The following is a 254,663-nucleotide window of genomic DNA, read 5'->3' as shown; positions in this document are numbered from 1 at the left end:
GAAAACACCCCTTTCTTATAAGAATTCAAGGATGTTGTTCCAGAAGAATTACCTGGCTTACCCCCTAAAAGGAAGTTTGACTTTTCTATCGAAGTACTACCAGGAGCCGAACCAGTATCAAGGGCACCTTACCGAATGAACACAACTAAATTACAAGAGCTCAAAATGCAATTAGAGGAACTCTTAGCTAAGGGATTAATAAGGCCAAGTGTATCACCATGGGGAGCGCCAGTCTTATTTGTTAAGAAGAAGGATGGAACCTTAAGACTATGCATCGACTATAGGATATTGAACAAGCTCACAATAAAGAAAAGGTATCCCTTACCTCACATAGAGGATCTTTTTGACCAAATGAAAGGAGCAACAATTTTCTCAAAGATAGACCTCTGATCAGGGTACCATCAACTCAGAATTAAGGAGGACATTCCGAAGACAGCTTTCAGGAGTAGATATGGGCATTATGAGTTCACAATAGTTCCTTTTGGTGTAACCAACGCCCCAGCTGCATTTATGAACCTAATGAATAGTGTACTCCATGACTACTTGGATAAATTTGTTTTGGTATTTCTGGATGACATATTGATTTACTCTAGGAATGAGGAGGAACATTTAGTACACCTACAAATTGTTTTGCAAAGGTTGAGAGAACATAAGTTATATGGGAAATTATCAAAATGTGCCTTCTTCAAGGAAAAGATTCACTACCTTGGGCATATAATATCAAAGGAAGGAATAGCAGTTGATCCAGATAAGATAAAGGCAATAGTAGAATGGTCGATCCCTAAAAACATTTCAGAGGTAAGAAGCTTTATGGGGCTAGCAAGTTACTATAGGAGGTTTGTGGAAGGATTCTCTAAGGTAGCGAACCCCATCACCTCATTGCAAAGGAAGGGTAAAAGGTTTGTGTGGACAGAACAAAGTGATAAGGCATTCCAAATCTTGAAGGGAAAACTAACTTCAACACCCATTCTAAAAGTACCAGATCCGAATGAACACTTCACAGTCGTAATTGATGCTTCTATTGAAGGTTTAGGAGGAGTACTTGTCCAAGATGAAGGGGTAGTAGCTTAAGAATCTAGAAAGCTAAAGACTCATGAAGTCAATTATGCACCCCATGACTTAGAGTTAGCAGCGATTGTGCATGCCCTACAGAAATGGAGACACTTCTTACTAGGGAAGCCCTTTGAGTTGAAGTCAGATAACCAAGGACTAAAGTACATCTTTACCCAACCCCACTTAAATGCTAGACAAAGAAGGTAGTTAGAGTTTCTAAGTGAAAATGATTTTGAAATTGAATATATTAAGGGGAAGGAAAATAGGGTGGCAGATGCTTTGAGTAGGAGGAGACACTTGATGACTATAGCAACATTCAAAACTTCTTTCAAAAAGCAAGTAATGGATGAGCAGAGTCACAACCCATGGTATGAGCAAGTCAAATTGACATTAGAACACGATCCAACCGATCCTAAGATTGAAGGGTATACATTAGACAAAGATGAGTTGCCCAGATACAATAATAGAATCTATATTCCTAATTCAGGAGACTTAAGGGAAGTAGTCTTGTTGAAGGCTCACAATGCCCCTTATTCAGGGCACCCAGGAGTTAACAAACTTTATGCAGACCTAAAGAAGTTATACTTTTGGCAAGGGATTAAGAATGACATAGTCAAATATGTGGATAAATGTTTGGAGTGTCAAAGAGTAAAGGCAGAACATAGACATCCAACTGGATTGTTACAGTTGCATGATGTACCTCAACACAAGTGGCAAGTTATTAGTATGGATTTTGTGCAAGGGTTGCCCATGTCACCTTTTAGGCATGATACAATAATGGTGGTAATTGACAAACTCACTAAGGTGACACACTTTATACCAGGGAATCTGACGGATGATGCACCTACCTTGGCTAGGCACTTTGTTAAGGAAATATTTAGGTTACATGGAATGCCAGAGAAAATCATATCAGATAGAGATGCTAGATGCAATTCAAGGTTTTGGACAATTCTTCAAGCAGCTCTGGGAACTCAACAAAATTTTAGCACTGCATACCATTCTGAAACTGACGGTCAGATAGAAAGGACAAATTAGATTATGGAAGACCTACTTTGCATGTATTGCATGGACCAACAGAAGAAATGGGAAGAGTACCTACCTCTGGTAGAATTTGCTTACAATAATACATACCAAACATCTTTGGGAATGACACCTTTCGAAGCATTGTATGGTAGACCATGTCGAACACCTTTGAGTTGGGATAGTCTTGAAGATAGAGTAATTATTGGACCAGATATGTTGAAGGAGATGGAAAGAAAAACTAAGGAAATTAGACAGAGATTGAAGGAAGCCTTAGATAGGCAGAAAAGTTATGCCGACAAGAACAGGACACCAAGGGAGTTTGAGGTGGGAGAGAAAGTCTTCCTAAGGGTTAGGCCAGACAAGAGTTCCATAAGGTTTGGGAAAAAGACTAATCTTGCACCTAGTTATGTTGGACCCTTTGAAATATTGGGAAGGATTAATCCAGTTGCATACTGGTTGGCCTTACCTCCCTAGTTGAGCCGAATCCATGATGTCTTCCATGTATTTCTTCTTAAAAAGTATGTACCTGATGAGAAACACATTTTGCATTGGGATGCTTTACAGGTCCAGGAAATGGGAGGAATAATGATAGAGCCATTCAAAATCTTGGAGAGGCGCCAGTGCTAATTGTGCAACAGAGAGGTTGATCAATGCAAAGTACAATGGAACCAGTATGATGAGAAGAATGCCACGTGAGAAGATACTAGAGAGATGCAACATTTGTTTCCTTTTTTGTTTTAATCATGAACTATAGACTCTTTTGGATGCATTCAATAAGTGCATCGGGACGATGCACAAATTAAGGGGGGGAGGATGTCACAACCCTCCTCTATCACTTTTTGATTTAAATACAATTCTATTATATTTTTGGTTAAGCTATTTAAATGATTGAATAAATGTTATTAAAAAAAAAAAATGAATACACACACACACACACACACACACACACACACTTGGAGAATATAATTCAAAAAACATTATTTTTATTTATTTATTTTTCACTCCCAATTATGACACATGTTGTAGGAAGAATAAGAAGCTTCTAGATGAATCTCCACTACCTTGCATGTAACTCCCCCCACTAAGTTTTCAATCAATTTGCATGAGTCCAATATTGGAAAAGAATCTCTTTTTTTAATTAAATTCTCTAGATAGTGGAATTGAGGGATTTTTCTTATAAAATTATATGCAAATTTCAAAGAAGGGAGTTGATTATGTTTGAAGGAAATTTCCCAAGTTTTTCTTTGGTAGTCTCATTTTAGTTGCAGGATTTTTAAGTTGTTGTTTGAGGATCTCTCTCAAGTTGCAAGGAAGGATCAAAGGATAGCTAGAGGATTCAACATCAAGCTTCAGTAAACCAGGTTCTCTCCTTTTGTCGTATGAGGAATTTGTATTTATCAAAAAAATATATATAGTTTCTAGATTCTTTAGTTGAATATAATTTTATGAGAGAAATCATTTTTTTTGCTAGATAGGAAAAAAAATCTATTTTGTTTTCTTTAAAGAAATGCAGTGATATAATTTTTTCTCTTTTTAAATACAAATGCAGACTTTTGTTTTTCTGTTTTCTCTTGAAAACTAGAGATGATATTGAATATATATAAAAAAAAAATTCTCTCTCTCTGTGAATGAATAAATAAATCTCTTCTTCTTATTTAGGAATAAAATGCAGCTCTATTATTTATTTTATTTAGGAAATATGCGTATAATCTTGCTTTTTGTTTTTCCAAAGATTGTAAATCTGTGCAAAAAAAATAAATCATATTTCCTTTATTTTTAAATCTATTTTTCTGATATTAAAACTCTTCCCTGTGTGATTTGAATCTTAATCTTTATTTCTTCCCTCTAATTTATTTCTATGGTTCTTCGAATGGAAATATGAATCTCATTCTTTAGATAAATCTCTTTGTGATTATCAGTTAAATAAATCTCCCTATGAATATTAGTTGAATACAATCTTCCTATGAATATTGGAAAAAAAAAAAATCTTCCTGTGAATATTGGAAAAAAAAAAAATCTTCCTGTGAATACTGGAAAAAAAACAATCTTCCTGTGAATACTGAAAATAAACAATCTTCTTGTGAATACTGGAAACAAACTATCTCCCTGTGAATACTGGAAATATTAACCTCCAGTTTACTGTAAAATCAATCTAAAACAATTGTTTGATTTTCTATTTTATTCATGTTCTTATTTTCATAAATAAATACTCTTTTTGTTTACATATATATATCATTACATAATTAGAAATGTAAACTATATATATATATATTTCAAATGATAAAATGTATTAAATGTTGCAAAGGGATTATATTTTAGCAAGATATTCTCGAAAATTATTTTGGGTATCGGGTGGCGTGCGGGGTAGTGGCGGCGGTTATTGTAACTGTTGGGGGAAGTGGTACCCTCCACTTCCCCTGCGGTCACTGTCACAGCAGTGGCCGCAGGGTAGTGGAGGGGACCACGAGGTCCCCTCACCACTGCGGGCCTGCTTCCGCATACCTGTAGTGGTGATGGGACCCGTGGGTCCCACTCCCACGTACTCCCCTTTCTTTATTTTTTTCAAAAAAATATACCACTATATATTCAGCCATTGTTATACCTTTTTTTGTTTAATAAAAAGATTTTAGGTAATTTTCGAAAAGTATTTATTTTTAGATTTTTTTCAATTGTAAATTAAATTGTATAATTGCCCTTAGGAAAATTTATAATAATAATTAAATTCCCTTTTGCAATTTTCAAATTTGTAAATTAAAATTGTATTAAATTTTATAATTGGAAAACTACTTAAAATTCGTTGGGTTACTTAGTTGGTATTTGGACTCATTGAAAACAATTATTGCACATTATCATGATTTGAATCTAATGTCTAAATTAATCGCTATTTTTGGAACATATGACCATAGGAATCATGCATTGCTTAATCATGCACGCAAGTTACACTATTCTTATATCATGCAAATTACTTATACCTTAGTTATATTTATTGACGTTTTCATCTCCATGCAAGTTACATGTGTAATTATTAATATGCAAGTTTCATAATGTTCATTGTTACGCAAGCTATATTTCAAGTTGTGAATAATAAATAATTTAGTTATGGTTTTTATTCTATGTGAGTCATCAAGTAGTTATTTCAATTTATTAAATTATACACGTTCAATTAGTAATTGTTTTCAAGTATGATGTTTTCATAACTCTTAGGTAGAAACCTAAATAAAGGAAGATGGAAACCCAAACCTAGTAGCGTTCGGTATATACAGTGCCTCTGGGTCACGTTTACGGGTAATGCCATCGTGTTGAACTACTGCACTTAACGCCTAATAAAGCTACATCAACAACGTCTGTGGCATCGTCCCTATAAATCGTCGGGGAGTAATAAGGGACACTTGGAAGTTAAAATCCAAGGGGCGGGTAATCCCCCTTGGATCGATAATTTAATAAGATAACTCTAAAACGATCTTTCATCCGTTGAGCTAAACTATAGTAAACCCCATTGGGATGATGAGTGAAATGCTTTTATGGAACTGATTTAACCTCGAAGAATTGTTGTCGATTGACAATTGGTCAAGGGTGACGCTTATGATAAGAATTAGGATCTAGTTGTTTTAGGCCACAAGCAATAGGCCATCTTGAGCCTTTGCTTAAGCGCTACCACCGTGGGTAGCAACCGCAGAGAAACTATCTGGGACATTGACCCTAGAAAGGGTTGCGTACCCACTAATCAGTTTACATCAAACCATAGAGTAGAAAATAGAACTACATACTTTACGCCTTGATCCCGTGTCGAAACGGGTGTGCAGGTAGTCTTGGGACATAGTTGTCCCTAGTACTCAGGCGTTCGTGGGTGGGGTCTAGGCTTGGTATGGAAGGATTGAATAGAATCCTAATTTGAAAGATAATTAAAATGGAAAAAGTAATTCAATGCATACTTGGAAGGAATCTCGTATGGATTCGCTTGACTTCCCAAGACTTTAAGTCAAATTCCGAGGCAGAATTCAAGCTTGTATTATGTTATTTAATTACTCCTAAGGACGACGACCTCGGTGCACTTTTGTTAGAAGAGTGTAGTACTTAGTGAGTAGCTCAGGACCCGAATGGTCCCGATGAGTCTAAGTCTTTGGCCAAAGCACCTCCTATCCCGATTGGATAGATGCCTACCACGTATGGGTAGATGCCTATCCCATATTGGATAGATGAAATCTTATGTCCCGTATGGACAAATGCCTAACCCGTATGGTTAGATGCTCATCCCGGGTGGATGAATGCCTAATCCAAATGGATGGATGCCCAGAGTATGCAATTGAATCAAACACAATGATTAAATTAAAGACACACAAAAAAAAGAATGGTCAACTTTGTTGAGTTAATTAAGGTGGGTTATTACATTGTCCATTGATAAAAGCCATTACCCACATACAACTACGTGATAGATCCTCACTTATATCAATAAAACATTTATGTATCCACAAAGAAAAACCAATTACAACCCGCATTTATGGATCCTCACTTTTAGCAATGGTTTTTTAGGAAGTGTTAAGATAAGTAACAGGTCACCATTCAATATAGTGTCCTCATTTTTCTTAGGTCTTTATTATTATTAGGACCTAATGAGTCATTATTCAAAGCCTCCCGAGTATAAAAGGTAAAAATCCTTCTTAATATGTGGCTACATTATTTGATAAAACTCAATTGAGAGCCCATCAAAACTAGGACTTCATTAGGTACCATTAAAAACACGTGTTCAAGGTTTTCAATAGATAGACCATAGTCTAAAAATGGCCATAGTCAGTATCCACCTTCTGAGGAATGTGATCTTTAATAATAACTTCCAAGATTTTTTACATATCTTGACAATGTTGTTCCTCTCTAAAAGGCTTCTCATTAAAATGTAGAAACAAAGATTTTTATCGCTTTTGAGTTTAGATGAACAAGACCAAAATCATCTTGAAATATTCAAATATAGTCTTTTTTATGTTTATAATTTATGAAGTCAAAGTACTTGGAACCTCTATTACTCTCTTTAATCTAATATAGCTTGGCCATTTATCCAATTTCATTACTCAACTTAACATGATTGGGTCAGCTACAATCATTAGGATGTTCCACCACATTAAATAATCGCCCATGATCCAATCAACAAAGAAAGCTCTTTGACCATCTAATCCCACAACTCATGTCTCTCTTTTGCATTATTGATAGCATAAACAAAACGAAAATCCCATAGGTTGTCCATTGATAAATTATAGAGCCCACATACAACTATGTGATGGATCCTCACTTTCATCAATGACAAAATTATATATCCATTAAGCAAAACTAATAGCAACCCCTATTTATGGATCCTCATTTTTAGAAATGATTTCATAGGAAGGGTTAAGATAAGTAACGGGTCACCATTTAGAGATAGTGTCCTCATTTTCTCCTTTTGGAAGAAGCTTGATTTGGCGTTTATTAATATTAGGTCCTAATGGGCCATGATCCAAAGCATAAGAAGTAAAAATCCTCTTTAATGTCACCACATGATAAGTCTCAACCAAGAGCCCATCAAGGCTAGGACTTTTATTAGGTGCCATTGAAAACACATGCTCAAGGTCTTCAATAGAAAGATCATACTCTAAAAACTAGCTATACTCAACATCCACCTTCTTAGGAATGTGATTTTCAATAATATCTTCCAATATTTCTTTTGTATCTTGTCAATGTAATTCCTCTCTAAAAAAGCTTCTCATAAAAATGTAGAAACAAATATTCTCTCTTCTGAGATTATATGAACAAGACCAAAATCATCTTAAATTGCTCCAATATAGTCTTTTTTATGTTTATAATTTATGAAATTGAAGTATTTGGAAACTTCGTCACCCAATTTAATCCAATGTAGCTTGGTCATTTTCAAAGTTCCATCACTCTACTCAAAATGAATGGGCTAATTACGATCATTAGAATGTTCTGCCATATTAAAATCGTTGCTTATGATCCACTCAACACTAGGAAGCTCTTTGGCCACCATCCAATCCCATAACTCATATCTCTCTTTTGCATTATTGTGAACATAAATAGAACAAAACCCCAATAGGTCATCCATTGATAAATGTCAGGGTGAACATACAACTATGTGATCGGTCCTCACTTTTATCAATAACAAATTTATGTATCCACTAAGCAACACCAAAAACAACCCTCATTTATGGAAACTCACTTTTAGCAATGATTTATAGTCAATGTTAACATAAAAAGTAGGCCACCATCCAAAGATAGTGTCCTCATTTTATCCTTTTGCAAGAAACTCGATTTGTGCTTTACTAAAATTAGGCCCTAACAAGCCATGATCCAAAGCCTCCCAAGTATTAAGCGTAAATACCCCCCTTAATATGTGGTCGCATTGTTTAATAAAATTGAATTGAGAGCCCATCAATACTAGGACTTTTATTAGGTGCCATTAAAAACACATGTTCAAGGTCTTCAATAGAATGATCACAATGTAAAAACTAGCTATACTCAATACCCACCTTCTTAGGAATGTGATCTTTAATACTATCTTTCAATATTTCTTGCATATCTGGCCAATATGATTCCTTTCTGAATAGCTTCTCATTAAAATGTAGAAACAAAGATTTTTATCTCTTTAGAGTGTATATGAACAAGATCAAAATCACCTTGAATTGCCGCACTATAGTCTTTTTTATGTTTATACTTTATGAAATTGAAGTACTTGGAACCTCAATTACCCTCTATAATCCAATGTAACTTGGCCATTTATCAAAGATCATTATGAATCCTAAGGAGTGGGAGGAAAGAACTTGCCTTTTCTGCAATGCACTTTATCTTTGAGAGTGTTGCATACGAAGATATCCGTACACAATAAGTTGAGTGGTCTAAATGAGCTATACTTCATAAAACTGTGGGCTTCTTGATCAATATCCACAACAAAAAAGCTGATAATGAAAAGAACCTAAAAATTGTCACCAATGCTACTCTTGGTCCCATAGACTGATCGTCTCCTGGACGTCATTAAAACTTATTCATTCATTCATTTCATGACTACCTCTCTTTAAACCATATTCACAATGAGGGGGAGATATCCTCCCTTGGATTCCATGAAAGAATTTTGCAATTCATGATTAAGAGTCAAGAAGGATTTCTCCTTGTGGTAGAACATCAAAGCGGTTAGCAAGAGAGATTATTATCAGAAGGGCTTTTCTCTTTCAGGGAAGATGGGGGAGATCTTGATCTTTGTTCCAATATAGGGGGACGGAAGGTGAGGGTGACAAAGAACTGTAATCAAAGCATAATTCAATATAGTATTATCAGAAGGACTTAGCTCTTTTGGGGAAGATGGGGGAGATCTTGATCTTTGTTCCAATATCGGGGGGCAGAGGGTGAGGGTGACAAAAAACTGTAATCAAAGCATAATTCAATATAGTGTACCCAGTTCAAATGAAAGAGAAGTACTCACAAATAAGCCTTGCAACTATACCAAGCACAATACAATGTATTTAAGACGACAAAATGGTCAAGAGTTTCATAACTCATACCCTCTACTCTTTTCGCAAACACCATTAGTAGTAGGGAATGCAATCCTCATCTACAAATTGTAGGTCTCGCCCCTCTTTTGCCTGCAACCAAACCAACAAAATGCATCACACTTACGCACAAGTCATGCTCCATTTGACCCACAAAAGCCCCCCTAAAAAGCTCCATTCATGGCCTCCAACGAAAGTGCACAATTCTCAACACTTCATTTTCATCACACACATTTTCTTCATATCATTACAGCATGGCTTTTCGCCTTCAAAATACAACAGCGACTCCTAAAATGGTGTTCACTTGCTTCTCACCGTCCAGGAAATTACTTAGACCAGCAGTTTTAGCCAAGACATGGATGATTTTCATCCCCATACCATTCCTTTTATGATTCTGCTTTATCAAATCATTTTAGTTCTCTTTATCACTCCCATGTGTGTTCTGAATTCGTGTTCTCTATAAAGCTCAAATTTCTAAACGTGTAGGTTACAACTTCATTCTACAGAGCTCGAAGCACATGTACACCACCGGCCCATATGATTAGCAAGAGATTTTAGCCACTCTAGGCAATTCTATACGAATGTTTTCCTTTAATAAAATCTTTCTGATATCTCTTAACTATGAGATAGTGATATACATGGAGCTTAGACTTTTCATTATATAAGAATCCTTAATAATAGAAATTTAGAAATTAATTATTTGGGTAGCAGTTTTATAATATGGAGTTTGTATTAGTATAGTAAATCAGGGGATAATAATTCCATGCTAATGCATAATGGACATTATATGATAAAGATGTTTTTTCTTAGGGTGGTTTGGCTAAAACTGGCAGTTTAAACATTAAGACTATAATACCATGCAAGAACGTGTCAATTACAATCTCACACTAGCACCGAGTAATGGCATTAGCAAACACAATCAATATTAAACTCTCAGTTGGCATTCAAACACTCCCCAAGCAACTGTAGAATCTGCATCATCTTGCACCTTGCCATCAGCAAATTCAACTTGTTTACTTCAAAACTGTGATCAAGTCCTACCAACAAGAAGTTAAAACCGGGTGCCTTCTGGTGAAGTGACATATTAAGAGAACTTATCACAGCATTGCAATACATCATCAAGAAGATTCGATGTTCAAACAACTATTAATGCAAGTAACAGTAACAAATAATAAATAAATGGTGTTTTCATAACTTGAAATGATTAGTAAAATATGTTCATCAACAGCTCAAGCCTGGTTGGTGCTTAACTATATAGTCAATGCACCCAAGTACCTTTTAAATTGCCTACAACTGATCAAATTAATTTTATGTACAGAAAACAACTATTGCAATTTACGGCAATAATGGTGCCTACTCGGCATATTGATAACCATCCAAACACCACTGCTTAAAAATGATTTTAGACATTTGAAACATAATACTTAAATTTTAATTTTTGGTTTCCCCTGGAATCTTAATGATGTTTAAACAGATCTTTTATTTTTGGTCACATTAACATTTTTTGAGATAATAATACATGTTTGATGACTTCAAAACTTGATGTTTAAGGCTGTAAGTTTTTCTTCAAGGCCAGAAAACAAGCAAACCAAAAGTTGGTATCTTAAAGTCTGTGGGTCACCTCCTGTAAAATAAGTAGCAGTAATTGTATCTTTCGGTGGGACTGCATTCCATCTCATGATGTCCATCCTGACATACTACAACCTTATAACGGAATGTGACAATGAAACAAGAATGACAAATGTGCCATAAAAGGAAATACAGAATTCAAGCTCATTAGTTAGATGCGTGAACTGACAAATTAAAGTAGACTAGTAAAGCTAATCTGATTAAAAATATTGATGAGTCCTTTGACATTACTTAAAAAACCAAAACCAAATAATGTCGATGTTAACATGTTGCTCCAAATCAGGTAGCCGTTTGGATACTTATCAGTTCCCCATTGAGTTGAAAGAAATTTCTGTTACATGCACTTATTTTACATAGATGTCATTGCTTAAATACGCATGAATAATTATTTACCCAGTGTAATGGTAAGGATTATTTAATCTTACCACATATAATGAATGAAGTAAGCCTATACAAACACCTGCAAATTTCCTGATTTTATTAATTTATTGACTCTGGTATAAATTACAAGCCAGACTGCCTCTGAAGCGGTTTTAATGCAGAGATAATCCATGAGCACTACTATGAATTGGATCTCTGAGAACTGAGCAAGGGGTTATTGTGTGAGGCAGCTAGACTTGCAAAATCAGCATGACTGTCTGGAGCAGCTTGCTGTTGACCATCATTCTGAAGATAGTCAGTGGACTCATTTTGCAATGTGTGTCTCATTTGGTTATTTTGTGAGACATTTGATCTCACTCTAGACCTGGCTCGCCATATCCAGAATTCTATAATTAAAGAGTTTGTACCCATTGCAACTCCAAATCCAGCAAATGATGCAAGAATAATTGCAAGAACAGCATTTATCTGAATCTGCAAATACAAGAAATAAACAAATACATAAGCACATATAAAATGCAACAAGAACAGTTTGTTAACGTTTTTATTTATTTCAAATTTCCATGCATTATAAGAAAACAATCACTGAAAATTGATATTATATACATCTATCTGCTTACCACTGAATAAAAGATATGAGAAAACAAGATGACAAATGCAAACTGAAATGAAGCATAAGCCCAGATAAAATCTTTGTTCACTGCACGCATCCACAACACACAATGTGAAATGCTTGACAAAACGTTTAAATGTGAATCTGCAAGACTAGCCTTCCAAATAGGTTCCACAAATCAGACAATTTTACCATCTATAAGATAAAGAGTAACTTTGTTACATAACATTAGATTAATGCATTTATACTGTTGGAAAACAAATTCATCAGTTTCCTATGTTGCTTCCTGATATTAAAAAAAATTCAAGATAATAGTTGGTTGTATACCCAAAAATGAGGCTGTTAATGCTGCCAGTAAACCCAATATACATGCAAAAGGTAATGCAATCGCTAAAGCACCAGCCTTCAAGTCATTTACCTGCCCTCAAGTTGTCCCACAATAGTGCAAAACATATACTTTAAAATCATAAGCAGAAAGAAAAAGAAAAACCATTTTTGCACAAATAATATAAGAACCATGTAATTTCTCTTACAAGAAGCTGTTCAAGAAAACAGAAATATGCAAGCGTGCTGATCATTGCAAGGATTGGTATATCCTGCCAGAACCTGAAGAAAAATATTGGCGGGAAAAAATGTTAGAAAAGTTCTGCCTGGTTGACATTATTATCAATTTATCATTATTTAATATTTTACAAAGAAACCAACAACTAATGTAAGAAACAACCTTTGCATTTAATCGAAGTCGATAAGAGTCCAGTATCAACTTTCATTCTTTGAAGTCTAAATATTACACTGGACTGATTCTTAATGGCAAATCCACATGTAACCACAACTGAAACTAGAGTATTATAATAATTCCTAGAATTCTCAAATTGCTCAGCATATGAGAAACAGGCAGAAAAAAATTGGACAGAAATGATGGAACATATACTCACACAAAAGGCACAAGAATTAAATATGGAGAAAGTCTTGTAGCATAAAAAACTCCATTGAGGAAAATCTACAACTACCGATTTTATTTTCTCTGGAAGACATTATGACAAAGTTAGAGATACATGTTCACTTTGGAACAGTCACATGTGATTCCCTCAATTTAAGAAATTGCTAGAATGGTCTCACTTGTCCCTCACTGAACACCCCAAATTCCACTGTCTTCCTGTAGGACACAATTCTTCTACTGTGAGGGAAGGGCGGGGGGAGGGGGGGCATGAATTAGTAGAAGATCTAAATTTCTAGACCTTAATCAATTAAAATAACTTTGATAAATTGATAAGCATTAAAACAGAATTGATAAGAGAGCAATCACACATAGAAACCTCAACACAAGAAGTACGTGGAAAACCCAGAATGGGTGAAAAATGCTGCTAGAATCTACTGTCCTAGTCCAGCCTCATGAAGAAATAATGTGTAGAAAGTTTTAAGGGCACCAACCCTAAGGAATTACCAAATTCCTTGCTTGAGAGCACCAACTCTGACAAAAGCACCAACTTCTCAATCTGAGCACCAACTCAGCATCCTAGAGGCACCAATCATAAGGATGTTACAGATTTTCTTTCTCAGACTGCCACTGACTTACATTTGTTTCAATTCAGAAGTATTACACTCATAATATCTGAATTTTAACCTTAATACTTCTGCAAGCAGACTTTACAATATAAACATAATCATCTCCCACTATTCTTTTCAGACACACTTATACAATCTCAACAAAATATTCTATAACATATCACTGCTTTCATATATCTCAGTCTTCACATCATCAATCTTACTCAACTCTCTTAGACTTCTCTTATTTGCAGAGATATTCTACTGCATAATGAAATCTCTCAAAACATTTAACTCTAACTGTGATATCATTCTACTGTTCAACACTCCAACATTCTCCTTATAAACAATCTCACTCTCACACCTTTCATTGGGCCTTCAATCTTTTTAAATAGACACCTCTATAGGGTGATCGGTTGGAAAGAAGTTTAAAGCACTGATAACTGCTTAACACAGTTATAACCAAATCCACTTAACATACAGGTATAATTGCCATATCAAAATTCAAGAGATATAAATTGATTTCTAATTACTAATGACAGTATGTACAGGTGGCAACTATCAATTGTAAACGAATCAACAAAGACTTAAACTGATCTAATGAAAGATCCGATATATACAGATCAGTCTGGACGTAACACTTGATCATAAAAATTATACCAACACCATGATGAACCCACAGACAGCTGCAACATAACTCTGATCAAAGATAATGCAGAATCAAATACATTTGCAGGATAAAGTCTTTGATTTTTCATACAGTGAATGTTGTCTTTAGAAACGGTACTCTGCCCAACATACTCCATTACCACCATTCCATTGTTATTACCATCTCAGTTATACCTGATATCCTACATCCAGATCGTTCCATCTTCTGTATCTGATAAGTACAAGCTGTGCATAAACAACAGACATCTCCGTTTCCATGTTTGATAGAACAATTCATCAATACAGAAGAAAACAAGATGGTCATTCTATTTAGTCACTGTGTGTGATCGATTCATTTCACAGAATGAATAAGGATATATCAATCAAATATAACATTAATATTTTGCTGTCTGAAGATTCATGTAATCTACTGATAAGACTCACGTGAAGTAAATTAAAGGTTGTGTCAATGTCAACCCAACATATCTTCTGCATTATGATGTGTTTGGTCTGCAACTCAACATCAACCCAATCTGCATTTTAAGTGTTTGTTTCTGCAACTCAACATCAATGAATCTGTTTTGTAATGTTTGTTTGATTTTGACAGCAATGACAGATTTTCTAACATTTTCCACGCCACCATCTCTCGCACCTATCCAAATGGCCCTGATGGCTGGATTTTATATTTATTTTTATTTTAGCATAGAGGACCAACCATTTTCTCAATTAGAGAAATTTCTAGCCTTCCAAAGTTACAATATCGTCATGTCTTCTTACACCAAAAACCAGTTGTAATGTGGGAGTGAGACATCCACGGTGAAATCTCACAAATCAGTCTGAAGGTCACACAATTGAAATGGCGCTGATTGGCTTCAACATTTTGATCATATAACCAGTCAAAACAGCCACCATTGGCTTTATGCTGATGGAAACCAAAAGGCAGCTATAACATCAACTTCAAGGTCTAGGTAAAAATGAACTGATTTCTTTCAAGATCTTAATTTGAAACACTGATATCAAACAAATTGTGGCTATGACATTAATTTCAAGGTTCAGCAGAAATGATCCAATTGCCTCCAACCTTTGTCAAAACAAATAACAACTACAACATCGGCTTCAAATGTTAGTTAAACTTGTCTTCGGACATGTACTGCCGTGGTTAAAACACTTCGTTGGTGAAGCCGCCACCATGGTTCAAATCCCTGCTGGGCCTTTGTGCTCGCAAGGCCTTGCGCCTTCGCTGGGTCGTGCTCGCGGATTTGAACAAGTGAAGTGTGGGGATGAGGTCCCCCGTTTGTGGCCTCACTGGTTCATAGCTCCAGGTCAAAAGCGTTTACCCCTTAAAAAAAAAAAAATGTTAGTTAAACTTAAAGTTGATCGAATCAAATTGATGGTTGACCTTGGTCAAATCTTAATAGTAGCTGTTATGTTTATTATTTCTATTTCTACCACTTGTTCTACCCATTCCATTTTGTTATCAGTCGTGTCCACTCCCACCATTTCTCAGTCTAGTTGACTCCTAGAATTCCTGTCAGGCTTGTCCACACCCACAAAGTCTATCAGGTCATATACTCTGGTGAATTTTTTGGTTTCCTTTTTTTTTCCAGCCAAATAATTTCTATCATCGCTCTATATCTGTTTCTTATCATTAACAGATTAGTATCAAACCTCTCCAATGTGGAGGATTTTGATCCCCCAAAACTTATTTTGTAAACAAATGAGAATATTTTACTTACTATAATAAAAATCATCTGGCATCTCCCAATAGTCGCCCCTTGAAGCAGATGTGCAATTACTGCTGCTCACTTCACTGTGTTCTTCATACTTTCTTTCACAATATTTCTTATTCAGAATCAGGGACCAAGTCTTCTACCTAAAACAAAATCTGCTCAATTCTGTCCTCATCCAATGGTTTCAAACCTTAATTTTACTCACTGGGTACTTTTGGGACTCATGAATCCACACATTGGTGGCACATCCACCTCGTCCAGATTGAGTAGAGCCCATTTACAAGGTTTTTTGTTATCTCAAAACACACCTAGAGCACAGCTTTTGCTTCAAGGTACGGTGTGGACCATGGAGATCCACGAGGAAGCATATAAGTCTTGTGCTAATTTCTAATCTACAACAATCTTACTTTCAATGTGGTAAAGAGCACATAATGAGAGTATTGGCCACAAAATTGGCAGTTGCAAGCAAAAAGTAAAAGTTGCCCTCTCCACAACTTAAGTGGGCGGTTGCTTTAGAATGTTGTTATAGATGCAAAATCAATTTTGGAAGAAAAAAGTTTGGATGCGCCATACTTTCAGATGGGTAGACAAATGCAAGGAACTACACCCTTATCAAACTTTTCGCAGCTTTAAATGGTGAGATAGTGTTTTTGAAGTCCACAAATACCTCTATAAAGTAAAGGTGTGGAAAATCTGAATCTAATGTTGGAAGAAATTGTGTTAGTGGAGGACATTAAAAATGTGGTGCAATTTGTAACCAATATTGCAGCAACAAATGTGGCAGTAGTGAAAGTACTTCAAGAGAGGCATCCACCACTTTTTTTGACCCATTGTGTTGCTCATTACATTGACTTACTTTTGGAGGACAAACAAAAAATTATTGAATGAGATTAGTTGTGGAAGAAGTCAAGAACATAAAATATGTTAATAATCACCCTTGGGTTCTCAACTTGACAAAAGATCACACCAAGGGGAAAAAGTTTGTCCAAACAAGTGTGACAAGGTTTGTAATTAAATTTCTCACATTGTTAAGTATTTGTATTTGTATTTGAAACAATTATGGAATTTTTAAAGAGAACTACAAAGATCATCAAGGTCACTTCAAATATTTCAAATTAAATTCTCTAATTTCAATCTTCTAAAGTAATTATTAATTGTACATTTAATTTATTTGTAGGTGTCAAAGCCTTTGGTGAAAATCTTATTATTGGTGGCTGGGGAGGAAAACCTGATGAGATAGGGCCAAGGATGCCATCCAAGACTACTATAGAAGAGATGATGAAAATTTGATCCCATTTGGAAAATCACTTATCAGTGTTGAAACAATCAACTTCACCAACCCGTCCATAGAACAAAGTACTACCTCAACCCCAAGTTTTTTTCTCAAATAGCTTCACAAATATTAAAGTGTATATTATGGAATGCCTTTGAACGTGTATAAAGAGGATGGAACTTGAGGTTAAAGTAAGGAGCCTAATTGTTCAAGAGTTTCAAAATTACAAGCAAGCTAGGGGAGTCTATTTTCTTCACCATTAGCTATCCAAGGGAAATCCAGCCAAACACTAGGTAAAACCAGATACTAGAGACTTTACTTGTATCTTACAATTATTGCTTAGTTTCTATGTTTTAAATATCTTATTTGTAGATTCTTGGAGGGAAGATTCGGGTGGAAATTCCCCAAAACTTCAAAAGCCAACCCCTTGTATTTTGACTCAACTTTTTAGCACTCATAGAAGTGAATGCAGCTGGAATTTGTTTGAGGCTATTCACACAAAGAGACAATATATGTTTTCTCATCAACACCTCAATTACAAAGTATTTGTGCAATACAACCTTTACCTTTACACAAGAAAGGTGGACACAACTACTAAGGAGTCTATAGACTTGAATGAAATTGATCCATACAAAGACAAGTTTGTGCAAGATGAGAATCACCCCTATGTTAATAGAAAACATGATTATAGATTTTGAGAGGTGAGCTATGGAGAGTGTAGCTACAATAGAAGTAGGAGACATTGGATTCAATGATATTGTTACAAATAATGTTGAGTATAATGAAGGACTTGCTTATTAGAATATTTAATTATATTTTAGTCACCTATATTTAGTTCCTTGTTTAATGGTCATTTAGCTTTCTAGTTAATTAGCTTTTAAGCTTTATTTAGCATTTAGCTTTTTCTTTTTGGCTAATTAGCTTTTAGCTCTTTAATCTTTTACTTTAACGTTATGTTCTAATTATAGAACATCGTCTTGTAACCTCTATATATACATGTGTATATCGTTCAATGTAATCATCCGATTATTGAATCATTCATTTAATTTATTTTTCATGGTATCAGAGCGGGTCGATGGGATTCTTTAAAGTTTGGCGAATTTTTTAATAAAAATTCATGGCCTTCTTTCTGGAATATTTTCCAGATTTTTTTTATTGTTTTTTTATACAAAAACGATTTTGCTTTTTTGAAGGTTTTTTGTGGGTTTCGATGGTTTCTAGTTTGTGGGCAAATTTCTTTGTGCTGGGCAGCAGTTCATGTTTTTTTTAGGGTTCTGGAGATTTTCGGGCCTGCAACCTGGAGTATTTTTTGCAGATTGAAAATTTTCCTAGGGTTTTTGCACTTTTCGACTAGGGTTTTAACCCTTCAGTTCAAGTTGAAATTTTATTCTGGTTACAGATTCTTGGTGGGTTTTTCGAGACCTCAACTGGGTCATCGTCAAATTTTTTTGGTTGCATCGTTTTGTGCCTCAATTTGTGAGTTGTTAGATCTGCATTCTGATTTCAGATTCTTGGTGGGTTTTTTGAGAGCTTTTCTAGGTTGATCTCATATTTTTCTGGGTGCCTTATTTTCTGTGCCTCAAATTTTGTGCCAACGAATTTGCCTTGGAATTTAAAAACAGTCAGCGATTTCTACTAATTTTGTGGACGTCGGGAATTTTGGTGTCTTTTGGGCACCGTTAATGTTGTACATCCGACCTAGGGTTTCTGCCCCTATTTTTTTTGTGTTTTTTTTGGAAAAAATTCGTCAATATTTTTCTTTTTTTTTAACAGAAAAATCAGAGGTATTTTTTTGTTTTCTGCAAATTATTATTTTTTTCTAATTAATTTTCAGGAAAAATTTCAGGTTTTAAGTTTGCAAAAAATTTTAATTAGTGGGTTTCTTCAAAACCTCGAAATTCATGCCTTAGAATTCGTGCCAGAATTCTCCTCCAGGGTTTCAGATGTTTTGTGCAGCTGCTTCTATTCTGATTTTTTAATCAGATTCTTCTGTCTCCTGCTTTCACTAGGTTGATCTCGTTCAACCTCTAGTTTTGTGATGGCATCTTTGACCAACATCATGTTGGAACACAGTCAAAAGTTCAACAGTTGTCACAGCACTTGGAAACAGTGCATGTTCATGATATCTGAATATCGTTACCTTTATCAGATTGATTTAGGCCAAACCTCATCTTACAGGTCCCAGGGTTTTCACGATTTTTTCCTCAAAAATTGTTCGCAGGGTTTATAATTTTCCCTTAAAAATTATCTCATCTGTAATCTGCGATATTTGCATAAGATTTTAATTATCTATGCTTTATCGTTTTTCTCCACAAAAACGATAATTTGTGACTCTTTGGATCCAGTTTGGTGCGCGTGGCATCTGGAATCCAAACATAAGCTGTAGAGCCAAAAACTTTCAAATGACTGATTTTGGGCTTCCTGCCAGACCAAGCTTCCTCTGGAGTCATCTTCTTAACGACCTTTGTGGGAGCCAGGTTCAGAAGGTAGACTGCAGTGAAGACCGCTTCCACCCAAAAGTGTTTTGGAACATTTCTATGCTCCAACATAGACCGAGCCATCTCAGTGACTGTACGGTTCCTGCGCTCAACAACACCATTCTGCTGTGGGGTGTAAGGTGTGGTAAGTTGATGCTTAATGCCATGTGATGCACAAAAGTTGGTGAACTCTGTAGAACAAAATTCCCCTCCATTGTCGGACCGAAGAGTGACTATCTGACAACTAGACTCTTTTTCCACTAAGGCCTTAAACGTTTGAAACATGGTGAACACCTCTGATTTCTGCTTAAGAAAATAAACCCACATACGTCTGCTGAAATCATCAACAAATAATAGAAAATACTTGCATCCAGTGACTGATGGAATGTTCATGGACCACAGATGTCTCCATGAATGAGTTGCAAGACCTTGGATGCTCTCCAAGCGTCTCCATCTGAAAACGGAGTCCTATGCTGCTTTCCAGCTTGACACGCTCCGCAAACTCCATGATTCTGAGTTTGAATCTCAGGTAATCCTACGACTAGATCCTCTCGAACCAACTGAGAGAGATAGTGCACATTGAGATGCCCATATCGCTGATGCCAAAGAGTGCTGATGGAAGTACTCCTAGCTGCCATGGCGAGCTCCTGAGAATCAGGAGAATCAACAAGTCTATAAAGACCATGATCCTCAATACCAACTGCAACTGTAGTGCGAGTCTCCCTGTCAACAATGCTGCACTTGTGCAACCCAAAGACGACATCCAGCTGTGGTGAATGCTACATAATCTAACTGACTGACAGTAGATTGAGCTTCATACCAGGTACAAAGTATACATTGAGGAATATTAAATCCCTCCCACCAGATGAAATTTGAACGTTGCCCTTGCTGACAACAGTATACTCTTCGCCTCCACCAAAGATCACTGAATCAGTGAAAGGCATGTACTCTGTAAACCAATCCCGACGATGTGTGAAATGTCGAGAGGTGGTATTTGATGAAGAAAGAGGGCCTTTTCAACCTTCCTCTCCTGATTTGAGCACTGAGGATCACCCTCCAAAGGCTGTAAGTATGGGTATTCGTCTTCCCTTATCTCCACCTGATGGGAGGGATTTAGTTGACTCTGAAGTTGTGGGGTCTCCCAGGCATGACATTGCATCCCCTGACTTTCCTCGGGATCTTCTCTATCCACATCCAGAGGAGCTTGCTCCAGATATTCCAAGCACTCTTCATCCTGCAACAGATGTTGGTACTTCTACTCTCCGGCCTAAGTGGTGGGCCAAGACCATTGGTGATCTTCATGATGATGAGCTCATTGAGGGTAGATCAGTTAGAGGTAAGAGCAAGCAACACACAGTTAATTTTGCTCTTATGGCCAACATTCACAGTATTTATGAGCCTCAAACATATACAGAGGCTAAATGACTTGTTCTTAATTTAGAACGCCGTCCTTGTAATCTCTTTATATACGCTTGTATATTGTTGAATAGATTATCCGATTATTGAATCATTCATTCAATTTATTTTTCATGGTATCAGAGCGGGTCAATGGGATTCTTTAAAGTTTGGCGAATTTTTTAATAAAAATTCATGCCCTTTTTTTTGGAATATTTTCCAGATTTTTTTAATAAAAAAAACGATTTTGCTTTTTAGAGCGCTTTTTGAGGGTTTCTAGTTTGTGGGCGAATTTATGTCTTGGGCAGCAGTTCATGTTTTTTTTAGAGTTTTGGAGATTTTCGGGCCTACAACCTAGAGTTTTTTTTTGCAGATTGAAAATTTTCCTAGGGTTTTTGCAATTTTCGACTAGGGTTTTGACCCTTCAGTTCAAGTCAAAATTTTATTTTTCTTGCAGATTCTTGGTGGGTTTTTTGAGACCTCAACTAGATCGTTGTTATATTTTTCTGGGTGCATCGTTTTCCATGCCTCGATTTTTGAGCTATCAGATCTGCATTTTGTTTTTAGATTCTTGGTGGGTTTTCCGAGATCTTTTTTGGGTGCCTCGTTTTCTGCACCTCGAATTTTGTGCCAGCAAATTTGCCTTGGAATTTAAAAACATTTCACAATTTCTACTATCTCTGTGGACGTTGGGATTTTTGTTGTTTTGTTTTGGGCACCATTTATGCTGTTTTAAGTGTGCAGAAAATTTTAATTTTTGGGTTTCTTCCAAACCGTGAAATTCACGCCTTGGAATTCGTGCCAGAATTCTCCAGGGTTTCAGATTTTTTGTGCTGTTGCTTCTATTCTGATTTTTGAATCAGATTGACCTCGTTCAACTTCCATTTTTGTGATGGTATCTTTGACCAACATCATGTTGGAACACAGACATAAGTTCAAAACATACCACAACACCTGGAAACAGTGCATGTTCACGATATCTGAATATCGTTGCCTTGATCAGATTGATTTAGGCCAGACCTCGTCCTACAGGTCTTAGGGTTTTCACATTTTTTTTCCTCAAAATTTATGATCACAGATGCAAAGAACACTTTGCTGCAACAGAGACCCTCCCAGGATCTGTAGAATGTAAATGACCAAGAGTACCAAAAGCCATCCAAGCAAATGTAGCCCTCACATGCGAATTAGAGATCTAGCACACGTGAATTACTGAAGCCTAAAACCATGATTTTGAGGAAAAAATCAGCAAACCCTTTTGCAGAAGAGTACCAACTCCAAAAACAAACTGCAAGATACCACGGTTGCAGATGTTCGCCCTGGCAGGTGTGACCCAAACTGACTGCAACAAAGCACGATTTTTGAGGAGAAAAATCGATCAAAACCAGAGAACTTCCAGAATCACAAACCCCACGCGAACTTCGTGTATTACAAATGATTTTTGAGGAAAAAATGTAAAAACCATCAAACAATTTTTGAAGAAAAAATTGTGAAAACCTAGAAATCTGAGGTTACAAAACATTGTTTTTGTGGAAAAAACGGTAAAACCTAGATAACCAAAATCTTACGCAAACATCACGGATTACAGATGAGATAATTTTTAAGGGAAAATTATAAACCCTACGAACAATTTTTGAGGAAAAAATTGTGAAAACCCTCCCACGATTTTTTGTGGAAAAAATCAGAAAACCGACAGACAATTTCAAGAAAGAATCGTGAAAACCCTGGGACCTATAAGACGAGGTCTGGCCTGAATCAATCTGATAAAGGTAACCATATTCAGATATCGTGAACATGCACTGTTTCCAAGTGTTGTGGCAGTTGTTGAAATTTTGACTGTGTTCCAACATAATGTTGGTCAAAGATGCCATCACGAAAATGGAAGTTGAACGAGGTCAACCTACTGAAAGCATGAGACAAAAGAATCTGATTAAAAAATCAGAATAGAAGCAGCTGCACAAAAAATCTGAAACCTTTGGAGGAGAATTCTGGCACGAATTCCAAGGTGCAAATTCTGGAAAACCCAGAAAACTAATGCTCTGAAAACCTAGAACAGTTCGTAGGAAAAACTCTGATTTTCCAATAAAAATCTGCAAAAGCCCTTTTGTCTTTGAAAATTCAGAAAAGATTATTGGCAGAAAAAAAAACATACCTCTGATTTTTTTTTTTTTAAAATAGAAAAAAAAAACAAAACAGACGTCCACAGAATTAGCAGAAATCACGGACTGTTTTTTAAATTCCAAGGCAAATTCGCTGGCACAAAATTCAAGGCACGAAAAATGAGGCACCTAGAAAAATATGAGACCAGCCCAAAAAAGCTCTCAAAAAACCCACCAAGAATCTGAAAACAGAATGGAAATCTAAAAGCTCAAAAATTGAGGCATGGAAAACGATGCACCCAGACAAATCTGACGACGACCCAGTTGAGGTCTCGAATAACCCATCAAGGATCTGCAACCAAAATAAAATTCGACTTGAACTGAAGGGTCAAAACCCTAGTCGAAAATTGCAGAAACCCTAGGAAAATTTTCAATCTGCAAAAAAAAAAAGTCCAAGTAGCAGGCCCAAAAATTTCCAGAACCCTACAAAAAACATGAACTGCTGCCCAACACAAAGAAATTTGCCACAAAAAAGAAACCCTCAAAAAGCCTTCAAGAAAACAAAATCGTTTTTTATAAAAAAAACAGTAAAAAAATCTGGAAAATATTCCAGAAAGGCGGCCATGAATTTTTATTAAAAAATTCGCCAAACTTTAAAGGATGTTGTCAGAAGTTCAACAACTGCAACTACAACACCTGGAAACAACATATGCTTACCATCTTTGAGTATCATTGCCTTGATTAGCTTGTTTTGGGCAAGGAATCTCATTCTACAACAACAGGTGATGATCAAGACAAATATGATGTGAAGAATCGAGAGGCTGTCATGCTTATCAAACTCTCCGTCACAGATGATCAACTCCCACAGGTGCCTTCAGGTAAAACAACAAAAGAGATCTAGGATTTTTTGAAGGATCTTCATGAAACGTTCGACAAGAGCCGAGCTTTCTTTCTGAAGAATATGTTGTTTTCTATCATGATGGATGAGAAGTCATCTATCCAGGCACATCTTACGAAGATCAAGGATATCCGTGATCAGTTAGAAGCTATAGGCCGAACCATGGTGGAAGAGGATATGGTAGCGATCACGCTAAAAAGCCTTCCCAGATCCTACGAGCATTTCATTGATATGCTCAATATCTCCTCTACTAGTGTTGATTTGAAGTTTCCTGATCTTTGCAACAAGTTGCTACAACATGATCGATGGAAGCAGCAGTTTGGAAGCAGCGCTAGTTCATCCACTGAATAGGCTTTCACAGCCTCAGCTTCGCATAAGTACAAGGGTAAAGCTCCGTCCTTCCAGTAGAAAGGACAACGTTAAGGTCAACCTTAGCAGTCTTCCAAAAAGAAGAGCTTACAATGTTCCTACTGTCATATATATGGCCATTTGGTGAAAGATTGTCGGAAATTGATAGCATCCCAGCAATCCAAACAGGGAGGGTCCACGCAGAAAGCCAATTCTGCCACGCATCCTAATCAGAAGGAATCTGCCTTCTATGCGTTCATGGCCCAAACCTCCTCTGATGATGTTCAATCATCAGCCTGGTACATTGACTCTAGAGCCTCTCGACATTTCACACATCGTTGGGATTGGTTTACAGAGTACATGCCTTTCACTGATTCAGTGATCTTTGGTGGAGGCGAAGAGTATACTGTTGTCGGCAAGGGCAACGTTCAGATTTCATTTGGTGGGAGGGATTTAATATTCCTCAATGTATAGTTTGTACCTGGTATGAAGCTCAATCTACTGTTAGTCAGTCAAATTATGTAGCATTCACCACAGCTGGATGTCGTCTTCGGGTTGCACATGTGTAGCATTGTTGACAGGGAGACTCGCACTACAGTTGCAGTTGGTATTGAGGATCATGGTCTTTATAGACTTGTTGATTCTACAGGTTCTCAGGAGCTCGCCATGGCAGCTAGGAGTACTTCCATCAGCACTCTTTGGCATCAGCAATATGGGCATCTCAATGTCCACTATCTCTCTCAGTTGGTTCAAGAGGATCTAGTCGTAGGATTACCTGAGATTCAAACTCAGAATCATGGAGTTTGCAGAGCATGTCAAGCTGGAAAGCAGCATAGGACTCCGTTTTCAAATGGAGATGCTTGGAGAGCATCCAAGGTCTTGCGACTCGTTCAAGCAGACATCTGTGGTCCCATGAACATTCCATCAGTCACTGGATGTAGGTATTTTGTATTATTTGTTGATGATTTCAGCAAATGCATGTGGGTTTATTTTCTTAAGCAGAAATCAGAGGTGTTCACCATGTTTCAAACATTTAAGGCCTTAGTGGAAAAAGAGTCTAGCTGTCAGATAGTCACTCTTCGGTCCGACAATGGAGGGGAATTTTGTTCTACAGAGTTCACCAACTTTTGTGCATCACATGGCATTAAGCATCAGCTTACCACACCTTACACCCCACAACAGAATGGTGTTGTTGAGCACAGGAACCGTACAGTCACTGAGATGGCTCGGTCTATGTTGGAGCATAGAAATGTTCCAAAACACTTTTGGGCGGAAGCCGTCTTCACTGCAGTCTACCTTCTAAACCAGTCTCCCACAAAGGACATTAAGAAGATGACTCCAGAGGAAGCTTGGTCTGGCAGGAAGCCCAAAATCAGTCATTTGAAAGTTTTTGGCTCTACAGCTTATGTTTGGATTCCAGATGCTACACGCACCAAACTGGATCCAAAGAGTCAGAAATTGATGTTCATCAGCTACAGTGACAACCACAAGGCATATCGGCTGGTTGATATAGACACTAATCACCTCATATTCAGTCAAGATGTAGTATTTGATGAAGAAAGAGGGCCTTTTTCAGCCTTCCTCTCCTGATTTGAGCACTGAGGATCACCCTCCAAAGGCTATAAGTATGGGTGTTCGTCTTCCCTTAGCTCCACCTAATGGGAGGGATTTAGTTGACTCTGAAGTTGTGGGGTCTCCCAGGCATGACATTGCACCCCTTGACTTTCCTCGGGATCTTCTCGATCCACATCCAGAGGAGCTTGCTCCAGATATTCCAGGCACTCTTCATCCTGCAGCAGATGTTGGTACTTCTACTCTCCGGCCTAAGTGGTGGGCCAAGACCATTGGTGATCTTCATGAAGATGAGCTCATTGAGGGTAGATCAATTAGAGGTAAGAGCAAGCAACACACAGTTAATTTTGCTCTTATGGCCAACATTCACAGTATTTATGAGCCTCAAACATATGCAGAGGCTAAAGGTGTCCCTGAATGGGAAAAGACTATGGCAGCGGAGCAACATAGTCTTCTGAAAAACAACACTTGGGCATTGTCCGATCTTCCTCCAAGAAAGAAGCCCATTGGCTGCAAATGGGTGTTTAAAGTCAAGTATAAAGCTGGTGGGAGCCTTGATAAGTACAAGGCTCGATTGGTGGCAAAAGGGTTTTCACAGAAGGAGGGCATCGACTATGAGGAGACATTTGTTCCCACAGCCAAGATGAGTACCATTAGGCTTGTCCTTGCTCTCTCAGCTCAATTTGGATGGAAAGTCCATCAAATGGACGTCAAGAGTGCCTTTCTCAATAGTGATTTGCAGGAAGAAGTCTACATGACGCAGCCTCCAGGTTTCAAGGTTGCCGGTAAGGAACACCAAGTATGTAGACTAGTCAAAGCACTCTATGGCCTCAAACAAGCTCCTTGTGCATGGTACATCAAAATTGATAAGTACTTGATTGATCAAGGCTTTCAGAGGAGTCCTTCAGATCCCAATTTGTATGTCAAACATACTAGTGATGATATTCTATTTCTAGTAGTCTATGTTGATGATCTCATAATTACTGGCAATGCAGCACATCTGATCATGCAGGTCAAACATAATTTGTGTCAGCATTTTGATATGACAGATTTGGGACTTCTCCATTATTGTCTTGGTGTAGAAGTTTGGTAGACTGATAGCCAAATATTCATTTCTCAATCAAAGTATGCCAAGAGCCTACTAGATAAGTTTCGAATGCAAGATTGTAAACTTGCATCTACACCTATGGAGATAGGGCTCAAATTATCAGCCAAATCAGATTCACCTGTAGTGGATGAGTCTTCATTCAGGCAACTAGTGGGCAGCCTCATCTATCTCACCGCCACTAGACCTGACATCAGTTATGCTGTGAGCTATATTTCTCGCTTCATGTCAGCCCCAAAAGTTGAACATTGGGTTGCAGCGAAGCGTGTGCTTAGATATGTGAAGGGCAATCCTGATTTTGGCATTTTGTACAATAGAAGCAAAGATCCTAGGCTGGTTGGTTTTACAGACTCAGATTGGGCAGGTTGTGTTGATGACAGAAAGTCAACTTCTGGGTATGTTTTCAGCTTCGGTACAGGTGCAGTCACATGGACTAGCAAGAAGCAAGAAGCAACAAGCAATAGCTCTTTCCACGACCGAAGCAGAGTATCGGGGAACTATTAAGGCAGCATGTGAGGCAATTTGGCTACGTAGGATGCTTACAGACATGCAAATGTCTCAACCAGGACCTACTCCCTTGTTTTGTGATAATCAAGGGGTTCTAAAATTAGCCAAAAATCCAGTCTTCCATAAGTGGATAAAGCATGTGGAGCTTCATTGTCATTTCATCCGCTAGCATGTTGAAGATGGATTAGTGATACTGCAATACATTCCTACAGAAGATCAGACTACAAATATCCTCACCAAGTCCTTGAGCCCAGCAAAGTTTCTCAAATTTAGAGGGCAGCTTGGTGTGATAGATAGCATGACCTTTAAGGGAGGGTATTAGAATATTTAATTATATTTTAGTCACCTATATTTAGTTCCTTGTTTAATGGTCATTTACCTTTTTAGTTAATTATCTTTTAAGCTTTATTTAGCATTTAGCTTTTTCTTTTTATTTAATTAGCTTTTAAGCTTAATTTAGCTTTTAGCTCTTTAATCTTTTACTTTAAAGTTATGTTCTAATTATAGAGCATCGTCTTGTAACCTCTATATATATGTGTGTATATCGTTCAATGTAATCATCCGATTATTGAATCATTCATTCAATTTATTTTTCTTTGCTCCCATCTAGTTCTAGTGTAGAGCCGTGACCTTCTAGTACAAAAGTGGAGCTACAACTAACTATAGCGAGTAGGCCCTCACCCTACTTTTTCACTAGAATGAGGAAAAAGAGATTGTAAATTGTTGAAACTTGCATGAATATGCAATTTATAATCATGGCTTTCAATAACAACCATAAGTTCATATTTCAATAACAATTGTCATGAGTTCACAACTTCATATACATATCATATTTATCAGTTGGCCATTGTATTCGCACAATGATGTGATATTGTACTCTTTTTGTATTCAAACTATGTTACGCTTCTAGTATAGATCTTGGTTCGAGTTTGTGGATCTAACAAAAAAAACTTAGGTTGGGTTTTGTTGGTGCCCAAATCTAACCCCAAGAATATGCCAAGTTCTATAATCAGGTTCAATAATGGATCTGGCCAACGAACAAGAATTGACTAAGAGGGTTAATATCTTCTACACTTTAGGCTCTATAGGACCTTGGTGAGTGTACCACAAACATCATCATCAACCACTTCTTCAATTTTATGCAATGATGACCAAACAGATTAAATCCTCACACAACTTTAGAGATTTATTATATTTAACTTTCTAAATAAATATCCCTCTATATATTCTATTATACACAGGAATGAGGTGTAAAATAGAAAACTAAATTGAAACTAAAACCCTACAATAAAATTGAAATTGGTATATGAAGTTTTATGAATTTGTACTGGGAACAAAATTGATCGGTGCCTTCTCCACAGGGCAATAGAGTCAAACTTGTGATTGATATGTATCTCCTCTACTGGTTATATTTCTAATTATTTTGGCACTTCAATGATTATGTTTTGCATAAACATGCAACCAGCTCAACTACCTAGTTCTTCTTTTTAATCCAATATGAGTCTTTCAGGTTGCTGTGATCTGTTTAAATAAATTTAATTCCTACTTGAAGAAATCAATTAAATAAATCACAAGGAAGGTGCACCTCCAAGTTGTTCATGGACTAGGCTGGGCGATAATTTGATATGCACAAGGACTAGGTCCCTTGGCAGGGTTTGGATGTACGTAGGGACTAGTGGAAGGCGGGTTTTGAAGGGTGAAAGGACAAGATCAAGGCATGATTCCTAGGGTTGTAAGGACTTATGTGAAGCACATTTTAGGCCTTGTTAGGGACAAAGATTGACCTAGGTGGGTTTCCATGTGGTGTAAGGACAAATCCAAAGCGCAAATGAGATGAGGAGGGGGACAAATCCTAGGTGGGTTTGAGGAGGGGGCCAAAGAAAGGCAATGATCTCATGTGTGAAGGGACTAAATCCTTAAGCGCACCTACAAGATACACAAGGATAAATCAATGAAAATCAAGGGTGCCAATACATGGTAATCTTGGATACATGGGCGCTAAAACATGTGTCTCTTGGATTTGTCAACGCTAGAATTTGGCAATGTTGGATTCATGAGCGCTAAATGAGGAGTTCTAAGGATACTTGAGCCCAAAAACCAACATGTCAAGGAATTCCCAAATTGAAAATCACTAGGATGAGTGCTAGAAGTGCTAGGACTGTTGAAATAGTAGCTAGCTCGGATACCTATCTATTGTATTTTAATGTTGTCAATGACAATTAAAATCCACATGTATTATCTATTATGTAAATCGAATTTTGGGCTGGACCCAATCATGTAGCGTGGAGAAAATTAATTGTAACTTGTAACGTGATGACACTAAATTGTTGCCTTAGGCTGGACCCAAACATATGGAATGTGTAGGCAATAAAAGGAACTTAAGGCTGGATAAATGGAACTTAGGGCTGGGCCTAAACTCATGTAACGTGGTGACAATAAATGGAACTTAGGTCTGGGCCTAAACTCATGTACCGTGGTGACAATAAATGGAAATAAATAAATTATCTAATGCAAGCCAACTTGAGGGTTGATGCCAAAGATGGGATATAAATCTAACAAGCAAATGAAGTCATAACATAATACATTCATCTCATGCAAAAGATTATCTGCTCTTCAAGCAACAATCTCTCCTTCACTCATGCGAAATTATACAAGCCTATTGTGCGAACTCATCAAGGCTGATTGTGTGTGGTGAAGTTGTCAAAGATCCTCATGTGAATACATCTGCTGCTGATCCTCCTTGCTATTTGCTGTTGATAAGGGCTGCATTCAAGTGGTCAAAGATCCTCATGTGAACTTGATAAGGACTCCTACTGTGCACATCTGATCTTAGACATCTGCTGCTGATCCTCCTTGCTATTCGTTGTTGATAAGGGCTGCAGTCTTCATTGATATATTGAACAGCAATTTGAGATAAGTGTATAGCCTTGTAATTGTCTACATTTGAGATAATCCATGTTGTATTTTGAGGCTGGGTTTTTCACCTCCAAGAGGGAGGTTTTTCCAGGGTATTTGCGTCTTTTGTCTTGTGTTTTATTACTGTTACCATTCATTCACAGTCTGATTATAATCTAATTGCTTAAATTAACATCTGATTGCCTAAAATTAACATGGTATCAGAGCTTTAGGTTCATTCTAAGTAATCAAATTATTAGTTGTCCTTCACTTTCAGTTTGTTGTTAGTTTTGCAAGATGGTTACAGGTCTGAAAGTAGAGGACAGACTTGAAGGTGCCCTAAATTTTACATCATGGAAGGTCCGTTATAGTTCGTGAAAGATAAGGATCTGACTGAGCCTTCGGATCTGGATGAGCTAAAGCAATTCAAGAAGTCTACCGTGAATTAGAAAGTTCAACAACAATGTCTACTTGACAAATTGAAGGCATTGATGGGACGATAGCAAGAATAAGATTTCAGGTGCTCTCATTCCTCTATTCTCAATTGTAAGGTCCACCTAGTTGGAGATTTGCATCTGATTACCTTATTGTTATTAGTGTCTTATCTAGTGCACAAGGTTCTCTTGCTTGTTAACTACTTCATCTGAGGGTGCTTTCATTTTGCCTAACTTTCTTCCTAAGGTTTGGAACAATCACCCTAGTTCGAGCCTTGTTCTTGTATTAAGAATTTGTTCTAATCCAGTTTGAATTATTGAAGTTAGTTATGCCCTACTCTCTATTTTAAGTATGTTTATCTCTCAACCTATTTGATGTGGTTTGGTATGAATATGTAATGATCCGAATTGATGCATTGATCTAAATACATCTTTGGCACTTAAGACTTCAACATGTGTATTCAGATATAAATCTAGGAGTATTATGATGGATACAACAACAAGCACAAATAGGAAGATGAATAAATTTATAGGAGATTCAGAATCATGGAACCTTAGTCATTGGTGTGATAGACATCCTACTTAGTATCTATGCCCAATGTTGACCTTACTATCTTCATATTATGATCTGATCCTCTATGATACTTGTTGCATAGTTCTGATGCACTGTATTCTATCTAAGTCTTGAAATGCTCAATAGTCTTGCTGCTCTGGAATTATATACTCTTATGATGTGTCTCTTGATTTGCATCAAATCTCTTAACATCGTATGGACTGCATTTTCTGTTCTGTTTTATGTTTGGATAAGGTTGTCATGTAGGGCTGTGACTGTGTAACACTTGGTTCTCTTCAGCTCTTCATAATAGCCTCTCAAGTTCTTTGTTATGCTGTTATTATAACCTTGCTCTGCTCCTCTTGTGTAGAGGATTTCCTTTAGCTCTAATGCATTTTTTGTCATGGCTTTCATCATCCTCACATAATATTCATTGTGACATTATCTCTTCAATTTAAGCATACTGCCTATTACATTCTTTGAAGTAAGTATTCTCTTGATGATGAAACCTAAGATGAATGAGGTATCTAACTTATTGAAGTTAGCTTTCGATCATACGCTTGTGCTCAACTATAATGTGTATCTTTTTGAGTGGTTGATACTCATATCTGACTTTACGCATTGGCTGGAAAAACAATTTGGGTTATATACCTTGCTTATGGATTTTGTAAAATGTTTTCTGAAGTCATACACTTGCCTTAGTTTTCTGATATGGAAAACAATTTTAGAATGTTGTGTAGCTTTACACTATGGTTGAAGTTGATCATAGACTAGCAATATCCTTTTGAGCAATCTTGACATATGTTGTCAATAGCGGAAGTCTAGATAAGTTACTTTACATTCATTCTATTGGGATATTTAATCATGTTAATGCTTCTCTTCAAGAGTTTCTTGAATTACTATGCCTTCAAGCTTAAGAGGGAGTTTGGTTTCTTCACCTGAAGGTATGCCTTGATCATAATGATTGTGCTATGGGTCCATTTCGTAGAAGTTAAGTAAGGAAAAGATTGACATCTCTCATCTTTGATTTATGTCTGCCTTCCTTGATTGATTCTTATATTATGCAATATTCATGAGACTTGATTACCACAATTTTATATTAAGAATCAAGAGGGAGTTCCATATGGAAGTTTTTTTTTTTTTTTTTTTAAAATATGAAGCTAGATGTGTAGCTCATAGTTAGAAGGAAACTTTTTCTCTTGCTGCTAGATATACTAATGTTAGAACCTCTATAGCTAATGCTGCAGGCTGGAAGTTAGATATAAAGACTGTTTTCTTAATGTTGTCTATATTGAATAACTAGAAGGTTATGAGAATCAAGATAGAGAATCTCATGTGTGCAGATTAAAGAAAAGCTCTTTACAGCCTCAAGCAAACTTCTTGAGCTTGGTATGAGAATATTGTCAAGTATTTGATTAGTTTAGGATCTTGCAAGAATGATGTTGATTCTAATCTTCACTTTAAAAGTATTCAATAGTGAACTACTAATTCTGTTTCTTATATATATGTGAATGATTTATTTCTAACTGTTGGAGATAGTCTCATAATTAGATGTAAGAAAGAATTAGCCACTGAATTTGGAATGAAGGATCTAAGCCTAATGCATTACTGTCTAGGACTAGAAGTATGGCAAAGATCTTATCCGTGTAGACACCTAAAAATGTCTCATTGATCATGTACTGATTATTCCTCTAATTGATTAAATAATTCTTCAATTATTTAATTAAGTAAAGTAATTTTATTCTTCTAATTTCATATTTCCTCATCATCTTACTAATTATTCTATTTCCTATTCTATCATCATTTAATCATTTAACTATTTTCTAATGTCAATTAGATATTTATTATTTAATTAATTCTGATTAATTCTCTAATTTAAATAAACTTTATTATTTAAATAAATTAATTCTATTTTCAATTTCTATCTCTAATCATCTAATCATTCAACCCTTTTCTAAATATCAATTAAATATTTATTATTTAATTCATTGTGATTTAATCCTTTAATTTAAAGGATCTTTATTATTTAATTAAATTCCATTTCTAAAATAATTAAATAGTTTCTTTAAATTATTTAATTAACTAATTAATTCTTCTAATTCCATTTCCAAATCCCCAAATTCTAATTTCATTTAATTTTAAATTCTTCTAATTTCTTCTAAATTCAAATACATGTGCATGATTTTAAAAATCAAATTGAAAATCAAAGTCAAGTTCTAAATATATTCAAATATTAAATTGAATTTAAAATAAATTCAATTATTTGAATAAATCTCATGTAAAGATTAAATTGAAAATCTAAGTCAAAGTGCATGCACATGCTAAATTAATTAATTCAATCAATTAATTAATTAAATCATTTATCTCTCCAATCTCTATTTCCATCTTCTAGTTAGCTTTGTCATCTTAATTTCCTCCAATCATTCTTTTTCTTCCTTCAGTTTGTTTTTTCTCAATCAGTTGACTCAATTAATTTATTCAATCTATTCTGTTCCACCTCCAAATCAGCAGTTCAACTATCAATTTTCATGTGAGCTCACTTGAGTTCCACCTCTTGATCAATTTGTTCTACCTTTCAATCAATTTTCTCCAATAAACTATAAATTGGGCATTCAATCTCCATTTTCAACAATCACGAACTTTGAATCTTTGTGTCACTTGCAGGTTGCCAGCGCAATATCTAAGAGCCACCATACCACAAAGAGGAGAAGAACAATGGAAGCCATGATGCACAATAGGGAGTTTTATATTGTTTAATTTCGTTCTGTTTTGCATCTATTTCATTGGTTTTGTGTTCGAATTGCTTAGATAGTTAAGGGATTCATGATTTTCCTCATTTCCTATTTAGCAATGATGAATTTGAGCATAGCACATTTTGGTGAACCTGACGTGAAAAACAACTAATTAACTTTCTCTATTTTCTATGTTACTTTTGCAAATTGTACGGATGTTTTCTTTTTTTGCAGGTTTTGCTCGGATTTCAAAGCAGATCTCTTTGTCACGCATTCACAGTTTCATCATTATGCAATTGAACAGACAGGGTTACGCATTCGTGCGGAACCCATCACGCAAACACCCTTATAGGATTACGCAATCGCCTACACAGAATCACGCAATCGCCTTGAATATTTTTGTTCTCTGATCTATGTAATTCTACATGAAATTGGGTAAATCTGGAAACAAATTATTTTTATTGCATGTTTTTGTTATGACAGTTTATGGCACGTAAGGTACAATTCAAAATTTCAGGTGGCAGGAGGACAAAGGAGCAAAGAAGACAAGCCAGACGCCATCAACAAATTTTCAAAGCGGAAAAGAAGATACAAGATCTGGAAGACCAACCAGCCATCGACAGATACAATAGCTTAGTTCTCTCATATCGGGTGAAATATGATTTGGTTAACATTGAATGGATGATGAGAGACCTTGCTAGAGCCTCACAATCTGTTTTGCAGGTTTCTGATCAAAATTAGCTTCAATTTTTTATTTTTTGAGTTGTTTGCCCGTGGATCACGCAATCGCCTTGTTAGCATCACGCAATCGATCTGTTAGAATCATGCATTCGTCCTGTCAGGATCACGCAGTCGCTTTGACAGAATCATGCAATCGCTTATGCAGGGTCACGCAATCGTGCAGGTATCATAACGCATTCATTTTTGTTATATTTAAGTTCTCTATTTTCTGTTGGTTTTATCTGGTTACTAATCATCTCTTTGCAGCCTGTGGCGAATTTACAGAGGAGATCGGATTAGCATTAGATCATAAACATTCATGCTCTCCCAATTCATTTTTTGGGCTTAAAATTAACAATGGTTAAAATTGACATGCATGTATAACACTTCAGTTTGGGCTTAAAATTAACAATGGTTAAAATTGACATGCATGTATAACACTTTAGTTTGGGCTTAAAATTAACAATGGTTAAAACTGACATGCATGCCTTCACATTTCGGTTTGGTGTTTAAAATTGACATGCACATGCATATTAAATGTAATGTCCCCATTTTGCGAGCATCAGAGTTTGTAAGAATTAGCCTATCATTTGACCCTCGTAGGCTAACAATTATTGATAGAGGGCCTCGTGTGGCAGTTACTTGGTGATTAGAGACATTACTCCTCAGCTGGATTCAGGTTTTGGCCTTTGCACAGGTTTTTTGACTTAGATTGGCACACTTACTATTTATAGTAAGTTACTATTTTGGGAGAGTCAGGGTTCCTATTAATAGAAAGACACCTGAGCAGAGCTTATTGGCAGTGTCGACCTTGATTGGGCCTTTGCAGCTATTTCTAGACTCAGTTCCACATACTTACTATTTATAGTAAGTCACTATTCAGGGTTTCTATTTTTAGACAGGCATTCAATCACATGGAGAACAGGGAGAGTCGACTCCTGGCTCAAACGGCTTAGCAATCAGACAAGTACATCAAGAGATATTAAAGTTTAAGTGACTTAAGTGATTTATTTAATATTTTAATATTATTATAAAGTTCTAAAGTAACTTTATAATAATAAAGTCACTTTAATATAATAAAGTGCGTTAAGTGAATAATTTAATGTGGGAATAAATCTTTTATCCCACATTGGCCAGGAAGGTGTTTGAGCTCTTTTAAGGAAAGAATAAAAGGAAAGGCAAGAGTTCATTCTCGGTATCCAGTTGATGAATAGTATTTTGATTGATTTTTATTGTGGGGCCTAGGGCTTTCGCAATTTTCTTCTTTGATCATAGGAAACGAAAACTTCCTATTGATAGCAATTTTGAAGGTGTGAAATAACACCTGAATTATTGCAGTTGTGGGAAAGAATACTTCAGTTCATTCATTTGTGCAAATTGGTGAAGTTTTCTACAAGGGTTTGAAGTTTATTGTTGGAGAACATTTAAAGTTGGTTGTGAATCATCCTTCTTTGGCACATGGAGTTATATCATTCTTGTTGGGAGAGATTATCAACAAATTATTCAAGGTTTTAAGAGCAGATTGCAAGTTTGTTCTTGCTGCTACAGTGCGCATGAACAGTGCACGTGAACAGTGCGCATGAACAGTGCACGTGAATAGTGCGCGTGAACAATGCGCATGAACAGTGCGCGTGAACAGTGTCATGCTACAGTATTTGTGCTTGATTCCGATTGCAACTTTCATCTCCATCATCGAGCATCACTATTATCAAGTTCCTCTTGCAACTATTAGTAGCTAGTATTGAAATCTTAGGCATATAATTTTGCTGTTGTAAGTGATAACTTAGAATCAGTTTTGGCATTGCTGTAGTCTTTTTGTAAGCCAATTAGTCTTGGCAAATCCATAGCAGCATTGTACTTAGGAACGAATTCAATAAAGAAGATATATGTTGCATACCATTTGTTTGACGAAATGTCCTTTTAATAGCATATATGATCAGCATAATAGTTGCATGCCAGTTGTTTGTCGAAATGTCAGTTGGCTGTAGGTATGCAATCCATATCTAATTTTCATGTAAATGCATTGAAAATACCAAAAAGAACTGCACTCGCATACTAGTTCATTGTAAGAGGTATTGTCAACATCATTGGTGAACTTCCTAAATTTCTTGGCAACTTTCAAAGTGTATCAAACAATCCGAAATACAAAAATCAGAATAGAGAAAGACAACATACAAAGTGTTTGACAATATTCCTTGAGCCAAAATCAGTCAGTTTGGGCAAGGGATAATACATTAAACACCTCAATTTGGGCTTTAAAATGAACGTGAATTAGGTTGCACATAGATTAAATCACATTTGATTTTCTTAAAGGAAGAAACTTTTATCGTGTTTGGGGTGGACCTACTGTTGCATTAACTACCTTTCCACCCACCTTCGGGGTCTTGGGAGAAAGGGAGAAGGTGACAACAACGCCCAATTTTATTTTATTTCAAGTAGTGAGGGGTATCTTTGACTGGGGATTTCATCACCCCACAGAGGTACTCAAATTGGGATGCGTTGGGGATATCATTTCTCCCAGCGTACTCTCGAGCGGGTTTTTCGAGCCGCTATATAAACATACTGGTCAGGCGGCTAGAGTGTTGAGTGAATTCGATGTGTGTGGGGGCCTGCCTTGCACCGATAAGCTCAACTAAAGTCTTAAGTGGCTTGCTCTGAGAATCCATCGTTGGATCGGGATCCCTTGAAATTTTACAATAAGAACCAACTTAGTAGCTCAAAATCCTACATTCAGTGATTCCGAGAGTGCAGATCGTACCCCATAGATACCCCTCATGTACCTTGCATTATGAGACAGAAATCCCTCGGTGATAAGATCTTCGGATCTTCGGGGTAAGAGAGACTGGCATGCCCGAGAAGTGTGTGCCGTGGAGTGGAGCTAGTGCTGCCAAAATCTCTATTTGTCTGTCTTGTTTCGGTATTTTGCTGCGAGGGCCTCATTGAATGGTGTCCACTTTCCAGCCTAAGATTGTCTTCTATGTCTTTTTATGTATCGTTGTATCAAACCAGTATTGAGTTAGTTATTTGGGCTATTTCAGGCCCTATCCTGCGTATCTCTAAATTCTCTGAGATTGTTTGAAAACCAGTTCAGTCAACTATATCTACCTCCAAACAATTGTTCTTAGACTTGGAAAACCATAAAACTTGTCCTACACAGAATTACTGAAAACAAAGTCCGTTTTTACGTTAGACAGTCCTGCAAGCTCAAAAAATTTACATACTTGTGACCATAGGTAGTCCTTATCATCATCCTCATATATGTCCTTATAATTTGCATAGTCCTCATTTACGTCCTTATTATCATCCTTAGAAGTTGCATAATCTCTATCTACGTCCTCATTATCATCCTCATATACGTCCTTGTCTAGACTTCATATAAATCTGTCTTAGTTCATCATCAGTTGCATAATCATCCTAGAAAGTCATACCCCAAATGTCCAAAACACAATCAGAGGATTGATCAAACTCAACCTCAACCCAAACAAGTTGGTCAATTTCAATCAAACATTGTCACATTGACAGAAATGGAGAAAACATCTTACATGTTTTCATCCTAGGTCTAAACCAATCAAGAAAACATCATGGATTGGCACTATACATTTTGTAGAGGTGGAAGATTCATCCCTTCCATTCCTATTCCATCGCCATCCATAGAAACCTTAGCTCAACAGATCAAGACTTTGCAACAACAGGTGATAGACATGACTAGTCCTAACAACCATAGGGGTTGGTTAGAAAACATGATGAGAGAAGTGATAACCACGAGGAAAATCAGTATCAGGCCAACCTTCTTCTGGTGAGACCATTCAAACATGCCAACCTTCATTCTTCAACAAAATCGTTCCTACCTCAGTTCAACCAACATTAGAGTCATGTAAACCTTCTTTTTCTTTCAACCCACAATATCAATCATACCAATCAAACCAACTCAACATTCAAAGTACCTCTTTCAACCAAAATCAAACCCCATTCAACCAAAGTCCAAATAAAAATTCACACCAACCCAACATTCAAATCCCTTTCAACCAAAATCAAACCCCATTCAACCAAAGTGCAAATCAAAATTCACACCAAACCAATATTCAAACCCCATTCAACCAAAGTCCAAATCAAAATTCACACCAACCCAACATTCAAACCTCATTCAACCAAAATCAAACCTCTTTCACCCAAAATCATACTCCTTTCAACCAAAATCAAATCCCTTTCAACCAAACCCCAAATCAACCATATCTATCTGCCATTTCATCATCCCCTAAAGTCACACAAGACCAATCCATGCCATCTCTATCCAATAACACAACCTCCCAAGGGCTATCCATCGTACAAATCCAATCTAATTCAAGTCATGATTCAGAGGATCTCATTCAGAATCCTTCTTCATCGGGCCAAAATGTTGAAACATTCCAACAATCTCCCATGCATTTCCAAACTCCTTCCCCGTGTCAAGAGGATGATCCAAAATCAGAAAAAATGAGTTCTAAAACAAATAAAGATCAAGAACAACCACTTCCATCCTACCCAATTTTTTATCAAGATCCCACTGACCAAGAAGCTTATGATGATCCCCTCGCTCTTTTCTATTCCATTCATAATGATACCCTTCCATCTCAAGAACAAAGTGTCCTTTCAAGTCCCATCCAACATCCACCTCCTAAGCAAGATCAGGACATCCCTTTCATCGTTTCTAATAATCCCTTTCCAAGACAAGATCAAAGCATACCTTTACCTTCATGTCCTAAACAAGATCCCATTATTTCTCCAAATCCTGATCAAGATCCATCCATCCCTTCATCTCCATGTCATAATCCTCCATGTTCCTCACAAGATTCCCTCTCAAATAAACTTGCCATTTCTCCTTATGATCCCAATCCCTCTACACAAGTTGTTCATGAACCCCTTATCAATGAAATCACCAATCCAGATCATACTACACAAAGCAACTTGTCAACAATTGTATGTGTGCCATCATCAAATGCTAATGCACTGACAAAAACAAGCATAACACCAACTAATGAGATCAACACCAGGTTGACTTCATCATCCTCTTCAAGTGCATCAATAGAAACAAGCATAACACCCGCTCATGTCACAACTTCAAAACTAGAATCTATTTGCCTCACATGCCCACACTTGAAAGACTGGAGGCAAGAGAATCTACCACAGTTGGATTGCTTTAAAAATGATAAGGCTATAGCTGAATTCATGGGTTCCAGAGATGGATTTCCCTTTGATGATCCACAAAATTCAAAAACTAAGGAAATCAACATTGGAGATGCTAAACGTGTACACTTAGCTGAGTCCTTATATCCTATTGGAAAAGACATCTTTATCCGACTCTTCAAACAAAGACCAATCAACTACCTACACAAAACTTCTTGACCCTATGAACAACATGCACCTTAAACGATATTACATCTAAGGGCTGGGTTAGTTTAGGTTTTTACTTTCCACATTGCATCTCATTTTATTCGAACCACTGCATCGAATATAGTTTCTTTTTCAAATACATCGCTTTCGCAAAGTTTCTGCATTTGCATGTAAAAAACATCAATAAAACAAGGTAACTGCCTAATGTGGTCATCTGTTTGCATTTAAGAGAAGCAAGGGTCATCTCCTTTCTTAGATATTCGGACATGAAGTCTTTGAGGTCCTAAGGTCATTCATTTTCAACATTACCCTGTGACGACACTTTACTCATGGTTGAGTAGTGATTTCACTATTTGAGACTTGTTAACCCAAAATCTATCAATTGCTATATATCAAACATATTAAGAAAATCACTAATTCATTCTAGACACCTAGGTGATCATATAACTATTGAGAAATCTAAAATTCTACTTCAGCGCCGCTGTAATTGTCACACCCAAGTAGGTTTCATTACTTACAAAGTCAAGGCAAGAAAATAAAAATAAAAAGAGTTATGCCAAATATTCATCTCAAGGCAAAAGAGCCATGATATATAATTGAAATATCACGCCTGCAAGGAGGACAAAAAACTTGACTATGGGAACATGCAAGTAACTCCATCAGGGCTATGAACGCCTGCTGGCAATGGAGCAATATTTGAGAAATTACAGTCTATAACCTCGTTGGAGCTCTAAAAGCTTACTGGCAGCGAGCCTTTATTCGGGATGCTTTTGAAGTTAGGATAATCCATGTAGCTAGGCATATAGGATGCTAAGGATCTTTAATGAACGCAAGAGTAGGAATTCACTCATTTGCACACACATGGGCAAAAGAAGATCAAGTTTCAAAAACCAATGGGGAAGTTTTCCGCATCTCGATTTGTAAATCCTAGTCACTAAGTGTATTAATTTGGATGTTCCAAGGGACCTTAAGGATCGATTGATCGCTTATCTACTAAATGTTTTGTACCTCCAATTCAATTGGTGTATCACAAAATGTTAAACAAACACAGTCATCCTTGATCGAATAGGAAATGCATCTTCATCATACATATTGCATTAACATAGGTCATGTCAAAAATTCATTGTCTCCACAGGCATTCTGCAGATCATCATGTCATATAGGTTTGCACACTGGGGGCATAACTGAAAAAATCCAAACAAAATCATATAAAGTCCTGAAAAAATCCTAAAAATCATATAAAGTCTTGAAAAAATCCTAAAAATCCTAAAAAGTCCTGAAAAAATATCAAAAACATTGGGAAAACACAAAATATTAAAAGTCATAAAATGTCTTGAAAAAACCCTTAAAAATCGAAAAATCAAAAACTAAAAAATCAAAGCAAAGAAACCATAGACCATCCATCATATCAAATCAACAACAAAAAAACTCTCAAAGTCTACAATCAAACTGATCACGTGTCTTGTTAATCAATTTATCGATCAAACTCTATTAAACATCAACATGTCTTATACAGGGAAGGGTACACTCGAAACCAAACAGATCGGTCTTACACGGGGTATTCACTCTCTCAAACCAGACATTCCTATCAATAATCACACAAATCAAAACAACGACATAGATCAGTATGACTGTTGGATTTTGTCCAAGTTAGTCTCATCTTAATCAATTAATGGCAGGTCATGCTTCAAAAATATCAAAAACATTCGGAAAAAGTTCTAAAAAAATCCAAAACATTCATATAAAATCCTTCAAAAAATAAAAAACATCTGCAAAATGTCCTGAAAAAAATCAATCAAAAACATTCAAATATCGATCCACATAATCCAAAAACATCGAAAAAGCTCTTGAAAAAGAACTAAACAATCGAAAATCAATCAATCAAAAAACTTACAATAAAATGTCTCGCAAAAAACAAACACTCTAGCAAATATCCAGCAAACGCTTCGCACGAAGTTAACAAAGATAACGACTATCTAGTCAAACATCTGCAATCAACTAATCAACTGTCTTATCAATCGTATCATATCCCTAGCAAATATCCAACAAACGCTTCGCACGAAGTTAACAAAGATAATGACTATCCAATCAAACATCTGCAATCAACTGATCAATTGTCTTATCAATCGTATCATATCCCTATCAAGTGATCATTATCTTGTCTTAACAGAAGAGGATACACTCGAAATCAGGCAGGTCAGTCTTAAACGGGTTCCGCAACTTTTTGAGATCAGACATTATCAACCATCACATCAAACAACTAAGAACGAAGGCACAAGGTCAGTATAGCAGTTGAATTTTGTCCGGGTGAGTCTTTATCTTTTATCATTTGGCGATAGATCATGTTCCTATGTTACTCAAGGATGTCCACAAGTGACTAGAGGAGCCATGATGGGCATTATCTTTTTCTTTGTTTGATGTTTGTGGTATGAACCGATGAAGTTCTAGGGAAATTGCTCTAGTGGGTGTCTGTGATAGGAGCATTCGGCTATTGAATGCCATACATACCTCGACCCCTAGTGTGTGTCCTATAATGGAGGGGTTCATTCCTTGTCTGCTACGTGTTTGTTTCTTCAATGAGATATCTTTACATCTTGGTTCCTTATACCTTGATGTGCTAAGCTTCATTGTTCAATAATAAGGCTCAGTGATGAATATATATTGCGTAATAAAATAAATGACATCGGTTCGTGAATCAATCATTCTCATTTGTTTATTGCTAGTTTGCTGATTTTTTCTCATCATCTCTTTCTAAATCATTTTCTATCATCTAACATTATTCTATTTCATTTTAAGGTTCATTCTCTCATATTCTATCTCAATATCATCTTCACATCACCTATCTCTACCTCTAATCAACTAACTATTCTTCTATCTCACATTCTTCTTTTTTCGAGAGATCATTCATGTCTTGAATGCACAAACAATCTCTCGAGGGGGCATTACACCCTAAGCACCATTGGGGCATACTAGGGCAGAATTTTTCGTTTTCTTCGAAACAACGTCGTTCTGACTTTGTCTCGAAGAGGGGCAAATGTAGATACCTAAAAATGTCTCATTGATCATGTACTAATTATTCCTCTAATTGATTAAATAATTCTTCAATTATTTAATTAAGTAAAGTAATTTTATTCTTCTAATTTCATATTTCCTCACCATCTTACTAATTATTCTATTTCCTATTCTATCATCATTTAATAATTTAACTATTTTCTAATGTTAATTAAATAATTATTATTTAATTAATTCTGATTAATTCCCTAATTTAAATAATCTTTATAATTTAAATTAATTAACTCTATTTTCAATTTATATCTCTAATCATCTAATCATTCAACCCTTTTCTAAATATTAATTAAATATTTGTTATTTAATTCATTGTGATTTAATCCTTTAATTTAAATAATCTTTATTATTTAATTAAATTCCATTTCTAAAATTATTAAATAGTTTCTTTAAATTATTTAATTAACTAATTAATTCTTCTAATTCCATTTCCAAATCCCCAAATTCTAATTTAATTTAATTTCAAATTCTTCTAATTTCTTCTAAATTCAAATATATGTGCATGATTTTAAAAATCAAATTGAAAATCAAAGTCAAGTTCTAAATATATTCAAATACTAAGTTGAATTTAAAATAAATTCAATTATTTGAATAAATCTCATGCAAAGATTAAATTGAAAATCTAAGTCAAAGTGCAAGCACATGCTGAATTAATTAATTCAATCAATTAATTAATCAAATCATTTATCTCTCCAATCTCTATTTCCATCTTCTAGTTAGCTTTGTAATCTTCTTAATTTCCTCCAATCATTCTTTTTCTTCCTTCAGTTAGCTTTTTCTCAATCAGTTGACTCAATTAATTAATCAAATCATTTATCTCTCCAATCTCTATTTCCATCTTCTAGTTAGCTTTGTAATCTTCTTAATTTCCTCCAATCATTCTTTTTCTTCCTTCAGTTAGCTTTTTCTCAATCAGTTGACTCAATTAATTTATTCAATATATTCTGTTCCACCTCCAAATCAGCAGTTCAACTATCAATTTTCATGTGAGCTCACCTGAGTTCCACCTCTTAATCAATATGTTCTACCTTTCAATCAATCCTCTCCAATAATCTATAAATTGAGCATTCAATCTCCATTTTCAACAATCACGAACTTTGAATCTTTGTGTCACTTGCAGGTTGCCAGCGCAATATCTGAAGGCCACCATACCACAAAGAGGAGAAGAACAATGGAAGCCATGATGCACAATAGGGAGTTTTATATTGTTTAATTTCATTCTGTTTTGCATCTATTTCATTGGTTTTGTGTTCGAATTGCTTAGATAGTTAAGGTATTCATGATTTTCCTCATTTCCTATTTAACAATGATGAATTTGAGCATAGCACAATCTGTAGTCAAGAAAATATGTCATTTGGATTGTAAATCTATATCTACTCCTATGATAACTAACTTAAAGAAGTTGAGTATTTTTGCAGCTAATTTTGATTTTGCAGATCCTTCAGAGTACAGGGAGTTGATTGGATCCTAGATGTATCTAGTTAGCACTAAACCAGATATTTGCTATGCAATAATTGCACTTAGCCAAATTCATGAACCAGCCAAAGCATGTTCACTTGGTGGCAGCCAAGCACATCCTGAGATACTTGCGTGGAACAGTTGGCTATGGGCTGAAGTATCCAATCAACACAGTGATCAATTTGGAAGGCTACTCTGATTCTGATTGGGCTGGAAGTGTTATTGACAGGAAAAGCACTTCAGGAATTTGTTTCAGCTTGGGTTCCGCTATGATCTCTTGGGCCAGTAGGAAACAATCCTCAATTGCATTGAGTACTACAGAAGTTGAATACATTGCTTCAAGAGTGGCAACTAGAGAAGCGGTTTGGCTTCGCAAACTTCTTGCTGGGTTGTTTGGACAACCTTGGGAATCCACTGTTATTTATTGTGATAATCGAAGTTGTATTAAAATGTCTAATAATCTCGTGTTTCATGACAGGTCAAAGCACGTGGAAACTCATTATCACAAAGAGGTGCCATCCAGCTGAAGTATATCAGCACTGTTGAACAAATTTCAGATGTTCTCACCAAGCCTCTAGCTCGAGTGAAGTTTGAGTACTTCAGAGAGAAGCTTGGAATCATGGAAAACACAACATTGATTGAGAGGGAGTCTCAATCTTAGTGATGCAATTTAGACTACATCTTCCACCCTCTGCGGGCAATGCAAGGTGACATTGTATCCTTCTCTGGGAGAAGGCTGAGGTGTAAGACCTCTTCCACCCTCTGTGGGCAATGCAAGATGGATCCATCCTCTGCAAGCAATGCAAGATGGATCCATCCTCTGCAAGCAATGCAAGATGGATCCATCCTCTGCAGGCAATGCAAGATGGACATCATGAAATGAGTTCATGATATTTATGTGTTTTATTGCAGGTATACTCTATGAAGCTTATACATTCATTCTTGCGGGCAATGCAAGATGAAAGTCATGAATGGATCATGACAAGTGGCAGATATCCTCCCTAGCTAAGAGGGAGTGTTAAAATAGTAGCTAGCTCGGATACCTATCTATTGTATTTTAATGTTGTCAATGACAATTAAAATACACATGTATTATCTATTATGTAAATCGAATTTTGGGCTGGACCCAATCATGTAGCGTGGAGAAAATTAATTGTAACTTGTAACGTGATGACACTAAATTGTTGCCTTGGGCTGGACCCAAACATATGTAACGTGTAGGCAATAAATGGAACTTAGGGCTGGGCCTAAACTCATATAACGTGGTGACAATAAATGGAAATAAATAAATTATCTAATGCAAGCCGACTTGAGGGTTGATGCCAAAGATGGGATATAAATCTAACAAGCAAATGAAGTCATAAAATAATACATTCATCTCATGCAAAAGGTTATCTGCTCTTCAAGCAGCGATCTCTCCTTCACTCATGCAAAATTATACAAGCCTATTGTGCGAACTCATCAAGGTTGATTGTGTGTGGCGAAGTTGTCAAAGATCCTCATGTGAATACATCTGCTGCTGATCCTCCTTGCTATTTGCTGTTGATAAGGGCTGCATTCAGGTGGTCAAAGATCCTCATGTGAACTTGATAAGGACTCCTACTGTGCACATTTGATCTTAGACATTTGCTGCTGATCCTCCTTGCTATTCGCTGTTGATAAGGGCTGCAGTCTTCAATGATATATTGAACAGCAATCTGAGATAAGTGTATAGCCTTGTAATTGTCTACATTTGAGATAATCCATGTTGTATTTTGAGGCTGGGTTTTTCACCTCCAAGAGGGAGGTTTTCCCAGGGTATTTGTGTCTTTTGTCTTGTGTTTTATTACTGTTACTATTCATTCACAGTCTGATTATAATCTAATTGCTTAAATTAACATCTGATTGCCTAAAATTAACAAGGACAAGGACAAAACGTTTGGTGAAGAATTCCCAAGTGATACTTGTGGATTTTACTGAGAAAAAACAATTTTCATTTTGTAAATCCACAATTTAACTTTTGAATCTTGTTTTTGAATTGCATTCCTCACAAAGAATTTCATTTGAAGCACATTTTTGTACAAAGAATTTTACAAAATTTTCTCACTTTCCTTCCTGTCAAGGTCGGAAAATCTGACCTTGAATAGGAATTTTCCTTATCAAGACATCAAATCGTCAAATATTTCATCGTTCTTCCTCAACACCTAGCAATCTCGAATCGACTCGACAACTTTGCAACATTTTTTACATTTTGACAACTATGCAACATTGACAACTTTTGACAATTTTACACTTTCCACGATCTTGCCCCTAAAACTCATTCTTGACACTCCACCATAGGTTCCGAACATGAAACATGACTCCCTGACTTGATTGCACACTAAGGACAAGACATTGCACCCTTTAATATTTCACGGATGGATCAACACACATTTCCCAAACTGACAAGACATACCCCTTCTCACAAGCAGAAGGTAAAAACTGCTGCCAAGCTAAAACAAAACACACACCTAAGCTAACAAGCAAAAAGTGGGAGTGATGTGTGAAAACGTCACAACAGGTAGGAAGTTCAATTTAGGATAATTTAGGAATCTGTTCAGGCTCTTTAAAAAGATGGTTCTCGCAGAGTGGAGATAAATTTTACTTACCTCCATCCCTGACCTGTGTTCATACATATACATACAGGAATTGCATTTTTTTCTCATGATATAATATAACATATTTTAGCTTCACAAAAAAATTAAATATCCCTATAAATCAAGAACAGAAACATGGAAAGCAACTCTAAAGGTAAAGCAAAAAAACATGAATAGCTGAACAATGGTTAAATTCTACAAGGAATGGGTAACTAGATGAATTATCTTTCTTTGTCTGGTCAAGAAGCTGCATGGATTAAGCATGAATACTAGTTAGGAAAAAAAGAGACTAACTGAATCAGATTGGTAAATTTAAATTTTAAAAAGGGGGCAATGAACTACATATAAATCTCAGTTTAGAAAGTAATTTGGAATGAGTTGAAAAAATTCTTGGCATCCCAAATGTGTAGGAAAATAAGAAGACATTTTAATTAGGCCTAGATGATATTCAGTTTTAATACTCTCGCTGAAAGGTAGGCAAATAGTCCTGCAGAGATCTTAATTAAACTAGGTTAAAACACAATCGAACAATAGACATCACCTGATTACAAAAGCACATAAACCATGCTCAATTGAAGTAAGAAATAATATGGTTCACTGATTATATCGCTTAAAAGTTCATAGCAGATAAAAATGAACTAGAGTAAATGATATGTGTTCCTTCCAATGTAACCCAGAAATTAGCAGAGAGGTATAATGTTGATGTAAAACACAAAGATCATAGTAAGGTCACCCACTACTCTGAGAAAGTGGCCCAAAAATAATAATAGGATGCTAGAAGGCTGTTCTTTGTGTGTGAGAATGCACCATGATGTTTGGAAAAGCAGAAGAATCAAATTCACTTGTTGAGAGGAAGCACCTAAGGAAAAGGAAATGATACAAGATGCAGGAATAGTTGTCAATTTGTACTGTATAGAGATATACTGCAAAGAGTACATATCAACAGGACTTTGGAAAGCTGATGATTGATTTCCAATTTGACCTTTCTAATTTTCCACTCTACAAAATCTGTCAATAACCAGATTTTCCTCAATTATTTAAATGAAACATTTTCTTACCAGCTCAAAACATCTATAAAGATTAAATTGAAAGATCTAAAATGTATAGATGACATTTCATGTGTATTAAACATACATTAACTTTCATTTAAAATAATGAAGATGAATAATAAGATTTTGCATTTCTGTCACTATTTTAGAATTCTGGAACTGCCATTGTAGCAAAATAGGAATGAACAAAAAGGATTTGATAGAAAATACTGAAAGCACCTGTATTGTTGCACCTGTTGGTTTTGAAACCTTCTTGCTGGCTGTCTAATGTCATTTTCAACACTTTGTGTTCTCAACATCAATGTCACGGGTAGGTTTTGAACTTCTTGCCTGCAGACATCACATATTTTGTTTCCCTTTATGGTAAACCATTTCACCGCACACTCTTCATGTGCAAGTGCAAGCTCACCTTTGCAACTGCATTCCATTTTAAGAGTCTGTCCTCCTTCACATAGTTCAACCATACAAATCCTGCAAACTGCTTCTTCTTCAGGAATTTCTTGCGTGTCATCCTCAATCCCTGTATGCTATATATAATATCAGAACTTTTCAACCAGGCATGCTGATAAACAATTCAACATTGCCCAAAACTACTCACATTTTTAAAGTGATCTGGCATATTCAGTAAACCTGTAGTATATGATTCATTTAATAAAGAGAAAGACAATTAAATACAAGAAGTTACCGGAATCTACAGCTGAGATTTCCCTTGGTGTGGCAACACCTCCAGCCTCAATGACTCGAGGTGTAATTGGTTTGACAAGTATGACACCACCTGCAGAATCTGTTCTCCTCAAGCTCTTCTTTTTATTATTTGAGGGTGCTGACAGTGAGCGAGAAAAGTTTCCTCCAGCAGCATGTACCTATGAGCAAATCAATATGATCAAAAATTGAAATAATGGTTTGAAAAAATGGAACTGTCATAAAGGGAGGAAAAAACCTAACATTTTGCTTTTTTTTGATGTTGGAATACAGTAGAAAAAAAATACAGCATTTTGCAGTAACATTTTCTCGGGTCCAGTTAATTTATTCAAAGCCCAGGATAATACTTTACCAGGCAAAATGCAATCCACATAATCAAGATCCTAACCATAGAAACGAGACTCGGACTCGGCGCGGACTCGGCAAGGCTGACCTGACTTGGGACTCAGCAAAAACTCAGCAGAACTCGGCAAAAAAACCAATTTCTAGTGATTTTTGCCTAAAGCGAGTCCTGGAGAGTCACGAGTCCCTGAGACTCAGCTTGGGTCTCACTAGGACTCGACGAGTCCTGGCGAGTCCTGGAACTCTGATCCTAACAAAGGCCTCAAAATCTATAACAATTTTGTATAAAATGGAGTAGGGAATCTGAAACTATTATAAAATTTTGAATCATAATTAGTTATTGGTACAAAGAAGCTAGTGTATATTGGCATAAAATTATATATACCCCAATAATTTGCAGATCTTAAATACAGATGTTTGAATCAAAATCAAAATTGAACAAGCACACTATTTGTATACTTAAAGTGTTTGTTGATTTCATCATCAAATTTGAACATTGAATCTCAATTTTTGTTTTATTTTATTTCCATTTCAAGAAATCATGAAAATCTTTGCAGGTTTTGTTTTGGGCTACAGTTTGAGTTTTTAACCACATATTTTGCAAATTTGTATTAAGCTTTGATGAAAGCATAACCAATTTGATTTTTAATAATTAAAAAAGTCAACAGAAATGCAAAATAAGATCAAGAAATTAGTTTAAAATCTAATCCAAGCTTCAAGAAAGAAGTTGTTTTGACTTTAATGAGCACTTAGAGAAAATCTATTTGACCCAAATTTGACATCTTAAACTTAGTTTGTGTTAGAGCAGTGTAAAGTGTGAAAAACGAACCGCTACGAAGGGTAATCAAACCCCTCGAGGATCCAATTCTCAACTCTCGACTAAAAACAAACCCTCAAGTAACGACGACCTCTCAGCTTGTTCATTTTTCAAAGAGAATGAGTGCATAATCAGCTGTACTAATTAACTAAACTGTTTAGACCTTAGAAGACAAGTAAAGGTCACAAAGACCTTCCAAGCAGCTCCATGAGCAATCTGTCTAGGATGAACACATGGGTCTTGAACGTTAGTGTGGCACACAAGCGTCTTGTATGGACAATATACAAACGGTACCACAGAAAGGTACATTACAAACCATATCCTGTTCTAAGAACTAAATGCTATGAAAATACAAAATGCAGGAAATAACAAACAAAACTAAGTGATAAAATGACAACCAGGAAGCAAAGGAATATCATCAAGAAACCACAAATGAAGCTCCAACAAAGGTGATGATCTTCTCCACTGGAACCTGCACGCATTAGACTGAGACAAAATATTGGGGCAGCTGTGTTAAGAGGTTTGCCTCAGTTGAAACCCTGATTTGGTGTTGCTAACTCCACGGGCAGCCTTTAGACAAGATTGTAGATAAATAGACACTAGTAAAATATGAACAATATATTGATCAACAAGACAATAGATCAAATATAAAACCCAAAGAGTATCCCTCCTTCAAAACCAGAAGCAATGAAGCTTGCTGGAATGAACAACAACAACCTTCCAGATAGCAGAGCTTCGCTTGATGTCTCAACAATGGCGGAGAGCAAGGTGGTGAAATGAAAATATACAACAATGGAGCACTGTTATGCTCTGAAAAATGTTTAAGAAGTTCAGAGATTGTGTTTAGAAAGCCACAACAGATCAAGAGAGAGGAAAATGAGCGTAAAAGGCAAGTTATATGAACATGAAGTCGTCCCAACATCAGTGCGACTGCAGAAAGGCGTTACACTGCCAAAATCAGCAAGTGTAACGTCTCAACAGCGAACTCAGTCACTGATATTCAAGGGATGCTAGCATGATGCATGTTGTGCTTCACACAGCACTCCCCATCCTTGATAGGGACCCCCCCTTTTTTTGCACTTTGTCCACTCCATGAGATAGAGGCCCAGGATTAAAATAGCGTTTGCATTCGCCGACCAAAATCCCGATTCTGCAAACACCTTCTAAAAACCAAAATAAACCCTAAGCATGTTGTGATAACCTTTCTTTATTGCCAGGCATCGATAATATTTTGTTCTCCCCAACTTTTAAATCGTCGGCAAAATCTCGAATAAAGAGTTGAGGCAAAAAAAATCGCACGGTTCTTCTAAAAGAGAGTTTCACAGTGCAAAGAGGGGGACATTAGAAACAGAGGTCGCACATTTTCGTTAAAAGGCCCGAAATCACTTGTTAGAAAGGGCAAACAAGAAACTCGGCTTTTTCTCTAGTTTTGCAAGCCATTCAAAAGAGACACAGGGCCGAGGCATACGAAGTCACCAAGCTAAAACTCTGCAAGTGCCTTCAAATCGCAGAAAGGAATCCCGAAATTTGTTTCGATCCCTCCCATCACATTTGTCAATTCCCTATCTAAGTTGAAAATACACGACAAAGTAAAGCTCGGGCATTGAAATAAAAATGAAAGACGTTTTCATCTTTCCCCTCTCAACGCCGAATTCAGCCCCCAATTTCGCCAATAGAAGTCTAAATAAAAATGAATAAAGTTCGGACTCTATTTAAAGAAGTCAATTCGCCTTAGTATAGCCAAAATTTCCCAAATGACATGAGAATCATAACAAATAGAAGCACAAACGCTCGACGATTTTATATGTTTTGTGAGAAATAAAAAAGTTTAAAAAAAACCGGACAATTCATCTAAAATTCCCCGAGTTTCCCATGAGCAAAGGGAGGCATTTAAGTTAAAATTGCTCAAAAATATTAAATAGCCCAAATTCCGAATTTGCAAAGGAAACATTTAAATTAAAAGTTCACATTTTTAATTAAAATACCGAGTTTGGTTAAGTCGCACTTTTTCCTTAGGAAACCCAAATTCACTTAACCAAGGGAGGCGAAAACAAAAATTCGACACTTTTATTAATTTTGCAATCACAATTCCTCCTTAAAAGGCCGAGTTTTCTTCAACAAGGGGGCATTCAAAAGTTGCTAAGTATCTTTCGACACTTATTTAATTTTTCTAAGTGATTAATTCAGGTTGAAATCGATTGTTTGCAGATCGACGTCGTGGTGACCTGAAGCGTAAATTGAAGATAGGATCGCGATCGACATTGGGAAGTGAAGATGCGAAGCACAACATCAAAACGACAATCCTAGATCATTGCCAATGAAGAGCACACTGCAGAGCTAAAAGCAAATGCTAAAGATACTCGCCACCACTTGATAGCAAGTTGAAATCCACCCCCAAGACTGAAGATTTGTGATTACACTTAGAATGCTACAAATATATGCACACTCAGAAACCACTCAAATTACACAGCTGGAATTGATTCCAAAAAATCAATTCGTGAAACTAAATTGTTTTAATGTAAACTACTTGTGGGCCCCCTATTAATGCAAAATAAAACAAGGGTACACAGGTCAGTTACTCCTCAGCTACTTGATTGACCAAATTGATGTCAAATAGTGGTCAGTAGTTGAGGAGGTGGTTGGGAGGACAACTGAAAGTTAATGGGCATGGGTTAAAGCTGCCAAGTTTCTAGAAGGCAGATCATAGCCTTTGGATGAAGTCAATCCTAGCCTTTCATTCAAATTGTGAAATCTATAAAATCTAGAGGCCCGTCTCTTGTAAAGGGTTAGAAAGTTAGATTTTAGTAGTTAGAGTCTATTAGATTTTAGGAGCTGGAAATTAGATAAATTTTAGCAATTAGCAGATTATGAGTAGAATAGGACTGCTGGAAGAAATTGTTGTAATGGCAATTGAAATCTATACATGAACAATGAAACATGGTGTTTATTATTTTGTTTTTCTCCTATTCGCATGGTTTCCCTTCAGTTGGTTAGTTAGACTTCAATGATTTTGATGGTGAAATGTGGGGGGTATTTGATGTATTTCAGGTTCATACCATTGGGGACCTACTAATTGTAGGTCACCGTACATGGTTAGTCTGAACCCAAAACTGTGCCTACTTCAACTATGAGTATTTCTCTCAGGCTGCACCAGAATTGGGTGCCTGGAGGAATCTCCATAGTCTGAAAATCCTTTTATCCTTTGGAGCTTGCACCATTCTTGTCGAGTTGTGAGGGTGTCTCTGGCGAAACAAGAATTGGTTATAAAAATCCATCTACCTGTTGCATTAACTGTTATCATCGTCGTCCTTAAGTCTCCTAAACCCTTCTCTTTTGCTTTTATTTTCCTACTCCAAGAATCGCAGCATCATTGGATACAAACCAACTTGTTGTAAACGTAAGCCCCTTGTGTTACCAGCAAAACACATCAAACCGTTGAGCTATCCCGCAGTCAAGACCTGACATTTGTAACCTTGAGGTTGTCCCCTTTGATCATCTAAAACAGCATTGGGGATTTCCTTATGCAAGAGAGGATAGGATACTTAGCATTCCATTCTACGTTGACCGAAGAGAGTTGGAAATACGACTTTAGCCACATCAACAAAATTGGTGCTAGGAGAGCCCCTATTAGGACCTTGCAGCCAGTTGAGTCTATTAAGACCTTTTAATGTTATATTTGGGATATGCTAGATCTTTGTTAAACCAGAAAATACCAAATAATCAGAAAATCTGAAAATACCTATGTTACCCCGAGTTTTTCGAGCAGGGGACGGTAGGACGCGTTTTCAGGACAGCAAATTTTTTTTCCAAATTTGGGGACGGCGGGGGACGGCAAAGGGGACGGTTATATAAAATATATGGAAAAATTAAAATATATAGGAAAATTCTAAATGTTCATATGAAAACATGTATAAAGCATGCATATATACATTATATTCATATGAAAACATGGATATAGCATGTGTATGATACTATGAAAACATTTTAGAATGTAAATTATGAACATACAACATTGTCAATACTCGATATGCAATTATGCATTCATAATTCAGAATTTGAATTCATTCACATTGTCAATATGCATATCATAATAGATATTAAAGAAATAACATACAAAATGTCAAAATGCCCAAAGGCTACACTGCTGCCATATAGTTTCATTGTCAATTACGATATGAAAATCAAAATAGTACTAATGAATTAATATTTTATTATTTTGATTTCCTATTTATAATTTATTATTTATTAATTTTAATTTTTCAATGTTTACCAATTAATTTTACAATTTAATATTTTCTATTTATAATGTGAATTAATTTTAAACGTTTGATATGAATTAAATTTTAATAATTTAAAATTTAATTAATGTTGCCTTTTAATTTTTTTAATACCAATTTGAATTAATAGGGGCCCATATTAGAAAATTTAAAAAAAAATTGAAAATACGACATTTTTATTTTTTTAATATTTTTAATAGTCTTAGATGTGGGGGACGTCTCGCCATCCCCGGGACAGATTGGAGACATCCCAGCCATCCCCGAGACGTACGGACGTCCCCCCCAGCTAGGGCAAACGTCCCCCCGTTTCGGGGACGTCCCCTCTAAATTCTTGGCAATTTGGGGACGGGGGAAACGTCCCCTGCAGTCCCCAAGTCCCTGAAACGTCCCCGGGACTGGGACAGGGGTTTTTCAGGCCGGGGACGTGTCCCCGGGTTACATAGAAAATACCAAAAAAATTCTGAGTCAAGATGTGGGAACAGCGGCTTCCTAGAGATAGTTCCCAAGCCAATGTTCCCCAACTTCAGCAAAGACTGGGTGTGTAGTTGTATCCCAAGCAACTATTTGAGTTTGCATCTGCTAGTCACTACAGAATCCACAACACAACAGAGCACGAAGAGTTAAACTGCTTGACATTTCTGTCAAGGGTCAAGCTAGCATTGCAGGGACAAATATTGTTATGGGATATCGCCAAACCAGAGGAGTTTATACAGCCGGATATCCCCAGTCCTCCATCAAGCATCGATGATTTCACTCGATTCAACAATCTGATTGAGAAACAATTTGGTCTCAATGAAGAATTATTCTTAGAGAGCGTGCGCTCGCCTTGGTGGTGCAGAATTCATCGCGCCCCTCATTCAGAATTCACCTGCACATTGTGTAAGGAGGCAGTCAATCAAGTCAGAGACCAGTATCGACTGTCAAAATTGTCGGAGGAGTGCATCACAAGCAAAGTGTGAAGTGCATACCTTGTTGCTAATGAATACAGAAGAATGTGAAATCACTGCAGCCCCACACTTTCTGAGGATGAAAAGATGGAGTTGCCAACTGCTAACCAAGATGAACCTGCCAATCAAACTATGGCAGCAAATGATTTTGTTGTCCTTGTGCCTGAGGAAGACAGAGTTGAAGGGGATGATCAAGTGCACCTCAAAGAGCAGCTAGATGTTGAAGAACAACTTGAGGAAGCTCCACTAATGGAAGATGCATTCCAAGGGCCAGTTGAAGATGTTTTTGAGGACCAAGCCATCAAAGAGTCCTTGCTATTTAAGGACATGTTGACAGAGACGCACAAGACTGCAAGGTTCATGCAACCTGAAGGTGCATTGGTGGAGAAAGCTCCCCACTTTCCTGAGTTCGAATTTAGGACTGATTTTCAGCCTATGCAACCTGTTGAATTCAATGCTGATTTGCACACTCCAAACGCAAGCGGAATGTTGCGCCACCAGTTGCGACTTCCTAAGGCTGCAGATGATCTTTCCACGCACGACTTAGAAACTCGCCAAGTTGTTTCTTTCCATCCTGTTGTTAACTCTAAGTATTTTCAGTTCGATTTTGAACGTTTTGGGAAAACATGTAAATGGATTACCATGGACCTAATGAACTTCCCCAATTATTAATACTGCCTGATGTCCTGGTTAGACCTAAGAGTGGCCAACTGAAATTTTTCTTTTTAGAATACAAAGACAAGTCAGCCAAACTTAGGACTATCCCCGTTGCCTTGTTATTGCTGCACGCATTAGGAAATCATCCCGGGTCAGGGACGCATGCATATAGTCCGCATTTTGTATAGTCGATCTCTCCTTGTACATAGTTTAGGTTTTTATTTTCTGTTTTTAGAATAATTTGTTTTTTGTTCTTGCTTAGATTTCCTATTTTTTGCTTTAGTTTAGTTTGCTTTGTTTTCCGTAGTGTAGGTTAGCCTTCGGAAGGGGTTGTCTCCCTGTCGTTTTTGTAGGGCTATGTATGTTTTGCCCAGCTTTGGCGTATGAAGTTAGGATTTCCCGACTCATTTCTTGGATGTCAACTTTGACAGAGCACCTAATTGACGGCTAACCCTGTAGTCAACTCATTTGGTTAAAGACTTAGTCATTTTAAAAATTTAGTTGCTTACTGGTCTTGTTGCCAACATCGCGATTCTCGCACATTTAACGCTTAAATATTTGCTTAACTCTGTTGTTTTGTCAAAGGGAAGTCATTGCAAGTGAGAAATCTGAAGCTCTGCTTCAACGACCACTGTAACGCTCAATCCCATGTAGGCTTCATTGCTTACCAACCAAAGTGAAAGTGAAAAGAGAAAAAGAGAAAAATCAAAAGAAAAGAAATTTCAAAAGCAAAAGAAATATCAAAAATGCTTGGTTTTTGGAGTGCAGACACCTCTACCGGTATTCAAAAAGAAAATTTATTGGAAATAGAGCAATCTTTGTGAGCTTACAAGCGATAACCTTGCCAGGGCTATAGACGCTCGCTGGCAGCGAGGCAATATCCAGGTTGCTTATGAAGATAGAGTCACCCTACGTAACTTGCCATGATTGAACAATGATGTTTCAACTTTCTTTGAGCTAGAATGAACATCACTGCACGCACTTGATTTCCAATATCGGTGACTTGATTTAGTTTGCGACCTCATTTCTTCCTTGAATCTGTCTTTTGTCATTTGGGTTGGTTTGTGAGGTATAGGCCAAAGATTTTGGGTTCGATCTGGATAGTCATCCTTGAAATGTTAAGGAACATTTCTCAGCCGAGTCGCCATTTGTTGTGCTTTGCACAGCACTCCCCATCCTTGATGGGGACCCACCCTTTTTTTGCCCTTTGTCCGCTCCATAAGATAGAGGCCCAAGATTGAAATCGCATCTACATTCGCCGAACAAAATCCCGACTCTACAAACACCACCTAAAAGTCGAAATAAACCCTAAGCATGGCGTGATAACCTTTCTTTATTGCCAGGCATCGATAATATTTTGTTCTCCCTGACTTTTAAATCACCGGCAAAATCCTGAATAAAGAATCGAGGCAAAAAAAATCCCACGTTTCTTCTAAAAGACTGAGTTTCACAGTGCAAAGAGGGAGACATTCGAAACAAAGGTCGCACATTTTCATTAAAAGGCCCGAAATCACTTGTTAGAGAGGGCAAACAAGAAACTCGGCTTTTTCTCTAGTTTTGCAAGCCATTCAAAAGAGGCACAAGGCTGAGGCATACGAAGTCACCGAGCTAAAACTCTGCAAGTGCCCTCAAATCGCCGAAAGGAATCCCGAAATTTGTTTCGATCTCTCCCATCGCATTTGTCAATTCCCTATCTAAGTTGAAATACATGACAAAGTAAAGCTCAGGCGTTGAAATAAAAATGAAAGACGCTTTCATCTTTCCCCTCTCAATGCCGAATTTGGCCCCCAATTTCGCCAATAGAAGTCTAAATAAAAATGAATAAAGTTCGGACTCTATTAAAAGAAGTCAATTCGCGTTAGTATAGCCAAAATTTCCCAAATGGCATGAGAATCATAACAAACAGAAGCACAAAAGCTCGGCGATTTTATATGTTTTGTGAGAAATAACCAAGTTAAAAAAAAACCGCACAATTCATCTAAAATTCCCTATTTTCCCATGAGCAAAGGGAGAAGTTTAAGTTAAAATCGCTCAAATCTTTTAAATAGCCCAAATTCTGAATTTGCAAAGGAGACATTTAAATTAAAAGTTCACATTTTTAATTAAAAGACCGAGTTTGGTTAAGTCGCACTTTTCCCTTAGGAAACCCGAATTCACCTAACCAAGGGAGGCGAAAACAAAAATTCGACACTTCTATTAATTTTGCAAGAAATTCAAAGTTCACAATTCCTCCTTAAAAGGCCGAGTTTTCTTCAACAAGGGGGCATTCAAAAGTTGCTAAGTGTCTTTCAACACTTATTTAATTTTTCTAAGTGATTAATTCAGGTTGAAATCGATTGTTTGCAGATCGATGTCGTGGTGAGCTGAAGCGCAAATTGAAGATACGATCGCGATCGACACCGGGAAGTGAAGATGAGGAGCGCAAGATCAAAACGACAATCCTAGATCCTTGCCAATGAAGAGCACACTGCAGAGCTAAAAGCAAATACTAAAGATACTCGCCACCACTTGATAGCGTGTTGAAATCCACCCCCAAGACTGAAGATTGGTGATTACACTCAGAATGCTACAAATATATGCACACTCAAAATGGCTACAAATATATGCACACTCAAAATGGCTACAAATATATGCACACTCAGAAACCACTCAAATTACACAGCTGGAATTGATTCTAGAAAATCGGTTCGTGAAACTGAATTGTTTTAATGTAAACAACTACCTGTGGGCCCCCTATTAATGCAAAATAAAACAAGAGTACACAGGTCAGGTACTCCTTAGCTACTTGATTGACCAAATTGATGTCAAATAGTGGTCAATAGTTGAGGAGGTGGTTGGGAGGACAACTGAAAGTTAATGGTCATGGGTCAAAGTTGCCAAGCTTCTAGACGGTAGATCGCAGCCTTTGAATGAAGTCAATCCTGGCCTTTCATTCAAATTGTGAAATCCATAAAAGCCAGAGGCCTCTCTCTTGTAAAGGGTTAGAAAGTTAGATTTTAGTAGTTAGAGTCTATTAGATTTTAGGAGCTAGAAATTAGATAGATTTTAGCAGTTAGGAGATTATGAGTAGAATAGGACTGCTGGAAGAAATTGTTGTAATGGCAATTGAAATCAATACATGAACAATGAAACATGGTGTTTATTATTTTGTTTTTCTCCTATTCGCATGGTTTCCCTTCAGTTGGTTAGTTAGACTTCAATGATTTTGATGGTGAAATGTGGGGGGTATTTGATGTATATTAGGGTCATACCATTAGGAACCTGCTAATTGTAGGTCACCGTGCATGGTTAGTCTGAACCCAAAACTATGCCTAGTTCAATTGTGAGTATTTGTCTCAGGCTGCGTTAGAATTGGGTGTCTGGATGAATCCCCATAGTCTGAAAATCCATTTATCCTTTGGCGCTTGCACCGTTTTTGTCGAGTTGTGAGGGTGTCTTTGGCGAAACAAGAATTGGTTATGGAAATTTGTCTACCCGTTGTATTAATTGTTATCATCACTGCCCTTGGGTCTCCTGAACCCTTCTTTTTGCTTTTATTTTCCCAGTCCAAGAATCATAGCATCGTTGGATACAAACCAACTTGTTGTAAGCCCCTTGTGTTACCAACAAAACACATCAAACAATTGAGCTATCTCGCAGTCAAGACCTGATATTTGGAACCTTGAGGTTGTCCCCTTTGATCATCTAAAACAGCATTAGGGATTTCCTTACCCAAGAGAGGATAGGATACTCAGCATTCTATTTTGAGTTGATCGGAGAGAGTTGGTAATATGACTTTAGCTACGTCAACAACGCGCACGTGTCCAAACACGATCCGGACCTAACGGTCAAGGGATTAGGCATGACGGGTTGCCAGGATGCTTGTTGGATCAGGAATTAAGGTTTAACGTTCACAGTTGTCTTTAATTCAGCTAAAGAGAAGACTTATGTAATGTGAAATTGCATGGGATGCGATTTACAACATTACGGGCAGAAACTTATACAATTTGATTGTGGACTTAGCTTGGATAAGAACTTCCACACTAGTTTAGTGTGACCATTTTGGAAGTGGTTCAAGTCATTCTGTTTTGCATTTCACTTTTAGTAAAAAGTGTGTATTTTATTTAGCTACTTTAGTCTAATAAAGTGTAGATATACAAATGATTTAGACTCATTGTTTGTAAGAGATTAGGAACTTTTGGAAGATTTGATTTTTGCTAAATAGTAAAAGATAGGTGCAAGATAGAAGAATCATATACAGTGATCAATTCTGTACAGCTGTGTTGAGCAATTTGTAGAGGTTTCCTTGTAAGTTTTTCTAAGTGAATAAAAAAGTGATCTAAAGGTGTAATATCTTTGTATTTGTTTTACACATCCATAATTTAAAGTTTCAACTGCTGTGTGATTGATTCAAAGTTAAAAGAATGATTTTGATTATTAGAACAGCAGCCACCTGTGTTGAAACTCTTCATGTTATCAGAGCAGATTGTTGGGATTGTGGAAATTATTCCTCGGTCCATGTAGGATTTGTGCACAAAAAATCATAGATTTTTATGGCAAAAAATTGTGCAGCAGAAAGGAAGAATTGCAGGCAGGTTTTAACTTATAGTCGCATCATTTTTCAAAGCGAAAAACCATGACATTTTTTTTTCTTTTAAAAAATTGCAGGTTATCTTCAAGTTAAAAAATTGCAACTGTCTAATTGAAGGAAATCACAGCCAGGAAATAAGGAAAAATTGCAAGAGTTTTTACTATTAAATCATGCCTCATTTTTTGGCAGATTTACTTGAGGGTTTACAAGGATTTTCTGGTAAAAATCAAGGTGTGTTTTTGTGCAAAAATTATGTCATTGTTTTGCTGAAAAATTGTGACTGTTGTTCCTTGAAAAAATCACAGGGGTTTTCCAGCAGCCAACAGCTAGGATTTTATCATTAAGCAGCTAGAAACAAATTTTGTAGGCATTTATTTTAAATCTTTTGAACAATTTATTTTTCCAGATCTAGGAGTTTTCTGTGTTAATTTTTGTAACATTGGTCGTGCTATTTCATGATTCCGATGTATTAATTTGATTACATGTTACGGTATATACGTTGACAAACGATGAATAAATCAAAATTAACTTATTGCATTTAACCAACAGTTACACCGTTAGTTGTTATCGGGTTGTAAGTGATTCTTAACAAATCGCACTCCTTCCGATTGGGTAAGTAAATAATGCTAGTTAACGTGCTATGGTGAGAGGTACGTAGGGAAGAGATGTGTCTTCCCACATGGGAAGACATATCTCTTCACTACGTAACCCCTCATCCACTTATATAACATGCATACATTGAGGAGGATGAACACACCGAAATCGATAAGTGTGGTGCATCCTTCAAATCACACTATAGCAGATAAAATACAACTTTCAGGTCATATCTCCATCTCTCCTATTTTCTTGATCACAGAATTTTGAAAGAACTTAAAATGGTATCAGAGCAAAGTTAAGGAAAATCATTTTAAAATTCTGTAACGATCTCATAGACTTTCACCCGGCTCTTACTAGATCACATTCCTATAATCCTAATGGCAACCGGAGTTAGGTGGAGCATCAAATTTTCTATCTTGGAAATTCAAGATCATGCTTGTTTTGAAAGAAAATTAAATTGACTCCCATCTCAAAAGTGAAATTCTTGAACCCTCTGATGATACAGAGAAAATTTAGTGGAAGAAAGACAGTGAGAAGGCTCTCAAGATAATTGTGGATTCAGTGAGAGACCACATTGTGCTAGTTATTTCTAAATATGAGACGGCCTTTCAAATGTTCAAAGCACTAGCTGACATATATGAAATCAACAACACTAGCAGGGCTCTCACCCTAAAAAATCAACTACACCATATAAAGATGAATAAAGGAGAAATAGTTACATCCTATTTCTTGAGGATCACTGAGCTTAGGGATCAACTATCCACTATTGGACACCTAGTAGACAACAAAGAACTTGCTATGATGGCCCTAAATGGACTTCCTACCTCATGGGAATCGTTCATTCAAGGAATCAGTGCTCGTTCTAAGTTTCCCAAGTTTGATAGATTGAAAACCGATTGCATTCAAGAGGACTCTCGACTTGTCACAAGAGGAATAAAACAAAACAATGGTAATGAAGACATTCAAGTTCTAAACTCTAATTCCCATAAGAAAAGAAAGAAGAACAACTTTAAGAGAAAGAGGGACAACAACTCAAATGGAAAGAGGTCTTCAAAGAAGAAGAAAGACATTTATAAAGTACAATGTTTCAGATGTGACCAATATGGGCACTATGCAATGAAGTGCCTTGACAGGATCAAGTAACAAGCTTCAATGGCAGAAATTAAGAAAGGGAGTGATTCCGAGAAGCTAGTCTTCTACTCAGCCCTCTCTAGTCAAGTCACCTCCAGTTCCAACACATGGGTGATTGACAGCAGAGCATCTCGACACATCACTGGATTTCGTGAGCACCTAGATACACTTGTGAAAAATTCAAATCAAGAAGTGACAATTGGTGATGACTCAAATTATCCAATTATGGGAATAGGAACCTGCAATATCAACCTAAAGTCAGGCATATCCCTACAGCTGACTAGAGTTCTATTTGTACCTGGTATAAAGAGAAAACTTGTCTCAGTTTCTGCACTTGAAGATAAGGGGTACAGATTAACCTTTATGGAAGGAAAGGTACTTGCTTGGCCAAAGAACTTCACCATCAAGAAAGCCCACACCATTGGAGTAAGACAAGGGAGCCTCTATAGACTTTGCACCACTCCACCTCTAGCCTTGATTCTTGAGACTCCAGATTTGAATGAACTTTGGCACAGAAGATTAGGGCACCTTCATTTCCATGCCCTACCTAAGATAGAGAAGATGGTGATTGGCTTACCCAAGCTAAGTCAAAATTCTGAAGGAGCCTACAAAGGGTGTGCCTTGGGAAAGAATACTAAAGGGTCTTTTAATTCTAGCAACAATAAATCCAAAAATGTATTAGAATTAGTTCATTCTGATTTATGTGGACCCATGTTTGTACCCTCCTTAGGGGGATTTTTATATTATGTAATATTTGTAGATGATTATTCTAGGAAGACCTGGATATATTTTCTGAGGTACAAAGAGTCTAAAGAAATCCTTTCTAAATTTACGGAATTCAAAGCTCTTGCAGAAAATATGACAGGTAAGAAAATCACAACCTTAAGAACAGACAATGGGGGGGAATACACTTCTGATATGTTTAAAGATTATTGTATAAATGTTGGGATTAAGAGGGAGTTAATTGTACCTTATAACCCACAACAAAATGGGGTAGCTAAAAGAAAGAATAGGACTATAGTAGAAGCTGCTAGGGCTATGTTGTTTGAACAAAATATAGAAACCTCATTTTGGGCTGAAGCATCTAGGACAGTTGTGTACATTCAAAATAGATGTCCTCATTCTCTTCTTGATAATAAAACCCCCGAAGAAGCCTTTACTGGTAACAAACCTGACATAAGTCATCTCCGGATCTTTGGGTGTCCAGTCTATATTCATGTCCCCAAAGAAAAGAGGTCAAAGTTAGAACCTTTTGGAAAGAAAGGAATGTTTGTTGGGTACAATGAAACCTCTAAAGCTTACAAAGTATACATACCTAGTCAAAGGCAAATTGAACTAAGCAGAGATGTCATCTTTGAGGAAGACATAGCATTCAAGAGGTCCAAAAGCTCTAATGAATTAGAACACCAAGATCCTCCTACAAGCTTGGATGAGAATTCCACCACTGAGATTCAGAGGGAGACCCCTGAAAACGCTGAGCATGAAGTTCAAGGCTTACCTTTCGAAGAACATTATCCCGAAACTAGGAAGAGACCACTTTGGGCTAAAAAGATGCTTCAAGAAGCTGAAAATTATGCTGCTCCAAAGGGGACCTTCAGAGAAAGTAAGAGACCTAACCTATTTTCCAGTTATACTGCCTTGATGATTGAGATCATTGATGCGGAACCTTCCTGTGTTGGAGATGCGCTCAAGCATCAAGTTTGGAAAGATGCTATGTTAGAAGAGTATCAGTCAATTCTGAAAAATGATGTTTGGGATATTGTGCCTAGGCCTAAAGGCAAATCTGTGGTATCTTCTAAATGGCTCTTCAAAATCAAACATGCAACAGATGGCAGCATTGAGAAGCACAAAGCAAAGTTTGTTGCCAGAGGTTTCTCACAGAAGGAAGGTATTGACTATGAAGAGACATTTGCTCTTGTTGCCAAATACACTTCTGTCCGAGCAGTTTTGGCTATTGCAGCATCTAAAGGATGGAAAGTCCATCAAATGGATGTCAAGACTGTTTTTCTGAATGGTAAGATTGAAGAAGAAGTTTATTTTGAGCAACCTGAAGGTTTTGTGATTCATAAGGCTGAATCACATGTCTGCAGATTAAAGAAAGCTCTATATGGACAAAAACAAGCCCCTAGAGCATGGTATGAAAGAATTGATCACTATCTCTTGGAATTAGGGTTTTCCAAGAATGAAGCAGATCCAAATCTCTACTACAAGGTAATCAATGGTGAATTATTAATTCTTATTCTTTATGTTGATGATCTACTAATCATAGGAGAGGATAATTGTATTTCTCGATGTAAGAAAGAATTACCCTCTGAGTTTGATATGAAAGATTTAGGAATTCTTCACTACTTCCTTGGATTGGAAGTTTGGCAGCAGGCAGATGGTATAATCCTTAATCAAGGAAAATACACCATTGATATACTCAAGAGATTTAGAATAATAGATTGTAGATCCATGACCACACCTATGGAGACAAATTTGCACAAGCTAAAGGAAACAGCTGCAGAATCAGAGTTTGCGAATCCTACACTCTACAGATAGATTATTGGATCTCTGATGTATTTGGTAAACACAAGACCTGATATATGTTATGTTGTCAATGCACAAGGTCAGTTCATGTGTGAACCTAGGGAAATACAGCTTGTTGCTGCAAAGCATATTCTGAGATATCTTCGAGGAACTATTGGTTTTGGTCTGAAATATAAACATGTAGAACTTGACCTACATGGATTCACTGATTCTAATTGGGCTAGAAGCATAGTTGACAGGAAAAGCACATCAAGATGTTGCTTCAGTTTAGGATCAGGAATGATCTCATGGATATGTAGAAAACAGTCTTCAGTTGCTCAGAGTTCTACAGAAGCTGAATACATTGCAGCCTCCATGGGAGCAAGAGAAGTTGTATGGCTCCGGAAATTGCTTGTAGGACTGTTTGGTTAGCCCTTAAATCCTATTGTCATCTATTGTGACAATTAGAGTTGCATCAAGCTTTCAATGAATCCAGTATTTCATGACAGGTCTAAACACATTGAGATTCCTTATCACTATGTTCAAGATATGGTGGAAAGGAATGTGATCCAACTGAATTATATTAGTACAGGTGATCAGATTGCAGACATTCTTACCAAGCCCCTCTCCAGGATCAAGATTGAACACTTTAGAGATAAACTTGGTATGGTTGAAAATGTTATTTAATTTTAAGAGATAGTCTCATTTATTCTGATATACTAATATATTTAAAGATGTTTAATGTGTAAACTCTTTCATTTGTCATGTGTGTGACTCCATGACTTCATGGGCCTTCTGCGAACATTATTGAAGGGTGACGACTTTTCAATAATGAACACTTGTTTCAAATTGATATTGTAAGGTGACGATTTTACAATGATAAATTTACCTATCTTGATGGATATCATGTGACTTGATATCTATGGACATGTCATGATAGTATGTATATCTCTGAGACATTATGGTAGATATTTGTTGGTTGATATCATTAAATAAACCATAATTATGATAGAGATCTTCATGGTGAATATTATGAACATAATATTCATGGACATGCCATGAAATCATTATCAGTATGGTAGGCATCATGTGACTTGATGCTAGTGCACATAACTTACTTGATAACTATGAGTTATGGTGAGTATCATGAGACTTGATATTCATTGTTGAACCATATCTCTGAATATCACTATGGTATGATATCTCTTCTCTTCACAATCAATGGATGAATTGTGATGTTTTCTCTAACATGAAATGTGTCCTCCCTAGTTAAGAGGGAGTGTTAATTTTTGTAACATCGGTTGTGCTATTTCATGATTCCGATGTATTAATTTGATTACATGTTAACGTATATACGTTGACAAACAATGAATAAATCAAAATTAACTTATTGCATTTAACCAACGGTTACACCGTTAGTTGTTATCGGGTTGTAAGCGATTCTTAACAAATCGCACTCCTTCTAATCGGGTAAGTATATAATGCTAGTTAACGTGCTATGGTGAGAGGTACGTAGGGAAGAGATGTGTCTTCCCACGTCGGAAGACATCTCTTCACTACGTAACCCCTCATCAACTTATATAACATGCATACATTGAGGAGGATGAACACACCGAAATCGATAAGTGTGGTGCATCCTTCAAATCACGCTATAGTAGATAAAATACAACTTTCAGGTCATATCTCCATCTCTCCTATTTTCTTGATCACAGAATTTTGAAAGAACTTAACATTCTGAAAAGAAAAGGAAAAAAAAATAATGGCATCAACTAGCCTCAGATTTGAGGATAGAATGGAAGGTGCATTAAATTTCCTGCCTTGGAAAGTGTTGACGTGTCTGAAATCGCATTGCTGCAAACTCCATACGGCCAACACAAAATAGAATAACCAGCTGAGTATCCTATCCTCTCTTGAGATAAGGAAATCCCTAATGCTATTTTCTGCGTTTTGATCAAAGGGGATAACCTCAAGGTTTCTTTTGTCAGGTGTTGACTGCGGGATTTCTCAGTGGTTTGATGTGTTTATGCTGGAAACACAAGGGAGACTTACGTTGGATGGGTAATTTATAGATAAGTTCCCTGGAACTTTTATAATCTTTTATCAAATGATTTCGGTTAAGTTGATACTGTTTTAATGGGACTACAGATTTTCTGGATAAAAAAAGGGAAAAAGGAGGGAAGGATAGGGAGAGAGAGATATATGAAATGTAAATTCTAACTAAGATAGCAAATTCAGTCAAGTAGACAGACACCTCCAAGAAACTAGATTAAACATCATCAGCTACTTAAGCACAATGTTTGCATAAATCCAGTGCAATCTTCAAAGGAAAACCAGATTTTCATGTTATCAAGTACAACATTAGAACTTTTACATTCATAGTGAGTGTTCAATAACCTAACTAAGCATAAGGGGTTCAGATTAACCATGCAGAGAGAAAGGCAATCAGTCGTTCCCCAATGGTGTGAACTGCGAGGATTCTATCAGATGCTTGCTTGAAAAAGCTACGTAAAGGAAATAAACATAACTGAAAGATTTCTAAATTAAGTGAAGAAGGAGACCATGCACTCACAAGGAAACTTGAAAACAGTCTTAATCTTTGCATTAATTCCTGTAAATTTTGCCAAAGCTTTTGCAACAATCCAAGAACTTCTTACAAAAATGAGGGAAAATCAGTCCCTTAAATAGACTTCAAAAAATGATGAATGGCCTAGATTTAATCTAAACAAGTGGCCTAGATTCATCCATAAAGCATGGCTGCCCATACCCATAAATGGGATGCAAATATCAACAACCACCCCCAAAGGAGCAATAACTACCTAAAAAGGTAATTACAACAATTCCAAAAAATAATCCAAAAAGGTGCATTAATAAAGTTTTACATTTGTTGACCAAAAGTCAAATGTCACCTTTTGGTGCAAAAGTGCACTTTTAAGATTTAGAGAGAAAAAGGCAATTTTGAGAAATCACTTTCTCTATTTCAATCTCACACTCCTTTTCTAGAAATTGATCTTCGCCATGCAAATGTTCCCGCCATAGATCAGAACCTGCTGCCCGTTCCTCACGAATGTATTCCTAGAACCTGATGCATAATTTGAAAACAAATTGAATGGAGGCATGGGAGGATGGCGAATTTTGTATTGCATGCCTTCGAGATACTGGTCTACGTGCTTTAAACCGTCCTTCCAGCTCGAGCGATTACGCTCAAAGCATAATATGTCTGAATGGAACTGACCAACAAAACTCAAGTCCTTAGCGGAATAGGTAATCCTATCCGTTCCCAATCTTTCTTCCCAGTCCGGCTGGATTGCATCATTGGACAAGTCGTTTATCCATCCCGAAACCATTGATCAAAGGATTGTCTTACCTAGTTCTTGCATGTTTCCCAGAATCACCTCACATGTGTCATTCTCTTTGTCAATAATTTCTTTGGTGTCATTTTTCATGGTGATAGTCCAGTACCATTTTTTAAGAATACTGATGCTATGAGGATCTAGGATGGCGGACAATGTAGGAATCTGCGCGTGTCCAGAAAAGAGCTCTCATGAGGGGAAGGGTAGTGGCAGCCACTTCGTGCATGTGGAGGGATTCCCTCTTTACCTCTAATAACTTGACTAGAGTGAGCTCTCGATGGCGGGCCATCTCTTTTACTTCCTTAAGGATTCGCTCTCCCCTTTTCTTAATGTCTTGTATCCATTCCCTGACGGCCCTTGCGGTGTCCCGTACTCCTTCAAATTCTATTGTGGTCCTTTGCGCCAATGTCGTCGGGGGAATATGGGATTCGGAGGCATTGCGTAGTGGCCTCAGGAGCTGATCGATGTATCCCTCGGTTTGCTTAGCACGAGCCCGATACATGTCCTTTTCAGCTGTTATCTCTTCGAGCTACCTAAGTATATTCTGCACTGAATCCTTGAATTCTTCTTTTTCTTCCTCCTTAGTGGCTCGTCCAATGGGGATAGTTGTGATGCTATAATCTGCAAGTGTAATCTGATCTGTCGGCTTGTCTACAGGCGGGGTGGCAATGTGAAGAGTGCGGTTCCTTTGCTTGTCCTTGGTCACTCTAGAATATGCCTTGGGCTTTTTCTTCCCCTTAGCAATTGCTTGGTCTATGCGCGAGAAGATATCCTCTAGATCAATAGGTGGTTTGGTGGTGGCCTTGCGCTAGGCTCTGGCAATCAACCATTCTTGAGGCACTGTCTGGGTTGATAACAAGGTTAAGCCTGCATTCCGTTCTTTGACGTTTTCAGCCGACTCATCACAGATTCGCAGTTGCTCTGCTACCGGAGGAGTGGAAGAGGTGCGAAGTTCTTTGCTTGTAGCTGAATTTTCTCCTGTTTCACTGAAGAACTGTCTGGCATCTTCATGTGATGGTTGTTCTTCAGTCCTTTCGAGCTCATGAGTCTCATCTATCCTTGCTCTCCTTCGATGGTAGAGTCATCTTTGGCTGTATTGTGGAGCAGCAACTCGTGGCGGCTCTGTTGAGTGGGTTCATGTACTTTGACCCCCTGGGTGGATGGAATCTCTCCTTCCTCTATTTGGTTGCCCAGTTCGGTCGATTCGAGGGCTCTTAGCTCAGCTTCTAGCATTTCAGGCGCGGGAGGATCATCAGTTCCAAACGCATCAATGTCACTTTGAGAAGGAGGAGCAGGTATATAATCTAATTCCACTACATCGTCGGACAAACTGGGGTCCTTTGACGACGACATGACCTCTGGTCTCCTTATAGGAATCTTCTCCCTTCTTGTTCTTTTGGACGTCTGAGTCCCTCTGCAAGCCTTAGCCTTCTTTCTCTTCTCAGGTTTCTTAATTTCTTCCCTGGGTGGACTGGACATTCCCTCATCTTCGGAGGACTGAGAATCAAGGCTACCCATTAGGTGGTAGGTGAATTGGACTCCTTCATGTATTAGCCTCTCAATCTATTGATGTAACGATTGATCTGTGAACCTTGTTGGGGCTGCCATGACTGCCTTGAAATCAGTGATCGGGTCCTGGGACCAATCAACGCCTGGCAAGAGATGCCTTACTGCTTCAAACTCTCGGACCTAGAGGCAATTCCCTGAATCTGTGAGCTGATCTAGGACCTGACGGTATTCAAAGAGTCGCATTTGTTGCACACTCAGTCTAGAATATTCTTGCCTCTGGACCTCGTAGTCATCAGAGCAATTCTTCCAATAGTCTTCAACTGATTCCTTTGCCTTGTACTGCCTGCCATAGGCTCTCTTCGCTAGATTATCATGATCGAAGTATTTTCTCAGAAAATGGTCCTGTAGGCCATAAGAGGCCAGCTCTGCGAGGGATTCCTCTGCTAGGGTAGGGGTCTTCAGGTGGACATCATGGTTGCCTATGATCATGGGGAATGTGAATCCAGCCTGCTTGCTTTCTCCGAGTAAGATGCCAGCCGGACGTGATTGCCTTGCGACCTCCATAAGAATTATTTTGTCGGTTGGGTACCATTGAAGTTGGAGAGGGGCACCATCAAAGCCCGCTATTCGGATATAGGAGAACCTTGGGAACTGAATAAAACCAGGCTCCATACCTCTGTACTAGAATAGTAGCTTGCTCTAAGAGCCTTATGTGCAATCCTCCCTGAATTAGCTTGACCAAGCGCATTGTGAAGGCGTCATTGACGCGCTCATATTGGCCAACTGCATAAGCTGGGTTGTTCTTTTCCCTCTGAGCTATATCTTGGTAATGCAGCTGCAGGTAACAATCATAGACCTTTACCTGACCAGGCCCATTCCCGATTTCACCTTTCATTATCAAACCTGGCAGCGGCTGGTTCTTGGCGAACATATAGACCAAATAAGAGGTCATGGTGAAGTATTTCTTTGTTTCAAGCTCTATCAGCTGAGTGTGGATGTTGTCGCTTATGATCTGGGCCCAGTCGAATTTAGACTTCCCAGCGAAGACTTGCTCTGTGAAATAGAGCATCCACTCTTCAAAGTAGTTGGATTTAGGGAGTCCCATAACTCGGCTGAGTAATGTGACCATATCCCCATGTTCATTATGAAAATCACTTCTTGGGGTCTTTTTCACAATTCTGGCGCTTGGGAGCCTTTTCTCCTTGTACCACTCTTCGTTGATCAGTGCTTTGCATCGGGCCGGATTCATATCATATGCCCCTTGTGCTTCATCTATGGTTGTGGTTGTGGGATTGTTTGGGAAAGGAATGTCGAATGCATCGCCGATGGCCTCCAGAGTGAAGTCGGCGATGGTCATGTTCTCAAGGAGCACCAATCTGGAATTTGGTTGATAGCAGAGAAACAGGACTCGCCCGGACTTGCCCCGAGTCTGAGTCAAGCCCGCCGAGTCCTAGGGGCTCGAACTCAAACTCGCCGAGTTGGCGAGTTTGGCCCAAACTCGCCAAACTCGGCGAGTCCCAAGCCCTGGACTCGGCCGGCGTGGGCATACTTTAAAACACAAAAAAAATTAGTTTGCAAAGTTTTTTTAAATCCGTTTTTTATGTTAATTGTCTTCTAGCCCTAAAAGTGACTTTCATTTCATTCACTTGCAAAAAAAGGAAGAGTAAAGTGAGTTGGGAAGAAAAACAAGGGTGCATAGAAGAAAAACCAGCAAGGAGGAAGCTCAAGTTTTCTTCAATTTGTCACATTGGAGCTGCATTGTGTTTCGATTTGGTGCATCAAGAGTTGGATAGGAAGAGTTTGCAGCTCATTTCAAGCTTGTTGTAAGAGGTAAGATTGTTTTTTTGAACATTATTTTGTTTCTTGTATGCAAAAATTCCATTTTCTATACATTTATTTTGAAAGTTTTACATTTTCTTGTATGCAAGATCTTTTGTATGTTTGTAATTTGTATGTAGCATGTAGTATGTAGTTGTACTATGTAGGGTTGTATGTAGGGTTTGTAATTTTATTTTTTTTAAAGTAGGGTTTGACAAACCCTACAATTTTTTTAAAAAAAATTTACAAACCCTACTTTAGTTTTTTTAAATGTATGTATTAATTTTATTTTGTATTTGTAATGTTTTATTGCAGCAAACTTCACTTTATTATTTGCCTCAACTTCAAGTTTCACAAAACTATCCTAAAATGTCTACTTCAGCTTCTAGACCCCCCATTAGAAAGGACCTTGCTTGGAAATATCATGAGGATTTTCCAGGGCAAGGAAAGGGGCAAACAAAATGTATGTTTTGCAAAACAATATTCCATGGAGGTATATATAGGCTGAAATACCATATTGTTGGTGTGCGTGGACATGATGCCGAACCATGCCTAAAAGCAGTCTCTGAGGCCGTACGTGATTGTTATGTAATGGTTGAGGAGATTGAAAGAAAAAAGAAACAAAAGGAGGATCGAGCGGCCATTGGGAGAGAGACGGTTTTAGGAAGAGGGACATAGTTAGGTTGTGTTGGAGGCCCTTCTTCCTTACCTCCATATCGTCCCACTCAGTTTGCTACTACTGGTGCTTCCGTCTCTGCTTCTGCTTCTATAAGTGGCAGTGCCACCGCCACTTCTCATGCTCCTACCACTAGTAGTTGTAGTGGGAATGTTACCATTGGACCTAGGATTCGTAAATCTAGGTTGGATTCCTTCTTTGTGCCTCGCACTACTCCTGGGTCCCAACCGTCGCTTGAGGGCATGGGTTGGAACAAGGAGGTCCATGATGCTACTAAAATGGCAGTTGGCAGGTTTTGGAGCTATAGCTGTATTCCATTCTTTGTAGCCACGTGAATGTTTTACTAACTTTTATGTTTGATAACTTTGATTGTTTTAATTTTTATACTTAACTTATCTCATTGAGTTTCTTTGCGACAGGTCTCCTTATTGGCAACAAATGGTTGATGCCATTACCATATGCGGGGCGGGGTTCAAAGCCCCTAGTGAGAGTGATTTGAGGGGATTCATTTTGTCTCAAAAGGTGGATGATGTGAAAAAGGATTTAGATGAACAACGCCACATATGGAGCACTAAAGGTTGAACCATCATGACTGATGGTTGGACGGATAGGAGAAATAGAACTCTCCTTAATTTTCTTGTTTCTTCCATAGGTGATTGATTAATTTTAGTTTCATATAGTCTTTAATTTTTTATTTTTTATCTAATGGTTTATTGAATGATCATTGACCTAGCTTTATTTTTTTATTTCAAGGGGCACCGTTTTCATCAAGTCCATTGATGCCTCCGCCCATTGCAAGAAGGCCAGCTACCTATGTGAGCAGATAGAGGAGGTGATTGAAGATGTGGGTGAGGAGAACGTGGTACAAGTGGTGACCGACAATGCAGCAAATTATGTTGCTGCGGGTAAACTTTTGATTACAAACTAATTTTGTTTGCAAATTAATTAGTATCTTGTAGTTTGTACCTCCATTAATTACAATTTACAATGCAACAAATTATGTTGCTGCAGGTAGACTATTGATGGAGAGGCACCCATCTATTGTTTGGACTCCATGTGCTGCTCATTGCATTGACCTCATGTTGGAGGATATTGGAAAAATCCCATGGGTCAAGAGATGTGTAGAAAGGGCAAGAAATGTCTGCAAATTTGTGTATAATCATTCATGGGTGTTGGCTCTTATGAGACAATACACAGAGCATAAGGAGTTAGCTCGTCCAGGAATCACAAAATTTGCCACAAACTTCCTCACATTGCAGTCCATGCTTAGGTCTAAGTCTGCCTTGAGACGTATGATTGTTGGTGAGGAGTGGTCTTCCTCATCCTATGCTACCACCCCTGTAGGGATAGAGATGGCAGACTGCATTTTTTATGGGCAAGGCTTTTGGGTACCTTGTGATGAGATAGTGAAGGTAATTTTTTTATAAATTCTACAATTTAACTTCATGTTTTATAACTTATTATATGTATTCTCTTATTTGCTCATTTTTCTAAATTACACAATATTTTCAATTTTGCAGTTTGTTAAGCCCTTGGTGGTTTTGTTGCGAGTTGCGGATGGAGATAAGCCCGCAATGGGCTATATATATGAGGGCATGGATAGGGCGAAGGAGGCCATCAGATTCATCTATGGAGTAGATGAGAGCAAGTATGGTCCCATTTGGGAGATCATTGATAGGAGATGGCATCATCAGCTTCATAGGCCCATCCATGCGGCAGCCTATTATCTGAATCCAGCATTCCGTTTTATCCCTTCTTTCAAGGCTATTGTGGAGGTCCTTAATGGGCTATATGCAATCATGGAGAAGATGGGACCTGCAGGTACTTCTCAAATAGACCTTTTTCGAGAGCTACAGATGTTCTCAGATGCACAAGGGGAGACCTTCTCTCGTCCTATCACCAAAGACGGTAGGACAACTATGATGCCGGGTAAAAATAAATTGTTAGGCTTAATTTTAGTTTTATTCAATACTATATTGTAACTTGTTAAATGAGTTCATGAGTGAGACTGATTTTATTTATTTTTCTCATTTCAAACTCAGATCATTGGTGGAACTTTTTTGGCCCAGAGACACCAAATATTCAGAAGTTGGCCATTCGCATCTTGAGCCAACCATGCAGCGCATCAGGTTGTGAGCGCAATTGGAGTATGTTTGAGCACATACACTCCAAGAGGCACAATAAATTATCTGTGGAGAAGATGAATGATCTCGTCTTTGTTCACTACAACCTCCGCCTAAGAATGAGAAAGAATGCAACAGTTGACATGTCTCCTATCATTCTAGATGAGGTTGATCTTGAAGCAGAGTGGGCCAATGAGAATCAGACAGCTCCTAGGACTCCTATAGCTATATTTAGTGATGATGACATTGATTGGATTGACCAGGTAGATATAGAGGCTGAGGTTGTAGCCATGGCAGAGGAGGAGCAGAGAGCACGAGCAGAGACAGGAAATACTGAGACTCAGAGTGACACAGTTGTTCCTGATGTTGGTGAGCATGACACAGCTGTTCCTGATGTTGGTGAGCATGGCATGGTGTCACGGGGAGCGACTATGGCTGCTGAATCATCCAGGACCTACTTTAAACGCCTTCGCAAGGGGCCAGGGCGAGAGGGTTCAGTTGCACGGCCCTCTGAGCCATAGGCTTGTACACTTGTAGTTGTATTTAGCATTTACTATTTACCTTTGGTATTTGTATGAAACATTTGATGATGATCATATGATGACATGGATTTTTTATTCCATGAGTTTTGTAATATTGTATACATTTGACAATATTTATATATCTATGCTTGTTATTTTCTTCAGCTACAATTTGCGTTTATGCTTATGTGATTGATGTATACTTGTGTATGTAATCAAATGAGCCGAGTTTGATGATGTTTTTGCGTCTTTAAGGTGTATTCGATAAAGGGTGTCTGAAACAAGTTTTAAATCTTTAAAAATCTCTAAATTTCTTGATTTTTTCACTTTTCCGAGTCCAGCCGAGTCTAGAGCCAAGTCTGACGCCGAGTCCCGAGTCCGAGTCCGAGTCGGCCTTGCCGAGTCCCGTTTCTTTAGCTGATAGTGTCGAGCGGCCTCTACCATTAACTCATAGTTTTGTACTACTAGAGGAAATCCTACCGCTTGGGCGATGCCACTTTCCACCATCTGTCTAGGCTTGCCATAGGCGTTAGGGGAGAAGACCTGATTCCTAAAGTCTTGAATGTCAATATGGCCAAGGTCGGTATCACCAACATTGTCCCAAACGCTCTACACTTTTGACTCCCTCAATCCTCCTCTCTGATATTGATACTTCATCCTTTCAACCTTGCACGGGATATCTGATTTGGATGCTCGCGATGTCTCGGCTGTAGCGGGCGTCTTTGATGATTCTACTGCCAACTTAGGCATTTATCCTGCACAGCCGGATGCAGATTACGAGGCGATACAAAAGAAGTAAGGCGGGTTAGATAGAAAATACTCCAGCATTCAAGGATTAGTTCAAAATTTAGATTGGGCATGGAGCAACATTTTTGGCTAAAAGGGGCTTGATCGATTTCAACCACAGTATTCATAAAGCTTTTAATCGCGAACTTATACTTAAGCATTTTCTAGATTAATTTCTTAACCGGGACAAAGTTTGAAAATTTTTCCTAAGTTTGACAATGCAATTTTTGGTTAAACCTTAAGAGTGAATTCTAAGTTTTGACTGTTTTGAACAACGTTTTACAAGCGAAAGAGATGCAGATTTCGAAAATTTAGGCATTTTAATCAGATTTCGCACATACGTCTGTTTGATCTATAAGCATTTCAGATGACCACAACAGACAAAGCGTACTTACCTAATGAGAGTGGATGGCGAGAAATTGCCTGACTTTGCTGCGTGAAGACGAATGGACAATTCTGCAAATTTTTTGAATTCCAACGGTTATCTCCTTAATTCAAATTTTCACGGGAACTGTTTGAAAGGAATTTATCATTTTAAACGGTTTTTACCTTGGGTAACTAGCAATCTGAACTCGAACGATTTGGAATAGTTTATGCAGCGTTTTACCTTGAATATGAATTGCGCGAAATTGGCTCTCTTTCCCTTTCAAAATTAGACGTGATCTCTCTTTACATGGAAATGCAGCAGCATGGAGGGGGTTTATCAATTTTGAATTTCTATATCTGGGCCTGCGCTCAACGATTTTCGAAGAGGTAGAGGACTTTAGAATTTCAAACACGTTTTACCTTGAATGCAACTTCGGACCCTTTGGCGAATACGGAGGCCCCTCAAAACTTTAAACTTTGTTTTATCTAACCCTAAGGGCGGACTTCGGACCATAAACTCCCCTCAGAATTCCGCGATTTTAACACTTCTTTGCGATTTACAAATGACTTTAGACCATTTACACCCCTTTGGGATTCCGCGATTTTAACACTTCTGGCGAATTTCGGAGCGATTTACAAATGACTTTAGACCATTTACGCCCCTTTGGGATTCCGCAATTTTAACACTTCTAGCGAATTTCAGAGTGATTGGGGTTTTGGCGAACTGAAGATTTTCAGAGCTATTTAACATGTCGCAATTTCTAAAAACTTCGGACCCTAGGCCCATTTTCGCAAGTTTTCGCATCTTCAAACTTCGGAGCTTCAAGGCATTTTGCGATTTTGGCGATTTCCAGAGCTTAACGCCTTGCCAGAAAACTTCAGACCTTTCATATGATTCTACAAATTTCGGAGCATTAAGCGTTTTTGCAAGTTAGAAAAGGTTTCGGACCTTAATGCCTTTCGTAAAAAGCTTCGGACCTTTAAACACGTTTTGCAAATTTCGGATGTTTGGTGTTTTGGCGACCTGGAGATTTTTGGACCTAAACCCACCTTTTGCAAATTTCGGACTGTTTGAACTCTTTTGCAACTTTATCAAAATTTCGAATTTCAGCCCTAGGGTCTGAAATTGGGAGACTTAAGTGATTTTCGGACCTAAAGGGTCTTTTTGCAACATTTCGCATTATTTTCAGCTTTCGCCCCAGGGTCCAAAATTGGGCATTTCAAGTGATTTTCGGACCTAAAGGGTCTTTTTGCAACATTTCGCATTTTTCAGTTTTCACCCCAGGGTCCGAAATTGGGCATTTCAAGTGATTTTCGGACCTAAAGAGTCTTTTTGCAACATTTTGCATTATTTTCGGACCATGCAAGAAACTTTGATTTTTGAAATTTTCGCCCCAAGGTCCGAAATTCGGCCCCCTGGGCGATTTTAGCAATTTTTAAACCTTGTGAAATTTTAACATTTTGGCTTCTGGGTCCGAAATTGGGCCCATAAGGCAATTTTGGGAACTTATGCAAAATTCCGAACTTTAGACCAGTTTTCGCTAGATTCTACAAATTTTGGATTTTGGAGGCTACGAAACTCTAAGGCATATGGGCAAGTTTCGCAACTTTAAAAACTTCGGCATTTTGGCCAAAAAATTCACTCCTTCACCAGTAGGTGAAAATCATCCTTTACTCAAATCCCACAAACATCGCGGAGACAAACCTTATGCAATCTACTTCGTAGCTCTTGTGCAAAAAACGACGACTTTAGTCCTCGTGTGACCTTTAGACGGGCTGCTCTTGCTTGGCGGGCTTCGCCAATTTCTATCGCCTTATGCCTATCCAAGGTGATTTTCAAAATTTCGAACCAACTCTTGGCATTCGTGCCTGAGGGCTGGACTAGCCTGATGGATTCATCGGCTCATTTCTTTGACATCATCAATTAACGGACCAATTGCGGACTCGCTCGAAAGGAGGCGAGACACTTTGTGCGAAACTCAATAGGGCGAGGACGAAAGGCTCAAAAAAAAACAGGAAGGGGGACCCTGTCGGCAAGAGCGTGTGCAATGCACAACAAATGGCGACTCTGTTGGAGAAATGCTCCCAATCATTTCAGGGACGCAAGTCCGGATCGAACCCAGGGTCTCTAGTTAACCACCACGATTCAGACGAGAAAAGGAGAAGTCTTTCAAAACAAGATAGTGTCAAGGGTCAAATCGAATCACACGCAAATCGGATTAACTAGTGTGTGCAAGTGGAGTTTATTCCAGCTTAGAAAAAGTTGAGGCATCAATGTTTCACCGTGTCGAGATGCCCAGCGAGCTGATACTTCAAAAGCAACCTGGATAGAGCCCCACTGCCAGCAAGCGTTCATAGCCCCGGCGGAGTTATCGCCTATTAGCTCACAGATATTGCTCTGTTTCCGGCAAGAAAGTTTTACCTTTTTGCTCTGTACCGGTAGAGATGCCTGCATTCCCATTTGCCAATCTTATGCTTGGTATCAAATTGATTTCAGAGCGCTTTTCTCCTGATTCTTTTCTCTTTTTCTTGGCATAGTAGGCAGTGAAGCCTACGCGGGATTGAGCGTAACAATGGTCGCTGAAGCATAGCTTCAGACCCTTCATCGATGTAGTGTCCCTTTGATTAACAACTGATTGTATGCGATTTTAAAATGTGTTTGTGCAGTAATCACGATATCGGAGATAGGTTTTGACAAAAACAAGATCTTGCAGAGAAAGGTCATCTAGATTAAACCGACCTCATCATGGGGCGCTCCATCAATCAAGAGTCCTCCCCGAGCTTGGATCCTAGAAGTAGAAGGTTACAGAAATCTGGCATCGCTCCAAAGTTGTACATGGCATAGGCCTCCTTTCAAAATTGACAGGGATCCCGAAGCAGAAACAGGAAAGCAGGAAACTAAACTAAAACAAGAAACGGAAAACTAAACTAAAACAGGAAACCAAAAACTAAACTAAAACGGGGGAAAGGCTCAGAGAAACCTAAGGCTGGAAATAATGCTTGAGGAATTGACCATTCACAGGCAAGGGGACGTCCTCACCTGTTAGGGTCCTGAGTCGGAATGCATTCTCTCCCAAAATTTCAGAAATCTGGAAAGGACCGAGCCACAGATTATCAAACTTGTCGTGCTCTTCTTTCCACTCATGAGCTTTGTCCCAACAAAGGACGAGATCAGAAATGTGGAAGGCTTTTACTTCCGCCCTTCTGTCGAACCAACGCTTGACCACCTCTCGATGCTTAGCAAAATTATCTATGGCGTTGTCTCTCTTTTCTTCTAAGTATAATAGCTAGGACAACCTGGCCGCCACGGCATTGTCGATTCCTAGATATTCTCTCATGAATTGCAAGGTTGGTATTCTTAATTGTATAGGAAAGATGGGGTCGAGGCCATATACCAAATGGTATGGTGAAGTCCCAATGGCGGCCTTTGATCTGGTGCTGTCTACCCAAAGGGCAAATCGGAGTTGGGTATGCCAATCTTTCGGATTCTTGTTCAGAAGTTTTTTAATCACTTGCAGCAGATTCTTGTTAGTGGATTCCGCTAAACCATTGCCTTGGGGATAGTAGTTAGATGAAAATTTTAAGGTAATCCCATAATCAAAGGCCCAATTTGAAAATTTTAATGATGCAAAAGCCGAACCATTATCACAGACTAAAGCATGAGGACAACCAACACGTGTAATAATGTTCTCTTCTAAAAATTTAATAACAGCATCAACATTGCATTGCTTCAACGATTGAGCTTCAGACCACCTCGTGCAATAATCAGAAGCGGTTAGAATGTACCTGTGTTGTGTAGAAGAGGGCGGGTTGATCGTACCTATGAAGTCGAGCGCCCACTGGCCAAACGGTTTTACCTCTATGACTAGTTGGAGTGGCATGGCTGGGGTTCGCTCCTTAGTTGCGGATACTTGGCAAATATGGCAGATCTTCACATGTTCATGGGTGTCCCAGAATAAAGTAGGCCAATAATAGCCTGCCCTGAGGATCTGGTGGGCTGTTGCTAAGCCTGACCCATGACCTGTTCCAAACTTAGTATGGAACTATTCTATAATTTGGCGTGCTTCATCTCTGTTCACACATCTTAGGTAGATGCCCTCATGGTTCCTTCGATACAGTACAACGCCTTGCAGCATGAAATGGCTGCTCTTCATTCTTAGTGCCCTCTTTGGTACTGGATTAAGGCGCGATGGACATTTTTGATTAAGAAGATAGAAGGTTATGTCATCATAACACTTGTCTGGCGAGACTTGCGCACGATTCCTGAGCATTCAGACGTGAGGGTCTGTGTGAAAGCTTGACCTCGTACTAGCTTCATGGGCTGGATTTCAATGTCATACTCCTAGATGATGGTCACCCATTTGCCTCTCCTTTCACCTAGCTCATTCTGCATCAACAATGTCTTTACTGCAACATCCGGCACTATGGCATATATCTTACTCCTGAGTATATAGTGCCGGAATTTCCTGATGGCTTTGACCAGCGCATAAGCTTGCTTTTCAATATTCGGGTATCTTAATTCAGCCTCCTTCAGCGTAATGCTCATGAATGCTATTGAGTGTTCTCCCTCTTCTTCCTTTCGCTGAGTCAAAATTGCTGCGCAGGTGTGTTCAGAAGCGAAGGAATATATGTAAAATGGCCTTAGGTAGTCGGGGCTTACCAAAATTGGCGCCTGGACGATAGCTTGTTTGATCTCTTCGAACGCCTTCTTGGTCACTGGGGTCCATTCTATCTTAGCGTCTTTCTTCAGCATATCATTGAGAGGGCGAACTATTTCAGCAAATCCAGTTATAAATTTCCTGACAAAATTTATCTTCCCGAAATATGACTTAAGTTCTTTTTTGCTTGCAGGGAGATTGATCTGCAGTATGGCTTTGATCCTATCAGGATCAATTGATATCCCCCTTTTTGAAATAACATGGCCGAGAAGCTTACCTTCGGTCACGCCAAACATACACTTCTTGGGATTTAGAGATATCTCGAATTGACGACAGCACTGAAAAACTTTCTGCAGATCACTCACATGATCCGCCCTTTGCTTGGAGAAAACTGTTAAATCATCCATATAAATAATGATGCAGCGGCCTACAAGATCCTTAAAGGCGATATCCATGGCGCGCTGAAATGTAGCTCTTGCATTGATCAAACCAAAAGGCATTCTTCTATAAGCAAATATTCCCCACTTAGTGGTGAATGCAGTCTTGAGTCTGTCTTCATACTCGACCATTACTTGGTTGTACCCAGAATAACCGTCTAGGAAAGACATCATCTGGGATCCATTAACCATTTGCAAGACTCAAGGGAGGGCAGCGGGTAGTTATCTTTTTCTGATGCTCTATTTAGATTGCGGAAGTCGACACACAATTTGATTTCACCGCTCTTCTTCCTTACGGGAACTAGGTTGGCGACCCAGGTAGAATGGCGTACTGGAAAAATGATGCGAGCAGCCAGTAATTTCTTTACTTCTTGATAGATTAAAGGCTCGAGGAGGGCGTTCACTGACCGTTGCCTCTGTCTGAAAGGTTTTGAGTCTGGCTTAAGGGGTATGGTATGAGTTATTACTGAAGTATCATAAGTTTTGAGATCCTCATACCCCCAAGCGATGATATCTGGGAATTCTTTCATGTTTCTGAGGATTCCATCTCTCTCTTGAAATGTACATACTTTGCCAATCAGCACGTTCTTTGATTCTCTTGCGTGCCAACGTTGATTTTATTGCAGGCGCCTCCTTCAGAAGTACCTTCCTTGCGAGACTTGAGCTGGTCCCAGTCGAAAATCCTTTCCAACTGTACCATACCTCTAGGAATGGTATGTGTCTTGAGATTCAAGACTCCTCCTATGTCAATCTCAGCCTCTTCAGGTTCTTCTTCATCAATAATTTGTGTCGCAAACACATCTGAGCTTGTAATGAAGTCGATGATGTGCTTATCATCATCGAACACCTGGAAATTAGTAACATTGTCCGGGACTGATGGGACTGATGTTAACTCCACTATAAATTTCTTGAAACTTTGCATTGATAGAGGCTCGAGCATACTTGCGGCCTGTGCCAATGAATCAGCAAACTGGTTTTGTGATCTGAATATGGTCTTGATGTTGAAAGCATCGAAACTTTCAATTATGTCCCACACACAGTCGCGGTAGACGTTGAGTCTCTTGTCATGGCAGGTATATTGTTTTCGCACTTGCCGGACTACCACTTCGGAATCTCCGAAACAATGCAGGATCTGAGCTCCTTTCTTGATGGCTAGCAGCAAACCATGAATCAAAGATTCATACTCTACTATATTATTGGTACAGTGAAATTGCAGTCAATAGGAGGCCAAATAGGTTTCACCGGTGGGGCTTATCAGTTCTACCCCTGCTCCAGCTCCTCGCTTGGACTTTGAACCATCAAACCTTCGAGTCCAAGTCTGATTTGGGCTGGCAACCTTATTCGTTGCGATTGTTGGGCCTATTATTTCATACTTTTCTTGCTCAAGAGGTATCCTTTCAAGGAGCTCTGGGAAAGCAGTGTCTTCTGGCCTGAGAGTATGGGTTTGCAGCACCTCTAAATGTCTCTTCCATGCCTGATTTAATGTTGTTCTGCATAATGAACATGTTATTTCTGAATGGGCGGCATCGTGAACTCTGCACCAGCCGGTGAGAAGTAGATCCTTAATAGAATCTTGACGGTTCAGATGATATTTGCATCCCATTTATGGGTATGGGCAGCCATGCTTTATGGATGAATCTAGGCCACTTGTTTAGATTAAATCTAGGCCATTCATCCTTTTTTGAAGTCTATTTAAGGGACTGGTTTTCCCTCATTTTTGTAAGAAGTTCTTGGATTGTTGCAAAAGCTCTGGCAAAATTTACAAGAATTAATGCAAAGATTAAGATTGTTTTCAAGTTTCCTTGTGAGTGCATGGTCTCCTCCTTCACTTAATTTAGAAATCTTTCAATTATGTTTATTTCCTTTACGTAGCTTTTTCAAGCAAGCATCTGATAGAATCCTCGTAGTTCACACCATTGGGGAACGGCCGATTGCCTTTCTCTCTGCATGGTTAATCTGAACCCCTTATGCTTAGTTCGGTTATTGAACACTCACTATGAATGTAAAAGTTCTAATGTTGTACTTGATAACATGAAAATCTTGTTTTCCTTTGAAGATTGCACTGGATTTATGCAAACATTGTGCTTAAGTAGCTGGTGATGTTTAATCTAGTTTCTTGGAGGTGTCTGTCTTCTTGACTGAATTTGCTATCTTAGTTAGAATTTACATTTCATGTATCTCTCTCTCCCTATCCTTCCCTCCTTTTTCCCCTTTTTTATCCAAAAAATCTGCAGTCCCATTAAAACAGTATCAACTTAACCGAAATCATTTGATAAAAGATTATAAAAGTTCCAAGGAACTTATCTATAAATTACCCATCCAACATAACTTCCCCTTGTGTTTCCAGCATAAACACATCAAACCATTGAGAAATCCTGCAGTCAACACCTGACAAAAGAAACCTTGAGGTTATCCCCTTTGATCAAAACGCAGAAAATAGCATTAGGGATTGCCTTATCTCAAGAGAGGATAGGATACTCAGCTGGTTATTCTATTCTGTGTTGGCCGTATGGAGTTTGCAGTAATGCGATTTCAGACAGGTCAACAGAAAGTCAATGTGACTTCGTTATTGGAAGAGAATAATCTTTGGGAAATTGTAAAAGATGAGGCGAAACCACCCACAGATTCACAACAGTTAACTCATGAAAAGATAGACGTAAAAGCTAAGGCAATGATCATGGATGCAATAAAGGATCATTTAATTTCTCAATTATCTAAAAAGAAAACAGCCAAGGAGATGTTTGATGCTCTAGTTAGTCTTTACCAAAGTAAACATAAACAAGAAGATGATATTGCAAAACAAACTCAGATCCATAGAGATGACTAAATCAAATGCAGTTACCAATTGCCTATTGAAGGTCACACAACTTCATGACCAAATTGCAGTAGTTGGAGATAAGGTTTTAAATGCAAAGCTAGTCAACTTGGCATTGAATAATTTTTCATATTCATGGCAAGCATTTGTGTAGGGTATTTGTTCTTGAGAAAATCTTCCATATTTTGAAAGACTGTGAGATGACTCTAACCAAGAGGAAACTTGAATGGAGTCAAAAGCTAGCAAGAAGGGTGGTGAAAACAATTTAGCTCTCTATGGATAGACAAAGAAAAGTAAAGGAAAATGGCCTATCAAGGAAGGGTAAGGGAATGGATGAGGATTTTTCCTCACAAGAAGGACTAAAGGACTTGAGTAAAATCAAGTCCTTCATTTGTCATAAATTCAATCATTATAAATCAAAGTGTCCAAACAAGGACAAAGGGAAGCAACAGCAAAAAAAAGTGACAGCTTTTGCAAAAGATAAGATTACTTGTTTCGCTACAAAGTTTGGCAAGGATTTCTCAATGTTGTATTTCTTCTATTTTGAATTTGATGGATGCTTGGTATGTGGATAGTAAGGCATCTCGACATATAACATCAGCCAAGTAGTATTTTACCAATTTAAAACAACGTAACTCTAAAGTTCAGGCTAAGTTTGGTGATGCCAAGTATCCAATAGCAAGAGCTGGTACAATTCCCTTTCAACAACAGTCAAGCACTCTATAGATTTTGATAATGTTTTGTTTGTTCCTAGTCTTGGGAAAAAATTGTTTTCAATTTCAGTTTTGGAAGATAAGGGATATGCAATTGAATTAAAGAATAAGCAAGTCCTTGTCAAGCTAAAAGAATCTTGCCTAGATACTGCATAAGTAAGAGAAGGCAATCTATACAAGTTATAGGGTGAACCGATTTGTGCAAGTTATGGCATGAGAGGATGGGACATCTACATCACAAAGTATTGCCTATATTACGGGAGATAGTCACAGGGCTTCCAAAATTCAGCATTCATCAATAGTATGTAAAGGATGCAGACATGGCAAGCATGCCAAGGCTGCTTTCCCAAGCTCAATCAATTTAACGAAGCATGTATTATATTTCCTTTATTGATAACTTCTCTCACAAGGCTTGGATATACTTCGTAAAGACCAAGGATGAGTTCTTTAGCAAGTTTCAAGAATTCAAAGCTCTAGTTGAAAATTAGACAAGAAGATCAGAGTCTTGGGATCAAACAATGGAGGAGACTATACCTCCAAGGAGTTTGAAGGTTTTTGCAAGGAGGTAATGATCAAGAGGGAATTAACTATTTTGTAGAACCCACAACAAAATGGGGTTGTGTTGATGTGTATTTTGTACACGACCAAACACAGAATAAAATACCTAAAGGTACCTTATCCTCTATTGAGCAAAGTTTCCCGACTGCTAAAGATCTCGCCGAAGGATCAGTCGAGGCAACTCCAAGGTTCTTGTATGTAGATTCTCTACTCGTGGATAAGCTCTTTGTGGTATGATGTGATTTTGCTGGAATCACAAGGGGACTTACACTTGATGACTAAACGTCTGATTTGCTTTGAACATTGCTGGAACACAGAATTTCACTAGCCTAGATTTTGAAAAAAAAAAGGAAAAGGATGAGGGCGAGGAAAGGATCTAATTCTAACACTAAGAATGTAGGAGCAATGAATGATCTTTTATGAAATTCTAACTAAGTCTTGTTTTGACATCCCAAGACCATCTCCACAAGGTTAGTGCGATCTTCGGAGGAAAACTTTATGATGTTCAGATCTTCGCTGCAGGCATAGACACCATCAGGCTGATGCATATCAATGAAGAAGCAACAATTGAAGTTAAGCTTAAGCTAAATGATTCCAATTGACTACACAAGGCAAGTCTGCAATCAACAAACTGCTAGTAGTATGGATATACGAATTTCACCATCAATCAAACACATTTCTTCCACTCATCTAATAACATGAAATCAAATATGAGAAGTATAGAGACCATGCAAATTGTTGAATCGACCCATAAATTTCACCATTTCTTCAATGAAGTTTTACAAGTCTTTTACAACAACATCTTGGCAACAATCTTTGCCTTCTCTCTCTATTCTACTTTAATTGTTATTCTATCAACTGACTATTCACTATTTCTAACTATTCACCTTCTAACTACTAACTAACTATTAGCCTTTACAAATGAGGAGCCAGGGCTTATATAGTGCCCCCAATACAATTCAATGGCTTAGATCAATTTGAGATCAATGGCCAAGATTTTACAATAAAACCCTAATTAGGGTTTGTTACAACAAACTTAATTCTGACCAATGAAATAATTGCATTATTTGGACACATGTCTTCTCTGGAATATTCGACCAATGGATAGCCGGGGTAGGTACATCGAAGTTAGTGCCATCTTTGATGAGTCAGGTACATTGAATCTGGACATGTTGAAGTGGACCAACCCGACTGGAGGAGTGATGACTGGGATGCCACCTTGTTTGACACTTGGTTGATGTTTAATTTGGTGATGTTGAGAAGCTAACTTTAGTTAACTCTTCTGAAACTATCTGCTTCTCCAACGGACCCTTGCTCTAACCTCCTTTGTCTTTGATGTGCAGGATGGATGGTGTACCTTTCCTTCAAATGTTGGACTGGAAGAGGTCGTCTCTGATGATGCTGGACCGGAGAAGGTCGTCCTTGTCTTGGTCTGGTTTTGTGGAGGTCGTACTTGATCTCTACACAAAAGCTTAAAGTTAGGGTTTGAGCATAATATCTTAAGGTATAGGATTTAAGACCTTTCAAGGAAATAACTAAATATTAATTTGAAAATAATGTGATAAATCATAGAATTATGAATTTTCAAATTAATATTAATTATGAATGGAAATCAGATTGCACAAGACTTAGATTTTCAAAGGATTGCTATGGAAATCAAACTAAAATCTTGAACAAACTTTCAAAAATCTGATCATCCATACCTCTCCCTTGATTTTTAGCTATCAACCTTTGAAAAATGAATGAAGAGAGATGAGAATTTGCTGGACAAGGACGTTTGATCTGAATTTCAGGTCCTCCTTTGGATGAATTAAGTTTCAATCAGCCTTCAAAAAGAATTTCGCCCTCAACTAGCTTCTCTAAATCTGGAAATTCGCCTTCAAACACCTTCCAAAATCTGGAAATTATCCTCCCACTTGCTCAATTTCGCACCTCCAAATCTGCTCTTCAAGTTCGCATGAGAGATAATGAAAGAATGATTTGAATTTGTTAAAATGCACCTCCCTTATATAGGGCGCTCACCTTGATTTCCCTCAAGGCCGACTTGGCAAATAGGGAATAAAATAAAATAAAACTCCTCTCAAAGGATGGCCGACTTGTTTGTAAAGGCATAATAATGATTTTTGAGCGCTCAAGCATAATTTTTAATTTTTTAAATTAATTCCAAAGCTCAAAGGTGGATTTTTTCATTTATTTTAAGGCTTAGAAATTAATTAATCAAATTATGAATGCCTTAATTTATGTGAACTTGTTTTAGTCTTCCAAATGTCTTGTAATAGGCAATTTTAGTGAAAGGCTATAGGCTAGCTTAGGAAATGTTAAGGCTTGATTAAAGCTTGATGAATCTTCATTCCTTAGGCATGAAAATATTCAAAGTGATGAAGGCTTAAATTATTTCAAGGCTTATTTGAACCTCTCATCTAGGCTTGTTTGCTTCATCAATCAACATTCTTACAATCTAGGTTTGCCATCACAATTTTGCAACTTGCCTTCAACTTAGCCTAAACAAGGTGAATAATAGGTGTTTTCAAGAATTTCGCCCTGGACCCTTTGGAAGGGTCAGGAGCGATTTTCTCTTTTTAGGTCAAAATTCACCTTTGCTTGATCATTGACCTTCTCTGAGGCAATCTCCAGGGTCTATTCATCGCAACCACTGAGTTGGCTCAACAATATTTTGAAGGAAACACTGCATTTTGGGTATTTCGCTCTGGACCCTTTGGAAGGGTCAGGAGCGAAATTCACCCTTCAGGCCAATTTTCCAATCTCTTTCACTTCAATTCATCAAAATTTCTTCAGTTTGAATCCACTTCTCAACTTGCTAGCATTGGTTTGATCCTCACAAGGCGAAAAAGGCCAATTTTGCTCAACAACCTAGCCAGGGGCAGGACCTATCCAGAATTTCTCTCTGGACCCTTTGGAAGGGTCAGGAGCGAAATTCTCACTTGAGCTCAAAATTTACATTTTTTGAAGGTCATAATTTCTCCAAGGCATTCTAAATAGTCTCTTTCACTTTTGTTTAGGCCTGGTTTAACTCAAATCTTGAAGGAAAAGGTGACTTTAGGGTTTTTCGCTCTGGACCCTTTGGAAGGGTCAAGAGCAAATTTCTTGTTTATAGATCCCTTCTTTGTTAATGCATTAGTAGCTTCTGCAAGATAAGACTCTCCTAACTCTCTACTCTGTTATTAGTTTACTCATTCATGCTTTATGTTTATCAGACTATAACATAGATCATAATTATGATATTGATATTGGATAATGATGGATTAGATTGACGATCTACTTAACTATGTTAAGCGTCAATCTAAAGGGCTATCGGGCTACTAACCCGATAGCATATTAATGTCAATTCATATATGAATCAGCATTAATATGCTATCGGGGTATTAACACAATAGCATATAATGCTAACGGTAATTGTTATTGTTTACTTTATATTGATCCATTATTATATGCTTGATACCGATTCATTATCGAGTATGTTTTATCTGAAACAATTAACAAATACCGATTCATGATCGGATGTGTTTATAAGCGCTGTTATCATTAACAGTGATACCGATTCACCATCGGGTATGTTCATAAGCATTAAATGATTCATTATCGGTTATAAGCATTGTTATCATTATACCGATACATTACTGTTTGTAGCACCGATTAGTTATGGATCGGTTAATGTTAGTAAGGGTCACGACCAAGTGACATCTTGGTCGGACATGTCTGAAAGACATGTCCGATCAAGGTGCCACTTGATCGTGGCCATCCTACTACTTATACATTATTCAAACCAAAGGAGATGACACTGAAATCGATACATGTTCATCCTCCTAACCTGCAGTAAAAGAAAGATAGCAATATTAGTGTCATAGTCATAATATCAGAATTAAAATACACCATCCTGCATATAACCTATTCATTAAATTGGAAATTACAATACTTTTACATTCTTCATCATTTCATCTTGAATTCACCTCAGAAGGCAAGGAAACACTTCTCTTCTTTCACCCAGTCAGAGATTGATTTGATTTTGCAAGGCAAAATAGGAGTTTTTAGGATTTTAGCCCAAGACCCTTTGGAAGGGTCAGGAGCGATTTTCCTCCTCTGGCCTAGAATCATCACTTTTGGAGACAAACATCAACTCAAAGACAATCTCAAGGGCATATTTTACCTTGGTCTAGGCATAGCTTAGCATAAATTTGAAAGGAATAAGTAGATTTTAGGATTTTCGCTCTGGACCCTTTGGAAGGGTTAGGAGTGAAAATCTTGTTTTAGGGCTATTTTGCCATCCTTTCAACTTCAAATCACCTCCAAGACTTAAAACACTTTGCCTCACTCCTCTCTAGGTCATAAAAACCAAAATCTTGACTTGATTTGCAAGGAAAAAGGGGAATCTTAGAAATTTCGCTCTGGACCCTTTGGAAGGGTCAGGAGCAAAATTCTCATTAGGCTTCAAAATTTGCATTCTTGGCAACCAAAATCCACTCTATGGCAATCCAAATGCCTTCTCACACCCTTGTCCAAGCTTGGCTTTGCTCAAAATTTGGAAGAAAAGATGATTTTAAGGATTTTCGCTCTGGACCCTTTGGAAGGGTCAGGAGCGAAAATCACTTCTAGGCTCAATTCCTTCATCTTTCATGGTTTATAGCAATTCAAAGTCAATCTTAGGGGCAAATTCATCTTGATTTCACCTTATCCCACACTTGATCGAGCAAAAACTTGATAGCAAAAGAGGTTTTGAGAAAATTCGCTCTGGACCCTTTGGAAGGGTCAGGAGCGAAATTCTCATTCTTGACCAAAAATCATCATTTTTTCCACTTGAAACTTCATTGCAAGGTCGGATTTCATCTTTCATTGCCCTAGGAACAAGGTTTCATGTCCAAGAAAGGTCAAAAAGTAGGCTAATAAGGAATTTCGCTCTGGACCCTTTGGAAGGGTCAGGAGCGAAATTTCCTTTCCTAGCTAGAATCCTTCATTTTCACAACTTCTAAACATCCTCAAAGGCTAAATCATGCTCATTCTTCTTCTCATCATGTCTTGGTCATCAAGATTTGGCTAAACAAGGAAAGAAATGCCTCTTAGAGAGATTTTCGCTCTGGACCCTTTGGAAGGGTCAGGAGCGAAAATCTTGACTTGGGCTAGATTCTTCATTTTTCCAATTCAAAATATCTTCAAGAGGCAAAGACAAGTTATTTCTCTTCCATCCACGTCATAACAAATCAAAACTTGATCTTCTTTATTGCAAAAATAAGAGCTTTTAGGAATTTCACTTTGTACCCTTTGGAAGGGTCAGGAGCAAAATTTCCCCTTTGGTCCAAAATCCTTCATTTCTCAACGCTTTCAAACACTTCAAAGGCAACAAGAATGTCCATCCTTCCTTCCAAGATACCCTGCAAATCAAAAATTAGTCAAACTTAGGAGGAAATGAGCTTTAAGAAGATTTTCGCTCTGGACCCTTTGGAAGGGTCAGGAGTGAAAATCTCATTCTAGGCTAGATTACTCACTTTTCAAACTTCAAACCACTTCAAGAAGCAAACTTAGATCATTTTCCACCTGAGGAAGAAGGTTTCAAGGTCAAACAAGGTAGCAAATGAAGTTTATGATGAATTTCGCTCTAGACCCTTTGGAAGGGTCAGGAGCGAAATTCTCCTTTAGGCCAAAATCTTGTTCTTCAAAATCAATCAAACTACTTCTCAAGGCAAAAGCATACCCAATCATCTCCCATCAAGCCAACGCCTAGCCAAAATAAGGAGGAAAACAAGAGATATAAAGATTTTCGCTCTGGACCCTTTGGAAGGGTCAGGAGCGAAATTCCTAATCTTGGCCAAGATCCTGACTTCATTTTCACATTTCTTCATTCAAGCCTGGGAATGCGTTAGCTCTAGGTTTTGATCAAAGTAGAATGTCTTATGGAGAAAATCGCTCTGGACCCTTTGGAAGGGTCAGGAGCGAAATTCGCTTTGGACCCTTTGGAAGGGTCAGGAGCGAAATTTGACATTTTGGACTCTCCGTCAGGATCATTTTATGCAATATAACATTTAAGCATAAGTGAATACTTTAAGTTATATTCCATATATACTTTCAGGATGTTTGAGAGTGGTTTCGGACCTCCAGGAGTTATATTGCAAAATCTAGTTTTTGGAGGATTCTTCAGTTTTCCAGACTTAGTCAAATTTCAGGATCAGGACATTCCAGACTTAGCCAAATTTCAAGGCATTTGAAGATCAGGATGACATTTCAGACTTCATCACTCACCAACTTGACCTAGCTCGGACCTTTAAGAATGATACCCACTCACAAAGCAAGACACAATTAGCAACAAGAGCAAAACCAGGCCCTAAGGAAGACTCTCAAAGAAACCCTAATTCTGGGGTCCTGTGGACTCACCTTGGCTCAAGCAAAGCCTGTAATCCAACGATCCCCTCGACAACACTCATCCTGCAAAGGCTAATAGACAAAACCCTAAAAGACCTAGAAAACAAACCCTAGAAAGCAAAAAAGCAGGGGTCCCCATTTGCAATGGGGCGATGTGTGAATACGTCACAACAGGTTGCAAAGTGGAAAATTAATCCATTATATGGGCTGCTAAGGCCATGATTCATGACCAGGATTTACTGATGTTTCTATAGGAAAAAGCATGTAACATAGCAATCTATATCCAAAGTGGGCAATGTAAAGTTGTCTAGTTTACATTCATTAACCTAGAAAGAAGAGGACCAAGTTGAAAACTTCCACCAAGGTATGTAAGTGGGTTATAGTGAGATTTCAAAGGCCTACAAGGTCCATATTCCAAAGCAAAAGGAAGGTAGTATTCAGTAGGGTTGTAATTTTTGAGGAAGACCTTCCATCCAAAAAGTCCCATGAGCTCATTCCAATAATAGAGGTTGAGGAGCAGGAAGCTCCAAAGGTTGAGTCTTTGTCTCCGAAGATACCAACGGTTTCCAATTAGAACAACAATATTCAAATAGACTTTAACCCCTTTTACTTCTGTTAGACCTCAATGGTTCACACACGCATTGAGGGATGCTCAAGAGAATGTCAAAGTTCCCAGGAGTACATTCAAGGACAGTAGGCCTCCAAAGAAGCTTCCCAACTACATGGCATTGAGTAGCATCATATAGGTAGAGCCTCCCAACTTCCAGGAAGTTGTAAACCAACAAGTTTGGCAAAATGTTGTGGTGGAAGAATACACATCTTATAATATACTGTCCCAATTTCCTTTCCAAAATTTGTACATTTTTTATAAAGATGCTACACAAATGTTTGGTCTAACATTTTGCATGCACTGAAATATGAGGGAATTTTGTTTGCTACTACTTTGAAGGTTTAATTGGAAAGTTTAGAACAAAATATTGGCACAAAAACTCATTCAACAATCATTAGTTTAATGGAAATATTACATCAAACAGTTGCCATACATGCTATATGTCCAAAAATTAAGAAGTTGAACATTACAATTTGCTCGCCTAAGAAACAAAGTACAAAAATGACATTTTGTTTTCGTGTCCTCATTGGAATTCATGTGTCAACCTCCAATGTGTAGTTATCAACAAGTCACTCCACCCTCTAGGCACTAGATCATTCCAAACCCCAATATCACCCCTTTCATCTTGTTAGCAACTCCCATTTCCTATGCCAACAATAGGACATGCTCACTAAATGATTTGATCACTCTAATTTTGCTACTAGGCACCCTACAATCCTCACAACACATCCGTGAAGAATGGCGACTAGCCAAAACACCCTCAAATGCCACAAATCTGCCCCAAAGTTGAAACTCCTAGCAATTAATAGCAGTTAATGTTAGCGTCCAGCAAAAAAAGAAGTCTCACGTCCCACTTTGGAAAAAATACTCATTCCCAACAAGAAAACAATAATATATATATATGTTTCATTCTTATTAACTGATTTTTCCTTATGGATAAAACCTCTAATACACCTTTCACCTATAAATTCGGAGAGAATTAATAATTTATCATTAGCTTGCAAACCTCCAATAAATTATTTAATCTTCAATTGTTTGGTGCCTATGTGAAACCTATGTGATTCCACCTGCAAATCAGCTAGGGTAGATGTCTCATCACCAAAACCAATTCCCTTAGGGTTTTCATCCTAGGGTTTTCTCTCACTAAAAGCTTCAAGTTTCCACAATGAAAATAGAATCAAGCATATGCAAATGAGTTTTCAATTCACCTTTTATGTTTTCCTCAAAGAACATTCTGGAAGGTACTTTTTCAATTCCTGCCTTTGAATAAATCAATAAAGCACTTTAAAAAAGTGACTTTACAATAGTTGTTCTTTCAAATCAATTAAGTCACCATTTCAAATTAATTAAAATGTCATTCGAAAAATTATTTTATTGGACAACTTTATTTAATTAATTATATCATTCCATAACAGTGCTTGAAATTAGCCTACAGGAATTAAATAGGCTAAAAGGGACACTTTCGTCTACTCCATGGAAGGAGACATTACAAACCTCCCTTCCCAAAATTGCTTGTCCTCAAGCAATTTAAGATTTCAATGTTGCAAAATACATTCATCCTCCCATGTAGCATCATCTAGCAATAAGTGCTTCCACTCAAAGAAACGGGACTCGGACTTGGCAAGGCTAAATTGTCTCGAAACTCGGGACTCAAAGTCAAAACTCGGCTCAGACTCGGATGGACTCGACAAAGTGAAAAACTCAAGAAATTTAGAGATTTTTAAAGATTTAAAACTTGTTTCATGCACTCTTTATTAAATACACCTTAAAGACACAATAACATAATCAAATAGAAGCTAATTTGATTACATACACAAGTATACATCAATCACATAAGCATAAATGCAAATTGTAGCTGAAGGAAATAACAAACATAGATACATAAATATTGTCAAATGTATACAATATTACAAAACTCATGGAATAAAAAATTCATGTCATCATATAATCAAATGTTTCATACAAATACCAAAAGTAAAAACAACTACAAGCCTATGGCTTAGAGGAGCCTGCATCCCCCAGCCCCAGCCCTGGCCCCTTGCGAAGGCGTCTAAGGTAGGTCTTGGATGATTCAACAGCCATAGCCTCTCCCCGTGACACCATGCCACCTCACCAACATCAGAAATCTATGTGTCACTGTCTACCTCTGACTCTATTGTCTCTGCTTGTGTTCTACGCTCCTCCTCTGCCATGGCTACAGCCTCAGCCTCTGCATCTACCTAGTCGACCCAATCAATGTCGTCCTCACTAAAGACAGGTTCTGTCTCAGAGGCCCACTCGGCTTCAGGATCAACCTCATCTAGAATGATAGGGGTGATGTCAGCCAATGCATTCCTTCTCATTTTGAGGTGGAGGTTGTAGTGAGCAAAGACAAGATCGTTCATCTTCTCCACAGATAATCTATTGCGCCTCTTGGAGTGTATGTGCTCAAACATACTCCAATTGCGCTCACAATCAAATGCGCTGCATGGTTGGCTCAAAATGCGAATGGCCAACTTCTGAATATTTGGTGTTTTTGGGCCAAAAAAGCTCCACCAATTATCTGAATTTGAAATAAGAAAAATAAAAAAAATCAGTCTCACTCTCGACTCTCATTTAACAATATGTAATAAAATTAAAATTATGCCTTAGAATGTATTTTTACTTGGCATCATAGTTGTCCTACTTTCTTTGCAGATAGTACGAGAGAAGTTCCCCCCTTGAGCATTTGAAAACAATTGTATCTCTCCAATAAGTTCGGTCTGAGTACAACCAGCAGCTGCCATCTTCTCCATGACTGAGTACAGACCACTAAGAACCTCCTCATCCGCCTTGAAATTAGGGCTGAAATGGAATGCTGGATTTAGATAATATGCTGCTGCATGGATGGGTCTGTGAAGCTGATTATGCCATCTCCTATCAATGATATCCCAAATGGGACGATACCTGCTCTTGTTAATGCAAAATGAACTTATTATAGATATAGATAGATGTAAACTAAATCAAATTCAGCCTTCTATTTGCAGGTAAGTATCTTTAAATTCAGTTCTTTAACTTCTTTAGACTCAAGTAGAGAAAGACAAATCACAGGTATGTAGAGATGTCTTTAGAATCTAATATCAAAGAATGCAGTAGACGATTTGCAACTAGTATAGAATCAGTTACTTATCTGTACTTTGACTGATATGAAGCAGTGCCTGATATATAATATTGCTCAAGTCCACCTTGATCACCGATAGACCTCGCCCAAGTAAGTATACAGTAATGTCTGATATGATGATTAATTCACTAATAGTGAATGCCCAGCACTTGAAAATATATATTCAATCTGCAGTATAAACTGCCCTTAATATGATGTCGATCTGCGATATAGAATGCCTTGGATATTGTTATCAATCTGCAATATCAAATGAATATATAATGTCAAACTATATCTTGTGAATATATGAGTCGCTGGGATTATCTCTGCTGAAGAATACAAGTCATTTATCAATTTCAATGATTGCATTCTTCCATCGAATGAGGCTATATATGAATTGTAGAACCAATCCATGGTCGTTTGTGTCTCTTCAATATCAAACGGTATGTCTTAATGGTTAGTTAGTAATCACTAGCCCGAATCATATGAATCTGATTAGTTAGTAAGTACTAACTAACTATTAGTATGTTAACAATACAAACATGGATCGAACTATAATTCAATCGCATCTCCAGCACTTAACATTTGATATTGATTCATATATGTCTCAAGTTCATCTTAGATGTGAAGATATTAATCCAAGTCTTACATCGGTATGGTTTGTGCTTCAGTTTGTATATATATATGTGAATATATGCAAGGCATATGTTCACATATATATATACAAATAGATCTCAGTAATCTGACCATAGCTACAATATCTTCAAAAACTCTCATCTCCTCCATAGACGGATTTGATGGCCTCCTTGGCCCTATCCATGCCCTCACTGAATATGTAGCCCATTGCAAGCTTTTCCCCATCCGCAACTCGCAAGAGAACTACCAAGGGCTTAACAAACTGCAAAATTGCAAATATTGTGTAATTTATAAAAATGAGCAAATAAGAGAAAATGATGAACAAATTATAAAATAGAAACTTAATTGTAGAATTTATAAAAAATTTACCTTCACAATCTCATCACAAGGGGTCCAAAAGCCTCCCTCATCAAAAATGCAGTCTGCCATATCTATACCTGCAGTTGTAGCAGCGTAGGATGAGGAAGACCACTCCTCACCAACAATCATACATCTCAAGGCCGCCTTACAGCAAAGCATGGACTGTAATGTAATGAAGTTAGTGCCAAATCTGGTGATTCCAAGATGAGATAACTCCCTGTGCTCTGTGTATTGCCTCATAAGAGCTAACACCCATGAATGATTATATATAAATTTGCAAATATTTTTTTCCCTTTCTACACATCTCTTAACCCATGGGAGTTTTCCAATATCCTCCAACATGAGGTCAATGCAATGGGCAACACATGGAGTCCAAACTATAGATGGGTGCCTCTCAATCAGAATTTTACCTGCAGCAACATAATTTGATGCATTGTCGGTGACTACCTGCACCACGTTCTCCTCACGCCTCATGGATCACCTCCTCTATTTTCTCACATAGGAATGTGGCATTTTTGCAGTGTGTGGAGGCATCAATGGACTTGATGAAAACAGTGCCCCCTGAAATAAAAAATAAAGCAAGATCAATGATCATTCAATAAATCATTAAATAAAAAATAAAAAAAATTAATGACTAAATGAAATTAAAATTAATCAATCACCTGCGGAAGAAACAAGAAAATTAAGGAGAGTTCTATTTCTCCTATCCGTCCAACCATCAGTCATGATGGTGCAACCTGTCCTACTCCATATGTGGCGTTGATCCTCTAATTCCCTCTTCACATCACGCACTAAATCAGTCATAATTGGTCACCTTAAATCAGATTCAGAAGGGGCTTTGAACCTCGCCCCGCATATGGTAAGGGCATCAACCATTTCTTGCCAATAAGGAGACCTGTCACAAATAAATTAAATGACATAAGTAAAGTATGTACTATGTAGTTGTACGACAAAAAATCAAACAAAGAATCAAACTATAAAAATTAAAACAATCAAACAAAAAATATTCACCTGCCTGCAAAGAATGGAACACTGTAGTAGACCCAAAACCTGCCAACTGCCATTTTAGCGGCATCATGGACCTCCTTGTTCCAACCCATGCTCTCAAGCGACTGTTGGGACCCAGGAGTAGTGCGAGGCTCAAAGAAGGAATCCAACCTAGATTTACAAATTCTAGGACCAATGCTAACACTCCCACTTACACTAGCAGTGCTAGGAACATGAGCAGTAGCACTAGCAGAAGCAAAAGCACTAGCACTGTGAGTGGGATGATATGAAGGCATGGAAGAAGGCCCTCCAACACAACCTAAACCAATGGCCGTGAAATCATCCTTTTGCTTCTTTGCCATTTCCTTTTTTTGTTCAAGTGCTTCAACTGCCACATAGCACTCACGTGTAGCCTCAGTAGTTGCTCCAGGGCATGGGTCGGCATCATGGCCACGTACGCCAGCAATATGGTATTTCAATCTATATATGCCTTCATGGAATATTGTTTTGCAAAATTTACACTTTGTCTACCATTTTTTTTGCCTAGGAAAATATTCATGAAATTTCCAAGCGGGGTCCTTTCTAAGTGGGGGTCCAGAACCAGACATTGTATGATAGTTTTGTGAAAATTGAGGCAAATAAGAGAGTCAAGGTTGCTGCAATAAGACATTATTACAAATACAAAAAAAAAATATTTGAGAATTTGTGCATTCATTGTACATTTTTTTCAAAAAAAACTAAGGTAGGGTTTGTAAACTTTTTTAAAAAGAAATGTAGGGTTTGATCAAAATTTCAAACCCTTGTTTTTTTTAAGAAATTTACAAACCCTACATACATTAGATTTTGGAAGAAAATGTAAAAATTTCAAATGAAATGAATAGAAAATGAAATTTTTGCTTACAAGAAACAAAAAAAACTCGAAAATCAATCTTACCTCTTACAACAAGCTTGAAATGAGCTGCAAACTCTTCCTTTCCAACTCTTGATGCACCAAATCAAAGTATAATGCAGCCCCAAAGTGATGAATAGATGAAATCTTGAGCTTCCTCCTTGCTGGTTTTTCTTCGATGAATCCTCGTTTCTCCTCACAACTCATTTTTCTCCTCCTAACTCATTTTTCTCCTCCTATTTTGCCAAATGAATGAAATGAAGTTCACTTTTAGGGGCATAGCAAAATATAACCAGAAAAAAAATCATATAAAAACTTTTTAATTCATGTTTTTTTTGGTCACTTTATTTGCTTTACGCTGGCTGAGTCTAGGCATGGGGACTCGGCCAAACTCAGCAATTTTGGGGTTGGGCAATTTTGGGCGAGTTTTGGGTCTAAACTCGGCTGAATCCGAGTCTGAGCCTGTCAAACCCGGCGACCATCACTCGGCTCAAGAATCGCCCAAACTCGGAGATTTTGGGCGATTCCTGTTTCTCTACTTCCACTAAACCAATACTCTTTGACCTCTATTCCTTAACCTCCAATATATCAAGGGGAAGAAGAATGTAGTAGCTGATGCATTGTCAAGGAGGCCACATTTGTGTTCATTGATAGAGATTGCAGTAGAATCAAATTCTAGCAAAGTATGCCAAAAACACACTTGCCAATAGTATTTTGGATGGCTCTTTGCATGTTGACAAGGGTAAGGTAAGAGATGAACTCATATTTTATAAGGAGAGGATCTTGTTGATTCTTGGGTCAGGACTTAAGTTGAAGATATTGAAGACATTTCATGATGCACATATGGCTGGCCACCCTGATTACTATAAGACTTGCAAGTAAGATGTGTGATAGATTTTCCTGGAAAGGCTTAAAAATGAAGTCCTTAAGCATGTTCGCGAGTGTCCTACATGTCAACTGAATAAAAATGAGCATACTTATCCTACTGGTTTGTTGCAGCCCTTACCCATTCCACATCAAAATGGGAAAGCATCTCTATGGATTTTATTATGGGGCTTCCCAAGGTGCAAGGGAAGGATTGCATATATGTGGTGGTTAACTAGTTGACCAAATTTACTCACTTGTATGCCATTTCAGCAATGTTTACAATGGTACAGGTGGCATATTTGATCTTTGGGGAGGTATTCAAATTGCATGGGATGCCTAAAAACATTGTTAGTGATAAGGACAATAAGTTCTTGAGCTTATTTTGGTAGAATTTGTTCAAAATGAGTGGGACCAAGCTTACTCCTAGCACTAGTTACTATTGATGGTGTTTTTATGCACAATCGAGCACTAAATAAAGTATTGAATACTCTATCCTCTCTTGAACAAAGACTTCTCAAATGCTGAAGATTAGCAAGAAGGATCACTTGAGACAACTCCAAGGTTCTAAATGTCAGGTCTTGACTTGTTAAATAGCTTCAATGTTATGATGTGATTTGTTGTACCTACAAGGGGATTTACGTAGTTGTTCTTTTAAATTCAATTCAAGCTCAATGGAATGATGTTGCAATATCGCTCTCTTCTACTACTACTAATCTTGGATAAAAATAACGAAAAAAGGAGTAGGGTTTAGGAATGTTACGCTAATGCTAGGAATTAAAGATAATGGACAATTTCAAGTGAGCCCAACTAAGCTTTGCTTTGACATGTTGTAAACATCTCCACAATGCTAGTGCAATCATCTAGGGATAGCTTGGTGATTTTCAAATCACTATCACAAGCATAGATACCTTCAAGGTGAAGCATATCAATGATGAAATAGTAAATGAAGTTAAGCTTTGGCTGAAATGGGTACAGTTGACTACACAAGATACTTCACCATCGATGGAGCATTAGTAGGTTGAACAACGAGCTTCACTATCAATCAGGCACATACATCTTTTACTCATCTAAAATACTTAAAAGCAAATTCTATTCTAATTTTTTTTTGTCTTTTCAAATTTTAACTTCTCTCATAAAAGGATGAAGAAACAAGCAAATGCTCCAAAACTCAATAAGTCACCAACACTTCAATGATTTTATTAATTTCGGCAACATCAAGCGACAATTCTTCAAAACTCTTCTAACCAATCCTTTACAAATGAAATGAGTTGAGCTTATATAGAGCTCTCAATTATAATGAATGGCCAAGATTAGACTAGAATCGAGGGCCCAGATTTTGCCACCTAAACCCTAATTAGGGTTTTTAACAACCAAAATACCGAATTATTGCAAAATATTAAATATCAACCAATGGGAATGTGACATCCATTTGGCACAAAATACGAGGAAAAATCCTCCAATAGGAAAAATTGATGCCACATAGGATCATAACAAATTTTCTTCTAGAATCTCGTTGTCCTTGTCCTTTTCTCTTTTGGCAAATTCAATGAATCTGGACATCATTGATTCAATCTCAGTTATTGGAACTGCAGGCAAGTTGTTCAATTGTTCTTCCAAGTAACTGACCTCGTCCAAGCTTGAGACAAAGGTTGTCTCCCATTCTAGCCCAAAATCTTGTCTTGCTGGCAAGTACGGTGAATGAGTGGATATCGTCCAATTGCCTCTTGGAAGGTGATTCATGGGTTCCAAAGAAGATAGTCTTCACTCTCTTAGTTAGCTCCTCGGCAACGATATCAATTCCTCCATTTGTCTTTTCCTTAAGAATGATCTCAGCTACTTCCAAGATCTTGTCATGTATCAAATTAATTGCTTGATCAACTTGAGTGCATCCACCACTAATATCTTCAAATATGAGTCTCCTCATATAAAGCAAATTACACCACTGTTGGAGATCAAGTGATTGCCCATCTTTTAATATTCCTTCGCTCATCAAAGTTCGCTTTGGTGTTTTCTTCATTACTTGCAATATGGGTTTAGTGAAATCTATAGTGTAAACAAAAGTATCATATGTTGTCATGAGTGCTTGAGTCCTTTCAAGAATGCCCATAGCTCTATCAAATATTTTCACCAACTCTCTTATGAATGCCTTTGCCTTTTTGTAAGTCTTATTTATCCATGTATCCATCAGTTGTGTCAAGGCATTCATCTTTTCAAAATCATCAACCGCATCTAGAGGAGGTAATGGTGGAGGCGTAGCCAAAGGATCATGCTGCCTCAGTGGTAGCTTGAGTTGCTGGAGTTGACTTCTCAATATACTATTTTCCTTCTCTAGCTTCTTATTCTTTTCTACTTCTAGCTTTAGCATGTCATGAACTATCTTTACCGTGTCATTCATATCTTCTAATGCCCGGTCAATGGTGGGAGGACCTAAATCAATGATCTCCAAGCCATAGTCCTCTGTTGTGATCTCATCCTCAAGCTTGTCTACTCTTGGAATGGCAATCTGAATTATTCTAGATCCTTCACCATCTCTTGTCATCTTTGACATCTTGGTTGCTTTCTTCTCTATTACTTTATTTCTATCTAAGTAGTTGCCTAGATAAACGGGATCATCTCCCTCTACTATCACCTTCCTTGTTAACCTTTCTCTAAACCATGCAGGGATAGCCGATCTCTCTTCTCCGACTTGCACTTCATTCAATTGTTGATCTTCTCGGGGTGGAGATGTAACTTCTTGTTCTTCATCTTCAATGTTTACATGTGCCTACCTTGTCATTGACTAGCTTAGGTGGGACTACCTTGTCTTAAGTCAATGGTTGCTTTCCCTTGTCTATCTTGTTGTTCTGGATTGTGGATTCCATGGACTCATGCATCCCATGATCAATGCCTTCTCTTGGTGGGTGATCTTCCTAGATAACTACTTGATTCATTTCTACTTCATGCACGAAAGAAGTACTAGTAGAAGGGCGATGTCCTAAACCTGACTTATACTTCTTCTTTGGAGGCTCTTTTTTGTTGATTTCTTTCCTCTTGGATCCTTTGGAATGAGCTGATTGAGTTGCACTTCCACTTTGGCTTTCGCTTTTTGTCTCATCATCAGAAGACTCTACTTCTCCCATCAATTCAAATGTTAGCTGAGTGCCTTGGTTCTTCAACATATGGGTTTATGCATCTACCCATTGCCTTGTGTATGATAGGAATGGCTTCGTTAAATCCCTCAAGTCAGTGCACTCTACCTCAATCCAATTGATTTTCACTTTTGTCTTTCTCTTGCTCATATACTAGTAAGAGACACCTTCCACTGTCTTGTGCTTGATCGGGAATGTTGAAGACCTTGCATACTGGTAAGAGACACCTTCCACTGTCTTGTGCTTGATCGGGAATGTTGAAGACCTTGCATACTTTGACGATGTCAATAGGTAGCCTCGAATACATCCTTTACCTTATGTTTAGATCGTCCTTAGCATTCATGAAATGATCTTCTAACTGTAACTTATGCTTGTGTCTTCTTCCACTTGATCTTCTGATGCTGCCATAGGGATAGAAGCTAAAGTACGGGATTAGAAGGAGAAACTTCAATTCTTCATCCACCTTCTTTGTCGCTTGCAAGGATGGGCACACTTCCAATGATTGTCCAACTGAAATGGGAAATGGAGTCCTTGACTTGTGTCTATTCTTCTATAATTTGTTGTATGGCATCAACTGGGTCATCAACTCAAGCAATATTAACTTGTTGGTAGGATATCTCGGTAGCATGTAAGGCAAGCAAGAGCTTCCTTGTACTCTTATGTAGATGAATTTGGGGGGCTGGATGAACCAAGCACCAAACTTCTCTACTAGCTCTTTCGCCTGTGGGGTTAGTCTTTGATGAATGCCACCTTGCAAAGTCTTTGTGATGTGCATAGTGAAGGCATCATTGACTCTTCTGTAATGAGTCTTTCTATGGTAATGCAACTGTGTGTATGATTCACATGCTCTCAATTCTCCAGCTCTTGTGCCAACTGGACCTCTATAAGTTAATCCTACATATTCATGGGCTCTGGCAAGTGAATATATGACGTATGAACTCATGTAGAATGTTTTAGTACGCTCAAGCCTTTTGAGTTGTATATCAAAGTTGTTACTAATAATCCTTGCCCAGTTGATTCTTTCTTTTGGTATGATCTCCAAGAAGTAGAACATCCAACTCTCGAACTGATAAGCATGGGGAGTTCCCATAACTTGGTTGAGCAATGTGATCAAATCACCGAATTCTTCCCTGAAGTCGATCTTGTGCAGCTTAGTGGGCATCTTAGCTAATCTAGGCCTACTCTTCAATAGCTAGTACTTGTTAATTATCTCTAGGCATTTGCTGGGATCATCATCATAAACAACCCATGCTGCTTCCTTGCTCTTGTAGATCATGTTGTTGAATTTAGGTATATGGAAGGCTTCACTAATAGCTTCTTCTGAAAGGTAGGCGAGCTCTCAACCATCAAGTGCCACTATCATCCTCTTATTTGTATCATAGCGTTTAGCACACTCAACGATCAATTCTTTGCACTGCATTGCTGGAGGGAAACCTGCTGCTTTCACTATGCCACTCTCGATCATCATCTTGGAGTACCCAGAAGGCTTGGTGGTGTATACCGTATACCAATCCTTGGAATTTCTTCATGTTGATTTGGCCAAGGTTGGTATCTCCTACATTGCCCCAAAACGATGTGATCTTGGACTCCATCATATCTCCATTTGAGTCCTCCTTGATGAGGGCTTGTCGTGCTCCTGCCATGTTCTACATGTGAAAGTCATTTTAGTTAGTCTTAGGACATGTTATTATTGCTCACAAATAGAAATCAGTCACCTAGGCTAAGCATCTCTACCCTAGAATGACGATGCATCAAATCTTTCAATATTGCTGAAGACCCTAGATGTCTAAGTAAAAACCCTAACTTGCAAATCTGATTCTTATTTGAATATGATCATCTATGCTAATGAATTGCACCTTGTAAATGCTCTAAGATGATTAAAAATTAAAATGTAATGGAGAGGACATCCGATGAACAAGATCGCATAAAATGATAAACAAGAAGCTAGACCAGCATTAAACAAAGTCTGATTTTCTGTAAAAATGATCAAATAAGCTTATTTCAGACCTGCGATGTATTTCAAAACAAACTGATATATCAATTTGTTTGTTCTTTTTGACAAAATTGTCTGCCTTTCAAATGAATACGCCCTTGGTTGATCACTAGATCCTGTCAAGTTTTGATGTAGATCCGATAATCTCTTTCAAATTCGCTATTTGAATTAGTGCATTCGCTGTGTTCTTATGTCAAGATCGCCTTCCCTATGAGGTAATTCGCTATGATCTGCAATGGCAGATGTGACAATATCTTATCAAGATTAGAAGAGCTGACATTGGAGAATCAGAGATAGATTCGCTGTGAAGAGGCTTATTTGCTGTGGATAATGATCAAATTCACCACCTCCAATCACCTTTGCTCTTCAAATTGAAAAATCGCTGAAAGTTGATGGATGCAATATCGATTTTGTGTTTGATAAAATGAAATGATCAAACACATTTATAGTTGTTTGGAGAAGCATTGCATCCCTTCATTTAGCTGACTTGCAACTATCATTTAATGTTTTGCAGTTAAACTTGCAAAGCCGACTTGAATTTCAAATTCAAAGTTTAAATCAAACATGTATCTTGCATCGTGGTGGGTCCAATCAAAGGGGCGCTCATTGATTGTGGTGGATCCTTTGCAAACCATGTTGATTCAAGTTACATTTCATGGATGTAACATTAAAACATGTCTCGTCTTTGCCAAGGGGGGGTCTTAAATCCTTATGTTGCACTTTGTCCTTGCCCAAGAACAGATTGATATCCTTATGTCGCACATTGACATTGCCCAAGGACGGATTGATATCCTTATGTCACTCTTTGACATTGCCTAGGGACGCCTTCATTTCTTAAGTCGCTCTTTGACATTGCCGCCTTGTCAAGAGATGCAATCGGTCATTGCCAGGGACGATCCGCCAAGGGTAATGTTGTCAGTATCCTTCGTCCAAAGATGTAAATGCCTTGTGTTGTTGAACAAAGGAGATCACTCAAGAATGTCAAATCGCACTACTAGGCTTCCAAGGAAATGAAATCTGATTGAAGATTAAAACCTCCTAATTTCCTGATCTTGACCATCAAAGGGAATGAATCGTCCTAAAGAGGTATTCCAGGCAATGGAAGAGAGTAACAAAATGTCCTAAGTCACCCTTCTAATCAAACGAAAGGTAATCAGACCAAGGCAATCATCATATCTAAGCAAAATCCGCACTCGATTCTTATCAAGGATGTGAATTGCCAACTCTTAAGTTACTAGGTGAGCTATCAGTCTCAAACTCAATCATTCAAAAGGATCAATCTTAACAAACTAACCTAACAAAGCCTACGACTCAAAGCAAAAGAGGGGGTCCCCATTTGTGATGGGACCATGTGTGAATTGGTCACAATAGTTACCACCCACAAATAGATGAGCAAACGGAAATTGTCAAAAAAAGGGTGGAAGGGTACCTACGTAACTATGTTTTAAGGCAGCAAAAGGCATGGGTGAAGTGGTTGCATTTGGGTGAGTATTGTTTCAACTCCACCTATCACATGTCCACTAAGATGTCTCCCTTCGTAACGCTTAATGTGTATGAAGCTCCTATCTTCATTGATTTGCTATTTGGTGATAGTAAGGTGCCTAAGGCGAAATATTTATTGCAGCAGACTTAAGATACAATGAAACCTTTTAAAGACAATATCCAACATGTTCGAAATCAGCAGAATTTGTATGCAAACCAGCACCATGCTGAGCATACATTTGAGGTTGGAGACAGTATTTACTTGCGATTGCAGCCTTACAGGCAGTCCACTCTCAAGACGAGTAGATCAGATAAGTTAAAACCACAGTTTTAAGGTCCATTTGAGATCTCCAAGAGGATAGGAGAAGTGGCTTATGGGTTGGATCTACCTGAAAATAGCAAGGTGCACAATGTCTTCCACATTTCTCACCTCAGAAAGGGGCTTGGACACAATGTAGTTCCCTCTTCCAAGTTGCCTCCTTTGCATGAGGAAGGCAAACTTGGTTAGTTCCAAAGGCAGTGAATAATTTTCAAGAGTGTTCCTTGCAAAAGGATCATCTGATAATATTTGTCGAAGTGGAAGAACTTGCCAATTGAGGATGCTGCTTGGGAGAGAGCAGATTTTAAAGCATCCAAATTTGCAATTACTTGGGGACAATCAATTTTGGGGAGTAAGGACTACTATAATGTACCCTTCTCAAGCCTAGTCAGTTGTTGTGTCTACTAGCCTATTCCTGAGTTCACATAGGCTAATTGGTCATGGTTAAGGGACTCCAATGTTCTTGGAGAGATCAGTTTTGGGTTTTCTTGACATCCAGTGATGGTTTGATGTTCAATTCGTATTCAAGATCGTAGCAACACTCTTTGTAGCATTTTTGGCCATTTGATTCTCCACATTGCTTGGAGAACAATGCTATTTTTAGCCAGTGCTCATTGTGCACCCAACATCATTCTTCAACATCAACTTCTTGGCATGATTAGTTTCAGTTTTCGATGCCTTGGCAATGCTTTCCACAAAGTGGTTTAGATTATTCAAATTATTACAATAAAGTCAAAGTTAACATTATAATATTTGCTTTATTGTTTTAATTTAATAAATTTTTGTTATGTACCCTCAAGTGGATGCCTAGGGAAGAAGGGGGCTAGACATAAATTAATTTTAAATTGCAAAAGACCTTTGATGGAAAAATGAATTTTTTTTAATTTTAAATCCCTATTTTTCCTCCAACTCTATATAAGGAGGATTTTGGCTCTCATTTGAGTTATTCAAGTTTGCAAACATAATAGAATGTTGCTGGAGTGAACAAGAAAAGTTCTTCCAAGGTTTATTGAGAACAGAAACCTTCATCAAATCACTAGTTTCGGTGGTGAAAGATCCATCCTAGCTGATTGAGTGATTTTTCTCAAGAATCACACTAGTTTTCATGGAGTTTATAAATTCGGGGTTTCAAAAAATAATGAAATTATTAAGGTATCTTGATTGCAATTTTTATGGGTTTATTTCTTGATGCTATTACAGAGATTTTGGTGAAGTTTTTGGGGGTTATCTGGTGTTCTTTATGCTAGCCATACCATGTCCATGATGGGGTCATAACTTTCACAATGAGCTTGGAGTTAGTTTATTATGAGAATTGCAATGCTTGGAGACTACTCCAAAATATTTCCTATGCCTAGGCAACTCCCTTATGATAGTATGGAGTGATGTTTGTGACTGTTTAGAATTTTCTAGAAGGGCTGAACAAGTAAAGCAATTAACATCAGGCATTTGTGGAATGGCGTGAGGGTTTGAACAGGTTTTTCGTGGAGTTTGGTGGCTCCTATTCCTTCCTATAGTGTTGCCTAGTCAAGTGTAGCAAATGGCATGTAAAAGAATGGAGATTTGAGGTCAAAAAATGAAGATATGAATTTTAGGAAGAATTGTCCCTGCCTACTGCAGGTCTGAGACTGAAATCCAACCTTTATCTGCTATTTTTGTAACTGTTGAGAGGGTTGAAGGTTGTTCGGTTGGTAATAGGTGTTGGGTAACAGTTTGGGCATGTTTGGAGGAAGGGTTGATGTCTAGAGGGGTTTCAAAGTGTCCATAGATGACTGAAAATCATATGACAAAGTTATTTATGAGTGGACATGATGTTTCAAAGGCTGCCTGGAGCTGGGTGAATGTGGTGATGGTTAGTATCGTTGAGAGAGATCCTACTCACGTCTGGAGGTGTCAAACAGGTATTTCTCTTGCTGGGCGCTATTAAAGTCCATTTTCAGACCTGTTTCAGACTATTCATTTGCTGATTCTAGGTACTTCAAGTGGGTTTCATGTTAATATTTATTATAAATGTTTACTTCATAGTAGTCATAGCATCACTGTGTAAGTGACTGCTAAAAACAATTCGAATCAGGAGCATTGTGTGTATTGAATGTTAACATCAGAATTAAATGATAGCATAAAGCTTCTATTTGCAAGTGTGATATTGTTCTTATTGCAAAAAAAATCACAAAAAAAGTGTGTGTGTATAGAGAGAGAGAGAGATACATATACATATATACGTACACATATATACATACATACATAAATACATATGTCCTCTTGCATGTTGGAGCCATGGTGACACATATTTAAGGAGTTACAAGTTAACTTCAATTGAAGGAAGAGTTAATCAAGTGAGACAGTGGTGGTAGATGATGCAGACACGGCACCTAATTGCCATCACTCAAGAATTGATGAGGCGGAGATGGCAAGTCATTGCCTTCTATCAAGGATGAGACATGCCGTTAGGTGCAATATAATATTACACCAACAATTACATCACCATCCCTCACAACAAATTTTCTGCCTAGGTCTAATATGAGAAGAATCAAACCACAATGCCATGTGCCCAACAATGCAACAGCAGTTACCATTTCATAAACAGCTAAAAGTTGAGCCATTCAACTTCCAAGCCATCCCCTTGCTAGATTGTAACTATTGTGATATATGAGAAGTAATTGTAACTAATTTATTTTAGTTCTCCATTTCCCGTGTTGGTTTCCAGTTTTGGATCAGTAATGAACTTTTTCTATTACTTCTCAGAGTTGTAAAGAACGTTCACAACAATGAATTGTAGTTCCTGATCCTCTATTTTCTCTCTTTACATTGTATACTCAGTTCAATGTTTGTTTACAGTCTAAAACTTTTGCTTCTTGCATATTTTGTAAACTTTTGTCACCAATGTAAGACACTGATTTCAGGTATGGATGTTGTCCCCAATATACAATCTGGGATCCAGATCACCAATTGACTTCAATAAAACCAGTGTCCTTTATATTAGAGGACACCCACTATGTTTAGAAGATCAACAATTCTTGAAACTTGCAGGATACTACAGGTGATTAAGCCAAAGATTTTCTACAATAGCTCAACTTTTCCAGAAGATACTTACAAAAACTAAGAGATTTAAATGAAAAAAACAATAATAGTCCTTCAACCTGCCTAAGAAGATGTCAAGAAAAATTTCTTTGCTCATATTCAAGAGATTCAAAAAAAGCTTATCAATTAATAGAGATGATAGTGACCATACTATAGGAGAAGTTCTATTACAAGAAGTCAAGGTAGTAGCCTACAATTGAAGATAGCCATCCTTTTCTAAGTAAGAACTCCTCTCAGTAGTACATGCAATCAAGACATGAAAAAAATTTCAAATAAGAATTTCAAAATATCTATTAACCATATCACAATAGTCAGTTTGTTTTCTCAAAGGGGTATCAAACAGCAAAGATAATATAGGGTGATCATCAAACTTTAAACTTGTCTACAATCTAGCTAGTCAATTGTTAGTTGCTGATGCTTTATCCTGTGCATATAAAAACTCAACAGTGCAAGGAAACTTACAGGAAAAACCAAAGGAATAGCCAAATCACCAAAACACAAACTATAACGATATTATCTCTTAAGAATATATACTATAAATTAAAATATGAAATATTTAATTATTGTACAAACAATGCTAGCATCCATCAATGATGCTCTTGTGTACAACATCCCCTATCAACTCACCAGTAGAATGCAAATAAAACTTAGAAGGCCACAACAGAATACAGAGATAAATTGTGAAATAGAAAAAGCTGTATAAGTAGCAACTTGAAATAGCTCAACAAACATGAAATACACACAAGGAAACCTTCAATCATAGTTTGCAAAACTCTACGAGTACTCTGAGTTGTCAAGTACTCCCTATTTTTTTGCTCTGAGTTTTTACAAGTTTAATCCACACATTTATATGGGCACAATAAAAACATGGGTAAAAATGCCTATGTGGGTATAACACTGGTCAAAATGTATTTCTCACACTTTTTTTTGCTATAAAACCATACATTTTCTCTTTTGAGATGTCAATTTTTTATTTAATATATTTTTTAATTGAATTTTGCCAAAACCAAATATGTATTTTTAAGAAATTTTAATTTTTAGTACTTTCTAAGTTGCTGAGTTTTGCCAAGTTCTTATCTAGTATTTGCCAATTCAAAAATTCTGAACTTGCCAAGTACTCTCCGAGCCCGAGTCTGCGAACTATGCCTTCAATCAATACCCTTACACTAAACAACAAATGTGAAAACATACAAAAAAATTTACTTATTCACTTTAAAATCCCTAAAAATGTACAACAAACTATTTTTAAGATCAGTTGTAGCTAGATTACTGTTGCTTAGCATAAGGGTAAAATTAGAATTATAAAATGATATTGTTTGCCCTCTCGGGTAAACGGTTAAATGCAAAACGTAAATGCACAGAACATAATGGAAATATATTAAATAACCAGCCTCTATATTAATTCAACAGTCCATGTACAATAAGTGCTTATAACCTTACATCTAACACGACTAACATGATCATACTTCCAAGAAAAGGTACACAATATATAATACCCGAAGGGTTGCGACACAACCGTCGCGACTCCAACTACCTACCCGTCGGCCAACTAATTGACCGCCGTAACTCATTATTACCGACGACAACATAAACATAATATAACAACATAACATAATGATTATTCCCGTCAACATCATCCCCCCCAAGAAAAGAAGTCGACTCCAACGACTTAATACAAAATAGAGATGAACGGCAGGAACTACTGACGCCAGTCGGGCCCAGATCTTATACACTTGCTGCGTCCTCGCCTGAAAACCCTTTTCTGCTACCATCCGATGCTCAAGTGCGGATTTCACCAATATTGCTTCCTTTGCCATCACAGTCCTCCTGTGCCTAACCCAAACTTGTCTGCAAAACACGTTTTCCAGTCTCAGCTTCCACCAACTGCTACTCAAATGATACTGTCTCCCTAGCCAATTTGTCCTCGATAGCCACCCGTGCTCCTCTCCCAGCATCCAACTCCTGGGTACGTTGAACTAAGTCTCACACGACTATTGCCTCCAACCTGGTGGTCAGCTCCTCCCGAGCCCTCTGTGCATCCACCAAGGCAACCTCACGTCCAGCCGAGACATACTCTGAGTTCCTCAAAGCGTACCAGTCATGCCTGGAGGTGGCCACAATCCGCTGGCACAAATGCTAGGAGACACCTCAAATCCTCCATCACACTCCCCAAAGGGCAAAAACTAAACTGAATAACTCCCTGGTGTCATACAACTGCGCGGACCTGCAATGCCTTCCCTCGAGCTCTGTTTGTTCCCAACCTCCAAATCCACCTCCCTCTACGGCTTATGGCTTCCCTGCCAATGCTTAGCTGTGGGCTTCTTTCTCACAATACGGACAACCACAACACTTCCCGTGGTCTTCTGTGGTTCAAAATAAACTGCGGGTCTGGGGGCAACGCCCCCAGCGGGGTCTGGGGCAGTGCCCCAGCGGGGTTGAGGGGCAGCGCCCCAGCGGGGTCCAGGGGCAGCGCCCCAGGTGCGCCCCCGCCGCCAACACCAATTTACAACCCTTAGAACCATGCGAAAGTCCATGGCGCGCATCATTTCTGTGATATTTTATGATGTCAAAACCCTTCTTCTACACTCCAATATTTTCAGTGTCTAGGCTCCAGATGTCATCGAATCATTTTTCAATCCGTCGTCGTCGGTTTTTTTTTTTTTGGCACTGTAATGTCCTCGATGGCACCCCGGCCATACAACCTCCCTGTACGGTCAACAACAGTACTGGCACCTCCGATCGTGCACTCAACACCCTCCACCGTACGACTATGTTTGTTTGTGCGGGGGCTGCGTTTATGTCTTTGTGCTCCGCGACAGCAGTGGTTTCCACCGCACGGTGGTGGACGTGCTACCGTACGATGGTTCCACCACCGATGTTGCCACCGTACGATGGTTCCACCGCACGGTGTTGCCACCGCACGGTGGGGCCACCGACGGTAGCACCACCGTGCCGTGGCAACACCGTCGGTGTTGCCACCACACGGTGGTTCCACCGTTGGTGGCCCCACCGTCGGTGTTGCCACCGCACGGTGGTGCTACCGTACGATGGTTCCACCGTGGCTTTCTTCTCCTCTTTTTTTTCCGTACGGTCAGCTGACCCGTACGGCCATACGATTTTTTTTTTTTTTTTCTTTTTTTTTCTTTTTTTCTTTTTTTTTCTGCTAGAGAGTCTTCCGTTGGGGTCCCCTGTCTCTGAGATCGCCCTTCATCCTTCTCAGTTTTCCTTGCCCAAGGGTCTCCTGTTGTGGTCCTGTGCCTCTTGAGTCGGCTGCCTCGCCTCTCAAGTCCCCTTCCATCCACTCAGGTCCCCCTTTGGGCTCTCGGGTGTCCGTCCGACCTCTCGGGTCCCCTGCGCGCTTCACGTGGTAGGGTTTCAATTTGTACCCGTTGGTGGCAAGTCTATTTTCCATGGCCATCCGAAGACCTGGAACCACAAATTCTATAGGGACCACGACCTCCTTCCCGTACATAAGAAGAAGAAGAATAATAAAGATTTTGAAGACTGCGGTCTTCCACACAGGGTTCCAATCATGGCCAACACTCTTCGGATTATCTACGTCGCCAAGGTTTGGGGCATCTCCCTTCCAATATTCTTTGTATTCCGGCAGGTACACCTCTGTTGGTTGCTCTGGTTCCTCTAAATTGAGCCTGTAGCTTTGGAACATTTCATAATCCTCCATTTGCCAGTGGAAGAGCTTGTTAAGTGAGCATACCTCATCTTCAGAACATCCCTCCAATTCGAGCACCCCTTCACTGTTCGGCTCCATCGCATTCTTGCCCTTGCTTTCATCGGGACCCCCTTCCCCTTTATTAAAGTCCTCTAAGTCTGAGTCGGAAGAGGCGAGCTCTTCGCCAACATCTTGGGTGTGTAGGTCAATGGTATATTTCCGCCCTCCCTTCTCCATGGAAAGTGTATTTTTCTTCCAGTTGTGGTTCACCCTCGCGTTAATCAACCACGCTCTCCCCAGGATGGCGTCATAGCCTTTCTTCTTCGAGGGAATAACCACGAAATCTAACAAGAATGGTTGCATACCAATTGTCACTTGCTGGGCCATCAACAGGCCGAGTGGCTTAATGCCGTGTTGGTCCGCTCCCACCAGGTTGAATGTGGGTGGCCACAGGGTGGGCTTCCCCAGCCGCTTCCATGTTTCTTCTGGTAGTATATTCACCCCAGATGCCCCGTCCACAATGGTGTCCTTCAGAATGGTCCCACGGATACCCATTTCTACCACAGCTGGGTGTCTACCACTGCTCATGGCTAGTAACATCGGGTCAGTCGAAGGGCTGACGAAAACCTCCACCTGTGGTGTACTCTTCGAAGCGGTGGCGGGAACCCCTACCTGTGGTGCACTCGACGATGCGGTGGCAGGAACCCCTACCTGTGGTGCACTCGACGATGCAGTGGCGGGAAACCCTACCTGTGGTGCACTCGACACTGCGGTGCTTTGCACATTGGTGAGGATGGCAATCCTCAATTGTGGCATAGAGTCTAGAAGGTCTTTTACCTTTATCGGCACCTCCATCTGCAAGATTTGCCCAATGATGTTATTTTCCGCTTCCATACGAGATGATGTACTCGCCACCTCGTTGTCCCATCGTTCGGTCGTCATCTCACGTTCAATATTGGCCTTTGCCTCCCGTAATCTCTCCTTCTCCGTACGGGGGTCGGGATAAGTGGCTTTTTTCATCTGGGCGCGGGTGATCGCCAGTACTTCTTTCTCACCAGTCTTCTCAGCCTTCTCAATGTTGAGGAGATTAACCCCTGCCTGCGGGCAATTTGCATCCTCATGGTCGCCTGGCCCACACCAACGGCAGAGGTGCTGAGGGGTGGCTTCCTTTGTGCAATCACGGGCGAAGTGCCCCCACTGATTACAGGCCCTACATTGGATAATTGGTCGGCCCTTGGCGTCATACTGGATACAGCTTCCGTTATTGTTATTGTTGCTATTCCTTCCGCCGCCGCGTCTGTTGTCCCGGTATCCTCCAGATGATGTCGTTGTGTTAGTATGTTGGCCAGTACCCGCTGGTGCGAATGTTGTGGCCTGCTCCGTGAACAACACCTGGTTCATTTGCGTACCTCGGGTTTTCATGTTGTATGGGCACTCCTTGGTGGAGTGTCCCATCACTTGGCAAATCTCGCAGAATGCCTTCTTTTGGCAAGTACCCTTTGTGTGCCCTTCCTCTTTGCACTCAGTGCACCATATGTCCCCTTCGTTCCGACCAATGCTTCTCATTATTTTGAATTCCTTTCTCATTCGCTCCATGTCTTTCTGGAGCGCTTGCACCCGTTTGCCAGCCTCGTCGTCGCTGCTGCTTTCCTGTGAAGAGTCATTGTCCTCGGATGAGGATTTATTATTTTTCTTCTTCTTTGATGTTTTGTGTTCGCTCTCCAGGTCCATCGCCCTATTATAAGCGTCGTTATATGACGTTGGGGGTACAATTTTCATCTTCCTCCGTAGGGAGGATTTCAGCCCTTCAACGAACCATCATTTCTTCAATCCATCTGCAGGTTGGCTTTCCATTTTACCCAAGAGTTCTTTCAGCCTCCGACTGTATGCCCGTACTGTCTCCCTGGTACCTTGTTTGGTACTGTATATCTCCGTTACAATTTCATTGTCATCATGGAGCAACCGAAACTCCCCTGTGAATTCCTTCTGTAGATTGGCCCACGTGGCCACTTTTTGCTTGTCCACATCGGAGTACCAATCTATGGCAACTCCTCGTAACGTGGCTGGAAACTGCTGTACCCAGTCATCCTGGTCTGTAACTCCATTGGCGGACCAAATGGTTTCACATGTACGGCAATGCCGTAAGGGGTCTTCCTTGCCCTCCCCTGTGAACTTTGGCAATTTTTGTTTACTTGCCATCCCACCGCTGGGTCTCGCTCCTCTAATTCCTTGTGTGCTTGTACCTAGCGATCCTCCGCCTCCTGCAACTAAACCTCCACTCGTGGGTCCTTCGGAAAAAGTTGCTGACACCGAACCAACCAAATTGCCTCCCGTACGGTACCCTTGTGCTCCCTCGGCACCTTCGGTCGTACCGTCACCTTCTAGTGTCTCCCTCCGGTTGGTTGTTTCCCTCCGGTTGTCCTCTGAAATGGACAAATTCTTTAGCAAGTTTCTGGTAGCGTCGATCAGGTTTAGACTTCGCCTTGTTTGTTCCACCAACTCTTCGCAGCTCCCTACCCTACGGTGGTATTCTGGCGAACTGTAGAGTTCTCCTTCGGCACCCTCCGTGATTCCTTCTGGCAGCCCTACAACAATGTAGACAGTGTAGTTCTCTCCGTCTATCTCTGCCTCCGCAACCTCCGTGACACCTCCTGGGTTCCCTTCGGGCAACCCCTCGGCCGGTCGTCCCTCGGCAAGCTGCCTTAGCCTACGCCTTCGTTCTATCTGCTGTCTGAGATTCAACGCGGTTTGTGCCACTTCCCATTCGTCACTTTGTATCTTTTTATTTTTGTCCTTATTTAGTCTATTGGGCATAAGTCACTTCCATACACAGCAAACACACGCCATGTACACAAAAAAACTTTTATTATTTTTATTTTTATTTTGCCTTTCGGCCACAATTTATATCAGCAGTGTGTCGGGATTATTACAAGGTTCAATTTCCTCCTGGCCCGGCGCCATCTCGTTCCATTTCCCGTCGGCTGTTCTCTTCGTAGCATTGCAGGATTTGTTGTCGTCGCTCTTCCTGGGCAATCTCCTCCAGGCGGGCCTGTTGTGCCAGCGATGCCTGTGCAAGCAACCGGGGGAGGTGGTTCATCAACTGGTTTACTGCCGGGCAAACCTCCAGCGCTGTCCACACGGCACTTGGTGGGATTTCTGCCTCCGCCGCTTCTCGTCGAACGTATGTCTGAATGGCTACCTGGAGCAAAATTGAAAATTCTCGCGTTGCCGTGTCTTCTCCTGTATAAAGTTCTGTCCGAGCGTTGTCGGCCTCCGGGTTTACTTCACCAACGGGTAGGCCCATTGTGTCTGTGCGCCATCCGTGTCTTCCGTTCCCGAGTTCGTCTAGGCAGCAGCACCAAATGTTTGCCCTCTCGGGTAAACGGTTAAATGCAGAACGTAAATGCACAGAACATAATGGAAATATATTAAATAACCAGCCTCTATATTAATTCAACAGTCCATGTACAATAAGTGCTTATAACCTTACATCTAACACGACTAACATGATCATACTTCCAAGAAAAGGTACACAATATATAATACCCGAAGGGTTGCGACACAACCGTCGCGACTCCAACTACCTACCCGTCGGCCAACTAACTGACCGCCGTAACTCTATTACCAACGACAACATAAACATAATATAACAACATAACATAATGATTATTCCCGTCAACACATATCCTCTCCCTTAATTAATGTTGTTTTAAAGAGAATGACATAGAAAAGACTGTGTAAGTAGCAACTTGAAATAGGTCAACAAACATGAAATACACACAATAAAACCTTCAACCAGTACCCTTAAACTCAACAATATGTAAAAACATTCAGAAAATATGTCACTTATGTAATCACTTCAAAATCCCTACAAATGAACAAGAAACTGTTTTTAAGATCAGTTGTAGCTAGATTAGTGTTGCCTAGCACAAGGATAAAATTAAAATTAAAAATGATGCCCCATCCCTTAATTGTTTGGTTACAATTATGAATTTGAGAAATGTAATTTTCCACGCCAAGGTAAAATCCAACTAAGCTCAAACAAATTCTTTCATTTTGTATTCATGTTATCATATCAATATGTTTGTAAGCATACTTTGGCAAGTTGATTTCAATTTATCACCCCTCATTTAATTCTTTTGAAATGGAAACAGAGACCCACATTGACATTGTAATTAAGTATAAAAAAAGATTTGTACAAACAAGAGAAACCCAAAAGTAAAAGACCAGACAATGCAGACGAGCATACACATTTCATCTAAATACTCTTGTATATTGACTCTCTTATCATTTTTACTTAATTATTTAAACAAAATGCCTAAGAGGCATGCCAGTATAGTTTTCAAGCATAGGCACCTGGGGAAAATAAAGGAAACCCAAAACAAAGTGACCATTAGATAAATCTAATATTCAAAGTTTGTTAATAAATGAATTGTATAAATAGGCACCACATAAACATTAATTAAATTCATTAGTGTCTAGACCATGTTTTTACCATCTATATTTCTTGAACTCTGTATATACAAGATTAGAAATAGAAGGTAACATATGCTTACAACCGCAGGAGGCTGATCAGCAGCTTTTACTCCATGTGTTGATTGGGAAGTTGAGGGAGACAATTTTGCATCACGGGTAACTGGAAGTGATGAAGATTTGTTTGCTGAAAATGCTGCTAGGACCTTCTTCAAAGAATATGACCTTAAATATGAAAGCTTATTCTCTACTTCAGGTACTACTCTTTTTGATGATGCTTCGGGTGTCAGTAAAACAATATTTTCACCCTCTGAAGTAGATGCCCTAATCTTAAAGCTCGGCCGAGGTGGAAATCCTTGAATGGGAGTTTTGCTCTTCATTGTACTTGGTGTTGGGGGCAGGTTCACTTTCAGAGAACTAATTTCATTATTGATTGACCTTGAAGGTATTTGAACAGAAAGTCTAGGTCTGCTCCCTACAGCATGTTGGAAAGAGTTATTATCTTCACGTATCAAGCTCACATTTCGGTCATTTTCCTGCATGCACCTAAAGTTATTAGTGAAAAGACTCAAAACTACATTAAAGAAACTAACAAGAAATTTCATGCCAATTACAAACGAATAATTTATAGTATTTCCCGAATTAATAAGCATTGAAATTGTGCTACAATCCCAACGTAGAACATGCAAAAATATAATCAAAGAACTGTGCTGTGGTTTTCAAAATTCACACACCAACTATTTACAGAGTTAAAGGCCTTCTTTATTATCTTTTTTCATCCTTTACAGCAAACATATACAGTTTGCTTTACATCACAAGAAATTGTTTGGGATGGTTTCTTCTAGCTTTAAGGAAAATAAATGTTCAAAGTGTTCTAGCATAATGACTTAATTTAAATATTAACATCTAATCCAAGATATAAAAAAATTATATTGGATCCCTCGTATGGCCTACAGGCATCATTTCTAGCATAAAGACTTAATTTAAGTATTAACATCCAATCCAAGATATGAATAAATTATGTTGGATCTCTTGTAATGGCCTGCAGGCATCCTTAGACCACTTGGTTAGACTTTCCCACAAATGTTTCAACTGTGTTTACAGCCTTGTGATCTTAAAACTTGCCATATCAAGGTCTGCAAGACAGAATAGAACTTATATTATAGATTTGTATACATAATACTCACAAAAGAGCACGCAAATGCATATGAAATATTCTGAATTAAAATGTTGATTTTGGGGGGCAAAGTGAGGGAAGAGAACCGCATTGAATAAAATAGTGGCTTTTTAACACAATTAGAGAGATGACAGAAATTTAGGAAATATTATTAAAGGAGCAGTTTCTTATGTGTTAAAATGCAAAAAATGTAGGATTTGAATTTTGTTCAACAATAAGAATTTTACATTTACTTTTAGGAATGAAGGAACTCTAATAGGAAAATACTTTTGCTCTGCAAGCTACAACACACCTTTGTTTGCAAGATGACAATTGAACAAGCATAGTTTGGAATTACAGAGAGGTACAATCACCTTTTCGGAAACACTGGGAATCTTTATCTTCATTCTTCCACTACCATGATCAGAGAAATGGTTCCTCTTAGGCATCAATCATTATAGAATTATCAGAGATCTGACCAGCTAATTATGCCATTCTTCGGGCCTATCTCCAACCATGGAATGGTTAAACACCTTAAATGTTGTGGCCCCTGATAGACCTTCATCCTAAAGACAGGCAGTGAGATAGACATTCCAAGTTCCAACTATTGGAAAACTATTTAAGATAGGGAAGATATGAAATACACAAAGGGCTTTGATAAATGATAACATTAAAAACAGAATTATCACCTTATTCTGAAATAATCAATTTTATTTTCATGAAATAGTTGATATCTTAAGCATAGACTCTCATACTTCTTCTCTCCTGGCAGACATTGCCAGCATCAAATGAGGATAGTATCTGACTACGCCAATAAGTGTCACATGGACAGATCAATTGCCCTCTTACCATGTATAAATGTCATCAGATGATCATCATATATATACCATTCATTCATTTCTTTCTTTGATCTGTACTGATTTTGAGGGAAGAAATGCTAGAGTTAGAGATGGCCTGTGTTGATAATGTCAGCACTAATATCCACTGGACAAGAACGTTGTTCAAGACATGTTTGACTAGGTTTGAAATTTCAAAGGTTGATGTTCCACTGTGTTGACCAGAGGGGCTGCTATTTGATTGATTTTTCCTGCATTGGCAAAGGTTCATGCTGTGTCTTAAACTGTTATACCTACTGCATTTGCCAATTTGATAGATGTACATGCTGAATTGAACAGAAAATTATGTTCTTGGCTTGACAAAGCATGCTTTTAAATAGCCAAACCTAATAAACTGCTTATGTTGAGAAGAAAACCTTTGGTGGTAGTTTCTTGTCCCATGATATGTACAATTCGGGTACTTGATCCCATCTTAAGATGGATTCCAGTTCCACTGTTTACCACAATTTTTGGATGAGATATAAAGAGAAGGCATTTCCAAAATCTTCTTCTGCTCCCATCAGTCTTCCAAATGTGTTATCTACAAGTTTGGTAAATGGATTTTCCCAAATGCACAGCAGCAAGTTGAATGTACAAAACATTTAGACCCTTTGGATTGCATTTCTTCTGATTCGAAATTACGCCTATCTGATGGCAGCATTTCTGGTGCCAAGTCTAAAGTTTCTACTCCAGTCAATCACAGCTCTTCCAACCCCCCTGCATGCATATACTTTACAAACACTTCATTTGCAAAGATCTTGGACTCTGCTTGAATCTCCACTCTTTGCTAGCAACGACAAACATGGCCAACCCTGCAAGCATTGTAATGTCCCCTCCCTAAGAACTGTCAGCATGTTGACCGTTAGCCTATTCAACAAGTTACAGTAGGCTAATGAGTTAGGGAACTCATTGGAGTTTTGATGGCTGTTCAATCCAGTTTATTCAGCGATGACAAGTGTTGCTCTGAGCTCAATTGGTTGTGATTTGCATTATGACCATTTTTGGAGTGAATTTGGACAATTTGTCTGGATTTTACTATTATTAGCAAGTCACAGTCTGGACACCAACTTGGTCAGTTGGCAATATTTCTATTTTGGGAAGGTCAGTAAATGCAATTGATGATAATATTTTGGTAGTTAATGTGGTCCAGAGTGATTATTATAAATAATGTTAAAAAATATTGAAGTTAAATTAAATATTTAACTTTATTGTTATTTACTCTAATAAATTGCTTAAGTGGGCGCCTTGGGGATTAAAGTTGTTTTTATTTTATAAACTATCTCCTAGAATGAGAAACAGCCTTCACAATGGCCCATGGATCATACTTCTTGCCACCCAAATTCCAACCTGCCATGTCAAGTTGGTGATTCTTACCCATAAGATTTTGATATGCCAATATCTCATTAGGTGGCCATCTTTGGTGTGCCACAATAAACATATCTAAAATATACCAAACATTATCATAATGAAGTATCTTACGTTGGAGTGGATCCTTGATGATCTCCATGCATTGAGTGACTTGGGTTCTTCAAACACTCACCTCTCTTCTTTTCACTTCAGCAATGCTTGGGACAACATTCAATATGTTGTGGAATATCACCTCCTCATCCATCTTGAATTTCAAATCTACAATGTACTTTTCAAAGAAGTGGGTCCACCACACACCAACAATTATGCTCACCTCTTCTAAAGTGGTGTTGTGATGTTTTGAAATATCCCTCCCTGATCTGTAATTTAATTCTCTGAATTTTGGGATATTTTGATCTGCTTTTTGTGTTTTTTTGGTGTTTTTGGAAAAATAATGCAGATAATGGAAATACTAGGGAATTGAAAACTATAACAAAATACGGCTCTAAACAAATGGCAAATTCATAACTTTCTTCAAACCCTAGAGCTGAAAGCATTTAATTATTCATCAATCACATACCCAATCAGCTACAGGCTAAGTGAAGAATTCTGAAAATACTGATTTTTTATGCACCAAACCCTACATTCCACAATGACAGGCTGATAAGACTCCAACGCCCCTTCAAATGGATGACAATGTTGTTGGCAGGAGGTGGATAGAAGAAAGGATGCTGCAACAGCCTGAATTTGCCTCAATGCTGCCCAAATTCATAGCTCAAACTCGCACACAGAGACTAGGAAGAAGTATGACCAGCCTTGAATGAGTACAGACCAACTCTAGGAAGGTAAGGCAGCAATATGGTGTTCTTAATTGATCACAATCTGGCAGAACCTCTGCAATTTGCCCACAAGAATAATTGACCAACCCTGTGTTTTCACCTCCAATTCAGAATACTTTCAGCACAATTGCAACCTCTGATTGAAGCTGCCTGCAAAGATGTCCTTGGGTGATCTTTCACACCTGCAAACACACAAATCCCTGAGAGTTTCTGTTCTCAAAGACTGATATTCTCTAGAAACCCTTGTTTCTCAAGCTCCAAATTTGTGCATTGAACAATGAATCAATAGCTCTCCAAAATAATCTTTTATATTCTCCAAATCCCAACGCACCTTTTTGGCCCCATTAAACATAAAATTTATTAATTTATTCCTTTATTGAATTTCCCCAAAGTGAGCGCCCAATATGACTTTATAAAGTCACTTTATTATTATTTAATAAAGTAACTTTATAATTTATTTAAAAAGTCACTTTATAATAAAGTAACTTTAATTTATTTTTAACTTTATATTAACTTTAAAATTTAAATATTTATTCATAATCATCTCCTGCCACTAAAACTGACAATAGATGCTACACCTGTGATCCATTGTGATGGAACAAATCAGCTACGGGTTTACTTTGCAACTTGCGTTTCCCCTCACCCTCTCCTACATGGGCCTAAAAATAGCAATACCTCCTAATAAATGCAATGTCCCCTACTAGGAGGCTGCCTGTTTCCCAAAGGTTGACATACATTACTATGCATTATTATGTTATTCATAATATTTAAACCCATCTTAACTTCTTTCCTAAACCTAATGAGGGAATGGGATTTACTGTTAATGGGCTCTGACACCAATCTACAAGGAAGCTCCCTCAAGGTTTCAGGACTCCATCCCTACACCATCTTGGGCTTACCATCACTTGTGAGGATTTACTCACCCCTCCCTACACACACCAACCTATCCTCTCATAGGCATTAGCAAATGAATTAAAATGGAGTCGTGAATATAATAATCTTGATTGCATTAAGAATTAACATAAATGTAATTAAGTATAATTTTGATCTATTTTATCAACAAATACAAAATTCCATTGACAGTACTTATATACTTTATATCAGAATCTATAACAAAATATATACTTATTTATAACAGAATGCAAACACAGCATAGCCTAAATGTAAACCAATATATATTAATGGGTATGATACAGCATACCCGTTTTACTGTTCTTGTTTTGATAGTAATTAATTCTGATTTCTCATTGATGCAGACTTAACGTCTTTCCTTGTTGATCTCCTTCGATGCCCCTCCTTTCCCATTCTCAATAGGACCTTATACTTTCTCAAGAGAGGCAGTTTCTTTATAGTCATCACCCTTCAACCAAATAGACACATCCCACTACAGGTTGCATCTCTTTGTTAACATATGTAATTACCTTTTGTTAAACAAACCGCAACCCTTGACTACAATCACTGCTTTGTATTATTAGGAAAGTTGGTCATCTTTTCATTATATTTAATTGCTGATTTAGTGTTTTTTTTATATTAATTATTCTCATTGCCGCTTTATGAATGGTTATCTCCTTAATTAATTTGTTGTCTTTGCTGGTAAATACAAATTGCTATCATTAAAAGGATTTCCACATTAGCATGAATCGCTGCACAATGAAGATTCACTGCCATTATTAGGGAATTCGCCATTTTGATAGAAGATTGCTGGACTCATATATATTGTGATCGTTGCATTATGGTATTTAATACTGATCACTGTCCAGGCTAAACATAGTATAACAATGACTTGGTTTGCCATACTTCTATTTGGTCACTATTCAGAATCTTAACATAAAAATGACTGTGTTCTTAAACTTTCACCAATGATAGTGAATATTGTTATGGTATTCATTTTGACCTGATCGAGGACATGACAAAAAATAGGAAGTTGGTTCTGAGCTCTTGTAACACCCCCAAAAAAACCCTGCAATGTCCACCAGTCCCTGAATGTATTCCCTATCCACTGTATTAGCCTACAGGAACCACTTCTGATAGGCTAACTCCTGCTAAAAATAGAAATTGCCTAGGAAGGGGGCATTACATGTTTACCTTGGACTCCAAAGAGACTACAAACAAATGGTTTGGATCAAACTATATGTGGGCTGGAAGGTGATTGTAAGAGTCACATATCACCCCAAATTTCTCTCCAAACGGCACTAAAAATGTTGGGATGTTTGCGCTTAATGATCTCAACATGTGATACCTTCTACACACAGCATTAAACCAAGAGATATTCTTCATACCTTGGCTGTAACACTGCATTCTTTTGCTCAGAATCAGAAATGTAATGGATGGAATCCACCCAATACTAGCTGCAAACACCTCAACAATAATGATGGGCTAAAAACTCCCCCAACATGTGATTGCAAACTCTTCTTTGTCTGCAAGGAAAGTGTAGGAAATGCTGGAAATGTTGAGGACAGCAAATCTAAAAATTGGAACCATACTCAAAATGGCACTTAGCTTCATATCTATTGCAACTAATACTCATCCCAACTATGTCAAATTGGTGTTCCTAAACAAAAATGTTCCATTTAACAGTTATCCCATTTGGTGGCCACCTTAGAAGTGTTATATTGAGCATAACCAAAATAGGCCAAATACTACTATGATCAAGCACCTTTACCTTTGGAAAAACTTGTGGTTGAAATCTAATGATCTTTCATCCAAATAACCCTCAATCATGCTGAGACAAACAAAGATAGCATTTACTTGCAAAAAAAACACTATAGCACCACTGCATCTCAAAATCCTCTACAAATCAACACACTTGTGATTCTCAAATGAAATCGCCCAAGATTAGAAACAAGGGTTTTTGTCCTCTCAAACCCCAAACAAACCAAGGGTTTTTCGTCCTTGAATGCCCTAGATTGAACAAGCTGCCCAAATTTGAAAATTAGATGCAAAGACTAACTTGAATAATGATTCCTAGATGAAAATAGACACCTCCTTGATATACCTTTTCAAATTGGGCCCACAGGTCCTAAATATCCCTCCAAGTATTTAACAGTACTTTTAATTTTTTACTTTTTTTTAATTTTTTTTATCTAAGTATTTAAAGATACTTTTTATTTTAACACTAGTGCTTAAAAAGACCTGTTATTTTAATTATAATAATATTATTAAGTTGACTTTAAAATTAGAGATTATTGGGCCCAAGTTAAATAATATTATTAATTACCTTAATTTGAAAAAAAAAAATGGGGCATGACAGCTACATCTGTTTCCTGGAACCTTGCACTTTGATTCTAATTGAAATTCGTAACATAACAAAATCTAGTTATTATTTATGCTTTGTGCAATGCAATATAATCAGAGATATGAATATAAACAACAAAAATTTATATTCTACACTTCATGGGCTAAACTCACAATTTCATTTTCTTTCTATCTCTATGTTATGGAAATGCCTTAATATTTCAAAAACAAAAAAGCTTTGTCCCATTTTCTACATAATTTTACATTTTTTTATAGCTGATTTTTCTCCAAATTTCCCATTTAAATCCTGATGTTTTCAAAAAAAAATTATACTTTCAGTTTGCCGATTTTTTAACTAGAAAGATTTTTGCTGCTATAGTTCCAGTGCCCTTATCTGCTGGAAACTCATATCTTTTCTGTGGAAAACAGGGATTTTTGGTTGCAAACCACAATCTCATTATTGATAGAAATTGAAAGTTATTATATGTGAAACCTCCAATAATGTTTTGCTTTGGTTTAGAGTGCCACATGCCCTATTCTTCTCAGATTTCTAGTATGGGTTGTTCTTTCTGACTAGAACAACATGAAAGTTCTATCTGTCAAATCCACCTAGATAAAGATCTTATCAGCCACTTTTCTCTCCCATTTCACCCTCCTTTTTCACCTGCTGTTAGTGGAGACTTCCCAACATTATTCGTACTATTTCTAGATTACTTCTTACAGTTACTTGTATTAGGGACTTCAAAATACTAAAATACCATAGACCTTGAGGACATTGCTGTCACTACTTGTCATGACCCCACTAAAAAAGGACCAGATCGCAGCCAATTTATTGCCTAGGTGATTGATACAATAGTAAAAAAAAAGGCAGCACTTGTCATAAGGGGAGAGCTGACTGGCGCTAGAAAATAATGTATTAAAATTAGACTAAAGTTATCAAAGGTTGTGACTCCTTAAAAGAGAAATAGTTGTGAAAAACTGTGACTCCCTCAATAATAAGATATAAAATGGAGATCATTTCTTTGTGGAGAGATCATCAAATGCGGAATGAAACAATCAATCAGTTTAGAAATAAATGATTAATCTCAAAAGGCAGCAATGAAGGGTGGTGACTCATTTCTTGTGAAGGGTGTACACTTCGTCAAGAAATAAATAGAAAGGGAAGTATCATTCATCCATCCATGAATGATCATTCAAGCATCATTTAAGCATTCACTCATCAATCCATCAAGAAAATATCAATCAGCAAAGATCAATCAAGCAATCAACAACAAATCTATCATTCAATCAAGAAATCATTCTTGAATCTGAGGAAGTAACTTCAAACAGGGACGACCAAATCCCTCCCAAGTTCACAAAGAGACTTAAGGAAGGAAACCCTTATATGCCCTTATCAAGTTTGGACGAAAACCCAAATCTTGGTAAGCCTTGGAAGACAAAAACCCTTATATCAAGTTTGGACGAAAACCCAAATCTTGATCTTGGATGACGAAAACCTTCCAAGATGAACTAGACAGTTTTGAGGATGAAAAGCCCCTTAATATTGTCACTGCTGAGTTAGGGACGAAAACCTCTGATTCAGCAGATTTGAAAGCATTTCCAAAGAATTCAAGATATGATTGATTTTCAAAATTATGTCATGATTTATTGATCTGAATATTATAATAAATTCATTTTGAGGCTAGATTAATCTCCAAGCCTTGATGTAGCACTAACACCCTAAGAATGTTTGTTTGAAATAAGTTCTTGATTTCAGAAGTGTATAGCAGTTCTTTCAGTCTTTCGGTTTTCCATATCTTCAATACACAGAGGCTTCCATATCAACATAGAATTCTTTGCCTCTTGTAGCTTATAAACCATCTTTGAGTTTGAGATGAGTTTGAAGAGATGCAATGTAGATAGAAGATACAATGAATATTCCTGTCAATGGGGTGAATTATAGTGACAAATTGATGGGGATTTCATGATTTACCCAATTTCAAATCCCCAAATTGCATGTTCATATATAAATATAGAGGATATACAACATCAAACTTTGGGGAAAGCATAACTCAACTAACAAGGTCACATGCAATTTTATGTGAATTATGAATTTAAGATTCTACAATCCATGGTGTTTAGGAAAAAAAAAAGAAATTGGCAAAAAATACATGCAGAGAAGGTGATGGAAATTGTCACTTCAAGTCTCCTCCAATGATGGGTCTCGAAGGGGGTGGAAACATTAATTTCAATCACCTCCCTACAGTCTTTTGGAGAATCAAAAATTTTCTAAGCAATACATTTTTATTAACAGTTTAAATCCTAGTTCCACAAGGAGGTCCCTGAGATGCAGAAACGCTAGGGGAATGTGCCCCCATCATACCTCCACCACCACCACAAATCCTGCACCATTTCTGAAACATTTCTTCTGCTGGGGGATGTCTTTGAGACGTTTGTTCTTGGGAAACACCATAAGGGGGCACTGGGACGTAGACAAGACACCCAGATGTCCCTCGACCTTGGAGGGGATGCAGCCAAGTTTCCCAAAACAGAAGACATTCAGGCAAGTTTTTTTCTTTAAGAAAAAGAAAAAAGTCACTTCAAAGAGACTAACCCTAACCATAATTCGACCCCAACCCCCAAGGCCTCTCAAAAAAATTATAAAAGAGACTGAGAGATTGAGCTAAAAGAAGACTTAGGAAAGAGGAGCAAACCAAGAGGAGATTCTTCATTCTTGCAAGAGGGAAGAGGGCAGCAAGATTAAAGGTGGGCATTCAAAACATTTTTTGTTCATTCACACTGTTCATTGTTCAATGTTCGTTGTTTATGCACCTCCTGTTTGAGACTGAAATTTGAATGACTGAAATTTGAAACAATGAAAACCCTGCTGTTTATGAATGACTGAAACAATGAGGATTGAAAACACTGCCCCTTTTTGTCATTGTTTGTTGTTTGATGATTTATATCAGAATTTGACAATTTGTAGGCAAAAATGCACTCAAATTCATTATTGTTTGCTTGAATAATGCACTCAAATTCATTGTTCAAAACTTCAACATTTACTTCAAAAAATTTAAACTCATTGCAATGTTTTTAATTTGACAAATTTGAAATTAATAAATTATGACAGCAGCATATAGGTTTTCTGATTTTTTGTTTATCATTGTTTCTTGCAGCATCATTATCATTATGGGTTCTCACAGCATGAGAGAGGATGTGGTTCAAGAGATTGTAAGTAGAAATTCAAAGTGAAAACCAATCATCTGATGATCTCGGAATAGAAGTAGTGGGGGGTGACTCTAACACTCAAACTGAAACAAGTTTTATTGGGAGTCAATATCATGGCTGCCCTTCTCAAATACTGCAAAAATGGGCCAAAGGCCCCTTTGATCCAAAGTCACCTTTAAAACAATTTGCATCTAAGGTACCAACAAAGACTAGGACAACTAAGGACACTAGAAAGTGGAAATGCCACGTGTTATCTTTAATGGTTTGGCAGCATTACTAGAACTAATGCTCACTTCCTTCTTGTCCAAGGCAAAGGTGTAGATGTATGTAAAATGGTGAAAGGGAACCTGAAATATAGGTCTGAAATATTAAAATTATGGGGTTGTAATGAAGATGAAGTACCTACATCTGCTACTTTGCCACAAAAGAGTAGGTGTCATCAGATTTCTACAATTTCTACTTCTCCTTTGCAAAGTCTAAGACCACCAAATCCATCCAGTTCAAGGGCAGTAAAGCCCAAGGGGAAATGTAAGATGACTAACCCATCTTCACAAACATTGGCAGATTTATTCAATGTGCAAGCAAAGGATGAGGCAAATGATGCCAATGGCATTCCATGATGAGCACACAGTTATACTGAGAGGGGGGGATGAATCAATATAACAACTTTTATTAATTTAAACTTTATCAATCACAATAGCATCAATTACTTAATTTCAACAATCATGCACATGATGAGAACACAATATCTAAGCAGAAACCCGTACGGGAGAAAACCATGGCAAATTACTTGCTTATATAACGATCTTACAAATTTCATAGACTTTAATCTACTAGAGGCACGAACCCCTCATTCAATTCATGAGAACTTTCCCACTAGAGGCACCAACCCTTCATTCAATTTGTGAGCAAATGCCCACTAGAGGCACCAACCCCTCATTCAAATTTCCACCTTATCAATGTTGTTTCTACAACTAATAATGGATAACCTTTTTTTTCACAACTATTGCTATAAATCTCTTCTTCAAAATGCTATAATCTCCTCTTTAAATCTGCTATAACTTGATCATACATTTTCCATAAAGTGATCACAAACTCTTCACATAAATCTGCTATAAAACTCCTTATATCCTTCTCATCAATTCTGCAATTCATCTTCTTATATTCTCTTTATCAAATCTGTTATCTATTTTCTCATTAATGCCCTTGGTATATATACTTCTTTGTCTTTGAAACACACATCACTCACTAGAATCTCCAATCTCCATTTATACCTTTAAATTATTTTCAAGGAATGTGACTCTTATTGAAAGACACAACGTTTCTCAAGAGTTATGCCTTCCTCTAGGGAGGCAATCTTTACTAACAAATCTGCCTTAAATCATAATGTGGTGACTAGAGAGAGAGTTGACCCACAACATAATAACAATTGTTTGTTAAAAACACAGCAATAAAATCGTACCTTTCCATATAAGATGAAGTTGCACCATTTGGTTTGCCACAAGCTAATCGCTACCTATGATAATTAATCTTACTCCATACCACATATTAATGTTTTATTAACATAAACTTGTTAGCTTAATCGGCCATCATATTAAACTGATTGTCATCTTAATATTGGTTTAAGCATGTTCCGAAATCATATCTCTTATTTATTAATTACTGTTCTTGTATATGAAGTCGGCCATTAAGGTATGAGATCGCCATTCTTAGAATTTTTACCAGTCTTTGTCTTCATTTAAATTGATCTCCATGCTCTTCCTTCCTCTTGGCATTAACTTTGCTCCTCCTGTGACGCTATCAAATCTCTTCAGTATTCTACTATCAGACTACTCAATCTTCTATTCTGGGCAATGATTATATGTTGATTATGTTGTCTTTGAATATTCTTTTGGCAGCTCAATCCTTACATGCATACTATCAATCAGCCTTCATAAATTGCATCTGTTACTTGGGTGACTACGCCCTTCAAACTGAGAGCCTTCACAAATTACATCTGTTACTTCGGTGATTACATCCTTCAGACTGAAAGCGGTGGTACCTTACATCCTTTGGCAGCCAGCATGATAATTATATTTGTTCTTTGACAAATCAACCAACACAGTAATTCTATTTGTTCTTTGATTTGTTGTACCTCAGTAATTTTTATAGTTGTGATCAAATCTTAAATGCACAAAGAAATTGTCATTATCTGCTTCCTTATCTTTCTTTAAAGTATCTTCATCTGACAGTAAGTAGCTTTATTCCACGATTTAGTCGCCTTTGGCCTTAATCACATATACCTCATTTTCGGTTGACATTGATGACACTTAATCTAATAATCTCATCCATACTTGTTTGACAAGAATAAATCATCTATACCCTTGACATCAATGACAACATTTTTGACACTCCATTCCATGTGGCTCGCTCTCCTTATTATAAGGAAGTTGTGTCAAAGATAATAAGAGCGGGACCATCATATGTGCCACCAAGGGAGACTAGATTCAAGACAACAATCTTGGATCAAAACTATTCCAAGACTAATATTTTGATGGAGAATATGAAGAGAACCTAGGTCACAAGTGGATGCAGCATAGTCATGGATGGATGGACGGACATTAGGCATCATCCACTCATCAATATCATGGCTACATCTATAGTGGGCCCTTATTTCCTTAGGGCTATTGATTGTTCAAGGCATCACAAGGATTCTCATTTTCAGTTCCAGATCCTCAAATATGCCATAGAAAAGTGTAATGTCCCCACTCCCTGAGTAACTTATCAGGAAAGGAAATTCACCTGACACTCATCTCCATAGGTGAATTCTAGTGTTTGGGGATGGTCTACTTGCCAAAGGGAATCTTATACTTAGTCATTTTTATGACTTTGGTAAGTTAATAAAGTAACTTTATAATTTAAAGTTATAAAAGTAACTTTTTCTAAAAATAGAAAAAAGTTAAGTTATAAGTTATTTAAAATAAATAACTTTACATTACTCCCTTGGCACACTTTCCTAAGTGAATTATATTTTAAAAAGTGGCCCACTTTAATATTTAATGGACCCCTCGTGTTGTACGTACCCTTGGAGGAATTAAAGATTCCATTGGGATCTCAAAAGATGCTATGAGGGTTCAAATTAGGGCAATTGGGAGACATAAGGACTTGTACGTGGAATTCTTTGGCATTATGTTTTTGGAGATTTTTATTATTTTGCTCTGCAATTTGCTGTAATAGCAGGTACAGCAGGTTTGGAGACCAAATTGGAGACGAAATCCTTCAATTTTGGGCAGGTTGGACGAAACCCCAGCTATTTCTATCAAGTCAGCACTCAAGGAAACCTTCAAATCAGGTCTAGAGGACCATTTTCAGAGGGTTTGTGTGATCTTTCTGCAATTTCAGAGGTTGAGGCTCAAATCGGGCAGTTTATTGGCACTTTCCAGCAGATAGGAAACATTTTGGACAGTTGTATCTCTCCCTAGGGCAGCCGTACCATCCTTAGCTGCCTAGAGATTCAAATAAATAATTGGGAGGGTTTTTGAAGCAGTAATTGTTGGTAAAATCATCGTCAGGGCATAGCTAATATAATTTGGCAATCAATTTGGACAAATCTCAGCACATTTGGAAGCAATCAGCAAATTATGAGGGATTTGAAAGCAATTTGGATGAAGTCTCCTGGCAAGTTTTTGGAATAAGCTTCAGATCTCCTGTCTGATCATCAAATTGTTTTAGATAATTATTACTAAGGTGAATAAACCTCATTGGAGGAGTTGAATTGCATTGGAAGCCATTATTTTGCAAATTGTCAATAAAACCCTTATTCCAGGATAGGCGTAGGATCACCTGGTATGCAACTTTGTTCTCTCTGGATAATAAAGCTTCCAAAATTTGTTTCTGTAGTTGTTGTTAAAAGTTTTCAGAATATTCAATTCTATTTCAGTCAATTCTTTCATTGCATTTCTTGCATACATCTCCATACAAGGCATTAAAAAACACAAAAAAATTAAAAACAATTCAAAAACAAAACAAAATCCAATCATCCTCATCGTTGGTCAAAGATTAAGATTTGAAACTATCAGCAAATTCAGATCAGACTTTAGTTGGGGATCTTTCAAAAAGGTTGGGCCACAAAATGTGGTGCACGTAGTGACAGATGCGGCCCATTTGTGCAAAGCTACATGGAAGCTGATTGAGACAGCATATAGACATATTTGATGAACACCTTGTTGTGTGCATGCCATGAATAATGCATTCAAGGACATGGGTAAAATCAGCTATATCAAAACAATTGTTAGTGATGCTAGAGATGTTAAGATGTTTATCTGCAACCACCACACTTCACATGCACTCTTCAGGTCCTCCAAGAAGAAATTCTTGAAACCTATAGACTTCGTATGCATCATACTTTATTTTCTTGGAGAGGATGTTTGAGTTGCAAGAGACATTGCAACTAATGGTTATGATAGCAAAATGGAATTGATGGCCTAAGTTGAAGACACAACAGGGGTTGAGGGTGACGGAGGTGGTGAAGAATGATGTCTTTTGGACTGATGCCAAATATATTGTCTCCATCATTACTCCAATCTTCAAAGTTATTAGATATGGGGATTCTAATGCACCATCCCTTGGAGAGCTGTATGAGTGCATTGATTCTATGCATGATCAAACGAAGGTTGTTGTGTGAGAGGAACCCACATTGTAATTCTATGCCGAGCATATTCAATCGATCATTCAACGTAGATGGGAGAAGCTCAACACTCCCTTCCACATGGCTGCCTATGCATTGAACCCAAAGTAGTATTTGCAAAGGTCTGGCAAAATTACACCTATAGAGGATGCTAAGGTGAAGGATGGGTTCATGAAGGCCATTGAGAAAATGTATGATCCTATAGAGGCCAGCTTGATTCACATTGAGTGGACAAAATTTGCACTCTTTGGGGATATTCAGAGGCGGCCAAGATAGATCTGGAGACTATGTCACAGGAGGACCCCAATTTGTGGTGGAGTATGCATGGGCTTAGATCTTTGACTGCTACTCTAGCCATTTGTTTGTTGTCCCAGGTTTCTAGTTCTTCTATTGTTGAGAGGAATTGGTCTACTTATAGTGTCATCCACTCCATTAAGAGGAAAAGTCTTTACTTCTAGGTGCGCAGAGAAGCTTGTGGCTATACATAGTACTTGTGTCTCATTGACTGCAACACACTAACGTACAAGGAGTGTCCAGCAGCCAAAAGAAGAGCCAACATAGATTGACGATGATGCTACGTAGACAAAGCTGGTTGGTATTGGTGTAGATAAGCTTGAGCATGTGGGGTCTAGCAATTCTAGTGATGAGAAGTTTGGCAAGGAGCTTGGGGATGATTAGAGGCATCAAGCCATTGATTCATGAGTCATGCGTCATTAGTATTCCTATCTAGTATTTACCATTTTGTTTTTGAAGTTTGAACTTTGAACATTGTTGATTGTAATCATGAATCATCATTATGAAATTTTGAAAATTCTCGTTTCAATGTCAATATTTTGATTTTAAATATGAAAAACTACTGCTAGTTAAATCCTCAATGTTCAATGCAATCATTGCAATGTGTTTAGTTATTCCTTATACAATTATACATCTTTTATAACTATTTTTTCAAGTATTAATGTATTTCAGCACCACTCCCCCACTGCTGTCCCCAGACTTAGTCCCCCCATACCCCAGTCCCCAAAGCCCGTCCCCAAAACCCATCCCCACATCAAGAAACTTTGTGGAACATTGGTTTAAACAAATTATTTTTGTTCCATATGCGGTTGGCATTAACTAGACAATAATTTCAACATCTTTTTTCCATCAAAACAAACAAACATTAGCTTCATTGTCTCAAAGATAAATTTGTAACATATTATTCTATGGGTTACCCCATTCAATGGGTAAGTGTTAGTATATGGCATTCCCAAAGCAATCTCATTCAAGGTAGCTCTATTTTACTTTGTCATAAAACCAATAATGAAACAGAATGGTTGGCAACTATGTCTAGGATTAATATGGCTATAGATTCTAATTGCAAGAATATTGTTGTGGAATACAACTTGCCAAATTTGATAAATGGTCTTGGGAAACAAGTTTGTTTGAATGGGAAGCTTTGAAGTTTACTTGATGAGGTTGTCGATTTGTGTAAGAGGTTTAGTGCCATTTCCATTATCCATTGCTATTGTGATGAGAACAAAATGGTTGATTACCTTGCCAATGAAGGTGTTGAACAAGCTCCCTTTTAGCCTTGTTTAGTAGTTGTAGTGCCCCATGGCCTTTTTTGAAGTTCTTACAAGGTGATTACTCCCTTAGGTGCGTCATGGTGGGTCCATCATGCCCCTATCCCTATCATCAGCTTGTCTCATCCACTCAACCTTAGAACATTCCTTTTCACGGGCATTGGTGTAATTTAAGGTGGATTTGTGTTGTTCATATGGGCCCATGCTTCCATTCTATATTTATCATGTAGGTGCTGGTAATATTGTGGTTTTTTTCTTGGTCTATGGTTTTTATTTGTAATTCTTGTTGTTGCCCCCTCAGTTTGGTTATGATGAGACATGCAGGGTCTTTTGGGTTAGTTGATTCATGGATAAGAGGCATCAGTCTAGTGGTTCTAGAGATCCATTCTTTCATGACAAGGCTTCTAATCATTATCTGCATGCAATTCTTCACTACCCTGATTCTTCTTCTCTTAATCTTGTGAAGTTGAATATGGGCTCAAAGGATTAGAAGATGATGGTCATTTGCATTCTAGGGCTTTTATTTTAGCAAATTTATGTGCTAAGTTGGATAATGATGTGGTCCTAGTGGATATTTGCAATTGGATTACCAATTCTATGCTTCAGTCTAAGATGGTCAGCTTCGAAATTTAAGGATTTGGTTGTTGGTGGAATTTCATCAAGATACAGTCATGAGGAGATTTCTCGAAAGGTGGTCGGTTAGGCTTCAATTGGTAGTTGTAGAGTGACAAATAAGGGTCCTTTGGCTCCAACTTCTATTGGGAGCATGTGCATTCTAAACATGGAACTTTATGTAAAATCATGATCTCCAAGATCTCACTTCATTTTTGTGAGAATTTGTGCTTGGTTCTAAGAAAATTGTTGGTCACCCATAAGAATAGCACCTTGGAGGTGTCTAGTGCTTTCAACCTACTTTCTCTTTCAATGGGGTCTAAGTTGCAAGATTCACCTACCTAGGGGCCTGGTACCGATCTAGTTCAGTCCAGGTCCAGATCCTAGTCCAATACACCTGCAAGTCTAGTCAGGGTCTATACCTGGGCGATCCAGTTCGTCTTGGGTGAACCCAGACACTTGGGCACCCAAAAACGATTTTTTTTTGGCAAAATTTGATTAAACTTTGAAATCCACCACTTGAAAATTAGAAAAAAAAACCCTAAAAGTGACTTTTATAACATTCATTTGGTTCCTTTTTGCTCATTTGTTTTGCAAACAGTTATTTTTTCCTTGCAAGTTGAGAAAATTTTGGCTTTTAGCATCAAATAAGAGTTGAAGATCGATTTTTGTAGCTTGATCAAGTGTTGCAACTTCATTCGTGCTCATTCGCAATCTTCCATTGGCTAAAAGAGGTAAGCTTTTTTACATTTTTTTCAACAATTTTTGTTTCACAAACATGAAACATTATTTATTTAGTTTACTTATTTTTTTTCCATTCTTTTGTTTTTGTTTTTGAATGTGTTCATTAAAAATCTTGCCATAGGAACTAGAATGGCATCTACCTCTTCCTCCATAGGCACAAATGAACAATAAAAACAAAAATCGAATCCAAATTCTCCCCTATGGAAGTATGTTGATATTATACAACCGCTTCCAAGAGGTAGGGGATTCCATTGGCTTTGCCAAGGATGTGATAAAGAACGTAATAGTTCATATTTTTGGGTGGTAGGCCATTTTTGTGGAATAGCAAGAAGGGGCATCAAAAAATGCCCTGTAAAAAATGGTGTGCCTATACCACAAGAGACGGTGTTAAAATATATTAGGGAGCATGAAGAAGCAAAAGAGAGAGAAGCCTGTAGATTAAATCAAACTGTTTAAAAAAAATCAAAGAGAATGCAGCCCCCATCTAATCCCAATATTATAGTAGAAAACCACCCATTTTTCCACAACTGAGCCTGAAAGTGAAGCACCCATTGCACGCAAAAATTCAAAGGGGCTTTTAGAAAGTGCATTTCAAAATGAGAGTCGAGACATTGCAGATCAAGATGTAGCAAGAAGCATATATGAAAATGGGTTGGCTTTAAATGTTGTTCGCTCCCCATATTGGAAAAAGATGTTGAAAAGTGTTAATGAAGCTCCAAGAGAGTATAAGGGTCTAGGTTATGAGAAGGTACATGGAACCTTGTTGGAAAGAGAGATCAAGGGGGTTGAAGATGCATTGAATCCCACAAGGGATTCATGGACTAAGACAAGTGTAACCTTTGTTCCAGATAGGTTGAAAGATTCCAAATCGTCCCTTGATTAATGTCATAGCGATGTCTCCTAAAGGGGCAATGTTTTTGAAAGTTGTGGATTGTGAGGTGTCATGTCCCATGATAAATGTACAGAATGTAAACATCTATGTAATATGATCTCTGTTCCAGATTTTAGATTCTTTTTTAAAATTAATCTTTTATTAAATTAATTAATTTAATGATGACAGAGTTAATTCAATTAATAATTATTCTTAATTTAATGACCAAATAACTTTGAAGTTTATTATATACGATGACTAATACTTTAGGCATCGATTACTTATTATGGTGTTTAAGACAAAGTCACGATCGTAGGAAGACATACATCTTTCTGACTAGTTGTGACTCTCCAATACGATTTATGAAGGAATATATATATTGGGTTTTGGGGAATTGGGGAGGACAGCCAGAAAGGAAAAAGAATCAAATATTGCGGGAGTGAAACCAATCACAGTTTTGATTCATCAGACGGCAAGACAATCATCCCAGGTATGTCACATACTCAGAAAATATGTTCGACTGGTTAAACGGTTCAAATAAGTTCTGTATCTTGCAGAGTGTTTAGATTTATGGTTATAATGCACGACGGTAATTTGCATCAATGTCAAATTCGTGTGTTCTAGTATTAAACCGCAATTATTCATCATTCAACCCGTATAACATATTAAACTGCAACTATGTATGTGATTCGATAGAGCTGTGCATTTCTAGTAATTAAACTTAAAGTCATATATGTATTTACGACCCCAAGCAGTCACAATCTGATACGTATAAGCAGTTTACAATAGTAATAAATATGAATAATGTTATGCTAAGGAATTGACAGTCTTTCACAGTACGTCTGATATATTATGATATACATAAGTAGATTACTAATAAAGTTAACCCACAAATGGCAAAAGCGAACTCCTTAATGATTACGTTTTCTGTTCACCGGGTATAATAACCATAAGATTATACATAATTTGGATAAAACGAACTGCTGTAATACTGAGAGATTATTTTACAAATCTGAAACTAAAACATACTGTACAATCTTATGTCAATAACAATGAATCTATTCACTAATTTACTAAAAATCCCGGGAAGGCAGAGTGGTTGGGAGAGGAGGATAAGTCTGTCTCAGTTGTCCACCTACTGATCCATGTAAGATCAGTAGGCCAGTAGGGCATATGACTGCTACTGGGCCTGGGACTGGTCATTAATAAGCCCCTCTAAAATCTGAAACTTCCTTGGTTTAATAATTTTAGGGTGAGGCAAGGAATGAATTGCGGGGATAAGACCCACACCACTAATAGTAAGCCAAAGGGGCATAATGACTGCCTTTGGATCCAGAGTGGGATGGATGGGCTAACCGGATCATTCCCTGTGCTACCAAGTTACCAACTATGGTTATTAAAGAAAAAAATGTTATAAACCATATAAGTTACAATTGAATAAATCTTGTTTCCGCTGCATATGTATAATCTGTAAAAAGTAATTTCTGTATGTTATAATGTGATTTTTCTTTGAATATGAGCAATGATTTCATTTCTGATTTTTTTTTTTTTATCTTTATCCCAGGCAAACATATTTGTACTTATATTACTAGTAAGGGACATTACAAGTGGTATCAGAGCATATCTCCTGCCACCCTGTAGAAATTGTTAATGCATAGACGCAGTGTAAAATGAGTGACCAACTGAGCAATGACATTAGGGCATTCATGGAGCAAAATGAGAAAACCAATTAGTTGATCCTACAAACACTCCAAACCCTAAGCAACAATAATTCTAGAGCTACCCAAAATAATGGTAGGGACACCAACTCTCATCATTCCGAAAATAATCAAGGCAATGATAGTGCAAATACAAGGCCCACAAAACCGTTCTTTTTACCAAGAGAAGAGTTCGGGGAAGAAGAAAATCATTCCCCTTTGGATAATGTAGATGAGATATTAAGATCATATACAAACTTAGACCCAGAACTAAAAGCAAATGTGTCATTTAGAGAATACCATGAAGACAAAATGAGAGCTATTCCCCAAGCTAAAAGGCCAAAGTATGGAAATAAAGACCTTAGGGAAAGAATCAGCAAGATCACCCTTCCCAATTTTGACGGGTCGGGAAAATTTTCTGCCAAATCCTGGATCCAAAAACTTGATACCTATCTTTCCCTCAACCCTATGACAGAAGAAAATGCAATCCAATTTGCAGTATTACATCTCACAGGAGCTGCCCATGATTGGTGGCACCATGGTCTTGTCACCTTGGGTCACCAACATATCACTTCCTATGAAGAATTCACTCAGAAAATCATCAAAAGGTTTGATCAAAAACATCCACAATGGTACTTTAAGGAGCTGACCCGGTTAAAACAAGAAGGGACTGTGGAAGAATTTGCCACTGAATTTCAAGGGTTAGCAGTGATGGTACCAGAAATTTCACAAGAGAGGCTTACTTAACTCTTCGTGGAAGGACTAAAGGACTCAATCCGTAGTATAGTAGGTGCTATGGAACCAATCAGTCTAGAAGAAGCAATTTTGAAAGCAAAAAAGTTTGATGCCCCCTCATCCAAAGAGAAACCTAAGAATTTTCAATCTAGTGCAAAAAGCCAGCCTAAGGGAGATAACCCTAGGAAAGATCATCATAATGAAAAGCCTTGCCACTATTGCAAGGAACCATGGGAGAAAGCTCACATTTGTAAAAATGGGGAATAAATTCTCATATTGGTATCATAGATGATTCTGCTCTTTGGGACATTCAGGGTCATTGGCATAAGTCTCTTGAACATAATTCAGTTACATAATTCAAAGCTTTTATTATAGATAACACCATTGTCGCAAGCACAAATTACAGAGATCAGACACAACATTGTTACAGGTTATTGCAGAATCGTATATATTAATGTTAATATCTAAGACAACGACATATTGCTACAAGCGATATTAACACCACTCCCTCACTTTGCAATAACTGTATCCGTTTATGTTAGATATGGTAGTATTCAACACTCAATATACCTATATCATTCTATGAATAATATCATGACTAATACATAAATCTTATCAATTGAATATTCTATACATCCAAGTGTCATCATAAAACCTAATTCTTAATAATATTTGAGACCTGAAGGAAACAAATCTCTCGCAATTGGATTTTGTAACGAGTTGTCCCTATTTCGTAAGTTTGGAAATAAAGGGGACATTACATGAGGGCCATGTAAAAGATGGGCAATTTATTGCGGATATTCTCATCTCTGCCATTGAGACAATGGGACCCCATAATGTTGTTCAAATCATAATGGAAAACTTGAAGAATTGTAGAGGTGTTGGTTTGTTGGTTGAGGAACACTATCACCATATCTTTTGAACAACTTGTGCAGTCCACTCACTCCATCTCATGTTACAAAAGATTGGGAATAAAATTGATTGGATCAAACAAGTGTATGCAGAGGTTGAGGACATCCAAATGTTCATCACAAACCACCACATGTTTCAAGGGATTTTTAAATCTTTTTCAAGTTTGGAGCTATTGAAGGTAAGTAGTAATTTAATTTTACATTTTCTGAATTTTTTATTTTCTATGTTCATAATTCGATTGTGTAATGTGTATTCTTCTTTAAAGTTTGTCTTTAATTTTTTAACATTTTGGCTTTAATTTCTATTACAGGTTGTAATATGGTGATCAGCCAATATTGGGCTATATGGAAGCAAAGCAGCACTAAGAGGGCAACAAGAATTAGGGAAAAGGATATTGGATGACTCATGATGAGATCTTGTAAAGTATCTCCTTAGTTTCACCAAGCCCACTATGAGCATGATTCGCTACATTGACATGGATAGGCCTTGAATTTGAGATTTTAATGATGGCATTGATTCAATGCTTCAGCGGATGAAGTGCATCATAAATATAAAAGAGCAAGACCTCAAGAAGACTTTCTTCAAACAATTGCAAGCAATTGTTATAGAAAGGTGGAATAAGATGACCACTCATTTACATCTTCTTACCTTTGCCTTGACACCAAAGTACTATAGCAATCAATTTCTTGATCAGCCGAGAAGGCTTGCACCATGGAGAGATTTAGAAGTGTCCAAAAGGTACAAGGCAGCATTCCTTAGACTCTTCCTTAAAGATGATGTGCAAGATTTGATTACAAAGGAATTCACAACTTTTGTGAATGCGATGGTCTAAGTGTTGACGCTCTTCGTCATAGGTTTAAGAAGGATGCTCATAGTTGGTGGTACTTCCATTGCACATGCTTCCAAAACCTACAGCCCCTCACAATCAAAATTTTATAACGAGTTTAATTAATTTTATTTTATCACAAGTTTTATTTATAGTTTACTTTGTCTTCATGGGTTGCTATTTCATCTGCATCAAAAAGAAATTGGAGCACAGATTCTTTGATCCACTCAATAAAGAACAATAGATTGCAATCAAAAAGAGCAGAGAATCTTTGATCCACTCAACAAAGCACAATAGATTGCAATAAAAAAGAGCGCAGAACTTCGTATATGTGCATTCCAACTTACGTCTCCTTTCACACAAGCAACATGACTACAAGCAAGGGGAGTCGAAGATGTGGGATATAGAGCTAGAGCATACTAACTTGGATGCTTCCACTTCTCAGCTTGTTGTATTTGAGGATTTGGAAAGCGAACACACTAATAGTGCAAGTGCAAATGTCATTGGCATTTGCATTCGTTCATCTAATGTCAATGTCATTGATGAGGAGGATAAGAATCATGAGAATGATGATGCTGATGATTTATAGAATCCATTTGATAATTAAACTTTAAAACTATAGTTCCAATTGTTGAAACAATGATACTTGAACTCGATATTATTATTTTGATATTGAACTTGATGTATATGATGCTATGATGGTATGCTCATGATGCCATGATTACAAGTTTATTGTGGTTTTGTTGTTTATATGATGCTACATGACATTCTAATCTTAATTCATGCTTCTAGGTATATATATATATATATATGAAAGTTTACATTGTCTTTATACTAACGAACCCAAACCCCTTTTCAAAATATTGCTGAATCGGCATACTAGATTCTCGAACCCAAACTGGTGCTCGAACACAAACTAGCAACTTAGAATGGGGAGATAGAATGGACAAAGAAAAGGAAGTTATAAATGGAGTCTATTTTTAGACTCTTAAAAACAATGATGGTACCATCAATCCTTCTCCAAAGCAAGTAGTGGTGGTGGCTCAAGGATGGAATATGGCTTTGAGAATTGTCGAAGGTCTAGATGTTGCATCCACCAATGTGGGAGGTTGGGGTTTTGAAGGCTCCTTAGTTTGAGTATTGGCCTTCTTTCTCTGTTTTTTGGTTAGTTGCTGCTGGATGCTTGCTTTCTCATAATCCGTGTGGATCATTTTTGTTTCAGCTTTATGCCTTCTATGTAGTTTATGTTGACCTTGGGGTCATTTGTTAACTTTTTATTGATATTAAAGATGAGGACCCCTATGTATCCCTCTATAATGGTATCAAAACACATTATTTATCTGGGTCCCCTTGCCTCATGTTTGTTGCCACTGTAATGTTTTCATAGTTACAATCTGTTGATCTACCTGTCCGATATTTCTATGGTAAAAACTTGTTCCACGTTAATATCTCCTTTCATTCATTTGACTTATCTCCAAGTTGCAATGCATTCCTTTTGATAGAAAATCAGAAAAACTTAATTCACGTTATAAATACTATTTTTATAAAAATAGTGATGAATATATAGTAATAGGACAACTAATAGCAATGTTAGAAATACAATATTTCAATATGATATAGGAGATACATTGAAAAATGGAGAAAATGTCTAACTCATACGTGTAATAGCTATATTTAAAATGTAGCTATATAAAAATCCATCATTCATAATTTTTACTTCTCACAATTTTTTATTATTTTTTCCTTAGAATTTAAAAACAAATCCAATGTATATTACATCAAAGAACACATAAGTAATATCAGATGAACAGCAGCGCTACAAGCAAAGCTCTGTGCTATGAATGGTAGCAGGGCTAACATATGACCCTTTGTCCCAAGAGACAGAGTCTACATCTTACCCAAAAAAAATTGACTTTGCTAATGCCGATCCAATCTCTGCTTAACAATATTCACCCTCCTAAATTTAAGTATAGAATTATTCTTTAAAATAAGCTGATTCGCATCTTCTTTATCAAAGGTAATAAATGGAAGACAGCCTTAATATAAGTCATATCTCTATACAACTACCCTCTAATAAACTAGGTATTGCCTAAGCGAGGAAAACATCAAAAAAGATGGGCAGTAAGCAATATACCGAATTAGCATGAGGAGCTCACAAGGTCCTGCAGATGATCATTTCCAACGAACACGCCTAATGTATTCCTCTCCCATTCTTTATATTCATCCTTATCCAATTTCAAAAACTTAACGTAAAGAGTCCTTTCCAAAATAGCATGTCCAACAAAGTCCTCCTCCCGAAAACAATGAATAGAGAATCAGATATGACAGACTTACTGAGACTAGAATTATCCTCCAACCCTTGATGAAGCACTGACCACTCTAAATTGGTACTTGAAATAAGTTCTTGATTTCAAAAAGTTTAGCAGCAATTTCAGTACTTGGGTTTTCAATTGCTTCCATATGCACTCAGGATTTCACATTAATATAGAATTATCTTTGACCTCCTGTATCCTGTAAATCATCTTTGAATTTATAATGAGTTTGGGAAGACGCAATGTGAATGGAAAATAAAGGGAAATTAGTGGTATATGCTTAGGTGGGAGTGCTTGAGCAGCAAGCACATTGTTTGTTATTTGGAAAATCCAAAACTCCGAATAACAAACAACACGCCCCTTGTTTTCAGCCAGCACAGGCGATCAATAATAAAGATTCCATAACTGAACCCCAGTTTCAAAATCACAAACGACATGTACAAACTGAGTAATATAGAACATCCAATTTCGGGTGCAGCATACCTCAACAGACAGTCCCTGCGCAATTCCTAGGTGAATTTGATTGAATAGACACCCCAAAATGTGGCATCTAAGCCAAATTTTTGGCAATTTTCACCCAAAGAACGGAAAATATCTTAATTAACAAGTACGTGAAAGGAGACGAAAAAACCAAACAATTAGCCCACATATCTCAAATTTGACGCTTAAGCCTTTGTACTCAATGTAATCGACAAGCACTGATTAACATGAAAAGTTTCGATGAGTACAGTGAAAGGCTAGGAAATTCCTTCAGTCAGATTGTCACGACAAGGGAAAATCAAACAAAATTTCCCAAATCATCCTTGATATTTTTCTCACTGGGGATGTAAATAAAAATGCAAATAAAACAACCCCGTCGGACCGATTTTTTCGCATGTCCACTAAAACCTCGGGACCGAATAGTTCTTTTATGTGGTTATAATTGTACACCAATTGAACCCTGAAAAGAAAAAGACCCAGATAATTAACATTCTGTAAGAGATCAAAACCTGTGGAATGGTAATAGCAGAATCTCCTTCTGCGGCGTCTTCAGACTGCATCGTCACAAATTTAAGGCAGCTGAGATAATGTAGAGCCTTTTGAATGGATTGCGTCTAACGAATAGCATTGCCGTGGAGACTTTCGGATGAATTGGATCTAATGATATAGCATTGCCGTAAAAGCGGAAAAGTCCTGTACTTCAACAATATCATCATTCCACAGGACCAATTATGGGAGAACAGTCTTCTTGCTTAAAGTGCTGCTGTCAAATGAATGGACTATTAGCCTACTGTAACTGTACTTGTAAAGCAGCAAATATTCCCATTTCAGCCTCGCTCCTTTGCCTATGTGGGCCAGAGGAGCTTTGTTTCTAGCGATGATAAATTCATATAATGTACGGAACTGGTTAAAAAAATTTAAATTTTGTTCAATTAAAGTAATATAAATGTTGTATTTTTAATGTAGGGTATCTTTTAGATTTTCAGACTTTATATAGAGCAAAGGCATTCTAGTGATTTTGGTCATTGTTCTAGTAATTGTCTGAGCAGCTTACGTTTAGTTTATGTTATGTGTGGTTTTTGTTTTTTAAGTAGGAAGGTCAAAGGAGCTTTGTTTCTAGCGATGATAAATTTATATAATGTACAGAATCGATTAAAAAAATTTAAATTTTGTTCTTTTCAAGTAATATAAATGTTGTATTTTTAATGTAGGGTCATCTTTAGATTTTCAGGTTTTAGATAGAGCATAGGCATTCTAGTGATTTTGGTCACTGCTTTAGTAATTGAAAGAGTAGCTTATGCTTAGCTTATGTTATGTGTGGTTCTTGTTTCTTGAGTAGGAAGGAGTTATTGATATTGTACTTTAACAATTGCAAAAGTTGTCTTGCAATGAAATGGTGATGATGGGTGGTGTTTTAAATGTATTGGATTATATATGGTTTGGGATGATTGCTACGTGTTGGTAGGAGAGTCGTTGTAAGATCGTTTGCAATGTGAGGGAGTTGTTTATACTCTATGACATGTGGATAGTGGATCATGAGCTTGTTTGGCGATGGCGAAGGTCAATTGAGATGTTGGCAAAGGAGGTCTTTGGGCACCTAAATGCAAATGATGTTACCAATAGGAGATTTTGAAAGTTTTAAATGGCAATGCAGGGTAGCAACAAGGTATTGAGAGGCAGATGGATATCAAGGAGCTAATTGAGTAAAATTAAACAATAGGATCAAGAGGTAATCATAGATTTTTAAAAGAGGCATATGTGTTGGAAAAGATTGATTGCAAGACAATACAATCAAAACTCAATGCCTCAACAATTTACCTTGGCCACAATATGGAGGAGTAGCACTTATTGAATAAAAAATTATTTGAATCCCTCATGTTAGTGCCAAACATGTGTGGAAGAGGCAGTTCACCTACACTCTAGATTCCCCATTAATGCCAACAATTTTAAGTTGATTTGAGATAGGTGTTGGACAATTTTGAAATCACAATGAAGACATGTCCTACATTAATTGAAAAAATTATAGCACTTAAACAAGTGGATCACAAATTCTTAACCCAATTTTGAAGCGAATTTTTGGAAGTTTTAAAAAGGAAGAAGAGATGCTAAGAGAAAGAAAAGAACAAACGAACAAACAAGATAGTGGGGTTGAAAGTAAGAAAGGAGGGAAAATATAATTGAGAAGATAGAGCCCAAAAAGGATGACAAAAATGCTAAGAGGGCAATAGGAGAAGAGAAGTCATAAAGGTAGCTAATCAAGAAAGAGGGTGGTAATAAGCTAAGAGAATACAAAAAAGAGAGTATGCAAATTGTGAGTAGAATAATAGGGTGACCATGAGAAGAGGGAGAGCAAGAAATGTAGAAGGAAGAAATAGAAAACTAGGATAATTTTAAACCCTATGAATGTAATTATTAATTAGTGTGAACAAATGTAAAAATTATATTTTCAATTCATGTAAGGAAAAGAAGTCTTTTGTTGTTTGTTAAATATCTTTGTTCATTTATGCATGTATAAGAATCTAGCTCTCATTTCATTATATAAGTGATAGTTCTTATTTTAACTTGTGGTTGTAGGAGCTTATGTGTGAGATAGTGCTATTAGATGTGATCTTGTGGTTACAAGAGTGTTGTTTTGGGTTGTCCTACAACCAAAGAATAGGTATGTTCCTACCTTATTATGCATGGTCAATGATTTTAAGTAAATTTATTTTGCAAGGTCCCTATTTGTTTGAGTCCTTGTGTTGGTGTTGTTTCATTTAGTATTGAAGCATAGGTTATAGCTCTAGGATAGAGTGCATTATCCTTGGAGTGGGATTAGCAAAAATCCAACAAGATAATGTGAGTTTAAGTGGTTCATGTAATGAACAAAGTATGTGTATCACTTTATCCCTATAGAGGAATGTGAGTAGGGAGTTGCATCAATTGGGAATAAGATTCAAGACAACAAGATGCCTCCAAAGAGAATGGAAACAAATCTTGTAACCATAGACGTAACAAGAAGGATAGATGGCACATTCAAAGCCCTAAGATGTGTACAAGGTAGAATAGAAGCACTTATTGAAAATACAAGAATAGACAAAATATATGAGAGGGATGATAGTGAGACTAAAGAAGAAAGAGAAAAAGTAATGGGGCAAGTGTTAGGATAATCGGTGAACAACTGAGCGAGGGGGGAGTGAATCAGTTGTTAACATATTATAACTTTTAATCCACAATACAACCTTAAAACAGATCAAATATTGGTAAAGCACATACAGATGTCGGTAGGAACAGATACTAGTAAACAATACAACTTAACAATTAACCAGATAATCAATGCAAAGCAACCATACCACATAACACCATGATTTGTACGTGGAAAACCCGGAAAGGGAAAAACCACGGTGGGAAGCCTACCCACAGTCAGATGATACTTCTATAGAAAGTATGTGTTACAATGAGGGGCCTGCACATGCAGGAAGGCACACTGCCTAGAGTGTACTACTCATTACAAAAAGAGTCTCACTAACTACAGAGGTTAAAACCACCTCAAGATAAATGGACAACAATCCAATAGAGCGAACTACCAGAAATAGCATCTACCATGCCTGATTACAGCCCCGGTTAAGCTCAATATCGAAGGCCTTTGAACTCTTCCTTAATCCCAATTCGATCACCTATGATCAACCAAATCTCCTTCGCATATGATATTGCATTCCAAGACCACGACACATAATCTCCATGATCTATAATGAGATCTTACATCATTTTATACAAACCCTAAGACCTAAACCAATTAGGTCGACCACCTAAAAGACATTACAATAAGATCATTACATAATTCCATATTATATTGATATGCCATGTCGGCTTAAGACCAAAACAATAATAACAAGTCCATAGATCATCTCGAAACATCCCGGTAACGTGTAGAGTACACATTATCATGATATCGCTCCATAACCTAGATAGGTACTGGACCTATTCAGGGTCCACCATGCCAAAGAAATGTCTTCAAGCAATTGAAGCACGATCAAAGAACATCTTCAGCATCCTGAAATTCATGTAGAAACTGCACGAACACCACTTATGCATCCTGCCAAGATTCCTTAGTGAAAGCTTTGTCGGTAAGGCCTTAAACCGATGTCGGTAAGGGTTTACCAAAATGTATGATAGCATCCAATACCAAGCCAATACCAACTGACCAAAACATGCTCCAGAAGCATCTATCACATGTAGCCAATCACATTCCATAGATCCAAACATGTCGGAAGTGTCCAACAGATAGTCTCTTCTACCAGTAACACGAGATCTTCTACCAGTAACCAAATCATGTATGTCGATAACCATCCATAATAGCTAGTGTTGACATCAATGATAAAACATCAATGCAACACATAATCAATTCATCCATAATGCCAACAATCTCCCCCTTTGGCATTGATGGCAACACTAGATGTGAAAAACATCTAAGTACCAAGAAGTGCCAAACAAGTCTCCCCCTGTGGAAGACAACCAACAATTTGTTTGAATGACATCTCTATAAAGTTCTGAATAAATCTCTCCCCCTAATGTATACAACTCCTTTTTCTTTATTTTCACATGAATATCTCTCCCCCTTTGACATCAATGCCATAAATCTAACAAAAATATCAAAGCAATAATGTAAACCTCTAAAACTCCAAGGTGACTACTCCCCCTGAGTAGTAGCACCACTCATCGATGCTGGAATGAATAATGTCTTTGGTAATGCATGTCAGACTGATGACAAACTGCATCAATCAAGTCTCTGTCAGAGGGGCAGAAACCCCTAACCTGTCTCTCAAATACTCAAATGATTCCTTAGACAATGGTTTAGTGAATATATCTGCAATTTGTTCTTTAGTGTTCACATAAACCAATTTGACTTCCTTTGCTTCTACCTTGTCCTTCATAAAGTTTTACTTTATTGATATATGCTTGGTCTTAAAGTGAAATATCAGATTCTTAGACATGTCAATAGCTACAGAGTTATCACAATAGATAACTACCGGTTCACTACAATTTACCCTGATATCCTTCAACATTTGCTTCATCCACAAGACTTGAGTGCAATTAGTTGTTGTTGCAACATACTAAACTTCTGCAGTAGATAAAGAAATGCATGACTATTTTTTGTTGATCCATGAAACCATTTTCTTTCAAAGAAAGAAAAATCCACCAGAAGTACTCTTCCTGTCATTAGTATCTCCTGCCCAATTTGAGTCAGTATATGCACATAAAGTGAAATCATCATTTTTAGAATACCATAGGCCATATTTTGTTGTTACTTGCAAATACTAGAATATTCTATTTACTACACATTCATGATTTTCTTTAGGATTACTTTGATATCTAGAAACAATACTTATTGCATTCATAATATCTGGTCTAGTCTGAGTTAGATATAACAAACCACCAATCATAGACTTATACCTTGTCGGATTTACCGGTGTAGAAGTATCCTTGATAGATAATTTCTCACTTGTCACCATAGGAGTACTTACCGGTTTGGAATTATCCATACCAAACTTTTTCAACAATTCCCTCAAATACTTAGTTTGACAGATAAAAATGCCTTTGTCAATTTGAGTAATCTGCAAACCTAAGAAAAATCTCATATCACCAATCATGGACATTTCAAATTCATTCTTCATGTTGTTAGAAAATTTCATGCACAATTTATCTTCTCCTCCAAAAATGATATCATCAACAAATACTTCAATAATCAAAATATCATTATCGGTGATCTTATAATATACATTACTATCAACACTACCTTTAGTAAAACCAAGCTTCAAAAGATGGTTATCCAACCTTGCATACCAAGCTCTAGGAGCCTATTTCAATCCATATAAAGCTTTCTTCAATCTGCAAACCATATCTTTATCATCTGTCAGTGAAAATCCATCAGGTTGCTCAATGTATACTTCTTCCTCAAGCTCACCATTCAAAAATGCACATTTAACATCCATTTGATAAACCTTATAGTTCTTATAAGTTGCATAGGCAAGAAATAGTCTAACAGCTTCAATTCTAGCTACAATTGCAAATGTCTCACCATAATCAATTCCTTCCATTTGAGAATATCCTTTACAAACGAATCTAGCCTTGTTTCTTACAACTTGACCATCCTCATTCAATTTATTCCTAAAAACCCATTTAGTTCCAATAACATTCTTATTTTTAGGCCGAGGAACTAAAGACCAAGTCTCATTTTTCTCTATCTGATCTAATTCATCTTCCATAGCCTTTAACCAATGTTTATCCTTACAAGCTTCAATAACAGTTGCCGATTCAACTTGAGAAATAAGACATACCTCTTTATTTGTCAAGTTTCTTCTTGTCATAACTCCCTTGTTCCTATCTCCAATGATTTGATCTTCAGAATGATTTAATCTTACATACCTTGGTGTCTTCTGAACTTCAGGTTCACTACTCTGATCATCAGTCACAGTTGAATTTATGATTGTGCCAGTGTAACTATTTCAGTTTCCTGTACCGGTTGAGGTATTGTCAGTTCAATTATGATTATTTCCACTGTCGATTCCCTATCATATGATATAGAATGATTTTTGTATTGTACATCCACTTTCACATTCGCACTTTCCATAATTTTTCTGCAATCTTTTGTTATAACACATATATGCTTTTCTTTGAATTGAATACCCAAGAAATATCCCTTCATCATATCTAGGATCAAACTTTCCAATTGAATCATCTCTTTTGATATAGCATTTGCTTCCAAAGATTCTGAAATATTTAACAGTAGGTGTATGTCCAAACCATAATCCATAAGGGGTCTTACCGGTTTCACCTTTTATGTGAACTATGTTGAATGTGTAGATTGTTGTACTCACAACTTCTCTCCAGTAGATATGAGGCAATTTGGCTTCCATCATCATAGATCTTGTTGCATCCAAAATAGTTATGTTCTTTCTTTCCACTACTCCATTCTGCTGAGGAGTTCTAGGTGCAGATAGTTGTCTCCTGATTCCATTTGTCTCACAATAACTGTTAAATTCATGAGAAGTGAACTCACCGCCATGATCTAATCTCAGACATTTGATTTTCAATCCAGTTTTTGTTTCAACCTTTGCTCTAAAGATCTTGAATTTCTCAAAAGCTTCAGACTTCTCCCTTAGAAATGTCACCTACATCATTATAGAATAGTCATCAATAATCAACATGAAATACCTATCACCTTGAAAGCTTCTAGTCCTTGTTGGACCACATAAATTAGTCTGAATCAAATCAAGTACATCATTAGATTTATCATGTATGCTCTTAAAAGAACTTCTAACTTGCTTTCCCAATTGACATTCCTTACATACCGGATTATGAGGCCTCATAATCTTAGGTATATCTCTAACTACCTTAGTTGAACTGATCTTAACAATACAATCAAAATTAACATGACACAACCTCTTATGCCATAGCCAACTTTCATCCATATGAGCAATTAAGCATGTCTTATTACCAGTGTTCAAGTGAAAGATATTACTTCCAGTCTGAATACCGGTTGCAATCTCCAAACCAGTCTTGTTAATGATTTTGCATTTTCTATCTTTAAATTGAAGTTGGAAACCCTTATCAACCAATTAACCAACACTCAAAATATTATGCTTTAAACCTTCTACATAATAGACATTATCAGTATTATGCTTACCATCTAGAGAAATAATACCTCTACCTCTGATCATACATGCTTTGTCATCTCTAAATCTGACTTGACCGCCATTGTATTCTTGCAGGGATAGAAATTTCCCCTTATCTCCAGTCATATGATGTGAGCATCCACTATCAATTACCCATTCATCCTTATCTTCGACTTTTGATGCCAGGGCGTTTTCTTCATTTTTGATAGCTGGTTCTGGTTCATCTTCCTTCAAAGCATAGAACACCCATTCCTTTCCATTGCCGGATCCACTAGCAAAGTCTTCTGTCGGTTCATCTCCAGAGTCATCAGTTACTCCTTTTTCATTTGCTATGTAGAATTGTTTACTCTTCTTGAATCTATATTTGTTCTGGTTAGGCTTAAAAGATTTCTTAACTCTTTCCTCAAACCTTGCATTCCTTTCAGGACATCTAGATGCAAAATGACCAATCTTGTTACATGCAAAACATTTAAAAGGTTTTTTTCCTTCATACTTACTTCCAGTTGGTCCTTTAGGTACTCTTATAGCAAATAAGGCTTCAAGTTGCTCAAGTTCTTCATCTTCTTTCCTCATGTCTTCCAATTCTTTTGCATATAGGGCTTTCCAATCACTTTTGTTGGTAGATGATGATGATGCATGAAAAGAAGGTTCCGACTTTACAGCTCTAGAAGATCCAAATTCTTCAAGCTCAAAAGTAGATAATTCCCCATCAGAATGTCTCTATTAACTGAAGTGTTTGCCATTGTTCTTAACTCATTAATTGCAGTTGCCTTCATCTTGTAAGCCAGTGGAAGGGCTCTCAAGACTTTGGAAACTATTTCATCTTCACTTAGAAATCCTCCACAACATTGAATTCCCATTGTCACAACCTTCCTTTATCACCTTTGGATTAAAATACAAACTCTATTATATTTATTTTGGCTAAACTATTGAATGAATATTATAGAGGAATAAAATAATAATAAATCACACACACACATGGAAAATATACTTTTTTTTAATTGTTTATTTAAATTTCCTCACCCAAATTATGGCACATGTTGTAGGAGGAATAAGAAGCTTCTAGAGGCTTCTCCACCACCTTGCATGTAACTCCTCCCACTAAGTCTAATCAATTTGCATGAAGGCCAAATTGGGAGAGAATCTCTATTTTTTTAATTAAAAAAATTAGGTAGTGGAATTTGGAGTTTTTTTCTTATAAAAGATGTACAAGTTTTCAAAAAGAGGAGTTGGTAATTCCATAAAGATTTTCTTCAAGTAATTTTTTCTTTTGTAGTCATAATTCATTTTTCAGCTAAGATTTTTGCTTTGGAGGACTTCTTCAAGTTGAAGGATCAAGGGAGATCCATAGAGGATTCTACACCATTTTCAAGCACCCAGGTTCTTTCAAATTCGGTTTTTTTTTTCATGCATCTTATTCTTGCTGCAAATTAGAGTAGATTAAATTGTTTAAGAAATTAAAATCTTTTGTTTCAAATTTTGATGAGAAATAGATTCATTTATTTTCAGCTTCTTGATAAGAATTAGATCCATTAGTTTCAAATTTTTGATAAGGAGTAGATTAAATTGTTTAAGAAATTAGAATCATTTGTTTCAAATTTCGATGAGAATTAGATTCTTGATAAGAATTAGATCCATTAGATCCATTGTTTAAGAAGTTAGATCCATATATTTCAAATTTTTGATAGGAATTAGATTAAATCGTTTAAAAATTTCTTATTAAGTTTTAGATTGATTCTTGCTAAAGAACTAAATTAGAACCATCTTTATTTTCTCTAGAATCATCTCTCTGGTTATTGTTTATCTGAATCTCATCCTTTAAAGAGATTTCGCTGTGATTATTTCCTCTGTGTCTGGTTTGAGATTTTACTGCGATTATTCTAAATTTCTCCCTGTAATATTTAAATCTGTATGATTAATTCTTTCTATCTCTGTGAATAACTCTCTGTGAAGAAGCAAAATATAAATTTATCTCTGTAGGTTTTAGATTGAAAATTAAAAAAAAAACACACACTTTATGAGCTTGCATTTACCAACATAATTCATTTATCTTCATGGCTGGAAACAAATATTGTATCTGGATTGTCTATCTCTGAGAATAAAAGTTTATCTTTGTAGATTTTATGAGATTACACTTCCCAGCATAATCATCTATCTTTCATCTTCCTGGATTGTTTATCTATAACTTCCTGGATTATTCACCCTGTGAATGAATCCTTATTGTTTACTTCAGTATTTTTTTTTATCCTTTTATCAAAAATCTACTTTCTGTACCTATTTAAATTTTAAAAAATTAGAATATATATATATATATATATATACTAACGCCATAGCAAACCGCATTTATGTTGCACGATTTCCGAAAATGAGATTACGCAGGGCGATGGTTTTGAAAACCGCGGGGTTAATGGTACCCCCCACTACCCTGCGGTCACTATAAGTGGCCGCAGGGGAGTGGAGGGGACCACGCGGCCCCCTCATTCCCTACGGGCCTGCGCGTGCAGGACCGCAGGGGATGATGGGACCCGTGGTCCCCACCTTCCCCTAATTACTACACTTAAAAGCAATTCATTGCTAATGAATAAATTCGATAAAACTTTAAAAATCATTTTCTATTAAAAATTTAAATTATTTTTTTATATATATATCGTTTAAGTTAAATTTAAGTTAATTTTTTTTACTTTATACAATTGTTTAGTTAAATTTATTTTTCTTAAAATTAGCAAAAAGTTTGAATTCAAAGTATTGTTTCAATTCCTTTAGGGAATTATTGGATTATTTGATCCATGATTTTGAAAACGAGTAAGTCTTATTATTATTTCGATTTGACCCAAAAATTTCAAAAAAATTATAAGCTAATCACTCATGGGAAATTTGTAACCTTATAATTAATTAGTCTCACGATAAGAGAAAACATTTCTGCATTTTGTATGTAAATGACGTTACTTTTGCATTGCATTATTATTATTTCGTATTCCTTATCTTCATGCAATTACTCGTAAGTTCACAATTATCATTACCATGCCAATACATGTATTAAATCATTTAATTGTAGAATAATGATATTTCTCTTTTTCAAATAGTATTTAAAGTTTAAATTATGTGCATCCATTTCATAATTATATTTCAAGCATGATGTTCATAAGCTCTTAGTTAGAAACTAAACAAACGAAGTTGGAAAACCAAAACTAGCAGCGTTCGGTATATACGGTGCCTCTGGGTCACGCTTACGGGTAATGCCATCGTGTTGAACTACTGCACTTAACGCCTAATAAAGCTGCATTAACGACGTCTGTGGCATCGTCCCTATAAATCGTCGGGGAGTAATAAGGGACGCTTGGAAGTTAAAATCCAAGGGGCGGGTAATCCCCCTTGGATCGATAATTTAATAAGATAACTTTTAAATGATTTTCACATCCGTTGAGATAAACCATAGTAAACCCCTTTTAGGGATGGTCAAGTTAAATGCTCTCATGAAATTGATTTCTTTTTTATCTTGAAGGGATATTGGTGATTTGCAATTGGGTGACGCTCATGATAAGTATTAGGATCTAGTTTTTTTTTTTTTAGGCCACAAGCAATAGGCCATCTTGAGCCTTCGCTTAAGCGCTACCATCGTGGGTAGCAACCGCAGAGAAACTGTCTGGGACATTGACCCTAGAAAGGGTTGCATACCCACAAATCAGTTTAGATCAAACCATAGAATAGAAAATAGAACTACATACTTTACGCCTTGATCCCGTGTCGAAGTGGGTATGTAGGCAGTCTTGGGATGGAGTTGTCTCTCGTACTCAGACGTTCGTGGGTGGGGTCTAGGCTTGGTTGAGTAAGAATCCTAATTGAAAGATAAGATAATTAAATTGAAAAAGTAATTCAATGCATACTCGGAAGGAATCCTGTATGGATTTTCTTGACTTCCCGAGGCTTTAAGCCAAATTCCGAGGCGGAATTCAAGCTTGTATTATTTTAACTACTCCTAAGGACGACGACCTCGGTGCACTCTTGTTAGAAGAGTGTAGTACTTAGTGAGTGACTTAGGACTCGAATGGTCCCGATGAGTCTAAGTCTCTGGCCAGAGCATCTCCTATCCCGTTTGGATAGATGCCTACCCCGTATGGGTAGATGCCTATCCCGTATTGGATAGATGGAATCTTATGTCCCGTATGGACAATTGCCTAATCCGTATGGTTAGATGCTCATCCCAGATGGATGAATGCCTAATCCTAAATGGATGGATGCCCAGAGTATGCAATTGAATAAAACATAATGATTACATTAAACAAAAAAAAAAAGAATACTCAATTTTTGTTGAATCAATTTTGGTGGGTTATTACACCCATAACAATCTCATGTACTCTTTCCATAAACACAACAATTATTTCATTGTATTCCATCTTCAAGTTTTCATATCTTACCCGGTAACCATCAGGTTTAGCAATTTTGATAGTAGGGTCACCTTCATTCAGAGTTTGCAATTTGTCCCATATAACCTTAGCCGATGATTTATCAGTTAATCCCATGATTTGTTGATCAGTAAGTGCACACAAGAGGGCTTCTTTAGCTCTACAATCATTTTCAATATTCTTATCCAAGTCTGCAGGAGCAGGATTGCCAGATGCCGGATCATAAGGTGTGTATCCTTTCTCAGTGATCTCCTAAATATCCTTGCCAAGACATCTAAGATGAGTCTCCATTTGAATTTTCCATATCCCATAATTTGTTCCATCAAGTTTAGGGATTTCTCTTCTGAAAATAGTTGTCGGTGGATTAGAAGTATTAGTTGCCATAGGATCTACCTCAAACGATTAAGCTTCTGCAAAAGAGGACCAAAGCTCTGATACTAATTGTTAGGATAACCAGTGAACAACTAAGAGAGGGGGGGGGGGGGGGGGGTGAATCAGTTGTTAACAGATTATAACTTTTAATCCACAATACAACCTTAAAACAGATCAAGTACCAGTAAAGCACATAAAATGTTGGTAGGAATAGATAGCAGTAAACAATACAACTTAATAACCAGATAATCAATGCAAAGCAACCATACCACATAACACCATGATTTGTACGTGGAAAACCACAGTGGGAAGCCTACCCACAGTCAGATGATACTTCTTCAGAAAGTATGTGTTACAATGAGGGGACTGCACATGCAGGAAGGCAGACTGCCTAGAGCGTACTGCTCATTACAAAAAGAGTCTCACTAACTACAGAGGTTAAAACCACCTCAAGATAAATGGACAACAATCCAATAGAGTGAACTACCAGAAATAACATCTACCATGCCTGATTATAGTCTCGGTTAAGCTCAATACCGGAGGCCTTTGACCTCTTCCTTAATCCCAATTCGATCACCTATGATTGACCAAATCTTCTTCGCATATGATATTGCATTCCAAGACCACAACACATAATCTCCATGATCTATAATGAGATGTTACATCATTTTATACAAACCCTAAGACCTAAATCAATTAGGTCGGCCACCTAAAAGATATTACAATAAGATCATTACATAATTCCATATTACAATGATATGCCATGTCGGCTTAAGACCAAAACAATAATAACAAGTCCATAGATCATCTCGAAAAATCCTAGTAACGTGTAGAGTACACATTATCATGATACCGGTCCATAACCTAGATAGGTACCGGACCTATTCAAGGTCCACCACACCAAAGCAATGTCTTCAAGCAATTGAAGCACGATCAAAGAACATCTTCAACATCCTGAAATTCATGTAGAAACTGCACCAACACCACTTATGCATCCTGTCAAGATTCCTTAGTGAAAGCTCTGTTGATAAGGCCTCAAACCAATGTCGGTAAGGGTTTACCAGAATGTATGATAGCATCCAATACCAAGACAATACCAACTGACCAAAACATGCTCCAGAAGCACGTATCACATGTAACCAATCACATTCCATAGATCCAAACATGCCGAAAGTGTCCAACAGATAGTCTCTTCTGCCGGTAACACTAGATCTTCTACCGGTAACCAAAACTTGTCTGCCGGTAACCATCCATAATAGCTAGTGTTGACATCAATGACAAAACATCAATGCAACACATAATCAATTCATCCATAATGCCAACAACAAGAAGATGGAGATGTAGGTGATGAAATAAATACAAAGGTGAGAGGATTACATGGACACATCTTCATGATAGAGAGGAGAAAAAAGGTAGAATTACCATGCTTTTCAAGGAGTTTAAAACAAGACAAGTTGATTAATTGGTTAACATAAATGGAAGAATAGTTTGAATACAATGAATTAAAGGAACCAAGGAAATTAAGAGTGTCACAAACTAGGCCAAGAGGACATCTTGCACTAATGTGGAAAGAGGTGCAAACAAAAGGGAGAATAAATGAAGGAGAGAAGATCTCTAGATGGGATGGGATGGTGAAAAGAATAAAAACCAAGTTCTTATCAATAGATTATCAGCTTGAGTTGTTGAAAATATTACAAAACTTATGGTAAAAGAAGATAAGTGTCAAAGATTATATTGGAAAGTTTTACAAAATATCCATAGATTGGGTCATTACATGAGTTCAAATTTTAGATTATTGTTTCGTACATCAATTTTATAACTTGGTTAAATATACAAGATGATTTGAGAATGATTAGGCTATGAATTATTAAATAGGTCTACAAATGTGCATTAAAATCCAAGGAATGTTTTTTAATAAAATAACAATTTCAATTAGAGACAAAAGCAATTTTGTTAAAGTAAGATAACTAGCAAAGGATGACAAAAGAAAATTGTGAATAGACAAAAGAAGGTATATCAATGGTGGAGATATTGGTGTTTCTCATAATCAAAGAAATGTCTTTGAAGTGATAGAAATAGCATACCCAACAAGAGGAGAGGGTGGATTTAGTGGAGAATTCATGGGTGAAGGCTACAAGAGTGGAAAGGTGGGTCATATAGCAACATAATGCTCATAACTGTAGTCAAACAAACAAATATAGAAGAAGCCAGGCCCAATTTCATGCTACTTAAGCACAAAAATTGGGTGTTGAGTAAGTGTAGGGTCATTAAGGTATAAAATGACCAAAAAAGAGAAAATAATATTAGTGTTTGTTAGACTTGAGATAAAGATTTGAAGTACTTATAAATAGATTATTAACATGATGTATAGATAAGAAGTATAGAGTTTTGTTTCTAGTTTGAAAATATATTGTTTATTCTAATACACATATGCTAGAGATTGGTTAAATTTAAAAGATGTACAAAAGTGACATTAAAAAAAAAGTATATTGGAGGCCAAAACATGCATGTGTATGACCCACATTAAAAATAGTAAATGAAAATATTTTTCAAATTTCTTTTATGGATAGATGCATATGATGTTAAAGTTTAGTTAGAATTTTTTTTGTAAAATTGTTATCAAACATGTTTTCTATTAACTGTTTAGTGGAATTAAAGCGTAAATCTAAAAGCCCTCATATATAACCCACATAATTTGACCTAAAATACTTATAAGATGATATTTCTAGTATTAAAAATATCTAAATTGGCCAAACATTATTAATTTAATTAAAATAAAAAAATATTAAAAACAATTATAAATAATATTTCAAGTTTATGAAACTTTGTGTTTAAAAAGTAATAAATTAATTAAGTTTTAAATTTTTTAAAATCACATATTAGAAAATTGGACATTTTTCTTTGTAATGGATTTCAATTTCATACAAAATAATAAAAATAAAATCATCAACCACATTGTCAAAGTCAATTTTATTAATAGATTCCACCATTATATTATACTTGGAAGTCTGAGGCTTAAGGTTGAATTTTCAAGACTAAAACCAATGCAAAATCTTGAAGTTTTTTTAAAAAATTGAAATGTAGTGTCTATCCAATATAAACAGGTATCCATTATTATTTTTTGGATACACTTTTATATAACGAATCTATGTGTTACAAATAGATATATGTTAACAACAAGTATTCATTTTTAATATAGTTGTTCATTTATATTTGGGACAATATAGCATGGGCAAAGTAGTGTATTATATACTTTTAATCCTAAACCGATAATAACTATATATGCAAATATTTTTATTTTAATGTCTCTTACAAATCTTTTTCAAGCATTATCATATTTAATTTTTACAAAAAGAATTCCTACACACCATTAGTAGAAGAAATATCAAGGCATCTAAGGACTAGTTTTAAAATAGAATTAATAAAATAAACATCAATTTTTAAAATGAATCAAGTACAAACACTATATTTTATTGGAATCAAACACGAGCATTGTTTTAAAAAGAGATCTTCAAGGAGAATTTGTACAGATGATGTTCAAGCACTAACACCATTTTCAAAGGGAACTTCAAGTACAATCACATTTTTTTAAAATTCATTCATTTTTAAATAGTGTTTCAATCACCATTTTGAAAAGTTATATTCAACAAAAGATCTAGATCTATTTGTATTTTAGAGAACTCAAGGAGTAAATCTATTTTCGATATCTCATGGGCATTCAATTCCTAAATTTTATCAAAGGTTATTTGGTAATTATGGGATTAGATAGATGTAAATAAAATGGAAATTATTAACACCTAAACAAATAGAAGCACATCAAAGGAGATAAAATGAAAAATAAATATGAGAGTGATTATTCAACAAATGAAGAATGTTGAGGAGTCCAATTTTATGATTATGAAAGAGGTGAACATTAAAGAGAATATTAAAGAGATGAACATGGAAGGGGCAAATGTGGAAATGGTGAATGTCAAAGAGGAAATTGTAGAAATGATGATTGTGGGAATACTCCAAGGCAAATCTTTAAATGCACTTAATTAGGAAATTGATATAGTATCGATTAGTCTCCATTGAGTACAAAAAGTTGGTGCAAACAACCCAATGCACATGCTCAATCGGGCAACTAATCCTAAATCGAGTAACCTAATATCCTAGAGAGGCTCATTTAATTAATGACTAGGAGTTTATATACTTGGATGATGTTGGCACTATATATGCAGCCAAAGACTCTTTGAGCCACCAATCAGTTGCATAAAGGGAACTAACAACTAACTGGAACATAACAATGTTGAAATGGGAAATTTGTCTACACAATAATTGATGTGGGTAACTAGTACTGGCTATGAGTAAACAATGTTGTGATTAGGTTACAGCCCTAACTTACAATCTAATTATCAACTTTATTAATAAATTGCATGAACTAACTAAGCATAACAAGTAATCAATGAATTCAATGAACAATCTAACTAATACTAAATAAATGAAGCTAACTATGAGAGGATTACACTATCTCAAGTGGCCCTTTCTTGAGTGGTTGTATCCTTGAACCACAAATCAAATATTAACTCAACATATTAATGAAATAATTCACTTTATTCATTTTTTATCAATGCATAATAAATAGTAGGAGCACTTCTCTAATTGTTGAGTAATCTAGACATATGCGAGAATAAGATCCTCCAACTTTGGTAGAACGAGACTTTATACACAGTCTACAAGAGTGGACTAATTACATCTCAAAATCTACTAAGAACATGTGTCAATCCTCCCTAACACTAAGGATGACTTGTTCCAATAATAAATAGAAAATAATAACTAACTTATTAGGAGTCTCAATCCAAGTCAGACTCTTATTCAAAATAGTAAACAACAAGACATGAACATACAATAATTCATGCATATGACTTAATGAAGTATAACAATACATTATCCTATAAGCTCCTATGATTCCTTCATGCATTTATTCTTCAAGACAAGTTAGTAAATCTTCATAACAACAACATTTTGGTTGGTATCCTACAAACTTCTTCCACACAGGTAGTAGGGGCACATTTTGCTTTGGTTATGGGTTGACTACTAATGCTTAAGCTATAGGTTAGTGTCTCAGAGAAAGCAATTGTCCACATTAGCACCATTTACAACACCATTTAAAACATATTATCGTCATATCAACCATGGAAATACACATAAAATATCCATTCATCACATGTCATATATATTATTAATTAAGTAAAAGCATGGCTCGAGATATAGTCTTAAATATATTAAATTTTGATAAATGTAGGTATAACATAGGTAAAATAGTGCTAATTGCAGGACTCGTCACCCCCCAACTACACCTTTGCTTTTCCTCAAGCAAACTAGGGCCTAATATTATACTTCAACACATCAATACTATATTGTATGGACTCATTAACACCTACACCCTGTGTCATGTAAACACATGCTTTCTTGTTTTTCTCTCCCACCATTCTCTTTCCTTGACCATATCCACCACCTTCCTTACCAATGTGGAAATGGATATAAGAGGAGTGGATGATGAAATGTGAGTGGAAGCCATAACTCCTCGGTGTTTGATGAAGCCTTGAAGTACCTATTTTCTCTCAATTCTTGGGCAATGTAGTTGTAAAGTGAGTGGAGTTCCTTTCTTTTAAGCTCATGAGTCAAATCACTCCATTTGTTCTGATAGTGCGCCATTGTTTTTCTCTTAACTAATTCGGCCATTAACGTTTTGAACCTGTTATAGTCCTCTATTCTACATGGATTACTCCTTTAGTTTATTGATAATATCAACCCATTCATCTATAAATTTTTTTGGCTCAATTAATCCTACTCTGATGTGTAGTAGAGGACATGTTTTCTCACTCTCTTGGTTTGCTTGGAATAGTTCTCCTCTTTCTTTCTCATTCCTTGGGTAAGATTTTAGTACTTTTAGCTAAACATTTCCCACATAAATTGATATCTTCTAGTTTTTATTGTAAGGTACATCAAGGTTGTGGAGGTAGAATTCACACATTTGATCTTGTGTACCTGGTGTGGCCCTTGAATAGGCAAACAAGAACGATCTAGGTGTGATAATAAAAAATAGGTGCATTACTAAGGATATGGCTTATCTAAAACTAAAAACTTTTCTTGTAAATACAAAGCATGCACTTGGGAAAGAGGCCTATAGCTTTCGATCTAGTTTGCCAAATCAACCATCTTCTTTAGATTGATTGTCAAATTTTTCACTTCTATTTTATTTTATATTGAGCTATGCCTCATAGGGAGACTTGAGTATTTATTTCTCTCTTTTCCACTAATAGGCTCATGTTTTGTCCACTTTTTATAAGTTGCATAACAAACTTTAGTTAATTTTTATGTCATAAACAATGTAAACTTTAGTTATAGTTTGACCTATCATACTGTTAAGCCTTCATATGAGCACTTTTAATATGTCTATTTAATGGATCTAAATATAATACGTATGTATGCTTGTAAGTATGTATGTGATGAATGTAAGTGGACGATTTCTATGGTTTGCAATGTTGTGTGTACTAAGCAACTATTCCTATATTGGAACACTATGTTAGTTCCTATAGCCAAAGGCAAAGTCAAGTTTGAATCAGTAGAAGCTAGTTCCAGGTGTTTTGAGCTATCTAGGAGTGATACTCACACATGGACCTCTTCTATAATGTTTCTAATGACCTAAAGTTGTGTTCTTTAGTATTTTATTATATGATTTGAATGGAGATTTATGGCTTGAAGTTGTTATGAGTTTCAATCCTAATAGGACTCTTCATTAGTTTATGTTTCCTTTATTTATTCAATAAATCTCTCCCTAAATTTGGAGATCGAACAATAGTTAGTTACAAGATTGATTCATATGATTGAAGGTATAAATAAGTCCAAATGTAACCAAAAAAATTAACATCATTGTGCTTACTACAACATCTCTATTTTGCAAGAAAGGTGTGTATGTCTGTAATGAATGAAATACAATACATTTTTTGAACTAATTGTGTGATTATGTGTTACTATAGCTAGTACTTACCCAAGGGGACCCACTTGATATAAAGCTACTCTTAGTTTAATTTAGTTTAGATATTTTCAATTTGTGTATCTAGTTAGATAAATATTTTGAGTTCAAATTAGTTAATGTTTTTTTATCATTCATCATTTTCCTATAGCAGTTATCATCCAAATTTGATTAGATAGTGTAAGTAAAAGTCCATAGAAGTTTTGTTTTGTTTACTTAAATTAGAATTTAATTATTCTAATGTTTTGTTTTCATTGTAACTAGTCTTTCCTTGACATTTATTTATCAATTATAATTGTCTTTAGCGGTTGTTTTCATGCAATCTCTTTTACTATAATTTTTGTAGTTAATATAGGATTTCAGCCTAGGATAAGTTCATGGTGCACACACTGTGTGGTCCCATTTCAAAGTTATACAACCCCTAGTTCTTAAAGCTTTCCTTGAATTAAAATTTGTTGCTTTCAACTTGTAGGATCTTTAGATTTTGAACGAACCCCCAAACTTTTTACTAACCTTGTGTAGGTACATTGGAATAAGGGCTATAATTCATGCATGAAGAGAAGGAGGGATCATCGTGGGAGATTCCAACCTAATACTGATAATCAAGCCATTCAAGTACATATGGTAGAAATTCATCAACTATACCATTCACCTTCATCTTCACCAACCTATCAAGCCACTTCTAATTTATCCCATAGTTCTACTCCCCACAAGTCTCCACCATAAGTCAAAATGGTAGATGCAAATCGCTAAGCTAACCAAGATGATGATACATCAACATTCCATTTTCACTTTTTTTGCCAAGATAATAATGCTACACTTAGAACATACCACCCTTTGCTCTCCCCAACTTCCATGGGCTCAAAACTAAAGATCTTGACACCTTTCTCTTTGATTACAAGGTCCTATGTCATAGCCATGACTTCTTTCTATATTCTCAACAAGGTGCAGGTAAGGGTCAATAAATCTAAGGCCCCCTATGAGCTATGGCATGGAAGACCTCTAGCAGTTAAGTATTTCAAAAAAAATGGCAGCAAATGATACATCAAAAGAGATGATGAAGATCATGGAAAGTTTGATTCAAGAAGTGATGAAGGGATCTTCCTTGGTTACTCCACAAGTAAAAAGTCTTATAGATGCTACAACAAGAGATTGAGAAGGATAGTTAAAAGCACAAATGTCATAGTTTATGAATATTGAAGCCCAAATGAACAAGAATTTGAGGATTACAGATAAAAAGAACCTTCTTTCATTAAATAAGAAGAGGAAGATGAAGAGAAAGAAGAAAAAGGAAATGAATTAGAGAAGCCCCATAAAACTCTAGCAAAGTATGTCCAACAGAATCATTCTAAAGATCAGATCATTGGTTATAAAAATGAAGGTACATACATATTAGAAGAAGAATACAAAATGAAGTGAGTAAGTGAACCTTTGTCTCCTTTTAAAGGTGGAACCCAAGAACTTTGTTAATGCTATAAAAGATGAAGGATAGCTAAAAGTAATAGAAGAAGTTGGATCAGATTGAGAAGAATCTGACATAGGAATTATTCCCTAGACTTGTAGATAAGAATGTCATAGGAACAAAATGGGTGTTCCAAAACAAGCTGAATGATCAAGCAAAAGTAACAAGGAATAAAGAAAGACTTCTTTGTAAGGGTTATTCTAAGTAGAAGGGATTGATTTTGAGGAGACATATGCTCTAGTGACAAGAATGGAGGCAATGTATAATGATCTCTAATTGAGTTTCATACTCCAAACCCTAAACAGGTCAAGTAACCTTCCATTTTGCATTTTCAAAATATGAAGTTTGTGCCATCAAACTTAGGTGCCTTATGAGCTCCATCTTGTGTCATCCTAGATATTTCCTCAAGCAGTTAAGCTTCTTCGGAGTAGCTTGGCTCTGATACCAATTATTAGATACACCCCCATACTAAGACGGGGGGTGAATCAATCTTGAATTTTTTTTATCACTTTTTAATTCAATTTGAATTCAACTTTAGACTCTATTTTGATCAACGATAAAGAGAGTTGAGAATTGAACACACATACACAAGTGAACACTAGATTTACATAGAAAACCCAAGAAGGGAAAAACCATGGTGAGAGTTAACTCACACTACATTAATAGTATTAAAAACTATTGAAGATCTCACTACCAAAGAATGCTCATTGCTCCAAAAGGACTTGTAGATTGAGGATCACTTTCATGGGACAAGATACAAAGGACTTTACGAGGAGACTCACTATCTCGGAGCAAGATACATTAATTTTTGAGTTACAATGAATATGATTTCAATAACAAAGCATCTGACAGTCTCCTTGAAATGTATTTTATCTTAACTCGCTGCCTCAAGAAACCATAAGGCAATTCAACTCTAATATTTCCACCACACACACATATTGTTTCCCACTTACATCTTTCAGATTCCACACACAACCACGCACTTAAAATTGACTTTATCTTCTTTATATACCATCCACACCATCTTAAGACATCAATTAGGTCAATCAGAATAGGGGCTAGGAAGTAATCCCATAAGGTCAACCACAAAACATAATTATGGTGAAAGTGGTCATATCTAGGAGATAGACAGGACCTATAATCATCTCAATGCATCGTCTAATGTAGTCCCAAATATTACACACATTGGTGCACATCCTCCAAGGTCAATAATAGGTTAACGTGAAGGAAAAAACTACAACACATAACCAGTTAGCCCAAAAATAATTTCTCCAAATAAATCTTTAGAATGTAAATCCCCACAAGCCATAGAAGGACCTAAAAAACAACACATCTTCCAATGTTTACTAAGTCTCCTCAAAGATGCACTATAAGCATGAGAACAAGCTATGTCAATGAAATAAATGTAGACTACCCTGATAACCAACATCATACTAGATGTAACACCAGCCAAACCATCCAATATCATGTGGATCACATAGAGGTGTTTTGTGAACCCTTCACAACATCCTCATATACTTCTTCCATAGTTTCAAGCTAAAAAAGTGGCCAAAACCAATCTGATACAAAATTCTTCATTGTAGAATACCAGGAAACATAGTCATCAAAAGGGTCATCTATAGACATACTTCCAAAAAACTTTATCAGATATAATCTAAACCAAGACACTACATAGACATTGTAATCCTACCCTCCAAGTCGCAAAAGCAGAAACCATAATGTGGAGCAATGTGGAGCATTCTCCAAACCAATTCTAACCATATAGTTTTTTAAAAGAAAACTACTACCATCCCAAGCACATGGGATAAATATTTATTCTAAATAACTGATGAGATGACCTACAATCATATGTTCCTATCTAATACTAGCTACTATATATATATTAGAATAGGTTCATAGCATTGCCATCACTTTAGAATAGGTTCATAGCTTGAGATGAGAAAACTTGGAGACAATGCTAGTCATTTTTCATGCGTCAAATTTATTATATTGGACTAAGATCTCCTTAATAGAATTACTATATAGGTGTTGGATGCATTGATCTAATCTTATCCCAAGTTCTAAAAATATGGATCCTTCATCAACCAATGCTAGTAGCTCTATTAGAATTTGAGTAGTAGCCTGAATCAATTTCTTGAGATAAGAGGGAGAGAAAAATATAATCAATCTTAGAGGAGAATTTGAGTTCCAATTAGTATTCAACCTCACCAATGCATTGGATCACATAGTAATGGTAATGAATTTGGGACCTAACTTATAACCTTGCTTGTCTTGTAATAAATGTTGTGTGTAGGATTAGAGACATAAAAAATTGATCACAAATTGAAAATGTATTATTTATCTAATGTTTATTTACCTATTATTTCATGTAACTTTGTGTCCATGACAAATTATTTTTGAGGAGCTACAAGATTTCCTCACTATTGCTAGAGTATTGCCAAATATTGTAAACTAGGAAAAACTTGTAATATAAGTATCAAAGGAAGGTGGGGGAGAACTATAGAGGACCTCATAAGGGATTATTTTGGAAGCATTATGATAAGTGGTATTATACCACCACTTACCGAGGGGTAGCAACAAAACCCATTATCCCTATTGTTCCAATACAAAAATATAAGTGTCACACCCCATTTTTGGACCAAGTTGACTATACTAGTTTAACTAATTTTTAAGTTGGATATTTTGTTATGTAATCTAAATTATGATACCAAATTATATTTTGACGACATTTAAACAATTATTGTTTTACTTTATTATGTTAAAACAAGGAAAATATTAGTTAGATATTGATTAAAAATATGTAAATGTGAATTATTAACATTGAGATGTTATTAAGTTGTTTATATTATGGTATGAAAAGTGATAATTATAATATTAACTACCTTTTTGGTTGAATGATTTAGATGTAGGAAATTATTTTTTCCCTCTTGAATGAGGAGAGAGAGTATCATCAGAGAGAGGTAAGTAGGTCTAGAAGAATCACATGCACACCATGGCTGAGAAAACACACACACACACACACTAGATGATGTCTTCTTGTATTTATAGTTGTGTTGTTTGCCTTGAGTTGTAGTTGAAATGGTATATGTGTTGCAACATGATTTTAGTTTTGACTATTCTCATCTTCTTGGTCATGTTGCCTTGTTTAACTCATTTTTAACATGTCTCGCATATTTTCTTGTCAAAATGTTTTAAAATTTGATACAATTTCGTCTCAAGAAGATTAAAAATATTCTTATATATATATCTCAAATTGACAATACATTTATATAAATATAATCATGTGTATGTACATCTAACTATTTATATACACACATATATAGTTATTATTTTTATATATTAAAAAAATTTAATACAAAAATGAATATATATATGTATATATGTATAAAAATGGGAAACCAATAAATAAATAGGAAAAATTATACTTCAGCATGAATGTTAAAATATTTTGGTGCACTACTCATTTAGCTCCCTTTTATAATAAAAATGTGCCACAACTTACACTATGAATTCCAATACAAAATTAGGCACATTTATATTCTTGTGACACTCCTAATATGCTTTCGCTAACTCATGAATATGATTGGTAACAAGGGTGGTAATGCATAGATCATTTACTCTTGACTATCTTGAATGCATGTTATAAACATTTTAGTAATTGTAGTGTCATAAATTGTACACCTTTATTAGTGTGCCCAATTTCACACTCTCCTAGCACCTATTTTAGTATTTTCCATCCCTCTATGCATTATAGGACCTTTAATGAAATTAATTAATATTTAAATCAATATTGTGAGTCTTAGTCCACTTTATTACATCATCACATTGATATTTGGATCCTTCAATATAGGTGTTCCCTTTATCTTTTTATCCCAATTTCTCCTTAATGCTAGCCCAAATTTGACTTCTAAACCATATTTCGCATATCTATAGATTATGTTTTGAGCCACCGAGCTAGAATTAGCATTATAACCCTATTATCTTGCATTCCTAAAAAGTTGATAAAAAGTTGTTGAGATCAAGTCAGTCCACACCTCCCGTTCCTGCACTTTTTGCCTGAAATTTTGGGAGGATAATACAGTGATCCTACTCTATTTAAATATATCATTGTGCAAAAATGTACCAAATTTAAGTTAGTCTAAAGGTGAATTTAATTATGAAATCCCTATATAAGACATCATTCTCAATTCATTTTCAATATCTCATCTCATGCTAATATTATCATCTAATTCAAGAGCAATTATTCTTCCTCAAGAGCAAATTTGATTCAAGCGGCAACAAACTACATCAATGCATCTTCATGTTATATATTAATTCTAATTTCATGATGGATTTTATGTGATTTATTTTATTGCATCAATACATGGAGGACTTATCCTAATAGCATTGCATCACTTATTGAAGCTATAATCATCTACATTCAAACATTTCAATTTCAGATCTAGCCTTTCTCTCAAAAGGAAAGCTTTCTAATTCAATTCAAATTCAATTTTTGTTTCAATTAGGTTTATTTCCAAACCTAGGGTTTCAGCTAAGAAAACCCCAATCTACAACACCCTTTCTCTCCCCTTGTGTGCAAGTGCATATTGCTAACAAAGACATGAAGTTCATGAGACCTTCAATAGACTAATACAGACCCATTCTCATAAATAGGACCTATTTTTTTGGGACTAGGGCACTTGGGCCACCCCTATCCTCTAAGTTTCCCTCCAGACTTTGCAAGCAACTTTTTCTTAGTCTTAGAAAGCGGATTGCTAGAAACCAGCTATAGGGTAGAGGACTAGGATGTTTTGGGCATCTCAATCCCACAGATTCAACTCTGTATTATCAGATTTCCTATCCATTATGTTATTGAATCTTGGTTTGTTAATCAGTCAATTGCAGGATTATAAGTTCTCATTTACTTTATACTCTAGCCATAGTTTTACATTACTTCAACATATCTCCGTAGTTCATTTACTTTCCAAACTAGCAAAAGGAATAGAGACCCTAGAAGTGTAATTTGACTCTCTTCTACAAGAGTTAGTCATATATGATCACTCCTTTAGTCCTACTCGATTCCATTTTTATCCATTACATTTTGGTGAACCCAACTCTTCTTACATTTGCATGATTTCTTATTTTGAATTTTAATCATTAGATGCACTTATTCATTACTTATACACTTTCATTAATCACATAATTGCTTTAATATTTAGGCATTAAGTTTTCTTTCATTGTATTAGATATTATAATTAAACAAGTCTTCATATTGTGATGGTTTCTTAGACCTTGTTATGACCCTTCACCCATCTCCTATGGACCCTCCTATTCATAAGGATATTTTGAGGCAATAGTTTTATCACACTAGTAGTTTTGTTAATATTATTTCTTATAGGGATGAAGCATTAATAACTAATGTTTGTCCCTCTCCAAAAATTGATCCTACCTATGATAACATTTTCCAATGCAAGAAGATACTATCAACACTTCTTCAAAATCCCTCTCATAGGAATGATGTTGATCTTTCTCCTAAAATGTACCTCCCTTGTAAGGATACGTTGGTGCTAAAGGACACTCTTAGGCTAGAAGGGTTTAATATCATTGACAATCCCCTCTATGAAGATTCCCCATACAGTCAAACTAAAATCAAGCCCATTCATGGAGAAATGATTATGGTTGATAATACTCTTTATGAATATTTCAATGCATCTAATGATCTCCCTCCTAAAGATGAATAATCCAACCAATATCAAGTTAATACCATTCATGTTTTTAGTGATGAAAAGCCTAAGATTATTGTCCACCTTCATTGAGATGTTCCTCAACCTCAACAAAAAGCAATGATTGTTTTTAAAGGTGGAGTGAGTCACCAACCTTATTACCATGTAGTAGCTCACACATATAACAATCCTCCCTCCCTCAATTTTTCACAACATGTTGGTAAGGAGTATGATCTTGTCATTAAGATTCATGATACTCTAGCTAATATATCCCTTTGGGACTTAATTAAAACTTCACCTGCATAGCTTTGGGATGCTTCAAGAAGCCTAACAAAAGGTAGCTACTTTACCTTCTACTAGATCAAATGAGGTAGCAACTATTTTTTACAGTATGTATGAAACGAAGGCAAAAATTGAATTCCACCAACATGTATTACCTTCTGTAGAAATTCAAAATCAATGTGATCCCCTTATGACTATTGTCTTTATTAATGACAAGTTCATAAAACGTACATAAAACATACTCTATTTGATAATGGCTCAACTCTTGATGTGTGTAGCATTGACTTGTTGCATAAAATAAAGGTGGATACTTTTGTGGCTCAGCCTAATTCAATTCCTATTTATGGTTTTATAATGTTAGTAAACCATCGTTAGGTATAGTTACCTTGCCTATGAGGATAGGTCCCGTTATTTTACCTTCAACTATTCATGTCTTACCCAATACTCTCTCATGTAACCTTCTTCAAGGTAGACCTTGGATTACTATTTTTCAAGTAGTCCCTTCTACTCTTCATTGCAAGATCGAATTTATCTATGAAAATGAGATGTATAATTTAGGATACTAAAATAACATACAAATATTATCTCAATCTTCTTTAGTTTCTTCAATATTTTCTCCAATACAAGCAAATACACCATCTCCTACTAAATATGTTCCTAAAGAGGAACTCTTGGAGGATGATTCAGGATATAAAGAGTTCACACCCCCCTTTCGTAGAAAAAACAAAATGCTCTCTAAATATAACCTATTAGAATAGGTCTCGTTATTTTACCTTCATCCATCCATGTCATGCCCAATACTCACTCATATAACCTTCTTCTAGGAAGACCTTGGATTCATGCTATGCAAGCAGACCCTTCTACTCTTCATTTCAAGATCAAGTTTACCTATGAAAATGAGGTGAATACTTAAAAAGTCGAGAAGAACATACAAATACAATCTCAATCTTCTTTAATATTTTCTTCAAAATAAGAAAATACACCATCTCCTACTAAATATGTTCCTAAAGAGGAACTCTTGGAGGATGATTGGGGATCTTTAGACTTAACAACCTCCTTTCATAGAAAAAACAAAATACTCTCATATAACCTATTAGGGTGGGTTCCACCTTTTTACTTTCAGCAATCCATGTCATACCCAATACTCTCGCATATAACCTTCCTCTAGGAAGACCTTGGATTCATGCTATGAAAGTGATCCCTTCTACTCTTCATCACAAGATCAAGTTTATCTATGAAAATGAGGTGTATACTTTGGAACCTAACAAGAAAATACAAATACAATCTCAATCTTCATCACTCTCTTCAATATTTTCTCCGATACAATCTAATACACCATCTCCTAGTAAAGATGTTCCTAAAAAGTAACTCTTATAGGATGATTGGGGATCTTTAGACTTCACGCCCTCCTTTCATGAAAAAAACAAAATACCTAATACTTAAACTTATTATCCTAATACATGTCTAGATGTTTATTGGGTCTATTTAAATTCAATCCAATCCCACCTAAGATTGGGCCCTCTCCTCTAGACATTTCAACAACTATATCTCATTATACACATGAATACAATGGATGTGTTTTAGGATGTGTACAACAAAATTTTGAAGGTCATGAGAAATCACATTTTTATAACAAAGATTTATATTCCCAACCTCTTCCTTTGTCAACATCCATTCCCCCATCATCTAGTGCAACCATGTCTTCTTATTCCAATGTTTGATTTTAGTGAAATAGTATTTTTCCTAATCTTCTTCAATTTACCCTGATTACTCGACCAAATCGAAGAATTAAAATTCAAGATTTTTTATCGTAAAATTCAACAATTATTTGATGATAAGGTAATTTGTGTAACAAATGACAATAGGTGGTGTTATCTTTGCCAATACGAATAACATTTATGACCTATTATGTTGTGCTCACTATGTGACAATAGAAGCTTACTTATTGGAGGCTCTTTGTCATTCATGGTGGTACAATTACAAGTGCGATCACAATTAGCCAGAAACATAATAGCATTGTTATTTGTGTCTCCATGCTTGGGGGGAAAGAATAAACTTTCGATCATTACTTATTTCTAAAGGATCCACTTTCCTTTGTTGAGTTGTATCTTTCATAGATTGATGTCCTTTCTTGCATAGAATTATCCTTCATGTGAGTACATGTGTATTCCTTGTTAAGATCTATTCCTTGCTCGAAACAGTACATATTTTATGAACAATCTCTCCTTTACAAATGTGTAAATCTTTCACTAAGAATCCACTTTTTCCTAAGCATTAGTGAAGGTGTGTATTCTTAGCCCCCTTTGTTGGCATTGCATGAAGATTGCATTGATGAAGTATAGTGTTGTCATTGATGTCAATAGAAACCGGTAATGAAGTTGTATTGCAATCGGTATTGGTATTATTATTGAAGCAGAGTGATCAATCGGTAACCCTAACCGATGGAGCTTGGTGAATCGGTTATGATGATCTATGACCGAATGATGATCGAAGATGAAGATGCCACGTAAGCATGATGCACGTGATGAGTTTCAAAGTGGTTTTGGCATGTGAAGATAATCGTTTATCTTGGGAATGAGAAAATGCATAGCATGAAGTGAAAAATGCGTAATGAGCTACAAGATCCAATGTGCGGTGATCCAAGAGCGGTTGAAGTTGTCTAGAACAACGTGTAGTTGATTTCTATGTAATCCAATGGTTATGATTGAATCGATATATTTATAATCTCTATGAAATTTGTAGGTTTTGTGATGTGTTACCGACCTATTGTATTTGTATTTAAGGTCGAGGAGTTGTTTGTAATTGTGTTGGCAAATTTGGCTAAGTGTGGTAGTGCACAATTGTTGCCGAACCATAAGGAGTATCTACAAAATATTGTGAAGATAGATAGGAGCATAAAAGGATCTGATTAAGCAAGGTAGTGCCATTTCCAGATGAGCAAAGAACTTTTTGCTCTCTAACCATTACAACAGTTAAATCCCTTAACCGGGTAAGCTTTAACAGGCTTGGTGTTGTTTATGTTAAAGTTCGGATCAGATTAGATATGTGAGTATTTATAATTTATTTCTAATACTTGGTTCACACTAAACTATGTGACAATGAACTCTTGAGTGTAGGTTGCTGCTTATGTGAAGGGAACATAACTTAATTCATAAAGTATTTGCAAGACTACTAAATGAAGGAGATCGATATCTAATGGCTTGCACTTTCAATTACTATACTTACCTATTAGAATCAAACTCCATCATAATATATATCTTATGGTATAGGCATGTCAATGGACGGACATGCCTCTACGTCCATGGAGACATGTTGACGAATAAACATGCCTCCACGTACGTGGAGACATGTCTCTTCATTGAGATGCCTCTTAACATACCAAAAATAATAATTCAATTTGCAAGACAACAATTCTCCTAATCGTTTGTTATCGGTTTAACAATAGACAATGATTCTCCTAATCATTTGTTACCGGTTAACAATAATTAACGATTCTCATAATCGTTGGTTATCACTGTTATCTACAAGTAACGATTCTCATAATCATTTTTGGAAGGAGATCGACTATTGTTGATATACACAACGATAAATGATATCGAACTATTAATGTGGAGAATCGATTTATATTGATCATTTCATTTGATCAATATAATCGATACTTATATAGATACCATGCTCATATTCGATTTGGTATAAACAATGTGATAATTAAAATAAATTATGTATATATAAATATTCATATATATATATAATAATAATAAGAACACTTATTATTATTACATATATTGATATGTATATATTCATACCAATTATAATCAACATTACTTATACATATGATTTTATGAGACTACTCTAACCGAAGCTATAAATCATCAACACTCCCTCTTAGCTAGGGAGGAGGATCACACGGTACTCATAGAAGAACTACATGTAGTGTAGTAGATATCATTATATGATATGAGGAGCAATGGTCTACAACTATCAACACTTATGATACTCACCAAAACTCAACATATCCATTATGGTATGTGCACTAGCATCAACCATATGATGCCTAGCATAGGGATATATAAAAATCATGGTATACTCACATATATTAAGCACTTAATATCCACCATGACATATCTCAACAATTCAAGATATCAACCTTATGATATATCATGACATGTTCACAGATATCAACCATATGATATTTATCATGATAGACTGTAGAGTTATTGTAAAGTCGTCACCTTCCAATAACTACTATAAGTACAAGTGATTATCATTCAGAAGTCGTCGCTTCTTAATGATGCACATAGGTGCTCATAAAGTCATGTAATGACAAAAAATAGTTTATATTAAAACTCTTTAGAATATATTAGTACAATAATAACACCGAGACTCAAAACTCAGAATTTACATTTCAATCATACCAAGCTTACCTCTGAAGTGTTCTACCTTTGTTTTGGCTAGAGGCTTGGTGAGAATGTCTATTGTTTGATCTTCAATACTAATATATCTCAACTGAATTACCTTTCTCTCCACCATGTCTCTAACATAGTGATAAGGTATTTCAATATGTTTGGATCTGTCATGAAATACTGGGTTTACTGAAAGCTTTATACAACTCTGGTTATCACATTGGATGATAGTAGGATCTAAGGATTGTCCAAACAATCCTAAAAGGAGTTTTCTCAACCATACTACTTCCCGTGCTCCCATAGATGCCGCAATGTACTTTGCTTCTATGGAGCTTTGAGCAATCGAAGATTGCTTTCTGCTAAACTAAGATATCATAGTTGATCCTAAACTGAAGCAACACCCTGATGTGCTTTTATGATCCACCACACTTCTAGCCCAATCTGAGTCTGTATATCCATATAAGTTTAGATCTACATCTTTATACTTTAAGCCATATCCAATTGTTCCACGAAGATATCTCAAGATGTGTTTTGTTGTAACTGTATGTAACTACTTTGGTTCACACATGAACTGACTAAGTACATTCACATCATAACAAATATCTGGTCTAGTATTGACCAAATACATCAATGATCCAATCATCTGCTGGTAGAGGGTGGAATCTGTTGATTCAGAACTTGCAGTTGCCTCTCTTAACTTGGGTAAGTTTGTTTCCATGGGAGTGGACATAGAATTACAATCCATCATTCCAAACCTTTTTAGAATGTCAATAATGTATTTCCCTTGATTTAGAATAATCCCATCAGTCTGTTGCCATACTTCTAAATTGAGAAAATTGTGTAGAAGCCCTAAGTCCTTCATGTCAAATTCAGCTGCAAGGTCTTGTTTACATTTGATGATGAGATTCTCTTCGCCTATTATTAACAAGTCATCAACATAGAGGATAAGAATTAACATATCTCCATTTATTACCTTGAAGTAAAGGTTCAGATCTGCATCATTCTTTGAGAAGCCAAGTCTTGATAGATAGTGATCTATCCTTTCATACCAGGCCCGAGGAGCCTATTTCAGCCCATATAAGGCTTTCTTCAATTTGCAAACATGAGAATGTTGTCCATGCACTACACATCCTTCAGGTTGTTCCAGATATACTTCCTCATCTATTACACCATTTAGAAATGCATTTTTTACATCCATTTGATAAATTTTCCATCATTTTGATGCAGTAATAGCAATCACAGCTCTAACAGAAGTTTATCGGGAAACAGGAGCAAATGTCTCTTCATAATTAATTCTCTCTTTCTGAGAGAAACCTCTGGCGACAAACCTTGCTTTGTATTTTTCAATACTTCCATCTGCAGCATGTTTGATTTTGAAATTAGAAGACACTACTGATTTGTTCTTAGGCCTAGGCACAATGTCCCAAACATCATTCTTGAGAATAGACTTATACTCTTTTGTCATGGTTTCTTTCCAGGCTTGATGTTGGAAGGATTCCTCAATAGTAGAAGGCTCTGAATTTATGATTTCACTCATTAGTGCAATATAGCTAGAGAATCTATTAGGTCTTTTACTTTCCCTGAAAGATCCTTTTGGAGCAGCATAATTTTCAGCCTCCTCAATAATCTTCTTGGACCATAGTGTTCTTTTCTTAGTCACATTAGTGTCCCTAGGTTTAACCATATAGTCCATAGGTTCAATGTGATTGTTGCCTTCAATTGATTCATGAGTCTCACTCAGAATCTTAGAGGAGTGATCCTTTTCACTATATTGAGGGTATTCACCATCTGTTTCATTAACATCCTTAGATCTTTTGAATGCAACATCCTCTTCAAATATTACATCCCTCTTAGTTCAATTTATTTTTGACCTGGAATATAGACCCTATAGGCTTTAGAAGTTTCACTATAACCAACAAAAATTCCCATTTTCCCAAAGGGTTCTAATTTAGATCTTTTCTCCTTAGGGATGTGAATGTAAACAAGACAACCAAAAATTCTTAAGTGACCTATGTCGGGTTTGATTCCTGTGAATGGTTCTTGAGGAGTTTTTTTATCAAGAAAGGAATGTGAACATTGGTTTTGGATATACACAACAGCACTAGAGGCTTCACCCCAGAATGAGGTATGAAGGTTTTGGTCATCCATCATGGCTTTGGTTTGTTCTACTATAGTTCTATTTTTCCTTTCTGCTGCCCCATTTTGTTGAGGGTTGTAAGGAACAATGAACTCCCTCTTAATCCCAGCATTATTACAAAAAAATTTAAAGTTTTCAGAGATGCATTCCCCCCCATTATCTGATCTAAGGGTCTTTATACTTTTATTTGATATATTTTCTACTAAAGCCTTGAATTCCTTAAACCTTTTAAGGACTTCATCAGCCTCTTTACACTTTAAAAAATATATCCATGTCTTCCTAGAATAATCATCTATAAAAATAACATAATACAAAAATCCTCCTAAGGAGGGTATTGACATAGGTCCACATAAATCAAAATGAACAATTTCTAATACATTTTTGGATTTACTTTCACTATTATGAAATGTGCCCTTGGTATTTTTCCCTAAGGCACACCCTTTGCAAATTCCTTCATGTTCTTGAGTCAACTTAGGTATCCCTGTCACCATTTTCTCTATAGAGGGTAGAGCACAAAAATGAAGATGCCCTAATCTTCTATGCCATAATTCACAAGTGTTATAAGATTCATGAATAAGTGCTTGTGAAGGAGAGGTGCAAAGTTTCTACAGGCACCCATGTCAAATTCCAATGGTGTGTGCCTTCTTGATGTTTGAGTTCTTAGGCCAGGCTAAGACTTTTCCATCCATGAAGGTGATTTTATATCCTTTGTCTTCAAGAGCTGATATGGAAATTAGGTTGCGTTTGATGCTTGGCACAAATAGTACACCTGTTAATTGAAGAGCAATACCTGATTTTAGTTAAATGGTATAGGTTCCAATCCCATTCACTGGGTACTTTGAATCATCCCCAATTGTGACTTCCTCATCAAATTTTTATATCATAGTGTCTAAGTGCTCTTTGAATCCTGCTATATGCCAAGATGCCCCACTGTCTATTACCTAGGTGTTAAGGTTGATTGATACTTGACTAGATAGAGCTAAGTAGAATACAAGTCTTTCAGAGTTTGTGTTGGCCTCACCGACTTCAACAATCGAGGCTTGAGGCTTAGGTCTGTCAGGACACTTTACAACAATGTGACCATATTTATCACATCTAAAGCATTGTACTTTAGATAGGTCCCTCTTCCTTTTGAATTATTGCTTCCTAGTTGAGTCCTTACCTCTCCTCTTCTTGGAGTTATTCCTCTTTCCTCTTTTGTGAGACCGAGAGTTTAGGGCTTACATCTCTTCATTTTGGGAGTTAATTCCAGTCCCTCTAGCGATCAATCTAGATTCTTCTTGTATACAATCAGTCTTCAACCGATCAAATTTGGGGAGTTTGGATCGAGCACTAATTCCTTGAATAAATGATTCCCAAGAAGTAGGAAGTCTGTTGAGTGCCAACATAGTCAACTCCTTGCTATCGAATGCGTGACCAATTGTAGATAATTGCTTTCTTAGCTCCATTATCTTCATGAAATATGAAGTGATAGTTTCACTTTGGTTCATTTTGATGTGGTGGAGTTGTTGTTTTAGAACAAGAACCCTACTAGTGTTATTTATCTCAAACATTTTCTCTAGTGTTGAAAACATTAGATAAGCAGTATCTAATTTTGAGATAATAGGAACAACATGATCTTTTACTCCATCCACCAATAGTTTCATAGCTTTATTATTATTTCTTGTCCATGGGAGTTTTTCATCTTCTTCATCGGGCATGGGTAAGGCCTTTTCCACAAGAGTGTTTAATTCATGTTCCTTTAATGCGAGCATCATTCTAAACTTCCAAGATACAAAATTTGCAGCTCCTTCAAGCCGGTCCTCAGGTCTAACTCCATTCACCATTTTGTCGAATATAGAATTCTATAACTTTTAATGGAGATTGGTTGTTTCCCTTTTACAAATATGATCGGATCTTTTCTTCAAACTAGCTCTGATACCATGTTAAAGTTTGGATCAGATTAGATATGTGAGTATTTATAATTTATTTCTAATACTTGGTTCACACTAAACTATGTGACAATGAACTCTTGAGTGCAGGTTGCTGCTTATGTGAAGGGAACACAAATTAATTCATAAAGTATTTGCAAGACTGCTAAATGAAGGAGATCAATATCTTATGGCTTGCACTGTCAATTACTGTACTCACCTATTAGAATCAAACTCCATCATAATATATACCTTACGGTATAGGCATGTCAATGGACAAACATGCCTTTACGTACATGGAGACATGTCGATGAATTAACATGCCTCCACGTATGTGGAGACATGTCTCTTCATTCAGAAACCTCTTAACATACCGAAAATAATAATCTGATTTGCAATACAACGATTCTCCTAATCGTTTGTTATCAGTTTAACAATAGACAACGATTCTCCTAATCGTTTGTTATCGGTTAACGATTTTCATAATCATTGGTTATCACTGTTATTTGCAAGTAACGATTCTCATAATCATTTTTGGAAGGAGATCGACTATTGTCGATATACATAATGATAAATGATATCAAACTATTAATGTGGAGAATTGATTTATATTGATCATTTCATTTGATCAATATAATCGATACTTATATAGATACAGTGCTCATATTCGATTTGGTATAAACAATGTGATTAACATAAATTATGTATATATAAATATTCATATATATAATAATAATAAGAACACTTATTATTATTACATATATTAATATGTATATATTCATATCAACTATAATCAGCATTACTTATACATATGATTTTATGAGACTACTCCAACCGAAGCTATAAATCATCAACAGTTTAAATCCTCTAACTAGGTGATCCATTAGCTTGGATTTGAAATCCTCTACCGAGGTTACCTTTAACAGGGTATTGTAGTCAATCCCTTAACCGGGTGGTTCTTAACCAGATTTGTTCTTAACTGGACATTATTGTATAAGCTTCTAACAAGGCTTGGCTCCTAACAGGGTGAATTTCAGAAGAGTTCAAAATGCTTGTGGGTATTCATCCCCACCGTGGTTTTTCCCATTTGGGTTTCCACGTGAAAAATCATTGTGTCAAGTGGTGAATGATTTTGTGGATGTGTTTTGATATGGTTGATATGATTAACTGGTAAAGCCACTTAGATATGTTTAGATGACCAAAAATGATCTGAAATGAGCTATTAATGATGTTAGTAAAGTGGTTGAATGTTTTGGTTAAATGGTATTTGAGTTTCAGATCAGTTGCATTGTATCATTGATGTTTTGGTCAACTGGTAAAGTTTGACAGTGCAGTTGCAGTTTTGGATACAGTGTTTAAACCAGTTAGTTTAGTGATTGGATTTTGAGTTGAAAGTTTGTTTAGTGAAATTTTAGTTTATTTTCTATTTACCGATTCACCCCCCCTCTCAGTAGTTGATCAGATCCTTATTGTTTCATCATATTATCAATTGGTATCAGAGCATTTCAGGGCCTCTTGTGTTTAAGCCGAATAGATTGAGGAAAAGATCTAGGAGAACATGACAAAGAAATAAGGTCTGAAGTTCAATAGGGAAAACTACAGAATTTGGAGTGATAGGATGAAGATCTATATCAAGATCTTAGGAAGTCAATATTGGGAACATGTTGTTACTAAATATAACTTGCCTAGTGGGATTCTATCAGATGATCAAAAGGAGTAACAAGAGAACAATCAAGCATTGGAGGCCATTATCAGTTGCTTGCCTGATTTAGAGTATGTTGATGTTCATGGATTGGAGACTGCCTATGAAATATGGAAGAAACTAGAAGATATCTATAGCTGTGATGAGCATGTTAAGATTGTTAAAGAAGAGAGTCTGAGAGGTAAATTTGATGATATGCGGATGGCTGAATGTGAAAACATTCAATAGTATGGTCAAAGGATCAAGGAGATAGTCAGAGAGATCAAAAGTGTTGAAGGTACAGTGGAGGATACCACAGTGGTTAGCAAGGTGTTGAGAACCCTTCTACCGGTCTATGCTATCCAAGTTGCAGCCATTCAAGAACTCAAATCTATTGATAAAACAAAGGTAACTCTTGATTCTATCATTAGTAGATTAACTGCCTTTGAATTAAATGGTTTTGATGGAAGTGTTCAGAGATTAGAATTTGCATTTAGAGCTTCAGTTTCTACCCCACCGGAAAGGAAAAGCAGAGAAGTGACCTACAGTCATGAGTCCTAATCCAGCAGAGAGGTAGATGATGAGAACAGTCTGATTGAGCTTGAAGCATTGTTGGCCAAGCGATTACCCAAAGGTACTAGCAATTATAGAGGTAAATTACCTTTGAAGTGTTTTGCATGTAACCGGATTGGAGATATTACTACTAACTGTCCAAATAGAGATAATGCAAAAAAATGAGAGAAGTATAAGAAGTATAAAGGCAAAGGTAAAAGAGATTGTCTCATTGCAGTGGATGTAGGAATTATAGAAGAAGAATCTGATGAAGATGCAAATGAGGACATTGTCTTTGTTTCTATTAAAGAAGAGACATCAGATCACAAGGCATTGGTCTCTCACATGGATAGTTCAGATGGCTGAATTATAGACAGTGATTGTTCACACCACATGATCGGTGACTAGAGTAAGTTTCTTACTTTTACTTTGAGAGAGTTTAATGGAGGTGTTGTGAGACTTGGGAATGACTCACCCTGCATGGTGAAAGGAAAAGGATCCATCTCTCTGAATGGTAAAAGTAGTGCAAATGATGTCTACTGGGTTGAAGGAGTGGAACACAATATTTTGAGTGTTGCTCAATTCAATGACAAAGGTTACCAACTGGAATTCAAGAATGGAGTCTACAAGATTTATGGAAGCAAAGGTGATCTGATTGCAACCGACAAACAAACCAGAGGTAACTTGTTTCATTTAAGCTCTAAAGTCAACACTTATTTAATTGCAAAAGTAGAAGATAGTTGGCTTTGGCATCAAACATTTTGTCATGTAAATTTTGATATCATTGTAAAAGTCAGTAAGTCCAAATTAGTAAGAGGTTTGCCACAGTCGGACAAACCAGTGAATGCTTTGTGCAAGGAATGTCAGTTAGGGAAAATGTCATCCTCAACCTTCAAGAGCAAATCTTTCTCAGCAAAACATTTGCTAGATTTGGTTCATACCGACCTTTGTGGACCAATGAGGACTAGAAGTATTCAAGGTGATCGGTATTTCATGATATTTACCAGTGACTGCTCAAGGATGATGTGGCTCACATTCTTGAAAGACAATACATAAGCATTTAGCAATTTTAAGGCATTTGGGGCCTTAGTTGAAAATGAAAGTGGAAAGAAGATAAAGTGCTTAAGAACTGATCAAGGTGGTGAATTTACTTTAGAGGAATTCACTAGATACTATGAAGATAATGGAATTAAGAGGCAACTTTCTGCACCTAGGACACTACAATAAAACGATATTGCATAAAAGAACAACCAGTCAGTTGTTGAAGTTGCTAGGACTATTCTAATTCAAGGAGGTGTAGCTAAGACATTCTAGAGAGAAGCTGTCAGCACAGTTGTTTACACAATGAACCAGATACTGGTTAAAAGAGGTAAGCACAAAACTCCCTATGAGTACTGGTATGGTAGATAAGCTAATGTCAGTTAATTTAATATTTTTGGTAGCAGATGTTTTATCAAAAGAGGTCATTATGTTGGTAAGTTTTATGCCAAGAATGATGAAGGCATATTTCATGGTTACTCTACCAAGATCAAAGCTTACAAGTGTTACAACAATCAGACTAAGAAGATCATTGAAAGTGTAAATGTCCGAGTTGATGAGTTTCTTAAGAAACCGGGAGAAACCAGTAAAGAGAAGGAAGAAGAAGAACCTTACACACTATTTTTGGAACCGGAACTGGTGAAGCCAAAAGTTGAAGAATAGATCAGAGAAGCCCAGTTCAACCGGAACAGGAAGGTCCAGCAGAAGAAGAAGAAAGTGAAGAAGAAGAAGAACCTGAAAAACAAGTTCATGTTATTCCAAGCTATGTTAGACTCAATCATAGCCCCGATCAGATTATTGGAGACAAGAATGCAGGTGTGCTAACAAGAACAAAGCTTAGAGAGAACTCATGTATTATTTCCACCATTGAGCCTAGAACTGCAAAAGAAGCATTTGCAAATGAAGACTGGATTAAGGCAATGGAAGAAGAACTTGACCAGATAGAGAAGAACAATACTTGATCATTGGTACCCAGACCGGAGAACGAGAATGTAACAGGTACAAAATGGGTATTCAGAAATAAACTGAATGAAGATGGAGTAGTGGTCAGAAATAAAACGAGACTGGTATGCAAAGGATATGCACAAGAAGAAGGTGAAGACTAGGGTGAGACATTTGCACCAATTGCAAGATTGGGAGGAGTAAGGACTCTACTTGCATTTGCATTATATAGAGGATTCAAAGTATATCAGATGGATGTGAAGTCAACATTTCTAAATGGAATATTGGAAGAGGAAGTCTACATTGAAAAACTAGATGGTTATGCTTTAACTGTAGATAAGGACATGGTGCGCAAATTGCATAAGGCATTATATGGATTGAAGCAAGCACCAAGAGCATGATATGAAAGCTTGCACTCTCACTTGGTAAAGATGGGTTTTCAAAGAACTAGTGAAGACAGTAACATATATCTCAAGACAGAAGGAGATAAGATAGTGGTAAGTGAGGTATTTGTGGATGATATCATTTTTGGAGGAAATGATGATATGTGTCATGATTTTGCTAATGAAATGAAGAATGAGTTTGAGATGTCACTGGTAGGTGAGATAAAAAAATTCATAGGTCTGCAAATCCAACAAATGAAGGAAGGTATTTTCATCACACAGTCCAAATATGTGAAAGAAGTATTGAAGACTTTTGGAATGGGAGACAGTAAACTAGTTGGAACACCAATGGTTGCAGGTTGTAAATTGTCTAAGGAAGATGATTTTGCATTAGTTGATGAAAAGGAGTACAGGTCAATGATAGGTAAACTACATTATGTTGTCCACAACAAACCGAACATTGCTCATGCAGTAGGATTGGTTGTTAGATTTCAGAAAAACTGGAAGGAAACACACATGGTTACAACTAAAAGAAGTTTTAGGTATCTGAAAGGCACAATTGATTATGGATTATGGTATCCATATGTAGGAGACTTTGATTTAAAACTCTATAAAGATGCAGACTATGCAGGCAATGTTGATGACAGGAAGAGTACAACCAGAGGAGTATTTTTTCTTGGAGGCAAACTAGTGTCTTGGAGCAGCAAGAAACAAAGTTGTATCTCTCAATCTATAACAAAAGCTGAATATGTTGTTGCATATATGAATTGTACCCAATCAATTTGGATGAAACACATTTTGGAAGGTTTCAAGTTGAAGCTATCAGAACCAGTAAGGATTTTTTGTGATAACACAAGTGCAATAAACATTTCTAAGAACCCGATGTTGCATGCTAGGACAAAGCATATTGAGCTCGAGTATCATTTCTTGAGAGAGAAAGTGCAAAGTAAAGATGTGTCACTAAAGCGTGTATCTACTAAGGAATAGCTAGCGGATATCTTTACTAAACCTCTTCCCAAGGCTATATTTGAGTATCTTAGAGGTAAGTTAGGGGTTGTACCCCTACATGAAGTCAATTAAGTAGATGTTGAAGACATCAGTCCCGAAGCTTATTGAAAATCTTGAAGATGGATTGGTGCAGAGTGGAGCTACTCCACAGGGGGAGCAACTAGTTGTAGATCAGTGAAGCATGGAATGGTTAACCTTCACTTTGGCATTATTGTCAAAGGGGGAGAAGAACTGTATATGATTGAATAGCCAGTTACCAACTGGAGACATGAAGATACAGTTGAAGGAGAGTAAATGGGAAAGATGTAAACCAAGATTCCTATACTTGTGTATGTGCTTTACTCTCAATCATCACAATCGAAAGGGTATTGATTTTTGTATTGCCATCAATCCAAAAGGGGGAGATTATTGGCATGGCATGAAGATTGCATTGATGGAGTATAGTGTTGTCATTGATGTCAATAGAAATTGGTAATGAATTTGTATTGCAACCGGTATTGGTATTATTATTGAAGCAGAGTGATCAACCGGTAACCCTAACCACTTGATATGCAAAACCCTAACCAATGGAGCTTGGTGAATCAGTTGTGATGATCTATGATCAAATGATGATCAGAGATGAAGATGCCACGTAAGAATGATGCACGTGATGAGTTTCAAAGTGTTTTTGGCATGTGAAGATAATTGTTTATCTTGGGAATGAGCAAATTTATAACATGAAGTGAACAATGCGTGATGAGCTACATGATCCAATGTGCGGTGATCCAGGAGCGGTTGAAGTTGTCTAGAACAATGTGTAGTTGATTGTTATGTAATCCAACGGTTATAAATTGAACCGATATGTTTGTAATCTCTATGAGATTTGTAGATTTTGTGATGTTTTACCGACCTATTGTATTTGTATTTAAGGTCGATCAGTTGTTTGTAATTGTGTTGGAAAATTTGGTTAAGTGTGGTAGTGTGATTGTTGTCGAACCAGAAGGAGTTTCTGCAAAATGTTGTGAAGGTAGATAGGAGCAGAAAAAGATCTGATTAAGCAAGGTAGTGCTATTTCTAGATCAGCAAAGAACCTGTTGTTCTCTAACCATTACAACAGTTAAATCCCTTAACCAGGTAAGCTTTAATAGGCTTGGTGTTGTTTAAATCCTCTAACCAGGTGATCCATTAGATTGTATTTGAAATCCTCTACCGATGTTACCTTTAATAGGGTATTACCTTTAACATGGTATTGTAGTCAATCCCTTAACCAGGTGGTCCTTAACCAAATTTGTTCTTAACAAGACATTATTGTATAAGCTTCTAAGAAGGCTTGGCTCCTAATAGGGCAAACTTCGTAAGAGTTCAAAATACTTGTGGGTGTTCATCCCCACCGTGGTTTTTCCCATTTGGGTTTCCATGTGAAAAATCATTGTGTCAAGTGGTGAATGATTTTGTGGATGTGTTTATATATGGTTGATATGATTAACTGGTAAAGCCACTTAGATATATTTAGATGACCAAAAATGATCTAAAATGAGCTATTACTAATGTTAGTAAAGTGGTTTAATGTTTTGGTAAAATGGTATTTAAGTTTCAGATTTGTTGCATTTTTATCATTGATGTTTTGGTCAACCGGTAAAGTTTGACAGTGCAGTTGCAGTTTTGGATATAGTGTCTAAACCGGTTAGTTTAGTGATTGGATTCTGAGTTGAAAGTTTATTTGGTGAAAGTTTACTTTATTTTCTATCTACTGATTCACCCCCTCCTCTCAATAGTTGACCGGATCCTTATTGTTTCATCATATTGTCAGCCTTCTCCATCCAAATATGTCATCCTTATTAAAGATCTGTTCTTGGAGGCATATATATTTATGTAAATATCTATTTCTATATGCATCCCTCAAAAGGATCCCTTTACACTTGTTTCAATATATCTCCTTTACAACTATCTTTCCCTTGCTCATAAGAGTTATGCCTCTTTAGCTTGGAGCTATGTAGTTATGCACATTGTTACTTACAAGATATCTCCTTGGTGTTGAAGGTGATTATCCTTATTTCTATCTACCTTAAGATATCAACATAGGGCTATATTGACATCTTAAGGGGGGGCATATATGTGGCCTCCTTGTTTTAATTTTGCATGATTTCCTTATGAACATCATGCTTTGTTTGGTTATCCTTATTCAATTTTTCAATATTTCCTTACAAACATCATACTTTGTTTGGTTATCATTATTCAATTTTGTAAGATTTCCTTATTAACATCGTGCTTTGTTTGCTTATCCTTATTCAATTTTGTAGGATTTTCTTATGAAAATTGTGCTTTGTTTGGTTATCCTTATTCAATTTTGTAGGATTTCCTTATGAACATCGTGCTTTGTTTGGTTATCCTTATTCAATTTTGCAGCATTTCCTTATGAACATCATGCTTTGTTTGGTTATCCTTATTCAATGTTGTAGGATTTCCTTATGAACATCATGCTTTGTTTGGTTATCCTTGTCCAAATTCATGCCAAAATTTAGGACAACTTAACTAGCATAACACAAGTTGCAAGACCTTTCAACTCCACTTGCCTTCTTATGGATCACCTAGCATAACACAATTTGCTAACCTATGTAGTCCACGTTCCCTCTCTCTCTCCCATGAACCCATAACATAACACACTTTTCTAGTGTTGGATCATAGTCTTTGTTCTGTCTATAAGTCCACTTGTGCTCTTGCAATAAAATTATGTGAATGATATTAACAGTTGAGAAATTTTGATTATCAAGTGTAGACACCAATTAATTGAATTTAGCTATTCTAAGTGCTTTTAAATTAAATAATTACACACTATTTAATTAGTTAGCATTCCCTCCTTCTAGCTAATTAATTTTGTTAATTACACTATAGTCCCTTTTAATTAATTATTTAGCAACCCAAAATCATCTAATTAATTAAATATTTCCCCTTCATCTATTAAATAAATCAAATACATAATTTGATTATTTAATTCACCTTTTGTCATTTTCTTCTAATAATAGAATTAATTAATTAAATTAATTAATCCTATTTCCCCACATGTCTCATGACTTAAACCCCCATCTAACCCTTGTCCTAAGCTTAACCCGTGATTTCTAACCAAACCTATCCACCTAACCAATCCTATCCTTTCTAACCTCCCCCCCACATGTGTGTGCACATTTCCTGTTTTCCAATTTTTGGAAAAGATCTTTTATTTGGTTGGTTATTTACCAAATGGACATTTGTCCTTAGGGACACATGTCATTCCTCTCCAAGACATGTGTTCTTCTTGAGGACACTTGTCTTTCTTGGTTGAGCCACTTGAGGACAAGTGTGGAATCTCCTTCCACTTGGCACCTTGAGGATTGATACTTGTCTTCTTTGAGCACAAGTGTCTCATTTCTCAAGCCCTCTCATCTCCTATCATGCCTATTTAATCCCTCCATTTTCTATGCATTTCATTCACTTTTTCAAACTCATACTATCATAATGTTGAACTAATCACTCATCTTGAACAATCATATCACCATCCATATCTTGCATCAGACATCATGGAGAAAAATCAAGCATCCACAACACCATGAGTACACATTAAACCGAAGGATAATCAAATCGAATGAACAAAATGGAGTTTGCATTTTTATTATTTTTGTCAATTATGCTTCATTAATTCCTTTTTAGCATCCTTATCTTGAGTGTTTGGTTAATTTTTGTATGCTTAGTTTGATAATGGTTATTTCAATATTTCTTATTTAGAGCTCACATTTTACTCACACATTTTTGGCACGCCCGATAAGACCCACATCATGGGTCATTTTAAACTTTTTTGTTGTTTTAATAATTTAATCACAGGTTTTTAGCACTTGGAGGCAAAAATGCAAATTCGAAGGTCAACTTCCACTTCGACAGAGGTCATTTCATCACCAGGTCAACTTTTGCAATCTCGCGAGAACATGGTCAAGTCTAGTGAGTTCGCTACCAACTCCAACAAGAATTCCTGCCATTTTGTTTGCGGTTATAATTTTTTTTGTAATTTTCATACTTTTACGGGTTTGAAGATAACTTTCGAGGGTTTGAACTGGTGATTTTAATTCTGGGTCTTTTTGCTCTCAGGTTTGTTTATTTACTATTTTGTTATTTTAGTAGTCTAGCAATTTTGTGGGTAACTATAACGGGTTCATTGTTGATGCATTTTGTCTGTATTAGGATTTTAGGATTGTATTTTTGCATTTCACACTATGACAGGTTTGCTTCATACCATGGCGGGTTTGTGGTCAACTATAGCAGGTTTGCTCTATTAAGGTTGTGTTACGTTTTTTCTCTCAAGGGTGTTAAATCAAGTTAGTATAGTCCAGCGAGTTTGATCCCAGGTATAGCGGGCTTGAGGCCTACTCCGATGGGTTTTTCATTAACGATGGTTGGTTTATTGTCTATTTGAATAGTCCTGCGAGTTTGGATTGTGTTTTAGTGGGTTTGAGGTCTCCGCATTTTGATTGTCATTTTCCCGAATCTTTATTTTATCAGATTATTGCTAACTCTCTAATTTTCATTGTTTGGTTGGATGTTCACTAATGTTTGCGTAGCTATTTTGTTTGTCGAAGACCCCATGCCTTAAACACTCATGGTTTTATTGCAGGACTACCAAAGAGGGGTGCTTTTTGAAAACATTTTTTCTTTAGTGCTTTTCAATTTAAATCTTGTTTGCATTATTTAATCTAGTGGCACACTTCAATTTTCTAAGGTAGAAGAACAACTATATTATGTGTTTGGCATGATTGTGCATTTGTTGAGTGGACCTACTGCTAACACACACTATCCTCTCCCCTGGCTCTTGTGGTCCTAGGTGGAAGAGGAAAGTGTTAGCGACACTCAAGTTTCTTTTCTTAACATTAGAGGGCCTACCACCCAAGAAGCCAATAAGGCCAAGTGAGAGGGACCAACCCAAGTGGTACTTTCTATCGGTTCACTATATAAATATTCATGATTTTGGCAAAAGCCATAAGCAACCGACAGTTTCATTATACTGATGGTTTCCATCGACATCTACATACAAATACCTTCGTGGTCTTGATGAATGTCAAAATGTGGCAGATGCATAAAAACCCGTGTTCTACAGACTAGGATATCTCTTAATTGAGCTAGTTTTCACATGTATAGCCACTAGCTTTACCCTGTGTGTGGGAGAAAAAGTGACACTAAGCAAACATGCCCTAATCTCACTTTCAACCACACACTTGTGGAATACGAAAGAGCCTAGAGGTATCACACAATTGGCTACTTCTTCTTGTGGAAGAGAGAGCCACGGGCTACCTATTAGGATTTCTATTCCTTTGTAATTGAAAGATGAAATGATGCAAGTTCAATCCCTAACCCCAAAGTGCAAGTATGAACTAATAACAAGATTAAAGAATTGAACTTAAATGATGGAAAGCTGTAAACACAAGGACAAGACAAGAATGCAAATGCGTACCCAGAGTTAAAATCTGACTGAAAATGTTCGGGACGGGGGCGCGGGCGCCACTATCCTGATTCTGCCCCTGAAACTGCTGTTTTTGCACTCTGGAAAAGCTGTCAAAAAATGCTGAAAATGCTGTCTGTCAGGAGGACCAAGGCGCCCAGCGCCCCTGTCCCAGGGACCAGGGCGCCCCACGCCCCTGTCCTGGTCTTTTGCTCTGAGATTTGGTGTGAAGTTCGATCTCCGTCTGCTTCTTCCGGATCTATAACTTGCGGCGTCGTCTGGATTCCGAAACCTGCACTTATATCTGAAAAGGTGTGGTGGGCGGCTATATAGGGTTTTGCCTTAGTCAAACCCCCGCTTCGGTGATTTCCACCTCCACGAATAGCCAAGTTGTATTGTAAAATGTATTGTGTGTGCAAACCTAGTGTGTGTGCAAGGTCCTTAAATGCGAGAAAGCAAACTAGAGCAACCTAGAAAGTAAACCCTAATTGCTTGTAAATGATAATGTAAATGCTCTAAATCAAGATGCAAAGTGATCTAAAGCATGAATAAAGGATATATTGAAGCTTATGCAAAGACATGAAAACAACATGAAATCATACCCAACCCTCAAGGGAGGAGTACAAGCCAATCTTCAGTCGGTAATCTCCTATTGCTCTTCAATGTCTTCCAAGCCCTAAGTGGATGAATGAAATTGATGAATGCTTGATGGATGAATGTTGAAGGTTGTTGAAGTCTTCAAAGATCTACTCTTTCGCTGCATATGAGGTCCTGAAAACCAAAATTCGGATCCCTTCAAATGAAGAAAGAGAGCTCTTATGTATGAAACCCTAGGTCTTAATTTCAACTTTTGGCCGACCTAGAGATTGAATCTCCCGCCAATTTCTTGGGGTTAAGCTTTATTTTATGATTGGATCGCGCTCCTAAAATTTTGGGAAAAATGTCCGGGACCATGTTGCACTCGGGGTGCCATGGTCCCGACAACTTTCCACCAAATTTTTAGGGCCGTCAGATATGATGATTTTAGAGAGAATCCCAAAGTTACGGGTGATTTCGAGATGTTTTGACCCCCGAAATCAAGCCCCCAAGTTCAAAATAGGACCTAATTAGGGTTTTTGATTAAATGATGTATTGGAGGAATAAAATGAAAAGGGCACACTTTAATGAAAGGGCCCAACTTTATGATGTAGGAAATGATAAAATAGGACCTTAGACCTAATTAATTTAATTAATTAAGTGCTAAAGGGGAAATGCAATGCAAAATACAAAATGCGCCAAGGCGGGTGCTAAACTAGGTGTGAAATTGTACCACCCTAGCAAGTGCGTACAATTTACGACGCTACACCCTGAAAGTTCCCCCCACTATGAACCATGTTTTCATAGCCCCAATCGTTGATGCTTGTTGGTGCAAGATGTTAGATCTCTTAAGTCACCCCAATTCGTATTATTCATAGTTGAGATAGATATCCCTCAATTCAAAAGATCCTTAGATCTTCACGGTATGAGATTTTGGTGTGCCCGAGAAGTGTGTGTCGTGGTGGGGGAGCCAGCACCACTAAAATCTCTAGATGTATCTGCTATCTTTCAGTATCTAGAGAAATCCAAGTGGGGATTCAACAAGTAGTATCCATGTTTCCAAAACTCAGGTTGTATGTCTAATTTGCATTTGTATTTTGACCAGTCTTCATAAACATCTTGGGTTAATTTAGGCCCTCTTTTATCTTAGTTGTGTCAAATGTTTCATGCTTGATGTGCTTGTGTCATAAACAATATTTTTCCAAAATCAATCTAGGTTTAACAAACACTTCATCTCACCTAGTCTTGGTTAGTCCCGTCCTTCAACATGTTTGCTTCCTAGTCTTGCGGAAATACCTTTTAATCCAATCCATATTGACATAATTAGCATAGTCACTATCATTCTACCTCTCACAGGTTTAATTTGAGAACTCATGGGTTTTCTCTTTAGACCGACAGGTTAGTGTTGTGTGTTCACCTAGCTTTTAGTTGTCCCAAGTCTAGTGGGTTGGAACCCAAGTTTGGTGGGTTTGAACCTAACTTCGACGAGTTTGATGTTATCTTTGTGATTCTTTTTAATCATTGATCCTTTAGTGGGTTTGCACTCAAGTACAGTGAATTTTTGCCCAAGTCCGGTGGGTTCACCTCCTACTCTAGCGGATTTTCTCATTTCGTCTCATTGTGCTGCCAAAATTTGTCTCTGACGGGTTTGAACCTTTTTCCATTGGATTTTCCCTTAGTTTCATAGGTTTAATCTTGTGATAGGTTGAGTTTGTCCTTGTCCTCATTTTTTGTATACCACTTTGGTTTGTCAGTTTGCCACCTGGGTTTTTCCAGTGGTTGTCTCGATCAATATGTTAGAATCAGGGATCACTGAGAGGGGGGGGGGTGAATCAGTGATCTATCGGAAATCAAATTCACAAGCTTATTCTTTATGCACTGGTTAGCAATGTATAATAGTAAAGAACATAAACAAGCAATAAATAAACCACATATCCACAACACTGGAATTTTTATGTGGAAAAAAGGAAAGGGAAAATCCATGGTGGGGCTAGAACTCATGATATTCATATACTATGGCTAGATGTACATAAATATTAAATAGATGGGGAATGCACTTGCATTCAGGCTCACTGCCTAGAGCTCACTACTCAATTACAACGACTCAGAAGGATACAACCTTCAGGGAAGTCTCACTGACTTAAAATTTGATTATAATGAGGAAATACAATTTAAAGAACTCTGAAATAGCATCTGATAATGCAAGAATGAGTTCCAGTTAAGCACTAGATCACTGACTATACTCACTCTGCAAATAGTTTGTTTTTGCCTCAGTCAGCTACCAGATTATCTGTGAACCAAATGCGCACATGAAACTATGCTCAATCGCATAAAAACAAATCACCATAATTATATTACACCAAAAAGCAATCACCAATTCAATCTTATATATCCGGTCTTATAAAAAATAATCTCCTCCAAGTCAACTATCAAAAGTGTAACATGTAGCTTCAAGTTGGCTTCAATCTCTAATAGAACATAGCACCGGATCAAAAGAGTATAATCTCACACTTCCTAAGGATCTTCTCATTCACCAAGATCACAAAATCAATCACTAAGATCACCGCAATCACTAGAAATATTTGCAGACCAAAACATCATGAGATAGCCCTGAATTATTGGTTAACTACCTACCAGTTAACTCTTGCTTCTGAATAAGAGGAATCACGACCGTCAGATCAAACCTGTAAGAAGAGTTGTCATCAATGACAACCCTAAACCATGAATCAAGCATCGAAAGTCACCGGATGAGTGTCAATGGCCAACATTCTCCCCCTTTGGCATTGATGGCAATACCTGTAAAAAATGGCTAAGTGTTGAAACCTTTGAAACTTGTACACTAGATTAAGAATGAAAGAATTCTAAGGCTCCCTTAGACCAACAACCCAAAAATTTTCATTCACTAAACTGTATGTACTACATACATCATTAGCCAATTCATTTTTTACCTTATCTCTCCCCCTTTGATAGCAATGCCAAAGATGGGGTGTGCAACAAAATATTTTGTACATATATACACATCGGATGATTAGATCTATAAATACTTAAGTACATCTACATAAGAAACCATAAGGAACCCAAAATAGGTGTTCCTCCTTGTTCACAATTTCTCCAAAATTGAAACAAAATCATTCAAAACATAAGCATCGAATTCTATTGCTGCCAACTCAGTTGGTGCCTCCTGAGTCATACTCTAAATACAGTCCATCTTAGGGTACACTAAGGTGTCTAACCGGGGACCAATTAGGTTCTGGAGTTCACTTGCCCGCATTACCATTTTGTCCTTCTCCTTCTCAAAATTCCTAATCCGTTCCATAATTGTCAAAATTTCACCTTCAATACTGTCGGTTAAGTTAGCCGTAGGGTCATAAGCTTAGGAAATCTGATCTATTTGACCTCTGCAATTATCTATCTACTTGTCTATTTCAGTAAAAAAAATTGTCAAAATTAGACAAGATTTATAAATCTTACCACCTTCCATTAAGCCCTCATCAATTAGTTTCAATTCTTTGTCAAGTTGGGCCTTATCATTTTCAACCATTTGCAAAAATGTTTGTACTTTGCAATCTTTGAATTTCTCCATTGCCTGTCGGGCTGATGCCTTGGTCAAAGAATCAAACTGAGTAGATGTATGCTCTATTAAGTGCTGGAGCTTACTAGATAAACCAGTATCTGAATCTTGTTGTAATTTCGATACCACCTTCTAAAACTTTAACTATTTTATCAATACGTTTCTTATCTTTGGACTCAGATTGTGCTAACTCTTGACTAGCTTGAGCTTGAAGAGCAGAAACAACAACCATTCTTTCTACCAAAGATATTTGATTGAAAGGCTTGTCAAAACTGATGTTAAACTGAGGAAAACTCCCTTGGCTTTGAATTTTGGAAGTGTCAATTGCCATAAGGATTGGAGTTTCTATTACTTTAGCTTTCCCCTTGCCCTAATCATCTTGCTTCTCCTCTTCCTTTTTCTCTGCCTCCTACCCTGCATTACTTTTATCCTCTATGGGTGCCTCCTCTGCACCGATGTCACCACTTGGTCCACCAACCTCTATGTCAATTGATTTTTTATTTTCCTTATTAGGCTCAACCTCTACTGAATCTAAAACTTGTTGCTCTGCAACATCTTGGGTGTCCTCCACCTTATTTACATCATGCACCAGAGGAGTCTTTAAGTGGGTGGCTACGTCATGTGAATCTCATTCTACTAGCTGGTTCTCAGTGAGAAACTTCTTCCAAATTTCAATAGTTTCTCTCCTTATTTCCTCTACTCTTCCCACCATTAGGTTGTTTACTTTATGTTTTCTTATAAATTCCTTTTTATTTGCTTGCAAAATCAACCTATCAATTTCTTCAATAGTGATACTGGTGCACTGATTGACCAATTCACTTTCCTTTATTTCCTTATCCATCTGACTTGCAGATTTTCTTCTAGCATCAATTAGACTGTACAGATCTTTCAGAAGATATATTTCTAATTCAATTAGAGTTTTACTAAATACATTCATATACAATACTATAGCTTCCTCAATCTACCTTTTATCATTATCATCTAAATTCTCATCATATACCGAGATATTCTTCAAATTTCCATCTTTAATGATTTCATCTATTAACTCTTGAACAGATAAGGGAGGAATAATATGACACTTGGTTTTAGCAGACTCCATCTTACCAGATTCAATTGCCTCATCCAAGTCAAATTTGATTCTCCCTCCTCGCTTAGGCCTTTTGGCCGAAACATGATCAAATTTTGCTTTCTTCTCTTTTGGCCTTTTCACCTCTTCACCGAATTGAGTCTTCTGGATTACTCTTGCAAACTCTCCTTTCTTAGGGGACTTTTGAATCTCTACATCTGACTCAGTTTCAGATTCCACCAGGGAAACTGCTGCATATTCCCTTTGAGGTTTCTGCTTCTTTATCAGAACACCCTTGCCCTTAGCAGATCAACCAGAGGGTTCTGACTGAGTCGAAGGTGTCTTCACTGGAGTGAGAAAAGACCCTATCACCTTAGGTTTGGATGTAGCTGGAGCAATATTTTGTTTCTTTTCCTTTTCTACTGCATCTTTGACTCTCTCTCTCAGGTGACCTTCCTCCACAAGGATTTCCTTCACTATCTTGGCAACTTTCCTTTTCCTTGCCGGTTCAGTGAACTTGGTGTGAAGTTCCAAGGATTTTTCTTTACAAGCTCTAAACCTTTCTTCTTTCGTGTCAACTAGAACATTCATCAGGTGTTGTGCATAAGCATCTAGAGTTCCCACATTGACCTCATAGCCCATTGGCAAAATCCACACCATCCAGGGTTCAACTGCCTCCATGAGACATTCATCTTTATTCACCATGAAAAAAATTGTCCCTTCATATTTGCTGACAATCTCCTTAGGGATTTTGACCCTCTTCTTCATCTTATCCCGAAAAGTTTTAAAAAATGCCCATAAAGCAATATTTTGGTTGTCTCTATTTCCAAGCCCATCAAGACCCTATTTAATCTGTTGGGCCACCGGTCTGTCAAATGCCCACTACACTCTACCGGTTCTGGGAATCCGATTAAAAAAGAAAAGTGCTAAACATATAATCAGTGAACCAAATTTGAAAACACGCTTTTTGTCTTGCTTAATCTTCTTCAAATTGATCTTTAACTCCTCCAACATGACACTACAAAGAGCATAGTGTGCATCTTCTTTAACTATCTTATAGGCTGCATGAATGGTTGTTCCTGACACTGAATTGAGTTGGTTAAACTGATATACCTTATATCCAATAATCATTGCAACAAACTTAACATCAGTGTCCTTAATTGTGTCGATCCTCATCGATCTACCATCAAATTCTGCACAGGTTAACTTGTTGACCGCAGGATTTGTGACCTTCCCCAGTCCTAGCTTCTCAATGTTTTGGTGCAAGCATGTAACTTCCCTAATTGCCTCTGGAGTTATCTTGTAGGGTTGATGTAGCCATATAAACTCGTGATGAATTCTGCTCAACACATATCTCACCCATTCCTTTTCATCACATGACAGAAAATTCAAGAACTGGGTGAAACTCTTTCTCTACAATTGCATGAATTTTGGCTTAGGGTTACTGATTTTGTCCATGACACTATCGATATAGAGATCCAAAATGTCTTCAGTGCTAATTTCTTTGATCTCATAGTGAATATACACTTGTATATCATCAACATGCAGAACTCCATGTGGAACAGAAGAGAAAGCTCCATCTGAGTCGACCTCCATGAATTTGTAAGGATGCATCTTAAATATAGGACGAGTTCTACCTTTGATTTCAAAAACCAATGGTGCAGAAATGGAAGAAGATGATTCCTATTACATTTTCATAAATTCAAACTCGGAAATGCTCTTCGAGAAATACCTCACAGACTGTAGAATGCCCTAGTTCACTTGCTGGATTGCTTCTAGCTCTCTGATCACCTGGAAGTCTTGATCGCCTCATTTTGTAGCTCGGAGAAACTATTCACGAAGTGAAGAATAACTCTAGTATTTTCCCTTTTAACTTTGCAAACCCTAATTGTACTTTAAAATAAATGCACTTCAAATATCCAACTGGATGCCCTGTTTAGCTACCGGATGCTAAAATCAGTCAACTGAATCCTGAATATCAACTAATATTCAATTCCTACCATCTGTAATCCATCGACTACAGATCTCATCAAGGGGTACTGCAAGATTCGCATGAGTTTGCCTCCCCCTAAGGCCAAAAGACCTAGTTATCGGATGAGGAATCTGCACCGGATTCAGGTATAGATCCACTAGGTTCGTCTTTCTTTACCCACATCTTATGCTGATCTCTGATCTCATCAACTTTCCCTTTTCCCTTTTCATCTGATTTGTTCTTGTCTACCGAAACATTGTTCTTTCTTTTGCAGTACTTTGCAATGTGACCAGTTTTGTTGCATGGTCTACAAACAACATTATTCTGCATAGGTATGAAGTTCATTTGATTTGGTCTTATCCTGTACTGATTAGAAACATGTCCAAACATTCCAAAAGCATAGTATCTCTTGTTTTGAAAGGTATTCATTACTTCTCTACACATATTTGACTTGTGTCCAAAGTTATTGCATATGAAACATAGACGGGTAAAGGTAGGAATATTATTCATGTTGTTCACTCCATTATTCATCCTACTTCTGCACTGACTCACCATATGAACAAACTTATTTCAAGTAAATCATATACCATTGAATTTATGAGCATTAGGTTGTCTTACCGGAGGATTCTTTCTCTTCTTTTAATCAGGTTTTGCATTCCCTTGTCCAAATCTAGAGGATTCACCTTTCTCAAATCCTAGACCTTGCATGTCCTTACCATGTCTCTGACTTTCCAGTATCTCATCAAGCCTTGCTGAGCTAGCTTTGAATTTGTCTTTGTATTCATTGGCAGTAGCAAGTTCATCCCTCAAGGTAGCAATCTGTCTTTCAAGTTCTTGACCATTATTCCTTGATTGTGTCAACTCAAGCTTCAATTGATCATTCTCATTGGTAAAACTAAAGAATTCATCAGCTCTTTCCTTCAATGATTGTGCCAGATTTTCTTCATTCTTCTTCTGGTCCTCAATTTCCTTAGTCAGCCTCATCACAATGGATTGCATCTCATTCTTCAAAGTAGCATTCTCTCTCTCAAGCTGTTAACTTCATCAGCTTTATCCTGGTATTCCATGATCTGATCCTCTTTCTCCTTCAACTTGTCCATTAATTCCTTCCTCTTCTCTATACAAACACTTGCTTGATCCTTTAGATTATTAATAAAATCATCAACAACATTCAGGTTCTTCTTCAAAGTACAGATCTCATTTCTAGTTGCATCAAGATCCTCAAGTGCCACACTGAGTTGTCTCTAGAAAACTGGAATCCGTTAAATCAATATCTCGGATCTTCCTCAAGTGGTTAAGTTTCCTCAAAGGAACTAGGCTCTGATACCAATTGTTAGAATCAAGATCACTAAGAGGGGGGGGTGAATCAGTGATCTATCAAAAATCAAATTCACAAACTTATTCTTTATCGATCGGTTAGTAATGTATAACAGGAAATAACATAAACAAGCAATAAATAAACCACAGATCTACAACACCAGAATTTTTACGTGGACGCCCGGAAAGGGAAAACCACGGTGGGGCTGGAACCCACAATATTCATATACTATGGCCTGGAGTACATAAATATTATATAGATGGGGAATGCACTTGCATTCAGGCTCACTGCCTAGAGCTCACTTCTCGATTATAATGACCTGGAAGGCTACAACCTTTAGGGAACTCTCACTGACTTACAATTTGATTATAATGAGGAAATATAATTTAAAGAACTCTAAAATAGCATCTAATAATGCAAGAATGAGTTCCGGTTAAGCACTAGATCACTGACTTTACTCGCTCTGCAAATACTTTGTTTCTGCCTCAGTTAGCTACTGAATTATCTGTGAACCAAATGCGCACGTGAAATTGTGCTCAATCACACTAAAATAGATCACCACAAATATATTACACCAAAAACCAATTGCCAATTCAATCTTATATATTCGGTCTTATAAAAAATAATCTCCTCCAAGTCGAATATCAAAAGTGTAACGTGTAGCTTCAAGTCGACTTCAAGCTCTAAGAAAACATAACACCGGATCAAAAGAGTATAATCACATGCTTCCTAAGGATCTTTCCATTCACCGAGATTACAAATTCAATTACCAAGATCACCGCAATCACCGAAAACCTTTCTGGACCAAAACATCACTGAGATAGCCTTGAATTATCGGTTAACTCCTGCTTCGGGATAAGAGGAATCACTACCACCAGATTGAATCTGCAAGAATAGTTGCCATCAATGGAAACCCTAAACCATGAATCAAGCATCAAAAGTCACCGGATGAGTGTCAATTTACAACACAACATCCATACTCTACAATGTCATTATTTATATCTTTGCCATTGTCTATCTTGTGTCACGTGGATTTCATCACCATTGCATGTTCTTTCCAAAGTCAAGGATAATCATTCTAATCAAAATAAATCCCTCCTTTCCAGCTAAATTGTATCATCAATCCATCATTCTCTTCAATCGCTTTAATTGGTCAATTCTCCTATCCTTCACTCCCTTTCTCATTCGATTCACCAATCTAAATCTATCTAATCCTTTTGGTCTCATTTATCTCAAATTGCAATATAGTCTACATCTTTTATGCGATAGTTATCACCAACTCTTTGACTATATCATTTCTAGAGTTTAATCTTTCCTTTTACTATGATCTTATCACCTAAAGCCAGAGGTTTGATTCACATTGATTTAGCTTGTTTCTTGAGTGCATCCTCTTGAGTAACTTCAATGTCTCAGTGCTTCATTTAAACGTCATCCAATTGTGATTTGAGTTTCAGTCTTCCAGTCAACTTCGTCTCCAACCCAATCATCACTTTCATTTCCATCCCTTCCTTTTATCAGTTGGATTGAGTCAAACAATCAATCCAATCTTTGACTCTAAAATTGCATTTTCATCACCTCCTCATGCCATCCTGTGGTTCATGCCCATCATCACTTGATCTTGATCCTGACAATCTATAGAACAACAAGTTTATCAGTTTGGAGTAGGATTTTGTAACCCACAATTGAATCTAGATTTGGGCATCAACCCTCTTGTATTAGGAAATATTCCTATTAGCTACAATTCACTTAACCCAATTATCCCTAACGATAATATGGTCAATCGACCTAATGAGACAGATGGCCAAATCAATCATGTTGACCAATTCCTCTTGAATCTCGATAACGCCCCAAATGGTAGACAAAACCGTAGAGAGTTGTAAGAGCCTCATCTTCATGAAAATGGTTGCCCAAGGTATGAATATTGTATCACCAAATACACCTATGACTGCTAGTCCATAGGAACCTCTTCAATAGCAGATGTTTTTACAATAACCCTCATCATCATTCTCGACTCAACAACAAACCCAAGTGCCAGTGACACCACCACAACTTTCATCGATCAAATTGTCATCTATGGGTACCCTTCGATGACATTATCTGTTAGGGTTTAGACAAATATGGAGCAAATACAAATTAACAATTATATGTAGATACAAACACAAAAGATAAAGAAAAATACATAACACAAAGATTTAATGTGGTTCACCCAAGATGGGCTACATCCAAAGAACACAATCGTCCAATCTTTTCTTAATATCCAGTAAATCAACACAACACCATTACAATGCCTCTTTCATTCCAAACACTTATAACAAGCAATTTTTTAGCGTTTTTTTCAATGTTAGTTTTTCAACAAAAAATGGCAAAAAAAATTCCTCGAGAGTTTCACCCCCGAACCCCGATGAGGATACATAATGAGTGTATAGTACTTGCATGAGTAGTCACCACATATAAACAATCTCCCACTTGGAGACTAATCCTAGATGACATTGCTGAACTTGTAGCTCCGAGTGGATAAAACTCCTGGACTCGGTTGTCCTTAATTCCATGATTTTCAATCAAAAAGGTCGAGAGAAATTGAGGAGGAAAATCGGCTTCTCCCATGGGACTAACTTCATGAACATATCTACAATATTGTCACATGAGTGAATCTTCTCAATCCGTAACTGGTCATCCTCCAAAACAAATAGTATGAAGTGCTACCTGAGCTGAATGTGTTTTGTCCTCGAATGAAGAGCATAATTATTTGTAAGATGAATGGCACTTTGACTATCAATATACAATGGGCTATCCTCTTGCATCTGGCCCAATTCCTCTAAAAAATATTATAACTAAATCATCTCCTTGCTAGCTTTAGTAGCAGCTACATACTCAGCTTCAATGGTTGAAAGCGCAACAACCTTTTGCAATCTATAAATCCAACTAACTGCAATTCCCCCTAAGCAAAATTATACCTTGTAGTAATCCTCCTTGTATCAATATCACCTACTAGATTAGAGTCAACATACCCTCATAGAGAAGCATTTGATACTTGGAAACATAATGCCTTGCTAGTATTACCTCTCAAATACCTGAGAATCCATTTGACAAAATTCCAATGTTCCATTCCTAGATTGCTCATATACCTACTCACAACTCCCACTGCATGTGCAATATGTGGCTATGTGCATACCATCACATACATCAGACTGCCAACAACTAATGAATATGGGATGTTAGACATTTTATTTACCTCTTCATGTGTCTTTGGACACACCTCCCTATTCAATTTTAAATGACTAGCCAAAGGTGTACCAACTACTTTTGCATTCTACATGTTAAATCTTTTCAACACCTTCTTTATATACTCACTTTGGGATAAAGTTAATGTTCTATTTTTCCCGTCCCATGAAATCCTAATACCAAGGATTTTCTTAGCTGCACCCAAATCCTTAATAGAAAATGACTTTGCTAATTTCTGTTTAAGTTCATTTCTATATGTAGCATCGTAAAATTACGCCCCTTGCAATTTTGACTATGTTTTAGGCCCCTTACCTTGGCAATATCATCTCCCACGCTCGATCAAGACCCTTCTATGCCTCCACCATGGAACTGGTCCTCATTTCCACACTTTATAACTTGTTTAGACCTTGTTTCAAGCCCCAAAAATGGGTAGGACCAAGGTGTGGCACCCTGGTCCTCCTTAAGATAGGGGCATGGCACCCTTGTCCTCCCTCTTTGTGTGGCCCCAAAATGGGTCCATCTGACCCTTGACCCTATTTTACTCTTTGAGATTCAATCTCCCATATGTTGGTCTTTAGTGATATAAAAATTAATCCTCTTAGGCAAGTATAAAAAAGGGATTTAGTCCTCTCATTTTGCATAAGCGAAATATAAGTGAATCATAAGCGAAATTCAAGAGGAAGCCTTCATTATCGTCATCAAGCATTCACGTATTCAAGTTGTCAAACATCTTCTTCTTCAAGTGTCTTTTTCATTCATCCATTGGAGCAACATTACAACATTCATTTGCAAGCATGTGTGTGTGTTAGGGTTTTGTCATGTTACATGTCGTTTCATGCAACACTTGTGATTACATTCAAGAAGCAAAGTAACCATCATCAACAAATTGCAGATCTACAAGGTATACATTTCCATCATTTACATTTAAGAATTTGCAATTACTTTCCTTCAAGGTTGATTCCTCAACCAGGGTTTGACTAAGGCAAACCCCTATCCACAACCCTTCTTCCCTTCTTTTCTGTGTGTAGGTTGCAGGTGCGTAGCTGTAATTGTAGATTTGGGCTTCATTTGCAGAGACAAAAAAACCCTTTTCGTTTCACGAATTTTTTGAAGGACCCTGTGCACTTTCAACATGGTCCCGATGAATTTTCTTCAAATTTGCTGGGTAGATCCGTATCAGTCTAAATATCTTAGACCCGAAGTTACATTGCGATCTCGAACCGGTAGCTCTTCATTTCACCCATTTTATCTCTTTTTCTGTAGAGTCAACAAGTCAACTCTTCTACTTACAAAAGGGGGTAAATTGCATTTCACTCTTGCAATTCACTTAGTATTCAGATCCGTATTCACTCTAGGGTTTGGATCTAGTGAATTCAACCCCTCTTTTGAATGTAAAGTATCTCCCAAGTGAAAATCATCCTAGTGATTTCCTTTCTCTCTCCTAGGTGGGGAATCACTAGGGTTCAATTTTCCACTTTACATTTTGGTGAACCCAACATCTTACACATTAACTCTGATTCCTCACTATTAGATCTCAAAAATTGCAGTTTGAATTTTAAATTTTCATTTCCAAGTTTGATCTTTTTGCAAATTTTAGAGGTTAATTGCCTAAAAACCCTAATTTTTCATTTTGAAGAAATTAAGCTTGTAAAGTATAGCATTTTAGTTTCTTGTTTCAGATATGATTTCTATTTCAAAATTGCAATTCAAATCTATAAACCCTAATTTTTAAGAATCTCCTATTTTGAACTTTGACTGCTAATTTGACTGATCCAAACATCTCCAAATCAATTGTTTTTTTGGATTCTGCAATACAATCATAATATCTGTCATCCTTGAAAATTTTGAAAAAAGTTGGTCAGACCAAGTGCACTTTGCACATGGTCCCTAACTTTTTTCTCAAAATTTCGGGAGACAGAATTGACTGCATTTTTCTACTTAAATCCATAAAATTGGTGTACTTTATCAATTTTAACACCTCTTAAGGTCCAAAACAAATTCAAATTTCATCACTCTCAAATTTTAAATTAATTTTCATAAAAAATCTAGATTTAAAATTGAACTTGTGCAAAACTTGGGTCTTACTTAAATTTTCACATTTATCATTGTTGCTAGACTTGTCTTCTTGCCTAAAATTCAAATTTTCAATTTCCCTCCTTTTTCCAAAATTCAAAATTTTAAAATTAAGTGGTTAGGTCATAAAACCCTAATTTTCAAAATTAATTGGATTTTGTGCAAATTTCAATCATTTTCCCACAATTTTTGTTTTCTAAACATCACTCAAGGTGGTCTTATCCATTAGGTGTGACCTTTTTCAAATTTTCTATTCAATTCATCATTTTTATCAAAACCAAATAGGGTCCTATTTTCACATTCAAACCTTAATTTTGCCTATCTAGAAATTGTAAAATCAACAACTTTTTTGGGGTTAGCTTTAAAATCATCGTAACTTTCATCTCTGAAAATTTCCAAAAAAATTGGGAGGATCGTGTGCACTTTCAACATGGTCCCTGGCTTTTTTCCTGAAATTTCGGGAGACTATTATGATTGCATTCAACAGCTTAAATCCATAAAATTCGCTGACTTTATCGACTTTTGATCCCCCTAAAATCAAAAAACACTTTCAAATTTCAACATTTCAAATTTCAAGAAAACATTTAAAATTAAGTGGTTAATTAAGAGCAGCCCTAATTTTAAATTTCAAAATTTCAATTCAACAACTTTCAATTTTTAAAATTCAGAGGTTTTTCAATAGGCCCTAATTTCAATCTCTTTTGGATAATTTTAAATTTTAAATTAAGAGGTTATTTTTTACATAATCCTAATTTTAAATTTCAATTTCCTAGGAGGTTGCATTATTATTCTTTTAATCAATTTGTTCATTTAATTGAATAATCATTTTTCCTAGAATTTTGAATTATTCAAATTTCAAATTAAAATTTCACAATTTCAAATTAAAATTTCAAATTTGCAATTCAAATTTCATTTTCCTTCCTTTATTCAATTTTCTATGCATGGATGAGATGAACATTATTATGGTTAAATGATACATGAGTTTCTTGTTTGATAATAAGTGCATATGGAGTTCTTATATTATTTTGCTAATTCAATTTCAAGTTACATTAAAGATGTTCATGATGTTCCCTTTCATGCATATGGTGATAATTTAGTTCTCCCTTTCATTTATAGCTATAATTTACCCCCTCCCAAAATTGATCTCATTAATGAAGGCAAATTGGTGCAAAAAGGGAATATGGACACTTCTTTCAAAGATCTCCCTCCTAAAGATGAATTTTTGGAGAATTGTGATCCTTCTTCTCCTGAAAAGTACCTCCCTCATAAGGATTATTTGGTGCAAGAGGATGATATCATGGCTACTTATCCTAGTGATACCATAACATCTTTACATGATCTTCCCTCTAAATATGAAGCATTAATTACATAAGATAGTCCTTGTCCTAATGAGTGTCTTGAACATAAAGATGCCTTAGAACAAGAGGATGATATTCTCTCTCCCAAAAATCAAGAGCCTAACAAAAATCAAATCAATTCCATTCATATTCCTAGGAAAGAAAAAATTCTTCCTGATTATCATATTGTGCCTTACACATATACTAATGAGGTATTTGATGAGAACATAAGTGAAGCATCATATGCTTTCTTAGTTCCTACAATCCTCTCTTCAATTCACTCAAATACACCATCTCCTACCAAAAACGTTCCTAAAGAAGAACTCTTAGAGGATGATTGGGGTTCCTTAGATTTCACTCCTAACTTTCCTTTGTCAACATCTTCTTCTCCATTGTCTTGTAAATCCACACCTTCTCATTCTAATTTTGAGTTACAACAAGAAAATGTGTTGACCAGTCTTCTAAATTCCAACTTAATATCTCCTCTTTGTCCTAAATGAAGAAGAAAACATAAGCAACATTCTCAAAATTCTTATTTTTGTAAATATCATCAAACCCATGGCCATTCTACTAATGAGTGCCAAGCTTTGAAAACAAAAATACATTACATTTATTCAGGCATGTTAAAAATAACATCTGGCAATAAATGGCATATTCATCATGATCATTTAAAATAGCATTCAAGTTCCTATTATGTTGCTCCTCACTATGTGACATAGTTAGCCTACCTATTAGGAACTCCTTGTCATTCATGGTGGTACATTTTCAAGTACAATCATACTTAGTGAGAAACATAATAGTCTCTTTATGCATCTATGCTTGGGGGGCAAGGATATTCCCTTTCCTCTTTATAAGGTTTCACTATTTTCTTTATGGAGCACATTATTCATAAAATTGATGTCCTTTCTTGAATGGAGTTATCCTTCATGCGAGTGCATGTTTTTTCCTTGGTTAGGATGTATTCCTTGCTTGAAAAGGTACATCTCTTATGAGTAGTCTCTCTCTAAAAGTTGTGTAATTCTTCTCATTGTCCTACACTTGGGGGGCAATGATCTCTTTCCCTCTCTCTTTCTCTAAGGATCCACTCTTTCCTATGTTGTGGATGGTGTGAGTTTTATTACTTGAAGTTATTCCTTGTGTGGAATTGTTGTTGTTCACTCAAGGGTTATCTCTTATACAAGAGGTGTAAGTACTTGATTACAATCTCTTTCACACTTCGTAATGTACATCTATAAAAAATTCACTCATCCCCATTGGGATAAAAGTGAGTCATCCTTCATGAAGAATCCCTTTCACATAGCAATAGGAGGAAGGATTGAATTCTTGATCTCTTCTTTGGTTTATTCTAGAAGATGTTATATTTGTCTAAGATAACTCCTCTTGAAGGTAGATGCCTTTTGAAAAATATCTCTTCTCCTCCAAGGTTCTCCTTTACACTTATAGCAGGATATCTATTTTCAACTATCTTATCCTTTCTTGAAGAGTATTCCCTCTCTTGCTTGGATTTATGGCATTGTTGCATGATGGATATCGTCTTGGTGTTGAAGGAAGGTGTCCTTGTTCTTCTTTCCTTAAGATATCAACATCAAACTATGTTGACATCTTAAGGGGGGGCACCTACATTGCTCCTTTTGTACTATATTTCTCTTGTGCATTGTATCCCTTATACAGTGGGTCATTCTTGGAACCAGAGGGTAGCCTCTTAAAGAGAGATGATGCCACTTTTATCTTATGCAGGGTGATTATTCTCGGAACTAGAGTACAGACTCTTAGAGCGAGATGTCACGCCTTTCTTGATATTTGTACTATACATTTTATACAGGTTGTAGCATACTCGGGCATAGAATCCTATGAGGTTCTTTGAACCTCACTTGCACACACGCGCTTCAGGTTGGGTGGAACTAACAGTGTTCCCACTCTCCTCCATTACATGGATCACCTAGAAAGACTCTAGGGGCTAGATTTCCATGTCCTTTTTCTACATGGATCACCTAGACAGACTCTGGGGGCTAGATTTCCATGTCCTTCTCTCCATGGATCACCTAGTTTTAGGGGCAAGATGTCCATGGTTTCTCTCTTGTTCACCTTTCTTCTCATGGATCACCAAATTGTGTATTCATGTTCTCGCTCTTCTTCCCCTCATGAACTCATAGTTTTACTATTGATGGTTCATGGATGATGTCAACTTTGCTCTTTTATGTGATTATATCTGTTCATGAGATGGCATTTTATGTTTCAATAATAATATTAGTTGATCGAGACATTTTTCATATCGAGGTCTCTTTGGCTAGCTAACTTGAGGTCTTAAGATATTAGCTTTTGTTGTGTGCCTTTTTTATGTGCACTTGCATATGTTTGAGTGAGTTAAGATCCTAAGATTGGGGGCTTCGTTCCTCAAGATTAGTGGCGTCTTATACTCCTTGTGATCTTTCTCTGCATCTCTCATCTTCATCTCTCTCTTCTACTTTACCAGAAGTATTGGCATAAGCCATACACCCACTAAAGTGTGGGCCAAATGTAGCATCATAAAATTGTGCCCCTTGCAATTTTGACTATGTTTTAGGCCCCTTAGCTTGGTGATATCATCTCCCACGCTTGATCGGGACCCATCTATGCCTCCACCATGGAACTGGTCCTCATTTCCACACTTTATAACTTGTTTAGACCCTATTTCAGGCCCCAAAAATGGGTAGGACCAGGGCGTGTGCCCTGGTCCTCCTTAGGACAAGGGTGTGGTGCCCTTGTCCTCCCTCTTTGTGTGGCCCCAAAATGGGTCCATCTGACCCTTGACCCTATTTTTCTCTTTAGGATTCAATCTTCCATATGTCAACCTTTGGTGAGATGAAAATTAATCCTCTTAGGCAAGTACACAAAGGGATTTAGTCCTCTCATTTGCATAAGCGAAATATAAGTGAATCATAAGCAAAATTAAAGAGGAAGCCTTCATTATTGCCATCAAGCGTTCAAGTGTTCAATTATTCAAACATCTTCTTCTTCAAGTGTATTCTTCATTCATCCATTGGAGAAACATTACAACATTCATTTGCAAGAATGTGTGTTTGTTCTGGTTTTGTCATGTTACATTCCATTTCATGCGACACTTGTGATTACATTCAAGAAGCAAAGTAACCATCATCAACAAATTGCAGATCTACAAGGTATACATTTCCATCATTTACATTTAAGTATTTGCAATTACTTTCTTTCAAGGTTGATTCCTCAACTGGGGTTTGACTAAGGCAAACCCCTATCCACAACCCTTCTTCCCTTCTTTTATGTGTGTAGGTTGCAGGTGTGCAACTGTAATTGCAAATTTGAGCTTCATTTGTAGAGACGGAAAAACCCTTTTTATTTTGTGGATTTTTCGAAGTACCGTGTGCAATTTTAACACAATCTTGACGACTTTTCTCCAAATTTGCTGGGTAGATCCTTATCAGTCTAAATATCTCAGATCCAAAGTTACAACATGATCCTGAACCGGTAGCTCCTCATTTCACCCATTTTATCTCTTTTCTACATAGTCAACAAGTCAACTTTTCTACTTACAAAAGAGGGTAAATTGCATTTCACTCTTGTAAGTCACTTAGTATTCAGATCCTTATTCACTCTAGGGTTTGGATCTAGTGAACTCAACCCCTCTTTTGAAAATAAAGTATCTCCCAAGTGAAAATCATCCTAGTGATTTCCTTTCTCTCTCCTAGGTGGGGAATCACTAGGGTTCAATTTTCCACTTTACACTATATTGCATGTTAGGCCCAACAACAAGCATGCCATCAACATAAAGTAAGAGGATAATATAACCGCTATTATCCAATCTCTTAAAATAAATACAATGAGCAGAATGACATCTATGGTAACCTTGTTCATCCATGAAACTATCAAATTTCAAATACCATTGTCGGGGTGCTTGCTTTAGGCCATACAGACTCTTCTTCAACCTGCACACTAACTCCTCCTTACCTTTGACCTCATATCCCTGTGGTTGTTGCATGTGGATTTCCTCCTCCAAATACCCATGGAGAAAAGTTTTTTTAATATCTAGTTGTTCAAGATGCAAGTCTTTTGTAGCCACAGGACTTAGAATAGTTCTAATTGAAGTCATTTTTACAACAGGAGAAAATATTTCATCAAAATCTATACCCTTTTACAGTGCAAAACCTTTAACCACGAGTTTGGCCTTATATCTTTTTTGTCCTCCATCTTCCTCCTGCAGCCTATAAACCCATTTATTTGGCAAGGATCTCTTTCTTGTAGGTAACGCGACTAAATCCCAAGTTTGATACTTCACCAAGGAATCCATTTCCTCTTTCATTCCGAGCTCCCATTATTGTTTGGCATCCACTTGCATCGCTTCTTCATATCCTTCTGGTTCACCAAAATTAGTTAATAAAATCGAATACAAAGAAGGAGAAAATATTTTAGGATGTCTAATTAACCTCGTAGAACGTCTAACACTTGCAAGAGTTTGTGGGATATTTTGTTGTTGTTGATTATCGGGTACCAATGGCATTTTATTTTCAGGAATCTCATCCAGCACCACATATTCTTTTTTGACCTATTCATGCTTCTTTTCCTTCATTTGTTCTTTATACATGACCTTCTCATTGAATATAACATCTCCACTTCTAATTATTTTCTCGTTTTCAAAATCCCATAACCAATAACCAAAAACATCCATTCAATATCCAATGAAGGTACATTTTTTAGATTTAGCATCAAGCTGGGTTCTGTTTTCTTTATCAACATGGACAAAAGCTTCACAACCAAAGGGTTTTAGAAAAGAATAAGTTACCTTTTTACTAGTCCATGTCTCCTCTGGAATGCCACCATCCAAAGGATTTAAAGGTCCTCTATTTATCAAATAAACAATAGTATGTACAACATCTACCCAAAATTGTAGGGGCAGTCCAACATGCAATCTCATGCTCCTTGCACGCTCCATGATGGTCCTATTCATTCTCTCAGACACACCATTTTCTTGTGGGGTTTTTGGAACTATTTTCTACCTTTCGATTCCATTGAAAGAACATTTATCTTCAAAGGATTTGATGCAATACTCAACTCCAGTATCAGATTTGAGACACTTCAACTTTTTTCATGTCTCATTCTCAACCAAAGCTTTCCATTTCTTAAAAGTTTCAAAAACATCTTACTTCTATTTTAGGAAATATACCCATGTTTTCTTGGTTGCATCATCTATAAAAATAACATAATAACAAAAGCCATAAAGAGATGGTACCTGAGATGATCCTCATACATCTAAATGCACAAGCTCTAATTTCTCACTCTTCTTCTCTTTCCCAACCTTGAGAAATTTGACTTTTTTCTGTTTACCATAAACACAATTTTCACATAATTCTAAATCAATCTGCTTCAATCCTAACAATAAATTTTTAGAGTGAAGGATTTTCATCCCTTTCTCACTCATGTGCCCAAGCCTATGGTGCCACAATTTTGAATCTGTCCTTGCAACATGTATTATAGTTGTCTCTGCGACAAATTTTTCTGTAGCAGCTAAAGTAGAAAAAGTATTACCATTAAACAAATACAATGTGCCTACCTTTGCACGTTTACCTACTACTAATGCACCTTTAGTGACCTTCCATGCATTATCTTTGAAGGTAATTATGCAACCTTCACTGCCCAGCTGTCCTGCAAAAATTAAATTTCTTCTTGTAATGGTTGGAAAATGATGAGTGATAGATCAAGGGGAAAACTAACCCTTTCCCTCAAAGAGAGATGAAAGTTTCACTATTGATTATCCTTCAAGCACTTTTCGCCAATTACATTAGGGAGATAAGGGATAATTCACTAGATTCAATCTCCACACAAAGATGATAGATTGAATTTTGAATGAATTAAGAATGTTATGATGATCCCCTTATTCCTTTATTTGATTTAGAAAGGAAATTAATTGAATTATGTAGTGCAAAAGTGACAAAGAATCGATTATAGCTTGAGATCTGAATATGGGATGAAGCTATGCACCTGGATTTGGAAGTGAAATGTCGAGACAAAGTCACCCTGCAAATTTGACGAAAAGTTGTTCCGACTGTGGCAGGAATGTACACGGTCCTTTGAAAAATCCGTGAAACAAAAGGGGTTTTTTCGCCTCTGCAAATGAAGCCTAAATCCGAAAGTAAAGCTGCACACCTGCAACCTACACACAAAAAAGAGAGGAAAATGGGTTGGGATTGGGGGTTTGCCTTTAGGTCAAACCCCAGTTTTGGAATTAACCAAGTAATGAAAGAAAGTACTTGCAAGTAGATGTAAATGAAAGACTGAATTATAAATCACCTCAAGGGAGGTTGTAGTAGCAATGTTGATAGAAATGCTTGGGTGGAATTGAATGTTGAAATCAATCTCCTCTTCAATGGTTGAATCCTTGATTTGAATGCAACACCTAACCTTGAAGGGAGACTTGAGAATGCTCAATACTGGAAGAGAATGCTTGAATACTCGAATGCTTGAATGCTTGATCGCTTGAACATATCCAACTTCAACCTATCCCACTTATACAAATGAGAGAGTGAATGCCCCCTTAAATACATGTTGTAAGGATTTGAATTTTGTTATAGGACGACATCGGGGAGATTTCCCGCTCACTGCACAACCCACAAGACATGCTCTAGAAAGGTCGTGCCCCAAAATAGGGCAGGGATAGAGGCGCCATGCCCCTCTCCTACCCTTGTATCCAAGGTAGAGTGTGAACAAAATGATGCGGAGGCCAAGGAAGAAGCAATTTTCAAAAGCCGGTCTCCGATTAGGCTAGAGGATTTGAGTTTGCATGCGTGAGGACCCTAATGCAGTCATAAATTGCTAGGGTCACAATTTTATGACTCTGCATTTAGCCCCCACTTTAGCGGGAGTATCAACACATGCCAATACTGCCGATAAAGTACAAGGAAACAAGATTGAAAGAATTTTACCACGTCAAGGAGTCAAGATGCGCCAAGCCCCCAGTGGAATTAGGATCTTACGACTTCGATTGATAAAGTAAAAGGGAAGATCAAGAAGGGGAGAACCATGCCTACAAGTAGCAAAGTTCCCTTCACTATGAGTCATGAAAACAAGAATACAAAAGATTACAAAGCAAATAAAAGTTCACTAGGTAATTCTAAGTATCACAAGAAGGAAAGAATGAATGGAGTGTATGCCCCCACATTAAAGCAATTGCACGCGCCTTATCGGGAGTGATTGCTTTAAGGTAGGATACACCCAAGAGAAAGAGAAGGAGGGATCAGGTTATCACAAGGATTTAGCCCCCAATCGAGGAATAAACCCAAGGATAATGAACACAAAATACGAGGTACTGCCTCTTTCCTTAGGGTCAGTATGTTGTATGATAACTAATGTATATCATATATGTATGTCCATATAATAATCTTCATTCCCCAAAGAAGGACTCTACCTTGGAAGAAAGGGAAGAGAGGATGTCTTTTGAGTCAACATGAAAGAGACCAAGGGAATATCTCAATGCTTTGCATCATCCCCAATTAGACATTAAGGGAACAATAGAAGAACATGGATACATATAGAAGAATGGTCACAAAAGAGAAAGAAAGGAGAGAGAGAGAAGATCTGTAGTGCTAATATTGCTAATCTAGCACGACATCCGCCTCCCAATCTTGCTGATCACTATTCCAGGAAGGCGAGCAACATGCAAGAGGAATGACATCAAGCACAATAGATGGAGCTATCACAAGATCCAAACAAGGACTATGCTCATGTTGTAAGTCACTTTGTTCGATTCTAGGAGCTACGATTAGGGTTTGTTAAAACTCATCCGATAAATGTTTGTCCACATCAATATATTCATGCCCACTATCAGAGACATTAGGAGTTGTATTACCATTATGAATAACATTTTCACCCATTTCTTCATCAAAGTTTAAAGCAAGAGGAGAAAGAACATGAATAGGAGTAAAACCATCACATGTTTTATGCAACTTATGATTTGGAGATGTTGGTTGAGCATATTGCTTAGGAGAAAAGGGAATCATGTAAATTGTTGGAGTTTGAGGAAACTAAGTATTTTGAGGGATAGCTTCATGGTCTCGAACACGACGTCTTCATCGACGTTCTCTTGCACAACGGTTCCGTCGAGTCTTAGTGGAAGGCTAGGAAGGAGGAGGAACATTTGAAGAAGGAGGAAAGGTTTTCTCCTTTATAGTTGAAGGTTTAGGTTGAGGTCTTTTTGGTTGAACAATAGGAGAAGTAGGCCTCTTCTCTCGATAAGAGGAAGAAGGTGGAATTGCAGCATAGAAAGGAGGAATATTAGGTCTAGGGAGGAGACCAAGTCCATCATTAAGAGGAGGTATAGGTCAAACCTTAGGAAGAATATTGTGGTTCTCTTTAAGAGAAGGTAAAGTCACATCCATAGGAATAGGTGGAAAATTTTCCTTAGGAGGGAGATTAGTTCTATCTGAGAGGGGAAGAACATAATCTTGAAGAATAATAGGAATGTCAAGTGTTAGCGATATAGGTCAACTTAAGGATAAGATCATTGTTGGCATATGTGCAAAGCATGATAACATGATGATATTGTATGTTGTCATTGATGTTAATATGATGAAGTATGAACCGGTATGTTGTAGTAAGCAAACTGGCAAGAGAACCCGTATGATGATGTAAACCGGTATTTGTGAAAAACTGAAGTGGTATGTTTGTTCAAGGTGAATCAGTATGTTGGAATGAGAACTAGTAAATGAAAGTTTTGCATCGGGGTTTCATTTGGCATGACTACTGGTTGGTAGTCTCAACTTGAGGGTTTTCGGTTGATGCAATCCAAGATTGTGCGATTCAACTGATGACATCTTGTGATGAGTTAGCATTGTAATGAGGACCAGATAAGTGTTGCCATGTCATCCTTGTGCGTATGAAGGATTTCCTTACGGATCTTGCATGGAGATTGATCCTATCTACCTCAAGAATGTGCAAAGTCTCTATAAATGGTGAAGAGCACGTGATGAGTTATCAACTTCCTGAAGAGACAAAGAATGAACGTTGGAGAACGTCTTGAGATTTGTTCAAGATTGTTGTATTTGATGCAGTGTGATTAACAGTCAGGATTGAACCGATTGGATTGTAAAACCTAAATGTTTAGGGTTTAGGGTTTATGCTACCGACCTATCTGTTTCCTATAAGGTTGATGATTTTTTTCATTTTGAATTTGTTGGAAAATGGTATGTGTGTATCCCAGTGAGTGATACTTGATTCTTGCCAGACCGGAGAAGTGTGTTGATACCTACAGATTGTGATTGCAGAAGAAAATGAGCTAAAGTGGATCTACCTTGGCATTGAGTGTTGTTATCAGATCGGTGTATTGCCTGTTGACTTCTAACCATTTCAGCAGTTGGAAAATCCCTTAACCGGGTAACTTTAACAAGATTTTGTGTAAATCCTTTAACAAGGTGACTCAATTCAATGAACAATATGGAATAAGAATCAAAACTGTTGTTGGAGACATCAAGAGTGCAGGTGGTATAATAGATGATTCCACTGTCATTAGCAAAGTCTTGAGATCCTTATTACCGGTCTATGCAATAAGGGTTGTTTTTCTTCAGGAGTTGAGGTCTATAGACAAGACAAAGGTATCCCTAGACTCCATCATTGCTAAGTTGATAGCTTATGAGCTAAATAATTATGATGGTAGTATTCAGAAGACTGAATCAACCTTTAGAGCATCTTCTGCACCATCTAGAAAGGGCAAAGAAGCTAGTACCAGTGGTGAACCAAGACAAAACAAAGAAATGGATGATGAGGAGATCCTGATGGAATTTGAAGCTCTTCTTGCCAAGAGACTTCCTAAGGGAACCTGTAAATACAGAGGTAAGCTCTCTTTGAAATGTTTTTCTTGCCATAGGATAGGACGCATTGCTATAAACTATCCTAATGGTGATAACAAGGACAAACCGGAGAAGTTCAAGAAGTTCAAAGGAGGAAACATGAGAAACTATTTTGTAGCAGTTGATGAAGGTGTCACTGATGAAGAATCAAAAGATGAAGATAGTGAAGACATTGTGTTTGTAGCAGTTAAGGAAGATGTGTCAGACAAGAAGGCTCTTGTCTCCCGCTTTGATAATTTCAATGACTTGATCATTGACAGTGGCTGTTCTCACCATACGACTAGTGACTAGAGTAAGTTTCTATCTCTGGAAGAGTATGATGGTGGTGTGGTTTGTTTTGGTAACGATGCACCATGTATGGTAAAAGGAAGAGGGTCCATCTCTCTGAATGGAAAAAGCAGTGCTGATAATGTGTATTGGGTAGAAGGTCTCAGACACAACCTTTTGAGTGTTGCCCATCTGAATGATAATGGAATCATTATGGAATTCAGAGATGGAGTGTGTAAAATAAAAGGTAAGAGTGGTGAACTGATGGCCACCCATATGCAGACCAAAGGTAATCTATTTCAGCTAAATCCAAACATCAATACATGTCTAATGGCTAAGTTTGATGATAGCTGGATATGGCATAGGAGACTCTACCATGTAAACTTTGATAATATTGTGAAGGCCAGCAAGATCAAGGCAGTTAGAGGATTGCCTATGCTGAGCAAACCAGAGAATCCTTTGTGCAGAGAGTGTCAACTAGGGAAAATGTCTTCGTCAACCTTCAAAGGTAAATCTTTCACTGCAGACAATTTACTTGATCTTGTGCATATTAATTGTGTGGTCCTATGAAAACTAGGAGTGTGTAGGGAGATAGGTATTTTATGATTCTTACTGATGATTGCTCAAGAATGATGTGGGTCACATTCTTGAAGGAAAAGTCTGAAGCTTTTTTAAAGTTCAAAGCCTTTAGAGCACTAGTTGAAAAAGAAAGCGGTAAGAGGATTAAGTGCCTGAGAACTGATCAAGGAGGAGAATTTAGTTCTAGTGAATTCAATAAGTACTATGAAGAGAACGACATCAAGAGGCAACTTTCTACTCCCCGAACTCCACAAGAGAAAGACCTACCAGAGAGAAACAACCAGACTGTAGTTGAAGCAGCTAGAACAATGCTGATCCAAGGAAAATTTGCTCACAATTTTTGGAGAGAAGCGGTGAGCACTGCAATCTACACAATGAACCGGGTACTCATCAAAAAGGGTAAGGATAAAACACCTTATGAGTATTGGACCGATAAGACACCAATGGTAAGCTACTTTAGAGTGTTTGGTAGAAAATGTTATATCAAGAGGAGTAAACATCAGAGCAAGTTTGATGCAAAATGTGATGAGGGAATATTCCTAGGGTATTCCAGAAAGAGAAAAGCTCTCAAATGTTTCAACAATAGGTCTTAGAGAGTTTTTGAAAGCATCAATGTTAGAGTTGATGAAATCTCTGAGAAACTTGAGAAAACTGATAGTGAGCAAGTAGGAGAGGAACCGGTAGTAACCTTTTGGGAACCAGTTGCAAACAACCTAGCACTAGTAACAATGCTCCTACACAGGTAGATGCTGATGCTAATGAAGATGAGGATGAAGAAGAAAAACAAGAGGAAACAACTAAGATCATTCCTAGGTATGTAAAGTTGAATCATGATCCAAAGCAGATCATAGGAGATAAGGATGCAGGAATTCTTACAAGAAGAAAGGTCAGAGAAAAATCTTGCACGATCTCTGAATTTGAGCATAAAACATTCAAAGAGACACATAAAGATGAAGACTGGATCAAGGTAATGGAAGAGGAACTTGACCAGATAGAAAAGAATGGTACATGGTCTTTGGTACCTAGACCCGAGCATAAAAATGTCATAGGCACCAAATGGGTTTTCAGAAACAAGCTAAATGAAGCTGGCGCAGTGGTAAGAAACAAAGCCAGACTGGTGTGCAAAGGATATGCTCAAGAAGAAGGAGAAGACTATGGAGAAACCTTTGCTCCAGTAGCCAAATTGGAAGGAGTTAGTATGCTTCTTGCATATGCAGCCTTCAAGGGATTCAAAGTATATCAAATGGATGTAAAATCTGCATTCCTCAATGGAATACTAGAAGAGGAGGTGTATATAGAACAACCAGATGGGTTTGCCCTATCAAAAGATAGTGACACGGTGTGTAGGCTACATAAAGCCTTGTATGGACTAAATAAGACACCTAGAGCATGGTATGAACACTTGCACTCCCATCTTGGGAAGATTGGATTTGAGAGAACAAGTGAAGATAGCAATATCTATCTGAAGTCAAAAGGAGATCAGATTCTAATATGTGAGGTATTTGTTGATGACATAATTTTTGTGTGCATATGTGTAAAGCATGATGACATGATGATATTGTATGTTGTCATTGATGTCAATATGTGAAGTATGAACCGATATGTTGTAGTAAGCAAACTAGCAAGAGAACCGGTATGATGATGTAAACTGGTATTTGTGAAAAAGTGAAGCGGTATGTTTGTTCAAGGTGAACCGGTATGTTGGAATGAGAACCGATAAATGGAAGTTTTACATCGGGGTTTTATTTGGCATGAGTACCGATTGGTAGTCTCAGCTTCAGGGTTTTCGGTTGATGCATTCTAAGATTGTGCGATTCAACCAATGACATCTTGTGATGAGTTAGCATTGTAATGAAGACCAGATAAGTGTTGCCACGTCAGCCTTGTGCGCATGAAGGATTTCCTTGAGGATCTTGTATGGAGATTGATCCTATCTACCTCAGGAATGTGTGAAGTATCTGTAAATGGTGGAGAGCATGTGATGAGTTATCAGCTTCCTGAAGCAACAAAGAATGAACATTAGAGAATGTCTTGAAATCTGTTCAAGACTGTTGTATTCAATGTAGTGTGATTAACAGTCAGGATTGAACATACTAGATTGTAAAACCTAAATGTTTAGGGTTTAGGGTTTATGCTACCGACCTATCTGTTTCCTATAAGGTCGATGATGTTTTTCATTTTGAAGTTGTTGGCAAATGGTATGTGTGTATCCCAGTGAGTGATACTTGATTCTTGCTAGATTGGAGAAGTGTGTTGATACCTGCAGAGTGTGATTGCAGAAGAAAAGGAGCTAAAGTGGATTTGCCTTAGCATTGAGTGTTGTTATCAGATCAGTGTATTACCTGTTGACTTCTAACCATTTCAACAGTTGGAAAATCCTTTAACTGGGTAGCTTTAACAGGCTTTTGTGTAAATCCTTTAACAGGGTGACTCAATTCAATGAGTTCTTCAAATCCTCTTGCGAGGTAACCTTTAACAAGGTTCTAACCTTTAACTGGGTATTTAGCCATCCCTTAATCGGGTGATCCCTAGCAGGATCAATTCCTAGCAAAACCTATTGTAATAGTCTTTAACCAGACTAGGCTCCTAACATAGCAGACTTCAAAAGAGTTCAAGAACAGCTTGTGGGTATTCATCCCCACTGTGGTTTTTCCCAGTTGGGTTTCCATGTGAAAAATCAATGTGTCATGTGTGATGCCTTTCATGTGATGATTTAGTGTTTTATGTCAAACTGGTAAAATATGTTGAACTAGCAGTCATTATATTTTTTATGATAGATTACCTGTTTATGCATAAGGGTAAAGTGAAAATGAGGTATTAGATTGTATGGAAAGCTAAGGGTTACGGGTTTATGTCTTTCACATTCTCACTATGTTTTACCGGTAGTAATTTGGTTTAGACCTGTGTTAGTGCTTGCTAGTCAAGTGTAGTGTTTGCAGTCAAACTGGTTCAGGAGAAGTGTTTTTGCCTGTACTGATTCACCCCCCCCCTCTTAGTACCGGTTTGGTACTAACTGTTCATCATTTATTCATCAATTGGTATTAGAGCGTCCTCCAGGTCCTCAGTGTTGTAAGCCTAACTGCTTGAGGAAAAGATCCTACTCTAATGATGAAGAGGGAAGGTCCAAAGTTCAATAGAGACAACTTTGAAATATGGAAGGATAGAATGAAGATATACATCAGAAGCATGGGTGCTCAACATTGAAGCTATGTTCATAATGCTTATGTTATCCCTACCGGTACTCTCACCGATGATCAAAAGAGAGAGATTCAGGAGAATGGGCAAGTCATGGAAGCCCTAATCAGCAGTCTATCTGACATTGAGTCTATTGATGTTCAGGATAAAGACAATCCCAAAGAAGTATGGGATGCTCTTGAGAATATCTATGGTGGTGATGAGCATGTGAAACAAGCTCAGAAAGAGAGCCTTAGGGGAAAGTTTGAAGACATGCAGATGGTTGAAGGAGAGACCATTCAACAATATGGAGTAAGAATCAAAACTGTTGTTGGAGACATCAAGAGTGCAGGTGGTATAATAGATGATTCCACTGTCGTTAGCAAAGTCTTGAGATCCTTATTACTGGTCTATGCAATAAGGGTTGCTACTATTCAGGAGTTGAGGTCTATAGACAAGACAAAGGTATCCCTAGACTCCATCATTGCTAAGTTGACAACAAATGAGCTAAATAATTATGATGGTGGTATTTAGAAGACCGAATTAGCCTTTAGAGCATCTTCTGCACCATCTAGAAAGGGCAAAGAAGCTAGTACCAGTGGTGAACCAAGACAAAACAGAGAAATGGATGATGAGGAGATCTTGATGGAATTTGAAGCTCTTCTTGCCAAGAGACTTCCTAAGGGAACCAGTAAATACAGAGGTAAGATCCCTTTGAAATGCTTTTCTTGCAATAGGATAGGAGACATTGCTGTAAACTGTCCTAATGGTGATAACAAGGACAAACCAGAGAAGTTCAAGAAGTTCAAAGGAGGAAACAGGAGAAATTGTTTTATAGCAGTTGATGAAGGTGTCACTGATGAGGAATCAGAAGATGAAGATAGTGAGGACATTGTGTTTGTAGTAGTTAAGGAAGATGTGTCAGACAAGAAGGCTCTTGTCTCCTGCCTTGATAATTTCAACGAGTGGATCATTGATAGTGGCTTTTCTCACCATATGATTGGTGACCGGAGTAAGTTTCTATCTCTAGAAGAGTATGATGGCGGTGTGGTTCATTTTGGTAATGATGCACCATGTATGGTAAAAGGCAGAGGGTCCATCTCTCTGAATGGAAAAAGCAGTGCTGATAACGTGTATTGGGTAGAAGGTATCAGACATAACCTTTTGAGTATTGCCCAGCTAAATGATAATTGACTCACTCTGGAATTCAAAGATGGAGTGTGTAAAATAAAAGGTAAGAGTGGTGAACTGATGGCCACCCGTATGTAGACCAAAGGTAACCTATTTCAGCTGAATGCAAACATCAGCACATGTCTAATAGCTAAGTTTGATGATAGCTGGATATGGCATAGGAGACTCTGCCATGTAAACTTTGATAATATTGTGAAGGCCAGCAAGATCAAGGCAGTTAGAGGATTGCCTATGCTAAGCAAACCAGAGAATCCTTTGTGCAGAGAGTGTCAACAAGGGAAAATGTCTTCCTCAACCTTCAAAGGTAAATCTTTCACTGCAGACAATTTACTTGATCTTGTGCATAATGATTTATGTGGTCCTATGAAAACTAGGAGTGTGTAGGGAGATAGGTATTTTATGATTCTTACTGATGATTGCTCAAGAATGATGTGGGTCACATTCTTTAAGGACAAGTATGAAGCTTTTGGAAAGTTCAAAGCCTTCAGAGTACTTATTGAAAAAGAAACCGGTAAGAGGATTAAGTGCCTGAGAACTAATCAAGGAGGAGAATTCAGTTCTAGTGAATTCAACAAGTACTGTGAAGAGAACGACCTCAAGAGGCAACTGTTTGCTCCCCGGACTCCATCAAAATGGCCTAGGAGAGAGAAACAACCAGACTGTAGTTGAAGTAGCCAAAACAATGCTGATCCAAGGAAAAGTTGCTCACACTTTTTGGAGAGAAGCGGCAAGCACTGCAGTCTACACAATGAACCGGATACTCATAAAAAAGGGTAAGGATAAAACACCTTATGAGTATTGGACCGGTAAGACACCACTGGTAAGCTACTTTAGAGTGTTTGGTAGAAATGTTATATCAAGAGGAGTGAACATCAAAGCAAGTTTGATGCAAAATGTGATGAGGGAATATTCCTAGGGTATTCCAGAAAGAGAAAAACTCTCAAATGTTTCAACAATAGGACTTAGAGAATTGTTGAAAGCATCAATGTTAGATTTGATGAAACCTCTGAGAAACCTGAGGAAACCGATAGTGAGCAAGTAGGAGAGGAACCGGTAGTAACCTTCTATGAACCGGTTGCAAAACTGCCTAGCACCAGTAATAGTGCTCCTACACTGGTAGATGTTGATGCTGATGAAGATGAGGATGAAGAAGAAAAGCAAGAGGAAACAACTAAGATCATTCCTAGGTATGTAAAATTGAATCATGATCCAAAGCAAATCATAGGATATAAGGATGTAGGAATTCTTACAAGAAGAAAGGTCAGAGAAAACTCTTGCATGATCTCTGAATTTGAGCCTAAAACATTCAAAGAGGCACATAAAGATGTAGACTAGATCAAGGCAATGGAAGAGGAACTTGACCAGATAGAAAAGAATGGTACATGGTCTTTGGTACCCAGACCTGAGCATAAAAATGTCATAGGAACCAAGTGGGTTTTCAAAAATAAGCTGAATGAAGATGGCACAGTGGTAAGAATCAAAGCCAGACTGGTGTGCAAAAGATATGCTCAAGAAGAAGGAGAAGACTATGGAGAAACCTTTGCTCCAGTAGCCAGATTGGAAGGAGTTTGTATGCTTCTTGCATATGCAGCCTTCAAGGGATTCAAAGTATATCAAATGGATGTAAAATATGCATTCCTGAATGGAATACTAGAAGAGGAGGTGTATATATAGCAACCCAATGGGTTTGCCCTATCAAAAGACAGTGACATGGTGTGTAGGCTACATAAAGCCTTGTATAGACTAAAGAAGGAACCTAGAGCATGGTATGAACACTTGCACTCCCATCTTGTGAAGATTGGATTTGAGAGAACAAGTGTCGATAGAAATATCTATCTGAAGTCAGAAGGAAACCAGATTCTAATCTGTGAGGTATTTGTTGATGACATAAATTTTGGGGGAGATGACAAGATGAGTCATGATTTTGTAGATAAGATGAAAAAGGACTTTGAGATGTCACTTATAGGGGAGATTAAGTTCTTCATTGGATTACAAATTCAACAAATGAAAGATGGAATCTTTATCTCTCAATCCATGTATGTCAAAGAGGTGTTGAAGACATTTGGCATGAAAGACAACAAACCGATTGGTACACCGATGGTGACCAATTGTAAACTATCAAAGGAGGATGACTTAGTGTTGGTAAATGAGAAGGAATACTGATCAATGATTGGTAAATTGCACTATGTAGTATATAGCAAACCGAACATTGCACATGCAGTGGGCATTACTGCACACTTCTATAAAGCCCAAGAGAATCCCACTTGGTAGCAGTCAAGTGGATTCTGAGATATCTGAAGGGAACTATTGACTATGGATTATGGCATCCATATAGTAATGATTTCAACCTGAAAGTGTTTACAGATGTTGATTGGGCTGGTAATGTGGACGACCGGAAGAGCACAACCGGTGGTGCATTCTTTCTTGGTGGTAGACTAGTCTCATGGATGAGTAAGAAGCAGAGTTGTATCTCTCAGTCTATAACAGAAGCAAAGCATGTTGCAACATTTATGAATTGCACCCAGACAATTTGGATGAAGCATGTATTTAATGGCTTTAAAGCTCCTGTATCTGAACCGATAAGTATATTTTGTGACAACACAAATGCAATTTACATCTCCAAGAATCCGGTTTTACATGCTAGAACGAAGCACTTCAAGCTCAAGTATCATTTCTTGAGGGAAAAGGTTCAGAACAAAGAGGTTGTACTGGAACATGTTTCCAGTAAGGAGCAGTTAGCAGACATATTCACCAAGCCTCTACCGAAGGCTACCTTTACCTATTTGAGAGGTGAATTAGGGGTGCTGCCCCTTCAAGAGGTAAACTAAAGGTGTGTGCTCCACATCAGTCAGGTCTTACATAGATATATCTTTTTTAGGATTGGTGTGTTGAAGGATGCTACTCCTTAGGGGGAGCAGCATAGTGGAACGTAGATGTGTATGCCTCCACTTTGGCATTGTTGTGAAAGGGCGAGAAGATGTGAAGCATAGAAGATATTTGTAGTATTGGGGAGAAGATGTGAAGTAGAAGCAGAAAGATATCTTTGTATATTTCCATCAATGCCAAAGGGGGAGATTGTTGGCATATGTGCAAAGCATGATGACATGATGATATTGTATGTTGTCATTGATGTCAATATGTTGAAGTATGAACCGGTATGTTGTAGTAAGAAAACTGGGAAGAGAACCGGTATGATGATGTAAACCGGTATTTGTGAAAAAGTGAAGCGGTATGTTTGTTCAAGGTGAACCGGTATGTTGGAATGAGAACCGGTAAATGAAAGTTTTGCATCGGGGTTTCATTTGGCATGACTACTGGTTGGTAGTCTCAGCTTTAGGGTTTCCGGTTGATGCATTCCAGGATTGTGTGATTCAACCGATGACATCTTGTGATAAGTTAGCATTGTAATGAAGACCAGATAAGTGTTGCCACATCAGCCTTGTGCACATGAAATATTTTCTTGAGGATCTTGCATGGAGTCTCTGTAAATGGTGGAGAGCGCTTGATGAGTTATCAGCTTCCTGAAGCGACAAAGAATGAACGTTGGAGAACGTCTTGAGATCTGTTCAAGACTGTTGTATTCGATGCAGTGTGATTAACAGTTAGGATCGAACCGATTGGATTGTAAAACCTAAATGTTTAGGGTTTAGGATTTATGCTACCGACCTATCTGTTTCCTATAAGTTCAATGATGTTTTTCATTTTGAAGTTGTTGGCAAATGGTATGTGTGTATCCCAGTGAGTGATACCTGATTCTTGCCAGACTGAAGAAGTGTGTTGATACCTGCAGAGTGTGATTGCAGAAGAAAAAGAGCTAAAGTGGATCTGCCTTAGCATTGAGTGTTGTTATCATATTAGTGTATTACCTGTTGACTTCTAACCATTTCAGCAGTTGGAAAATCCTTTAACCGGGTAGCTTTAACAGGCTTTTGTGTAAATCCTTTAACAGGGTGACTCAATTCAATGAGTTCTTCAAATCCTCTTGCAAGGTAACCTTTAACAGGGTTCTAACCTTTAACCGGGTATTTAGCCATCTCTTAACCAGGTGATCCCTAGCAGGATCGGTTCCTAGCATAACCTATTATAATAGTGTTTAACTGGACTAGGCTCCTAACATAGCCGACTTCAAAAGAGTTCAAGAACAGCTTGTGGGTATTCATCCCCACCATGGTTTTTCCCAATTGGGTTTCCACGTGAAAAATTGGTTTGCCATGTGTGATGCCTTTCATGTGATGATTTAGTGTTTTATGTCAAACTGGTAAAATATGTTGAACTAGTAGTCATTATATTTTTGATGATAGATTACCTATTTATGCATAAGGGTAAAGTGGAAATAAGGTATTAGATTGTATTGAAAGCTAAGGGTTACCGGTTTATGTCTTTCACATTCTCACTGTGTTTTACCGGTAGTAATCTAGTTTAGATCGGTGTTAGTGCTTGCCAGTCAAGTGCAGTGTTTGCAGTCAAACTAGTTCAAGAGAAGTGTTTTTGCCTATACTAATTCACCCCCCCCTCTCAGTACCGGTTTGGTACTAATTGTTCATCATTTATTCATCAATCATATCGTTCTTCCATTTTTTATAGGATTGAAAAAGAGCATCGCTCCTTGATGGAAGAGATTGAAATTGTTTAGGCCAAAAGAGATCAATAGGAACACCAGGGCTTTTGTTAGATGGACAAAATAAGCTATGGTTCATGGTTATGATTTCTCCATTGTGAGGAAATCTAAGACACTTTTGGATTGGAGAAGCAACAACCTTCATGGAAGCTATCCAAGGATAGCCCAACTTCACATGGAATTGCTCAGAAAAAGGTATGATAACAAAGTCAACATCCATGGATTTAGTATGGACCTCAATAGAAAGGGTGATAGAACCAATGGTAGGACAAGAGAATCCATCAAATAACTTCACAACTACATTAGAAGAATCATATAATGGCTTATGCAATCGTAAAGTGAAAAGATACTCTTCAGTTATGACATCAACCATGCAAGAGGGTTCAATCAAGGCACCACGACAAGGGATATCCTTAACCTTTGCAACTATGTATAAAGGGCCATTGGGTGCTCTGATGGTCTCACTAGGGTCAAATGTAATATAGGGATCCTTAGACGTATCTTGTGTCTCTACCATATTAACCAAGTTTGGAGCCAAACAGATGAGTGTTTCAGAAGAGAGAGAATTAGGCACAATCTCAATAACATTAGAGGTATGAGATGGCAAGGGATCAGTGAAAATATTAAGAATTTGATTAGGATGAGCAAATAATTTATTCCCTTTATAATTCACACCTTCCATAGAAATAGTATTATTATCAATCAAATCTTGAACCTTATGTTTCAATGCAAAACATTTCTTAGTATCATGACCAAGTTGACGATAAAATTGGCAAAAGGAATTGTTATCAAAATGAGGAAATGGAAGTTTGGAAGGATCAACTTATTTTATAGGAGGAAGTTTGATAACATTTCTATGCAATAATTGAGACATAATACTATGCAAAGATTAATTCAAAGGAGTAAACTTTCTTTCTCTTTGGAAAAAGTTAGAAATAGGAGGCACACCTATTGTAACATTCACATGGTTGTTTTTGATTGGATCATTCAACTTGATGAATCTTTTTGTTGGTTTGAACTTTGCAAATAGTTGTTTAACACTCTCCCCCTTATCACTCGGAGCCATAGGAGTGGATTGCACCATTTGACTCACAACCAGTTGATAATTGTGGAGTGTTGCGCACAACTACGGAAAGGAAGTAAACTCAAACAAAAGAAGCTTTTCCTTGATATATTTTTGTAAATTAGAAATGAAAATTCTTTGAATATCATTATCAGGCACATGAAAAGAAATTTGAGCATACAAATGCTTATATCTACCAATGAAATCAGTCACTTTCTCTTTAATACCTTGTTTACAATGCATTAAATTAGTCAAAGCGATTTTAGGACCAATGTTGTTTTGAAATTGTTGGATGAAAGCATTTGCTAGTTGTTGAAAGGAAGTGATAGAATAAGAAGGCAGAGAGCAATACCATTGTAAGGCTTTATCTCTTAGTGTTCTTGTAAACAGTTTTGCAAGCAATCGTTGACCATAAGAAAATTCAATACACAAGGTTTGAAATGTTTTGACATGCGTAAGAGGATCACCTTTTCCATTTTAGAGTTCTAATTGAGGGATATCGACATGTTTAGGTGGCAGGACTTTAACAATATCAAGAGAAAGTGGGCTCGCAACATCAAAGGTGGGCGCAATAAACTTGGATTGACTCATGGAAGCAATTTGTTGTTGTAAGGAAGACACATTTTGGGCAAGATTGTTGATTGTCATTTCGGTGGAAGAATTCATGTTAGACATAGGTGATTGAGAAGGTGGTATGATGTTGTTGAAATAAGGCATGGACTGAGAATAAGGTGGTGGGACACTATGATAAGTAGGCATAGGTGATGATTGGGTAGGAAAAGGGAAACTTAAAGGAGGAATAAAGTTGTTGAAGGAATTGCCCCCTTGTGTCACACTGATTGGTTGAGGAATAGTAGGAATACTCATGCAAGACATAGGTAATGAAGGAGGATTAAATGAAGAAGAGGGATTTTCCCCATGACCTATGGTTGTAGGAATGACATTTTGAGTTGAAGTAGCCATGATGTTAGATGTGAAAGTAGGAATACTAGTCATAGGATTGGTCAAAGGATTAGATGAAATGACTTGTGTTGAAGGTTGTGAGTAACTTAGGGTTTTGGCACAACTCTTGATAGGCATGACATTAGAATCAACAATATATGCAATGCCACACAATATATCAATTCCATTCTTATCACTTTGAAGCATGTGTTTAAGACCATCAATTAATGGAAGAGCTTCACTATTAGGGTATTCTTGGGACATCCATTGTTGAAAGCTATCAAATTGATTGTCCAATGTAGAAATTTGATCTAAAGAAACCCTAGTTAAAGATTCTTCTTCATCATGAGATCCCTCAATGGGCACATGATTAGGATGGGACGAATTAGCATGATCCTCATTAAAAAAGTCACCCAAATTAGGCTCCATCTCCTCGGCAATTAAACCTTGGGAAGCCTTAATTCTAATGCTTCATCTAACGGGCATAGGATAGGTAGGAATAATAGTGGTAAAGCTCATGCACTAGAGGAAAATTTTAAATTTTGAATTGTAGGACAAAGCTTGCAACAATTGAGTAATGCAAAATTTAAGAAAATAATAATTACATAATTTGAACTTTGTTGGGGGAAGAGGATGACTCAATTTCCAAAAATGAAAGGAAATTGGAATTTTAAAATTAAGGCCTAGGAAATACCACTTAATTTTAAAATTAAAATTTTTAAAATCAAGGCAGACTATAATTAACCTCTTACTTTTAAAATTTTTCTTGAAAGTTGAATTTTAAAGGTATTTATGATTCTAGAGGGTTCAAAAATCAATAAAATCAGCCAATCTTTCAGATTTAAGCTATTAAATACATTCAGAACAGTCTCCCTAAATTTTGGGGAAAAAGTCGAGGACCGTGGCTGGAATGCACATGATTTGACCAATTTTTTTTTAAATTTTCAAGGATGGATATTATGATGATTTTAAAGCTAACCCCAAAAAATTGGCAAATTTTACGATCTTTAGATGGGCGAAATGAAGGCACAAAGGTGAAAATAGGACCCTATTAGGGTTTTGAAGAAAAAGAGGAATTGAATTGTAATTTGGAAAAGGGTCAAACCTAATGGATAGGGACACCTTGGAAAATTAGGGTTTGATGACCTAACCACTTAATTTTGAAATTTGAATTTTGGAGAAAAGGGGGAAATTGAAAATTTGAATTGTAGGATTGAAAAAAAATCTGAGAACAATCAGAAATATGAAAATTAAATTGAAACCCAATTTTTGCACAAGTTCAAGATGATTTTTGAAAATGAGGGTTTTAACAAGTAACCTCTTAATTTTGTAAATTTTAATTGCAAATTGAACAAGACAATGAAGAAATTGAATTTGACAAACAAAGCAATTTTTAGATCTAAGATAATCACAAGCAATTTTTACAAATCACAAGTTCAATTTTAATTTTAAAAACTAGGTTTTTAATGATTTAACCACTAAGTTTGCAAAAACTTGCAAATGAAAAATATACAATTTTGTTCAAAGGAAAGCATGCAAGATGTTAGGTTCACCAAAATGTAATGGTGGGAAAATGATGAGTGATAGATCAAGAGAAAAATTAACCCTTTCCCTCAAAGAGAGATGAGAGTTTCACTATTGATTATCCTTCAAGCACTTTTCATCATTACATTAGGGAAATAAGGGGTAATTCACTAGATTCAATCTCCACACGAAGATGATAGATTGAATTCTGACTGAATTAAGAATGCTATGATGATCCCCTTATTCCTTTGTTTGATTTAGAAAGGAAATTGATTGAATTATGTAGTGCAAAAGTGACAAAGAATTGATTATAGCTTGAGATTTGAATATGGGATGAAGTTGTGCACCTAGATTTGGCAGTGAAATGTCGAGATGAAGTCACCCTGCAAATTTGACAAAAATGTGTCTGGACCGTGGCGGGAATGTACACGGTCCTCTAAAAAATTTGCGAAATGAAAAGGGTTTTTCCACCTCTGCAAAAGAAGCTCGAATCTGAAAGTACAACTACACACCTACAACCTACACACAGAAAAGAGAGGAAAATGGGTTGGGATTGGGGGTTTGCCTTTAGGTCAAATCCAAGTTTTGAAATTAACCAAGTAATGAAAGAAATTACTCGCAAGTAGATGTAAATGAAAGACTGAATTGTAAATCACCTTAAGGGAGTTTGTAGTAGCAATGTTGATAGAAATGCTTGTGTGGAATTGAATGTTGAAATCAATCTCCTCTTCAATGGTTGAATCCTTGACTTGAATGCAACACCTAGCCTTGAAGGGAGACTTGAGAATGCTCAATGCTAGAAAAGAATACTTGAATACTTGAATGCTTGAATGCTTGATCGCTTGAACATATCCAACTTCGACCTATCCCACTTATGAAAATGAGAGAGTGAATGCCCCCTTAAATATATGTTTGAAGGATTTGAATTTCATCACGGGTCGACATCGGAGAGATTTCTCACTCATTGCACAACCCACAAGACATGCTCTAGAAAGGTCCTACCCCAAAATAGGGCAGGGACAGGGGTGCCATGCCCCTGTTCTACCCTTGTCTCCAAGGTAGAGTGTGGATAGAGTGATGTGGAGGCCAAGGAAGAAGCAATTTTCACAAGCCGATCACTCTCCGATCTCCGATCAGGCTAGAGGATTCAAGTTCACATGCGTGAGGACCCTAATGCAGTCATAAATTGCTAGGGTCGCAATTTTATGACACTACACTTCTTAAATTAAGAGCATGCCTTACCTCTTGCAACAACCAGTCATTTCTATTCTGCAACTTGATCTTTATCTTGCCTTTTCCAACAATCTGAAAGGGCTCATCATCACCCAAATATACCTATCCAAAATCACCTTGAACATAATCTAGAAAATATTTTCTATGGGGTGTAGCATGAAATGAAGCCCTTGAATCTATTACCCAAGAATCATTAACATTATATAAACACATAATCAAGGCATCTTGTAAAGTATTACTTGCAACATTAGCTTCCTTACTGTCATCTCCATTTTTGTCTCCTTGTTTTTTTTTTTTTGAAACCATCAATCTTTCTTTAAATGTCTTGGCTTTCTGCAGTACCGACAATCCTTTCTTCCTCTAGGCTGAGAGCATCCTTTCTTTGACTTCCCTGGTGGATTCTCACGCCTAGGGTCATTTCCTCTTTCCTTTGATCTTCCCATGTTCACTACATTCAAAACAGTACTTGATGATGTTGAAGTCTCACCTATGCTTTTCTGTTGCATTTCCTCACTTAGAATAACACCAACAACATCATTGAATTTCAAAGTATCTGAACTAGAGACATAGTTACTTACAGCCATAACCAAGCTATTCCAACTTTCTGGCAAAGAACATAAAATTAAGAGAGCCCTAACCTCTTCATCAAAGTTAACTTTTATAGAAGTCAATTGTCTGGTAGCTGTATTAAAATCATTTAAATGATCTACTACAGTTCCTCCCTCACTCATTTTCATATTAAACAAATCATTCATAAGAAATACCTTATTCGAAGCTGAGGGTTTCCCATATAGTTTAGCTAGTGTCAACATCAGATTTGCAGTCGTGGTTGCTTTTGATATATTGAATGCTATAAACGGTGCAAGGAATAACCAAATGGTTCCCAGTGCCTTTTTGTCCAAAATATCCCAATCTTTAATTGACATCATGGTCTGTTTCTTTGTCTTTCCTTCCAATGATCACCATAGATCTTTTTGATATAGGTAATCCTCCATCTGTATTTTCCATAACTAATAATTCTGGCTGTTGAACTTATCGACCTTGAATTTGGTTTCTTCCAATACTCCCACTCAAATCTGAAAGTCCCTACCAATTTACAGAAATACACAGCTCTAATACCAATTGTTATGGTTTAGACAGATCCAGAGCAAATACAAATCAACAATTATATGCAGATAAAAACACAAAAGATGGAGAAAAATACATAACATAGATAACACAAATATTTAATGTGGTTCACCCAAGATGGATTGTATCCATAGAACACAGTCATCCAATGTTTTCTTATTATCCAGTAAATCAATACAAAACCATTACAATGCCTCTTTCGTTCCAGTTGCTTATAACAAGCAATTTTTTAGGGCAAAACTCAAAGTCAGTTATTTTTAGGGATTTTTTCAATGTTTTTTTTCAACAAAAAACGGTAAAAAAATAATTCTCGGGGGCTGCACCCTCAAACCCTCGCTTGGGGCTCGACTAGACCCCAAACCCCAATGAGGATACATAAAGAGTGTATATTACTTGCATGATCAGTCATCACATCTCAACAATTAACAACCATTTTATTCTAATTGATCAGGACTCCTGTTGCCTCCACTTTTAGGAGGAGGTATCTAAAATGTAATTGTTAATGCACCATCTATGCAACTTATCGCATCACTTCCCTTGATGGCTCAAATGGCCATGAATTTCAATGTGGTGCATGCTAAACCTTTTGCCAATCTAGTCACTGGACCTATAAATGTGTCTTCCACATAGACACCAACTTGGACCATAGGAATGATAGGTTACCCACCACTTCCTATCACACAGACTCTTATTGGGGGTATGAGTTACATAATGTCATCAGTGTTTGGGTCCCCACCTATGCAATCTATGTCGTAAGTCATTTGTGCCCCATAATATCAACCACAAGCGACTTCACGACCTATTGTCTCGCAACCGCGATTCAACTACTTGCAAGCACCACCTTCATCTTATGTTTTGACGAACATTCATTAGTTGTTGGGCGGTGCTAATCCAAATCCCCTATCATATAATTCTCAATCTAACGTACACCTTAATTATGTTGGGGTAGTTATCTTCAGTAATATGCAGTATCAACAACAACATATCACTCCTTAACAAAATGTTATGACGTACTCACAACCACCCCAATATCAATAGTCGTCGCTTGTCCAACAACTCATCCCTATATATCAAAATGCGGCAAGATATGAAAACCTACCACAACAGTCTAATTATATTCATTTGTATCAAGTGGTACATTAGGTATCACATTATCAATTTGCTACTTCGTCCCCTAACCCTTTTCTCATCAGTACTAAATGGGAAGAAAATGAAGGCAACTCTCAAAACATTGCAAGAATATAGCTCTGAGAAATTTTTTAAATTCAATGAGCTTTGTCCTTACCCATTCGACAAGTCAATAACAACAATGCCCTTCCCCAAACACTTTGAAACACCAAAGTTTTATAAATACAAGGGGAAGGGTGATCTTCATCATCACATCAAGGAATTCTATATGGCTTGTCAAGAAGTGTCATAGTGCGACAATTATCTTCTATGGTTGTTCTCGAAAAGTCTCAACTGAAGCTCTTTGGAATGGTTTTCCAAGTTGCCATTTGACACTATTGCTACCTTCGTCGACTTGTCAGAGCATTTTAAGACTCATTATCACTATAATATAGAGAATGATGTCTCTATGTTAGACCTTTGTCAGACCAAGTAGAAAGGGGGTGAAAGCCTCCTGGACTACATCCAAAGGTGGAGAGCTCTCATTGGTCACCTCTCGTGTACAATGTCGGATACTCAATTGGTCTTGGTGGTCATCAGTAACCTTCACCCAAAACTTGCATACTGCACACGTTTAAATTGTGCAAGCACCTTCAAAGACATCATGTCTAAGGGACCATTGATAGAATAGGTTTTGATCGACAAAGGAATCATCAAACTCTACAAGGAGCACTCTTATAAGCCTGGTAATTATAGACAAAGGTATTGGAACAAAAACAAGAATTTTGTAGGCGATGGGCTCGCTAATTCCAAGGCAGTGTAAATGATTATGGCTACAAAGCCACCACCCCCGTAGACATATGCTAATCCCCATAACAGTCGTACGCAAATCCTTCACTGACAATCCATGTCAATCCCCCTCCTTAGGATTATGAACATCCACAAGCATAAATGCAAAATGCATAGCTTAATAGGACCAATGCGATCACCATGTCTCAAGCTCCTCTATATCAAGTAGGCCACAACGGTCCTCAATGTCAATTTATGCCCATGGTGAAACCATTAGATGTGATATTCAAACACATGGAGCAACATAATATGCTGGTAGTATGCTGCAAATATGTGCTTGAGAGATATCTGAGAGATGTGTTGTCATTGATGTCAACATATTTCTCTATCTGTGACAGTGATGCAGTGAAGTTCAATGAGTTAGTTTGTTCAACATAGTCAATATGGTGAAGATAAGAGTTTGTGGATTAAAGGGTTCGTAGAGGGTTGTGTACAGATGATTCAATACAATTTTCAAAGGTCTGCATGAAGATTTGATATTGAGCTATGAGTATGTGTGTAGTGGCCAGTTTTTTAGTTGTTCAATGGTGACAATGTTCAGTATTTTGATATGCATTGCTCTACATATCTTGTTCTATGGATTCGGTGGTATTTTTGGGATTTTGATGTGTCCTCAATTCAAGTAGTTCATGGTTTGGAGGCCCACAAGTGATTTTCCAGGTTGACAGTCATTACAGTTAGTGTTCCTGAGGTCCGGTATGATGATGCTGGTGATTATAGTAATTTGTGTTGGGTTGGATGTTGCTATGGTAATTCATGATGCTTGTGGATGTTTCTAGATCGTGTGCCTTCTGTCTTGATGGTCCGCATTGATTGTTGACATCGTAATTGATGATTTTCTTTGGTATGTTGGTGTTCTTCATGTTCTTGGCTGACTAGATGATTGTAGCATGTTGCAGATGTTCAATGCATAATTCTTCGAGGTGTAGCATGTTCAAGGTGATGATTTAGGTCCATGCTATGTCTTACCCGACATTGTTTTGTTCCACATGCAATAATTTGTATCTAATCAATAACTATATCATTATAATTATTTTATGTGTGTTGAGCCCACCTTGTTGATCCTTGTAAGGATGATATCATGTATAAATAAATGTAATAATAATGTGTGAGGCATATAGAGCGAGTGAATAATGTATTGATCTTTCGAAAGCAGAAAAGAAGTGTGAGAGAGAAAGTGAAAGTCGTTATGTTCTTAACTGAAACTATAACCAAGCATTAAGGAGATGTTATTTTTTAGTTCATTACTTCTGGATGTGATCTGAATCTATTTGTAAGGTAGTGATCCTTCCCTAGGTTTTAGCCCTTGTTGTTTTTTAGCAGTGAGCTCTAGGCATTGTGCCTGAATGCATGTGCATGGACGATAAAATAGTAAAAATAATGGTTGTATCTTCTTGTCAAAACCTCTCCTAGGCACCAAAAGATGAGGACTCCCCTCTTCCCGTCATTCAGACACATGTTCCTAAAAGATCACCAATTCTGATAGATCAAAACAAAGAGATAAATCTGGGTATTTCAAACAATCCGCATATCACTAATGTAGTTGCTTCTCTATTTGACGATGAATTTCTGGTTTTCTATGAGATGCTTCATAAGTGGCCCATCAACTTCACATGGTTGTACACAAACATGCCTGGCCTCGATCCTAAACTGACAATCCATCACATGGTAGTGGATCCAAATGCCAAGCCAGTTAAATAGAAGCTATGCAAGATGCATCCCAAAATCGCATTGTTGGTCAAAGCAAAGTTGTAAAAGCTCTTAGAGGTCAAGTTCATCTAACCAATTGATTACTCAAAATGGATCTCCAATGGTACATATTTCTAAACCTTGTTGCGCCATCAGAGTATGTATAGATTTCAGGGATTTTAATAAAGCATATCCCAAAGATGACTTTCCACTTCCTAACATTGACATACTTATTGATTTGACTGTGGGACATGAAATGTTTTCTCTCATGGATGGGTTCTCTGGCTACAACCAAATAAAGATAGAAGAAGAAGATCGACGTAAGAAAATGTTTACCACTTCATGGGGAACCTTTTGTTACCGTGTCATTCCTTTTGGGCTCAAGAATGTAGGCGCCACTTATCAATGGACCATGACAGTGATTTTTCATGACCTTATGCACAAGATACTGGAATATTATTTAGATAACATACTAGGTAAATTGAAGATAATAGAAAAGCATCTAGCTATCCTTGAACAAAATATTCAAACTCCTGGCTAAATATAAGTTGCACTTAAATCCCAAAAAGTATGTGTTTAGAGTTACATCAAGTAAACTCCTAGGATTCATTATTTCCAGGCACGGTATTGAGGTTGATCCCAAGAAGGTCAAAGCAATTTTAGAGATGCCTCCTCCCAAAACATTGAAGAATCTATGAATCCTACAAGGAAAATTACAATCCGTCAGACGTTTTATTTCCCAACTTGCAGATAAGTGTCAGCCATTTACTAATCTTCTCTAAAAAGATGTTGAATTTAAATGGGATGCCCAATGCTAGCAAACATTTGATAAGATAAAGGAATATCAGACTCATTGTCTAGTCTTGATGCGACCCATCCTAGGTCAACCTTTTCTAATGTATATCTTGGTTACTCTAACTAATGTGGGGGCACTTCTAGCCCAACATGATGATTAGGGAAAGAAAAGAGCAATTTACTACATCAGTCAAAATTTAGTGGGCTATGAGCTTAATTATTTTTCTATGGAAAAAGCATGTTTAGTTGTTGTCTTTTATTCAAAAAATCTCCAACACTACATGTTAAGTTATACTGTCAATCTCATCTGCAAAATTGATCCTCTGAAATACTTGTTATCCATGACAACTCTCACTGGTCATATGGCCAAGTGGATCATGTTGCTAAGTGAATCCAACATTCAATATGTGGACAAAAAGGCCATCAAAGAACAAGTCATTGCATACCAGCTAGCAAAAACACCCTTGGTTGATGGTTACCCATTGGTCCCCGAATTCTCGGATGAATATGTGTGCACAGTCACAACACAACCTCCTTGGAAGCTCTATTTTGATGGTTCTCACACTCAAAAAGGATCGAGGGAAGGTTTCTTTTTTTATACTTCTCAAGGTGATCTCACCCCCAAGTCCTTCAAGTTGTCTTTCCCATGCACCAATAATATTGTTGAATATGAAGGAATCGTCATCGGTCTCAAGACGGCTATATAGTGGAACATCACATATATCCTTATTTATGGATATTCCCAGTTAGTCATTCTGTAAGTGAATGATGAGTATCAAACTAAGGATGATAAAGTCATGTCGTACAAAAGAATGGTTGATGATCTCAAACAAAATTTTCAAAGCATTATATTTGATCAGATCCCTAGGAACCAAAATAACGCATTAGATGCAATGGCTACTATTGGTTCCCTTCTCACAATCGAATCAAATAACCCTAAATATTAGTTCTTGGTTGAGCATCTCCTCCATCAAACATTTGAAACATTACTGAGTGCAACATCATTGGACACCAATCACCCTGGTACCATGACATACACACATACATTAAAGATGGTACCCTTCCACCTAGCATATCCCATAATGAGTTCACTGAAACCTCATCCGTTCTTTGTGCCCAATTCAACCTTATAGGAGACAATCTATATCATCACGACTATCATGACATCCTCGCTCGATGTTTAGATTCAAACAAAGCTAATCTTGGGATTAAAGAAGTGCATGCTGAAACTTGTGGCACTCATACGAGTGGATAAGTTCTTGTCAAGCAACTCTTAAAAGTGAAATATTGATGACCCACGATGGAACATGACTGTTGTGAATTTGTCAAGAAATGTGTGCCTTGTCAACGATACAAAGATTTGATCCATGTTCCAACATAGGATTTGCAGCCGATTACAACATCATGACCCTTTTCTACACGGGGTCTGGACCTCATTGGTAAGATCCATGTTCCTTCCTCAAATGGGCACAAGTTTATCATTATAGCTACTGAATACTTCACCAAGTGGGTCAAAGCCATCCCTCTCACCCTCACTACCGGTGTCCAAGTTTATCTTCTATTGTGTCATTTGCCGCTATGGAATTCCGTCCATAATCATTACTGATAATAGAACCCATTTAAAAATCAACATGTGGGTGATCTCTGTTCCACATTTCATATCCAACATTGTTGGTCTACTCCATATTATCCTCAAGAAAATGACCAAGCTGAGGCAACCAATAAAACCTTGCTTCACATCCTCAAGAAGGTTGTCAATGAAACTAGTCGTGATTTCCACCTCCATCTAAATCTTGCCATTTGGGCTTATCACACCAATATCCCATCTCCCACTGGATCCACCCTGTACTCCCTCAAGGAATTTTGGATCAACATGGAAGAGACCAAAAATGTCTCAACATTTCGCATCATCCCCAAAAGAGGACACAAATGTACATTTATGATAAAAACACATTTACAACAAAACATATGTATGACAAATAACATAATGAAGATACAAATAGAAGAATGTCACAATAGGATCGACCCCTTGTACCATTGTGCCAACAAGGCATAAAGGGTCATCCAAAGAGAACATAACAATATCACTCCCCTTTTCAATTCCTTTTTCACATCAATATCACTCCCCCTTTGACATCAATGCCAGAAATATGACATAAATATCAAAGCAAAAACATAAGCCTCTGAATCAAAAAGCTGACTACTCCCCCTGAGCAGTAGCATCCCACATCAGTGTCAGAATGAATAGTATCTCTGATAGTACATGTCAGATTGATGTCAAACCGCATCAATCAAGTTTCTACTGGAGGGGCAAAAACTCCCAATCTGTCTCTTAGGTACTCAAATGAGATGCAAAATTGGTCTTACCAATTGAGGTGAAGTTACCATCATTGCACATATCCTTGAGAGAGATTGTTTCAGATGAATACTATAGAGTGCCAAGAGTAGTTCAGCTTGATATTCTTGATAAACAATGTCAAAAAACATATGATCATCTGTAGATTTATCAGATTCAACTCAAAAGGCAATATAAGAAGAGGGTTTACCCTCGTGAGTTCTAAGTAGGTGCTCTAGTCCTCAAAGAAAATCTACGGAATCAACAGGACCAAGAGAAGAAAGGAAATTTTCAGGCTAACTGGTTAGATCCATATGTAGTAACAACAAAATATGGTTCAAGGGCCTATCAGTTAACAACTCCAGAAGTGGAATGTCTCAATGAACCCCTCAATATCCTACACATAAAGAGATTCTTTTCATAATCTGTGGGTAGTGTACCTCATGTTCAAAAATCAGAAAAATACAAAAAAATGAAAAAATATCAAAACTACAAATTGTAGACACATAAAAAAATTCATTACAATTGTCCTAGCAATCGATCTAAATTTTTCCCATTAACAGGTGGATCCTTATTATATAATATTCTTATCATCTATTATTCATAATATATGCTGGAAATGTGGTATCAACTTGCAAGAGGAGAAAACAATTCAAACACACACATGAAACATTGCATTAGAGGTTAGAAATCCAAACAAAGCAAGTTAAATGAATCTAAACTCTTTAAAATCGTTCCATGTTCCTCTATCTCCAAGGATCTTCAAGATTCAAGGTGGATCTCATCTTGGAAGAGCACTTGATTCTTTAAGATGACAAACTAAAGAACGAGATTTAAATGATTCTAAGATCTAAATGAAGTGTAGCCAAGATCCTAGTGATGATTTAGATATGGAACTAGATGATGATAGGATGCAAGATATTGATATGAAGCTTAAACTAGTATGAAAATGATACTAAGATGAAGCTAACATGATATGAGATTAACATGATATATCTAAGATTATAATGCTATCAAAATGATCTAAAATGCTATTCTATCAAGCAGAGATAACATGCTTAATGTTATGAGACTATAAGTTTGATGCACAAAGACTTGATTTGTTTGAAGAAGAAATGGGCTCCATTTACATGGAAAATAGGGCAATGGATGGTCAAGATTGGATAATCTTATCAAGGGCCAAGATTGAAAGTTAATCAATCCATGTTTACAATTCTCACCAATGAAATGGTGACAATTGTCAACAAGAGACTGCTTGAGAGGAGATTTAAGAAGCATTAAATGCTTGATAAGACATGAAGGTTACCTTAGGAGGCAAAGGTTAAGATTAGGTTAGGGTTATCCAATGGATAAAGCTTTTATCCAAGGGGTAAACTCTTGTGCAAGGGTTAAAGGGATAACCATGGTCAAAGCAATGAATTATTGATGAGACCCTTGGGTTAGATGAAGGTTGAGTTAGAGAGAAAGTCTCTCATCATACAAGAAGGTTGAGTTAACCATTAATGGTTAGGAAGACTTTGAGGGTTAACTTCTTGAGGACATAAAGCCTTTAATGGTTTTCAAAGACTTTAAGGGTTTGAGAAGTGACCTCCCTTTGTTTAGGGATGTGAATATTTAGGAGATGTGTCAGGTTAAATTAGAATTGATTAGAAGAATCTAGAAGGGGTTTAGGAGACAAGTGGGAGATGTAGAAAAATGCAAGTGGGTGGGGAAAATATAATTAAATGGGCTAGAAGGGGGATTTAATTAAATGGCTTAGATAGAAGAAGGGTATATTAATTAAATCTTAATTTAATTAATAGGCGATTAGAAGAATAGGGATATTAATTAAATATTAATTAATTAATTGGAAGAATTAAGAATAACTAAATGAATAAAATTCACTTAATTCATTGTGCAACTTTTAGGTGTCTATATTTTGCCCCTCTTTGAGTTAACGTGTGACCACATGTTGATTCAAAGAAAATCTTGCCGGATATGATGCTTGTGTCGAAATGTCGATATGATGCCCCATATTTGATGAACGATATTGATGATGCCCCCTCGGGAGATGAATCAAGGATTTTGAAAAATTTGTTGATTTGATAAGCGTTTTTGAATTGATTGTAATATGAGAATATTGACTGCGTTGAATGCATATTGATTGATTCATCTCCCGATAATGGTGTTGATAGAAATGATGAAGACTAATGTGGGCATAGTGCATACATGTCCCACACATCCACCAAGGTCGCATTGCTATGAATTCTGATAGTCGATATGGTTCAAGTGTTGATATGGGTCCCGATTTGATGCTTGCGATATGGATCTTGACATTGCTTGACTTCTCGATATGGAAATTGATGTTCCTTTTTCTCGATATGGGTCTTGATGTTGCTTATTTCTTGATATGGATCTTGATGTTGCTTGATTTCTTGATATGGATCTTGAGATTGCTTTCGATATGGGTCTTTGATTTGATTTTGATATGGGACTGGGTTGAGTTTTGATATGATATCTAGGGACTTTGGACATTTATATGTTTTGTCTAATGATTGGTTCTGATTGATTTTCTTTGGATCGGCATGTGGTCACACATGTGCATGATGAGATGATATGGATGCAATGATTTTGATTTTGATGAGCTATATGATATGCTTTTAATCTATAACTTTTGTAGATGATGATGTAGATGATGGTTGATTTTGATGAATGCAAATGTTTCTAACATGTTGTCGATATGATATGCTCATGTATGCGGATAATGATATGATCGATCATATGGATTAGATTGATAAGATTGATTGGAATTGATAAGATTGAGATCAAATCTGGGTTCAGGTATGACACCTCTTGTATAAGACATGGATGATTAAGCATTTGGTTTCAGGAATGATACCGTTTGTATAACACATGGATGATCGAGCGTCTGGTTTCAAGAATGATACCGCTTGTATAAGACATGGATGATCGAGCGTCTGGTTTCAGGAATGATATATCTTGTATAAGAGCTAATCAAAACATCTGGTTTCAGGAATGATATATCCTATATAAGAGATGATCAAAATATTTGGTTTCACGAACAATATATCATGTATAAGAGCTGATCAAAACATCTTGTTTCAAGAAAGATACATCTTGTATAAGACATGATAGAAGATAGTTTGGAAGAATGATGAAGATATGAAAGTGAATAAAGATTCCATGATGATATGATAGATATGCATGTGATGGATACAATGATGAATGATATGCATTATGTTGCGATATGAGATTCTATGAGGATAATGTGATGCTTAGATAAATGTTCTTGATTTGATATTGATTGTTATGATTGATGATGAAGATGCAATGATATTGATTTGTGAGATGTATCTTGAAAATGGGATGTAATGATGAAGATTCAGGATTATGCAAAGAATCCAAACAAAGCAAGTTAAATTGATCTAAACTCTTTAAAATCATTCCATGTTCCTCTACATCCAAGGATCTTCAAGATTCAAGGTGGCTCTCAGCTTAGAAGAACACTTGATTCTTTACGATGACAACCTAAAGAATGAGATTTAAATGATTCTAAGATCTAAATGGAATGCAACCAGGATCCTAGTGATGATTTAGCTATGAAACTAGATGATGATAGGATGCAAGATATTGATATGAAGCTTAAACTAGTATGAAAATGATACTAAGATGAAGCTAACATGATATGAGATTAACATGATATATCTAAGATTATAATGATATCAAAATGATCTAAAATTCTATTCTATCAAAGAGAGATAATATGCTTAATGTTATGAGACTATAAGTTTGATGTACAAAGACTTGATTGTTTTGAAGAAGGAATGGGCTCTATTTATAGGAAAAATAGGGCAATGGATGGTCAAGATTGGATAATCTTATCAAGGGCCAGGATTGAAAGTTATCAATCCATGTTTACAATTCTTACCAATGAAATTGTGACAATTTTCAACACGAGATTGCTTGAGAGGAGATGTAAGAAGCATTAAATACTTTAGAGGACATGAAGGTTACCATATGAGGTAAGGGTTAAGGTTAGGCTAGGGTCATCCATTGGATAAAGCTTTTACCCAAGGGGTAAACTTTTGTGCAAGGGTTAAAGGGATAACCAAGGGTAAAACCATGAGTGCTTGATGAGACCCCTGGGTTAGATGAAGGTTGAGTTAGGCAAAAAGTGTCCAATCATGCAAGAGGGTTGAGTTAACCATTAATCGTTTGGAAGACTTTCAAGGTTAACTTGTTGAAGACATAAAGCCTTTAATTGTTTTCAAATACTTTGAGGGTTTGAGAAGTGACTTACCTTTGTTTAGGGATGTGACAATAATTAGGAAATGGATTAGGCTAAATTAGAAGTGTTTAGAAGAATCTAGAAGGGGATTAGGAGACAAGTGGGAGATGTAGGATTTCGCAAGTGGGTGGGGAAAATAGAATTTAAATAAAATAAAATTAATTTATTTCAATTGTGGTTGCAACTTGCATTTGTAGGATTTTGCAAGTGGGGGGATTTAATTAAATGAGCTAGAAGGGGGATTTAATTAAATGACTTAGATAGAAGAAGGGTATATTAATTAAATCTTATTTAATTAATATGCAATTAGAAGAATAGGGATATTAATTAAATCTTAATTTAATTAATTGGAAGAATTAAGAATAATTAAATGAATAAAATTCACTTAATTCATTGTGCAACTTTTAGATGTCTACATTTTGCCCCTCTTTGAGTTAACGTGTGACCACATGTTGATTCAAAGAAAATTTGTCGGATATGATGTTTGTGTCGAAATGTCGATATGATGCCCCGTATTTGATGATTGATATTGATGATGCTCCAGATATGAAGAATTGATTTGATATGAAAAGTTGATATGAGATTGATGTTGATATGAAATTGATGTCGAGATTTGATATGGTAATGCCCCCTCGGGAGATCGTTCGTGCACTCAAGGCATGAATGATCTCTCAAAAGAAGAAGAATGCTATTTGAAAGATAGAAGAGTGGATAGTGATGAAATGCATGGGTTTGATAAGATTGATTAGATTGATTGGATTGAGATCAAGTCTAGTCTCAGGTATGACACCTCCTGTATAAGACATGGATGATTGAGCATCTGGTTTCAGGATTGATACTGCCTGTATAAGACAAAGATGATCGAAGTGTCTGGTTTCAGGAATGATACTGCCTGTATAAGACATGGATGATAGAGCATTTGGTTTCAGGAACGATATATCCTGTATAAGAGCTGATCAAAACATCTGGTTTCAGGAACGATATATCCTATATAAGAGATGATCAAAACATCTAGTTTTAGGAACGATATATCCTGTATAAGAGCTTATCAAAACATATGGTTTCAGGAAAGATACATCCTGTATAAGACATGATAGAAGATAGTTTGGAAGAATGATGAAGATATGAAAGTGAAGAAAGATTCCATGATGATACGATAGATATGCATGTGATGGATGCATTGATGAATGATGAATGATATGAATTATGTTTCGATATGCGATTCTATGAGGATGATTTGATGCTTAGATAATAATGCTCTTGATTTTGATTATGACGTGAATGTATGATTTATGATGAGATGAGTGAAAATGTAATGATGTATTGCATTGATTTATGAGATGTGTATGATAATGATAATGATGTGCAATCTAATGCAAGATTAAGATGATAATGATGTGCAACTAATGGAAAGCTTAATATTCATTCTCGTTCTCAACGTTGCCATCTATTGTGATCAAAGTGCCAGTGCTTCCATTTTTTTCATAATCGAGCCTTGATTTGTTGAAAGTTGATACAAGCATCATGGTATAATTGAACCATAACGACCTGAGTATAACTTACATAGATTTTGATATTGCAAGATGATACAAGCGTCGAGGTATAATTGAACCAAGATGACCTGAGTGTTGCTTGTGTAAATAGACAAGAGTTAACCCTTGTCCCATACAAATCTAAAATGTCCTCAACGATATGCCACCTAATTACTTTGTAGGAAAAATTTGCATGGTAAAAGACTTCACTCAAAGATAGAAGACAAATAAATCATCACATTCCTTCCTTGCTTCTCTAGTCGTAAGACATCCTTCAGTCACTTAGGAGATATGATAAGCAAAATTTAACAACCATAAGTAAGCATGCATGCTATTTGGAATCTACTTTTGTCAAATAAAACATATTGCATCTTTGTTCAGTTGAAATCAGTTCAATTCTATGATGTGATGCGTTTGTCATTTGTTGGTTGTTATGATCCTTGTTGTCTTTCTAGGTGTTTGGTTTGATGTTGAAAACTATGAAGGCGAAATGCCCCCAGCGAGGTCAGGATTTTGTCCCTTGTTGTTGATATAAATTTGATATGGATATGTACATTGATCACCAAGCCATGGTGGGATACGATTTGGATAACTGATTCAGATAAACCAAGGACAGTGACTACGCTAAGTATGTCTAGGATTGATAAGCATTTGTAAATTTTTGGTGATGTCTCAGATGGGTGGATATGATATGTACAATATGACTTGTGAAACATGTATTGTCATCAATTGATAAAGATAAGGCTAACTAGAATAAAATGTAGCAGTCATATTGATCTATGTCATTGTTTTGATTTGTTCGATGATTGATCATAATGTCTAGTTTCAAAGAGTGAGTACCCCGTATAAGACCAGTCTATCTAGTTTTGAGTGTACCTATCCCTGTATAAGAAATGTTGATGTTGATGTTGATAGATGGATTGATTATCAAGACTCGATGATTGATAGGAATGTCTGGTTTCAAAGAGTGAGTACCCCGTATAAGACCGATCTGTCTGGTTTCGAGTGTACCTATCCTTGTATAAGACAAGTTGATGTTGATATGTTTCGAGTGATGAATTGATTAACAAGACATGTGATTAGTTTGATTGCAGACTTTGAGAGTTTTCCTATTGTTGATTTGATTTGATGGATGGGCCATGCGTTCATGCTTAGATTTTCAATTTTTATTTGATTTTGTCAATTTTTTGATTTTTAGTTTTTGGATATTTCGATTCTTTTTGAGTTTTTGGATATTTTGATTTTTTGAGTTTTTGGATTAGAAGAAAGATGTATTTGGTTGCCCCAATGTATAGCAAGACAAGGAATATTATGAATGGATGACTGAACCATTGAGGTGAAAATGGATTTTTTGTGTCCGTAGTTTTGATCAAGATCAAGGATGGAAAAGGGGAATGGATAGAGATAGGATATGGATAGGAGAAACAAGATCATAGATAGTGATAGATGATGGAATAAATGAATAGCTAGGATAAGGGATATTGATTAGAGGATATGGATGAGGTGAAGCAAGATTGTAGATAGTATTGGATGATAGAAGCAATGAATAGATAGGAGAAGGGATATGGATAAGGTGAAGCAAGATTGTAGATAATGATGAAGTTAGATAGGGTAGTGGATATTGGAGGGAGGATAAAGGGAGATATGGTAGGAAGAATAGAGTGGATGAACTTTTCCCTCAAGCATAGAGGTTTCCATTTGCAAAGAGGTGATATGTAATATTGTCACAACATTTAGCACCATTTGAATAAGTGTTCCTGAACTTTTCAAAGATAGAGACCCAACCCATACTTAGAACCTCCAAAAAATTCAACTAAACATTTCTAGCAACTAGGAAGTAGACTCAAACAGGAAGAAGAATCCCAAACTGGATCAAGGTACTTATTTTTTGATTACCCATGTGTGTGCAAGTGGGTTCATTCCGGTTCATATGATCATTGTAATAATTAGAATCCAACGTGGTTAGCTACATGAGTTACCTTAATTTTAAAAGCATCCTGGATAGAGCCTTGCTGCCAGTGAGCGTCCATATCCCCGACGAGGTTATTGTTGTAATCTCACAAATATTGCTCCATTGCTAGTTAGGTGTCCATAGCCCCAATGGAGTTATTTGCATGTTCCCATAGCCAAGCATTTTGATATTGCATTTCATTGCATTTTGCTTTTCTTGATATTCATTTTCTTGCTCATTCTTTTGATATTTATTTTTGCTCTTTATTTTTCTTGCATTGGCTTGTAAGTGATGAAACTTACATGGGTCTGATAATTACAGTGGCGCTGAAGCAAGATTTTAGATTTTTCACTAGCAATGTCTTCAACTAAGAGATCACAATGATTTAGAGAAATTGATTAAGTGTATGAGATATAGTAATCAAAAGATGCCAGTACCAAGATATGATAAGTGGTTCTTTTCTAGATTGAGTGTGTATCCCAACCAAAAGAAAATGTTAAAGAAGAACAACCTCGGATTCTGAAGCATTTCATCAATATATATCTAGGAAAAGGACTGAACATGATATTTGAGCATGGGCAAGTATGTGACAAAATGACACAAATGCCTATTTTACAGATGAAAGATTTATGTAAAGGATTGAATGATAGGGATTGAAGGATAGAAAAGAGGTGTTGGATAATAGATAGAATGTTTGAAGATTTGTGTGAGGATAGATGGAAATGTATTCAAGATGAGTGTTGGTACACAACTTGAGAAGTGATGAAGAGATGGAGGAAAATTGAATTTTGGGACATAAGGATCCAAAATAGATAGAGGAAATGATGGAAGAATAGTTTTGGAAAGATATTTAGATAGAGGGTTGAAAGAAGTTCAAAGATGTGCTTCTTTGTTGATCTTTCTTATTGATAATTTCAGGTGATGAATTGGTGGATGGAGGGAGGTAAGGACCCAAGATGGATGGAAGGGATGGAGAGTTTGTCTTTGGAATGAAAGGACCTAAGATAGATTTGGAGGAAGAAGAGTTTGACTTTGTAATGAAAGGACCTAAGATAGATTTAGAGGAAGAAGAGTTTGACTTTGGAATGAAAGGACCTAAGATAGACTTAGAGGAAGAAGGGTGTGACTTTGGAATGAAAGGACCTAAGATAGACTTAGAGGAAGAAGGGTGTGACTTTGGAATGAAAGGACCTAAGATAGATTTGGAGGATGAAAGGATTCCTTTATCTTGATCTTGACTTGGAGTAGGATCGTTTGAGTTTGTGCTTTTCTCTTGATTTGGAATTAGATTAGTGGAGGATACGGAAGGGGTATCATGCTTTTTCTTAAGAGATGGGTGTTGAATGGGACTCTTCTCTTGAGATGAAAGGGGATCATTGTGGATGGAATACCAAAATATAAGGACATCATCATAAGATTCTTGACAAGTGGGATCTTGATTGAAGATGGGATCATATTGGGAAGTCATGATATTGTGATCTTGATTTATGCTAGGACTCATTTCCTTTGACTGAGTTTCCTTTTTCTTGGTTTGATAATGAATGATCATATGAATGATCAAAGTTGATGTTTTTGATAGGTTTATGTAGAGAAATTTACTCCTTTTGGTAAGAGCCCTAGGACTAGGTTGTTTGTTCTTTAACTTAGTCTTTTGATGAAGACTTCTTCTTGTCAAAATGTGAGGAGTGGTCATACACGAATGATCAAAGGTTGACGTTGATGTTGGATTTGGATACTTCGTTTGGATACTCAAGTTTACTTTATCAAGTAGAGGTTTAGTTCGATTCGCCTCCACGACAAAGTGTGTCAAATGATATGGATAAAGTCTCCCGATATGGAAACTTGATTTGATAACTCAAGGATTAAACTAGGTATGTTGTTTTGATAAATTTCGTTGGATGGTGAAACTTTGATCATTGTTTCTGATACTTTTTGATTTTGTTGGATGAAGTCTGATCTTAAACTAGTTGATGTTTTGAAAACTCATTCTAAGAGTGCTTTGTTGAGTTTGGAATTTTTCTCACTGATGATTGGATTCAAAGTTTGACTGCTAAGGTTGCTAAAGGACCTAAAAGGGAATGTGGAACTGTCGATAAAATTTTCCCAAAGTGTCAGATTTTCTCTTTGTTTTTCCCTAATATTGATCATGTGCTAAGACAGAGACCTGATGCGCTAAATATAGTTCCCGAAGTGCTACAAAATGTTCACAATACGTTATGCTGCCTTCCCTACGCGTTGTCTTAAAATGTTTGAAGATGACAGTTCTGGATGGGTTATGTGCTAATATGTCCTGAGTACGCGCTAATGTTTGAGCTCAAAGCACTATGATATGTCTTGAATGCGCTAGACTGATGCTAAAAAGTGCTACTAAAAATTTCACCAGTATGATACTGGTTATGCGCTAAATTGTTTGATGAAAGTGCTAAGGTTAGGTTGAAATGCACTATAGAATGGTTGCTACACGCTGTCCTGATTTCTTTGTTTCTACTGTTTTTGAATTTTAACACGTGTGATTTTGATGGATGATTTTGTTTTGGATACTCAAGCTTACTAAGTCGAATAGAGGGTTTGTTCGATAGGCCCCTATGACAAAGCACATCAAATGATATGGATAAAGTCTCCCGATATGGAAACTTGATTTGACTAAGTTGAATACCTAGCTAGGTATTGTAGTCGTTGAGATAGTTGGATGATAAACTATTGATCACTTGGTTTGATACTCCCCTAATCTTGTTGGATGAAAGTCTTTCCTAAAGATAGTTGAAAAGTTAATAACCACCTCAAAATATGCTTTGTTGGATTTTGAAATCTTCTCCACTTTATGATTTTTCTTTGTTTTGAATTGAATCTTGAGTTTGATTGTTGGATACTTTGCAAGATATTTTATTTATGACAAGAATACATAGCACAAATGAATACAATGGTCATCCTAATGCTAAACATTGAGCGTATGTTCTTTTTGAGGATGTGTTCAAATCACTGATGTTATCACTGGTTTGATTTAAAACAAAAGACACATCGGATAGACTCTTTATTCAAAGGTCATTGACAATATCATAGCCCGCTAGTCTCGATACTCCGTCAGCTCAAACAGCCTTGTCACCCCCCAGGGGACGCCCATTTTTTTGCTTTTTGCCAGAAATTAACTCAAAGTGAATTGCTTCACAATTGAGTAGTTATCTTGGGAGATATATGGTGAGTGATCTTGGGGGCAGATTCTTCCCCACCCTTGCACTCTGATATTGCCAATGTTTGGCGACTGACTCGGTTCAAAGACTCTAATGCTAAGGTTCTTAGTCAGGCTTTCGTTCAGTCTTCAGTGATAAACTCCCTCAAGAGGCTTCCCAACCTTTAGAACAAAGGCTTTACATATCGTAAAGATACCGGGGGAAGGCTAATCGTTGAGCAAAACCGTTGAAGGGACTTTCGTCAACCTCCACTTTTGATTATAGTGGGTTGGAACACTTGGCGATAAAGTCGTTTCCCACTTAGGTCGTTCCCCTCTCATTGACCATTTAAATGATGCTCTAAGAGCAACTTGGGAGGGCAGGCCTGCTAAAGGATTTAAAATGCAGGCCTGCTAAAGGATTTAAAATGCTTGAAGTAAAGAAAACTTTTAAGAGTGGTTTGGCTTTTTGGTCACCCAGTTAAGGGGAGAGCATATACCTTCCACTTTCGAGACAAAGCAAACAAAGTTCTTTTTATCCTTCAAATCAATGATTTGCTAACTTCTATTTGGAGATGTTGCTCCACAAAGCATGGTGTTCTTTTTAACCTTTCATAGCGAAGTGTGTATTTCCAAAACCTTTGAAAAACAAGCCTGGTCAACAAAGTAAATCGTGATGTTGGTCAACAAAGGAAAATCGTGAAGTCAATCCTTAATGAAAACTCTTTTTGCTTTGCACAAAACAATGAAAGTGAGATTATTTTTATCCTTTTGCAAAATTGAAGTGAGTTTGTTTTATGCACCAAAGGAAAATGTGATTCTTTTTACCCTTTGCAAACTGAAAAGCAAGTTTGTTGTTCTTTTTAAGCCCAAATTGAAAAGTTTTCCCTAATCTTGCAACAAAGAAAAGTGCTTGATTTGTTGTTATTTTTACCTTGCAATGAGATTGTTTTTAAGCCTAAAGGAAAGTGTAGTTGATTTTAAGCCCAAAAGAAAGATGAGGTTCTTTTTAGTCCAAAGGAAAAATGAGTTCTTTTTTATCCAACTTTTAAAAAGCTAGAAATAAATCACAAATCCTAATTCCAACTCCTCCAACCTGCAAGAAACTGTTAAAACCTGCAAAGAAAGAAGTTAGTGAAAAATTAAAACCTTTGGTGGGCTTCCACAAGCCTAATTTCAAATCTTGGTTACAAATTTTACAATCCTGATCCTGAAATGCCCTGAAATTTGACTAAGTCTAAAATTTGGAGGATCTTCCAAAAACTAGATTTTGCATTATAACTCCTAGAGGTCTAAAACCCCTCTCAAACATCCTGACAATATATATGGAATATCACTTATACTTAAATGTTATATTCCATATATATTTTCCTTCCGCAAGCCTAATTTTTTTTACCTCTGTTACAAATTTTTGCATCTGTCAGCTCTATGCATTAAACTATATCACAGATGTGCTAAAGAATGGTTTAAAAGCACTAAGAAAAAGCACCTATGCGCTATTAAGTGGTCTGAATGCGCTAAAATAGTGCTCCTATGCGTTTGACAAGCAGAAAAGGGTATATGCCAGAAAGGTTACAGAATGCGCTAAAGAATGGTCTATAAGCGCTAAACAATGCCATGGATGCACTAAAGTTTAGCACAACTGCGCTACAGAAATTTTTGGATGCATTATTCTGTTATTTTGGCATGATTGATGTCTTCTACCTGCATGAAAAATGATGTTATTTTTGGGGACGTGCCCCACGGTGGGCGCCAGAAATGTATACTGGAAATGTGGTATCAACCTGCAAGAGGAGAAAACAATTCAAACACACACATGAAACATTGCATTAGAGGTTAGAAATCCAAACAAAGCAAGTTAAATGAATCTAAACTCTTTAAAATCATTCCATGTTCCTCTATCTCCAAGGATCTTCAAGATTCAAGGTGGCTCTCAACTTGGAAGAGCACTTGATTCTTTTAGATGACAACCTAAATAACGAGATTTAAATGATTCTAAGATCTAAATGGAATGCAACCAAGATCCTAGTGATGATTTAGATATGAAACTAGATGATGGTGGGATGCAAGATATTGATATGAAACTTAAACTAGTATGAAAATGATACTAAGATGAAACTAACATGATAGGAGATTAACATTATATATCTAAGATTATAATGCTATTAAAATGATCTAAAATGCTATTCTATCAAAGAGATAATATTCTTAATGTTATGAGACTATAGTTTGATGCACAAAGACTTGATTTGTTTTGAAGAAGGAATGGGCATCATTTATAGGGAAAATAGGGCAATGGATGGTCAAGATTGGATAATCTTATCAAGGGCCAGGATTGAAATTTAATCAATCCATGTTTACAATTCTCACCAATGAAATGGTGATAATTGTCAACAAAAGACTGCTTGAGAGGAGATGTAAGAAGCATTAAATGTTTGAGAAGAGATGAAGGTTACCTTAGGAGGTAAGGGTTAAGGTTAGGTTAGGGTTATCCAATGGATAAAGCTTTTATCCAAGGGGTAAACTCTTGTGCAAGGGTTAAAGGGATAACCATGGTCAAAGCAATGAATGCTTGATGAGACCCTTGGGTTAGATGAAGGTTGAGTTAGAGAGAAAGTCTCTAATCATACAAGAAGGTTGAGTTAACCATTAATGGTTAGGAAGACTTTGAGGGTTAACTTGTTGAGGACATAAAGCCTTTAATGGTTTTCAAAGACTTTAAGGGTTTGAGAAGTGACTTCCCTTTGTTTAGGGATGTGACAATATTGAGGAGATGGGTCAGGCTAAATTAGAATTGATTAGAAGAATCTAGAAGGGGTTTAGGAGACAAGTGGGAGATGTAGGAAAATGCAAGTGGGTGGGGAAAATAGAATTTAATTAAAATAAAATTAATTTATTTCAATTGTGGTTGCAACTTGCATTTGTAGGATTTTGCAAGTGGGGGGATTTAATTAAATGTAAATTTAATTAAATGGGCTAGAGGGGGGATTAAAATTAAATGTGAATTTAATTAAATGGCTTAGATAGAAAAAGTGTATATTAATTAAATCTTAATTTAATTAATAGCTGATTAGAAGAATAGGGATATTAATTAAATCTTAATTTAATTAATTGGAAGAATTAAGAATAACTAAATGAATAAAATTCACTTAATTCATTGTGCAACTTTTAGATGTCTACACATAACATATTATCTATTATTATTCTTCACTGCATTATAATATTCATTTATCAATATATTATCTCATCATTCTTCATTATATCATAATGTCATATTATTATTTATTTAATCCATTCAAATATATTCTATTATTAAAACCATTTTCCAAACCTCCTACATATCAACTTCACCCTCTATTTATCATTTTCCACTCTTACCCATTTCACTCACCTAATTAATATGGGATAAACACTTACACCTCCGAACCAATATTTTATCCCACATTCACCTTACAACTTGGATACACGCTGAGGATATCTATAAAAACTCAACCCCCTCTTTCATTTGGGACAGTCTAGCAAATTTAGCAATCGAGCATTTAGTTTAGTTTTTGCACTCTTACATTTCTTGTTTTCTCACACTCTAGTTTTCATTTGCGTTCATCATTTCAAATCTTCATTCACCATAGCTTCTTGTGCGTGTGCTTCTAAGAGCATCATTTTGAACACAAGACCTTGACTGATAGAAGTGAAATGAAGTAGATTTTGCAGTGATCTTTATTTCATTTTTGCGTCATATTCATTTTCGCCTCATAGAAGTTTTAGATCTTTGTTTCATTTTCGCTTAATAGAAGTTTTAGATCTTTGACTTTTTTTTTTGTTGCAGGTTGTATTTGGAGGTTTTGGATATATTGTTTGTAGGTTGATTGGGGTTTGATTGGAGTTTTGATATCTTTGTTTGCAGTTTTCTTATATCTTGTTTGTAGGCTGTGTTTGGAGTTCTTGAGTTTTTTTTCAATAGGTTTTTGTGTTTTGTCTTCATTTCAATAAAACTCACCTTGCTATGAAATCACATTTCTACAAGCGTTCTATCGAGCATTATTACCCTTTCCTTGGCTACGCTCTCATATTTTGGCTATTTTGTTCCTAAATCGTGCTCTTTGAAGCAAAACACTTTCTCAAATTATTCAAACATTTTACCTGTATTCTCGCATTTTTGCATATAAATCTACCTATGTTCCCTTGACTTCTGTTTCTGCAAATTTGCTTGTGTTGGATAAACCTTTGTGTGTCTTTGTTTTTTGCATACTCGTCTACCCGTGTTTCCAAATTTTGCATCTGTATCTATCTGTATCATTTCATTTTTTGAAAAAAAAAAAATTGTGTGTTTTAAGGCTGCGTAGACCATTAACAGCCCACGTAGACCTCTTTAAAGAGGTTGCACAAGCCTTAAAATCCACACATACCTCTTTAAATAGGTTGCACAGGCCTTACAACCCATGCAGGCCTCTTTAAGGGAGGTCTGTGCAAGCCTTACAGTCCACGCAGCCCCCCCTTCCCTTTTAATTTGCTATCTTTTTTTAAATTTTTTTTTAGTTTTTAATTTTAGATTTTTTTAAAAAATTAGATTTTTAAATTAACTTTTAATTAGATTTTAGATTTTTTTTTAATTAGATTTTGATTAGATTTTAATTATATTTTTAAATTAAATTTTAATTAGATTTTAATCAGCTTTTAATTAGATTTTTATATTAGATTTTTAGTTAGATTTTTATTTTTGATTTATATAAGATTTTAATTTTAGAGTTAAATTAGGCTTTTTTAATTTTAGATTTTAATTTAGTTTATTAGTTTTTAATTGGTTCTTTTTTAGATTAACTAGTTTTAGTTGTTAATCAGATTAAATTTCTAGTTTTGTTAGTTAGAAACAGAGTTTAATTTTTTTTAATTAGGCTAAATAGATCAATTTTGACTTAGATTAGCTAGCTAATTGATTAGATAGATTTGGTTTTACGAACCTTTTCCTATTATTTAGGTTACAAAGTTTGATTTAACCTAGATTTGTTTTGTTTGTTGATCTTGTTGAGAATCTTGGAGGCTGATCATTTGAATTTTGTCTTCTGTAGGGCATCAAGTCTCACTTGACAAAGACAATATCTTGAAACTACTAATGACATTTGGTGCAGGATGTGTGACAAAGACTTGATTTTGAAAATGAATGTTTATTAGTTTAGCGAACACTTCATTTTGGTGCTTAAAAATAACTCTGTCTATTTGTCATGTGTTTTTCTTCATACATGCTTTGTGTTAACCCAAGGTGATGAGAGAAGTATCCTCTCTCCTCGCCCTCTAAAGGATCGTGGGTGCAAGAGACCCTGTTGTCATCTTTAGAGGGCCTACCTCCTGATTTGTGAGAGGGAACAACCCAGTAATGAGCTAAAGCCAAGTCACCTCTCAGCCACTATATAAAATATGTGAGATGAAATTCTTCACAATGGGTGCTAATTGCCTACCTACGCCGACTTACCCAATACCTATTTTCTACAGGAAGGAAGCCTCCTAAGGGAGACATTGTATATGGACGCTCAAAAGAGAGTATTGCACTAAAAATCTTTTTGTTTTATCATCCAAAAAACCTTCTATTTGTTGACTCAGGCGTTGTGATACACACATGCCGAAGATACCCCTCATGTACCCTTCAACTTGAGATAGAAAATTTCTTGAGATCTTTGGGTCTTTATAAATTCAAAGCTTGGTATGCCCGAGAATTGAGTGTCATGGAGTGGATCCAGTGCTACCAAGATTCTATATATCCAATTGAATGTGGTATTCAGGGCAAGGGGATTAAACAAGTATTGCCCTAACAAACCTTAGGATTGTTCTTGAGTGTGTTTTTATTTCATTGCAAAATCAAGCTAACATTTTGTCTCACGTGTCTTGCATGTGTGTTTAAAATCAACAACATTTTCAATCAACAATCAACACCACACTTGAAAATTGAAATACTTTACAAAAACTTTGGGTTAAACTTTCAAGTATCCATCCACATTGTAAAATGAAAACATTGCAAAACAAAATTGTCATTGAAACATTGAACCTGTGTTCTCAAAACAATCATTTCAAATCTCTTGAGACATAATTTCCAATTCTGATCTTTTAGGTTCTTGCGTATTCGCATTATCACACCTTTAGGACCTTGTATACCACCCTTATATCATACCCTTGCATACTTCCTTTAGGTCTTATCCTTGCATCACATCCTTAGGTTTCACCAGTAGGTCAAA

The 254,663-nt window shown here is 36.9% G+C and overlaps 2 protein-coding genes across 5 annotated transcripts; both read right to left on the bottom strand.

Annotated features, from left to right (window-relative positions):
* Nucleotides 1-11,425: 11,425 nt before the first annotated feature.
* LOC131061007 (uncharacterized) lies at nucleotides 11,426-144,490 on the bottom strand. 4 transcript variants are annotated; one of them, XM_057994508.2, is made up of 8 exons: nucleotides 144,147-144,488; nucleotides 117,646-118,098; nucleotides 49,391-49,568; nucleotides 48,925-49,225; nucleotides 12,753-12,825; nucleotides 12,547-12,637; nucleotides 12,227-12,306; nucleotides 11,426-12,080 (listed from the first exon to the last, which is right to left on the bottom strand). In XM_057994508.2, the coding sequence occupies exons 1-8, from the start codon at nucleotides 144,195-144,197 to the stop codon at nucleotides 11,790-11,792; spliced, it is 1,518 nt and encodes a 505-aa protein (XP_057850491.2). In that variant the 5' UTR covers nucleotides 144,198-144,488; the 3' UTR covers nucleotides 11,426-11,789. The 4 variants fall into 4 exon arrangements, with proteins under 4 accessions (XP_057850491.2, XP_057850492.2, XP_057850493.2 ...); XM_057994509.2 differs by lacking the exon at nucleotides 144,147-144,488 and adding an exon at nucleotides 142,980-144,140; XM_057994510.2 differs by lacking the exon at nucleotides 12,227-12,306 and having other exon boundaries at nucleotides 144,147-144,490.
* LOC131061008 (uncharacterized) lies at nucleotides 94,537-95,543 on the bottom strand. The gene is made up of 2 exons (XM_059210914.1): nucleotides 95,207-95,543; nucleotides 94,537-95,104 (listed from the first exon to the last, which is right to left on the bottom strand). The coding sequence occupies exons 1-2, from the start codon at nucleotides 95,334-95,336 to the stop codon at nucleotides 94,782-94,784; spliced, it is 453 nt and encodes a 150-aa protein (XP_059066897.1). The 5' UTR covers nucleotides 95,337-95,543; the 3' UTR covers nucleotides 94,537-94,781.
* Nucleotides 144,491-254,663: the final 110,173 nt, after the last annotated feature.

Source organism: Cryptomeria japonica, chromosome 9, assembly GCF_030272615.1.
Source record: "Cryptomeria japonica chromosome 9, Sugi_1.0, whole genome shotgun sequence".
In the NCBI taxonomy this organism is placed as follows: Eukaryota; Viridiplantae; Streptophyta; class Pinopsida; order Cupressales; family Cupressaceae; genus Cryptomeria; species Cryptomeria japonica.
Note: the sequence above shows the minus strand (reverse complement) of the source record. Positions and strands in the feature narration are given on the sequence as shown.

Excerpts from the sequence above, each read along its gene's own strand:
- LOC131061008 (XM_059210914.1), bottom strand. The coding sequence starts at position 95,336 with ATGGAGAAGATGGCAGCTGCTGGTTGTACTCAGACCGAACTTATTGGA. Across the intron at positions 95,105-95,206 it reads TAGGACAACTATGATGCCAA|ATAATTGGTGGAGCTTTTTT; the intron begins GTAAAAATACAT and ends TTTCAAATTCAG.
- LOC131061007 (XM_057994508.2), bottom strand. The coding sequence starts at position 144,197 with ATGCAGTCTGAAGACGCCGCAGAAGGAGATTCTGCTATTACCATTCCA. Across the intron at positions 49,569-117,645 it reads CTGATCAGCCTCCTGCGGTT|GTACATGCTGCTGGAGGAAA; the intron begins GTAAGCATATGT and ends ATTTGCTCATAG. Across the intron at positions 12,826-48,924 it reads CAACAGGTGCAACAATACAG|GTTCTGGCAGGATATACCAA; the intron begins GTGCTTTCAGTA and ends ATTTTTCTTCAG.